The 288,358-nt window shown below is 42.8% G+C and overlaps 1 protein-coding gene across 3 annotated transcripts; it reads right to left on the reverse strand.

Annotated features, from left to right (window-relative positions):
• Positions 1-7,247: 7,247 nt before the first annotated feature.
• Positions 7,248-168,138, reverse strand: ammecr1 (AMMECR nuclear protein 1). Of its 3 annotated transcripts, XR_010976438.1 has the most exons (7): positions 167,788-168,132; positions 94,401-94,511; positions 52,332-52,446; positions 47,049-47,139; positions 46,706-46,802; positions 46,382-46,566; positions 12,024-12,111 (listed from the first exon to the last, which is right to left on the reverse strand). XR_010976438.1 is itself a non-coding variant. In XM_068047297.1 (6 exons), exons 1-6 carry the CDS (start codon positions 168,078-168,080, stop codon positions 11,997-11,999), a joined length of 822 nt encoding a protein of 273 aa, XP_067903398.1. In that variant the 5' UTR covers positions 168,081-168,138; the 3' UTR covers positions 7,248-11,996. The 3 variants fall into 3 exon arrangements, 2 of the variants coding, with proteins under 2 accessions (XP_067903398.1, XP_067903399.1); XM_068047297.1 differs by lacking the exon at positions 46,382-46,566 and having other exon boundaries at positions 7,248-12,111; positions 167,788-168,138; XM_068047298.1 differs by lacking the exons at positions 46,382-46,566; positions 94,401-94,511 and having other exon boundaries at positions 7,248-12,111; positions 167,788-168,136.
• Between the last annotated feature and the right edge of the window lie 120,220 nt (positions 168,139-288,358).

Here is a 288,358-nt window from a genome sequence, read left to right on the forward strand (position 1 = left end):
TTTTGAAATTGTGTCCCCTGGTTCTAGACTCCCCAACAAGGGGAAACATCTTACATGCATCTACCCTGTCTATCCCTTTAAGTATTTTGTCAGTTTCAATGAGATCACCTCTCATTCTTCAAAACTCTACAGAATTCATAGGACAGTCCCGCCATCCTGGGAACAAGTCTGGTGAACCTTCGTTGCATTCCCTCTACGGCAATAATATCTTTCCAATACTCCAGGTGCAGTCTAACCAAGGTTCTATACAATTGAAGCAAGACTTCACTACTCCTGTACTCAAATCCTCTTACGATAAAGGCTAATATTCCATTAGATTCCTGATCGCTTACTGCACCTGCATGTTAGCTTTCAATGACTTATTGATGAGGACATCCAGGTCCCTTTATACATCTACACTTTCTAATTTCTTACCATTTATGAAATACTCTGCACGTGTTCCTCTGACCAAAGTGGATAACCTCACATTTTTCCACATTATATTGCATCTGCCATGTTTTTGCCCACTCACTAAGTCTGTCCAAATCCCCTTGAAGCTGCTTTGCATCTTCCTCACAACACACATTCCCATCTAGTTTTGTGTCATCCGCAAACTTTGAAATATTACAATTGGCCCCCACATCCAAATCATTGATATATATTGTGAACAGCTGGGGCCCAAGTACTGATCCTTGCAGTACCCCACTAGTCACAGCCTGCCAATGCGAGAATGAGCCATTTGTTCCTACTCTCTATTTTCTGCCTGTTAACCAATCCTTAATCCATGCCAGTATATTACTTCCTATCCCATGTGCTTTAATTTTGCTAACCAACCTCCAGTGGGGGACTTTATCAGAAGTCTTCTGAAAATCCAAGTATAGTACATCCACCAACTCCTCTTTATCAATTCTGTTCATAACATCCTCAAAAAACTCCAACAGGTTCGTCAAACAGGATTTCCCATTCATTAATCCAGGTTGACAATGCCCAATCAGATCATTATTATCCAAGTATCTATTTAGCACATCCTTTAGAATAGATTCTAGCATTTTCCCCACTACTAATGGGAGGCTAACAAGTCTGTAGTTCCCAGTTTTCTCCCTCCCTCCCTTCTTAAATAGTGGGGGCGACATTTGCTCCTTCCAATCTGCAGGAACTGTTCCAGAATCTATAGAATTTTGGAAGATGATCACCAATGCATTCACTATCTCCATAGCTACCTCTTTCAACACTCTGGGCTGTAGAATATCAGGTCCTGGGGACTTATCAACCTTCATTTCTCCAAGGTGAGGTGACAGTGACTGCCCTTGACATCAAGGCAACATTTGACCGAGTATGGCAAAAACGAGCCCTCACAAAACTAGAGTCAATGGGAATCAGGGGAAAAATTCTCTGCTGGTTGGAGTCATACCTAATGCAAAGGAAGATGGTTGTGGTTGTTACAGGTCAATCATCTCAGCTCCAGGACATCACTGCAGGAGTTCCTCAGGCCCAAACATCTTCAGCTGATTCATTAATGACCTTCCTTCAATCATAAGGTCAGAAGTGGGGATGTTTTCGTTGTGCAGCTTTTCCAGGAGCACAGGCATTGCGAGCGAGGAGTGAACAGCTGGGAAGTCAATTTCATCGGGAGTTTCGGTGGAGCAGGGACTGCTGGGTAAGTAGAAACCTATATATTTGGGCTGTTTCTGAACCCGAGACACTACTCTTGTAGTGTCTCCCACCCGGCCTCCTCCTCTTACCAAAAAAAGGACGCGGTTGTGTGTAGGTAAGGTAAGGCTTTTTCTATTTCTCTTGTTTTATCGTGTGATTGGTTAAAAACTTGGGAATTTAAAATAGTGGGAATGGAGGTTAAGGCAGTTGAATGTTCCTCCTGCAGAATGTGGGAGGTAAGGGTCGCCAAGGGTGTCCCTGCTGACTGCATCTGCGGGAAGTGCACCCAGCTCCAGCTCCTCGAGGACCGCGTTAGGGAACTGGAGCTGGAGCTGGAGGAACTTCGGATCATTCGGGAGGCGGAGGGGATTATTGAGAGGAGTTATCGGGAGGCAGTCACACCTCAGGTAAAAGAAGAAGGTAGATGGGTTACCGTCAGGGGAAGGAGAGGGAACCAGCAGGCAATGCAGGGATCCCCTGTGGCCGTTTCCCTCAACAACAGGTATACCGTTTTGGATACTGTTGGGGGAGACGACTTACCAGGGGTAGGCAATGGGATACAGGTCTCTGGCGCAGAGTCTGTCCCTGTTGCTCAGAAGGGAAGGGGTAAGAGGAGCAGAGCATTAGTCATTGGGGACTCCATAGTTAGGGGAACAGATAGGAGGTTTTGTGGGAACGAGAGAGACTCACGGTTGGTGTGTTGCCTACCAGGTGCCAGGGTACGTGATGTCTCGGATCGTGTTTTTGGGATCCTCAAGGGGGAGGGGGAGCAGCCCCAAGTCGTGGTACACATAGGCACCAACGACATAGGTAGGAAGATAGATAGGGATTTAAGGCAGAAATTCAGGGAGCTAGGGTGGAAGCTTAGAGCGAGAACAAACAGAGTTGTTATCTCTGGGTTGTTGCCCGTGCCACGTGCTAGCGAAGTGAGGAATAGGGAGAGAGAGGAGTTAAACACGTGGCTGCAGGGGTGGTGTAGGAGGGGGGGTTTTGGTTTCCTGGATAATTGGGGCTCTTTCTGGGGTAGGTGGGACCTCTACAAACAGGATGGTCTTCACCTGAACCAGAGGGGTACCAATATCCTGGGGGGGGGAGATTTGCTAGTGCTCTTCGGGGGGGGTTTAAACTAATTCAGCAGGGGGATGGGAACCTAAATTGTAGTTCCAGTGTGCAGGATGTTGAGAGTAGTGAGGTCAGGGATAAGGTTATAAGGACACAAGAGGGCACTGGCAAGCAAGAGCTTGGTTTAAAATGTGTCTACTTCAATGCCAGGAGCATCCGGAATAAGGTGGGTGAGCTTGCAGCATGGGTTGGTACCTGGGATCTCGATGTTGTGGCCATTTCAGAGACATGGGTAGAGCAGGGACAGGAATGGATGTTGCGGGTTCCAGGATTTAGATGTTTCACTAAGAACAGAGAAGATGGTAAAAGAGGGGGGGGGGGGGGGGGCGGGGTGGCATTGTTAATCAAGGAAAGTATTACAGCGGCAGAAAGGACGTTTGAGGACTCGTCTACTGAGGTAGTGTGGGCCGAGGTTAGAAACAGGAGAGGAGAGGTCACCCTGTTGCGAGTTTTCTATAGACCTCCAAATAGTTCCAGAGATGTAGAGGAAAGGATAGCAAAGATGATTCTTGACAGGAGCGAGAGTAACAGGGTAGTGGTTATGGGGGACTATAACTTTCCAAATATTGACTGGAAATACTATAGTTCGAGTACTTTAGATGGGTCTGTTTTTGTCCAGTGTGTGCAGGAGGGTTTTCTGACACAGTATGTAGACAGGCCAACCAGGGGCAATGCCACATTGGATTTGGTACTGGGTAATGAACCCGGCCAGGTGTTAGATTTAGAAGTTGGTGAGCACTTTGGTGATAGTGATCACAATTCGGTTAGGTTTACCTTAGCGATGGGCAGGGACAGGCATATACAGCAGGGCAAGAATTATAGCTGGGGGAAAGGAAATTATGATGCGATTAGGCAAGATTTAGGATGCGTAGGATGGGGAAGGAAACTGCAGGGGATGGGCACAATCGAAATGTGGAGCTTATTCAAGGAGCAGCTACTGCGTGTCCTTGATAAGTATGTACCTGTCAGGCAGGGAGGAAGTTGTCGAGCGAGGGAGCCGTGGTTTACTAAAGAAGTTGAAGAGCTTGTCAAGAAGAAGAAGAAGGCTTATGTTAGGATGAGACGTGAAGGCTCAGTTAGGGCGCTTGAGAGTTACAAGCTAGCCAGGAAGGATCTAAATGGAGAGATAAGAAGAGCAAGGAGAGAACACGAGAAGTCATTGGCGGATAGGATCAAAGAAAACCCTAAGGCTTTCTATAGGTATATCAGGAATAAAAGAATGACTAGAGATAGGTTAGGGCCAATCAAGGATAGTAGTGGGAAGTTGTGTGTGAAATCGGAGGAGATAGGGGAAGTGTTAAATGAATATTTTTCGTCAGTATTTACAGTGGAGAAAGAAAATGTTGTCGAGGAGAATACTGAGATACAGACTACTAGGCTAGATGGGATTGAGGTTCACAAGGAGGAGGTGTTAGCAATTTTGGAAAGTGTGAAAATAGATAAGTCCTCTGGGCCAGATGGGATTTATCCTAGGATTCTCTGGGAAGCCAGGGAGGAGATTGCAGAGCCTTTGTCCTTGATTTTTATGTCGTCATTGTCGACGGGAATAGTGCCGGAAGACTGGAGGATAGCAAATGTTGTCCCCTTGTTCAAGAAGGGGAGTAGAGACAGCCCTGGTAATTATAGACCTGTGAGCCTTACTTCGGTTGTGGGTAAAATGTTGGAAAAGGTTATAAGAGTTAGGATTTATAATGATCTTGAAAAGAATAAGTTCATTAGAGATAGTCAGCACGGTTTTGTGAAGGGTCGGTCGTGCCTCACAAACCTTATTGAGTTTTTTGACAAGGTGACCAAACAGGTGGATGAGGGTAAAGCCGTGGATGTGGTCTATATGGATTTCAGTAAGGCGTTTGATAAAGTTCCCCACGGTAGGCTATTGCAGAAAATACAGAAGTATGGGATTGAAGGTGAATTAGCGCTTTGGATTAGAAATTGGCTAGCTGAAAGAAGACAGAGGGTGGTGGTTGATGGTAAATGTTCATCCTGGAGTATAGTTTCTAGTGGTGTACCGCAAGGATCTGTTTTGGGGCCACTGCTGTTTGTCATTTTTATAAATGACCTGGATGAGGGTGTAGAAGGGTGGGTTAGTAAATTTGCGGATGACACGAAGGTCGGTGGAGTTGTGGATAGTGCCGAAGGATGTTGTAGGTTACAGAGGGACATAGATAGGCTGCAGAGCTGGGCTGAGAGATGGCAAATGGAGTTTAATGCGGAAAAGTGTGAGGTGATTCACTTCAGAAGGAGCAACAGGATTGCAGAATACTGGGCTAATGGGAAGATTCTTGGTAGTGTAGATGAGCAGAGAGATCTTGGTGTCCAGGTACATAAATCCCTGAAAGTTGCCACCCAGGTTAATATAGCTGTTAAGAAGGCATATGGTGTGTTAGCTTTTATTAGTAGGGGGATCGAGTTTAGGAGCCACGAGGTCATGCTGCAGCTGTACAGAACTCTGGTGCGGCCGCACCTGGAGTATTGCGTGCAGTTCTGGTCACCGCATTATAGGAAGGATGTGGAAGCTTTGGAAAAGGTGCAGAGTAGATTTACTAGGATGTTGCCTGGTATGGAGGGAAGGTCTTACGAGGAAAGGCTGAGGGACTTGAGGTTGTTTTCGTTAGAGAGAAGAAGGAGGAGAGGTGACTTAATAGAGACATATAAGATAATCAGAGGGTTGGATAGGGTGGATAGTGAGAGCCTTTTTCCTTGGATGGTGATGGCAAACACGAGGGGACATAGCTTTAAGTTGAGGGGTGATAGATATAGGACAGGTGTCAGAGGTAGTTTCTTTACTCAGAGAGTAGTAGGGGCGTGGAACGCCCTGCCTGCAACAGTAGTAGACTCGCCAACTTTAAGGGCATTTAAGTGGTCATTGGATAGACATATGGATGAAAATGGAATAGTGTAGGTCAGATGGTTTCACAGGTCGGCGCAACATCGAGGGCTGAAGGGCCTGTACTGCGCTGTAATGTTCTATGTTTGCTGATGATTGCACAATGTTCAGCACTATTCACGACTCCTCAGATACTGAAGTAGTCCATGTGGAAGTGCAGCAAGACCTGGATAATATCCAAGCTTGGGCTGATAAGTGGCAAGTAACATTCACGCCAGACAAGTGCCAGGTCATGATCATCTCCAACAAGAGAGGATCTAACCATCTCCCCTTGATGGCATTACAATCACAGAATCCCCCATTATGAACATCCTAGGGGTTACCATTGACCAGAAATTGAAATAGAGTAGCCATATAAGTACTGTGGCTAGTAACTCACCTCCTGACTCCCCATCTGCACCATCTACAAGGCATAAATCAAGAGTGTAACAGAATATTCTCCACTTGCCTGGATGAGTGCAGCTCTAACAACACTCAAGAAGCTCGACACCATCCAGGACAAAGCAACCCGCTTGACTGGCACCCCATCCACAAACATTTACTCCCTCCACCACTGACACACAGTGGCAGCAGTATGTACCATCTACAAGATGCACTGCAGCAACGTACCAAGGCTCCTTGGATAGCACCTTCCAAACCCACAACCTCTACCAACTAAAAGGATAAGGGCAGCTGATCCATGGGTACACCACCACCTGCAAATGCCCCTTCAAGCCACACACCATCCTGACTTGGAATTATATCACCGTTGCTTCACTGTCATTGGGTCAAAATCCTGGAACGCCCTTCTTAACAGCACTGTGGGTGTATTTACCCCACATGGACTGCAGCAGTTCAAGAAGACAACTCACCACCACCTTCTCAAAGGCAATTAGGGATGGGCAATAAATGTTGGCATAGCCAGCAACACCCACATCCTTCAACAAATAATAAATAACCTTCTTACTAATACAGATTTCCTTCAGTTCCTCATTCGCCTTAGTCCCTTGGATCTCTAATTCTGGGAAATTTCTTGTATCTTCCTCAGTGAAGACAGACACAAAATAATCATTTAGCTTCTTTGCCATTTCTCTATTCCCCATTATAAAATTCTCCAACTCTGCCTGTAATGGGCCCACATTTGTCTTAGCCAAACGTTTCCTTTTTATGTACCTACAGAAGCTTTTAAAGCCAGTTTTTGTTTTTTTGCTAGTTTACATTCATATTCTGTTCTCCCTTTATCAGTTTCTTGGTCCTCCTTTGTTGTATTCTAAAATCCTCCCACACCTCAAGTTTACTACTATTTCTGGCAACTTTGTAGGCCTTTTCCTTTAGTCTTATACAATCCTCAACTTCCTTTGTCTGCCTTTTTTTTTGGGGGGGGGGCGGGTTCATGCCTTGAAGGAATGTATAGCTGCTGTAAACTATGTATTAATTCTTTAAAGACTATCCATTTCCGATCTACTTTCATACCTTTTAATGCATTTTCCCAATCCCTATACCCCATGAATCAATACTGAAACTGTGAATGTATTTTGAGACCATGTCGGCGACTGAAAAGCAACATGTAAATTTAATAGTTTATGAAACTGTTCAATAAAAGGAGTCATTTGTTTCAACACTTTCATGTGCATTTATTGATAAAAAAACATTGCGGAGAAAATGCCCCACATATTTCACTAAATATCCTTATAGATTTCTCCCCCTCCAATAATCTCAGAAGAGTTTAGAAAAAAATCACTGTAGATTTCTGCAGATTTTGGAATTCACATTGTTCTGATTATAGATGGACTCCCTTGACAGAGCATTGGTTGGTGGACTCCCTTTGCTGGAAGCCCATTTAGATCCACTTGTACTGTTCATACTTTGTGAAGTGGGGGTATCTCTCCCAACTTGAGTGGAAATACTTTCAGTGCCTGCTACCTCCACTGTCACTTATTGTAGAACATTTAAAAATAAAGTCCATTCCATCAAATAAATTGCATTTCTAGTCCACTAACCCCACAATATTTAGCTATTGTGAGATTTTTCTTAAATCTGTTCATAACTAGTATAAATATACATAGGCACATGAAACACTCATTTCATCCTGTGTACCAACATAGAGACCAATTAAGTATTAATCTTAATATTTTATTGGGTAAATGCTTTAAAATGTAACAATAGTGTTAAAACTACTACATTGTTCCACAATCCATGTCTCACAGACCCACTGATCATTTTTATTATAAAGTTCGCTCCCCCCACTTTTTTTGACTTACAATAAATGCCCATTTCAACAATCATCACACTAATAGTAATTGTAAAATTTTAAATGTGGAAAGAGGATCTAGTCATAATGGAAGGGGGATCTTCACATATGCTGTGGTGCCATTATTCAACAGTTACTAACAAGGAAAAAAACATTTTTTGGGCACAAGCTACACCAGGTAGCCGTTAACCCAGCATCACTGTTGCATCAGTAGGTAAAGCAGTCTGCTGGTGACAGTGTTAACTCATCTTATCTTTAACATATAAAAAAACCACTAAAATAACTTAGAAACTAGATCCAAAAAATTCTGAAAAGAATTGATTTCAATGTACAAAACTGTCATACATGTGTTGTTACAAAAGTTTGAAACACAAGTCTCTCGCTCTCAGTGCGATTGACAACCAGTGCAGTTACTGGGTCCAGAGTAAAATTAAGAAACAAGAGTTCAAACAACAATGGTAAAAATAATTAAACACATCTTTAAAATAAAGATTTCCTGCTGGTCTCTAAGATACAGATTAAAGAAACCCTTAGGTCTGAGAGGCACACTATGGGGCTTCTTCGATACAGCCACTGCATGGCAAAGTTACCAGTCATCAATGTTCAACAGTGCTCATTGAGAATCTTCAAATTAAACTTAATTGAATCAATGCTACTAGCAAAACCAGTTAGAAATTGTACAAAAATAAAAAACAAATTTTTAAAACCTCCTGCAGTAGCCTTGAAGGACTGGAAAGCAGGCTTAATTGACAGCAGCATTAGATCATGGCTGGAGGCATCTTTGGTTCGGTCTGAACAACAACGTGATGTAACCTCTACTGCACAACAGTATATAAAAATTGAACATGTTCAAGAGGTGGCAGGTAATGTAACAGCCCCATAAAAAATATTAAATATCTAATGCTTCAGTTTAACTATTTTTCTCAAAGGAAAAAAATGACCAGCATGGACACACCGTCATGCTCCTATAGCTACACACGATGAGATGTGTCCCATTCCACCACGCCATGCAGGGAAGTATTGCTGACCTCGTCCTTGCAAGGCTGCAGGATTTTATTTATTTGTTTTCATCATTATTACACTGGTAGTAAAGTTTTGTATAATATCTGCATATATCAAGATTATTCCGATATGATCTCGGAGTCAGCATGACCAGTCACGTGACCCATTCAGAGTCGTATAGCACCATTTTTTTCCACTAGTGGTGAGCTCAAGGAAAGGATGAGCATGCCGAGATGATGGACATGATGTTCAGGGAAATTCAGTAAACTAAGTTCCACTTGGCAGCCAACAAGATTTGTGCTATTTTTGTGTCAAAATTAAGGCAACACAAGTGAAATATAAACCATTTCTTTAGGATAATTACTGTGGATGCACAACTCAAATTCTTTCAATGGAAGGAGTCCATTAAGCTGCAACTTCACATACTGAACCAGCTTTCACAGGATGGAGACAAAAACTGCTTTCACTGTAGGCAAGTCTTACCAAGTCCAAAGATTGTACCACTATTTCATCTACACAGAGGACATTCAAAAGGACAAATGATGGTTTTCCCCAACACTGGTATTAAATGTAAAAATTGGCGTGTTTGAACATATTCAATAAAATAATCCATTAATGGACACTTGAAATTGCTATAGAAATCTTTACAAAGGAGACAGGAATTGTTTTTTTATTACTAATGTCTCAAATTTAGCTGATCCTCAATAATTAGCCAGATTAATTAAAGTGCCTTCAAAACTAAACTCATGTTCTAACTGATCTTAAGGTTCAAATATATGATTAATGTTGGAGTACAATTACAAACATCTTATAATTAGGTAGCCATATCCATGGCTAAAATATAAAAGATGCACAAAGTCAACGAAATAATATGTTTATGAGGAAATCCTAGAGGTACTGTCTCCAATTTAATTTGTTTCAACTGTGCTTTAATGACAAGAATCCAAAACAGCTTAATTTGATCTTTTAAACCACTACAAATGAACACTTGTCCGTCAATATCAATTGTACAATAATCCCACGTACACCTAATCTAAACTCAATTTAGATAGTCACCTGCACTCTTCTGTTTCCTGATATAATATAAATTCTTCTTGTTAAAAAAAAACAAAGGACAGCAAAAGTAGGGCTCAACAAGTAACACCATGTTGTTAAACTTCATATTTCTAACCTATTTTACTGTACTGAAATCAAGACTTGCTAATCTGAAGCCTGTGAATGTTCCAAGTTATGTGTACAGTCCACATCTGATCATCTCCTGTTTTCCCTGTTAATCCAAAAATTTGCCACATCATAATAAACTTTGCTAACTTAAATTTCAAACACTGACCATAAGTGGCTGAGCACAATAAATTTTTACATAAATGTGTTGGAGCCTCAGGTGGCACAATCACTGTGCGTTAATATTTCCTGAGTTATAGCACCATGCTTGCCCAGTCACTGAGTCTTAACTCCCTCTTTGCCAGTATAATTAACAATCCCTCACATTAACTAATGCAATTATATTGATTTCAAACATAAAACACAGAAAATTGTTATAGTTAATCATTTACAAACTAAGCAGCTTAACTCAAATTATATCTTTTACCACTCAGCTTACATCTATATAAACAGGTGCTAGAACCAAAGAATCACAAAAAGCCTGGCTAATAACTGGAAAAAGTTGTCAATGTGTCCATTTTCCTAGAAGCTAATCCATATCTGTACTATTTTCCATACTAATTCAGTCAGAAATTGAGTTGGGAGTATGTATTTTTTTTTTTAAAAGCTTTCACCATTCTGCTGCACTGCCAAAGCCAAATTTAAATTTAATACATGGCTGATTATACAATGTTTCAAAGACGTTTCCTGATGCCTCCAAGATATATGCATTGGGTATAACCATCTCCATGGAAAGGAATTCAGAACCTGGTCATTGCCTTCAGTAATTCAAAACTCAGCACCCTACCCCCGAGGGAGCTCTGAGCACAGAATATATGGCCTCCAAAGCAGTCTTTTTAAAAAAACATTACCAATATGTTTTCCCCCCTTATTCCTGGGGGAAACAGCAAGTGGGTAGAGACTTAAAGTACACAAATGTCATCACAATGTTGTGCACTCTTGATCTGCATAATCAAATTCCTGCACTTTTAACCCATAAATCAAAATTGTTAAATTTATTTTCACTCCATGCAAGTTTTTGCTAAAAAAAACTTCATAGACAATTCTGTCCCCAGTGCCACAAGAAAAATCTTTCCCCACAAGGGAAGAAATAAAACTGCATATATATATATATATATATATATATATATATATATATATATATATACACACACACACACACACACACACAATATACACTACTATAGGGTTTGAGATATATTTTTGATTACTTTCCATCTGACAAGTATACCCAGTAACAATTCTATTATGGAAAGTTTTGACTAACATCCGAGTCATGGGAGTCTTCCAAATACATTTCAGTACAACACTTAACACTTTGATACTTGAGTAATTCAATTTGGCCCTTTTTATAAGCTCTCACTTTGCTGTCCTTTGAAAGCTCAATTTTAAAACAAAACAGTAGCAAAATTTAAAAAGTTATTTATACTAAAATGTTCAGTACAATAAAGGGACTTTATGCAAATCCAAATCTCCAATGCGGCAACAATTTAGAACTCCTTTATAGCATCTGAAGCTACTTTATAATGCAATGACTTTTAAGAACGTTTATCCAATCACTGAAGAAATGTAGGTCCAATATATGCCCAAGAACAAAAGATACTATTTGAAAAACCCTTTCTTGTAACTTAAGAGTTCAGACTAGACTAGCCTACCTCATCTCAACACTCCTTCCATTCATCCACAGGTTTAGGAATTTTGGGAATGCAAAAATGAAATGTGACAATTTCATTGGAAATTATTTTTAAAAAGGGTGTGCTGAAGGAAAATACATTGATTCATAATTTTGAGATGTTACCACCCGTTGCCAAATTGACAAACTAAATAGCTGCACGTCACTATGGCAACGGAAACTATCATCATAAAATGGTACAGTAATACAGATAGCTAGACCAAGAAGGGGAAGGATCCCCTGCGAAGAGGTCCGCTGAAAGATCAAGTGACTGGTCATGCAAGTCATTGTCAGGAATAATGGTTATACGATGGTAGAGGGTGTGCAATGCCATTCTGGTAGTGGTGATGCTGGCGGTGAGCTAGATACTCTGAGTAACTCAGTGTCATCTTTTCACTATGGTACCTGCAGAAAACAGAAAAAAAGTTCATCAGTGATCTTAAAATAGCTTTATAAAAGCATTTCAACTGCCAATATGTTGAGCACCTCCATATGTATTTATGCTGCAAGATTATGCTGGGTCATAGGATCCCCATTCCACACCAACTGAGTTGAACTATTGAAATTAGTGATAAAATGACTGACATCTAAGGTTTGTTTGAAATGAGACACAGAGCCACATGCACATAGAAACATTTGCATTATATATACACATATATATAAAACTAAGTAAAACAATAAGTTTGGTTTTGAAATACAAAGCAAAGATTAGTACTTTAGCTACTTACCTTAAATTCTTTATACCAAGACAGCAATTACCAGCTCTATATTCCATCCACCATTTATTCCAAGTATTGTATTCAGTTGCATACAAGCAATTTGATACTCATCTATGCACCCTCAGTACTACACTGAAGTGTCAACCTACTTTATGTTCTCAAAGTCTACTCATGGACTTGAACATAATCTAGTCCGACTCTTTGGTGCAGTATTGAGTGTTATGTTGTCACAGCTGCCAGTTTTTGAATGAAATGTTAAACCGAGGTCCCATCTTCCTGTTCAGATGGTAGTATTTGAAGGGAAGTCCTCTTGTCTCAACACTGATCCCTTAACCACACCACCAAAAACATATTAATTGATTTATCACATTGTTATTGGTAGGGGTTACTGTGCATAAATGAGCCGCTATAACAGAGACTACACTACAAGAGTAATTCATTGGCTGAGCTGTTTGGAGGAATCCCAAAGGCATGGAAAGTGTTATATAAATACAAGTTTTATTTATAGATGGCTGCAAGCAAGCAGTGAAACTGTAATTTAACCTCAAAGTTTGGATGGTGTTTAAAATAGTGAATGATAAATCCTCCAAGACATCCCTGTCTAGTTTACTTATTATAGTCGTGCTGTATGTAACCACCCTGCATCGTATTACATTTCTAACTTTCCCAGTTCTGATGAAAAGGCATAAACCTGAAACATTAATAATAAAAACAAGAAATGCTGGAAATGCTCAGCAAATCTGGCAGCATCTGTGGAGAGAGAAGCAGAGTTAACGTTTCAGGCCAGTGACCCTCCCTCAGAACTCCAGTTAGGATGATAGGAGTCAACATGTAATGGGCTCCTTTCAATTTCAATGGGTTTTCCCCGAGCTAACTCAGTTGCAGTTAATGAGTTGCATCTTTGCAGACAGGCCTGTTTATTGACAGTAATTGAGGGGCCACCTGACCTCTACTCCATTTTGACTGTGATACAAATGTGCCCATTTTCGTGTAGCTCAGTTTAACAGCTGATTTTTTTTTGGTCATAATTCCTCCAGTTGTCCTCCATCATTGCTCCTTTTCAGCACGACACCTTCCCACAAAAGGGAAGAAAAAAAATTCTTGGTATTTCAATTTTTGTTGTTTCTTGTTTTTCAGAAAGGAAAGAAAGATATAGGATAGCACACATTTGTACATTTATCCCATGTACTCCTCAGGCTTTCAGTCATGATTTCTTTACAGGCATTTTAGCCATAGTGTTTTACATTCTAGCCAAGGCATCTGCTATAATGTTGATCTTCCCAGCCACGTGTATAATTTTCAGGTTGAATGGCTAGAGAAGTAAGTTCCATTGAAAGAGTCTGGCATTTTTAATTTTTCCAGGAACATTAGGGGATTGTAGTCGGTGCAGATTTGCATTTCTCAGTGTTAGTTATTGGCATAAACTTTGAAATGTTGAAGGGGTAGTAGCAGTCCTAATGCTTCCTTTTCTATTGTGGAATATTTTCTTGAATGTTTGTATATTTTTTTGAAAAATAGCCCATCAGCTTTTCAAGGCCGGAATCATCATCACGGAGTAAGACTGCACCCACAGTGACATCACTGACATCAAAATCCATCTTAAAGGGCTTGTTGAAATTTGGGGCTGCCAATGCTGGCTCATTTGTTAAAATTGCCTTCAACTTTTCAAAAGCGAGCTGGCATTGTTCTGACCCCATCACTTCTACACTTTTCTTCAATGTATCAGTTAAAGTTGTAGCTAGGGTGCTGACATTTTCAACAAAACCTACATGTTCCCAGGAAACACATTATTTCTTTCTTTGTTTTGGGAATGAGGATATCTACCAGAGCTTGCCTGTTGCTGCCTTTGACAACACCCAACCTTAGCCTACAATGTGGCCTAAATAGGTTACTTTAGTGAATTCACTCTTTGCTAAATTGGCCACTAGGTAAGCTTTCTGTAAACCCTTTGAGTTCCCTTAAATGGTTCAAGTGGTCTTCCTAAGTATCACTAAACTAACAGGCCATCCAGGTGAACGACCCATATATTCAAACCAGTTACCAGCTGGTTCATGAGGCTTTGGAAAGTTGCTGGGGCATTCTTTAAACCAAATGGCAGTACTTTACATTGAAATAAGCCATTGGGTGTGACAAATGTTACAATTTCTTTTACTTGGGTAGTCATGGAGACTTGCCAGTACCCTTTCAGTAAATTGACTTTACTAATGTAAGTGGAGTTTCCTACTCAGTCGATGCAGTCCTCAATACAGGGGATTGGATTGGAATCTCCTTGCTACTGCATTGACTTTGCAGTAGTTAATGCAAAGTCTGGTTGATCGGTCAGGTTTAGGTACTAGTACAATAGGGGAGCTTCAGTTACTTTGGCTGGGTTCAATTAAATTGTTGTCCAGTATGTATTGGATTTCCTTGAGGACCTGAGCCAATTTGTCAGGGCTCAGTCTGAATGGGTTCTGTTTTATAGGTGGGGTCTCTCCTACATCTACATCATGTATTGTTAAGATGTGCAACCTGGTGTGTCCCTGCAAGTTTCCTCAAACTCCCGTAGCAGTGTTGCTAGGTCCTGTTTCTACTAGTCAGAAAGATAGTCAAATATGTTGTCTAATCTCCTTAATCTTTCTGTATTTTCCAATTTTATGGTGTGTGTGGGTGGGGGGGTGGGGGGGGGGGCGTGAGGGTGGGGGTTCAATTTGAGAACTTTCTGGGTTCTCTTCCTCGCCTACTTTGTCTTCACTAGTGCTCTCTTCCTCGACTACTCTTACGGCCTGACCCACACTTACTAGTCTATCTGGTTCCCAGCTGTGATATTGCATTCCAGGTTGACTGCTAAGAGGGCCGAATACACAAACAGACATGGTCAAAGCAGCTAGTCACATGACTAAACTGCTGGGCAAACCGAGTTTTTTGAATTTGTACAGTTTGGCCAGAAGTTGTTTGCTCCTGGACTGAAAAGATCTCTCCTGTCTGCTCCCATCTCTTTCTCACAAGCCTCTGAATCCACTGAAGGCACATGACCCCTAGAGAGAAAAGCCTCCTACAGCGAACAAGGTTTAAGAATACATGACCCCAACGAAAAGCAAGATCTACCCACAATCAAGGACTCTACAGTGAGCTCGAAGAACCGTAACAATTCTTCAGGTATTGCCTCAAACTTTTCCACTTAATTTTTCTTCTGCTCTTTTCTGTCTCTATTTGCACGTGTGTATCACATATGCATGCTAGCATGGGCATGTCGTGTATCCGCGGGCATTAACCGAATCAGAAGTCAAATTTAAGATTAATAAATTTCAACTTTCTTCTTTAAACCTGAGAAAGCCTGTTTGTGCTGGTTTCTTGGCCTTATATAATTGGACAGCAGTGAACAAGGATTCACCAAGGGGGAGTTAAAAACACTAAAAATAAAACCCTGTTACAGTAAGACCAGGCGAAGGCTGAAATTGAATTCTAGACCACTTTCTCACCTGGTCGTAACAGAAATTTGGGTGCCAGTGGCCGAAATTCTACCCACAAACGAAAGAAATTGCAATCAATAAGAGCAAGATTTCAATACAGGTTTTCTTATGGTTGTGTTTGCTTGAATACTAACATATCTGCAACTGAAGCTAGTGGCTCCCCAAGCCAGGGTGAAGTTACATGAGATAAGTTAAAAAATGCTGTCTATGGAGAAGCTGAGAAAAATGACTGAGCAGTGTGGAATCACTGTACGTGGCAAAGCTAGGAAGTCTGAACTCCTAAGGCTGGTGGCCAACCATTTTTCCCTTGAATCTGAAGCAGAAACAGGGTTAGCAGCAGACCCAGACAGGGTACTGCTAGCAAAGATACAACTGGAACAAAGGAAACATGAAGTAAAAGACAGAGGGAGAGAGAGAGAGAGAGAGAGAGAGAGAGAGACCCCGAGACCGGAGGGGAGGGAGGGAGAGAACATTCCAGAAAGAATGTCAAGGGAGTTGAAGCGGCTCGAGTTAACTAGGGAGTGACAGAGTAACCCCAGCGAAAGCATGGCCAATATGGAGAAGCGTAATTCAGGGCTTGGTACAGAATTGTTAAAACTAGCTCAATTCATTCCAAAATTCAATGAGAAAGCTGTGGAAGCATTTTTTTTTGTGTTCTTTGAGAAACTGGCAAGGCAGCTAAAATGGCAAGCTGAGACCTGGCCTCTTTTACCGCAAAGAAAGCGAACTGGAAAAGCCCATGAGGTTTATTCCCTGTTGCCAGATGAGAGTTCATCAAGTTCATAACTGACCAAAAATGCTATCCTTGGGACATATGAATTAGTACCCGAAGCCTATCGCCAAAAGTTTAGAACCCTCAAGAAGCAAGTTAATCAAACTTATCTGGAGTTTGAAAGAAGCAAGCAGCTAGCTTTTGACCAGTGGCTGAGAGCTCTTAAAGTACTGTTCAGCTATGGGAATCTCAGAGAAGTAATTCTGTTAGAAGAATTTAAACACTCTCTCCCAGTCTCCATAAAGACCCATGTAGAGGAGCAACGGGTCCAGAGAGCCCAGCAAGTGGCCGTTCTGGCCGATGAGTTTGCTGTAATTTAAAAGTCGGCTTCCCAAAGGAGAACCTTTCCTAGTCACCCCCACAAATCTGAAAAGGACAAGGGGTGGGATGATGATGGAAGCCTAAGCAGTCCTGGGAGAGAAAGGAAAGCAGGAGACACAGGGGGCCCTCCTCTAGCCAAAAAGGAAGGTGCTGTGAGCAAGAGTGAGACCCGGAGACCTGTGTGCTTCCATTGTAATAAAGCAGGTCATTTAAAGCTGACTGCTGGAAACTAAAGGGAAAACCGGTAGGGTTAATCAGGCATACCCACTCAGTGAAGAATGGAACCTGACGGAAAGCACAGAAGAACAAGCTGTGGCTTTAACTGCAGTGAAACCCAGGAAGCTTACGGTTGTAAGTGCAGGAAAATTTAATAGGATTCCTGAGAGTTATCAAGGTTTTGTGTCTGAAGGAAAAGTAACTCCATACCCTTCGAGTGGGGCATGCGTGACCATAGTGATTCGCAGGGAAACAGGATCCCTTTTACTGGGAAAAGGCCTGACCTTTCCCCCCCAGAGAGTGCAGTGAACACCATAATGGTGGTGAATGGTATTGGAGGGCAGTGTACGCCTGTACCTGTACAGTGGGTGCACCTGGAGTGCGACCTAGTTTCAGGACTAGTGATCGTAAGGATTGTTCCTAGTTTGCCTGTGGGCGGGATTGACCTGCTCCTAGGTAATGATCTGGCCGGGGTAAAGGTGGTAGCCCCCTCAGTAATGAAAGAAACACTGCAGGAGGTCATAAAGACAGGGCAGTAGCAGGAGACGGACCCTTGCAGTTTCCCTGAATGTATAGTGGATCAGGCCATGATCAAACCAGCTCCCCCAGAGGAGACTGAATTGGCACTGCAGGCAGATGACCAGGTCTGTCCGTCAGACTCTTTTTTGGAAAGTTAAGAGTCCCAGGGAATGAATTAAATGGATTTTCCCCTCGGTGAGCCTCAGCGTGCCTACCCAGTATTGCGAGTTAGCACAGGCTGCCCAGTCTGAAAGTGAAGCACAGGGAGTCCCTGACTGCTAGTATTTAAAGAATGAGGTACTGATGAGGAAATGGAGTTCTCCTCTCAGACCTGAGAGCAAGGAGTGGACAGTGGTTCACCAGTTAGTGGTGCTGCAGAGGTACCAGAGAAAAATATTAAGGGCCCACGAGACTACAGTGGCTGAACATGCCGATGTCTGCTGGAAAACAGCATCATAGGAGCTGACTTTCCTATAGGGTGGCTGCAGAGGTGATTTTTGATTTTGATACTGTCATGCTGGGCCCCCACCTGCCAAGAACGTGGCACATTAATTTTATCATGAACATTAATTTTTAAACTGTTACTGGAGTGAGGGGAGAACTTGAACAGATTGGCCATGGCTGGAAGGGATGTTTGCATATTAGCAGACGGTGTTTGGAAGGACAAAGCAGCCATTCCCTGACATTGATCACCAGATATTGAAGGTGGGGGAGCTCGCATTCCAGGTTGACTGCTAAGACGGCCTTTTTAAAAAAAATTTGTACAAACAGTTTGGGCAGAAAGCTGTTTGCTCCTGGATTAAGATCTCTCCTATCTGCTCCCATCTCTTTCTCACAAGCTTCTGAATCCACTCATGAACCCCAAGAGAGAAAAGTCTCCTACAGCGAAAAAGGTTCAAGAATAATACCTACAATCAAGGACTCTACAGTGAAATCGAAAAACTATAACAACGCTTCAGATATTGCCTCAAACTTTTGCACTTCATTTTACTTCTGCTCTTTTGTCGCTATTTGCATGTGTGTATCTCCTATGCATGCTAGTGTGGGCACGTCATGCATCTGTAGGCATTAACCAAATTAGAGTTTAAGTTTAATAAATTTCAACTTTTCTTCTTTAAACCTAAGAAAGCCCATTTGTGCTGGTTTCTTTGCCTGATAATTGGAAAGCGGTGAACAAGGATTCACCAAAGGGGGAAGCTTTAAAAACACAGTTGAAAGTTAAACCCTGTTACAGAAAGACCAGGTGAAGGCTGAAAGGGACCCCTAGACCTTTCTCTCACCTGGTCGTAACAGTCTCAGAACAGCAAAGCTCTGTTCCGAATTAAGGTTAATAGTTGAATTGCTGGAGGCATTCTTGCCTTGTGTTTGCAGCCTTTCTGAATTGAACTTTCTCACCGCTGCCTCTTTCCTCCTGCAATTGCATCTCTGCTCTTCAACTGAAACTGCATCTCCCTTTCGAAACTGCAATTCTTTCTTGTTTTTCCCTTTGGTAATTCCAATTTTTGTAGCTCAAGTTGCTCGTCCACTTGGATTTTAGCCTGGGCTATTTTTTTCAGGCTAGATTTTTTTTTTATATAAAGTATTTCATGATTCTGTTTGGAAGTGACTTGCACCTGGGTAGCAAGGTTTTTCTTTTTTAAATACTTAGTTGGTTTAATGTATCAAGGGATGTGTCTCCCTGTTCGACAAACTTTAGCATTAAATGTGCCCATGTTTTTTCTTCGAGCAAAAGAATGATACGAGAAAACCTGTTCATTCAAGTTTTCAATTTGAGGGGTCAATTTTTTCCCGTTTCCAAATCTCGTTTAATCTGATTGTTTAGAATTCTGGCTGCCAGCCCCCAATTTATTATGGGCAGGTGGTTAAGTGGTGAGGGTGGCTTCCACTGTTTACCTCCCAACTGACCGCAGATAATGCTTTGTTAAAAAAATGGTGCTTTAGTCAGAGTGTTTTTCGGGTCAAATAAACAGACAGGTTTTCTCCGAAGTTTTTAAAAAAAAAAATGAAGGTTAAATTTTTATTTAAACAGTAAAACCAGAATTGTTCGCAACCCCCACTCACTCACGCAATCTCATACGCGTGTGCAGAATAGATAGAGAAAAAACGGATAGGATGCAATTAAAGTTCAAATTGATGCAAGAGTTTGTGTTTCATAGAAACATGAAGCTTCTTATTTATTTAGAAATACAGCACTGAAACAGGCCCTTCGGCCCACCGAGTCTGTGCCGACCATCAACCACCCATTTATACTAATCCTAATTAATCCCATATTCCTACCACATCCCCACCTTCCCTCAATTCCCCTACCACCTACCTATACTAGGGGCAATTTACAATGGCCAATTTACCAATCAACCTGCAAGTCTTTGGCTGTGGGAGGAAGCCGGAGTACCTGGCGGAAACCCACGTGGTCACAGGGAAAACTTGCATACTCCGCACAGACAGTACCCAGATTCAAACCCGGGTCGCTGGAGCTGTGAGGCTGCGGTGCTAACCACTGCGCCACTGTAAAGTCTCTTCAAAAGGTGCCGACCTGGATTTTATTTTTAATTCATTCATGGGATGTGGACGCTGCTGGCTAGGGCAGCATTTATTGACCATCCCTAACTGCCCTTGAGAAGGTGGTGGTGAGCTGCCTTCTTGAACTGCTGCAGTCCATGAGAAAGGTACACCCACAGTGCTGTTAGGAAGAGAGCTCCAGGCTTTTGACCCAGCAACGAAGGAATGGCAATATAGTTCCAAGCCAGGATGGTATGTGACTTGGAGGGGGAACTTGGGAGGTAGTGGTGTTCCCATGCATTTGCTGCCCTTGTCCTTCCAGTTGGTAGAGGTCGCAGGTTTGGAAGGTGCTGTCTAAGGAGCCATGGTGCATTGCTTCAGTGCATCTTGTAGATGGTATATACTGCTGCCACTGTCCGTCGGTGGTGGAGGGAGTGAATGTTTGTGGATGGGGTGCCAATCAAGCAGGCTGCTTTGTCCTGGATGGTATCGAGCTTCTGGAGCTGCAGCCATCTAGGCCAGTGGAGAGTATTCCATCACACTCCTGATTTGTGCCTTGTAGATGGTGGACAGGCTTTGGGGAGGCAGGTGGTGAGTTACTCGCTTCAGGATTCCTAGCCTCCGACCTGCTATTGTAGCCATGGTATTCATATGGCTACTCCACTTCAGTTTCTGGTCAATGGTAACTCTTAGGATGTTGATAGTGGAGGATTCAGCAACCATAATGCCATTGAATGGCATGGGGACAATGGTTATATTCTCTCTTGTTGGAGATGGTCATTGCCTAGCACTTGTGTGGCACGAATGTTACTTGCCACTTATCAGCCCAAGCCTGGATGTTGTCCAGGTCTTGCTGCATTTCTACACGGACTGCATCAGTATCCGAGTAGTCATAAATGGTGCTGAACATTGTGCAATCAGCAGTGAACATCCCCACTTCTGACCTCATGATTGAAGGAAGCTCATTGATGAAGCAGCTGAAGATGGTTGGGCTTAGGACACTACCCTGAGGAACTCCTGCAGTGATGTCCTGGACCTGAGATGATCGACCTCCAACAACCACAACCATCTTCCTTTGCGCTAGGTATGACTCCAACCAGCGGAGAGTTTCCCCCCGATTCTCATTGACTCCAGTTTTGCTCGGGCTCCTTGATGCCATACTCGGTCAAATGCTGCCTTGATGTCAAGTGCAGTCACTCTCACCTCTGGAGTTCAGCTCTTTTGTTCACATTTGAACCAAGGCTGTAATGAGGTCAGGAGTTGAGTGGCTCTGGCTGAACCCAAACGGAGCGTCACTGAGCAGGTTATTGCTAAACAAGTGCCACTTGATAGCACTGTTGATGATACCTTCCATCATTTTACTGATGTTTGAGAGTTGACTGATGGGGTGGTAATTGGGTGGGTTGGATTTGTCCTGCTTTTTGTGTACAGAACATACCTGGGCAATTTTCCACATTGCCGGTTAGATGCCAGTGTTGCAGCTAAACTGGAACAGCTTGGCTAGGGGCACGACAAGTTCTGGAGCACAGGTCTTCAGTACTATTGCCGGAATATTGTCAGGGCCCATAGCCTTTGCACTATCCAGTGCCTTCAGTCGTTTCTTGATATCATGCGGAGTGAATTGACTTGGCTGAGGTCTGGCATCTGTCATGTTGGGGACTTCAGGAGGAGGCCCAGATGGATCATCAACTCGGCACTTCTGGCTGAAGACTGTTGCAAATGCTTCTGCCTTATCTTTTGCACTGATGTGCTGGGCTCCCCTATCATTGAGGATGGGGATATTTGTGGAGCCATCTCCTCCAGTTAGCTGTTTAATTGTCCGCCACCATTCACAGCTAGATGTGGCAGGACTGCAGAGCTTAGATATGTTCGATTGGTTATGGGATGGCTTCGCTCTATCACATGCTGCTTATGCAGTTTGGCACACAAGTAGTCCTGTGTTGTCGCTTCACAAGGTTGACACCTCATTTTAAGGTATGCCTGGTGCTGCTCCTGGCATGCCCTCCTGCACTCTTCATTGAGCCAGGGTTGGTCTCCTGGCTTGATGGTAACGGTAGAGTGGGGAATATGCCAGGTTATGATGTTACAGATTGTGGTCGAGTACAATTCTGCTACTGCTGCTGATGGCCCACAGTGCCTCATGGATGCCCAGTTTTGCATTGCTAGATCTGTTTGAAACCTATCCCATTTAGCATGGTGGTAGTGCCACACAACATGGAGGGTATCCTTGCTGAGTTGTTGGAGATTTCTGGTGGTAAAAACTTCAGTTTGGAGGTGGCGGTCACTTTTTTTAGTTCTCTGCTGCAGCAAGTTGTAGCAGCATGGCTTCTTCCGTAGCTGGACTGAGAGCCTTTGGCTGGAACTGGCTTTCTCTGGTCTTTTCTTGATCTCCCCTCCCTCCAGAGGGCTACCTTTTAAGGCAAAGATCCATCAGGTGACACAGTGCTCTCTCCCCTGATGTGACCACACAGTAGCCCAGGATATGGAAAGTATTGGTATCTGCTGTGTTACGACCAAGGTGAAAGGAGTGCACTGTCTTCCAGTTAAACTTCTCCATAGGTCAACATATTAAAAAGTTTGCCCAGGTACCGATCAATCATATACTCTGCTCTTTATCCCCACATAATATACCAACCAGATTTATTCAATAAACAAAATCAGATTATTGCAAAACACGACTTATCCAGTAACAAAGCAAGGCATTAACACATACCGAAATATGAAAGTACCCTTTTTAAATTAGTCCCCCCACACACAGGTTAACTAAAATATAAAAAGAGGCTTTCTCTGCAGAGCTCTTTTATAAAGGAAAACAGAAGAAAAACACTTTGGCCAGATACTTGCTAATTCTTGAAGAAAAAGAGGCAATATGGAAGGATGTCAGTTGTCCCTTTTGGTCTGGCATCCGGGTATATGGAGACGGATACAGGGATCTTTTCTGGAGTAGTTCATTCTGGAGATGTCGAAAAGTAGTCTGGTAGGCTTTCCAGCAGAAATGTGGCATCAGGGGTTTCAGTTCCCCCACTCTGGATTCGCAGGTTTTTCAAAGAGGTAGAGAAAGGAGTTGACACACTGGATTTTTCCAGGTCTCTTAAAGAGGTACAGGAAAGATGACCTGGGTGTTTCCCCCTTGGCAGGTCGATCACCAACTACTTTTCAACACAGTCCACCACATCCCAAATGAACCAAAATAATATCTCGGAAGTGAAACCCCAAGCAGCAAGTCAGAACCTCCTGACATGTCACTTCTCTGTCAACATCACCCCCAAGTCTCACAGCTCCAGCGACCTGGGTTCAATTCTGGGCACTGCCTGTGCGCAGTATGCAAGTTCTCCCTGTGACTGCGTGAGTTTTCGCCGGGTACTCCGGTTTCCTCCCACAGCCAAAGACTTGCAGGTTGATAGGTAGATTGGCCATTATAAATTGCCCCTAGTATAGGTAGGTGGTAGGGGAATTGTGGGTATGTGGTAGGAATATGGGATTAATGTAGGATTAATATAAATGGGTGGTTGGTCGGCACAGACTCGGTGGGCCGAAGGGCCTGTTTCAGTGCTGTATCTCTAAATAAATAAATAAAAATAAAGTCACCAAGGTTTGTTGTTTATTGAGCTTAAGGCATGTGATTTCCAGTAAAGGTGTTTTCAAACAAAACCTCTTGATGATCCTTGTTAAAAAAAAACATCCATGGAATCTTTTCAGTTCTCAAATAAACTAATGTTCACAATTCTAATAAATGAATCCTCAAAAAAATTTAATAGAAGCACTTTCATAACACCTCCATCCTTGGAGCGATGAAATACCATATTTAAATGCATTTCATTACAAAGTATGGAAAAACAGAAGATGAGAAAAGGTTAAAACAAATTTATGCATTCTCATTTACTCTATCTGTAGCTAATACAGTACTGCTTTGCATCATCTTTGCACTCAACTCAAAGTAATGTTAAATCCTAGACAAAACACCCACAATAACATTATGTTTCCCTGCGATGTGGATGATCTTTAAGTGATGAGGTTGCAATAGAAAACTTCATCAAAACAGTCTGGTGTTCTGGTTTTTGAATTTTTCCACAAAGGCTAGGGTGTTATGATCAGTAGATACCAGTGTCTCTCTGTAGTTGTGGCAGACAGACTTCAAAATGCTTAAGAGCTAGTAATAAGCCCAGGGTTTCTTTTTCCACTGTCGAGCATCTCTTTTGGTGTCGATTTAGCTTTTTGGAAAAGTATTCCACTGACCTTTCTAAGCCTCATTTTTCTTCATCTTGCAGCAGGACTGTGCCAACTCTCAGGTCACTAGTATCAATAGTGACCTTGGAGGGCTAAGAGAAATTTGGGGCAGCCAACACTGGTTCATTAATCATAATGGCTTTCAGCCTCTCAAAAGATGCTTGGCACTCCTTTGACCACACTATCTTGTTTGTTTTTGTGGCAAATCCGTCAGTGGAGCAGCTATAGTACTAAAATTTGGTACAAACAGTCGAAACCACACACCCCAAATACATGATTTCTTGCTTAGTCTTTGTCTCCACCAATGCTTGTACTTTTGTTGTTCTTGGCAACACTTGTCCTTGCCCTATTTGCCAGAGGTAGTTTACCCTCGCTTTTATCACTAAATCAGCCAATTGTAATTTTTCTAAAGAGAGCTTCCAGTTGTTCCAAGTGGTCCTTCCAGGTACCACTGTATGCCAGCACATCAAGGTAAACCACACAATTAGAATCACTGGCTACAACTTGGTTCATTAGTTTCTGAAAAGCAGCAGTGGCATTTTTTGTTTTAGCCCGAATGGCACTCAGCATTGGAAAAGATGGTCTGGTGTGACAAAGGCAGATATTTCTTTAGCTCAGGGCATTAAAGGAACCTGCCAGTATCCCTTTAACAAATCTATTTTTGTAGGAAACGTGGCACTGCCCACTCTGTTAATACAGTCTTCCAAACGAGGAATTGGGGAGGAGTCTGCCTTTGTTATTGCATTAACCTTTCTGTAGTCTATGCAGAGTCTAGTTGAACTGTCAGGTTTAGGCACCAACACTGCTGGGGAACTCCAGCTGCTTTGACTGGGTTCAATTCGGTGGTTTTCTAAAATGTATTGGATTTCTGCTTTTACCTGGGCCTGCTTCTCTGGACTTAAGTGATAAGGATGCTTTTCTATAGGAAAGGATTCCGCTATATCCACATCATGTATCTGTGCCCTATCCTGGTTTGTCCCAACAGACTCCTTTATATGCTGTGAGTAGCCTTGTTAGGTCTTGTTGTCCTGCATCTAAATATGAAAGCATAGTGTCTAATCTCCCTAACAATTCAGTATTAGCTAACTATTAGCAGGAGGTTCAATTTGAGAATTGTCCAGGCCTCCTTCTGCCTCATCCGCACTATCCCTTTCAACCTTCACTGACCCTACTACCTGACATACCTGTGTTTGCTTATTCTCCTCCTGGCGATATTATTTCAACTTATTGAAGACAGAGCCAATTCCTTTTCCAGCAATCTGGGGAGTTAAATAATTTACTTTACCAGTTCACTTCACCACTTACAGGGACCCAAACTTTGCTTTCAATGGTTCACCCTGTAAAGGCGGTAATATTAACACCTCATGCCCTGTTGAAATGTTCAGGTCTTGGCATGCTTGTCTGCCCATTTCTTTATGGTTATTTGGGAAGCTTTCAGGTGTTCCTGAGTTACTTTGCAGGTTCTCATGAGCAGCTCCTGGAACACAGATACATAATCGAACACAGAGGATTCGTCCCTCTGTTCGAAAAACTTTTCTTTGATGAGGCAAGAGGTCCTCTAAAATTAATGCCCATAAACTAATTCAAAAGGACTAAAGCTGATCGACTCATTGGGTGAATCCCAGTGCAAACAAAAGAAATTCTAGCCTATTATCCCAATCATGGGGATATGCATGGCTGTATGCCCTGATCATAGTTTTGAGGGTCTGATGTTACCATTCTAAAGCCCCTCGTGTCTGTGGGTGGTATGCAGAGGACTTGAACTGTGTTATACCCAAATTACCCACAACTTACTGAAAAATTTTAGACATAAAATTGGAACCTTGATCCAACTGAATCTCGAATCAGTAATCCATATCTAGCGAAAAATTGTGTTAACTTCTCTACCACTACCTTAGCAGAAATTGTTCTCAAGGGAATGGCCTCTGGGAACTGAGTAACCAGATCCATAACAGTGAGTATATATTGGTGCTCAGCTTTTGTTTTCGGTAAATGTCTTACACAGTTTATCAACACCCTACTAAATAGTACTGCCAAAAACTGGTATAGGAATTCGATGTGCTTGTTTAATGGCAGGTTGCTGTTTACCCACAATCTGGCACGTTTTACAAAACTGCACCACGTCCTTGTAAAGACCCGGCCAGCAAAAATTTCAACCTGTACATGATTGTGTCTTCCGGATCCCCACATGTCCCGCTATCAGAATTTCATGGGCTATTCTTAATATTTCCCGGCGATACCACTATCCAGCAAACAACTGTCCAGTCTTCGCCCGCAGGTCTGTGAGGAAGTCTCCACTTCCTCATCAGAATCCCATTTTTAATGAGCTTTCTGGAATTCCCTTTGCCTCAGCTTCAGTTGGAGCAGACTGTGCCACTTAACTCTAGATTAGCTTGCTGAGCCATGATCAGAGAGGACTTACTTAACATTTTCTTCGGATTATCCAAATCCCCAAAGTTTTACACATCGGACTGTCTGTGGTGCCAATGGAACTTGTTTAGCAATTGCTCGAGTCACTATACATAGAGTCATAGTTATACAGCACAGAAACAGGCCCTTCGGCCCATCGTGTCCGTGCCGGCCATCATACATGAGGGAAAAATTCCTGGAACCTTTTCCTGCAAATGTTCTGTCTCTTCGACTTCACTCGGTCTTTCCTCGACTTCTGGAGAAGCTACCTTTGCATCGGCCATATCATTCCCCAGGAGTAGGTCAACTCTTTTCTTTCTTTCTTTTGGGCCTCCTTATCTCGAGAGACAATGGATACGCGCCTGGAGGTGGTCAGTGGTTTGTGAAGCAGCGCCTGGAGTGGCTATAAAGGCCAATTCTGGAGTGACAGGCTCTTCCACAGGTGCTGCAGAGAAATTTGTTTGTTGGGGCTGTTGCACAGTTGGCTCTCCCCTTGCGCCTCTGTCTTTTTTCCTGCCAACTACTAAGTCTCTTCGACTCGCCACAATTTAGCCCTGTCTTTATGGCTGCCCGCCAGCTCTGGCGAATGCTGGCAACTGACTCCCACGACTTGTGATCAATGTCACACGATTTCATGTCGCGTTTGCAGACGTCTTTATAACGGAGACATGGACGGCCGGTGGGTCTGATACCAGTGGCGAGCTCGCTGTACAATGTGTCTTTGGGGATCCTGCCATCTTCCATGCGGCTCACATGGCCAAGCCATCTCAAGCGCCGCTGACTCAGTAGTGTGTATAAGCTGGGGGTGTTGGCCGCTTCAAGGACTTCTGTGTTGGAGATATAGTCCTGCCACCTGATGCCAAGTATTCTCCGAAGGCAGCGAAGATGGAATGAATTGAGACGTCGCTCTTGGCTGGCATACGTTGTCCAGGCCTCGCTGCCGTAGAGCAAGGTACTGAGGACACAGGCCTGATACACTCGGACTTTTGTGTTCCGTGTCAGTGCGCCATTTTCCCACACTCTCTTGGCCAGTCTGGACATAGCAGTGGAAGCCTTTCCCATGCGTTTGTTGATTTCTGCATCTAGAGACAGGTTACTGGTGATAGTTGAGCCTAGGTAGGTGAACTCTTGAACCACTTCCAGAGCGTGGTCGCCAATATTGATGGATGGAGCATTTCTGACATCCTGCCCCATGATGTTCGTTTTCTTGAGGCTGATGGTTAGGCCAAATTCATTGCAGGCAGACGCAAACCTGTCGATGAGACTCTGCAGGCATTCTTCAGTGTGAGATGTTAAAGCAGCATCACAGGCAAACTATGGACAACTCCGACGGTTACCGTTCCAGACATTAGATCAAATTCCACGTGCACCCGATACAAAAAGGTACAGGTATTTATTCATCGCCGATACCATTCACTAAAACCTTGGCATTCAATGCGCTCTCAGGTGGAAAAGCTATGCCTTTCCTCAGCGAGAGCGCTTGGGTTGCTCCTAGTGTGATTAGTAAGTTTGCGGACGACACAAAGGTTGGTGGAGTTGCAGATAGTGATGAGGATTGTCAGAGGATACAGATCGGTTGGAGACTTGGGCGGAGAAATGGCAGATGGAGTTTAATCCGGACAAATGTGAGGTAATGCATTTTGGAAGATCTAATACAGGTGGGAAGTATACAGTAAATGGCAGAACCCTTAGGAGTAGACAGGCAGAGAGAGATCTGGGCGTACAGGTCCACAGGTCACTGAAAGTGGCAACGCAGGTGGATAAGGTAGTCAAGGCGGCATACGGCATGCTTGCCTTCATCGGTCGGGGCATAGTGTATAAAAATTGGCAAGTCATGCTGCAGCTGTACAGAACTTTAAGTTAGGCCACACTTGGAATATTGTGTGCAATTCTGGTCACCACACTACCAGAAGGACGTGGAGGCTTTGGAGAGGGTACAGAAGAGGTTTACCAGGATGTTGCCTGGTCTGGAGGGCATTAGCTATGAGGAGAGGTTGGATAAACACGGATTGATTTCACTGGAACGACAGAGGTGGAGGGGCAACATGATAGAGGTTTATAAAGTTATGAGTGGCATGGACAGAGTGGATAGTCAGAAGCTTTTTCCCAGGGTGGAAGAGTCAGTTACTAGGGGACATAGGTTTAAGGTGCGAGGGGCAAAGTTTAGAGGGGATGTGCGAGGCAAGCTCTTTACACAAAGGGTGGGGAGTGCCTGGAACTTGCTGCCGGGGGAAGTGGTGGAAGCAGGTACGATAGCGACGTTTAAGAGGCAACTTGACAAATACATGAATAGGATGGGAATCGAGGGGTACGGTCCCCGGAAGTGCAGAAGGTTTTAGTTTAGGCAGGCATCAAGATCGGCGCAGGCTTGGAGGGCCGAATGGCCTGTTCCTGTGCTGTACTGTTTTGTTCTTTGTATCCCTAAGTATAACTATAGATTTACCTGCCTCACTTGAGGGATAAGGAGTTAAGTTTCCTTTTGACAAGAATTCCCTATAGCTCTCAAGTATCTTATTCACAACCCCTGCACTCTCAGGAGTTTCTACAGCTGCAGTCAGAGTCACAGCCTGATCTGTCGCACTCTCAGTAAGGGCCCCTTTCTCTACATTGGCCTTGTGTACCCCAATAGATCCCATGGGTTTGTCCCGTAATTTCCAGCATTGTGCACGAAGGTGTCCCACCTTTTGACAAATGGTAACACTTGGGCTTTTGGACCTCACTTCTGCCCTCAGCATCTTCCTTTCTGGCCTAAAGATGAGATCCAGGTGCGTTCCCATCTGTCCCTTCTTGCCCCTGGCTACTTGCCTTCCTTTCACCCTCCCACCTTCTATCTTTCTCGGGTTTGTGGGGATGACAGATAAAGGGTCTGTGCTTCTCAACAAGGTCTTAATAATCGGCGATCTCAGCTGCCTGTCTGGCTGTTGAAACCTTCTGCATTTCTACATGGGTTCTTATCCACGGAGGGAGTGAATTTTTAAATTCTTCCAGGAGAATTATTTCCCCAAGGGTCTCATACCTGGCCTCGACCTTTAGTGCCTGTATCCAATGATCAAAATTAATTTGCTTTACCCTCTCAAATTCTATACAAGTCTGCCCAGACAATCTCTGGAGGTTCAGAAATTTCTGCTGGTAAACTTCAGGGACCAACTCATAAGCAGCAAGAACAGCCTTTATTGCTATCACAATCTGCAGAAGCTTCCTCAAAAAGCATAGCATAAATTTCATGAGCTCTGCCAATCAACTTGCTTTGCATGCCTAGTGTCCAACTTTCTTTCAGCCGCCTCATCGGTTTAGCTAGCTTTTCAAAAGAAATGAAAAATGCCTCTACGCCCCTTTCCGAAATTTGCACAAATTTAAACAGCACTCCACTGGGTCCTGGGCTGGAGTCAGCTTCTTCCTCCTTAGAACTTGGAATCAAAGCCAGCCTTTTGTTTTAGTTCCAGCACTTTTTTTTTTTTTAAATTCGAATTCCCTTCCTTCTCTTTCACTTCCTCTTTGAAATTCTAGTTCAAGTTTCTTCATTTCTTTTTCAAGCTCAAGTTTCTTCATTTCCAATTACCTTTCCTTTTGAAATGATCTCTTGCCCTTTCCTCCTTTTTCCTTTCAAGTTCATCTAACAACTGAATTTTAGGTAATTCAACTGAACTACCATGTGGTTCACCTTTTTCTTCTCCCAATTTCAATACTGTGCTATTTAGTCATTTAGTAGTACAGAACTTGAGTATTGCTAAAAAAAACTTCCATTTTCCCTTACAATGATTATTCTTACGAATTGTCCTGATGAGTGCAAGACGAAAAGCTTCGACAACATATCTCTATTTTCAACTGTGCTATTCCTTCAATTATGTCTGTTTTCTTAGCTCTTGGTTTTAACTCTAATCCCAATTTTGCTGCCAATGCTATTAGCTTAACCTTGGTTAAGTTTCTCAAATCACTCAGGGATAGGTCCTCCTTCTCCGGACAGTTCGTAGCAACTGACAAATCCATTCTTGTAATGCAAACTTTACTCTAATGCACAAGAAACTTGTTTTCTCCTTTCCTCTTTTCAATTATTATTACTCCACTTACAAATGCACGCCATCGGCTTTGGGTTATCCGGCACAGAGCTCCCAATTATTTGTTACGACCAAGGTGGGAGGGGTGCATGGTCTTTTCTAGTTAAACTTCTCCATAGGTCACATTTATTTAAATGTTTATCCAGTTACCGATTCAATCAAGTTTTCTACTCTGTATCCCAGAATAAAATACACCAACCAGGTTTCTTTTAACAAAATTATCAGATTATAAAACAATGCTCATCCGGTAACAAATATTGAAATATGAAAGTTCCCTTTTTACCTCAGCCGCCCGCACCAACGACCCCCCACCCCCAAACCCCCACAACGCAGGTGAACTAAAATATAAAATTCTTTGCAGAGTTCTTTTACAAAAAGAAAAAGAATACTTTGGCCAAATGCTTGCTAATTTTTGACAAAAAAAAGACAACAAGGATGTCACTTAGTCCTTTTGGTCTTATGGAGACTGATCACTGGAATCTTTTCTGGAGCAGTTCGTTCTAGAGGTAGAGAAGTAATCTGGTAGACTTTCCAGGAGAAACGGGGTTTCTCAGGGGTTTCAGTTATCCCACTCTGGATTCATAGGTTTTTCAAAGAGGTAGAGAAAGAGGAGGTGACACACCAGATTTCTCCGGTCTCTTGAAGAGGTGCAGGAAAGATGAGTTGGGTGTTTCTCCCTTGGCAGGTTGATCGCCAACTGCTTTTCAACACCATTCACACTCCAACTGAATCAAAACAATATCTCAGAAGCAAAACACCAAACAGCAAGTCAGAACCTCCAGGCCACTATAAATCTTGACATCACTTCTCTGTAAACATCTCCCCAAGTCACCAAGTTTTCTGTTGTTTATTGAACTAAAGGCATATGATTTCCAGTAAAGGTCGTTTTCAAACAAGACCTCTTGGTGACTGTTGTAAAAAAAAATATCCATGGAGTCTTTTCAGTTTTCTCAAATAAACCAATTTCCACAATTCTAGCACACGAATCCTCAAAAAAAATAGAAGCACTTTCATAACAGCTGGCGTCTGGCACGGGACAATTCGGTTACAATGGTGCTACTTTACACCTATTTATCTTGCTTTGGACTGTGGAGTCAGTCTGTTTACAGAACCTTTGTTAGTTCATTCCTGTAGATAGGAGTCAATAACACGTACTGGGCTCCTTTCAATTTCAATGAGTTTTCCCCAGAGTTAATTCAGACGCAGTTAATGAGTTTTGTCTTTGCAGACAGGCTTGTTTGACAGTACAGGGTCACCGGACCTCTACTCCATTTCGTCTGTGGTACAAATGTGCCCATTTTCTTGTGTTTAAGTTTAACAATTGATTTTATTTGTCATAATTCCTCCAGTTCATTACTTATTTCATCACAGCTCCTTCCAAGCATGACAATGGATTTATATACCCCTACACCATGAGCTTTTATTTTCCACACTAGCTTTCGATGTTGCACCTTATCAAATGCCTTCTGGAAATCTTTGTTCTGTGGCTGCCATGCCAGTCCACGGAATTTCGTTTTAGCATGTCCAGTTCCTTCTGGCTGTGGATTCCCAACCCAACAGACAATGGGGTATACTTCTGCTCTACTAGATCAGGTTCAATTCCCACTGCTGCCATATTAGCCAACCTGGGTCGTCCTTTGCAGCTTTTCAAACACTGCCCACAAATCATGCTCCGCTTTGCCTTCTGTAGCCTCCTACTTTTCTTGCTGCCCAGTAAATCATACAAACAACCTCTCTACTGAAACTCAGTCCCCTTCTGGTCCCAAACTCCACTTCAGTCCCAAATTTCAGGTGTTCCTTAGTGCCATCTTTCTCCCATTTCACTACCACTTACTATTGTGCCAAAAAAAAACTGTATTAGGCCTTCATTATGATATGGTCACTACGACAACTGGATACAAGTCGCATACACGCCTTGATTTTGTGCTCAAGCCCTGGAGTGGGACTTGAACCCAGAACCTTGTGACTCAGGTGTGAGTGCTACCAACTGAGCCATGGCTGACAAATACGTTTGTGTGTATATATAAACTATACCTCCCAGATATACGTAAAGGCCAGGTATTGCAGTGGTAATGACAGAAAAACTGTCAGCATTCTCCGCCATTACACCACTGAAACAGACAGCAACTTCAACAGACCAGACGTGCAGAACACTGAAATCCAGAAGCTGCTGTCAGCAGGTCTACACTGCTCCATATGGAACGCTGTACAGGTTCCCATAAAGTGCAATCTCAATTGAAATCATGATTTGCTGAGAACTTCCACAGTTAGTGTTGCTGTAAAGACACAACTTCACAAACCTCACAACAATGAGGTGTAACTGTTTTTTTTTTAAAAATCACATATCAATTTCATAATTAGTTCTAAACACCCTTACTGGCCCCGAGAAGCTAACTGTGTATTTCTGGAATGTCAAAATTCTCCACAATTAAAATCCCATATTTAAAACATTTAAAAAAGTATTACCTTTACTTTAACTTCTATCTTAATACAGTCATAAAGTTTCAGATAGTGAAATAAATGTAAGTGAACGATTTAAGTGTTTTTAACTTCCTGGTTTGCTGTATGAATTCTTCAACTTGATTGGCTGCCTACCTGCTTGTTGAGATCACTGCTGCTGCACACCAACATATCCCTAACTTGGCGCCAGACTTAAACTGCCATCAGGAAAAGGGGACATTCCCGCCACAGAGATTGCTAGAACTTTGTGGACAGTTTTCTTCAAGGTCAGCAGTAACTGACCTTGCTTTGCCACTGACTGCAAAATCTGGGTCAATAAAAGTAAATGTATTTATGCTGTGTGAGCATCAATTGTAGATTGGGTTGATTTCTTTCCTCCTTCTCCCTCGAGGTGCTGAGGGAAAGCGTAATACCTCAACTGAGATCAACTAATACAACAGGACTTGACATCTTATGAAGTCCAAAAAAAAAAATCAGCCAAGAACAAGATTCAGGTTCCAATTATAATGCTGGTGCAATGGATCATTTCTGAACTGAATGGCCAACAATGGAAACAATTTCATCACTGAGGTGTTGAGAGATTTAGATTTAAGAAAGTCTGCAGGCAACCTCATTCATGTACACATATCAAAACTATTTACCAGTTAATTATGTGTTTCAAATAACATCTATGTCTGGCTCCAGTGCAGGACAGACATGCAAACTATAATTTACTACTAAAAGTCATGTTGTTACTGATTTTCCATTTTTGTTGAAATTCTCTTCTCTCATCTTATCCATTTTGTTTCATCTTGTTGGCTGGACTTTAATTTTTCCATGGCTGATTGGAAACCCAAAGGGGACTTCTTTAAATCTGGATTATATTGGGCTTTTCATTCACCTGTGCAATTCTATCCCCATCTCAAGACTGCATACGTTGCAATTCCACTAGTGTTAACCAAAATGCAAACAAGGACAAGGAAAAAACAAAACAAAACAAAAAAAATCACTACTGTAACTGGAATTTGCACCTATCTTAATTGAATTGAAATGCTCCACTAATAAAGCAACTGGGATAAAGGACAATATTTATTTGCTGGCTTACAAAGATTTCTTTAAACATTTAATGTGAATGTGGCATAAAATTTTGAGTGAATAAAATGGTTACAGCACTATTCTTCAAATCAAGCTTTACTGAGCACATCGCTGTTCCGCATGGGACATAAAGTTGAAAATGAAGTTTCATTATGCCCAAAAGGAGTTTACTTTCTAGATGTGATGGAACACCAATTTGAGGCACCATGGAGTGTTGCGCATATATTCATTCTCAAATAGCCACTTCTACACACCTTAACTTCATAGTCATCAAGTGTGTTGCTATGGCAGAGTGTGTGTGCATTAAGTGGAAAAGTGAGGTTTGAAATCCAAAGGAAAAGCACAAGGCTATGCTACAGGCACCTCAGATTGGCATAGGCAGAAATCTAAAAGTACAACAACCATTTACCCTCTTGAATGCAGATGGTGAAATACGTGTTCAAGGAGGGGAACAGGAAAGGAAACCTTCATCACATGATAAATTCAGATGAAGACCCTTCAGTGCATCTGACCTCATCCAAAATACCATTCCTACCATCTTCCCATTACAGTATCTTTCCCAAGAAGTCCACTGTCCTGGCTTTAATAAACCTGCCTGGCATTCCCTTCCAGCTGTTGGATCATCATCTGAGTAAATTTATCCTTCACAATCTCTGCTCTAGCCCTGCTGATCCAGTGTATCTGAAAGTATAGATTCGTCTTTATCTTGTTAGTGGGCTTTTATCTTAAACCGACGACATTGTTCTGCACTCGTGCGCAGACATATTTTGGGCTAGGACTAACAAATATGCATAACTGATTACATAGCCCATTTTAAATTAAGCAGAATTTGACATGACAATCTTTCTTGTTGATTACAAAACTATGCTCAAGTTTCCAATAGCCTGCTGGTACTTGTACAATTTGACGTTCGTGTACAAAACATTTAGTTCATTTGGGAGTAGTGTGAAAATAGAATTTCCGTGGCAAAACAGTAACTCAACAAAAACAAAACATGGTTGTGAATTTCTTCAAACCATGGAAGTAAGAAGTGTTGAACTAAAATGAGATCTGCAAATTGCAGTGTGATCATAAGGCATTTAAAGCCCATCATGCTTAATATGCTATAGTGAAGACAATGACCGAAGCTTTAAACAGGACATATCTGGACTCAGGGCTAAATTGTGGCGAGTCGAAGAGACTTAGTAGTTGGCAGGAAAAAAGACAGAGGCGCAAGGGGAGAGCCAACTGTGCAACAGCCCCAACAAACAAATTTCTCTGCAGCACCTGTGGAAGAGCCTGTCACTCCAGAATTGGCCTTTATAGCCACTCCAGGCGCTGCTTCACAAACCACTGACCACCTCCAGGCGCGTATCCATTGTCTCTCGAGATAAGGAGGCCCAAAAGAAAAAGAAAGAAGATATCTGGACTCACTGCAGAACACACTAAACTTACCATAGTTGCCAATAGAGTGGCGTTAACAGAATGGGTAGAAGTGACGGAAAAGAGAAAGGCAACAATATAGCAAAACCACAATGTTACAAGTATCAGAAAAAAGTTAGACAAATGTCTTCATTGTAACTAGATATTAATTTCCAAAGTGACCCAAAATGTCAATTTAATACACAAATTAAAAGGAAAATAATTGAGAACTAAACAGAGGTGAGTTTTAGTGATCAAAGTTGGAGAAAATTATTACAGCAAATATTAGATTGTCACAAGAACATAACGGCAGGTTAAACACATCTGAAAAATGCTGCACTATCAGCAGATTGCTGAGCTATCAGAGAGGCTGAGTCAGTTTTTGTGAAGAAATTAAAAAAAAAGTGGGCTGGCAGTCCATGCCTGCATACTGCAAGACAATCTGCAGGCTTGGGCTGATAAATGGCAAATAACATTTGCATCACACAAGTGTCAAGCAATGACTATCTCCAACAAGAATCTAACCATCTTTCTTCGACATTCAATGGCATTACCACCACTGAATCACTCACCAGAAACTTAACTGGACCAGCCACATACTATGGCTACAAGAGGTCAGAGGCTAGGTATTTTGCAGTGAGTGACTGGCTCCCCAAAGTCTTTCCACCATCTACAAGGCACGAATCGGAGTGCACGAATTGGAATACTTTCCACTTGCACAGAGGAGTACAGCTCTAATGCTCATGAAGCTCAATATCATCCAGAACAAAGCAGCGTGCTTGATTGGCACCCCATCCACCACCTTAAACATTCACTTCCCCCACCACTGGCATACTGCAGCTGCAAAATGCACGATCTACAAGATGCACTGCAGCAACTAGTCAAGGTTTCTTTGACAGCACCTTCCAAACTTGTGACCTCTACCACCTAGAAGGATAAGGGCAGCAGGCATGTGAGAACACCACGACCTGCAAGTTTCCCTACTTTGCCACAAACCATCCAGATTTGGAAATATATCACCGTTCCTTCATTGCCACGATCAAAATCCTGGAACTCCCCAACAGCAACGTAGGAGGACCTACATCATATGGACTGCAGCAGTTCAAGGTGATAACTCACCACCATCTTCAAGGACAATTAGGGATGAACAGAATGTGCTGGTCTTGTCAACAACACCCCATGCACAAAGAAATCTGAAGACCAGGAAGGTAACAGAATTAGTTCCAAATGAATTAAAAATCTCGAAAGTACAGAGTGTAGCAATGAAAAGCTAATGACATATGCATCATGCTTGATGCTGAATATATGAAATCTATATGACATCCAGGAATACATAAGGAGTAAGTTGCTTTGGTAAAACAGATAAATGCTAAACTTGAAGACCAGCAGGCAACACTCTGCAAGAAGCAGAGTATAAGCAAAATACTGCAGATGCTGGAAATCCGAAATAAAAGTGTGTTGGAAATACTCAGCAGGTCTGGCAGCATATGTCTTTTCTCTCTCCACAGATGCTGCTGGACCTGCTTAGTATTTCCAGCACGGTTTTTACTGCATATTTGTACAAGATCTGTTTCAGAGAGTGGTCACACAACAGATGGTGAAACAGGAGGACAACGATGCCTACTTGTATTTATATAGTGCTTTAATACAGTAAAACGTCCCAAGGAGCTTCACAGGAGCGTTAACAAAATTTGACAGCCATATAAGGAGGTATTAGGTCAGATGACCAAAAGCTTGGTCAAATAGGTAGGTTTAAAAGGAGGGGTAGAGATATGGAGAAGGAAGGGAATTCCAGAGCTTAGGGTCTTGTCAGCTGAAGGTACTGCTTAAGGAGTTGCTTAACTGGGAGCCAACATAAGTCAGGGAGCCTTGGGGCAATGGGTGAATAGGACTTGCTGCAGGTTAGGACATGGGGTACAGTTTTGGATGACCTCAAGTTTGCAGAAGGTAGAAAAATGGAAGTCCAGACAGTTGAGTGCTGTAATAGTCTAACCTAGAGATAATAAAGGCACGGATGAGGGTTTCAACAGCCGATGAGCTGAGGCAGGGCCAGAATCAGGCAATGCTACAGAGATGGAAATAGGCAGACTTAGTGACGGCCCAGATATGTGGTCGGAAGCTCATCTTGGGGTGCAATATGACACCAAAAGGTTGCAAGCAGTCTGGTTCAGCCTTAGACAGCCAAGGAGAGGGACGAAGTTAGTGGTTAGGGAACAGAGTTGGTGGCACGGACCTAAGATAACTGCTTCGGTCTTCCCAATATTTAGTTAAAGGAAATTTCTGCTCATCCAGTACTGGATGGCAGACAAGCAATTTGACAATTTAAGAACAGCGGACGGGTCAAGAGAGGTGGTGGTGAGGTAGAGTAAGGTGATGTCAGAGTACATGTGGAAACTGACGCTGTGTTTTCGGATGATGGTGCCTCGGGGCAGTATGTTGTTGAGAAATAGGAGGGGGCCAAGGATAGATCCTTGGGGGACTTGAAGGCAGAGTGTGGGAATGGGAACAGAAGCCATTGCAGGTGATTTGCTGGCTACAACTGCCTAGGTAAGAATGGAACCAGCTAAGTGCAGTTCCACCCAACTGAATGATGCAGGGGAGAAGTTGGAGGACAGCTGTGATCAACCAGGTCAAAGACTACAGACAGAGAAAGACGAGGAGGCATAGTTTACCAATGTCCATAATATAGAATATCATTTGTGCCTTTGATCAGAGAGGTTTCAGTACTGTGACTGGGGCAGAATTCAGATTGGAGGTATTCAAATATGGAGTCACAGGAAAGATGGGTATGGATTTGGAGATGACAGACATTCAAGGGCTTTGGAGAGGAAAGGGAGGTTGGAGACAGGACAGCAGTTTGCAAGGTAAAGGGGTCAAGGGTTGTTTTTTTTTTTTGAGAGGGGTGATGTCAGCAGACTTGAAGGAGAGGACAATGGCACCTGAGCAGAGGGAAACATCAATATCAGCAAATACAGGAGCCAGGAAAGGAAGTTGGGTGGTCAGCAGAATGGTGGGAACAGGAGGTGGGTCTCACGACAAGACAAACTTGGAGACGGCACGAGGATGGATAGGAGTAAAACTAGAGAACGATGTGGGTTCAGGGAATGGGGGGTGGCAGGGAGAAACAGTTAGAAGTAGTTTGGCCCGGTGGTAAGGGAGGGAAGCAGCAGAGGCAGCTGAACAGATAATCTCAATCTTAGTGACAAATAAATCCACATGCTCCTCGCACTTGTTGGAGGCAAGGGGGTTTAAGACAAAAAAAGCCAGGGGTTATTTTATTTTATTTAGAGATACAGCACTGAAACAGGCCCTTCGGCCCACCGAGTCTGTGCCGACCAACAACCACCCATTTATACTAACCCTACAGTAATCCCATATTCCCTACCACCTGCCTACACTAGGGGCAATTTACAATGGCCAATTTACCTATCAACCTGCAAGTCTTTGGCTGTGGGAGGAAACCGGAGCACCCGGCGAAAACCCACACGGTTACAGGGAGAACTTGCAAACTCCGCACAGGCAGTACCCAGAATCGAACCCGGGTCCCTGGAGCTATGAGGCTGCGGTGCTAACCACTGCGCCGCCCATTTTTGCATTCCAGAATGATCCTAGATTATGCAGTTTTGGCAGATGAGAATAGTGCCCAATAGGACGTTTTGTGGTCAATGGCTAAACCAGTACTCCGCCATATCCATTCAAGTCTACATCCCTTGGACTCGACGGAGTGGAGATGGAGGTGTTGACATTTAATGCCATACAAAAGAATAGCCTTCCTCTCCAGCAAGAAACTCCAGGTCTCACTATATTAAAGGACTTTTCACTTGCGTACAGAGCTTTTGAGGTATCCATTTCTTCAACTCCCTACTTGTTCATATCGTTATACTGTGCACACTTGCCTGCACTTAAGCTATTGTCAGATCCTGCTCTGTACCATAAATAACATATTGCTTAAATATCTTTTCAACCTTCATCACCGTTTTCCTTTTTCATAGGTTGCTGTTTGCTGTTCCCACTGCTGTATTTACTCTCTCTGCAAGATCAGTCCATCTAGTCGGAGTAGCTTCCTCCCCACGTTTTCACCCCCCAGAATTGGTCCCCTTGTCCTAAGAAATAAAACCCTCTCCTATGCCATCTTTCCTAGCCTGACTAATCTGCCACTCCTGTAAGTGGCAATGAGAATAATCCTGGCATTCCCCTTGAAGTTTGGCATTCTAGCTAAAGTCTATTTAAACGGTCTCCAAGAGCTCCATAATAATCATTGATCTCTATGTGACGACTCTTGGCTGCTTTCCTTGATTTTAAATGCATTTTCTCCCTTGCGTCCCTTTCCTTGGCATCAAGGAGGTAATGTACCACTTGGGACTCTCAATCACAGTTGCAAAACTGGCCGTCAAACCCCTAATTATAGAATCCCCCACAGCTACTCACTATTCTCACTGCTGGTGTCCTTTTTCTTTCTCTGGTAACCCCTTAACCCACAGTGCCAAACTGTTGCTCTACATTACAACAATGAATACACTTCAAAAGTATTTCATTGGCTGTAAAGCGCTTTGGGACGTACTGAGATCATGAAAGGTGCCACATGAATGTAAGTCCTTTTTCTTGATTGCCCTTTTTATTGCCTTTGCTCAACAACTATTGAGGACAATGTGTTGGACAAATCCAAACAGTGATTTCATGCACAGGTTATCTCATCAGCACTTTTGTCTCAAGTCATTCCTCCTCCTCTCCTGAGGTGGATTGAAAATGGGCTAAAATCAGCAAAGAAACAAAAGTGGTTGTGAATGGAGCTGCAATGAGAGGACAATGGGTCACCAGCAGGTTGCCAATTCGATCAGTGCTGGGGTCACTGCTGTTTCGAGTGCATACAAATAATTGGGAGCTGGGGACAGAAACAAAACTAACAAATTTGCTGATGTCATCAAATCTGATGGCTGTAAGCAGTACAGGGTGGGGGCAAGTGGAGGGGGAGTTGTTCACAATTAACAGGAAAACCAAATAGATCTGGATTGGTCGTAGAGGTAGGATGGTTAGTGGCAAATGGCATTAAATGTGAGCAATGCATGATAATGGTCTTAGGAAACTGAATTAACAGTAATATAAACTAAATGGTTCCAGGTTAGAGTGCACAACACAGGAGAAATTTGGAGGCATTGATATACAGCTCAATGGAGCCAGCAGTGAAGTGCACAGCAGGGGAATTAAAAGAAACTGTAGTAATATGTTTGAGATTGGTCAAAGCTCTAGAACCAGGGAACATAGGATCAATCTTAGAAGAGGGCAACCACCCAGATGGTTTAGATTTAACTAGTTTAAACAAACAGTAGTGCTCACGTGGAACAGACTGCCAAGGAAGACTGTGTGGAAACATTTAATTGTGAATTAGATAGCTATTTAAAAAGGGGTGGCCAACTGAGAGGCAGTTTTAAGAACTGGCCAGATGGGTTGTACATTCTTTTGACTTTCGTCCACTTTCCCATGTACCTGATTGATTTCGTGAAAGATTTCTATAAAGGCAACATGATGATAGAATTGGCAAAGATTCAAATGTTCTCATTTTTGAAAAGAAAGCCATGCTGCTTTTTTGATAGTTCAGCAAGTATATTAACTGGAGTAATGGAGCCAGAGATCACAAAAGGTCCCAGCTTCAAATTCCTGGTCTTTGCTAAATTAATCTCAGCAGTTGGGGTATTACAATTGGCCCCAATGTTCCAAGGTCAGGCAGGGGAATTTTGATGGGAAAAACGATGTAGCTTAATTACATTCATAAGCTATGAATCCCTGTTGAACATTTACATGTGCATGGCCATCAGATAAGGACAGATTAAAACTGAGCTGGAATAACTCTGCTGACACTTATGAATAATGACCACTTGGGTGCCCAAAGTACAGCTCCACAGGTGGCAGAGAGCAAATACCTTCAACAAAGGAGGAGAGAGAAGAAAACGACCAAGCATGTTAAAAAGAAATCTTGGTGACAGATCTAAGTGGCACTAAATAAAAAGACATGCAAATTGTTCTCCATATTGTGCATTTTGAGAGCGTTTTGGCCTATTATTTTAGGAATCTAGAAAAAGATGTTTTCAGGAGGATTCAACTTGCACACCTGGCAAAGATATTACTGACTGCATATGGGTAATTCAAGTCATTAGTTTTCTTCAAGATAAATAAAAAGCAGCTCAACTTTGGGGTAGTGCAAATATGCTGCATGAGTCAATATGGCAACAAACATTTTGGAATGGCCTTACTCAATTTCTACACTCAGCCAATTATGCTTCTTTTTTAAAGTCTGCATATGAAATGCGTTAGAGGTTATGGAAATAATTGAAAAAACAGCCTAAATGACATATGAACTGAAATATTGTATGTAAAATTTAACATAGTAATCTTCTACTGAAATCCAAGAGCAAAAGAAAAAACTTCAATAGACAACTGAAGATGTAGAAACCATTTTCATTGAGAAAAAAAAAGCAAAGTTCATACTTACACTCCAACAGTGTGGTCACTTCTTTCATTACACAACTTATTCTACTCTCCAGTTACTGAACATTTCACCAGTTTCATATTCTTCTGATCAGAGTCCTCCAAACCTCATTCATTTAGACAATCCAAGGTGCTGTGACACTTCACTTGAGTGCCACTGTGAAGCTTGCTTTCTTGCAGGAGTAAAAATGCTTAAACACACCAGTAGATCGTCTATGATGTTGGATATGTGGGCAGTCAGGTAGAAACAGAGCACATGAAGATTCTCAACTTGTTGCATTCCCCTTCTGAATGTTCCAGACTGCTTTAGTTAGGTGAACAAGATACAGACATCAAGCCCTGGTGTGCTTTCTGACTGACCAGTCTTGGCAGCAATCCAAAAATCTAATGTTGTTATACACCCTAACCTATTAAAAGTTTGAGGATGTTCATCAGATTGAGAAAGGGGATCTCTTAAATTGCACTTTGAAAGTTATACTGCACCAAGTGACACTAGTGCATTTCTGCAGTTGCAGTCTATCTTCATTCAAGCTAGTTAATAAGTGACCGTGGCATCTGTGGCAAGTTACCAAGCACCTGAAAAAACTATTTGCTCCGATAGATGAGGGGGAATATTTCAAACATATAAAAGGCTCATTAGATTATGAGCCAGTATAAGGATTTTGTTGTGAATCAAATTGTTTTTGTATGTTTCTATTCCAAACTTTAGTTTTAGTGCTATGTTCTTGGGTTAAAAAGTATTCACTTAAAAGAAGTTATTTCACTGGTTTCTCTTATTAAAAGGGAAGAGATGCAGAAAAAAGACTAGAGGAAGAGATTTTTTGTGGGGTGGGGAGTGGGGTGATTATTGTAGGACTGGAGAAGGTAACAAAGATAGGAGGGAAAAGGCCATGAAGGGATTTAAACAGGAAGAATTTTAAATTGGAGGCACTGGAATATGGGGGTGGAACCAATGCAGTTCCTGCAACAATAGGGTTGATAGGAGTGGCACCAGAAACTTAATATGATATGGGCAGAGATTTTGATGAGTGGAAGTTTAGAGGATGGAGAATACCTTATATTCCATGCCATATTTATAGAAACAAATTATACGGCAACAAGAGGCATGCTGTTTGTTAGTTGTCCAAAGCTGGAGACAATAATCTCCCTCTTTCTTCCTGCTCCCAAGAGCCAAGATGGATAAGGCATATGAAGTTTCTAAAATAACACAAACTCCAAATGCAAAGGATTAAATTGGCAAACTTACATTAGATGTGGACAAGCATTCACTAAACAGGGAATAAGCACACATTGTATAGAGTATTAAAAAATTGGATGAGGAATTATGCAATATTCACAACAGCTATTGAAGCTGGGATCAGATTGCAGAAATTGGATATAACCTGTGCGCCTAAAAAAAGCATTGATGTGGAATATTAACAGTTACATAAGAATTCAGGAGAAGACAATTGTGTGGTGATTGGAGGTAGATATCCAGCACCAGTAATTACTCCACCTTGGGTGAGTGATAAGGTTTGGTTTATAAAATTGAGAGAATTCCTGGTAGAATCCAATAACTTAGATGATGGGGGAACAATAATTTTGCTATGGATGTGGTGTTTTAAATCTCAGACTGTGTCTTGGAGCCTTTAACTACAACTAATCAGGCATCTATCAGGATTGCTGTCCTAATATTTTCTGTGACAAGAGTATCCAGACTGGAAGTTGAAAATCAGATTAACCTCTATATATATTATTTAATGAGTCAGATTGTTGCCCAGAGCTGCTGTCTGCAGAGATCTCATTGAAGAAACTGCTATATTTTGCAGAACGATTTCAACTGAAGTCATTTGTGTGTTCAGCTAATTCAGTTGTATCTAAAGCCATGCATAAAGATAACTGGCTAAGACAAGAGTACTTTTACAAAGCTCCAGTAAGAACAGGGGTTTCTCTTTTCACTTTTATTCAATTATTCACTACTTGAAACATAGGTTATGGCAACCAACTATCTTTTGGCCAGTCTGTTGCTAGAGTACATTCCATTTTCATCCATAGAAATTTGCTAAAGATGCTGGTGCATGCAACATGCAAATCACTAACCCTGTACTTAGTTTCTGGCAGAATTTATGCCATGTATGTATTAGATTAGATTAGAGATACAGCACTGAAACAGGCCCTTCGGCCCACCGAGTCTGTGCCGAACATCAACCACCCATTTATACTAATCCTACACTAATCCCATATTCCTACCAAACATCCCCACCGTCCCTATATTTCCCTACCACCTACCTATACTAGTGGCAATTTATAATGGCCAATTTACCTATCAACCTGCAAGTCTTTTGGCTTGTGGGAGGAAACCGGAGCACCCGGAGAAAACCCACGCAGACACAGGGAGAACTTGCAAACTCCACACAGGCAGTACCCGGAATCGAACCCGGGTCCCTGGAGCTGTGAGGCTGCGGTGCTAACCACTGCGCCACTGTGCCACCCAGGTTACGACCAGGTGAGAAAGAGGTCTCAGGTTCCCTTTCAGTCATCACTTGGTCTTACCATAACAGGGTTTTATTTTTAAACATTGTTTTTAGCTCCCCCTGGCGAATCCTTGTTCACTGCTTTCTAATTATAAGACAAAGAAACCAGCACAAACAGGTTTTCTGAGGTTTAAAGAAAAGTAGAAATTTATTAAATTTGTACTTAAACTCTAATTTGGTTGATGCCTACGGATACACAATGCGCCCACACTAGCATGCATACGCGATATACATATGCAAATACACACAGGAGAAAATAAATAAAGTGGAAAAATTTGAGGCAATATCTGAAGAGTTTGTGTTATGGTTCTTCGAGTTCACTGTGGAGTCCTTGACTGTAGGGAGATCTTGCTTTTTGTTGGGGCCCAGTGTTATTCTTAAACCATGTTCGCTGTAGGAGACTTTTCTCTCTTGGGGTTCATGCGTCTTCAGTGGTTTCAGAGGCTTGTGAGAAAGAGATGGGAGCAGACAGGAGAGATCTTCAGTCCAGGAGCAAACAGTTTTTGAGTTAAAACTCTCTGGGGCCAGTTCAAAAGACCCTGGAGCAGTCCGTTGGTCATGTGACCAGTTGATATAACCTGTCCTGGATTGCATCACCTTAGCAGTCTCTGGAAGGATCCTCTTACACACAATACCTGGTGATCAAGGTCCACTGTGGGTTGAATGCGTCAGGGAACGGTCCTTTGTCCTTTCAAGCACTGTCTGTTAATATGCAAATGTCTTTTTCCAGCCACAGCTGATCTGTTTAACAAGTCATTTTCTCGCTCCAGCAACAGTTTAAAATCAATGTTCATGACAAAATTAATGTGCCTCATTCTTGGCAGGTGGGGGCCTAGTATGACAGTATCTACAAATCAAAAATCACTTCTGCAGACACCCTATAGGAAAGTCAGCTCCCATGATGCTGTTTTCCAGCAGACATTTGCAGTGACCTCATACTCTGCAATTTTAAAGCTCCTGCTGAAGCAGAGCCTGTGCCTTAGGTAAATTACTGTTTTAAAAAAAAAACATGGAAAATATACTTGCCTCGCTATCACAATGAGCTTCTATATTAAATTTGTGTCGAACACAGCTAATGAGACTATTCCTTTATTGGATGCTTTCTCAGGCACTAATCCATTCCTAATGTGTTTATATTTAAATAATCAATGAGGTTACGCTTAAAAGAAACAAATAGTTTTTTTTTTTAAATTTCCCAACTGCAAAAGCACAAATATTCCTATTTTGATGCATGCCTTGCTAAAAATAATTTTAAGTCCCAGATTCTTTTCTTAAATCGCATCTCCTATCTAGTTTTGGATTTTTGAAAATATGACAACTCCATTAAACATTGTGGGCAGGCTTTACACAATAACCCAACTTACCAACAATTTAATGGAAAATGTAGCAACAGCAACTTACGTGCTTTTATTTGATCAGAGAAAAAAAAGGAGCTTAGAAGTACCATTGGCATGGCAAGGTTGGATATATGGGACAGTCCGAAAATTCCAATGACAAAGTTGGAGACATTATACTCCAGTGCATCTATCACATGAATACTTGAATAAATATCACTAACCTAGAAGTACCAAAGTACATTTACTGTTCCATATCTCTAGAGCAAGAGATTTGTAAAAGCGAATTCACACTGATCTTAAACCACTTATTTTCTAGGAGTCCTTGCTGTTCAACAGACTGAATCACAATGATACTCAAATGTTATCAGTTTTGGAATTGTTTCAATGAAGATCCAAGTAGGCAAGCCTAATGTAAAAGGAGTAAAACAATTCACTAGCTTTCTGAAAATATGCCTACAGCATATTAAAGTTTTTCTGTATTGAGTAAACTAACAATTCTGTTTTGTACATTTAAGAGCAGATGCATTTAAATGGAGTGTACTTACCTAGTCAGTTTAATTGTCTTCCTGAAGTCATTAGTGATGGGAGGTTTGTAGCCTCCCTTTCGTAACAAGGAATCTATGGTTTGAATGTGGTCCCAACCTGTAGCAAAGTACAAGAAAGGCCAGATCTTAAACCGGGGGGGAAAAAGGTTACCTTTAATACATACAAATTGAACAGGCATAGGAGCATCAGGCCACAGGTTGCAATCCAATCACTTTATTAAAATAAACATATGGAGTACAGCAGTATGGTTAAATGCAGTAAAGCAGCTATTAAAAAAATGTTATTTTAAAATTGGGAAAGAGGGAAATCTGTGTTATACAGTACATAAAGTGCAACATTGACCTTGCTCCTTCGCAACCTCCGGCAGGTATGTGGCGGTGCGTTTTGATCCTTTTTCATTGATGAATTCTATTCTAATGCCATGTACACCCACCTGGAAGAAATCGGCAGCTTCATTAGAATATGAGATATGAGATATGTAAAAATTAAACTACGAGGTTTTAGTACTATTAGGCTTGACTTTCCCAGGGTACTGTTTTTTCTTAATAGACCATATGGTTTTGCTCAATACAAATTATACCTCCAATACAGGACCAATGAGCAATATAACACTGCTTCAAACGTGAAATATAAAGGCAAGTCAAATCCTGATGGAGGAAATGCAATAAAAAGAATTGAAGAAAAATACCAAAAGGGTGTGAGAAAGAGAAGGGAAATGGAATTAGAGTAGAATGCACAGCTACAGAGGTAGGGCTGACACTATTGTATAGAACAATGCCATTTGTAAGCTGAGATAAGCAGCATTAATACTTCACTATATCCACGAACTGAAATGCTAAAGCAATTGAATGGAGAGGCAAAATAGAGCCACAATTTTCAATGAGCAACTGGAAAGTAGTATCAGCTACTGGTGTTTTCTCAAAAATAGTTGGAGATTTAATCCTAACTAATTTGTAGGGTATAGCAGCAAATTGATCCAAAAGGTTACACAAGTGCCAATGCAGTTTCAGGTTTTGCCAAAATCTCAGCTGGATACTGCAAATAGTATCACAATGACAGAAACAAGTGGCATCTTCAGACACATTTTTAAACGTGTTTCAAATAAATGGGAATATTTAATAACCAATATGTGAGATAAATAATCATAATGGTTAGAGGGATGATGCCAGAGATGATTACAAGCCAGTAAATGCATGGGGGTCTAGATATCAAATCAAGCTTCATTCTCATTGCTTTAACTCATCTGAATCCCAGAATGAGAATACAAACTTTTACTCAGTCTAGGCATCTTTTCCAATAGCATCCAACAGAGGTCATTTTATTTGTTTATTTTGTTTAGTTTTAAGGAAAAAGTTCAATTACATCAAAACGGTTAAAAATTACATTTATATGGCACATATAAAAAAATCTTTCAAAGTGCTTAAAGGGAACACCAATGAGACTGAGTAAGAAATAGGGTGAAGGCTGAGATGTGACTGAAAATGTGGTTGAGGCAGCACACTAGTAAAGCGAAGGATGTTTAAAGGAGAGATTTCCAGAGTGCTGGAGCATGATACCCAAAGGCTTGGGCACCAATGCTGCAATGGAATTGGGAGATGGGGTGGAAGCACAGTAGACCACAGTCAGATAAGCAAAGGCTGTGTTGAGACTCAGAGCTGGAGAAGGTAATAAAAGTAAAAATGTAGTGAGGCAAATGAACAGATTTGAAAATCAGGGGTTTGAAGTTAAGACTGTGGGGCAAGTCAATGGATGTTGGGTGACAACGGAGCATGATCAGTTGTGGGACAGGATGCAGATCTATGATGAACTGAAGTTGTTGCTTTACTACTCTGTGCCCCTACTCCTAAAACCCAAAATATGACTTGATATACTTATACAAGTACTTAAGCAATTATGTACTTGCAATCCAAAGGGTCTGTTACTCTACCTTCTTCAGCAACTTTCCATTGGGTATTCCTCATTTCCACCCCTTTCCCCCAATAAAAGGTATCAGCTGTATGACTCTAGGACTTCTCTATTAAATTGCATCACCCGCCTGTCAATTCTCCTAACTTTTAGGTCCTCCTCCTGATGTCCTGTAGCCCAATAGGACTGACCTTGCATGCTTCCATTCCTAGCTATCTGGGTGCTGTCTACAACATCTCCAACAATCGCTTTCTCTTTCCACTCTGTCATCTTCACCATTCCCCAAGGGTCTAACTGTTGCCCTTTGCTTAATCACATGCTTCCCTTTAGCAACATCATCTGCAGGCACGCTGTGAAATTTTGTAAGGTACACAAATGATATCCAGCTCTACCTCTGTACTGACAGGTCACGAAGTAGATCAAGTCCTTGGATGAGTCACAAATTCATACAGCTCAACATTAGGAAGGGTGAAACAAATGATTTCGGCCCTTGCCACAAACCTTACTCATTTCTATTAACACTCATCCTGTTTGCAATCTTAGTGCTCTGTGCAACCTTGACCTGAGCTTTAAAGCCATCACTAAGACGGCACAGTGGCAAGCACCGCAGCCTCACAGCTCCAGGGACCCGGGTTCGATTCTGGGTACTGCCTGTGCGGAGTTTGCAAGTTCTCCCTGTGTCTGCGTGGGTTTTCGCTGCGTGCTCCGGTTTCCTCCCACAGCCAAAGACTTGCAGGTGATAGGTAAATTGGCCGTTGTAAATTGCCCCTAGTGTAGGTAGGTGATAGGGAATATGGGATTACTGTAGGGTTAGTATAAATGGGTGGTTGTTGGTCGGCACAGACTCGGTGGGCCGAAGGGCCTGTTTCAGTGCTGTATCTCTAAATAAAATAAAATAAAACATACACCCAAATGCACAATACTACCTGCCTCAGTCTCTATCTCAGCTGCTTCGCAACTAAAATTAAATGCTTTCATTTTTCAGCTCCAAATTCTACCCCAACTCCTCCTCTTGCCCATTCTCCAACCTTCATAAACTCTAATTTGTCCAAACTTCCATAGCATGGATTCCATCCTGCACCGAGTCACTCTTGTGTAAGACCTTCTATCTTTATTGAACTACATAGACAGGCTCCCTGACCCACAATGCATTTAATTCAAAAACCTTGTATATAAATTCCACTGCTTCACCACAACATCTCTGCAACTTCCTCCAGTCCTATTTCTCGCTTGAAGACTCCATACCTATTGACTCTAGTCACCCATCCAAGAAACATAGAAAAATAGGAGCAGGAGTAGGCCATTTGGCCCTTTGAGCCTGCACCGCCATTCAATATGATCATGACTGATCATCCAAACTCAGTACCCTGTTCCCACTTTCTCCCCGTATCCCTTGATCACTTTAGCCCTAAGAACTATATCTAACTCTTTCTTGAATATATTTAATGATTTGGCCTCAACTGCTTTCTGTGGTAGAGAATTCCACAGGTTCACCACTCTCTGGGTGAAGAAATGCCTCCTCATCTGTCCTAAATGGCTTACCCCTTATCCTTAAACTCTGACCCCTAGTCCTGGACTCCATCGGGAACATCCTTCCTGCATCTAGTCTGTCCAGTCTGTTAGAATTTTGTAGGTTTCTATGAGATCCCCTCTCATTCTTCTAAACTCTAGCAAATACAAGCCTAATCGACCCAATCTCTCTTCATACGTCAGTCCTGCCATCCCAGGAATCAGTCTGGTAAACCTTCGCTGCACTCCCTCCATAGCAATATCATTCCTCAGATAAGGAGACCAAAACTGCACACAATACTCAAGGTGTGGTCTCACCAAGGCCTTGTATAATTGCAGCAAGACATCCCTGCTCCTGTACGCAAATCCTCTCGCCATGAAGGCCAACATTTAATATTACTTTTGTCAATTGTTATCTATTTATTTATTAATTCATTCATGGGATGTGGGCATCACTGGTTAAGCCAGCATTTATTGCCCATCTCTAAATGCCCTCGAAAAGGTGGTGGCGAGCTGCCTTTCTGAACTGCTGCAGTCCACGTGAGGTAGGTACACCCACAGTGCTGTCCAGAAGGGAGTTCCAGGAACTTGACCCAGGGACAGTGAAGAAACGGTGATATAGTTCCAAGACAGGATGGTGTGCGGCTTGGAGGGGAAGTTGTAGGTGGTGTTCCCATACATTTGCTGCCCTTGTCCTTCTGGTTGGTAGAGGTCACAGGTTTGGAAGGTGCTGTCTAAGGAGTCTTGGTGCGTTGCTGCAGTGTACCTTGCAGATGGGACGCACTGCTGCCATTGTGCGCCGGTGGTGGAGGGAGTGCCAATCAAGTGGGCTGTTTTGTCTTGGATAGTGTTGAGTTTCTTGAGTGTTGTTGGAGCTGCACCCATCCAGGCAAGTGGAGAGTATCCCATCACACTGCTGCCTTGTGCCTTGTAGATGGACGACAGGATTTGGGGAGACAGGTGGTGAGTTAGTCACCACAGGATTCCTAGTCTCTGACCTGCTCTTATAGCCAAGGTATTTATTTGGCTACTCCAGTTCAGTTTCTGGTCAATAGTAGTTCTCAAGATGTTGATAGTGGGGGATCCAGCAATGGTAATGCCATTGAATGTCAAGGGGAGATGGTTAGATTCTCTCTTGTTGGAGACGGTCATTGCCTGGCACTTGTGTGGCACAAATGTTATTTGCCACTTATCAGCCCAAGCCTGGATACTGTCCAGGTCTTGCTGCATTGCTACACAGACTGCTCCAGTATCGGAGGAGTTGCGAATGGTGCTGAACATCGTGCAATCAGCAGCGAACATCTGCACTTCTGACCTTATGACTGAAAGATTGATGAAGCAGCTAAAGATGGTTGGGCCTAAGACACTTATGTTCCTCTGAAGCATCTTAGGATGTTAAATTCACTATAGAAATGCAAGTTGCTGTTGCACATGAGGCTTTCATTACTGTTTCAAGAATCTTGGAATTTGACAATCATAAAATTAGAGTTAAATCAGTTTAAAGTAAAATCAGGAAGCATTTCTCCCCCACCCCCACCCCTCCCCAGACAAAAGGTAGTGGAAAACTGGAACTCTCCTCTGAAAGACCATGCAGGTTGGATGAATTGAAATTTTATAAGCGGAGTTTGATTGATTAGTAGTCAAGGGTATCAAGGGAAAGGAACAGTGCAGCTATGATTCAACAGAATGGTGGAACAGGCATGAGGGGCTGACTTGCTTCTGTTCCTATGGCACACTTTTTCAACCTTTACTGTAACTTTTTTTTTTAAAGTCCCATGATGCAAAGTTGAGCTAGCATAGGGGCCATTTGAGAACAAAGCACTAAGACAGTGTTGTACAAAATCTACTGTACTCAGGAGTATGCAATAAATGCTGACCAATCAAAAAGGACTAAAGACACTAGGTGAAATGCTGTATAATGTGCATGCAGAAGGGATGGTCAGAGCACATGTCATCAAGTGCTCTTGAAGGGATAGGCATCCAGCATATGACCATCCCCCACTTTCCCCCTGCCCAGGTGGGCTACAGTGGCTTCAAACTATTGAAAAACTACCCAAAATTTCCATTCGACCAGTTAAATGAATGAATTACTTTTTGAAAATTGCTGCCACAACCTCAGGAGAATGCAATTCTAAACTTATTTTAGACTACATTAGTGCAAATTTTGAGTTAGTTTTTCCAGGATATAGTGATTCAGTAAAAATTACTTACCTCCCAATCTAAGTAATCTCCAACATCTTCAAAGTTGGTAAGAAGAGACACTGAACAGAAAAGCCGTGGTAGTTCTTCCCTCGTCATTGGAGGAAAGCGACTGTCTTTAAGGGCACTGCAAGAGACAGAAAAAGTCCTTGTTGAAACTGAAATCTAGACCATTACAAAATCATGGATTTATTGGCCCAGATTTTGCAGTCAAGAGCAAAGTAATGGCAAATGCCGGTGACCGTGAAGAAAGCTGCTTTATCACGGACATGAATTTCCTCTTTCCCAGCATTAGTTTAAATCTGGCAAAAAGTCAAGGGATCTCCAGGCGTCGAGTAACAGTGATGCCATTAAGCAGCTAATCACATTGATGTATTCGTACAGACAGAAAACCAGGAAGTAGAATGCACTTATTATCCTTCATTTCTAATTACATTTTACAGAGTGCAAAATAAATGATTGGGAGATTCAGGTAGAAGCCAAAATATCAAATGAAACAAATTAAAAATGTGATATTTATCAATGGAGAAACAGGACATTCCCCAAATATAAAATTAGTTTTTTTTTTAAGGGCGAGAGGGGTTTTTCAGCTGTAATTATGAACATACGAATGCCTTTAAGAAGAAGTTTCAGAGATGTAAGTGAACACTGACAGTTTCACCACATTACTACCTCCAAATCTGCTCCATAATGGTAGAGTTTATTGCACAATAGACAAATAGATCAATGTGGGAAATACAAGAGTCAATAAACTCAGCTTTTAGAGTATATGACTGGGCTATACTAGCATACACACTTTGCTCACACAACATTCACAGGTACATTCTATTGTTCCTATAAGATCCAACTGGAAAGCTTCTGCAAAATTCTGCATTCAACCATGTAAAATAACAGATATTGTTCAAAATATATTTCCAACTTACTTTCATGGAGTTATGAAAGTTTTTTTAAAAAAAAAGAACGGATTCATATGGTTTCAAACTTCCCATATGATTTTTGAGAACTTGCACTGGGAAGCCTCAACGGTACATGTAGGTGATTAGTTTCTATAATTTACTGTACAGTGTTTAATTTATTAATGGAATAAATATTTAATTGCTGCACTGCTTTTCCAAAGTAGAATACAGCATTCAAAAAAAATCAATGCAGTGCATTATAAACAAACATACACACCAAAATGACTAACATAGGTTAAAAACATAGATCATGAGTTTCAACCATTTCTGGCATTCCAATGCGTAGTATATAGAATGCACAGAGAATCATAAGATAGTTGTTGCTACGGCCAAGTGAGGAAGGGATCACAGTGCCCCTTTTGCCCTTATTTGACTGCAACATGGTTTGTTGCTATTAAACAGTGGTTGTGTTTACGACTTGTTAGTGATTTACCTTTAGTGTAATCGTGAAAGAACCAATTGGACGGGTTTTCTCTAGTTGAAAAAAAGAGGTAAGTTTATTATACTTAACACTCTAACCCCAATTTAAAAATAAAAAATAGGCTACACATTCATGAGAGAAACGCATACACACACACAAATCGAGTGCAAAGTAGGGTTTTTGGTTGGAGTAAAGTCCAGAATAAATAAAAGTTAAATACACAGTTTGAGGGTGGATGATTCGGTGATTGTCTGGCGGGAGTTGTACTCTTGAAGCCCTTGGTTGGTCAAGGCACACTTTGTGGCTGGCCTGAGTTGCTCAGAGTTTTCTTGAAGGCAAAATTTTAGTTGGCTCCCTTCCCTTGGTCTCTGGCTGTAGCAGTCTGTAGATCTACGTCCCCCGGGGGGGGGGGGGGGGAAGAGAGCGCGCGCGAGGGGGGAGAGCGAGCGAGGGGGCTATGCAGCTGCACATTTACTGCTCATCTCGTGTGCAACAAAATTCCCATTTTTTTTCCAGAGATAGACACATGGTCACATGGTTCTCAATCCTCTTTTTCATGAAGTCCAAAGTCTAAAATCCAAAACCTTTCTTAGGTGTGGTTGTCAGTGTTTACCCCCTGGAGGGACATCTCCACTTACAAATGCCTCAGCATGTCTTTGAATGTCCTGCTAATGAGGATGAGCTGGGTAACCTACTCAGTTAGCCAAAGCATTGTTCTGGTTGGGCTGGTTAGACTTTTGTCTCCTGTTCAATCTCTTGTTATTTCAGATGCAAACTGCAGCAGCCAAAATGGCTGCTCGTTTTTTTTTATAAAAAGTTAACTGTAGGATTTTTTTTCCATTAAAAGTCTAAGTTTCCAACCAATGAAAATAATATTTCTCATTTGGCATATGGGGTTTTCTTGACACTGTGATCGCAGCTAAGGGCAGTATGGATTTGCACGCCCAGTGTGGAGTTTCACTGACCAGAAATATATATCGGGAATAATTATGCTTTTATTTTAATGGACTGAAGATTGCAGCCGAGTTTTTACTATGTTTCTGGCAGATGAAGTGTCATGTCCGGAGCACAATTTTGTAAAATTGCTCGTCTATTGCTTATTGATAAATGTACAGCAATTTAACTTTTGGTTTCTGACCTGCTGATAGACTGCGTGCCAAAACTATCAGCTTGTCTTGCGTGAGCCAGTTTTAAAGCACAGAAAAGTTACAATTGTTACTATTTTGAAGATTTCTTTGCATTTTATATACAAAATTTTTTAAAAATAGAAAATGATTGTAAGAAAATTGACCAAATATATAACAATCACAGCATATTGTTAACAAAATTCAAGTGAAAAACTTCGCTGATTTTCACTTTGGCAGCTTTAGTATACATTCTCAACACAGCACACCAAGGAACATTTATGGCATAGTTCTATGCATCTGTACAGTAATTTAGTGTGCTTCAGGATCGAGGGAGCAAGTATAGCACAGCTGATCATAGAATCACAATGGCTACTGCACCTTTTCTATAGTTGTTTTTAGGTTATGTCATGCTTCCTGTGTAGCTGGAGGACACATGTTCTCTGTCTAACGTCAACCTGTCCCCTCCCTTTGCAGGGTTTGTTGTAGGACTGAACAGAGGGAACTTTCTTCATTGGCCTTCAATAAGTAGTTTTACAGTTTTAACTGAAGTCTATACCCTCACTGAAAGCCATACATCATACAGTTACTTATTCCACACGTGATGGAAGGGATAAAGTTTCGCTATAGTGAGTCAATGTACCTTCTTGAGAGTTGAGCACTTTAGGTGAACTTTGCATCCCAAGGAAAGACCCAGCAGGATTTGTGTCTGGAATTTATAGTAATTCAATACCTTGAGTTTGCCAGGATTCAACTGCACAGATGCAAGTCAAAATCCTGACATCAAATGGATCATAATTAGCCTAAAGATTAGGATCAAAACTGCATTTTTGGTTTAACTTCAGATTAATTCACTTGCAACATTCCAGTGATCCACAATTGAAGTGATTTTTGATGTCCAATACAAAGTCAGAATTTCTTTTGGGCCTCCTTATCTCGAGAGACAATGGATACGCGCCTGGAGGTGGTCAGTGGTTTGTGAAGCAGCACCTGGAGTGGCTATAAAGGCCAATTCCAGAATGACAGGCTCTTCCACAGGTGCTGCAGAGAAATTTGTTTGTCGGGGCTGTTGCACAGTTGGCTCTCCCCTTGCGGCTCTGTCTTTTTTCCTGCCAACTACCAAGTCTCTTCGACTCGCCACATTTTAGCCCTGTCTTTATGGCTGCCTGCCAGCTCTGGCGAACGCTGGCAACTGACTCCCACGACTTGTGATCAATGTCACAGGACTTCATGTCGTGTTTGCAGACGTCTTTAAAGCGGAGACGTGGACGGCCGGTGGGTCTGATACCAGTGGCGAGCTCGTTGTACAATGTGTCTTTGGGGATCCTGCCATCTTCCATGCGGCTCACATGGCCAAGCCATCTCAAGCGCCGCTGACTCAGTAGTGTGTATAAGCTGGGGATGTTGGCCGCCTCGAGGACTTCTGTGTTGGAGATACGGTCCTGCCACCTGATGCCAAGTATTCTCCAGAGGCAGCGAAGATGGAATGAATTGAGACGTCGCTCTTGGCTGGCATACGTTGTCCAGGCCTCGCTGCCATAGAGCAAGATACTGAGGACACAGGCCTGATACACTCGGACTTTTGTGTTCAGTGTCAGTGCGCCATTTTCCCACACTCTCTTGGCCAGTCTGGACATAGCAGTGGAAGCCTTACCCATGCGCTTGTTGATTTCTGCATCTAGAGACAGGTTACTGGTGATAGTTGAGCCTAGGTAGGTGAACTCTTGAACCACTTCCAGAGCGTGGTCGCCAATATTGATGGATGGAGCATTTCTGACGTCCTGCCCCATGATGTTCATTTTCTTGAGACTGATTTGTTAGGTCAAATTCATTGCAGGCAGCCGCAAACCTGTCGATGAGACTCTGCAGGCACTCTTCAGTGTGAGATGTTAAAGCAGCATCGTCAGCAAAGAGGAGTTCCCTGATGAGGACCTTCCGTACTTTGGTCTTCGCTCTTAGACGGGCAAGGTTGAACAACCTGCCCCCTGATCTTGTGTGGAGGAAAATTCCTTCTTCAGAGGACGTGAACGCATGTGAAAGCAGCAGGGAGAAGAAAATCCCAAAAAGTGTGGGTGCGAGAACACAGCCCTGTTTCACGCCACTCAGGATAGGAAAGGGCTCTGATGAGGAGCCACCATGTTGAATTGTGCCTTTCATATTGAAATGGAATGAGGTGATGATACTTAGTAGCTTTGGTGGACATCCGATCTTTTCTAGTAGTCTGAAGAGACCACGTCTGCTGATGAGGTCAAAGGCTTTGGTGAGATCAATTAAAGCAATGTAGAGGGGCATCTGTTGTTCACGGCATTTCTCCTGTATCTGTCGAAGGGAGAACAGCATGTCAACGGTCGATCTCTCTGCACGAAAGCCACACTGTGCCTCAGGGTAGACGCGCTCGGCCAGCTTCTGGAGCCTGTTCAGCGCGACTCGAGCAAAGACTTTCCCCACTATGCTGAGCAGGGAGATTCCACGGTAGTTGTTGCAGTCACCGCGGTCACCTTTGTTTTTATAGAGGGTGATGATATTGGCATCGCGCATGTTTTGGGGTACTGCTCCCTCGTCCCAGCACAGGCAAAGCAGTTCATGTAGTGCTGAGAGTATAGCAGGCTTGGCACTCTTGATTATTTCAGGGGTAATGCTGTCCTTCCCAGGGGCTTTTCCGCTGGCTAGAGAATCAATGGCATCACTGAGTTCCGATTTGGTTGGCTGTATGTCCAGCTCATCCATGACTGGTAGAGGCTGGGCTGCATTGAGGGCAGTCTCAGTGACAGCATTCTCCCTGGAGTACAGTTCTCAGTACAGTTCTCAGTAGAGTATAGTGCTCAACCCAGCAGTCCATTTGTTTGCGTTGGTCAGTGATTATGTCCCCTGATTTAGATTTGAGGGGGGCGATCTTCTTGATGGTTGGCCCAAGAGCTCTCTCCATGCCATCATACATTCCTCTGATGTTTCCGGTGTCTGAGGCCAGCTGAATATGACTGCATAGGTGTTGCCAGTAGTCATTTGCGCAGCGCCTGGCTGTTCTTTGTCAGAATAATAGCCATTAAAATGCACTGGCTACATTAGAATTACAATTGCTAAATCACTGGATTAGATCAATTAGAACATAGCAGGGATAAAAAGGAGCAGTGGCGACCTGAGAACACCAGGAATAAATAGCAAATTGACCTCACATGGGGTGAATAAACGGATATATTTTTAATTTAATTAAAAATTAACTATAAAGTATGATTAGATCAAATAGTCATTTGGTCGTACAGAACTTGAGTACTGCTGAAATTCAAGACATGAAGCTTTTCGTCTTGCACTCATCAGGACATTCCGCAAGAATACCAATGTAAAGGGAAACAACTTGATACCCTAAGAGAGGAGTGTGCTGATTGATTGGTATCTGCGTTGCCATGGAGAATGCACAGTTTATGGTGACTGACAGCTAACTGCCAAGCTTTGTTTGAAATTTCAACCAGGCAGTTTGACTCTGATTGGTCAAGGCATTGCCCTGAGGAATGAACTAGCGAATGGCTGTCACTTATTTTGTTCAGCTGAAACAGGCACATGTTTGTACATATTCTGTCTTCAAAGAACAGGGCCCTGTGTATTAATACATGTAGCTTCCAGTACACGCAAATGTTCCACACTGCGAGCCCGACTGCTAATCTTAAATTGGTTGTCAGGGTAATGCTTAGCACACTGTGGATTATTTAGCAAATGTTGCCCAATCACAGAATCACATGTAATGTTGGACGCTGTGTTTTGAGTTTTGCAGGCACAGGCTGTTTGGGTACAACCTGTACCTTGCCTGTTGCCAACAGCAAGAAGGACACGTTATTTCATACGACCTGCCAGTCTTTGGGATGTACAACCAATATACCTAGCATCACACTGGCACTGAAATTCATGTATCACATTACTTATTTGTGTTATGGGCCATCAAGCCAAAAAGACATCCTGCCTATCAATGAAGAGTGCAGGACAGCATGCCAGGAGCAGCAACAGGCATACCTAAGAAATGGGGTCAACCTGGTGAAGCTACAACACAGAACTACATGCATGTCAAACAGTGGAAGCAGCATGCAAAAGATAGAGCTAAGTGATCCCACAACCAATAGATCAGATCAAAGCTCTGCAGTCCTGCTAGATCCAGTTGTGAATGGTGATGGACAATTAAACACCTAACCGGCAGAGGAGGCTCCAACAAATATCCTCATCCTCAATGATGGAGGAGCCCAGAACATTAGTGTAAAAGAAAAGGCTGAAGCACTTGTGACCATCTTCAGCCAGAAGTGCCGAATGGATGATCCATCTCGGCCTCCTGAGGTTCCCAGCATCAGTTGCTGGTCTTCAGCCAATTCGATTCTCTCCACGTGATAACAAGAAACAGCTGAAGGCAATGGATACTGCAAAGGCAACGGGTCCTGAAAACATCCCAACTTTAGTACTGAACACTTGTGCTACAGAACTAGTCGCGCCCCTAGCCAAGCTCTTCCACGACAGCTACATCACTGGCATCTACCCGACAATGTGGAAAGTTGCCCAGTAAATCCTGACCACAAAAAGGACAAATCCAATCCAGCCAATCACCACCCCCGCCCTCCCCCCCCCCCACCAGTCTACTCTTGATCAGCAAAGTGATGGAAGGGGTCATTGACAGTGCTATCAAGCAGCAAATACACAGCAACAACCTGATCCCTGATACTCACGTAGGGTTCTACCAGGGCCACTTGGCTCCTAACCTCATTCCAGCCTTGGTCCAAACTTGGACAAGAGAGCTGAATTCCAGAGGTGAAGCGAGAACAATTGCCCTTGACATCAAGGCAGCATTTGCCGTGTGGCATTAAGGAGCCGTAGCCAAATTGAAGTTAATAGGAATCAGGTGGAACACGCGCCACAGTTTGGAGTAATACCTAGCACAAAGGAAGATGGCTGCGATTGTTGGGGGTCAATCATCTCAGCTCTAGGACATCGCTGCAGGAGTTCCTCAGGGTAGTTCTCGGCCCAACTAGCTTCAGCTGCTTCGTCAATGACGTTCCCTCCATCATAAAAGGTCAGAAGTGGGGATGTTCACTGATCATTCTAAGATGTTCAGTACCATTTGTAACTCAGGGACTGAAGCAGTCCATGCCCATATGTAGCAAGACCTAGACAACATTCAGGCTTGGGCTGATAAGTGGCAAGTATATTCGGGCCACAAAAATGGCGAGCAATGGTCATCTCCAACAGAGAATCTAACCATCTCTCGACATTCAATGGCATTACGAAATCGCTGGCTCCCCAACCACCAACATCCTGGTCGTTAACACTGTCCAGAAACTGAACTGTATGGATGGTTGGCTTCCTTCATCTATGAAAGATGGACATGCAGCAAACAATCCATTTAGGTGGAGTGTCTTCTCACTGCACCTTGAAGCAGTCAAGTGACACTGAGGTGTTTTTGACATTGACGCTCGTTGTCAAGCTGCTGTAGTAACTGCTCGTCGTGGTAGTGCACACCAGTCCACAGGATGTGTCGCCATTTCCCTCTTTCGCCAGCTAGTGACTCCCAGGTACAGTAGTCAACATTTAGGGTCTTCATGTCAATCTTGCAAGCATCCTTTAAGCGGAGCTTTGGGCAACCACTGGGCTCCGGCTACCTCACCATACAGAAGGTTCTTGGGTATGCGACCATCTTTCATTCTGCGGACATGTCCAATCCACCAAAGCTACCTATGTTTGATTAGTGCCAACACACTTGGGAGCTCTGCCTTTGAGAGGACCGCCACATTTGTGGTTTTGCCCTTACCCATAATACGCTGCAGACAGCAAAGATGGAAATTGAGCTTCCTTTCCTGGTATCCCATATTTCACAGCCATACAGTAAGGTGCTGAGAATACAGGCCTTATAAACTATCAGCTTGGTCCCAAGGGTCAGTTTGATGTTATCTCATGCACGTTTTACGAATTGGCCAAAGGCGGTAGCTGCTTTCCCTATGCACATATCGAGCTCTGCATCAAGACATCAAAAGTCTGTCACCGTGGACCCAAGGTAGCAGAATTTGCTAACCACTTCCAGTGGGGTGTTATTTAGTGAGATCGGGGCAGAATGCAACACCTTGTCCCATGACCACAGATTTGTTGACGCTTACAGTCAAGGAGAACAAGTTACAGGCATGGGAGGGGCAGTCCCAGAGTCTTTGGAGCACAGCATCATCAGCGTAGAAGAGTTCTCTGATCAAGATGCAATGTGTGATGATGCTGCCAAACAGAGTGGGGACTAGGACACAAGAACACAAGAAATAGGAGTAGGATATGAAGCCCTTTGAGCCTGTTCTGCCATTCAATGAGATCATGGCTGATCTACTTCAACACCATCTTCCTGCACTATTCTCTTAACCCTTGATGTTTTTAAACATGTAGAAATCTATCAATCTCAGTCTTGAACATACTCAACGACTGAGCCTCCACAGCCCTCTGGAGCAGAGAATTCCAAAGATTCGCCACCCTCTGAGTGAATAAATTCCTCCTCAGTCCTAAATAGCCTGCCCCTTATTGTGACTGTGTCCCCTGGTTCTGGACTCCCCAGCTAGGGGAAACATCCTTCCAGCATTAACCTGTCAAGCCCTGTAAGAATTTTGTATGTTTGAATGACATCACCTGCCATTCTTCTAAACTCCAGAGAATAAAGGCCAGTCTATTTAATCTTTCCTCATAGGACAATCCCTCCATCCCAGGAAATAGTTTGGCGAACAGGCATTGCACTCCCTCTATGGCGTGTATCTTTCCTTAGGTAGGGAGACCAAAACTGCACACAATGGTCCAGGTGCTGTCTCACCAAGGCTCTATATAATTGCAGTAAGACATCTTTGCTCCTATACTCAAATCCTCTTGTAATAAAGGCCAACATACTATTTGCCTTCTTAATTGTTTGCTGTACCCGCATGTTAGCTTTCAGTGAACAAGGACATCCAAGTCCCTTTGAAATTCAACACTTCCCAGCCTCTCACCATTTAAAAAATACTCATTTCTCCACATTGTATTCCATTCCAATTTTATGCCCAGTTGCTTAGCCTCTCCAAATCCACTTGAAGCAGCTTTGCAACCTCCTCAAAACTCACTTCCACCTAGTTTTGTGTCATCTGCAAACTTGGAAAAATTACATTTAATCCCCACATCCAAATCATTGATATAGATTGCGAATAGCTGGGGCCCAAACACTGATCCTTGCAGTACCCCACTAGTCTCGGTCTGCCAATCTGAAAATGACCAATTTATTCCTACTGTTTTCTTTTGGTTAACCAGTTCTCAATCCATGCTAGAACACTTTCCTTGCTGGGTTTTTGTGCATTAAAGGAATGTATTTTTGTTGTAAACTATTAGTTATTTAAATGTTAGCCATTGCCTGTCTACCATACCTTTTAACATAATTTCCCAATCCACCACAGCCAGCCAATTTGCCCCTCATACCTTCATAGTTTCCTTTGCTTAGATTTAAGACCCTGGTTTCTAATTAAGTTTGAAAGTGATGCAGTTCAATGTACAATTCAATCAACCCTGTTTCACTACATTTTTCACTCAAACTGTCGCAAATGCAACAGTCTCGAGTGGAAATGGACCAGCCACATAAATACTGTGACTACAAGAGCAGGTCAGAGATTGGGAATTCTGTGGCGAGTAACCCACATTCTGACTTCCCACTTATTACAAGGCACAAGTCAGGAGAGTGATGGAATACTCTCCCCTTGCCTGGATGGGCTCCAACAACACTCAAAGATCAACACCATCCAGGACAAAGCAGCCCGCTTGATCACCCCATTTACCACCTTAAACATTCACTCCCTCCACCACCGGTGCACAGTAGCAGCAGTGTGTACCATATACAAGATGCACTGCAGCAACTCACTACCTTTCCTTCAACAGCACCTTCCAAATGCACGACCTCTTCCACCTAAAAAGGACAAGGACAGCAGACATGTGGGAACACCACCATCTGCAAGTTCCCCTCAAAGCCACACATCATCCTGACTTGGAAATATATCGCCATTCCTTCACTGTCACTGGATCAAAATCCTGGAACTCCCTCCCTAACAGCACTGTGGGTGTACCTGCATTAGATGGACTGCAGTGGTTTAGGAAGGCAGCTCACCACCACCTTCTCAAGGGCAATTAGAAATGGGCAACAAATGCTGGCTTTGCCAACGACACCCACATCCCATGCAACAAATAATGAAAAAAAGTTGAGATACTTGATGGACTAACAGTTCATAAACAGGACATATTGAAAAGGCTGGCTGTACTTAAAATTTTATGTCACCAGGAATGCATGAGTTTTTTTTTAATTTGCTCTGGGGATGTGCGAGTCACTGGTGAGACCAGCATTTATTGCCCATCCCTAATTGCCCTTGAGAAGGGCAAGAGAAGCCCTTGAGATGCATCGAGCATACTGGGGGCAGTCAGGTAGAAACTGCAAAAGCACTAGCCTTTATCTTCCAATCCTCCTTATATGCAGGGGTGGTGCCAGAGGACTGAAGAATTGTTCAAAAAAAGGGGTGCAAGTATAAGCCCAGCAACTGCAGGCCAGTTAATTTAACTTTGATGGTGGGGAAGCTTTTAGAAATGTCGTGCAATTCAGATTCAGATGCCCAGACTGATTGGCTTGTTTTTTTAAGCTTGCCCTACATTAACAGACATTAGGCTTCAACTTTGTAAAGTATATTTACATTACCATGAAAGTTTACAGTTTTGAAGAGGTCAGATTGGCCCACTGGATCTGTGCCAGCTCTTTAAGAGTAATCCATACTAATTCCACTGCCCTTCCTCACATTGTACACCGAAAGGATCTATAACTGCTCACAACTGAAATTTTTGTATTTCATGTACATAACATTCAGAAAATTATGTATTGAGCAACTGATCTAGTGCTGCAGCCAATCAATTTCAATGGTCTGGACCATGCAGAATTTGCACATCTACATATTTAAATTGCAACTGGAGTCAACATATTGATAATGTTATTTACAATTTAAAATTCAACATTCATGCACATTTATATAAAAACAGTCCTAGGAGAAAAAGCTTAAAACTAAATTTTATGTTCATGCACTTCACTAGAAAATTCAAGATCAAAGGAAAAGTTACTAAGCTTGTGACCAGGGATATATCCCATTTTTCTTTGAATGGGAAAGGAAAAAGCAAACTGATGTTTGGATCAATATTACTGGCCACCTTTACTTGAATTTGTGCTCAAGGTGAGGTAAGTTAATACTGAGAAATATAGTTAAATATAAAGCTTCTTCTAACCAGCTCCAATGTGCCCCAGTCATACTCTCAGAACAGGCCACTAATGCACTAGTGGCATATGTTTCTAACACCAGCCATCAGATTGAGGGTGCTAATTAGCATTGGATTTTAGGGCCATTTTGTGCTTTGGACTCATGCCACTTAGGCATGGTCCAAGAATGTTCACAGTCATTTGCCAAGGATCCTTTCAACCAGACAGAAGAGACTTTCATCCCTTCAGTCCATGAGGGATTTTCAACCAAGGCTTGAACAGACCAACAACACGTTGCTTTGGGATTGAGACTTTTAACGAGTTCCAAGACCCAAAGCTGTCACTTGTGGGAGGGAAAGAGACATGTCAACTTACACTGCTCATATCTTCTATAGTTTCATAGTATCTGTCAATAAACACCTACGACACCTAGGGCTGAAATTTATGAGCACGCTGCAAATCGCGGCAGCGCACACTGATCGAGTGTCTTCGGGGTGGATGCGCTGTCGCTGAGCCCCCGCGATATTTCGCACGGGGGCTCATTTCAACGGAAGAGCAGTGCGGCCAACCCCCATGACATATAGGGGGCGACTGCTCCGTCCCCAGCAACAGCACCATCATGCAGGCACTGGCGCCATTTTTAAAAGGCTTCAAGCCCTTCATGCAAATTTAAATAATTAAAAAGATCCCGCTGCACAAATATTTAAAATAAAATTGCATTCAAACTTTGCGTCCCACCGCCGCACCCCCCCACCCCCCCATCAAGGAGTTCTCAAATAAAATTACCTATACCCCCGGAAAACCAGTTTTTCAAATAATAATCTGTAACACCCCACCTCACCTTCAGAATATTCGACCCTCAACCCCTTCCCACCATCCCTACAACCTATTGGAGGGTTTTCCCTGCTCCCACACCCCACCCGATCTGAAGATATCACTGTTTCCCCCCCTCCCTACCAGTATCACACCTCGGCACTCCGAACAGAGTTCCGAAGGCGGGGGACTTCTGACTGACGGCCATAAAATCGGTGTGGGACAGCCGCCGGGACAAGGTAAGTTGATCTGCATCTTTCTAACTCAAGTTTAATATTGAAATGAAGGCCCCGCCACTGCCAGTTAAAAGTGGTGGGGCCTTCTTTGCATTGGGGGTCGTGGCAGGCCTCTCCCGGAAGAATTTTCTGGGCACCGCCCCCCCACCAGAGGCCTCAAAATTCAGCCCCTAATCTGCCCTCTTGGTTCGGAATGATTCATAGTATGGAGAACCCAGAGAATGGGAACACATGTTTAACATGCAGCGTAGGTGAAGTTCAGCTTATAATTGCAAAAGCCATAGCTCATGTGTATAGTAGCACTGTGTGTTACTGGACTAGTATTCCAGAGGCCTGAACTAATGATCCAGAAACAAGAGTCCAAATCCCACATGACAGCTGGAGAATTTATACAGAATTAATGAAATAAATCTGATATATAAAACTAGTATGAGTAATGGTGAGCATGAAACCTCCCTGGTTGACTAATGCCCTTGAGGGAAGGAAATCTGGCTAATGTGTGGCTCAAGACCCACAGCAAAGCAGTTAACTCTAACCTACTCTCAATTGGTTGAGCAAGCCACTCAGTTGTATTCAACCACCGCCTTCTCAAGGGCAATTAGGAATGGACAATAAATGCTGACTTTGCCAGTGACACCCACAACCCACAAGGAATAAAAGAAACATCTGTTGGTTTAAAGTAATTACTCTAACTTACAGAAGCAAGTAATGGTTATTTAAATCTTAAATCAAAGTTCATAACTGACATTCAACAGTTCTGAAATGGCTCTGCTAACTTTCCATTGCAATGAAAGCATAGGCATAATAGATGATACCTGCATTAAGGAAGTTCATTTTAATAAGACATTATAAGAATATCAGATAAAACACAACTTTCCTGAAGGGGTGGTAGAGGCAGGTACCCTGAACATTTAAGTAGTATTTAGATGAGCACTTGAAACGCCATAACATACAAGGCTACAGGCCAAGTGCTGGAAAATGGGATTAGAATAGATAAGTGCTTGATGGCCAGCATGGACACGATGGGCCTGTTTCTGTGCTGTATAACTATGACTCGATGACTACTTCCCTTGGTCTAAACTCCAGAATTTGCAATCTGTTTCAAACCAACAGCTGCATTTAAGTGATCTCAATTGGATTTTCACAAGTAGCACTTCTGCACAAGGAATTGCCACACCAGATATAAATCGGTTTACAAAGTTACTAGTATCCCACAAGATCATCCAATTTGAATATTCACAGACTGTAGTTTCTTTTTCTCCTTTGACTGAATTTTTTGTAACTACAGCTAGGCCAGCATTTATTGCCCATCCCCAATTGCCCTCGAGAAGGTGGTGGTGAGCTGCCTTCTTGAACCGCTGCAGTCCATGTGAGGTAGGTACACCCACAGTGCTGTTAGGAAGGGAGTTCCAGGACTTAAACCCAGCGACAGTGAAGGAACGATGACATAGTTCTAAGTCAGGATGGTTTAAGACTTGGAGGGGAACTTGCAGGTGGTGGTGTTCCCATGCATTTGTTGTCCTTGTCCTTCTAGGTGGTAGAGGTCACAGGTTTGGAAGCTGCTGTCGAAGGAGCCTAGGTGCTTTACTGCAGTGCCTCTTGTAGATAGTACAAAGTGCAGTCACTGTGCGTCAGTGGCGGAGGGAGTGAATGTTTGTGGATGGGGTGCCAATCAAGTGGGCTGCTTTGCCCTGGATGGTGTTGAGCTTCTTGTGTTGTTGGAGCTGCACCCATCCAGGCAAGTGGAGAGTATTCCATCACACTCCCGACTTGTGCCTTGTAGATAGTGGACATGCTTTGGAGAACAGGTGGTGAGTTACACACCGCAGGACCCCTGGCCTCTGACCTGCTCTTGTAGCCACGGTACTCCAGTTCAGTTTCTGGTCAATGGCAACCCCTAGGATGTTGATAGTGGGGGATTCAGTGATCATAATGCCATTGAATGTCAAGAGGAGATGGTTAGATTCTCTCTTGTCGGAGATGGTCATTGCCTGATACTTGTCTGCCATGAATGTTACTTGCACTTATCAGCCCAAGCCTGGATATTGTCCAGGTCTTGCTGCATTTCTACATGGACTGCTTCAGTATCCTGAGGACGTACATAAGAACTAGGAGCAGGAGTAGGCCATCCAGCCCGTCAAGCCTGCCCTGCCATTCAATAAGATCATGGCTGATCTGTCCCAATCCTCAACTTCTCTTTCGGGTCTGCTCTGCCTAACCCTCGACTCCAAGATTTCAAAAATCTATCTACCTCCTCCTTAAATACATTTAGTGACCTAGCCTCCACAACTGAGGCAAAGAATTCCAGAGATTCACCACCCGCAGAAGAAATTCCTTTGCATCTCAGTTTTAAATGTGTGCCCCCTTATTCTGTAATTAAGTACCCTAGTTCGAGATACCCCCACTAGTGGAAACATTTTCTCAACATCTACCCTGTTGAGCCCCCTTAAAATCTTATGTTTCGATAAGATGCCATTGATTCTCTAGCCAGCGGAAAAGCCCCTGGGAAGGACAGCATTACCCCTGAAATAATCAAGAGTGCCAAGCCTGCTATACTCTCAGCACTACTTAAACTGCTTTGCCTGTGCTGGGACGAGGGAGCAGTACCCCAGAACATGCGCGATGCCAATATCATCACCCTCTATAAAAACAAAGGTGACCGCAACAACTACCGTGGAATCTCCCTGCTCAGCATAGTGGGGAAAGTCTTTGCTCAAGTCGCTCTAAACAGGCTCCAGAAGCTGGCCGAGCGCGTCTACCCTGAGGCACAGTGTGGCTTTCGTGCAGAGAGATCGACCGTTGACATGCTGTTCTCCCTTAGTCAGATACAGGAGAAATGCCGTGAACAACAGATGCCCCTCTACATTGCTTTCATTGATCTCACCAAAGCCTTTGACCTCGTCAGCAGACGTGGTCGCTTCAGACTACTAGAAAAGATCGGATGTCCACCAAAGCTACTAAGTATCATCAGCTCATTCCATGACAATATGAAAGGCACAATTCAGCATAGCGGTGCCTCATCAGAGCCCTTTCCTATCCTGAGTGGTGTGAAACAGGGCTGTGTTCTCGCACCCACACTTTTTGGGATTTTCTTCTCCATGTTGCTTTCATATGCGTTCAAGTCTTCGGAAGAAGGAATTTTCTTCCACACAAGATCAGGGGGCAGGTTGTTCAACCTTGCCCGTCTAAGAGCGAACTCCAAAGTACGGAAGGTCCTCATCAGGGAACTCCTCTTTGCTGACGATGCTGCTTTAACATCTCACACAGAAGAGTGCCTGCAGAGTCTCATCGACAGGTTTGTGGCTGCCTGCAATGAATTTGGCCTAACCATCAGCCTCAAGAAAACGAACATCATGAGGCAGGACGTCAGAAATGCTCCATCCATCAATATTGGCGACCACGCTCTGGAAGTGGTTCAAGAGTTCACCTACCTCAGCTCAACTATCACCAGTAACCTGTCTCTAGATGCAGAAATGAACAAGCGCATGGGAAAGGCTTCCACTGCTATATCCAGACTGGCCAAGAGAGTGTGGGAAAATGGCGCACTAACACGGAACACAAAAGTCCAAGTGTATCAAGCCTGTGTCCTCGGTATCTTGCTCTATGGCAGCGAGGCCTGGACAACATATGTCAGCCAAGAGAGAAGTCTCAATTCATTCCATCTTCGCTGCCTCTGGAGAATCCTTGGCATCAGGTGGCAGGACCGTATCTCGAACGCAGAAGTCCTCGAGGCGGCCAACATCCCCAGCATATACACCCTACTGAAGCAGCAGCACTTGAGATGGCTTGGCCATACGGGCCGCATGGAAGATGGCAAGATCCCCAAGGATACATTATACAACGAGCTCGTCACTGGTATCAGACCCACCGGCCGTCCATGTCCCCGCTTTAAAGACGTCTGCAAACGCGACATGAAGTCCTGTGACATTGATCACAAGTCGTGGGCGTCAGTTGCCAGTGATCATCAAAGCTGGCGGACACCATAAAGGCGGAGCTAAAGAGTAGTGAGTCGAAGAGACTTAGCAGTTGACAGGAAAAAAGACAGAAGTGCAAGGCGCGAGCCAACTGTGCAACAGCCCTGACAACCAATTTTATCTGCAGCACCTGTGAAAGAGTCGGTCACTCTGGAATTGGCCTTTATAGCCACTCCAGGCGCTGCTTCACAAACCACATCACCTCCAGGCACTTACCCATTGTCTCACAAGACAAGGAGGCCAAAGATGATGTAGATTAAAATCACCCATGATAATTGCAGAGCCCTTCTTACATGCCTCCATTATTTCCTGATTAATATTTTGTCCTACAGAGTGGCAACTCTTTGGCAGCCTGTAGACCATTCCCACCCATGATTTCTTTCCCTTGCTATTTTTTATTTCCACCCAAATGGATTCTAAATCACGATCTATTACACCTATATCATTACTCACAACTGCACTGATCTCTTCCTTTAATAGCAAAGCTACACACCCTCCTTTACCTTTCTGCCTATTCTTCTGGAACGTTGAATATCGTTGAACATTTCGATTCCAGTCCTGGTCATCCTGCAACTCCGTCTCAGTGATAGCTATCAAATCATATTCATTTATTTCTATCTGTGCCGTCAGCTCATCTATCTGGTTACAAATGCTACGTGCATTGGAGACAAGAGCCTTAAGCTTAGATTTTTTACCTACTCTGGTTCTAATTTCTGCAGTACTTTTGTGTTTGTATTCTCTGTCTCTTCCTGTCACTCTGATTAATGTATGTTCCTTCACTATCCTGCACCTCTGCTCTCTCGTTACTATTCGACTTTTTAAACCTCCCTTCAATTAAACCCTCCCCCCCCACTATTTAGTTTAAAGCCTTATCTACAACCCTAGTTATACGATTCGCCCGGACACTGGTCCCAGCATGGTTCAAGTGAAGTCCATCCCAATGGAACAGCTCTTCTTCCCCAGTACTGGTGCCAGTGTCCCATGAATCGAAACCCATTTCTCCCACACCAATCTTTGAGCCATACATTTACCTCTCTAATCTTATTTACCCTATGCCAATTAGCACGTGGCTCAGGTAGTAATCCAGAGATTATTACCTTTGTGGTTCTGCTTTTTAATTTGGCCCCGAGCTGCTCATAGTCCCTCAGCAGAACCTCTTTCCTAGTCCTACCTATGTCGTTGGCACCTATGCGGACCAAGACAACTGGATCTTTTCCCTCCCACTTCAAGTTCCTCTCCAGCCCAGAAGAGATGCCCTTAACCTTGGCACCAAGTAGGCAACGCAGCCTTCGGGACTCTCTCTGCTGTACAGAACAGTATCTATTCCCCTAACTATGCTATTCCCTATTACAACTACATTTCTCTTTCCTCCCCCCACTTGAACGGCACTCTGAACTATAGTGCTGTGGTCACTTTGCTCATTCTCCCTGCAGCCTGTGCCCTCGTCCACACCGGGAGCAAGATCCTCGTACCTACTAGATAAGGGTACTGGCTGAGGCTCCTCCAAAGCTAAATTCTGGATCCCCATACCTGCCTCACTCGCAGTCACACCCTCCTGTCCCTGACCACGGTCCAAATTGGATGTAATTAATCTAACGGGAGTAACTGTCTCCTGAAACAGTGTCCAGGTAACTCTCCCACTCCCTGATGTGTCGCAGTGTCCGCAGCTTGGACTCCAGCTCATAACTCTGAGCCGAAGTTCCTCGAGCAGCCAACACTTGCTGCAGAAGTGGTCACCGTGGATCGCACCGGCATCCACCAGCTCCCACATACTACAGTGGTTAGCACCGCAGCCTCACAGCTCCAGCGACCCGGGTTCAATTCTGGGTACTTCCTGTGTGGAGTTTGCAAGTTCTCCCTGTGTCTGCGTGGGTTTCCTCCGGGTGCTCCGGTTTCCTCCCACAAGCCAAAAGACTTGCAGGTTGGTAGGTAAATTGGCCATTATAAATTGCCCCTAGTATAGGTAGGTGGTAGGGAAATATAGGGACAGGTGGGGATGTGGTAGGAATATGGCATTAGTGTAGGATTAGTATAAAATGGGTGGTTGATGGTCGGCACAGACTCAGTGGGCCGAAGGGCCTGTTTCAGTGCTGTATCTCTAAACTAAACAAAACAGCTGCAACACATCGCCTGCCCAGCCATCTCTATTTGATTTAATTAATTAATTTGGATCAAAGTATTTAAGAAAAAATCTATTTAAGTGCACTCTTAATCAGTTATGACATCGCCCGATTTAAATTACTTGGCCAAAACCAGAAAAAAAAACGAGACATGCAAAAAGGAAAGTAATACCCAATCACTTACCAGCCCTCCTGTGACGTCACACTTCGATTTTTGCTGGTCAAGCAGGTCCACTGAACAGAACAGAACAAAGCACTCTCACTGCCGCCGCTTCTGGTGTCGGGCCTCGCTCTCCACTCCTTTTATATCCTGGCTCCTCTCACCGCCGCCGCTGCTTCTGAGGAGTCGCGAATGGTGCTTAACATTGCACAGTGAATATCCCCACTTCTGACCTTAAGAAAATGAGGTCATTGATGAAGCAGCTGAAGATGGTTGGGCCTAGGATACTGCCGAGGAACTCCTGCAGTGATGTCCTGGAGCCGAGATGATTGACCTCCAACAACCACAACCATCTTCCTTTGTGCTAGGTATGACTCCAACCAGCAGAGAGTTTTCCCCAATTCCTAATGACTTCAGTTTTGCTAGGGCTCCTTGATGCCTTACTCGATCAAATACTGCCTTGATGTCAAGGGCAGTCACTCTCACCTCACCTCTTGAGTTCAGCTCTTTTGTCCATGTTTGAACCAAGGTCAGGAGCAGAGAAGCCCTGGCGGAACCCAAACTGAGCATCGCTCAGCAGGTTATTGCTAAGCAAGTGCCGCTTGATAGCACTGGTCGATGACACCTTCCATCACTTTACTGATGATTGAGAGTAGCCTGATGGGGCTGCAATTGGCCGGGTTGGACTTGTCCTGCTTTTTGTGTACAGGACATACCTGGGCAATTTTCCACATGGTCAGTGTTGTAGCTGTACTGGAACAGCTTGACTAGGGGCGCGACAAGTTCTGGAGCATAGGTCTTCATTACTATTACAGGAATATTGTCAGGGCCCATAGCCTTTGCAGTATCCAGTGCCTTCAGTCGTTTCTTGATAATCATGCGGATTGAATCGAATTGTGTGAAGCCTGGCTTCTTGATGCTGGGGACTTCAGGAGGAGGCCAATATGGATTATCCACTCGGCACTTCTGGCTGAAGATTGTTGCAAATGCTTCAGCCTCATCTTTCGCACTGATGTGATGGACTCTCCTATCATTGAGGATGGGGATATTTGTGGAGCCAGCTCCTCCAGTTAGTTGTTTAGTTGTCCATCACCAGTCACGGCTGGTTGTGCCAGGACTGCAGAGCTTAGATCTGATCCGTTGGTTGTGGGATCGCTTAGTTGTCTATCGCATGCTGCCTACGCAGTTTGGCACACAGGTAGTCCTGTGTTGTAGCTTCGCCAGGTTGACACCTGAATGCTCCTGGCATGCCCTCCTGCACTCTTCATTGAACCAGGGTTGGTCTCCTGGCTCGATGGGAACAGTAGAGTGGGGAATATGCCAGGCCATGAGGTTACAGATTGTGGTAGAGTACAATTCTGCTGCTGCTGATGGCCCACAGCACCTCATGGATGCCCAGTTTTGCATTGCTAGATCTGTTCGAAATCTATCCCATTTAGCACGGTGGTAGTGCCACACAACACGACATATGCAAGGATACAGACCTGATAATTATATCTGCAAAACATTTCGGTCATTCCCTTCATCTATTATGACTTCCAACAATTTATCACTTACTTTTCCCTGTATAAAAAAACCAATCCAAATAACCCTTCACCTCCTGTTTGTCGCATATCCAGAAACTTTAAATACACTCACTCAGCCTTCTCTACATTTCCTCTTGCAATGAAAAGCCACCTCAATTCAAAACACTGCTTCTACAAAGAAGAATTTATTCACTTCCCCCCATTTCATTTGCAACAAGAAATGAGTTCTATCTTATGATTTACAACATTTGAATTGTGGCTATGTAACAGTTGCACAGTTCCTAAGATGTCAGAGGAACAGAGGATTTAAGACAGCATCTTTATTTTAAAGGCAATACCTATGTTGGGGAAATAAGGTACATGTGAATATTTGTTTTGGAAAACAAAATTAAGTTTAAAAAAAATTGAAATGTAACAAACATACGCCCAAATTTTGTTGTGGTAATGGTGGCGAAACAGTCAGCGTTGGCGGTCGTTACTCCATTGAAATTGACAGCAACTTCGGGAGCCCAGACACGCACAGAGGAACTCCTTAGTGTCTGCTGTAGAGGTTCTCAAAGTGAGCTTCGACTCAGTCTTTCTGTAAATACCCTTGAAAAAGTTACACCTTGTTGAATGAGGTTTTTTTAAACAGCATACTAACTCAATTACAGCAGCCTTCCTGGTCCTATGAAGCTAATTTAATAATTATGGAATGTCAAATTTCTCCACAATGTTAAAAAATTACACCTTTTTAAAAACTTTTTTTTTTAAGAAGGCCCATTCATTTTCATTTTAGCTTCTATCTTAATATTTCACTATCTGAAAATTTAAATTAAGTGTTTTACTTCATGATTTGCTGTGTGCCAATAGTTCAATTTGATTAGCTCCCCATCTGCTTGCTGACATCACTGCTGCTGCATGCTAAGATATCCTCTTGACTTGGCACCAGATTTCAACTGCCATCGGGATAGAGGAAACTCCCAACAGAGATCATTAGATCTTAGTGGGCAGCTTTCTTCAAGGGCAACAGTGAGTGCTCTTACTTTGCCGCTGACTACAAAACTCCAGGCCGTTAATCCAGCGCTTCCCTTACATTCCTTTTTTTTTGAAACTTAAATTGGGTTCAATATCAAAAATCCTGTTCTGAAAATTTAAGTCTATATTAATCCTTGACTGGTATTTTAAAGAAAAGCACATTCTGGATGCTAACTTAAATAGCTCCAAAAAAACTAATTACAAAAGGAGCCCACGCACTTCGTTAATATATTTTAACTTACAAAACTAATTACAAGCACTTAACATTCATATCTCAAATGTACAGAAAAGCAAATCCAAACATTTAGGAAAGTTTAAGCTACAAGGGTAAAAGTAATAAGATTTATGGCCAAAATGATTTCTCTCTTCTTTGGGTTAAGGAGGAGCAAGACAAACAAGGCACTTTGGCTCAATGAAACATATTACCTCCAATATTTCAACTCTCCCAGCTTAGTGCCAATTGCATTTTCAACACCAAATCATTCACTCTACAATCTGACAGAACATTTATTATTCAGAGTAAAACAGTTCCAGCATCTATTCAAAGCTTTACATAAATTTAATATTCCCCAGCCATACTGGCTAGACTTGCCTTGGATTAATAATCTGAGCCCTGCACTGCTTAATACTTTATACACTGCAATGATTCTTTTCGTCATTTTGAATTTCTACATTATTTTCTCCGGTTGCATGCCACTGGTGGTCTCTATATGTGGACCATGCATCAACCTCCAAAACTAGGGTGTCCCATTTCTGCACAATATCTAACAGTAAAACCCAAGGATTGTAACAGAATCCTTAACCTGCACACCTAATACTGGAATGCCTGACTTGGATTTTGCTCTGAATGGTTGACTGAACATATACTTTAAACGGATCAAGACGCAGATCGCAAACAGTGAATCAATATTTTTAAGTATTGAATGAAAATTAAAAGACAGATTTTCTCCAAACATTGCCTTTAAAACACAAGCTTTGTTTTTGCACTGTGGAACAAGTTCCTGCTTGAAATCAAGCTCAACATTTTTTGTGCTGACCAGCATAAAATGTTAACAAAACACTCACTGCAGGCTGAAACATGAATTACACTTGAAGCCCACTATAAACCCATAACTGGGGGGCACATCACCAAGCTGATTGTCAAAGCCGACTGCAGCCAATGACCCTGTCGCTTTCTCAAAAAGGTCTCCAATACAGTCAATCAAATCCAGTAACACAGGCAGGGCGTAATTCCTTGAGCTATGTCAAGGTCGCCTGGGACATTCAATGGAAACATGCTTACCCACAGATATATGATGTAAGCACATCATACACAAAAGAATGAGAGGACTATTTCCCCAAACTGATCCCAACTGGAAAATGCACCTTGGGCAGGTTTGAGCTCAGTTATGTTGTTGTCCAGGATGCTCAGTTACACAAAACGCTTGAATAATCTTCCAATATTTAGCATCTAAACAATACACAAAGAACAACCATTTGGACAAGGTACTGAAGGGTCAATTACTCATGGAATTTCACTCCAACATGTGAAGGGGAGAAAATTAGAAAGGAGCAAATGAAAATCTTATTGCTCAGATGATTACTGTTGCTCTGTATTACACAAATGCACATCCCAAAAGCATATTCCAACTATAACAAGTCCACATCTTCATGTTAATAAGACTATCACTCAAAACTTAAATGTCAAGTTCCTAAACGTGAAAACATGAAAGTGAAAAGTTTAACATGTGAAATTTGTTTCCCATTACAAGGTTATGGTGACAATTATTTCTGTAGAATGCATAAGCATTAAGAATTTCAGTGTTATTTATTTGCTTCACACCAAAAGATCAAGAAAGAGATGGTTCAACTTAGTCATTGTGCTTTAAAATAGCAATGTTCCATTTGGAGGGGTGAAAGGAAAAACACTGCAGTTATTTGGCAAGGTGCAAAATGAGATATCCAAACACAATAATTCACTCCAGATTTGTGAAAAAAAGTCTCAAATTAAACAAGCATGATGCATTCTATAAGCAAAGCAAAGACGAACATGTGAGGCAGTTTTTGGTAAACCATTGCAGATTCTTCTGAAACAAATACAGAAAAAGTAATTTTCATTGTGCAGACATTTTTCATAAGCCAGTCAAGTATATTAATAGCATTCATACATACAAAAGTACAAATTAGGAGAAGTAGGCCATTTGGCCCCTCAAGCCTGCTCCGCCATTCAATAAGATCAAGGCTGATCGGTTTGTGTTTCGAATTCCACACTCCCATCTACCACTGATAATCCTGGATTCCCTTGCCTAAGAATCTATCTACCTCCACCTTAAAAATATTCAATGACCCTGCCTCAACCACCTTCTGAGGCAGAGAGTTCCAAAGTCACACAACCCGCAGAGAAAAAAAATGTCTCCTCATCTCTGTCCTAAAAGGGCGTCCCCTAATTTTGAAACAGGGCCCCCTAGTTCTGGACTCACCCACAAGAGGAAACATCCTCTCCACATCCACCTTAAGACCATTCAGGATCTTATAAACTTCAATCAAGTCTCCCCTCACTCTTCTAAACTCCAGTGAAAACAAGCCCATTCTGTCCAAACTTTTCTCAAGACAACGCACTCATTCCAGGTATCAATCTAGTAAACCTCCTCTGAACCACCTTACATCCTTCCTTAAATGAGACCAAAACTGCACATAATAGTCGAGATGTGGTCTCACCAATGCCCTGTAATATTGAAGCATAAACATCCTTACTTTTATTTTCAGTTCCTCTCAATAAAGGATAGCATTCCATTAGCCTTCTTTATTACCTGCTGTACCTACATATAACTTTGAGACTCATGCACTAGAACACCTAGATTCCTTTGCACTTGGGAATTCTGTAGTCGTTCTCGGTTTAAGTAATACTCTGCTTTTTTATTCTTCCTGCCAAAGTGAACAACTTCACATTATACTCCATCTGCCAGATTTTTGCCCACTCATTCAACCTATCTATATCAGTCTGCAACCTCATGTCCTCTTCACAACATACTTCCCTACTGTCACAGAACTGTAATTATCTTTTTCTTCAGATTAAAACAGTGTGCTTTTGAGACTCTTAAAAAAAAAAGTGCACCTTTAAGACAAGGAGAAAAGTTAGATTTCTGGGGGCACAGTGTGCCACAGTTGCATTTTGTTACCTAGGTAACAGGAGAGGGGTCACATGGTATAATGTTTCCACTTAGTGTAAAACTGGCAAAAACCAGTCTGAACCAGTTTTGTTTGGAGACACTTTCCAGCAAAGTGTACTGAAAAGAGCTGTCCATTCTCGCAGCAGAAATTATTTGCCGAAAGAGGAAAGAACCCTTTTAAGAGACCATTTGGTATTGAAGGAACTGTTGATGCCTGCTGCAGCCAAAGAGTTTAAATGCCCATCAAAAAACAGACTGCTTCATCAAATCCAAGTGAAAACCTTGAGCAACTTGTGATTATTTTCACATTAGAATTCCTCATCCATCAAGAACGCAACCCACAAAAAACTTCTCAACAGCTAAATTTTTTTTAAAACACCACTTTAAAACTGGTTAACTATGAGAGCAAGCGCGAGAGAGCAAGCGCGCGAATGGGAAAGTTAGGTTAAAATAAGTTATAAGGTCTTTAGACATAGATTTATCTTAATCGTGCTTAAGATTCAGTTTTAATAAATAGCTAATTTGCTGCCATCTAAAGATACCTGGCTTGGTCTGTTATTTCAGGGGTTACTAGAGTGTTTAATTTGACCGTATTCCGGATGGGTGGGTAAAACTTCAATATGCTGCGACTTATGGAGTGACGGGACTGAATTGACAGTGTGTTGCTCCCACCGCAGTCTTAACACCAACTATCTGTGTCATCTGCAAATTTAGCTACCACGCCATCGCTCCCCTCATCTAAGTCATTGATATAAATTGTAAAAGGTTGTGGCCCCAGCACAGACCCCTGCGGAACTCTACTCATCACATCCTGCCAATCAGAAAAGGACCCATTTATGTATACTGTTTTCTGCCAGCCAGCTTCTATCCATGCTAATATGTTATCCCCTACACCATGAACTCCTACTTTGTGCAATAACCTTTTATGTGGCACCTTGTCAACTGCCTTCTGGAAATCCAAGTATAGTACATCAACAGGCTCCCCTTCATCCACAGCACATGTCACTCCTTCAAAGAACTCCAACAAATTGGTTAAACATGATTTCCCTTTTACAAAACCATGCAGACTATTCCCGATTACGTTCAGTTTTTCCAAGTGCCTAGCTACATCCTCCTTAATGATCGATTGTAACACCTTCCCCACGACAGACATCAAGCTAACTGGCCTATAGTTAACTGTTTTCTGCCTCCCCTCCCCCCACCCCCATTCTTGAATAGAGGGGCTATATTTGCTACTTTCCAGTCTGATGGAACCCTTCCAGAATCTAGCAAATTTAGAAAAATTACCAACGCATCTATGACCTCATTAGCCACCTCTTTTAAGACCCCAGGATGAAGTCCATCAGGACCTGGGGACTTGTCAGACTGCAGCTCTAGCACTTTGGTCAGTACAGCTTCCCTGGTAATTGTAATTTTATTGAGTTCCTCCCTTCTACCTCCGGATTTACAGCTATTGCAGAATGTTTTTTGTATCCTCTACAGTGAAGGCAGAAGCAAAATATTTGTTCATTGCATCCACCATTTCCTTATCTACTATTAGCTCCCCATTCTCACTCTCTACAGGACCAACACTCACTTTACTCTTCCTTTTTAAAATACCCGTACTCTTGCTATCCCTTTTTACATTTCTAGCTAGCTTCCTCTCATACTCTAATTTATCTCTCCTGCTTAAACTTTGTCATTCTCTGCCATTCTTTATATTCTGACCAATCATCTGACCTTCCACTCATTTTTGCACAATTATATGCCTTTTCCTCAAGTTTGACACTTTCCTTAACTTCTTTAGTTAACCACGGATGGTGGGTCCTTCCCTTAGGATTTTTCTTTATAGTAGGAATATACATATTTTGAGTATTCTGAAATATCCCCATAAATGTCTGCCATTGCTTCTCTATTGATCTATCTCCAAGCCTAGTAACCCTTCAGAGAGCTCAGCTTTCATGTTGCCCTTATTCAAGTTTAAAATAGTCTTAGACCCACTCTTTTCGCTTTCAAACTGGATGTAAAATTCAATCGTATTGTGGTCGCTGCTACTGAGGGATGCCTTTACTCTGAGGTTGTTAATTAATCCTGTCACATTACACAATACCAAGTCCAATATAACCTGCTCTCTGGTTGGTTCCAGAATGTGCTGCTCTAAGAAACTCTCTCAAAAGCATTCTATGAACTCCTCATCCAGGCTACTATTGTCAGTTTGATTTTTCCAGTTTATATGTACATTAAAATCACCCATGAGTACTGCTGTCCCTTCTTTATTTTATTTAGAGATACAGCACTGAAACAGGCTCTTCGGCCCACCGAGTCTGTGCCGACTAACAACCACCTATTTATACTAACCCTGCAGTAATCCCATATTCCCTATCACCTACCTACACTAGGGGCAATTTACAATGGCCAATTTACCTATCAACCTGCAAGTCTTTGGCTTTATCACAAGCACCCAATATTTCTTGTATACTTTGTCCTACATTATGGTTACTGTTCGGGGGCCTGTAGACCACTCCCAATTGTGACTTCTTTCCCATACTCTTCCTCATCACCCAAACTGATTCTACATCTTGGTCTCCTGAACCAAGGTCATCTCTAACTACTGCACCAATGCCATCCTTGATTAACAGTGCTACCCCTCCACCTTTACCTAGCTTCCTATTCTTCTTGAATGTCATATACCCCTCAATATTCAGGACCTAATCCTGGTCAACTTTCAGCCACCTCTCCGTAATGGCCATCAAATCATATTCATTTACTTCAATGTGTGCCATCAGTTCGTCTACTTTGTTATGAATGCTATGTGCATTCAGATACAGAGCCTTTAGTTTTGCCTTTTTGTTATCTTTGTAACATCTAGTCTTGACCGTTGGTGTATTTTTTTTTTCTCTGTCCCTTCCTGCTATTCTGACTTTCATTTCCCGCATTGCTAATCTGATCTCCTGCCATGACTCTACCCCTTAATTTGCTACATCTACCCAGGCTTGATCCCTCTCCCCCCTTGTTTAGTTTAAAGCCCTACTTCTAATTATATGGTTTGCTAGAATACTAGTCCCAGCACAGTTCAGGTGCAGACTGCAACAGTACAGCCCCCACATTCCCCAGTACTGTGCCAGTGCCCAACAAACCAAAACCCACTTAGAACCATAGAAAAATCACAGCACAGAGGAGGCCAGTCATGTCCATGTCGGCCGAACAAACTAGCCACTATCTAATCCCACCTTCCAGCACCTGGCCCATAGCCTTGCAGGTTACAGCACTTCAGGTGCATGTCCAGGTAACTTTTAAAAGAACTGAGGGTTTCTGCCTCCACCACAGTTTCTGGTAGTGAATTCCAGACATCCACCACCCTCTGGGTGAAAAAAGTTTTCCTCGTGTCCCCTCTAATCCTTCTACCAATCACCTTAAATCTATGCCCCCTGGTAACTGACCGCTCCGCTAAGGGATAAAGGTAGTTTCTGTCTACTCTATCTAGGCCCTTCAATTTTGTACACCTCAATTAAGTCACCCCTCGGCCTCCTCTGATCCAAGGAAAACAACCTTAGCCAATCCAAACTTTCCTCATAGCTGCAACTTTCAAGCTCTGGCAACATTCTTGTAAATTTCCTCTGTACTCTCTCCAGTGCAAGGAGTAATGGTTCTACCAATAGCTGCTTTAGCACATCCACTGGGGGAAAAAATGTAGACACTGCAGCTTTAAAGTATTTTCTTTTTACAAATATAAAATTTTTTAGTCAGCAGTATTTTTCCATTTTGGCAAAAACAATTTTAAAAGATCAAGTGACATGGCTGACAGACCCCTAAACAGATGGGCAATTCCAGGAATTAAATGGCAATTCAATTAATGCTAGTAAGTTAATAAGAGCATAAGAAATAGGAGTAGGCCATTTGGCCCCTCGAACCTGCCCTGCCATTCAATAAGACCTTGGTGGATCGGATCTTGGCCTCAATGCCACTTCCCTGCCTGCTCCCCATAACCTTCGACTTCCCTGTAGTTCAAAAATCTGTATCTTGGCCTTGAATATATTCATGGACTCAGCTTCCACATAAAGGCCTACTCGAGTCTGCAAAAAAAAAAAACCTGACCCGAGTCCGACCCAGCCAGAGTACCTCCTTTTCTCCCCGCGCCCGACCCGATCATCAGTTAACGTACCTTCAGTTTTTCACTTTGTTGCTGACCTGCACAAGCTTAAAATAACTAAGCAACCTTTCCAGTCCAAAAATTAAATTAACACTGCAGCCAATTACCTGTGATAGAGCGCGTCCAACCCTGCCCGACCAGAGCCTGAATGCCGGACCCAAATGAGCGACCCGACCCCAATACATGTCGTCGGGTCCAGGTCGGGTAGCAGGCCTTTACTTCCACAGCTCTCCGGGGAGAGAATTCCAAAGATTCAGGACCCTCATAAATCCTCTCTCATCTGTGTTCTCAATTTCCCCAGGAGAAACATCCTCTCAGCACCTACCCTGTCAAGCCCCCTCAAAATCTGATGTTTCAATAAGATCACTTCTCATTCTTCTGAACTTCAATATGTATCCATGCAAACATAGAAAATAAGAGTAGGCCATTAGGCCCTTCGAGCCTGAACCGCCATTCAATACGATCATGGCTGATCGTCCAAACCCAGTACCCTGTTCCTGTTTTCTTCCCGTATCCCTCGATTCCTTTAATCCTAAGAACGATATCTAACTCTTTCTTGAATATATTTAATGATTTGGCCTCAACTGCTTTCTGTGGTAGAGATCTCCACAGGTATAGGCCCAACCTGCTTAATCTCTCCTCAAACAGCAAATCCTGCATCCCAGGAAGTAACCTAACAAACTTTCCCTGAACCGCCTCCAATGCAAGTATATCCCTCCTCAAATATATGAGACCAAAACTGTATGCAGTACTCTAGGTGTGGTCTCACCAACACCCTGCAGTTGTAGCAAGACTTTATCTCTTTGTCTACCAATTTAGGATGCAGTATAAAAGTAATAGACTCATTAATAAATCATTTCAGTATACAAATCAATGTAAAAGTTAAAAGCATTTACTGCAGTAGTTGGAAAGATTGTAAAATCAAAAGGAGAGTAAGCTGGAATCTGACTGAAACCCTATTCAATGAACATATTATAGAAATGCATCAATGTTTCAGTTAGAGGCCCTAGTTTTGCTACCATGCAAATGGTATTGAAGCTTACAGGACTGGAAAAAGCACAATGAAGCTGCAGAAATATTTGAGAATTAGATCTGATGTTTTACTTTGACTCATTTGTTAAACTAAGTAGTCACTGTAGAACAGGAACAAATCTACAGTTCATTAGTAAGGCAGGAAGTAAACAGAGCAAACTGTACAAAAAAAATTGCTTTAGGTTTGGACAACACTATATATTCATTGTTAATACTGTGTCATGCCATCACAGATACTAGTTCATCTAACTTGGGTGCAATTTAAAAGCTTTTCTCTATCATGCCTAATTCAAGATTGTCCTTCATTTTCCCATCCCTTGCCCTTATAGCCACGCCCTTCCTCTGCTCAGCCCTTTGGAGCCTGAATTGCAAAATCTCACATTTACACTGCTGCTGATTCTACTTCTGAATCAGCAGGCGAAGTTAACATAACACCAAAAATAATCACATGATCATCTCCAGCGATGCGTCAAAGTGGAAACTGTTATGCTGCAATGCTATGACGACACGTGAATACACCCTAAATCACATCACTTTGCAATACTGCCCATTGGTACGTCAAGTAGCATAACACTAATATGCTTAAGGGGCTTAAAGAAATAGTTTATGTTAGCTATTTTTCTACACAATTAGCTGGTGATATCTGGTGCAGCAACTTCATGCACCAAGTCTGGAGCTGTTCCAGTTAAGTGAAATTATGGTCAGAATATTTTTCTAACAACTTCTTGGGCATTTGAAAACATTCAAATTAGCTAAATGATTCATTTAAAATCAGTTACTTTCAGAATACTGTAAAGCTCAATTGCTGAAATGATGCTCTGTAATAAAATTGAGAGGCATGGCAAGTTGTATTAAATAGGTTAAGAATCAGTGTTTCCTCACCTTTGCCAGATATCTTAATTTAACATGAACACAAATTATACAACTGCAGTAGACCCAAAGCACAACTTCTCCAAAACAGAAATTCCCGGACGGCACAGTGGCTAGCACCGCAGCCTCACAGCTCCAGCGACCCGGGTTCAGTTCTGGGTACTGCCTGTACGGAGTTTGCAAGTTCTCCCTGTGACCGCGTAGGTTTCCGCCCGGTTCTCCGGTTTCCTCCCACAGCCAAAGACTTGCAGGTTGATAGGCAAATTGGCCATTGTAAATTGCCCCTAGTGTAGGTAGGTGGTAGAAGAATGGTGCAGATGTGGTAGGGAATATGGGATTAATGTTGGATTAGTATAAATGGGTGGTTGTTGGTCAGCACAGACTTGGTGGGCCGAAGGGCCTGTTTCAGTGCTGTTTCTCTAAATAAATAAAATAAATAAATATTATGCCGTTGCTGATGACATTATTCCTTATTTTCACCAGCATGTCGTCCAGGATCGGAAACTACATTTACAAAAAGAGAAATCTGAAATAATAGGACTATTTCCACTGGAGCAAATAAGGCCAAGTAAGATTTAATTAGGTTTTTATAATTCTGAAGATTTTGTCAGGATAAAAAGGGAATAAAAAGTACTTACTCTGGTTGGGGAGGCAGTGACAAAGAGGTCAATGTGAAATTGTCATGAAGTGGGGAGAGGCGCTTATGTGTAATTTCTTTGCAAAGAGGCTTGCTGCAGCATGCAATGTTTTTCCAGAGTGGTAAAGGTAAAGACAGACTATTGCATCTTTTAATGGAAAATGGATAAATATTTGAAGCAAAGGAAGATGCAAGATTATGGGGAGTCCAAAGAGGGGGGAAAAAGCAATAAAACTGAATGATGTTTACAGTACGGAAAATGTCAATGATTAACGGAACCAACAGCAATATAGTTAAACATTATTGCTACCAATTACATATTACAGTTAGGATGCCAAAAGTTGGTACCCAACTAGACTGACATTTAGGCATTACATTTAACAAAAATGAAAACATATGTACATGCACACTCTCATTTCTATCCTAAACTATCCAGCCCCTCCAGCAGCATACCTTTGCTGTAGCATACACTAAGCACACAGCATTACAGCAACTTAAAGACTCTTGGGCAGAACTTCCACCACCTCGAAGGACAAAAGCAGCAAGTGCATGGAATCACCATTTCCTCCAAGATCCCCTATAAATCACACAACATACTGACTTGGATGTGTATGGACATTGCTTTATCACAAGGTCAAAATCCTAGAACTCCCTACCTATTATTGTGGAAGCACCTGCACCACACGGACTGCAGCGGTTCAAGGCAGCAGCCCACCAGCACCTTCTCAGGAAAACTAAGGAAGAGCAATATATGCTGCCCTTGTTCACATCAAAAGAATGACAAAAAAACAGAAAATCTATCAAATACAACAACCTATTTCTACATTGTAGCGAGGGAGAGAAATAAAGCATGTTTTGAATTGAAGAAAATTGTTTTCAACCATCAGTACAGAACTTCAGAAGCTGAGATTTTAAAAGCTGCAATAAACCACATTTTCCGCTCTCTGCATTCCTGTCTGAAAAATTCAAGGTTAACTTTTTTTTTAATGCTGATTCCTTGCACAAGGTAGAAATTAAGTTATGCAGTGCCTTGCTCCTTTATTATTCTAGCCACTCCTGCCTTTTTAAAAAAAAGAGGCAGATTTACAACTGCAGTAGTGTTGCCTAGTCCCAAGAGGTCAGTAATGCAGTCCTAGAATCAGCTGCTACACTTCGTATAGCCACATTTTCATTGAAACCAAATGCTGAAATGAGATAAAAGGAGAGACTTGCATTTACATAGCAATTTTCATGACCTCAGAACATCCCAAAGTGCTTTATAGGCAACAAAGTACTCACTGGAGAGTTTTTTTAAAAAATTCGCTCATGGGATGTGGGCATCGCTGGCTAGGCCAGCATTTATTGCCCATCCTTAATTGCCCTCGAGAAGGTGGTGGGGAGCCGCCTTCTTGAACCGCTGTAGTCCGTGGGGTTGTTAGGAAGGGAGTTCCAGGATTATGACCCAGCGACAGTGAAAAAGCGGCGATACAGTTACAAGTCAGGATAGTGTGTAGCTAGGTGGTAGGGATCGCAGGTTTGGAAGGTGCTGTCCAAGGAGCCTTGGTGCCTTGCTGCAGTGCATCTGAAAGATGGGACACACTGCTGCCACTAAGCGTCAGTAGTAGAGGGAGTGAATGTTTATGAATAAGGTGCCAATCAAGCAGGTTGCTTTGTCCTGGATGGTGTCAAGCTTCTGGTATGTTGTTGGAGCTGCACCCATCCAAGCAAGTGGAGAGTATTCCATCACACTCCTTACTTGTGCACTGTAGATGGTGGACAGGCTTTGGGGAGTCAGGAGGTGAGTTACTCGCCACAGGATTCCGAGTCTCTGACCTGCCCTAGCAGCCATGGTATTTATATGGCTAGTCCAGTTCAGTTTCTGGTCAATAGCCAGCATGCTGCCAGTGGGGGAAATTCAGCAATCATAATGCCATTGAATGTCATGGGGAGATGTCTAGATTCTCACCATTAACATATTGTTTGCCTTTGCTCCGTGACCTTTTGGTCAGCTATGTGGACTGGTCCAATCTGGACCTCCTTTGTTATCTCTTGCCCCACCCCCACCTCACTTGCTTATAACCTGTGACTTTTCTAATATTTGTCAGTTCCGATGAAGGGTCACTGACCCGAAACGTTAACTCTGCTTCTCTTTCCACAGATGCTGCCAGACCTGCTGAGTGATTCCAGCATTTCATGTTTTTATGTCTAGATTCTCTCTTGTTTGAGATAGTCATTGCCTGGCACTTGAGTGGCACAAATGTTAATTGCCACTTATCAGTCCAAGTCTGGATATTGTCCAGGTCTTGCTGCACATGGACACGGGCTGCTTCAGTATGAGTCGTTGTGAATGGTGCTGAACATTACACAATCAGCAAACATCCCCACTTTTGACCTTATGACTGAAGGAAGGTCATTAATGAAGCAGCTGAAGATGGTTGAGCCTAGGATACTACCCTGAGTGATGTCTTGGAGATCAGATGATTGACCTCCAACAACCAATACAACCTTTGCACTAGGCATAACTCCAACCAGCTAAGAGTTTTCTCTGATTATCATTGTTTCACCAACAATGCAAAACTGGAGTCAAACAATTTCATTGCTGGGGTAATTTCTCTTAATTACAGGTTAAGAAACTACTTTCCTAACCAGTCTGCAGCATTTTTACTTTACTTTCGGCAATAGTATGAAAACAAATTTGTTTAAAAATACCATGCTAGTATTGAGCAGTGCTCAAAGTTAACTGGAGCAGCTCACATTTTGGCTCTCAACGAACAAACTCAGTACTTCTCACTGATTTTTGCAAATTTGACTGCTTATAATCTTCATGATCCTATGCGAGGTCATTTTGATAAGTTTTAACAATTTGTATTTATATAGCACCCTTTAAAAGTAGGAAAATGGCCAAGGTGCTTCACAGGAGCATAATCAGACAAAATTGACACAGCTGAAGGAGGAGTTATTAGGAACTGGTGACTAACAACTCTTACCAGGTAGAATATAGAAGGCTCTTAAAAGGAATGTGAAGGATAGAGAGGCAGAGAAGTCTAGGGCCTACATAGCTGAAGGCACAGCAACCAATGGCAGGGTAAAAGAAGTGGGAGGTGAACAAGAGGCCAGAGCAGGAGGAACGGGGAGTTCTTGGAGGGTTGCAAGAGGTTAGAGGGATAGACAGGTGAGGCTACTCAGGGATCTGAATACAAGGATGAGAATTTTAAAATCAAGACACTGGTGGACTGTGGGGTCAATGTAGGTCAGTGAGTACGACTGGGATGGATAGATTTGGTGAGGGTTGGGATACAAAGGCAGTAAAGTTTTCTTTAAAAAAATATATATAAAATAGTACAGGGGAGTTTTTTTTTTTAAAAAAAAGATTTTTCTTAAATAAATTAATCAGAAATGCCTCACTCGCTATTACTGTGGCTAAGAATGTTAATTTTTTTTTCAAATTTAAGGATGCAAATTCCTCAACAGTACGAGTTAGAGCTTGATGAATAACTGAGGTCAAGAATTAATCAATGTTAACAGTTTAAAAAAAATTAAAAGCACAATATAAATTCCTACATATCAATTCCTATTATACCAAACAACAACTTGTTTAATAGAATAGTCAAAAAGACTGGAAGTGGGTGAGGAAGAGTGGAAAACTGCATCTTCATTAGACCATATGTTCACAAAAAGCAGTGTCCAATGTGAACTGAAACCGGTGTCCTTATCACAAGGTCACTGTGGATGTAGAAGGCTATTCATCCCATCTTGATTCATCCATCCAGAGATTGTAAAGTTTCCCCCATTGTAGCATCTAATTGGTTTTTAAATGATTCCAGGGGTTTTACCTCCACTATTCTACAAGCATACTCCAGTGTGCGAGAAAAATTTCCTGATAATCAGTCCTAAAATTTTCTTTCCCCAATTTGAACCCATGTCTCCAATTCTACTCGAGTTTAATTTATTTAAAAACTATATTTTTACAATGATATATCCCATGCAAGGTCATTTCTCAGAGGCCTCCTTTACAGGCTGAAATGCAGAAGTTTTTCTAACTTCCTTTTGTAACTCAGATCCCTGACACCAGATGATATCAGCATCATGGTTCTTCCCTGTACTGCCTCCAGCACTGGAATTCCTAATTTTTTGGCAATTTAACTGAACATAGCATTCAAGGTGAAGTCTGACAAAAGCACTATAAAATCTTGATTACCTCCTCTGACATTCTACTATACTAAGATTCTTGGATCTCTTTCAACTTCATGCTTAGCCATTTCATCATTCATGAAGTGTGTATATCAATCTTACCCTATGTGAAGCACTTTACACTTGGCTGCATTAAATTTCATCTGCTATTGTCTGTCTACTTACTATTCCCAACTCATTTTGTAATTTCTGAGCTGGTTTGAAATCAAGTGCAAATTTGACTGCATTTCTACCAAGTACTTGATCCAAACCATTTATTTAATTTAGTAACAGTAGTCCCAACAGCATACTGAGGAACTCCACTTTGTTACAACCAGGTGAGAAAGAGGTCTGGGGTTCCCTTCCAGCCTTCACCTGGTCTTAACGCAACAGGGTTTAATTTTAAACACACCATGTTGTTAACTCCCCCTTGGTGAATCCTTGATCACCGGTTTCCAATTATAAGGCAAAGAAACCAGCACAAACAGGCTTTCTTAGGTTTAAAGAAAAGTTGATGTTTACTAAATGTAAACTCTAATTCGGTTAACCTCTATGGATACACGATGCGCCCACGCTAGCATGCATACACGACATACACATGCAAATAGAGACAGAAAAGAAAAATAAAGTGGAAAAATTTGAGGCAATATCTGAAGAGTTGTTGTTACAGTTCTTCGAGCTCACTGTAGTCCTTGATTGTAGGTAGATCTCTTTCCGTTGGGGCCCAGTATTATTTATTTATTTATTTAGAGATACAGCACTGAAACAGGCCCTTCGGCCCACCGAGTCTGTGCCGACCAACAACCACCCATTTATACTAACCCTACAGTAATCCCATATTCCCTATCACCTACCTACACTAGTGGCAATTTACAACAGCCAATTTACCTATCACCTGCAAGTCTTTTGGCTGTGGGAGGAAACCGGAGCACCCGGCAAAAACCCACGCGGTTTTAGATTAGAACATTACAGCGCAGTACAGGCCCTTCGGCCCTCGATGTTGCGCCGACCTGTGAAACCATCTGACCTACACTATTCCATTTTCATCCATATGTCTATCCAATGACCACTTAAATGCCCTTAAAGTTGGCGAGTCTACTACTGCTGCAGGCAGGGCGTTCCACGCCCCTACTACTCTCTGAGTAAAGAAACTACCTCTGACATCTGTCCTATATCTATCACCCCTCAACTTAAAGCTATGTCCCCTCGTGTTTGCCATCACCATCCGAGGAAAAAGACTCTCACTATCCACCCTATCTAACCCTCTGATTATCTTATATGTCTCTATTAAGTCACCTCTCCTCCTCCTTCTCTCCAACGAAAACAACCTCAAGTCCCTCAGCCTTTCCTCGTAAGACCTTCCCTCCATACCAGGCAACATCCTAGTAAATCTCCTCTGCACCCTTTCCAAAGCTTCCACATCCTTATATTCTTAAACCTGGTTTGCTATAGCAGACTTTTCTCTTGGGGTTCATGTGTCTTCAGTGCATTCAGAGGCTTGAGAGAAAGAGATGGGAGCAGACAGGAGAGAGATCTTCTCAGTCCAGGAACAAAACAGACACTCTCCCCAAACTGTTTGTACAAATTCAAAAAACTCAAGATGCCCAGGAGGTTAGTCATGTGACTAGCTGGTTTGACCATATCGGTTTGTGTATTCGGCCATCTTAGTCAACCTGGAATGCGAACTCCCCCACCTTCAAAGTCTGGTGATCAAAAAGTCCATTGTGGGTTGAATGTCAGGGAATGGCTGCTTTGTCCTTCCAAACACTTAATATGCAAATGCCTTTTCCAGCCACGACTTATCTGTTTAATAAGGCGTCTTCTTCACTCCAGTAACAGTTGAAAATCAATGTTCATGACAAAATTAATGTGCCTCATTCTTGGCAGGTGGGGACCTCGCATGACAACTCCAACAGCTTCTCCAATGCATACTCATATTTGCTCTAATATTTGCTTTCCATTTCGCATTGGAAATCACAAAGGCTGCCCACAATGTTATCCCCTCTCTTCCACATGATGGTATAATGTATTTCATCAGACCAAAGATGCTTACAGCATGGGATAATGACTGGTTACAGTATCTGTGCTGGCTGTCTGCTGGAGCAATTCAAAATGAATTCTATTGCCTTTCTTTCCCTACAGCTAATGCATATAGGTTAAAACTACTTGGACAATATACTTACAAGTTAAATACACAGAAGCCACATGACACAGCAAGACACTGAAACAGCCCAACTTAAGTATTAAATTGGATCAAATCTACTAGAGGTTAACATATCTTCTCTTGAAGAAGATGACTCCATAAAGCAACAGGACAATTAGATGAAAGAGTCCTTCACAGGTTGCCATGAAGCACCATATGTGGATGATGCAAATTTCCAGGTTTACCCCAGAGTTTGAATATTTTGCCAGAACTAAGAGAATTCCATATTTTTATGTATTTTTTTTTTTAAAGTCTCCACCTACAGTTCTGTCAATTGTCCAAGATCAAAGATACAATAAGTACAGGCTATTGCGTAATATGCTAAAGAATTGATCACATTTTTGCTAAGGCCCCCAACAATTTACAATTCAGTTTGCACCTAGAACAAAGTACAGGCTACAGTCTCATACCAGCTAAATGACATCAGCTTCAAATCACCCAAGCAGCATACACAAGTACACCCATTGAGAGTAGGTATTGCATGTGCTCAAGTGCAGCTGCAGGGCTCGGATTCTGACTTTAAAGATCCATCATCTGCTTTAAAACCACTAAACAGATCACAATGTTAAGGCAGTAAAATACCTTGACACCTTTCCTCTTTCCACTCAATGCTCTAAGTATCCCTTGGTCAGCAAGTTGAGAATAGGAATACATGGAGTTTGCTCGAAGCATCATACAGATAGATATCGGGAGTATTCCAGGCTTACCTCATTATGTGAACGTTTGTGTACCAGAATGATCTAATCTTCATGCTTGTAAGGACTATCTGCTACAGATGGTAGCAATACAAAATACATTCCAGTAGCCAGTTCACAAATACTGCTCTACTGAAGCAAAATTAAAGTATGCAATACATTAGACATAAAAATTTGACTGTCCAGAAAGTAAATTTTGTTCTACCCATATGGAATTGGATCTGATCATTCTGCAAAATAAAATATAAAATGCTCCCGTTTAGATAGGAAGCAGTGAGTTCTATGCCAGAATGGCATGGTGGATTTTCAGGTCAATACTATTTGGCTGCCATGCTAAATATGGTTGTTTGGCTACTGCCACCTGGAGACCAAAAGCTCCAAGTTTTGCCAAGGCCACTAACAATACAGTCTTCAGAGATGGAATTTTTGACTTACCAGAGTACAGCAGGTTAAATTGAGGTGTAATAGGAAAATAGGTTTGTAGAGATCAAATTCAAACACACACCAAAAAATCATGTTACAACATTGTGGATGTTAATATCAGAGGCCATGATCTAACAAATGTTCCTACTTTACTATTAACTCATTCTCTAACCTGCAACAAGGATCTTGCAATGATTGCCACAAGTATTTGAATCAAATTTACTTTTGATTGTTGTAAAAGGGAGATACATATTTCAATTGTAATAATTTAAATTATAAGCATTGGGAAAAACAGATGTATTGAAGCAACTAAATGTCACTCCAAATAAGGACGAGGTGATTCACAAAATTTGTACATTACCGAAGAGCAGCATTCTTTGATAAATGTTGTGTCATTTACACAGTGCAATATTCTGTTGCCATTTCTGGCACCTCCAGTGTGATATCAAACACATCTTCCCCTCCTCGTCAACATTCCGAAGGGATCATTCCTTCTGCGACACCCTGGTTCACTCCTCCATCACCCCCAACACCTCATCCCCTTTCCTTAGCACTTTCCCATGCAATCACAGGTGGTAAAATAATTGTCCTTTTACCTCCTCTTACCATCCAAGGCCCCAAACACTCCTTCCAGGTGAAGCAATGATTTATTTGTACTTCTTTCAATTTAGTATACTGTATTTGTTGCATACAATGTTGTCTCCTTTACATTGGGGAGACCAAATGCAGACTCAGTGACTGCTTTGTGGAAAACCTCCACTCAGTTCGCAAGCATGGCGCCGAGCTTCCAGTTGTTCACCCTGTTAATTCACCACCCTGCCCTCACGCCCACATTTCTGTCCTCGGCCTGCTGCAGTGTTCCAGTGAAGCTCAACATAAGCGCAAGGAACAGCACCTTATCTTCCAATTAGGCACTCCACAGCCCTCTGGATTCAACATTGAGTTCAACAACTTTAGACCATGACTACCATTTTAGATAGATAGAACATTACAGCGCAGTACAGGCCCTTCGGCCCTCGATGTTGCGCCGACCTGTGAAACCATCTGACCTACACTATTCCATTTTCATCCATATGTCTATCCAATGACCACTTAAATGCCCTTAAAGTTGGGGAGCCTACTATTGTTGCAGGCAGGGCGTTCCACGCCCCTACTACTCTGTGTAAAGAAACTACCTCTGACATCTGTCCTATATCCATCACCCCTCAACTTAAAGCTATGTCCCCTCGTGTTTACCATCACCATCCGAGAAAAAAGACTCTCACTATCCACCCTATCTAACCCTCTGATTATCTTATATGTCTCTATTAAGTCACCTCTCCTCCTCCTTCTCTCTAACGAAAACAACCTCAAGTCCCTCAGCCTTTCCTCGTAAGACCTTCCCTCCATACCAGGCAACATCCTAGTAAATCTCCTCTGCACCCTTTCCAAAGCTTCCACATCCTTCCTATAATGCGGTGACCAGAACTGCACGCAATACTCCAGGTGCGGCCGCACCAGAGTTTTGTACAGCTGCAGCATGACCTCGTGGCTCCGAAACTCGATCCTCCTACTAATAAAAGCTAACACACCATATGCCTTCTTAACAGCCCTATTAAATCCCTGAAAGTTACCACCCAGGTTATGTACCTGGACACCAAGATCTCTCTGCTCATCTACACTACCAAGAATCTTCCCATTAGCCCAGTACTCTGCATTCCTGTTACTCCTTCCAAAGTGAATCACCTCACACTTTTCCGCATGAAACTCCCTCCATTTGCCATCTCTCAGCCCAGCTCTGCAGCCTATCTATGTCCCTCTGTAACCTACAACATCCTTTGGCACTATCCACAACTCCACCGACCTTCGTGTCATCCGCAAATTTACTAACCCACCCTTCTACACCCTCATCCAGGTCATTTATAAAAATGACAAACAGCAGTGGCCCCAAAACAGATCCTTGATCATTTTGATTTTTTTTAAATTAACCATGCACCAGTCTCAAACATGTTTTTCATGTTTTTGCTTTCGGACAGAGCTGTTCATTATTCTGCTATTAACACACTCCCTGGACAAATGCTTTGTCTTTTACTATGGCTACTACCACTCCTTTTGCCTTTTGTTCCATGACATCTTTGTCATTTCATCTCCCCTGCCCTATCACAGACGTTCCCTTTTGTTCCTCTTCCCCCTCTCCCCTTTCACTGGCTCAAAAGCTATTACATTTTTAACCTTTGCTAGTTCTAATGAAAGGTCACAGACATGAAACGTTGACTATTTCTCTCTCCACAGATGCTGCCAGACCTGCTGTGTATTTCCAGCATTCTTTCTATTCCAGAGAAGCTAGCCGATTTGCAGTCAATTAACATCTTTTGTAATTAATATTTGTTGTGAAGAGAGAATGCTAGAGACTTCAATACCGCTGATTTCCTGCATCTTCCAGGGAAGTATGGGAAGTAGCAGGGTGCTCCTCAAGTAATCCATCAAGTGATTACAAAAGTGCATGAACTCAATAGGCAGTTTCGATAAGCCAAATAGGCTTTTTCTGGTTCTGGACATAAGCCCTTAGAATGCACCATGGCCAAATTCCTTGAAAGCCTTGCTTGCACTTAAGCTTAACAGCACAGAACCAGTCTGGCTCTGTTGTTAGTAATTAAAAAACGCTTAATTATTTTTCTTCCAAGCAGAAAACTTTAGATAAAGCTACACAGATGAAGAGACCTGAATGAAATTAGAATACAATTTTAAAAAAGAAATTGCACAAAATAGACTAAATATGCCTTGATTATAGACTGTGCAGGCCTTATCTACTAACAATTCAGTACCATAACGTACTGTACTTAGCCTACTAGAGATTTCCAATTATATATGCATCAAAAAGGTAACATCTTAAGTACTGAGGATATGTAAAGAACCTTGTGCAAAAATACAAATTTCTATACGCTTACCAAGCAGTTTTATGCTCAAAATGCAGCAGCGGCAGAGTTATTGCAGGTCCGTGAACTAGGTTAACTTAAATTCGTATACATCTCATATTATGTATGTATTATCCAGACCACCTATTGCACTAGATATCTGTTTAATTTTATTTCTTGCTATTTAGCCAGAAAATATGGAGTTTTAAATAAATGTACCAATTTATGATTTTTGAGAGTAGCTAGCAAACAAGTGTGCTCAAATATAAAGAAAACAGTACAAGAAAACAAAAGCTCAACAGAACTCACCTGGTAAGAGTGTACTCCCTGAGTCCTGAATGTAGGTTCATGGCAGAAAAAGTACCTATGCATCCTCGCAACCGTTTATCACGGCCAATCTTCCATGTCACAAATAATGGGCTGGAAAATAAATTGAGCACATAAGCACTACAGTAATAAATGCTATTTGCACAAGTATCATATCTAAAGTAAAAGGATGTACTTAACCATTTCTTTCCCCTGACCCAATAAAGATTTGAAGCATCGCTGATAATCTGACTTTTCTCTTTCTGAAAAACTATTTGTTCAACTTTTACAATTCACTTAAAATTCAACACTATACCACGAGTTTTACTTATAGTGAATATTTACGCTGCTGCCATATTTCAAGAAAGGAGAAAGTGGTAGAAACAGCTAAAATTTAGTCAGTTGGCTCGGAATAATCACTTCAAAGTTTAGCATTTCTAAACCTGCAATTCAAAGACTCCAGTTAAAAACAGGATGCAACACAGGATATTAGCAGCTTATTTTCCACGAGTCACTTAACACATACTGATCTATACTGGGCAGTATGCAAGTCATGAGAAAATACATTCAACATTAATTTGGAAGTTGAACCAAAGACACAAAAAAAGTACATGGGAAGCACTGCCATGCTTAACCATTAAATTTGGCCATAACAGGTACAGTCATATTTTTTGAAAAATGAATGAATAGCAACCACATTTTGGTGTGACTTCAAATGACATTTAGGTGAAATACAAAGTTTAGCTTGCACTACTGTTCCGCAATTGACTTGATGTGGACTTGAATGGCTCACATCAGTCCTTTTATTTATTTAGAGATACAGCACTGAAACAGGCCCTTCGGCCCACCGAGTCTGTGCCGACCAACAACCACCTATTTATACTAATCCTACATTAACCCCATATTCTCTACCACATCCCCACCATTCTCCTACCACCTACCTACACTAGGGGCAATTTACAATGGCCAATTTACCTATCAACCTGCAAGTCTTTGGTTGCGGGTGGAAACCAGAGCAACCGGCGGAAACCCACAAGGAGAACTTGCAAACTCCGCACAGGCAATATCCAGAACTGAACCCGGGTCGCTGGAGCTGTGAGGCTGCGGTGCTAACCACTGCGCCGGCCTGTGTATGTTGAGGAACCAACTAGAGAACTGGCTATTTTAGATCTGGTATTGTCCAATACGAAAAAGCTAATGAAAAACCTTATTGCAAAGGAGAGTTTAGGGAAAAGTAACCAGAACACGATAGAATTTTACTTTAGGTTTGAAGGCGATATAGTTCAATCTGAAATTAGGGTCTTAATTCTAACAAAGGAAGCTACGAAGGTATGAGGGGCAAGTTGGCTGTGGTAGATTGGGAAACTAGATCAGAAGGTATGACGGTAGACGGGCAATGGCTAGCATTTAATGAATTCATGTGAACATATGAATTAAGAGCAGGAGTAGGCCCCTCGAGCCTACTCCACTATTCAATAAGATCATAGCTGATCTAATTGTAACCACAACTCCACATTCCCGCTTACCCCCATTAACTTTTCAACCCCTGGCTGATCAAGAATCTGCCTTAAAAATATTCAAAGACTCTGCTTCCACTGCCTTTTGAGGAAAAATTGCGTTTCAAAGGAGGGAAGAAAAACTTAGTGACATCACGGGAAGTCTATAAACTGATTGGTTGGGGAAGTAACAGCTGTAAGTAGCTTGGAGAAAAAAATCAGGAAAGTTTTTTTTTAAATGTCAAAACCTACTATATAAGTGATAAGGTTAGCACTACTAAAGCGCATTTTTTGTTTTTAGTGTAATTTATTACGAGTAATTACTAATTTTTTTTTATATAGCAAGTAGTGGTTTTTAGGGAATCCAGGTCCCTAGTGTAAATAATCTCAAATTTTGAGTAAATTAAGGGTAAGTCATGGCAGGGCAGCTCGGCAACATGGAATGCTCCTACTGTGCAACGTGGGAAGCTAGGGACATTTCCAGCGCGAACACGTGTGCAGGAAGTGTTTCCAGCTGCAGCTACTCAAAATCCGTGTTTTGGATCTGGAGTGGCACCTGGGGACACTGGAGCAGCTACGAGGCCGAGATCATCTTCGATAGCACGTACAGGGAGGTGGTCACCGCCAGGTAGAGAAGAATTAGGCAAGTAGTGCAGGAGACCCCTGGGTCCATCTCCCTCTCGAACATATATTCCGCTTTGAAGGGAGACTGAGTGAGACCAGCCATGTTTAAAAAGAGCAGCAACAGCGGGAAAGAAGGAGACTGAGCAAGACCAACGGTGTTTAAAAAGAGCAGCAGCAGCGCACCTGAATACTACTAAAGTTTTTTTTAAGGACTTTAGATTTGTTGATAGATTTCACAAATTTTGAATCAGATTACATTCTATGCAGGTCATTTGTGAAGAAATATGCAAATAAGCAAAGGTGAAAGAGCTTTTTGATACAATTCCATAATTTGGTGATGGATTCTTATAAAGTAAAATGTTTCAATTCAGATTTCACAATGCTGACTGATCAGATCTGGTGAATGCAAGTTTGAACAATAGAGGATCAGTGTCTTTTTATACATCAGATTTCTGAAGGAGGTAGTTGTTGGTATGATTCCAACAAAATCCAAAAAATTATAAAGTGCAATTTTCTGCTGAATAATTGTCAAATAATGAGTCATATGAAAAGCTAATTGGAAACACATTTCACAACTTTCAGAGAACATGTATTACTGAGAAAATATGCAAACCCATATGTTTAATATGTACTGGTTCCTTGAAATGAAAATTATAGTCCAAGCAAATAAATATTGTACTTGAAAAACACATTGCAACATGATTTTTGAAAAATCTTATTTGCGCCATGTGTTAGGAATCCCAGCTCATAAAAGGAGGGAAGGAATATTGCAATTGCTGGACACATTTCTTGCTCTCTCTACAGAGGCTGGCTCCACTTAGCTGCAAATATAGCTGAGACCAGAAAAATATAACGTGGCCCATAACAGACACAGGCAGATCTAAATCCCAATAACAGCGAACTGTTTGAATGATTAGATTAGAGATACAGCACTGAAACAGGCCCTTCGGCCCACCGAGTCTGTGCCGACCATCAACCACCCATTTATACTAATTCTACACTAATCCCATATTCCTACCAAACATCCCCACCTGTCCCTATATTTCCCTACCACCTACCTATACTAGTGACAATTTATAATGGCCAATTTACCTATCAACCTGCAAGTCTTTTGGCTTGTGGGAGGAAACTGGAGCACCCGGAGAAAACCCACGCAGACACAGGGAGAACTTGCAAACTCCACACAGGCAGTACCCAGAATCGAACCCGGGTCCCTGGAGTTGTGAGGCTGCAGTGCTAACCACTGCGCCGCCCCAGTAAGAGCTCCCCAAAGAGGAAACCGTAGATTCCCAAGATAATGTTATATATAAGATCTTCAGTAAAAAAACTATTCTACCTATCCATCAGTCCTTTGAAAAGATTTGACTATTCACATCATTTGTAACTGTAATTCACTTGCGTAGCTTGTGGGGAAGTTAAAACTGCCTTGGCTCAAAACAAACCCAGCTGGGATATTCATCCTGTGAAGTAAACATCAAATCACTTTAGATGGTGCTGTGTGAATAACTGCAAGCCTACAACAATGATTGTCTTGAGGTTCCAACTCCAGGTACCAAGTGGATTTTTTGGAATAATGGTGTGTATACCGGGCATTACAAGTGAATTTGCACAAGTTCTCAGCATGGTGATGTCCACTATCACCTGCAGGGTAGACTACTTTGCTTGTATATCTACCATCTACCTGACCAGGCTTCTGGAAAATATTAGACTGAAGGGAACCAACTGAAAATAGCAAATAACTTCTGTCTAAATCAAAGAACTGCAATGCCAGAAGACAAGGATTGTTTTTGGGGAGTTGGGGGGGGGGGGGGGGAGAGGGCGCGTGGCGGGGATGAACTCGGAACGTAGAATTGATGCTAGAGTGTGCTGGGATGGGAATGGTCATTGATATAGATAGTCTTGCATGGTATAAAACTCTTAAAAGAAACCCATTCCTAGATGATTCTGCTATACAATGAGAGTACATCTCATTTCAGGAATACATTTGGAACAATTACATATGTGGAAGCTAAAAGAAAACAATTCCTATGCTCACATCACTTAAATTCTTCAGAAAAGGCTTTCATTCCCTAGTGATCAAACTTACACACTGAAAATATTCAGAAATATAAAAAAAAAATCAGCCTCATCAAAAGAAAAAGAATCTTGCATTACTCCGTATGCTACACATTGTTTTCGTGACCCGTCAAATAGAAAAGTCTGCACATTATTGACTTAAAACGTTTGCACCTCCTTACAGCCATTTTGGTCATTCAGTTATTCTCTCAACAAACACTAATGCTGAGAAGACATAGGCAGCTGGCTCTGAGAAGTAGCTAAATCTGACTACGGTCAAATTTAATAGTTGAGTCAATGACTTCAGGTCTTAGATGGCAAACAAAGACATTTCAAAATAAAAATCTTATTTTGTTTTGAAGTTACAAAAATGGAATGAGATCAACACTTCAAACAGGTTTCAGTACAGGTTTAAAAGTCCTGGTATTAGAGTGTGATAAAGTTTGGCAGTCCTGAATATCCTTGCATCAGCTTCCCAAATTTTGGATTTGTTCAGCATACTTGCTGCTTGCACATTTTTAATGTTTTGAGGTTTCTGTACTCCACTGCTAAATTAACAAAACAAGATGTGCAATCAGTGTATAATTTGACAACTTGAATCGTAAATTTTTGCAAACAAAATAAAATTAACCCAGTTAGTGGCCTTTCAGGGGTTGCATTCCTATCATTGTGTAGGACCACCAGCTTCATCTGAAATGCAATTGCACATGTGCATTTCTGCCTGGCTTAAAGATTTAACCATTCTGATTGAAACGCAGAGGAGTAAAAATCCTACTGAAAAACAGTCAAGTCAGTCAGACACTATAATTTGAATCAATCATGCTGAATTTATTCCCTCCCCCAAAGTGGCTCCAACTGCCATCTTCATTTCTTACCCAGCTGAATATGCATTCACAGAAACAAAAAAAGCACTGAAATCATGAAACTCACCCATAAAATTAACATGTTAGAAATTCCTGCTAGAAGGTTCCCTGCAGAGGCCTACCAGTTCTGTTTCTTTCCCAGAGGTGGAAATTTCACCCATGACTTGTCCAGTTCCTGTGGACAAACTGTTGTAAGTTTTCACCCTATTCCAACAGCATGGCTACCCAACCCAAACGGGCCAGAAGACGTGTGTCGGATCGCTCTTCCATGTCCGGCATTCGGGGTCGGGCCAGGTCGTACACAGTGACAATCTGCAGTGAGCGATTCCATCCAAGGCAGAGCACACCTACCCCCAAAAACCTTCCCCCCCCTTATCAAGAATCTATCTACCTCTACCTTAAAAATATTCAAAGATTCTGCTTCCACCGCCTTTTGAGGTAGAGAATTCCAAAGACTCACGACACTGAGAAAAAAAACTTCTCCTCATTTCTGTCTTAAATGGCTGACCCCTTATTTTTAAAGGGTGGCCCCCAGTTCTAGATTCTCCCACAAGGGGAACATCCTTTCCACATCCACCCCGTCAAGATCCCCCAGGATCTTGTATATTCCAATCAAGTCGCCTCTTACTCTTCTAAACTCCAACGGATACAAGCCTAGCCTGTCCAGTCTTTCCTCATAAGACAGCCCGCCCATTCCAGGTATTAGCCTAGTAAACCTTCTCTGTATTACCTCCAATGCATTTACATCCTTCCTTAAATAAGACCAGTACTGTACACAGTACTCCAGATGTGGTCTCACCAATACCCTGTATAGCTGAAGCATAACCTCCCTACTTTTGTATTCAATTCCCCTCGCGATAAACGATAACATTCAATTAGCTTTCCTAATTATGTGCTGTACCTGCATACTAACCTTTGCGATTCATGCACTAGGATACCCAGATCCCTCTGCATCTGAGCTCTGCAATCTCTCACCATCTGGATAAAATGCTTCTTTTTTATTCTTCCTGCCGAAGTGGACAATTTCACACTTTCCCACAATAAACTCCATTTGCCAGGTCTTTGCCCACTCACAACCTATCGATATCCTTTTGTAGCCCCCTTATGTCCGCTTCACAAGTTACTTTCCTACCTATGTGTCATCAGCAAATTTAGCAACCATACCTTCAGTCCCTTCATCTAAGTCATTTATATAAATTGTTAAAAGTTGAGGCCCCAGCACAGATCACTGTGGCACACCACTCATTACACCCTGCCAACCAGAAAATGCCCACTGTTTCCTGTTAGCTAGCCAATCGTTACCCCTTACACCATGAGCTTTTATTTTCTGCAATCACTTTTGATGTGGCGCCTTCTAGAAATCTAAGTACAATACATCCACCAGTTCCCCTTCATCCACAGCACATGTAACTCCCTCAAAGAATGCCAATAAATTGGTTAAACAGGATTTCCCTTTCACAAAACCATGTTGACTCTGTTTAATAACCTTGAATTTTTCTAGATGCCCTGCTATAATGTCTTTAAGAATAGCTTCTAACATCTTCCCTAAGACAGATGTTAAGCTAACTGGCCTGTAGTTTACTGCTTTGTCTCCCTCCCTTTTTGAATAAAGGAGTTACATACACTATTTTCCAATCTAACAGAACCTTCCCTGAATCTAGGGAATTTTGGAAAATTAAAACTAATAGAGTCATAGTCATAATGCATCAACTATCTCACCAGCCACTTCTTTTAACACCCTATGAAGTCCACCAGGACCTGGGGACTGGTCAGCCCGCAGCTCCAACAATTTGTTCAGTACCACTTCCCTGGTGATTGTGACTTTCTTGAGTTCCTCCCTCCCTTCCATTTCCTGACTTACAGCTAATACTGGGATGTTACTTGTATCCTCAATAGTGAAGACTGATGCAAAATCTGTTCAATTCATCTGCCATCTCCTTCTTATCCATTATTAATCCCCCAGACTCACTTTCTATAGGACCAACGCTCACTTTGTTAACTTTTTAAAAAATATCTCTGGAAACTCTTATCTATCTTTATATTTCTAGCTAGCTTTCTCTCGTACTCTAATTTCCCCTAATCAATCTTTTAGTCATTCTTTGCTGTTTTTTTATATGCTGTCCAATCTTCTGACCTGCCACCCATCTTCGCGCAATTATAGGCTTTTTCTTTAAGTTTGATACTATCTTTAACTGTTTTAGTTAACCACCGATGGCGGGTCCCACCCTTGGAATTTTTCTTTCTCACTGAAATGTATCTATTCTGTGTATTCTGAAGTATCCCCTTAAATGTCTGCCACTGCATCTCTATTGACCTATCCCTTAACCTGATTTGCCAGTTCATTTAGCTAGCTCTGCTTTCATGCCCTCATAATTGCCCTTATTTAAGTTTAAAATACTAGTCTTGGACCCACTCTTCTCTCCCTCAAACTGAATGTGAAATTCAATCATATGATCGCTGCTACCTAGGGGTGCCTTAACTGAGGTCATTAATTAATCCTATCTCGTTGAACAATACCAGGTCTAGTATAGCCTGCTCTCTGGTTGGCTCCAGAACGTATTGTTCCAAGAAATGATCCCAAAAACATTTTATATACTTCGCATCTAGGCTATCTCTACGCATCTGATTTTTCCAGTCTATATGTAGTTTAACATGCCCCATAATTATCGCTGTACTTTTCTGACAAGCTGCCATTATTTCTTCCTTTATTCCCTGTCCTACAGTGCGGTTAATGTTAGGTGGCCTGTACACCACAACCACAAGTGACTTTTTGCCTTTATGATTTCTCATCTTTACCCAAACTGCTTCTACATTTTGGTTTCCTGAAAGGTCATCCCTCTCTATTGTGCTAATACCATTAATTAACAGAGCTCCCTCTCCACCTTTTCCTAGAACATAAGAACTAGGAGGAGTAGGCAATTCAGCCCCTCGAGACTGCTCCGCTATTCAATACGATCATGGCTGATCTCATTTTGGCCTCAACTCCATTTTCCTGCCCGTTCTCCATAACCCTTCAATCGGTTTCCAATTAAAAATCTGTTTATCTCCTCCTTAAATTTACCCAATAGCTTCCTGTCCTTCCTAAATACCACGTACCCTTCAATATTCAGGTCCCAATCTATGTCGTCCCACAGCCATGTCTCTGTAATGGCTATCAGGTCGTACTACTTTATTTCTATTTACACTCTCAGTTCATCTCTTTTGTTTTGACAATGAAAAAGGGCGAGACTCCCAAATCTCAACCATTCTGGATGTTAAAGAACATATAGTGTAGGATAAGACAAAATGGGAAACTATGTCAGTTACCAAGAACTCAATACTACATAGAAAGTGCAGGGGTGAAATTAAAAAGAAATTTAGGAAAGCAAAGAGAGGGCATAACAAAGGATTGGCATGACATAAAAATCAAGGAAAACCTAAATAGGGTTTATAAGTGCATGAAAGAGGATAACTATGGAAAGAGTAGGTCGTAGAGATCAAAAAGGGAACATGCCTTCTGCTTCCACATACTGGATATGGTTTCTGATGATTACTTCACATCTTCACAAAATAAGGGGATGATGCAGACATTGTAGTTGAGGAATGTGAAATATTGGATTGGATAACCAAAGGGAGAAGTAGTATTAATGGGATAGGGCATCTTTGAAAGTAGATAAATCACCAGGTCCAAATGAAAAGTATTCCAGGCTGCTACAAGGGAGAAAATAGAAGCTCCGATCATTTTCTACTCCTCTCTGGCTACAGGTATCATGTTACAGGACTGCTAATATTGAACCTTTGTTTAAAGAGAGAGAAACGAATAGACCTAATAATTACAGGCCAGTCAGTGTAATCTCAGCAGTGAGCAAAGTATTGTAAAAAAAAATTGAGGGAGTTTTTAGAAATCTAGCATTTAGAAAAGGATGACATAATCAAGGTCAGTGACATGAATTTAATAAGGGTGGGTTGTATCTGACTAACTTGATTGAATTTTTTTTGAGGTAAAAAGGCAGGCTGGTTGGGGTAGCATGCATGTAATTTACATGGATTTTAGCAACACAAGGTTCGAGGGGCCAAATAGCCTACTCCTGCTCCTAGTTTGTATGTTCGTAAGACGCCACATAGCAGACTGGTGAGAAAAGTAAAAACCCATGGGAACCACGGGAAAAGTGGCAAGTTGGATCCAAAATTGGCTCCATGGCAGAAAGCAAAGAGTAACGGTCGACAGGTGTTTTTTTTTTGGACTGGAAGGCTGCTTCCAGTGGGGTTCCGCAGGGCTCATTACTTGCTTTTCGTGGTATAAATCAATGGTTTAGATTTGAATGTAGGGGGGATGGAGGGGCCAGGTTTGCAGATGATACAAAAATTGGCCATGTGGTTGATGAAGAAAGCCGTCGACTGCAGGAAGATATCAATGGACCAGTCAGGTGGGCACAGAAAGTGCAAATGGAACTCAATCTGAAGACAGATAATGCATTTGGGGAGGACAAACAAGGCAAGGGAATGCACAACAAAGGATATTGAAGTACAGAGGAACCTTGGGGTGGATATCCACAGATCCCTGAAGATAGCAAGACAAATAGATATGATTAAAAAGACACGAGATATTTTCCTTTATCGTCAAGGCATAAAATACAAGATCCAGGGAGCTTATGCTAGAACTGTATAAAAACACTAGTTAGACCACAGCTGGAATTGTATAGTTCTGGTCACTGCATTACAGGAAGGATGTGATTGCACTGGAGAGGGCACAGAGGAGATTGGAGAATGTTGCCAGGACTGGAGAATTTTAGCTATATGGTAAGATTGAATAGGCTGAGGTGGTTTACTTCGGAGAGGAGGCTGAGGGGAGATTTAACTGGGGTGTATAAAATTGAGGACCTATTTCCATTAGCAGAGAGGTCAATAACCAGGAGGCACAGATTTAAAGTAATTGAAGGTTTGGAGGGCAGTTCAGGAGAAACTTTTCACCTGGAGGATGGTGGGGGTCTGCGACTCACTGCATGAAAAAGGAAGTATAACCCTCATTATGTTTTAAAAATACTTGCATATGCCCTTGAAGTGCTGTAACCTACAGGGCTACAGACAAAGAGCTGGAAAGTGGGATTAAGCTGGATAGCTCAGTTTTGGCTGGCACAGATACAGTGAGCCAAAAGACATCCTCTGTGCTGTAAATTTTCTACGTTTCTAATGTGTGGGATGATGTGGCTAATGACATGGGATATGAGGGGGGAGATCATCTGATGTTTGTGCAGGGGTCAATCAGAAGACATTTTGATACTGAGCTTAACCATTGCAGCCACAATCAGGCCTGTGTCATGACAAACTATCACATGTTCAGGAGCTGATCCTAGGGCAATAAATCTTAGTATTGCAACTCAGTGACATCTTTGGCAAAAGCTATAAATTAATCATGGAAAATAAAGGGAGGGAAAGCAGCTTTTATAACCATGCAAACATTTTGGTAAAAAGAGGGACTAAATAAAAGTACTTGGATCTTAGAAAAATACTGTCAGAAATAGGACAAAAATTAAGATATTGCAAATAACTGAGAAAAAGATTTTAGTGAGGGAACTAAAAATAAAACATACTTGCATCTTAAGTAAATTTTCTAAAGTGGTAGGTAAATACAATTAATTTATTTAATGTCAGTATCTTTCAGTAATAGTATGACAACTTTTTTCAAACCATGCAGCCATCCAAATTGATCTTTCAGTAAATGTGCTTTTAACCATAATAAGCAAGTCCTTAGCTTTTGATCATCGCAGGAAAAAGGTAAGCATCAGAAATTACTACCAGTATTGTTTAATGAAAAAAAAAATCAAATGGGTAGTTTCAATTTAAATCTGTTTAAATGCTATAATTTCATACACTATTTCTGCCTACTCAAGCTTGGAAATCTATGCAGAGTGAAAGCACAAAATGCATTTCCAGTAGAATCATGGAAGGATCAGTACAGAAGACCATTCGCCCCATCATACCTATGCCAGCTCTTTGGCAGAACTATGCAATTAATCCCTCACCCCTGCACTTTCCCCACAGCTTTGCAATTTTTTTCCCTTTGAGCATTTATCCAACTTTCTTTCAAATATTAGTATTGAAACTACTTCCAGCACCACTTCAGACAATGCATTCCAGATGACCACAACTTGCTGTGTACAAATGTCACCTCTGGTTCTTTCACCAAGCACCTTAAAACTGTACCCTCAGTTAACAATCCCTCTGCCACTGGAAACAGTTTATCCTTATTCACTCTATATAAACCTTTCATGAATTTCAACACTTCGAAGGAATCTAATTGTTTCTGCTTTAAGGAGAGCAACCTTAGTTTTTCCAGTCTCTCTACATAACTGAAGTCCCTCATCCCTTATACCATTTCAGTGCTGCATCCTTTCCACAGCCTCGACATCCTTTCTGAAGCGTGTGGCCCAGAACTGCAGCCTAACTAGTGTTTTAGAAAGATTTAGCATAACTTTGTTGCTTTTGTACTCCATTACTTTTAACCGCTGTTATCAATTCTATTCTCAATTAAAATGTAAACCACCCAAGCTTTCTCTCCTAGCCCCATGTTTCCCAGTTTACAATTACTGTATCCATCCCTTTCAAAGCTGCCATCACCAGCCCTTAAAAAATTCCACCTTGACCCCTTTGTCCTTGTAAACATAGCTCCAATCAAACTTTGCTCTCTGAAGTCCTGAACGTGTTGTTACCTTCCAAATACATGCCCATGTATCCCACAACTCTATGTTTAAATCTCTTCAATCATGTTTCCACCCTTGCCAATACTGAAGTGGCCTTAATGAAAATCAAAATGATATGCACTGTGACAAGAGGGCACTATCCCTCTGTGCCCTTCTTGACTTTTCTGCAGCCTTTGACGTGGTCGACCGCGCCTTACATCTTCAATACCTTGCCTCCATTACAAATCTTAGTCAGACTGTCCTCACTTGGCTTCAGCCTTGACTATCAAAGCATCGCCAGAAAGGGAGTCTCTTCCCATTCTTCAACGTTACCTCTGTAGACCCCCCAAGCATCTATTCTTGGCCATTCCTCTACCTTATCTACCTGCGGACTCTTGGTGACCATCCACAAGACACTAGGTCAAATGCCACATCTGTGATAATGACACCCAGTTCTAATTCTTCGCCTTCTGCCCCTCCATTGCCTCCAACAATATGGACTGGATTTTAGGTAAGTAAAGCTATTTCCTCCAGTTAAACATGGGGAAGAACAAAACCATCATCTTTGGGCTCTGCTGTAAACGCCATACTCTTGCCACTGATTCCATTCCCCTCACCAGCCAATGTCTCAGGTTGAACCAGAATGTTGAAAACCTATTTGAACCAGAGAAAAGCTTCCACCCCACATCTCCATTACAATTACCACCTTGAACATCATCCACTTCCACTGCAGCCCATCCGCTGCCAAAAAACAAACATTTATACCTTTGTCACTTTCAGACAAGAATTCCACTGCCCCACTGGCAAGTCTCCCAATCTGCATAAATTTCAGCTCATCCAAAATGCTCACATGGTCCATAAACATCGCAAATTTATAATTTTCACCCTCTTGCCCCTCCAACCCTCTGTGAAATCAGCATTCCTCCATATATGGCCTATTATGATCTGAAATCCCTTCACCCCACCTTTGGTATGTCTTCAACCATCTTAGAATCATAAGCTCTGGAAATCCCTTCTTACATCTCCCCACTTCTAGTCTCCTTTGAAAACCCTCAAAATTAATAGGGTTTTTTTTTTATGTTTGTACTTGCAGCTGTTCAATTTTCAGCCCGTTAACACCCTATCTGTACTAATGCTTTGTCTTTCAACACACCATTAACATATTGTTTGCCTTTGCTCCATGACCTTTTGGTCAGCTATGTGGCCTTGTCCAATCTACACCTTCTCCTTTGTTATCTCTTGCCCCACCCCCAACTCACTTGCTTATAACCTTTGACATTTCTAATATTTGCCAGTTCCGAAGAAGGGTCACTGACCCGAAACGTTAACTCTGCTTCACTTTCCACAGATGCTGCCAGACCTGAGAATTTTTAGCATTTCTTGTTTTTATTTCAGATTTCCAGCATCTGCAGTATTTTGCTTTTATTTACTCAAAATTAACTTCTGATTACACTTGGTCAACTGCCACAATAACTCCTCCCTCAGCTCAGTTTTGTCTCGATTACACTACTGAGATGCACCTAGAGATATTTTGCCATATTAAAAAGGTGATATACAAATGCAAGTTATTGCTGTTAATCTACTATGGCATTAAATAAAAACAGGTAAGAAAAGCCTATTAAGATTTCTTGATGCAACAAATGAGAGGCAAACAAAACACAAAGCTTTTAGTCAACTGACATTTGCAGGCATTTATCTTGCTTAAGCGAGGAACGTTTTGTGCTCTTTAGAAAAAAACAGAAAAAATTTGAAAGCTGTCAAGCTTCAAAATAATGTGTTAGCTAAAGTTGAAACCCATGGAATTGAAGACAAATTATTGACCTGGTTAGAATATGGGCTGAGCAATGGGTAGGAATAATGGACAGGTACTCCGTTTGGCAGGATGTGACTAGTGGTGTCCTGCATGAATCTGTGTGGGACTTCAACTATTCACCATGTTCATTAATGACAAAGATGATGGGATAGAAACGCACAAATCCAAATTAGCCCAAGACACAAAGATAGTTTGTACTATAAACAGTGTAGATGGAAGCATGAAATCATAGCATTAACAGATAGTGAATGAAAAAAAAAAAAACAGGTAAATGGATTTCAATGTAGGCAAATGTGAGGTCATCCACTTTGGTCCTAATAAGGATAGAACAGGATACTTTCGAAATCCACCAGGCACACCGGCACGCAGAGGCACAGTGGGACCAACTATGTCCATTCGCTCGAGTGTCTAGGACTAGGGGGGCCTCGTCTAAAAATTGGAGCCAACCCTTTCTGAAATGAAATTAGCAAACATTACTACACTAAAAGAATGGTCGAAGTTTGGCATTCCTCCACAAATGGCAATTGATGCTACATGAATTGTTAGTTTTAAAAACAGAGATTGATAAGATTTTTGTTAATCAAATGGATTAAGGGATATGGGGCAAAGGTGAGTATATGGAGTTAGGTCCCAGATCAGCCATGAGCTCATTTAATTGCAGAATTAGCTCAAGGGGCTAAATGGCCTAGTCCTGTTATGTTCATAGGAAAGCAATACACTTATTGAAACAGGAAGTAAGTAGCAAAGAACAAACTTGCATTGATATAGCATCTTTTATGCTCTTGAAACATCCCAGAGCACTTCACATGTAGGGAAATGCAGCAATTTATGCACACGAGGAGATAATCTGTTTTAGCCACCTTGATTGTTTAGCTAAAATATTCCAGAACTATGACAATTCTCTACTGCCTGTAAGCAAGTAGCCAAACCTACAAATGATACCCGTCTTAGCCACATGAAACAATGTGAATTTCCCTAAAGTATGCAAAAGTATTAGTTGATGCCCCATGTATCGTGCATAGAGTGACAAGCTACTGTAGTCTTCAAGCAAATAGAGGTTCGAGGGAACGGTATAAACTGGATCAGGATATGCAGACATAATTCAGTCCCCATTTTAGAATTGTATATTCTGCCCTATACAATACTTCGACAAAGTATACTGCCACGTAGAAAGTAGTTACTTGAAGTATGAGTTTCAATACAGTTTGATAGCAAGAATAGAAGAGGAGATTATCTACATGGTGAGAAACTATTAAATGTTGGTGCTTAGAGGGATTTGGTGCCCTGGTACACAAAACAGTTAACATGCAGGTACAGCAAACAATTAGGAAGGCAAATGGTGCGTTGGCCTTTACTGCACGGGAATCGAGTACAGCAGTAAATAAGTCTTGCTGTAATTGTGCAGGGCTTTGGTGGGACTACAGCAGGAGTACTGTGTACTGTTTTTATCCTTCCTTTGACCCAGAGACCAACTTACCTTAAGAGGGGGTGGTCCTAGGGGGAGAGCTTGAGCAGATCAGGCCTATGGTCTCTGGAGTTTAGAGGAATAGGCAATCTCATTGCAACACAAGATTGAGAGGGTATGACGGGGTAGATGCTGAGATGCTGTTTCCCCTGGCTGGAGAGTCTCGAACTAGAGGGTGGGGGAGGGGGGCAGGCAGAGACAAAAATAGTCTCAGGATAAGGGGTCAGCCATTTAAGACGGAGGAGAAAATTTCTTTACTCAGAGGGCTGAGAATCTTTGAGCCTCCACAGCCCTAAAGGGTACAGAATTTCGGTCATCAAGGTCGAGATCAATAGGTTTTTAAGGGAATCAAGGGATATGGTGGAAAAGTGGAGTTGAGGTTTAAGATCAGTCATGATCTTACTGAATGGTGCAGTAGGCTTGAGGGTCTGCATGGCTTACTCCTGCTCCCATTTATGTTATGTTTTAATACAGGTTGAAGAACTGCAAAACTGAGGTGGTGAGATTTTTTTTTTTATAAAAACACATTACCCCCAGCAACAGAGCTAACAAGAATCTGCATATCTAAAGTTAAAGTTTCTACTAATCACATTTGCAGCAGAGGTAATGCAATCCAACTTGAACAAAACCAGAAAGAACGATGGATTAAACAGTAACTATTCAAATACTGCAGCATCAGCAAAGAGGAGTTCCCTGATGAGGACTTTCCGTACTTTGGTCTTCGCTCTAAGGTGGGCAAGATTAACAACCCACACGGAAGTGTCTGCAGAGGCTCATCGACAGGATTGCAGCTGCCTGCAACGAATTTGGCCTAACCATCAGCCTCAAGAAAACAATCATGGGACAGGATGCCAGAAATGCTCCATCCATCAACATCGGCAATCATGCTCTGGAAGTGGTTCAAGAGTTCACCAACTTAGGCTCAACTATCACCAGTAACCGGCCTCTCGATGTAGAAATCAACAAGCACACGGGAAAAGCGTCTGCTGCTATGTCCAAACTGGCCAAGAGGGCGTGGGAAAATGGCGCACCGACACGGAACACAAAAGTCCGAGTGTTTCAAGCCTGTGTCCTCAGTACCTTGCTCTACAGCAGCGAGGCCTGGACAACGTATGTCAGCCAAGAGCGACGTCTCAACGCATTCCATCTTCGCTGTCTCTGGAGAATTCTTGGCATCAGGTGGCAGGACAGTATTTCTAATGCAGAAGTCCTCAAGGCAGCCATCATCCCCAGCATGTACGCCCTACTCAGCCAGCAGCACTTGAGATGGCTTGCCATCTGAGCCACATGGAAGATGGCAGGATCCCCGAGGACTTATTGTACAGCGAGCTAGTCACTGGTATCAGACCCACCGGCCGTTCATGTCTCCGCTTTAAAGAAGTTTGTAAACACAACATGAAGCTCTGCGACATTGACCACAAGTTGTGGGAGCCAGTTGCCAGTGACCGCCAGAGCTGGCAGACAGCTATAAAGGCAGGGCTGAAGAGAGGCGAGTCGAAGAGACTCAGCAGTTGGCAGGAAAAAAGAGACAGAAGTGTAAGGAGAGAGCCAACTGTGTAACAGCCCCGACAACCAACTACACGTGCAGCGCCTGTGGAAGAGTCTGTCACTCTAGAATTGGCCTTTATAGCCACTCCAAACACTGCTCCACAAACCATTGAACCACCTCTAGGCACTTACCCATTGTCTCTCAAGACAAGGAGGCCAAAAAAGGAAAGGAAAAAAAGGAAAGGATTCAAATACTACTTGAATCCTGCACATGTCATCTGACAGAAATCAAATCACTATAGGTCAAAAATTTTCAATTCAATGGCCAAGTCAAGTTAGCAAATTGGGCTCTGCACCAATGAGAGATATCAGAAGTCTTGGACCAGAGGCAGTCAGCCACCGCACAAGAGTCTGCTGGAGGAAGGCACACTGGCAATTGAAATCCAGATGCTTCAAGTGAACTTTGGATTGTTGACTGCTGTTTGTTTGGTATGGTCAAATAAATGTTGCCATGGAAACTTTAAAACCAGTAATACCTCCACTAGCTGGCTTTATACACTTCAAGTTACAGGAACATTTTTTTTTAAGCATAGAACTATAGTTTTGCCGTAAGAAACATTTATGCAGCCATACGAGGGCATCTCCAAGGCAAGTGGGCAGTTTTGGTAGGGTGGACCATCAGTGAAGCAAGGGAAAACACTGAAGAACTTGTACCATTGTTCCCAATACAAATTGCCTGGAATCGGGCAGCATAAAGCTTTCTATTTTCACGCAGTTGAAATTGACATTAGACCATTTTGCCCATTGTCAACTTGGCTGTGTAGCATTCTCCGCCAAGTCAGGTTCATGTCCTATTTCAGGACTTAAGTGCATAAGCTAGGCCAACATATTAGCACAATAATAAGGGTGCTGCATTGTCAGAGATGCCATTTTTCAGGTGAGACTTTAAATCGCAGTCACATTTGCATGCTCAAGTGGATTACACTGCAAAAGAATGGAGTATTTACCTAGTATCCTGCATAACAATCAATCCTCAACCGCCACATTAAATTGACTGATCATTTATCTCATTGATGTTGGCAGGACTTTGCAAAAATTGGCCATCAGATGTACAAAACAACAGCGATTTTTCAAAAGCATTTTATTGGCTCTGAAGCACTTTGGGACTCCCTAAGGATGTGAACAGCTCTAGATAAGTAGAAGTCTACTGTTGGTACAACAAAAAAATGCTTCATCAGCAAAAAGCTGCCCACAATAAATGATAAAAATACAAATTGATGTGGTTGGCCAACAGATGGCACATCAAGAAATGAACAGCTTTTAGAACAACAAGATAGGACATGTCACAATCACTGCTGAACAAAATATTTTACACTAAGTTAGATTTTTAGGGCTCCAACAGTCTTACCCTAAATTCTTTCGCCTCATTCTATTTTAGATCATTCACATATATACATACACACACACACACAGTTATATATTTAAGCTGGACGCCTTTGTTCTATCACAAGTGGAGAAAATAAAAGATAGCAACTCCCAAGTACCAATCCTTTAAATAACTTAAAATACAACAGCTCGCCGCTGATCAAGAAAAAAAAAGCTATCTGCAAAGAACTAAATCTCTGGTGTGGATTTCACCTTCCCTAATGTCAATTTGAATCAGGCACCAAGTCAAGGGGACTTCCAGGTGTCCAGCAACTGATGTCATCGAGTAGGGTTGGCAGCTAGTCCCATTGAAGACTTTTCAAAGATAGCAAATCAGGAAGTTAAAAACACTGATCCTTTACTTTACAGAAAGCAAAGGTTGGGACATATACATAGGATCAAGATAAAAAGTTGAAATATCAAACAAACTTCTAAAAATAAAGTTAAAACGTGTGGATTTATCAGAATGGGAAATTTGACATTCCATAAATATAAAATTAGATTTTCAGGTCCAGAAGTTGTTTATCAGTAATTATGAACTTAGTATACCCAGTTACATCTCATTCAACAAAAGGTGCAATGTTTTCAAGGGTTTTTACAGTGAGGCCAATAACATAAAAGTGGAAGTTTGTCAGTTCAATGATTTCCAATGGATTGCAATGTGGGGGGGAGAACCTCAACAGCACACCCTACAAAGTGCAGAAACACTGACAGCAGCTTCTGGATTTCCACGTTTAACTGTGCATTTGTGGTCTCCAGAACTTGTGGTCAGTTTCAGAGAAGTAATGACCAACACCAGCAGTTTCATTGTCATTACCACCGCAAAATCCAGCCCACTGCATTTCTCCTTTCTTTTAGGAATATCAAACTGACCAATGCTGATTGGTCGCTTCTGATTATCTCCTTCTATGGAGTTTTCCCAAATGCCTAGAATTCAAACAGAATTGTTCCATTTATATCCCTAAAATGAGAGTTACCAGGATTTCGAGTGCATAACCAGATCAATTTTAAAAAGAATTGCTGGTCATGTACAAACTGAACCAACCAATCATGCAGCATCGTTTAACTTTGAATGCTTTCTCTCCAACCTGTAACCAATGAAACTTGTAACATTTTGTCGCATAGACTTGGTAAATGATTCTGGCTTAGCTAAGTGTTAAACTTCTTGCATGTTAATATTCAGTTTAAAGGGGCAGTCACCAAATTGGTAAAACTTGCGTCACAACCAAGATAATAAGTAAAATGCGGAAGAATGAGGTGAAGGAGATCATGGGCTGAATTTTCCCCACGGCGGCAGAAAACAGGAGTTGGGACTGCTTTCGGGTCGCAAACTTGCCTCTGATGGGAAACTTATTTTCACGCGCGTGAGCCCTTAATTGACATGAAGGCAGGTTCCTGTCCAATTAAGGGCAGAAGGCAGGCTCTGAAAGCTGAAGGGCCAGAGGCCTTACAGCTTCAGAGAAACATCCGGCTGCAATACAAAGCAAATAACAGGGAGCAGGTGGTGCCCTCAGCCACTTTTTAAAAGCACAAAAAGCAACCGCTGTTGGGGGCTGGTGGAGCCCCTCTACAGTAAAACCAGACACTGATCAAACCTGACTGTGTGTCGGGTTCATGTCCGGTCGGGTCTATATACGGTGTCCAGCGTTCGGGGTCAGGTCAAGTTCGGGTTGGCTGTGGCCGGGTTTTGTTTTGTATTGTTTTCTTTTTAATCTACGTTATGACGCAATTTTATTTTTCTGTATTAACATATCTGATATTTTTGGGTCGGGTATGTAAAACATTGAAGGGCTCTGCGCCCAGGTCGGCTGTGGTTGCGTCGGGTCGGGTTTTAATTTTATACCCAAGCCAGGCTTTACTTTAGATGGTAGCCTTTGGTTTTACCCCTAACCAGGAAGGCCTGCCTGGAGCACTGACACCCCAACCTGCCACTGGGTGCCCCCCTCATGGGGGAAGGTGACCTACCAGGGCCCCGAACCTACATCAGCCAAAATGGCAGATGTCGAGAAGAGGATCAGGAAGCCAGCACGCCAGCCGGCCTCGTAATTTTTGGGCCTTGTCCACCTCTGTTCCTGATGTCAGTGGGGCCCTAAATCCCAGCCCCATGTTTGACATATACAGATGCCTTTGGGGCACTCTGTGCTTTGGCATGATATCAAAATGGGTTGACTTTCCTGAAGGGATGAAGCATGCGATAAAATACATAGAACTCTATGATGCTAACTTAGTCGGTCTTGAAGTCTGAACTGGAGGATGGCCTAACCGTTGATCTGCCAGATGATATTATCTTTGCCTTGCACAAACAACTCATGTTTTATATTGTATGCGAGTCAGCACCTAAGTTCTGGTAACCTAGGTATTTGAGACAATGTCATTCTGGATCAGTCTTGGGGCAGTTGGTGACAATCCTACTCTTTCAGAATGACAGAACCTTGAAGCACAAGAACAAGGGGAAAAAGGGTTGCTTACACAACACTTATTTAAAAGCAGTGCAACTTCGTTTAAAAAAAATTCCTGAAAATACATGTACATGGGAAATAAAATTAGAGCTCATTACTTCAGTTAACTACTCTTGTGCTGCAATTTCTCAACTTCAGTGAAGCACACACTGAACTCAAAACAGACAAGGTAAAAACCATCTTTGAAATAATTACTGGTCATGCATATTTATATTAAATTAATGCTCTGACAACAGACATGTTATTAATTGGTCGTGGCCATAAAAGCACCCAAGGTCAAAAATACTGTAAACTAAAAATTACACTGAAACACTGATATTTTTAAAAACTAAAGAAAGCACACCTGCAGTGGGGACAAAATAATGCTATAGATTGAAACAATGCTCTCCAATGCCTCAGCAAGTTGTCCAGTCATACAACCCAAGATGACCAGTACTGCAGAGGTACAATCGTTTGGATGTTAAACAGAGGACATGCCTGCCTCTCAGGTGGACATAAAAGATTGCAAGACACTATTCAAAGAGCAGCACGGGAGCTCCTGCCTAGTAATAATCAATATTTATCCCTGAACCATTAAAAATGGGTCAGTATTATTTCTTTGCTGTTTTTGGGACCTGGCTGTGCACAAATTGACTGCTATGTTTTCTACATTTACAACAATGACTATGGTTCAAACATACTTCATTGGCTGTAAAGCGCTTTGGGATATCCAGAGCTTGTACAAGGAGCAATATTAATGCAAATTTTTCCTTCAACTCTTTTAAAAATAAAAACAAATTAATTTGTGAATTACTTGCAGTTTTCGTGGACTTGACAGGATGTGAGATATAAATGAAGGCTGTTTCCTGTCAGTTGATCAAAATAGTATCCCATGTTAACTTTTGTTTTCCCAGTGGGTCCAGGAACAGGAACTCCGCGTGGGGAAAGAATGAGTGAAGTACACCAAAATTCTTGCACCGCCCTCTCCTCTTCTATCTCCCCAACCCGCTCACTGCTATTCCAGCTGACATCAGCCAACACTCACTGAGGAACAAATTCTTTGCCAGCTTAAATTCTGTGCTCATGTCTTGCAAGTTGGCTTGAACTCACCATCTTTGATTCAGAAGCAAGTGTACCAACAACCATGACTGCAGTTTTAGACTAAAACAATTTCCTGCACAAGTTTTAGATGTAACAATGCATCTTTAGTTCAAATATGCAGCAGAGCAGGATACAGGGCAGGAACTGAGTAGCAGGAAAAACAATGATCAGCAAGGTGAAACAGGAAGAAACAGGTTGAACTGACCTGGTTATCGCTGGGCATAATTGTACTTCAGTTAGCTCCAAAAGGTTGTTTATGTAGCCCCAACCTCCAGAACAGATAAATAAAAAATCGTCTTAAAACACAGGGGGAGAGATATCTAAAATATGAATAGAAATATTTTAACTCCAAAAGGCTCCTGTAAGGAAATAGGGGGAAAGGGGAGCCACTGAAACTTGCAATAGGTTATTGAAACTTATTTATTTTGGGGCAAAGTGTTATTACAGAAATAGTTGAGCAAGTTTGTTCAGTTTTAAGGTCATAGCCCAGGTGGCCAGAACAAGTAGCTTGTAATTCTCTGGAATGACCAGAAGTCTAGCTGTTAATTTCTAGCTAGAGATCAGTAGTAAGAATTACAATCTTTGGGTCACGGTCTTGTTTTATGTCATTGAAAAAAAGGGCCAGCAGAGAAAGCACTCTGAAGTGGATGACAACTTCTGAAAACTTCCACCCTACTACAATGACTTTGAAATGTTATGTTCCACAGAAGAAAGCATTACTGCATCCAACTATTAGAAGTATTCATGGAAAGCTCTAGAAGTTGAAATAAAGTCAGTGCAGTCTTACAATTATGTAATGACAATATTTAGTCAAAATCAGCCTTCATTCAAAAGTGAAAATTGAATTCAGCAAGCACACAATAAAACAAATCAACCATTACTCCCACAAACCTCTTTCCATGGACAAAACAAACACCCTGAAAGCCTACCCCTTCTATTTTCCCAACCATTTAACAAAATGCATCTCAAATTGCTTTAAAAAAAAACAGAACCAGGATTGTTGTAGCTACTGATTAACTTACAGATGCTATTCCAAAATAGTGATGTGAATACTCTTGTTGACTTTGCAGCTATCATACATTGAAGATAATTACAAAGACTATTTAATTGGTTACAAAATTAAAAGCATTACTAACTGAACCCTTAATTTGAAAGACTAACTCAGGTATTTCAAATGGAAGCATGGAATAAACTCAGCACATTTCCAAGACTAGTCAAAATTCAATCTTTTTTGTATTTTACATATTCATCTCATTTTTGACTCCCATATAAAAAAAACTATCCAAACTACAGACATTTATATTATACAGGGTATAGTGAGTTTTGGCCAAGCATTTAAAAAAAAGACAGTGCTCACCCACTATTTGTAATATCTCCTCTTTTCACCGATCCCTAACCTCTCAATTCAGCCAGCTTTGCACAACTGCAACCCTAGCGATTTCAGTGGAAATATGTTGCCAAACAGTTTACTTATTTGCAGAGTTTGAACTCCTCTTTTCTCAGCTATCTCGCCACAAATCAATGTCCAATGAAACTGCTGAGTCCGCGAAAGGGCACCTTGCTGATCTAATGCATGCACATTGCGGGATACCCAATAACTTGTCAGATTTTCACATGCAGCACGAATGTCTGGTGGCATTGCAAGGCCTCAAGGGCAACCCAGACATACACTGTTGCAGTTCCTGAGTCAGGTTTGGAAATGTCATCCTTAACAAATGCGACTGTATTGACAAAATGCACGCCGTTCTTGACAGGTCCAAATTCATACCTGTTGGACCTGCTGCCAAGCATGACTACACAGCCCTGCTCGAAAGTAAGTTACAATAATATTTATTAGACTTGTGCAAGGGTAACAAGCTGCCTTGTGGCACATATAAAATAAGATTCGTCCTCATGGTTCGCTGCATCCACATATGTACAGGCTACCCAAGACAAACGAAAGTGATGTCCCATTATGCCCCATTAATTGGCCAACTGGTCGAGTAAGTTGCTACAAACAGCTCTGAGTGAGTTTTCCACGCACAGTGAAGGATTCCTTCACCTTCACAAAGACTATGTGACCTGCGCCTTGATGGCAATGCTGTGCCTATGGGCTCGTTCAACATTGCCAGCCTATTCACCAACGTGCTGCTCAAGAAAGCCATAGACATTTGCGCTGCTACATCTTGGCAACCTAGACACTCCACTATTTTCTAAATCTGTATTCACTAATTTTAATGAACTTAGCAACTCACGCAGTGGACTTCAGCTTTAGTGACACCATATATGCCCAAATAGATGGTGGTGCCTTGGGATCTCCTCCATGCCAACTCTCACGAACATTTTCATTGGTTCCCAGAGGAAACAAGTTTTCTATGGAATGACCCCCAACCTCCTACCCTTTGCATATTTCCAATAAGTAGATATATTTGCTATATTTGAATCTGCAGTTGCATGTAAGAATTTCCCTGTACACCTTAATGCGCTCCATCCCGCGCTCAAATTCACCTTTGAAATGGAGCTGTCCAATGAGCTCTCTTTCCTCGACGTGCTAATTGAGAAATCTAATGGGTTCAGTGTTGACTGCAAGCTTACCATCGCTGGTCAATATACGCATTGGGATTCCTACAGCTTCACGCACTACAATATTGGCCTTATTGGCAATCTCAAATAGAGCCCAAGCCATTTGCTCAACATACAAGCTTGATGCTGAAATAGGCCGTAAAGCTATCCTGCGGGATAATGGCTACCCTGATCAGATCACTGCTCGTTGTGTATTGCGCATACTTACAAATGGGGCTAAGGCCACCACTTTTGGATCTGGAAAGTGCCCACTCTACTTCAAATTATCCTGGAAGGGTAAAGTATCTCAAAAAATTTGAGCAACAGGTGAAGCTAGCCATTTCACGCTGCAACTATGCAGTAGCAACACAAGTGGTATTTTCCACTAACAGGATGCTGCCATCAAGCCAAAGAGACATTCTGCCTACCACACGAATGACTAATGCGGGTGAATTCCAGTGCTGGTGCGATGCCAAGTATGTAGGCCATACGTCCCAACAAGTGGAGGATCGTATCAAACAGCACATCCCTTTGGCCGTTCACAATAGGCAGAGTACTGACCGCACTCAACTAGCTCATATTTGCAAAACTCTGAACAAGTTGTTTAATGCTAGATGAGATTCCACAATTGGATTACTGAACAATCCTGAGTGTGCAAAGAATTACACTAACAACCAATTTAAGATCAGTCAGGCTCGCAATGTTGCTCACTTACGCTGGCTAGAAGCTGCATATAGTCATACACAGGTGGATTTTCATCTAGTGTTAGACAACGTGTTCAGAGCTTTGCAAGTACGAGCTAGTTGAGTATGGTCAGTACTCCGCCTATTGTGAACAACCAAAAGGATATGCTGTTTGATATGATCCACTTGTTGGGACGTACAGCCTACATACCTGCCCTCTACGGGCAAAAGGAACATATCCAGACATTGCACCTTTTTGAATTAAACAAAGCATGAGGGATAATTGTTCCCTGGTGCATGCTCCATGGCAACATCTCGACCAAAGTCGACTTGCCAATTAATCAGCACCCTTTTCTCAGAGTATAAATTGTTGCTTCCTTTTGAAATTTAGCATTCTTGCTTCTGCCCTGATGAGTGCAAGATGAAAAGCTTTGACAGCATGTCTCTTTTTCAACAATACACATAGCTTTATGAATGTATTCACTGGTGTGCTTGAACATTAAGCCTTTGCATAAGAAAGCAAATATTACAGCACCGAACAGTGATGTTACTGGGTTCTTGCATATCCTATATTAGTTATGTAATTTGCTAGCAAGTTAAAATATGAATTGAAAATGTGACATTGTTTACAAAGTCTCAAATGGTTAAACAAACAGATAGGCATTTTAACCAATAAACCTGAAGATAATTTTGCTAAGTTTGTAAGTTAATTCAAGGAGTTTTTAATTGCACAGCAAGTACAACATGGGAGATGTTTCCCTATTTGCTTGAATCAGGTCATCATTCAAAAGATACAATATGGCTGCAGAGGAAAGAACCTTCAAATTAATTCAGAACTATAAAATTCCTTTGTCATGGATAACATGACATGGACTCTAGGTGACAAGCGAGCACAAACTAGATTCTGTCCTTGCTCAGTTCTTGTACAGTACAGCTAGGAATTAATCACTTGGTAATGTCATAGGTAAAACCCACCACCTTCTATCACTGAGCCCTTCTGTACAAGTGATTTTGCCATTTCTGTGGCTGTTAATGTATACAGCTCCCAGCCGCAATTACTATTCAGCTGGATCACTGATCTGTACCTCAACTCTCGTCATTTTTGCTCCATATCCCTCGATACCCTTGTTTAACAAAGTTTATTGATCTGTCTTAAACTTCCAGCACCACAGCCTTTTGGGGAAACAAGTTCAGATTTCCACCAGCCCTCAAACGAGAAAATGTTTTCTGATTTCACTCCTAAATGGTCTTGTTCTAATTTTATGTACCCTTGTTCTGGATTTCCCCACCAGAAGATATAGTTTCTGTGTCTACCCTATTGAATCTCTTTAAAATCTATTAGATACCCTTTCAATCTTCTAAACTCAATGGAATATAAGCAAAGTTTATGCAACTTGCCCTCAGAAATTTTGGGGGTAAATCTGCACTGCATCCCTTCAAAAGGACAATATATCTTTCCTGAAGTTCAGTGCTGAGAAGTGCTCAAGATGGGTCTAAAAGGCTCTGTATGACTGAAGCATCACTTCTGAATTTCAACACCCGAGATAAAGACAAACATTTCATTAAACTTTTTGTACATGTGTACGTGGACACAAACGGTGAAACAGCATGAGCTGTGGAGGAGCCGCGGCATTTAAGAAAACGGTCTGACTCGTCTTTCCCAGATTGAAAGGGGATGACCTCTCACTTCTCTGCATTGAACTACATCTGCCATAGTTTTGCCAATTTAGTCTGTTTATGCCCCTTTGTATTCTCCTATCAACAGTTTGCTGTGCATCGTTACTATTGTTTATTATATTTAAAGCCAGAAGTTACCCAACGAGAGCGTTTTTGGCAGTTATATGGCTCACAGATTCAAGTGCATCGCGTAGAGGGGGATACATTAGTGAAACTATAGCTTTTGACTTCATCCACTGACATTGACAGAATAGATCCTAAAGACAAAGACACTCAGATAGTTGACTATTCATTTACTTCAATTTGCTTATTCAATGTTTTTTTTCAAAAAATGAATCACAAGAAAGTTCTGATGCAATCAATTCTTCATGAATCAGTCTGGAAATAACTTAGTTGATAATTCCCACATCAGTGTGAAACTTGAATTTCACAGCCAGTTTGCATTAAGGAGTCAGGATTCTAAAAGTCTCAATTTAGATCTAATCTGCCATTTTGGTTCTTAAATTATGTATGTCCATGGACAAATACACATTAGGTACTAGAATCCCTCTGATTTAACCAGACAAGTACAATTTACTTAGCGTAAAATGTCTAGTCATTATAAAAGTCAAATTGCTAAAACTGCAGAATATTGTGGTATATTCCGAACACAAAATAATGTATATTCCCAATACATTTAAAAGTTAATTTCTTACCTTTCCGATTTTCAAGTAGGATAAATCAAAGAAATCATTTAACTTGAAATCTAACCAAAAGAAACCTAGTTCTAAAGCAGCTAAGTCAACAATATGCATAAAAATAGGATATTGTAGATCCTGCAAATTCAGCATGGCTTTGAAGAAGCTACACGATTTAATTCGCAATGCTAAAAACTGTGAAAATAGATTTGATCCCCATCAATGCATTTAGAAGTACCAGTAAATCAGGACAAAGTGGCTGACGTCTAGACAATTTTGCCATCTTGATAACAGAATGCATGAATTTTAGCAAAAGTCTGTGCAGCATTCCAGGTTAGGGATCACCCAACAAGTTACCTCTGGTAATCATATCAGAGTCAGAATAGCACAACACAGGAGGCGGCCATTTGGCCCATCGAGTCTGTACGTAAAAATATTTAGTAACTCTGTCTGACAAAATACTTGCATAAAACAAATAGTTGTCCAATTAATTAGACATGTTGCCTCAATAAAAAGGACAGAATTGAAGCCACTGTACCTGCATGCACACAGCATTCACAACAAGGTGGATGAATGGACAACACAAATAGAAGTAAACACATATGATCTAATTGCCATTACGGAAATGTGGTTGCAGGGTGATCAAGGCTGGGAACTGAATTTTCAAGGGTATTCAACATTTAGGGAGGATAAGCAAAAAGGAAAAGGAACGGGTAGCACTGTTAATAAAGGACATCTGCACATTAGTGAGAGGATCTTAGATCAAAAGATCAAGATGGAGAATCAGTTTGGATAGAGCTAAGAAACAGCAAGGGGCAGCAAACATTGGTAGGAGTTGTTTATAGGCCAGTAGAGGAAATGTAGGGCACAGTATAAAATCAGCACCTTAGAGGTGCATGTAACAAGAGTAATACAGTAATCATGGGGGTGGGGGGGTTGAATCTACATGTAGACTGGGTAAATTTAATTAGCACGAGCGCTGTGAAGGACGAATTCCTGGAATGTAAAAGAGAAACTTTTCTAGAACAGTACTTATTTATTTGGAGATACAGCACCGAAACAGGCCCTTCGGCCCACCGAGTCTGTGCCGACCAACAACCACCTATTTATACTAATCCTACATTAACCCCATATTCTCTACCACATCCCCACCATTCTCCTACCACCTACCTACACTAGGGGCAATTTACAATGGCCAATTTACCTATCAACCTGCAAGTCTTTGGCTGCGGGTGGAAACCAGAGCAACCAGCGGAAACCCACAGGGAGAACTTGCAAACTCCGCACAGGCAATATCCAGAACTGAACCCGGGTCGCTGGAGCTGTGAGGCTGCGGTGCTAACCACTGCGCCGGCCTGTGTATGTTGAGGAACCAACTAGAGAACTGGCTATTTTAGATCTTGTATCGTCCAATAAGAAAAAGCTAATGAAAAATCTTATTGCAAAGGAGAGTTTAGGGAAAAGTAACCAGAACACGATAGAATTTTACTTTAGGTTGAAGGCGATATAGTTCAATCTGAAATTAGGGTCTTAAATCTAACAAAGGAAGCTATGAAGGTATGAGGGGCAAGTTGGCTGTGGTAGATTGGGAAACTAGATCAGAAGGTATGATGGTAGACGGGCAATGGCTGGCATTTAATGAATTCATGTGAACATACGAATTAAGAGCAGGAATAGGCCCCTCGAGCCTGCTCCACTATTCAATAAGATCATAGCTGATCTGATTGTAACCCCAACTCCACATTCCCGCTTACCCCCATTAACTTTTCACCCCCTGGCTGATCAAGAATCTGCCTTAAAAATATTCAAAGACTCTGCTTCCACTGCCTTTTGAGGAAGAATTGCGTTTCAAAGGAGGGAAGAAAAACTTAGTGACATCACGGGAAGTCTATAAACTGATTGGTTGGGGAAGTAACAGCTGTAAATAGCTTGGAAAAAAAAAATCAGGAAAGTTTTTTTAAAAATGTCAAAACCTACTATATAAGTGATAAGGTTAGCACTACTAAAGCGCATTTTTTGCTTTTAGTGCAATTTATTACGAGTAATTACTAATTTTTTTTATATAGCAAGTAGTGGTTTTTTTTTAGGGAATCAAGGTCCCTAGTGTAAATAATCTCAAATTCTGAGTAAATTAAGGGTAAGTCATGGCAGGGCAGCTCGGCAACATGGAATGCTCCTACTGTGCAACGTGGGAAGCTAGGGACATTTCCAGCGCGAACACGTGTGCAGGAAGTGTTTCCAGCTGCAGCTACTCAAAATCCGTGTTTTGGATCTGGAGTGGCACCTGGGGACACTGGAGCAGCTACGAGGCTGAGATCATCTTCGATAGCACATACAGGGAGGTGGTCACTGCTCAGGCAGAAAGGGAATGGGTGACCGCCAGGTAGAGAAGAACTAGGCAGGTAGTGCAGGAGACCCCTGGGTCCATCTCCCACTCGAACATATATTCCGCTTTGAAGGGAGACTGAGTGAGACCAGCCATGTTTAAAAAGAGCAGCGGCAGCGCACCTGAGTATTACTAAAGTGTTTTTTTTTAAAAAAGGACTTTAGATTGAAGTGGGTAGAACAAGGCCCCTAATATAAATAGTATTTTTTAATTAAGGGAGTAACTCATTAACCTAGGGTAAGGCATGGCAGGAGAGCTCAGCCCCCTGATATGCTCCTCCTGCGCTATGTGGGAAATCAGGGAAGCTTCCAGTGTCCCTGATGACCATGAGTGCAGGAAGTGTATCCAGCTGCAGCTACGGGCTACCCGCATTACGGAGCTGGAGCTGCAGGTGGATTCACTGTGGAGCATCCGCGATGCTGAGGAAGTCGTGGATAGCACATTTCGGTGAGGTGGTCACCGCAGATAATGGCTGCGCAGGCAGAAAAAAAAAAGATGGGTGACCACCAGACAGAGTAGTAGGCACAGGCAGGTAGTGCAGGAGTCCCCTGTGGCCATCCCCCTCTCACAGATATACCGCTTTGGATACTGTTTGGGGGGGAAAAAAAAAAAAAGAGACCTTCCAGGGGAAAGCAGCAACAGCCAGGTCCGTGGCACCACGGCAGGTTCTGCTGCACTGCAGGGGAGGAAAAGGGTTGGAAGAGCTATACTGATAGGGGTGCAGATAGGCGCTTCTGTGGCCACAAATGAGACTCCAGGATGGTATGTTGCCTCCCTGGTGCGAGGGTCAAGGATGTCTTGGAGCGGCTGCAGGACATTCTGAAAGTGGAGGGTGAGCAGCCAGAGGTCGTAATCCATTTTGGTACTCACGACATGCATGAAGAGAGATGAGGTCCTGCAAAGTGAATATAGGGAGTTAGGCAGAAGGTTAAAAAGCAGGACCTCTAGGGTTGTAATCTCAGGATTACTCCCTGTGCCACATGCTAGTGAGGGTAGGGTTAGGGTTAGGCAAATGAATGCATGGCTGAAGAGCTGGTGTAGGTAGAAGGGCTTCAGCTACTTGGATTATTGGGATCTCTTCTGGTGCAGAGGTGACCTGTACAAGAAGGACGGGTTGCCTCTAAACTGGAGGGGGACCAATACCCTTGCGGAGAGGTTTGCTAGCACTACTCGGGAGGGTTTAAACTGGTCTTGCAGTGGGGTGGGACCCAAAGAAGTAGTCTCTCAGATGAGATAGTTGAGGCAAATGTAGAGGTTAAAGCAAGTCCAGTAGACAGGCCAGGCAGGGGCAGGACAGGGAGCGTGTAAGGTCTGGTAGTCGAAACTGCATTTACTTTAATGCAAGAAGCCTTACAGGCAAGGCAGATGAACTCAGAGCATGGATCGGTACATGAGATTGTGATATTATAGCTATTACGGAAACGTGGTTGAGGGATGGGCAGGACTGGTACCGATCTTTCTGGCGTGACACAGGTGGAGGTAAGAGAGGAGGGGGAGTTGCACTATTGATTAGGGAGGACATCACAGCAGTACTTAGAGAGGATATCCCAGGAGGAATGTCCAGCGAGGCCATATGGGTAGAACTTAGAAATAAGAAAGGGGAGATCACTTTGATGGGATTATACTATAGGCCCCGCCAATAGTCAGGGGGAAGTGGAGGAGCATATATGTAGGGAAATCACAGATAGGTGTAGGAATTAGAGGGTTGTAATAGTAGGTGATTTTAACTTCCCTAATATTGACTGGGACTGCCTTAGTGCTAAGGGATCAGATGGGGAAGAATTTGTTAAGTGTGTCCAGGATAGTTTTCTGAAGGAGTATGTGGATGGCTCTACTAGAGAAGGGGCTACACTCGACCTCCTCTTAGGAAATGAGGATGGGCAGGTGGTTGAAGTGTCAGTGGGGGAGCACTTTGGGACCAGTGACCATAACTCTATTAGCTTCAAGATAGTTATGGAAAAGGATAGGATTGGTCCTCAGGTTGAAGTCCTAAATTGGGGGAAGGCTAATTTTGATGGCATCAGACAGGAACTCTCAAAGGTTGAATGGGAGAGGCTGTTTATAGGTAAAGGGACATCTGACAAGTGGGAGGCTCTTAAAAGTGGGATAGGAAGAGTTCAGGGCGGCATGTTCCTGTCAGATGGAAGGGCAAGGCTGGCAAGTTTAGGGAACCTTGATTGACGAGGGATATTGAGGGTCTGGTCTGGACAAAGGAGGAGGCATATGTCAAGTACAGGCAGCTGGGATTGAGCGAGTCCCTCGAGGAGTATAGGTGATGTAGGACTACACTTAAGGAGGAAATTAGGAGGGCAAAAAGGGGCCATGAGATTTCCCTGGCAGATAAGATAAAGGAGAATCCTAAAAGATTCTATAAGTATATTAAAAGTAAAAGGGTAGCTAGGGAAAGAGTAGGTTCTCTTAAGGATCAGTGTGGCAATCTATGTGTGGAGCCATGGGAAATGGGCAAGGTCTTAAATGAATATTTCTCATCTGTATTTACCATGGAGAAGGTCATGGAAGCTAGTGAGTTCAAGGGAGGGAACAACTATATCCTGGAGCATATCAACATTACAAAAGGAGGTGGTGTTGGAGGTTTTGAAGCACATTAAAAAGGTGGATAAATCCCCAGGGCCTGACCAGGTGTATCCTCGGATGCTATGGGAAGCAAGGGAGGAGATTGCTGGGGCCCTGGCAGAGATTTTTGTATCATTGTTAGCCACGGGTGAGGTACCGAAAGACTGGAGGATAGCTAATGTTGTGCCTTTATTTAAGAAGGGCAACAGGGATAAGCCAGGGAACTACAGGCCGGTGAGCCTTACATCAATGGTGGGAAAGTTATTGGAAGGGATTCTGAGAGACAGGATTTATATGCATCTGGAAAGGCATGGTCTGATTAGGGATAGTCAGCATGGCTTTGTGTGTGGGAAATCTTGTCTCACGAATTTGATTGAGTTTTTCGAGGTGACCAAGAGGATTGATGAGGGCAGGATGATGGACGTTGTCTACATGGACTTTAGCCAGGCCTTTGACAAGGTCCCGCATGGTAGGCTGGTCCAGAAGGTTCCAACACATGGGATTCAGGGTGAGCGAGCAAATTGGATACAAAATTGGCTTGGTGATAAGAGGCAGAGGGTGGTAGTGAAGGGTTGTTTTTCAGATTGAGGCCAGTGACCAGTGGTGTGTCACAGGGATCGGTGCTGTGCCCTCTGTTGTTTGTCATATATATTAATGACTTGGATGCGAATGTAGGGGGCATGATTAGTAAGTTTGCAGATGACACCAAAATTGGTGGTATAGTGGACAGTGAAGTAGGTTGTCTAAGGTTACAACAGGATATAGATCAATTGAGAAAGTGGGCAAGGGAGTGGCAAACGGAATTTAACGCAGACAAGTCTGAAGTGATGCATTTTGGGAAGTTAACCAGGACAGGACATATACAGTGAATGGCAGGGCCCTGGGGAGTGTTCTTGAGCAGAGAGGCCTTGGGGTGCAAGTACATAGTTCCCTGAAAGTGGCAACACAGGTAGACAGGGTGGTGAATAAGGCGTATGGCATGCTTGCCTTCATTGGCCGAGGCATTGAGTACAAGAGTTGGGACATCATGTTACAGTTGTACATAACGTAGGTTAGGCCGCATTTGGAGTAGTGTGCGCAGTTCTGGTCGCCGCACTACAGGAAAGATGTGATTAAGCTAGAGAGGATGCAGAAAAGATTTACAAGGATGTTGCCTGGTTTGGAGGCCTTGAGTTATAAAGAGATTGGATAGGCTGGTTCTGTTTTCCCTGGAGCGAAGGAGGCTGAGAGGGGACATGATAGAGGTATATAAAATTATGAGAGGCATAGACAGGGTAGATAGCCAGAGTATGTTTCCATGGTAGGGGTGACTAAAACTGAAGGGCACAGATTTAATGTGCGAGGGAGGAGGTTTAAAGGGGATCAAAGGGGTACATTTTTCACACAAAGAATAGTGGGTATCTGGAATGAGCTGCCTGAGGAGGTGGTGGAGGCAGGAACAGTAGCGACATTTAAGAGGCATCACGACAGGTACTTGAATGAGCAAGGCATAGAGGGAGATGGAATTAATGCAGGCAGGTGGGATTAGTATAGATAGGCATTATGGTCAGCATGGACGTGGTGGGCCGAAGGGCCTGTTTCTATGCTGTAAGACTGACTCTATAACACGGTTGGGGGAAGATAGCTTCTCGGGAATGCAGCAAGAGCCAAGTCTATTGTACCACGGGTGGCTCAGCTGCACAGGAGGGGAGGAAAAACAGTGGAAAAGCTATAGTGACAGAGGATTTTATCATAAGGGGTACAGAAATGCGTTTGAGGCCACACACGTGACTCCAGAATGGTATGTTGCCTCCCAGGTGCTCAGGTCAAGGATGTCATGGAACAGCTGCAGGACATCCTGAAGGGGGAGGTGAACATTCAGAGGTCGTGGTTCACATTGGTACCAGTGACATAGGTAGAAAGAGGGATAAGGTCCTGCAACAAGAATTTAGGGAGCTAGGTAGCAGATTAAAAAGGCCTCAAAAGGTTGTAATCTCTGGATTACTCCCTATGCCACATGCTAGTGAGTGTAAGAATAGGAGGATAGAGCAGATGAATGCATGGTTGAAGAGATGGTGCAGGAGGGACAGTTTTAGTTTCCTGGATCACTGGGTCTGTTTCTGGCGAAGGCAGGACCTGTACAAGTTGGACGGGTTGCACTTGAACCAGAACAGGACCAGAATCCTTGCTGGGAGGTTTGCTAGTGCTGTTGGGAGTCGGGGGGGGGGGGGGGGGGGTGGGTTTAAAAGTAACTTGGCAGGGGGATGGGATACAGAGTGGAGGTACAGTAGGGGGTGATGCACAGCAAAATATAGAAGAGAAATTAAGTCAATCTGGAAGGCAGAGCAAATATAGACCTGTTAAGGCACAGACAAATAATGCAATGCTGGATTGCATCTATTTTAACGCAAGGAGTCTTCCAAGTAAGGCAGGTGAACTGAGGGCGATGATTAACACATGGGAATATGATATTACTGCTATCGCAGAGACATGGTTGAGGGAAAGGTGTGAAGGGGGTGGGGGACGGGGGTGTAAAAGAGGAGGTGACATTGCACTATTGATCAAGGAGTCAGTTACTGCAATAAGGAGGGATGATATCTTAGAAGGTTCCTCAAATGGGGCCATATGGGTAGAACTTAAAAACAAAAAGAGGGCAAATCACTTGGCTGGGAGTGTACTACAGGCCTCCAGTCAGGGAGAGAGAGAGGAGCAGATATGTAGGCAAATTTCAGAGAGGTGTAAAAATAATAGGGTAATAGTAGTAGCGGATATTATCCCAATATTAACTGGGATAGTCCTAGTGCAAAAGTCTTAAAGGGGGCTGAATTCTTAAAGCACATACAGGAGAGTTTTTTGAGCCAGCACGTAGAAAGTCCTACAAGAAAAGGGGCAGTACTGGACCTAAACCTAGCGAATGAAGCCAGAAAAGTGGTAGAAGTGTCAGTGTGGGCGCATTTCAGGGATAGTGACCATAACGCTAAGATTTAAGGTAGTTATGGAAAAGGACAAAGATGGACTGGAAATAAAGGTACTGAACTGGGGGAAGGCCGATTTCAATTTGATAAAACAGGATGTGGCCAAAGTGGACTGGGAGCAGCTACTTGTAGGAAAGTCTACATCAGACCAGTGGGAGTCATTCAAAAAGGAAAGCGTGTGTTCAGGGCCAACATGTTCCCGTAAAGGTGAAGGGTAGGACCAACAAGTCCAGGGAACCCTGGATGTCAAGGGATATTGAGGATTGGATAAGGAGAAAAAAAAGTTTATGGTAGATTCACTGAAAATAGTGGAGGCCCTAGAGAAGCATAGAAAGCGTACGAGGGTACTTAAAAAATGTAATTAGGAGAGCGAAGAGGGAGCATGAAAAAACACTGGCGGGCAAGATAAAAAACACCTTGCGATTTTCCTTTAAGTATATTGAGGGCAAGAGGATAACCAGGGCCCATTGGGGACCAAAGTGGCAATCTGTGTGGGGAGCCGGAGGACGTGGGTGAGGTTTTAAATTATTACTTTTCATCTGTGTTCACTATGGAGAAGGACGATGTAGGTGTAGAGATCAGGGAGGGGGATGATGATATACTCAAACAAATTAGCATTGAAAGGGAGGAGGTATGAGCAGTTTTAGCGGGCTTAAAAGCAGATAAATCCCCAGGCCCAGATGAGATGTTTCCCAGGCTGTTATGTGAGGCAAGGGAGGAGATAGCAGGGGCTCTTCCACACATTTTCAAATCCTCTCTGGCCACAGGAGAGGTGCCAGAGGACTGGAGGACAGCAAATGTGGTACCATTATTCAAAAATGGTAGCAGGGATAAACCAGGTAATTACAGGCCAGTGAGTAGGGAAACTATTGGAAAAAATTCTGAGGGACAGGATTAATCAAGGATAGTCAGCATGGCTTTGTCAGGGGAAGATCATGTCTAACAAACTTGATTGAATTTTGAGAGGCGGTGACAAGATGTGTAGATGAGGTTAAAGCAGCTGATGTAGTCTACATGGACTTCACTAAGGCTTTTGATCAGGTCCCACATGGGAGATTGGTTATGATAAGAGCCCATAGGATCCAAGGCAATGTGGCAAATTGGATCCAAAATCGACTGATATACCAATCTTAACATAGTCAATACTATCACTGTTACTGCATCTTGCAAAGCTGTCAACTCAAGATAATTCTTAGGAAAACAGTGTCTCAAAAGAAATTTGTAGGACATCATCCACAACGGTTATGAAACATCAGTACAGTTCACCATGAGAAACTAACTTAGTTGAATGTGATGCTGAACAGCAAGATACTACCAGAAGCACAAGCAATGCATGATCAGCTTTGAGAGATGTAGCTAAAGTATCAATTTTCCCTTTCCAAAGCAAGTTGATTTACCGATCTTGCTGCATGTAAAGAAAACTGCAGCATTAACATTTTTAGCATTGGTTCAACAAATCAACTCCCAGATCTAAGTCAACTTTAAGCTAGTTTGCCAGAAACATCCGATTTAAAAAAAAATGTTTTCCCCTAGAGATCTGGCTTAACTGGAATCTTCATTTTCAATTGGAAAATGCTCGACACATCTAATATTTTCTTTTTCATTCACTTGCAACATCAGATTATGTGAAAACACAGGAGTACAACACAGGAGGCAGCCATTTGGTCCATCAAGTTTGCTCCATCTCTTTCAAAGAGCAATCCAATTAGTCCCACTCCCTGGCTCTTACCCCGTTTTATTTCTCTCGGAAGTATTTATTCAATTCCCTTTTGAAGACTACTATTGAGTCTACAACCATCACCCTATCAGGCAGTACATTCCAAATCCTAATCACTCATTGTGTAAGGGCGGCGCAGTGGTTAGCACTGCAGCCTCACAGCTCCAGCGACCCGGGTTCGATTCTGGGTACTGCCTGTGCAGAGTTTGCAAGTTCTCCCTATGACTGTGTGGGTTTTCGCAGGTTGATGAGGTAAATTGGCCATTGTAAATTGCCCCTAGTATAGGTAGGTGGTAAAGGAATTGTGGGGATGTGGTAGGAATATGGGATTACTGTAGGATTAGTATATATGGGTGGTTGATAGTCGGCACAGACTCGGTGGGCCGAAGGGCCTGTTTCAGTGCTGTATCTCTAAATTTAAAAAAAGGTTTTTCTTCATGTCACCTCTTTTGCCAATCATCTTAAAATCTGCACCCTCTGATTATCAACCCTTCAGCCATTGGAAATACTCTATTTCTCTGTAAACTCTTCATGATTTTAAACACCTTCATCAAATCCCCTTTTAGCCTTCTTTGCTTTAAAAGGAAAACCCCAGCTTCTTTCTGTGTGCACTGTGGTGGTGGTCTGCCCAAACGCAAGGTCTGCTACTCTTTTTTTTCTCCACCCAGGAGAGATGAGCATGACTAGGGAAGAGGGTATACGAGGTGGTTTCCCATTGCCTTTCCTCAAACTGGAATGGGAATTGAACCCACACTGTTGATGTTGTTCTGAACCATGCGCTAGCCATCTAGCCAACTGAGCTACCCGGTCCCCCTTGTAACTGGAATCCATTAACTCTGGAACCATTCTAGCAAATCTCTTCTGCACCCTCTCCAAAGTCATCACTTTCTTCTTAAAATGCGGTGTAGAGTGGAGCTGTTTCCCCACTGCCCTGGACTTTTGCTTTGAACAAACTGTACGAGAAGAATGCTCAAATCATTGTTCTTAGACATCACCAGGATCAATTTCATTACACATCTGTCCTATTAATAGCTGCAACAATTATGACTCATACTGGACTCTTCATTATTATACCCATGCTAACCCTGCAAAAAAAACAAACAAATTCTTTGTTTGACATTCAGGCCAACAGTATCTGAACACATTCTGGATATTCAATATTCAAGTTGTACTTCTAGGACTGCACCAACCAACTGCCATTTTTATCTCAATACTGCCGACAGCACAGTGCTTATTACTACAAGAGCACAACTGACAAGGCAACTCAGTTCCACTCCATGGTTGAATCAGTGAAGGAGATGACGATTTCAAAATTTGTCAAGAAAAAAGGTGTTTTTAAGGAAAGTAAACATGGGGACTGCATTGTCTGCACTTGTACTGCTTTGGCAAGTGTACATATTATACAGAAGAGCCCAGTACAAGAGCACCCAGACAATTGTAAGAGTAAAGAAACGTAGAAAACAGCAGGTAGTCAATTGCCCCTTCGGGCTTGCTCCACCATTCAAAAAAGATCTGGCTCATCCTCTAGTTCAGCACCCTGTTCCTGCTTTTCCCCCCCATATCCCTTTGACATTAATATAGCTATCTCCTTCTTGAATATATTTAATGACTTGGCCTCCATTGCCTTCTGTGGTAGAGAATTCCACAGGTTCACCACCCTCGAGTGAAGAAACTTCTCATCTCAGTTCGAAATGGCATACCCCATATCCTGAGACTGTGACCCTTGCTTCTGGGCTCCCCAGCCATTGGGAACATCCTCCCTGCATCTAGCCTATTCTAGTCCTGTTAGAATTTTATAGGTTTCTATGAGAAACCCTCTCCTGCTTCTAAACTCTAGTGAATATAGGCCTAGTCGACCCAATAACACCTCATACATCAATCCTGCCATCCCAGGAATCAGCCTAGTAAATCTTCTTTGCACTCTCTCCATGGCAAGAACATCCTTCCTCAGCCAAGGAGACCAAAACTGCACACAATACTCCAGATGTGGCCTCACCAAGGCCCTGTATAACTGCAATGAGACTTCCTTGCTCCTATACTCAAATCCTCTAGCAATGAAGGTCAACATACCAATTGGCTTCCTAATTGCTTGCTGCACTGAATGCTTGCTTTCAGTGACTGGTGCACAAGGACACCCAGGTCTCACTGCACCTCCCCCTTTCCCAATCTTTCACCACACTGATAATAATCTGCCTCTGTTTTTACAACCAAAGTGGATAACCTCACATTTATCCACGTTATACTGCATCTGCCATGCATTTGTCCATGCACCCAACTTGTCCAAATCACATTGAAGCCTCTTTGCATCCTCCTCACAGCTCACATTCCACCACCCCCCCCAGCTTTGTGTCGTCTGAAAACTTGGAATTGTTACATTTAGTTCCCTCACCCAAGCCATTAAATATATATTGTGAATAGCTGGGGCCCATGCACTGATCCCTGTGGTACCCCACTAGGTCACTGCCTGCCACCCAAAGACCCTTTACCAAAGCACCTTTAGAAAAACTATATGCCAACTTCCTAATGCCCGATGCATGCTGGCTCAGTTTTAGTTTAATAAGTGATCATCTTCGTGCACATGGGACAGAGTTCCCAGGAGACAATTCAATAATGAAAAAAAGGTGTTACAGCTGGGGTCACGAGGAAAGCTTTGGATGATGCATAAGATTGAGGTGCAATGACTGTATTCCTACAGTGAAAATTCACTTCAATACAACTTGTAATTTATATTGCACTTTTAACGTAAAACATCCCAAGGCACTTCAGAGGCATTATAAAACAAAATAATGACACAGTACCCCACACACAATGAGATAATAGAGTAGATGACAAAAACCTTGGCTAAAGAACAGGTTTTAAAGAGTGTCTTAAAAGAGGAAAACAGGTAGAAAGGTGGAGAGATTTAGGGAGGGAATGCCAGAGATTGGGGCTAGGCAGCTGAAGGCACAGCCAACAATTGTCAAATGACTAAAACCAGGGATGCTCAAGAGACTGGAATTAGAGAAGGGCAGCTATCTCGGTGGGTTGTAGGGCTGGAGAAGATTAGAGGTAGGGAGCAGCCAGGCTATGGAAGGTTCTGAAAATTAGAATTTTAAAAATCGAACTGAACCAGGAGCCAGTGTAGGTCAGAGAGCACAGGGGGAATGGGTGAACAGCATTTGGTACTGGTTGGGACATGGGTAGAAGTTTGGACAGCCTCAATTTAGAGGGTAGAATGTGGGAAGTCAGTCAAGAGTGCATTAGAATAGTCCAGTCTAGAGGTAACAAAAGGCATGGATGAGAGTTTCAGTAGAAGAGCTGAGGCAAAGACGGGCAATGTTAGAGGTGGAAGCAGGCAATCTTGGTGAAGGCAAAGTGTTTGAAAGCTCATCCTGGGGCAAAGATGACACCGATGTTGCCTCAGACAGTTGCCAGGGAGAGGGATGGAATCTGTGGCAAGGGGGCAGAGACTGAAGACAGTGGCTTCAGTCTCCCCAATATTTAATCGGATAAATAGTCTGACAATTTAGAAACAGTAATACTACACCAATCAATCTCCAAGGACATGATTTCTACAAGATGGCTGTCTTGCAAGTTCTTACCATTAACAAGCGGCCCCTGGACAAAGTAGACAAGTAATGCTGCAGGGATTGGTACTTTACAATTACGATACATGATATTAGTCCCAATAACCTGAAAAATGCAACATTTTCAGCTGCATCAAATGTAATTATTGATCAATCCAATCTATAGACTAGAAGTTTTTTTTTCAAAAAACACTAGCCCTACAACATAAGAGCTTGACTCAGTCAGTGAAAATACTAACTCAACACATTTGTTTTCAGTTCTTGGGGTAGTTGAGGAGAGGGAGTTATAATGGAGAGGGAAAGCAAGAAAATAATCTGGCAACAAATCAATATTCCACTTTGCCCCAGCCACCTTGTTTGCTGTAATATTTCGATGTCCATACCAAATGTAGACATTGATCAGCATACAATGTACGTTTGGAGGTGTTTATGAAAAAAGGATGACTAGCAGAAATATTTATACATTGATACATTTGCTATTAAGTCAAATATTAGCGGAGAGCAATTTAAACATTCTGATTAGAAATTCTCACATTGAGATTCCATGATGCAGTAGCTCAATGGGAATGTGTGTGTAAAAATGAAGTTTCATCACTCCAACTGAAGAATTCAACCGTAAAAATACTTTCACTTATGCCTGACCTGATGTAAGGGGAAGTTGAGATCCACATCTGAAATGCACCTAGTTTCTCCCCTTGCTATATTTGTTGTACCACCCCATCCAAGATTGAGATGTATGCCTGGGCTCCAGTCACTATAACCATCCACTAGAATATGTACAAACATAGTCCATTGTTGCTTCTAAATCCTTATTGTTTGTGGTAAAGTGCCTAGTTTATTGCATTTGGTACCTTTTATGGCATAAGAATAGGACCTTCCCACATGCATGATGAATTGGCACAAACTCTAATGCCTAGTCCAGTCTTAAAACTGTCAGAATACTAGCATAGTTGCCTCTACATATATTTTTCACTGGAAGCTTCAATTACAGCATTGACTAAATAAATTCAGATTAGCATATACTCCACAGGTCATAGCATATCAAATTAAAAGTTTCCCACCTGCGAAGAATAGCCAAATTAAACACTATTTATCCCCCCGGAATAAAGCACACCAAACCAGGTTTCCTTAAACATTAACTGGAAGAAATAACAGGCCTTAACTAACAAGATAAATCTGTATATAAAAAACCCTTATTCCTTTAACCCTCATGCGCACACACATACATTCAAAAAGAAGCCGGTTAACCAGGAAAAAAGGATTTTTGATTTACAGAAATAAAAGAGTGGAGCTCATCACGTTCTGGTCGGATGTTTACAGTACAGTGGTGTCTCAGAGTTGAATAGTTGGGTGCCACTCAGTCTCTCCAGGCGAAGTTGATCAACAGTCTGTGATGGGTAGGCTTTCAAGACAATTTGTTCAGTAGGCATTACACAGGTCTTTCAGCAGGGGTGCAGCAACCAGTCTGCTTGGGTTTTTAAAAACAGCAGTCTAGCAGTAGAAGCTTGAGATTTCAGGATCTCCCAAAACACAGGAGGCGACAGGAACCACTCTGGATGCAGGAATTCTTCAGAGACTGGAGACAACAGGAATTTGCCACCTTTCAAATGCAGGATTCCTTTTCAAGAGATGCAGGTCCCCTTTAGAGAGAGAGACAACACTTTTGAGTCTTTCTCCCTTGCTCCCGACAGGTCAAAGATTCCAAATGCCTGCCCCTTGTCCAATTCACTGGCTTTTTAAAAGGCTCCAAGGTGTAAAAATACCTTCCTGAAGGTAGTCACATGTCCAGACAGTGTCTCGTCCTTCAAAAAACTGCTCTGAAGATAGGTCAAACCCCTGGGGTTTCCATGAAACTGCTGGCCTTCTTGCCCTTGTACAAGTTCAACTTCCTTTCAAAGCACCCACAAAGTTTAACTCTTATGAACTTCCTTTCAAAACATTGCAGGAATTCCAACTATTTACAGGGGTCTTCCACTGAGCAAAAATCCTTTTCTCAGTTTTTAAAACACAGAATTCCAAGTTTTCTTTTTAAAACAAAACACTTGCAACATCGTCCATCACTCCCCGGACATTAACATTAGGCTACACCCATGGACCGTGATATCAAGACTGAACGAGACAGGCACATGCCACTAAAAACAAAAGTCTTCATAAACATGTCTCTATATGCAATCTTATACAGTGCTTTTAAAAATGATACTGTACCTTTTCTGGAGAGAGAAAAAGAGCTCCAGGCTGTTTATACTTTCATGATAGTTGTATGTGGTTCTCAAAATTAATTTATAGAAACCAGGTGTAATGATCAGTTGCTCAAATGTTCAAATTCTGCATTAAACAGCCAAGAAACTGAGTTGGTCAGCAACACTCTGCTAAACTTAAAAATGGCAAAGGTAGGAAATTCTTAGCAGGCCACTAAAGGAACAAATCCAAATAAGGTACTCAGCTTGTTCTGATGTGTTAATTAATGAGCTGTTTACTATTTACAATGCCAGAGTCTGCTGCATAGCACTGTTTAACAGCATAGTCTAATTGTGAATTGCCTATACTGATCAGCTATTGTAACCATTTAGGTAATTGGTCAGTGCTAATAACGAGATGCCACTATTACAATACAAGATGTTCCACTTTATTAATCATTAAAATGGTTATCTTACAGGGTTTCTACAAACTACAAAATGAGTAAATATAGTAAATCCATTAACACAAAATTAGATTGTAGTTACGCACCCTAAATGTTTCACAACTGCTCATTAAAATAAAATTAGAAAATTTTGCAAGCACGTCAACAATTTACATTTATATAACGTCTAAAGTGGTAAAATATCTCAAGGCACTTCAGCAGTGTTAACAAAATTTTTTTTACACTGAGTCACATAAGGAGATAGGAAAGTCAAAATCTTGCTTAAAACCAACTTCTGATCAACATCTTAAACGAAGGGAAGTGACAAGGCAGAGGGGCATTGGGAGGGAATTCCAGAGCCCAGGCCCCAGGCAGCTGAAGGCTGCCAATGGTGGAGCTATGAAAATCAGGAAGGGCAAGCAGGCAGAATTGGAGTGCAGAGATCTGAGGGATGTAGTGCTGGAGGAAGCTAGAGATAGGGAGGGGAGAGGCCATGGAGGTATTTGAAAACAAGGATGAGAATTTTAAAATTGAGGTGTTGCCAGACCAGGACACAATGTAGGCTGATGAATGCTCATCGACCTGATATGTCAACTCTGTTTCTCTCTCCAGAGGCTGCCAGACTTGCTGCGTATTTACAGAACTTTGCTTTTAATTTCAGATTTCCAGAATCTGCAGTATTTTGCTTTTATTAGGAGAGCTGGATATGCAAGGGAAGATTTTTTTCTAAATAAAGGAAAACATCTTAATCAAGTTTTAAATTATTTAAAACTTCAGCATTGGTTATACAGTGCAGTATTGAGTGTAATTGTTATGTCATTCTTGAGCTGAGTCAGTAAATTTGCTGTATTACAGCAACTAACTGCTGACTGCTGTGCTGTAGTATGCATCAGAAACTGTATTCCAACTGAACGTAACACCAAAGATCAATTAAATGAACTAACAATGACATTCATTGTTATAAATTGATATAAATACCATGGCTACAAGAGCAGGTCAGAGGCTAGGAATCCTGAGGCGAGTAACTCACCTCCTGACTCCCCAAAGCCTGTTCACCATCTACAAGGCATAAGTCAGGAGTGTGATGGAATACTCTCCACTTGCCTGGATGGGTGCAGCTCCAACACTCAAGAAGCTCTACACCATCCAGGACAAAGCAGCCCGCTTGATTGGCATCCCATCTACAAACTTTCACTCCCTCCACCACCGACACACAGTGGCAGCAGTGTGTACCACCTACAAGATGCACTGCAGCAGTGCACCAAGGCTCCTTAGACAGCACCTTCCAAACCCGCGACCTCTACCAACTAGAAGGACAAGGGCAGCAAATACATGGGAACACCACCACCTGCAAGTTCTCCTCCAAGTCACACACCATCCTGACTTGGAACTACAGTTCCTTCACTGTCGCTGGGTCAAAATCCTGGAACTCCCTTCCTAACAGCACTGTGGGTATACCTACCCCAAATGGACTGCAGTGGTTCAAGAAGGCAACTCACCACCACCTTCTCAAGGGCAATTAGGGATGGGCAATAAATGCTGGCCTGGCCAGTGACGCCTGCATCCCATGAATGAATTAAAAAAAAATTCAGACCTCAACATATGCAAGTTTGGTTTAAACCAAATGCAGAATAAAGCAAGCCAATGACACATTTGCAATGCGTTCAACGAACCAAGGCAACAAATTGTTAATGAACTACTCAGCAGGTCTGGCAGCATCTGTGGAGAGAGAAACAGAGTTAACAGTTCAGGTCGATGACCTTTCATCAAAACTGCATTTTCAGTTTTCTTTTCAGATTTCCAGCATCCTTCTGTATTAGAAACAAATTGTTACACAGCTACATGAGCATATTAGTTTACTTCCAAAAATAAAACAAATGCATTTCTACTTTGTATTACAAGAAAAATACATAGGAAGTTATATTATAAGCTTGACTATAGCATTCATCAATTTTCCTTTGAATATGATAGGCCAAAAAAGTTTATGACTTTACCATGGCCTCTTGTATGCAAGGATTTAACCAGCATTCCTAACCGAATTGACATTCATTACAATCACTACAAAAGGTTTGTTTTTTAAAATATACATCCAGTAGGCCTACTTGGTTGATAATCTGCCCTTCCCTTATTCTTTTCATATATGCAATGTCATATTGTGACCTTGCAATGTGAATAATTTGCATTGGGTCTAAGTTTAGATGTTTGGAATACTAACCTTGTTCAACTGAAAGCATTGAGTCAGACATTTGCAGCTCATGAGGAGCTATTTTAGTAGCCATGTTTTTATTGCAGTGGCTTTACCATTAGCCACAAGTTTATGCAATTACGCCACTTCACCACATTATTCTTTGCTTATTCTCCACAATTATGAAATAGAAAGTGTAGAATTTGCAGAGTTTCAGAAAATTGATTTTTTTTTTAAGTGAGCAAGAGTTAATTTTATCAATACATATACGTCTAGTTTAAATTTACAGCAGATTTAACAGCCCGAGTTCCTTTTTATCCGGCCAGAACTGAAGGGACCTGGGCTGAAAGGCCAAATGTATGTTGTTACAAAAATAGGTAACTGCATGGAAAAGACCAAAAACCTATGTGGAAAATTACTGCAACTGAAAGAGAAGATAACAATGGTTTAGATCTTTTGAAAAGAAAAGATGGTGCCTTGTTACTACAGCAAGATCTTAAACTACTCAAGTTATCCCCAAATCTTTACAAAAATACACAACTCCTGGAAACTGAGAAAGTATAAATAATGCTACTGATTGTGGTTCTTGAGGGAGAACAAAACAAATGGAATTGTAAAATATAATCTCAAAATATATTTGGAGAAATATCAGGTAAAAATTCAATAAAAAGCAGATTTGGACTTCATCATAGTAATTCTGGCCCTAAGTACTGGAAGTGTTGTTAAATGTAATTTACAGATATGTAGCATTCTTCTCTTCTTTGGCCTCCTTGTCTCGGGAGACAATGGGTAAGCGCCTGGAGGTGGTCAGTGGTTTGTGGAGCAGCGCCTGGAGTGGCTATAAAGGCCAATTCTAGAGTGACAGGCTCTTCCACAGGTGTAGCATTAACAGTTACAATACCTTGTTCTGTCCTATATAGCTTAACTTCCCATACAAAGCAAGGATCAGGCAAGGGTCCCAAGCCATGGCCCAACAGTAGAACCAGTGAAATTTCGGTGATGGTGGAAGTGCTAGAACCTCGAGGAACTATGGCTGCTTGCAGGCAGAGGATTCTTCTGGAAAAAGTCTTGTTTCCTTTAAATGCAATGGGAAACCACCCCCCTTTTTCCTGAATCATATAGCACACTTATGAGGAAAATTAAACAATGGGCAGCTCGTACTGGAGGAAAGCGCAGGACCGTGAGGCCTGGAGAAATGAGCAAGTCACCAGTACTAGAAGTGAAAACATTAGTAATATTGTCCAAGATTAACACAATACTGGAAGCAAAAAGTTACTTTTAATACTTGAAATAAAGGAGGAAGCAGAAACACAATATTGAACAAGGAGATGTTAGCTAATTGCCAAGCAATAAGATTTCAGAAAAATAATTATGGGGCAAGAAAAGCAGGAACTTTCCATGTGGAAGTTGAAGTTGAAGTTCTTCCAGGGAATGAGAAAGAACAGAGTAGGTAATTTAACAATTCAGTGGCACAGTGGTTAGCACCGCAACCTCACAGCTCCAGCGACCCGGGTTCAATTCTGGGTACTGCCTGTGTGGAGTTTGTGTGGAGTTTGCAAGTTCTCCCAGTGTCTGCGTGGGTTTTCTCCGGGTGCTCCGGTTTCCTCCCACATGCCAAAAGACTTGCAGGTTGATAGGTAAATTGGCCATTATAAATTGCCCCTAGTATAGGTAGGTGGTAGGGAAATATAGGGACAGGTGGGGATGTGGTAGGAATATGGGATTAGTGTAGGATTAGTATAAATGAGTGGTTGATAGTCGGCACAGACTCGGTGGGCCAAAGGGCCTGTTTCAGTGCTGCATCTCTAAACTAAACTAAATTAAGTGTTGCCTAAATACACTGGTTTATGGCAGATTGTCAGACGCACAAAGTACTTGAATTTCATCAGAAATTGCTGAGAATGTTACCTCGCACAAGAGGCACACCAGAACCCTGCTCTCCATCCAGACTTCCCCCTTCATTCTCTATTCAGAACTGCACCCCCCTTGACTCCACTCTTTCATCCAGACCAGCCACTCTATATCCAGACCCTACCAACCCCCCGCTCTCCATAATTGAACTATGTGAGACAATGAGACATAGATTCTGATGATGATATTTAAATCCTTGTTGATTAATCTAACCCTTTAGTACTTGTACCATCAGTATACATACAGTTCTGTCTCGATATCCCCAAGAATTCAATGAACCATTTTCAGCAAGGGCAGGACTTTTGCTGAGGAAATTGGGGGCGGAGAGCTGAGACTTTAAAGTGCAGCATTTACTGAAGACAGCAACAGCAGCAGACTGAGGGAGCAAAAGGCAAGTACTGAAGCTTCTACCAAGTAATGTAAGAGTCAATGTATTTTCATAGATGTCTCACCATAGATTTTCTGCAGTTTTATCCGAATGCCTTCAACTGCAGTTACATGCAGAGAAGGGAAGAGTCTGCTGGAAGGAAGCAGAACAGAAGAGCACAAAACTTCAGAGTTGGATCTTCAGACATTCTTGCCTGAAATATGAAGCAGTGAAGGAATGCTGGGTGCCTAAGGGAGGTAAATTCAGTAAGGTGCCTTGCAAACCATATGAAGTTTAAGGTGAGTAGCAATGCCACCTCTCTCAATTCCAAATAAACCAAGGCAGTGTAGGTTCTGGTGCTCAAGGATCCAAATGTCCAAACCAACTTGTAGAACTAAATTAAATGTACTTTTCTTAAGTTTAACAAAAAGTATCCAAATTGCTCGGTGTAGCAGCCCACACAGATAATGCCAAGAAAAACTAATTTGCCTACTGGCACAGGAAACTGCCGCAGCATGGGTTAAAGTGACTAATTCTCCAGTGGGGCTCTTGATTGGCTTGAGAACACAACCTACATTCCACTACAAAATTGATTAACACCCTGCTGAAATAACTGCTAACAGAGGGTTTTATTCACATACATAATTGTTTAGAATGGTGAATATTCAGCAATATACAGATTAAAGCTCTTTGTACAACAAATTACTCCTTTCAATAGACACTGCAGTTAAATGTGATTTTTGGCAAACGAGGTTTTAGAACAGCATTATCCACCCGATTAAAACAGTGGCCCTAGCAAAACCCAGAAAGTAAAATACAACTTGAAATAATTCAGCCACCTCGTGCCTTGTCGGAGTTAGCTTGCAAGCAGTTCAGCTTTCCTGGCACTTTTCATTAATCTAGAGGCCACAAGGTGATTGTCAATCAATCTCTGGTAATAGGTAAATAATAGCTTAAACGAGTTAGTGTAAACCAAATGAGCTGGGTGAGAAGCCCTGATCACCTCAGTTGTACAGACAGGCTAGCTGGAATTACTACTCCAAAAGTACCACAGTTGCGATGTTGAGATCAGAGGAACATTCAACTTACTTCTGCTGAAAGGAATGCTCCCAGAAAAAGAAAACCATGTGGTTAGACTGGCCCCCAAAGGCTCCAAGGATCACGATTACACCTAATTCGCTACATCATGTTAGAAGAACATGGTGATCCTCAGCGCTGTAAAGCCCAAATAGAATTTTATTCTGTTCAAGAGGTTACTACGATTCTATGATTGCTACCATCTGGTTAAGATTCTATGAACTTGGCCACGTGGGGAAAATTTAATCAGAGTTGATTTATCTATTCACTAGGTTTCAGTCAAATTTGCCCTATGCAACATTATTAAATCCTGCTCTTGGATATTAGGCCTGTCCAAACTGCTTGAAGTCTAACCCATCAGACTGTATGTGCATCAACAGAACCTCAACGTGCTTTCCATCCTGCAAGTAAGAAGTAGTTCTGAAGTCTGAAAAAAGCTGCCACAAAAGATCAGCTTTTAGCATTTTGAATTTTCCCTTCAAATTTAGGGGAGCATAACGGTTTAAAGAAATGGTCTGTTAGGTAAAAGTACCTAGTATAGTGCTACACCAAATAGCAATTCTGATGTCCGGTGTCTCACTCATGCAAGGAGCATTTATGAACTATAAAAATGAACTGATGAATTAACCTCTCAAAAATGGACACACTTTTGCTAGTAGACAAAATAGAGCAAAAGTCAGGTGATTACTCCTGTACTACAAATATACATAGGTGACTGAACCCATCATGTCTGGACCAGCCTTGAAGAAAGCACTAGAAATGCAAATAGCCCCATTCAATGTTAATGGCTACCTTTTTTTCCAACCAGTTGGACTAACAATGACCTTTGCTGACGGTCTCCAGATCCAAACTCAGGGCAATAGGTGTGACTAAACACCACTTTATCAACATGAGCACCATTCAAACACCATTGTCAGTGACCACACATTTAGCAGCATTGTATTAAAACACCAGGATTGCACAACTTTGGTCACCTGACAGGAACCAAGCCTGATAAAAGTTTTTTTTAAAATAAAAAAGGCTTCTGTGCAGAAAGCCAGAGCAGAGACAGAAAGCCAGCAGCCAGGAAGCTGAGAGAGATCTATTCCAGCCAAGATGACAACTCTGCCGAACACCAACTTCAAAGAACTACCAAGAGACAGAGACGCAAAAGGTGACCTTTGTAAACTCCTCATCTGAGAGGATGAAACAGAATCTTCATCAATGGACTTTAGCTGAGATTTAACCAAGGAAGTTTGTAGACATCCTGCTAGACTCCAGTGAACCAGGAGAAAAGGAAGAATAGGCCTGCATTATTTAAATTTTCCTTCCGGGAAAACAAACAAGGTTTCACAATGAACTCTAACTGCATGCTATCTTCTAATCTTTTCTCGTGAGTGTGGGTGAAGTTGCAAATTTTCTGGGGTTTTTGTTTAAACATTTATATGTTTATTGACCATTAAAATGTTCCAAGTTTAAAACACAATTCTAATAAAACCACTGTCTGCGATCAGTTGAGAGGTGAAAAAAGGGAAACCATCCCGATCATTTCCTACCTGCCGTGTTGAATTCGCTGAACTCTGGCCAGGACATAATTGCAGTTACTACAATATCCCAGGACGAAGGACGACAAAAATGCTAGTGGAATTACTGGATAACAAAGTACATGTGTGGGCATCAGGAAAAGGATCAGCTCTGATGCCCGCCAGTCAAAGAACCAGCCAACACTCTGGTTAGGTTCAGATGAACAATGATTGATTGGACAAGCCTCTGGACAAGTGTCCCATCTTATAGAACCAGTAATAATTAGTGCTTTTGGATCAGGATACAAAAAAAATTAGCAATGTTTTATATCCAAGGTGAACAACTGAGCAGACTGCAACATTAAACACTGAGCATGCTTTGCAAAAGCTAACTTTTTAGGGCTGTTGGGAATTCAGAATATTCTTGGGCTGAAATTCTGGTGTAGAAGGTTTGTGTTATAGTTTAGGCATTTGGACAATTGTGTGCATATTTGCACTATTAACTGCATTTAAGCAAGAAATCTTGAACATTTGATTGTTTACTGTCATCAATAAACCTACTTAGAGTACCAGCTGTGGTTAAATTGGTAGCATTCTCGCCTCAATCAGAAGAGTGGGAGCTCAGGTTCCACTCCAAGACTTGAGCACAAAAATCAAGGACGACACTCCAGCGCACTAACAGAGAGTGCTGCACGGTCACAGGTGCCATCTTTCTGATGAGGCATTAAACCGAGGCCCTGTCTGTCCTCTCAGGTCAGCATAAAAGATCCTGTGGCATTATTTCGAAGAGCGGGGGAGTGATCCTTGGTGTCCTGGCAATACTTATCAATCAACATCAGCAAAACAGATTAGCTAGTTATTACCACATTGCTGATGAAAGGTCACAGACCTGAAACATTAACTCTGCTTCTCTCACCACAGATGCGACCAGACCGGAGTACTTCCAGTACTTTGTTTTTATTTCAGGTTTCCTTCCAGCATCCACAGTATTTTGCTTTTATTACCACATTCTTGTTTGTGGGAACTTTAAGTACTTCACTGGCTGTAAAGTATTTTGGAATATCCTGTGGTCACAAAAGGCACTATATAAATGAGACACTTTTTTTGGTAGCTTAGTAGGGGGGGGAAAAAAGAGTCACAAGTTAATATTCTTGAAGGTTGTGCCACGCATTGCCTTGAACAGTTCCCACCAATACCAGCAGAAAAAACGAGATCAAGTTGCAATTCAGGAGATAACAACTTGCACATGTAGCAGGATATACAAAAGGGATTTTCAAACTCTATGCCTTACAATGAGAGGACGCTCTTAACCAAGACAAGTCTGTATGTTACAATGCAGATTTCAGGATATCTAGAATGCACTATTGAGGACAAGAGACTAAAAGATTTGCTTATAGTTGGTTAGCATGCTTGTACTTAAAAAGCAATTATACCTTAAGCATACATAGATTTTCAGATTGGATTGTCTTACCAACTTTTCACAAAAAAAAGCTAACCAAGAACCAAAAAATAAGTGACAGAACCATTGAAAGTGAGTGCTCATTTAGTATTCCTGGTTCACATGAAAATCGACCTAGCCCATTAAAAGTAATTTATTTCAAATGCAGCATAAAAATTTGTTTTAAACTTTGTCATGGAAAGAAACGTTATGGCAACTGTTTAAGTTGCATTTAAATTTTGCTCCTCAGATAGCTCTTCAAACTCATTGTACTCCAGTATCCTGACCGTCAAAGCATGCACAAGAAGGGTAACATTGAGGGACTTTGATTTTCTTTATTTTGAAGAAAGGGCAACTGTAATTAGCATGCTCATTCCAAGTGCATCCAGTCAAAGCTGAGACTTTAGACAAGACTGACCTCTGACAATCCAGATGTCCTACTATAGATTACTTTATTGGTTAGCCCAAATCAGCATTAACTGGTTTGCTTAATCAGCAATTACCCGAATACAACTAGCTGCCCTTTCTAAAAAAGGGAGAGAAAATGGTTTGCCACCTCTTTTAAAAACATGCAGCATTCTTATTCCTATGTAGGCCACCATTAAAGATTACTACAGCTTTATAAAGCAAAGCTGATTAAAGACAGCCCCTGTATCAGACAAGCAGATAATTTTCTATCATGAAGCTACAACATTGAGTACTCAATCCTGAAGAGTATCATTTGAAGGTTATTATGCATAATTGGTAAAAAGGTTTTTTTTTACGAATCTGAAGCAGATTTTAAGAAATGCATGAAAAGAAAAACATTTCACTGCACAATATTGTGCATTCTGGAGTGGGGTCTATGCTCAAAATGTTATCCTGCCTTCTGCCTTTACAAATGCTAACAAAATTTGCTATCCCCAGTATTGTATTTTTAAATTTAGGATGTTTTCTCAATTTGCCCAATAATGCAACACAATGCAGGGACACAGGAACAGGAGTAGGCCATTTAGCCTTTTGAGCCTCTCCACCAATGAGAACATGGCTGATTTGTGACAGGGGGCAGGGGGGTGGCAGAAGGAATATTGCAGTGGAGAATAAACATCCAACTAAATAGTTATAGGGTGCAACTCTATGAAGGTTACACATTGCAACAGAGCATTTGACACTGATCAGAGAAAGACTACTAATTGGTTTCAATCAGATCAAAAAGCAACAGCCAGGGGATTTTTTAAATTTATTTTTAAACTGGATTTGCCAAAGTTGTTCCACATCAACTATCCTAGAAATGCAATATTGATGGCCTCTCAAAGCTGCTTGGCACTATTTTAAAAGGCACATTTTGCAATGGTGGTGCAATTTTTACACAATGAGTAATGCTGCCAAAATCAGCAACACATCAGCATGTAGTTTACCTGAAGGTATCTGCATACTATGAGCACTGTACATTAGCATTGGATTTTGAAATTTAAGCTAAGACTATTGTATTGAGTGTGACTGGAAGCAGTCTACTCAAGCAGTTCATCAGCAACTTCAGCATTTGTGCTCCAATTTCTCCTGCTCAGCACCAATGCAGCCAGACAACCAACACAACTGAAGCTCTGTTCACATTGTTGTTGCAATACACTACGCAACTTCACTTACTAATGCCACTGTTATGCTACACCATCAGAAGGGACAACGAAACAAAAGTAAAATGAAAATGTGGGAAGGGAGTTCACAGTCAGAACATAATCCTCCCATAATGACGTACTTTTCTGAGCAGTTTGAGGAACAAACCTGCCACTATCCATTCTCAGCAAATGGACACTTTTTTTTTAATAATTCATTCATGGGATGTGGGCGATGCTGGCCAGGCCAGCATTTATTGCCCATCCCTAATTGCCCTTGAGAAGGTGGTGGTGAGCTGCCTTCTTGAGCCGCTCCAGTCCATTTGGGGTAGGTACACCCACAGTGCTGTTAGGAAGGGAGTTCCAGGATTTTGACCCAGCGACAGTGAAGGAACGGCAATATAGTTCCAAGTCAGGATGGTGTGTGACTTGGAGGAGAACTTGCAGGTGGTGGTGTTCCCATGTATTTGCTGCCCTTGTCCTTCTAGTTGGTAGAGGTCGCGGGTTTGGAAGGTGCTGTCTAAGGAGCCTTGGTGCATTGCTGCAGTGCATCTTGTAGATGGTACACACTGCTGCCACTGTGCGTTGGTGGTGCAGGGAGTGAAGGTTTGTAGATGGGGTGCCAATCAAGCGGGCTGCTTTGTCCTGGATGGGGTCAAGCTTCTTGACTGTTGTTGGAGCTGCACCCATCCAGGCAAGTGGAGAGTATTCCATTACACACCTGACTTATGCCTTGTAGATGGTGGACAGGCTTTGGGGAGTCAGGAGGTGAGTTACTCGCCTCAGGATTCCTAGCTTCTGACCTGCTCTTGTAGCCACGGTATTTATATGGCTACTCCAGTTCAGTTTCTGGTCAATGGTAACCCCTAGGATGTTAACTAAATATTTTGAAATTAGCAATGCTTCAAGAATTAAAGAAAAATTCTTGCTGACTTTTCTGAACCAAGATGTTTAATCCAGATTCAAGAGGGTGAGGTTAAGGGAATAGAGTGAAGAGGGAAAACATGAACAGCAGCCTCAGGAAGTGGCTAGAAAGCACAAAGCCCTCAGATTTCTACTCTGCAGAAGATTTTTTTCTAGCAATGCTTTGCACAAAAAATCATTTATTTTGCAGTTATGTTTATTACCTTATTTCATCTTCACTTTCAATCTCACTAGTATCACTTCAAGTTTTCAAATCTGACAGCATTTTCACATTTATGGTACGGGAGGATTTCTTGCTATTAAAGTTTAAAAGTGTGAAGTCCTCCGATTATCCTTTCAACAAATTCATGAAGGTTCTTCTGTTCACCTCTGCCACTGCACCCACCTACCCATCTGTCAGATTTTAGTATTTTACTGTATATCTTCCCTTTCAATTTTTTCAGTTGACACATTTTCTTGGCCGGTGCTCGCTAATCCGAGGTATGTACTTATTCAGCAGTATACTTATGGTATTGCTTTTGCCTCCCACTGAGGTGTGTTATTAAAAATACTCCCCAAACCAGTCAATTTGTTTAAGCACTTGCTACAATCCCTTGAAGTGGACTTTTAAAATTCTATGCTAGAGTACCAGTCCTCAGTCATGTTGAGTTCTAAATTACAAACTTGATCATGTGGTGGTCACCATGATCCAAGAGCACCACAGTTTTTATTGCCTGTATTCCAGTTTGGTTTTTTATTACCAAATTGAGATGTTAGCTGCCTCTTGTGGCTTCCCTGAAACTCTAGGTCATAAAAGTAATCTTGCATTGCATTTACAAATTTGGACTCTACTTCAACCAACATGACACAATTTGGGATTGTGTCCTCAGTACCTTGCTCTACGGCAGCGAGGCCTGGACAACGTATACCAGCCAAGAGCGACGTCTCAATTCATTCCATCTTCGCTGCCTTCGGAGAATACTTGGCATCAGGTGGCAGGACTATATCTCCAACACAGAAGTCCTTGAAGCGGCCAACACCCCCAGCTTATACACACTACTGAGTCAGCGGCGCTTGAGATGGCTTGGCCATGTGAGCCGCATGGAAGATGGCAGGATCCCCAAAGACACATTGTACAGCGAGCTCGCCACTGGTATCAGACCCACCGGCCGTCCATGTCTCCGTTATAAAGACGTCTGCAAACGCGACATGAAATCGTGTGACATTGATCACAAGTCGTGGGAGTCAGTTGCCAGCATTCGCCAGAGCTGGCGGGCAGCCATAAAGACAGGGCTAAATTGTGGCGAGTCGAAGAGACTTAGTAGTTGGCAGGAAAAAAGAGAGGCGCAAGGGAGAGCCAACTGTGCAACAGCCCCAACAAACAAATTTCTCTGCAGCACCTGTGGAAGAGCCTGTCACTCCAGAATTGGCCTTTATAGCCACTCCAGGCGCTGCTTCACAAACCACTGACCACCTCCAGGCGCGTATCCATTGTCTCTCGAGATAAGGAGGCCCAAAAGAAAGAAAGTCTTTCATTAACATACCACCTCCCTTCTTATTGTGACCTGATGGCCCACAGCACAGTCCTATTAACTTTGCCTTTTACACAACAAAAAACCCAGAATGGTTCATAAGGCAGCTTCTCTCATGTTCCAGATGATCTACCTCCTGCATCGCCCAAGTATCCTTGAGATACAAAGCTACAGCATATATCTTTTTTCCCCATGCGCTCTCTCCAACCCCAATTTCTCTATAGCTTCTTATGGTATAATTACTTAATTAGATTGTAGAGGATTGATAATTACTTACCGGAGTGGCTACCTCTGGATTATTTTTCTTATAACATGCTTTCGTTCATGGATAGATATTGAAGTCAATGAGAATCAGGGGAAAGCTCTCCACTGACTGCAGTCATACCTAACCCGAAGGACAATGGTTGAGGTTGTTGGGAGGCGAATCATCACAGCCCCAGCTCATTACTGCAGGAGTTCAAGGTTATGTCCTAGGCCCAACCATCTTCAGCTGTTTTATCAAAGGCCTTTCCTCCAACATAAAGTCAGGAGTGCAGATGCTCTCTGATGATTGCAGTGTTCAGTTCTATTTGTAATTCTTTGGATAATGAAGCAGTCTATTCCGCATGCAGCAAGAACTGGACATCATTCAGGCTTAGGCTGATAAATAGCGTGCAACATTCACATCACACAAGTGCCAAGCAATGACCATCTCCAACAGGAGAGTCTAACCACCTCCTCTTGACATTCAATGGCATGACCATTGCTAAATACCCCATCCTGGGGAGCACCACTGATCGAAAACTTAACTGGATCAACCACATAAATACTGGCCTGTAAATGCAGAGAGTAACTCACCTCCGAACTCCCCAAAGCCAGCCCACCATCTACAAGGCACAAGTCAGGTGTGTGATGGAATACTCTCCACTTGCCCGGATGAGTGCAGCTCCAACACTCAAAGCTCAACACCACCCAGCACAAAGCAACCAACTTGATCAGCACATCATCCACCACCTTCAACATTCACTCCCTCCACCAATAACACAATGTGGCTGCAGTGTTTACCATCTACAAGATGCACTGAAGCAACTCACCAAAGCTTCATCATCAGCCACCTCTACCGCCTAGGTGGTCAAGGGCAGCAGGCCCTTGACACCATCCTAATGAGGAACTGTCACTGTTCCTTTATCATCACTGGGTCAAAATCCTGGTACTCCTGATTGAACACAGGTCTACTTGCAAGCCAAACAACGTAAATAGCATGCGATAGACAGAGCCAAGCGACCCCACAACCAATGGATCAGATCTAAGTTCTCTAGTCCTGCCATATCCAGTCATGAATGGTGGTGGACAATTAACCAACTACCTGCAGGAGATGGCTCCACAAATATCCCCATAATCATAATTCGGGTTCCGAAGAAGGGTCACTGACCCGAAACGTTAACTCTGCTTCTCTTTCCACAGATGCTGCCAGACCTGCTGAGTGAATCCAGCATTTCTTGTTTTTGTTTCAGATTTCCAGCATCCGCAGTATTTTGCTTTTATCCCCATAATCAATGATGGGGGAGCCCAGCACGTCAGTGCAAAAGATAAGGCTGAAGCATTTGTAACAATCTACAGCCAAAAGTGCCGAGTGGATGATCCATCTCTGCCTCCTCTACGGATGTCAGTTTTCAGCCAATTCGATTCACTCTTTGTGATACCAAGAAACGACTGAAGGCATTGGATACTCCAAAGGCTATGGGTCCTGACAACATTGCCGCAATAGTACTGAAAACTTGTGCTCCAGAACTTGCCACGCCCTTAGCCAAGCTGTTCCAGCATAGCTACAACACTGGCATCTACCCGGCAATGTGGAAAATTGCCCAGGTATGTCCTGTACACAAAAAGCAGGACAAATCTACCCCATCAGTCTAACTATCAGTAAAGTGATGGAAGGTGTCGTCAACAGTGCTATCAAGTGACACTTGTTCAGCAACAACCTGTTCAGTGATACTCAGTTTGGGTTCTGCCAGGGCCACTCAGCTCCTGACCTCATTACAGCCTTGGTTCAAACACGGACAAAAGAGCTGAACCCCGAAGGTGAGGCGAGAGTGACTGCCCTTGACATCAAGGCAGCATTTGACCGAATATGGCATCAAGAAGCTCGAGAAAACTGGAGTCAATGGGAATTGGGGGAAAACTCTCCACTGGTTGGAGTAATACCAAGCACAAAGGAAGATGGTTGTAGTTGTTGCAGGTCAATCGTTTCAGCTCCAGGACATCGCATGACTTCCTCAGGGTAGTGTCCTCAGCCCAACCATTTTCAGCTGCTTCATCAATGACCTTCCTTCAATCATAAGGTCAGAAGTGGGGATGTTCGCTGATGATTGCACCAAGGTTCCTTAGACAACACCTTCCAAACCCACGACCTCCTAGAAGGACAAGTGAGGCAGATGCATCGGAACACCACCACCTGCAAGTTCCCCTCCAAGCCACACACCATCTAGACTTGGAATTATATCGCCATTCCTTCAGTGCCTCTGGGTCAAAATCCTGGAAATCTCTTCCTAACAGCACTGTGGGTGCACCTACCTCACATGGACTGCAGCAGTTCAAGAAGGCAGCTCACCATCACCTTCTCAAGGGCAATTAGGGATGGGCAATAAATGCTGGCCTAGTCAGCAACACCCACATCCCATGAATGAATTTTTTTTTTAAAAAGCACTGTGGGTGTACCTACATCACACAGACTGCAGCAGTTCAAGAATGCAGCTCGCCTTCACTTTCAAGGACCAGTGACACCCACATCCTATGAACAAATAAAAGATTATAAACTTTCAGCCTTCGACAACTGACCTGTACTTGAGTTACTGAGTTGACATCAGCTGTTGGCCAAAATCCACTCATCGGATTGTGTGGAATTCCATTAGCTCCCTATTTCCACCCAATTTAAATGATTTTTAATAGCTCCCTTCAAGTCCTCACTTCAACTGAACTCAGTGCAAACCATCTACCTTTATCAACAACTTTCATTCTGCAACAATCTATTCCTCATCAATGGTGCGTTATTTTTCCATCAGTTTTCCAGCCATTTGCATGCTGTAATTTGGTAAACTCATGGCCTGGCAAACACATACGCCTGCCTAAGCAACATGTGGTTTTGTCAAATTGCATACCGAGATTGATGATTGTAAGGAACTTGAATGTACAGGGTAAAACTGCACCTACATTAAGTAACATGTTATTTCTCCACAAATAAAGCATGCCTGGCCACCTGTTCATTCCCCACCTAATCTGACACAGATGAATCACTGAGACTTAAAACTCACGCATGTTCTGTGCTTGTATATGCTCAGGATCTCAGTGCCGTCTCTTCTGACTGGCAAGAGAGTCTATTTCATAACACAAGTAGATTTAGAGCTGAGGGAACCCAGGCAGATTTAAAAAGGTAATTGTATGTCTTTGCTCAACAAATGCAGAATGCTTTGCTTGTATCTGGAAATTGAGAGACTGCTCAATGTAGATCTACTTTTACTAAACATCAGTACATCTGGGATGAGAACGTGTGAGCACACATGGGCTACAAAAACCATATCCATCATGATGGCCAAAGTTACTTCATATCAAATGGAATTTTTTTTTTTTTTTAAAAAGACAATTATGAGTGTCTGGTTCTACAATCGGTCTGCAATTTTGCAATTCCAAAGGCTAGTTCACTAAAACATAAAAAACTTTAGTACCTGTATAGTGCCACTGTGAGTAAACGTTTAGAATCCAGCCCTGGGCACAGCAATATAGTGCCCCACACAAGCAATGCAGTCATTGCACAGCAAGCTTCTACTTTTATTTTGCACAAACATTCTAGCACCGGGTCCCACTGTGGCATATTCTTTTAAGACCATAGCTTTCTTCATATTTGCAAAATGTATGGATATCAAGTACAAAGCACATAGAGCATATTTCACTTTTATGCTCATGGACAAATCACATCATTCTTGTACCCTAATTCCTAAAGTACATAGAACTGAAACTCAAAAATGCTGCCAGAGATATACTTCAAAAAAAATTACATAGATAGACATGCAAAAGAAATTTTGTAAGTGTGCCTGACCTCAAGAGGTCATCAAGCTACATAAAAGTCAAAATAAGAGGTAGACAAATAGTCAATTGCTTCAAGGCCCAATCTATGTAAAACTAGAAGCCAGCACACCCAGAAATCAACCAAAAGGCAACAAAAAAAAGTTAAATTTACATGATTATTGTTACAAAGATTTAAAATTCTACAAGAACTACTGTACATTTCCCCCATAGTGCAAAGTTACAAGTGCTCTGTTTGATTAAACAATTAAAACATTGGGCCATAGTGATCCGTATCTAACAACTCCCCATTCACAAAAAACTTCTTCCGAGAAGCCGGTCGGACCAAAAATTATGAAGGAGCTAAACAAACTGGAAGTGTTCTTGTAAGCAAAAAATATTGCACTGCACCAAAAAAGTGAGCGCACTTTCAAAACCTCAGTCTAGAATAATGTAGTAATGAGGGGAGCAAGTTCTCTTTTTTTGCAATGCCAGTTTATTCGGCTAATTTTACCCATCTCCCAACAGTTACAGACTTACAGCATGAATGCAGTATCTGGATGCTTTCTTACTCAAAGTTGACCACTGACAGGCAGGAGCAGCCACTACACCTAATTAAAGGCACACCAAGCACTAGGTAGAATATTAATTTTTTTTTAATGAAACCTACAGTCTATCTGAAGTATAGAAATGCCTTAAAGGTACATGCACCATCAATTTGGGCAGTACAGCCAGTTATACCAACATCAAACTGCTGAACCAATACTTATTACCTGACAGACCATGAAACAGCTGGTAATGAAATTACCGTACCATTCACATACAATGGCCTGGATTTTACAGTACAAGTAATGGCAAGACATCAGTGTTTATCGTTATTAAAGTGTAAGCCTGACAGAAAATTCTGGCGACCACACATGATGAAAGCGACCTCCTGTTATCAAAGTTGCCCTGCTCTTTCAGAAGCTTCGCTGTAACAGTATCTTTAGTATCTTGCCAAGTCTCAGTATTGAAACACATGGAAGGGTGTGAGGTTACATAACTTACATGACAGATACCTATTAAACTCACCAGGAAAAAAAAGTTAGGGCTTAACACACCACTAACAACTGCCAAACCACCTCTCTGGCACTGAAAATTTACTTTTACAAGTATGGCGTCTAAATTTTTTAAACATTTCGCCCATAATCCCTACCCTTTATTTTGTTTTGTGTACATGAATTAGCATTAACCACTTTAATTTACACTTCCAGATTCAGATGCTACATGTTAATTCTCAATCTGTTTGGTTAAGGAGATAGTTGCTTGCCCTGGTCACAAGGGTCACAGATCTCCTATTGGAGGCTGCTGTGCCAAAATTGTTTTCTAACCACTGCAGGTTCCAATGCAAAAGCCCACAGAAAGTCTGTGGGCAAGTGTAAGTGTAATGAACAGCTGGTGCTTTTTGTTACTGACCGCAAGATCTGGGTCATTATATTTTGACAGTGAAATGTTGTGCTGAAACTTAAGTTATAGACAAATACAGTAGAACTTTTAAGTCTGAAAGAGTGATCAAGTTTAAAGTCAAACAGTGTTTATGTAGACATGTAGAAATAACTTTTTTTGCTGGACATTAGGTCGAACAGCAACTAAAGGTGGAACTAATACATCATAAGCTATATTTTTGTGCCTGGTGTAGAAAAAGATAACTAATCCTGCGAGTTAGCATGTACATTAATTAACAACTGCTACCCACTGAATTTCGGCATTTAATTTAACTAGTATGAACTAATCAAACAGACATCTACATTCATATTTGACCAAATTCATTTTTAGTTGATAAGACTACCATTGTATAATAATATTCTCAGCAAGCAGTTGAAGTGCTAGGGATACATTTGGGTTTTATCATAAGCTTAATAAAGTTAGCATTGACAATCCTGTAGCATGCGAGAGAAATGTATTTTGTTTGTAGACTTACATAAGTCAGAAAATCAGGGATGCGTTATAGGTATAGATTTATTGAATTTAAACCAACATACGTTGGAGTAAAAGGTCTGAACTCAAAAGGTGACCCATGCATATGCTTAGTGCTCAGATAGACAACCTTTTCTGACAATACTTTCACTTTAAGAAATTAATGTTGCAGTGAGCCAACTGCATAATGCATCATATTCACAAAAATTAAGACAGCTACAAAAATGTTGAACTGCAAATATGTATAACAGGCATACTCTAACAAAGTACATGTGAACAGGCTTACAAAATTCCAAAATATTGCTGTTAGTTGGCTTAACCACATCATACAATCTCAATATTCCAGGCACCAGCAGTTGAGAAGAGATTAGAAAAATGTAGGCTCGGTGATGACAACTCAGACCACTATACTTTTCTGAAAGCTTCTATAATGCAACTTCCTAGATTCCCATTAACTACCTGAGGTTCAATCTCACTAACCACTACCATCAGTTCTGGTGCTTGAAGATGCTAGCCAGAGAGGGCATAGAAACACAGGAACTATTTTGGTTAAGATGAAAATCTAAAATAATTTGAAGTATTTGTTCTTGGAATGTAAGCATCACTGGCAAGGCCAGCATTTATTGCCCAACCCTAATTGCCCTTGAGCAGGAACTGAGTGACTTGCTAGGCCATTTCAGAGGGCAGTTAAGAGTCAACCACATTGCTGTGGATCTGGGGTCAGAGTGGCAAGACTGGGTAAGCATAGCAGATTTCCTCCCCTGAAGTACATTAGTGAACCAGATTTTTTTTTTTAAACAATTCAGTAGTTTCATGATTAATTAAACCAGCATTTTATTCCAGATTTAATTAATTGAATTTAAATTCCTCCAGCTGTTGCAGTGGGATTTGAACTCATGTCGCCGTAGCATTAGTCCAGACGTCTGGGTCACTAGTCCAGTAACATTACCACTATGTTACCATCACTTTAAAAACCAGAAGTTTAAAAAGTCTCAACTAGTATTAACTGAATATGCATTAGAACATTGCCTTTAGCATTCCGTTCTCCTGGTTATAAGCCCTGTATACCTGGAGAGATATTGGCCACCTCAAAGTCATATTAAGCATTGTGAAATATTGACAAGCCATTTCTCACACACAATGCAAGTTTTGAAAAAGATCCTGAAATATTTTGCTAAGAACACTGCACGATGGAAGCTGCTAAACATACAGACCAGAGTTTCCACTTTGGGCAGTCAGCAAATTGCACTTGTTTTGGAATGTGAATTTTTTGCTTGAATTGTGTCTCAAACTCATTTCCATATCACCAAATGCAAAATCTGCCATGAAAGTGTTTTAGAACTTAATTTTTAAACTGCATTAAATATTCCTTGATATTAAGAACGGTAACCTGGTGCAATTATTAATAGAGCTGGAAATGAGAATCATAAAAAGTGAGCATTTTAAATCAAAGTGTCTAGTCAACCTCCTGAGTAACCAGATTTTAAAAATCACTGGGGTAAGAAAATCAAAACTTTAAAAAGGTGATTAGTGCCCGTGCACTTAAAAGCAAGATCAATTTTAAGAACATTTAAGCCCTGCAAATGAGTACAATTAGTGGAAATTCACCGTGATTGATTCGATCTGGTGACATGGCCAATCTCCAGCATGACATTTTTAAACCAGCAGAAACTCAATTTGCGCTTGACGTAATTTACGCTTGAAATTCTTTGCTCTGGTTTGGCCAATTTTGGGTAAAGAGCACTCAAACAGAAGCTAGCGGAAACTCCATGCTGCAACATTTAACACTTAGGTAATTGTAATCTGGCAATATTTACCACACATTACAGTATTTTTTTTTTATTAATTTCATGGGATGTGGGCACCACTGGCAAGGGCTGCATTCGTTGCCCATTCCTAATTGACCTCTAGAAGGTATTGTGAGCTACCTTCTGGAACTGCTGCAGTCCATCTAGAGCGGGTACACTCACAGTGCTGTTAGGGAGGGAGTTCTAGGATTGTGATCCAGTGACAAGATGATGTGTGGCTTGGAGGGGAGCTTGTTCCCATTCGTCGTCTTCTTCTAGAACTTCTAGGTGGAAGAGATTGCAGGTGCGGAAGGTGCTGTCAAAGGAGTTGCGAGTTGCTGCAGTGTATCTTATAGATAGTACACACTGCTGCCACTGTGCATTGGTGATCAATTGGGTACCAATCAAGCAGGCTGCTGTGTCCTGAATGGTGTCGAGCTTCTTGAGTGTTGGAGCTGCACTCATCCAGGAAAGTGGACAGTATTCCATCACACTCCCAAAGTGCCTTGTAGATGGTGGAAAGGCTTTGGGGGGTCAGGAGGTGGGTTACTCACCACAGAATTCTCAGCCTCTGACCTGCTCTTGTAGCTATAGTATGTGTGTGGCTGATCCAGTTCAGTTTCTAATCAATGGCAACCCCCAGGATGTTGATAGTGGGAGATTCAGCAATGGTAATGCTGTTGAATGTTAAGGGGAGATGGTGAGGTTCTCATTGTAGATGGTCATTGCCTGGCACTTGAGTGGCACAAATGTTACTTGACACTTATCAGCCACCTCAAGCCTGAATGCTGTCCAGGTCTTGCTGCACATGGACACGGACTGCATCAGTATCTGAGGAGTTGCGAATAGTGAACCTTGTGCAATCAGCGAACATCCCCACTTCTGACATTATGATGGAGGAAAGGTCTTTGATGAAGCAACTGAAGATGGTTGGTCCTAGGACACCACCCCCAGGAACTCCTCCAGCAAAGTCCTAGGACTGTGATGATTGACCTCTAACAACCACAGGCGGTAGGCGGTGGCATTATCACTGGACTAGTAACCCAGAGTATTTCTCTGGGGACATGGGTTCGAATCCCACCACAGCAGAAGTTGGAATTTGAATATAATTAATAAATCTGGAATTAAAAGCTAGTCTAATGATGGCCATGAAACCATTGTCGATTGTTGTAAAAACCCATCTGGTTCACAAATGTCCTTTAGGGAAGGAAATCTGCTGTCCTTACCTGGTCTGACCTACATGTGACTCCAGACCCACAGCAAAGTGGTTAACTCTTACATGCCCTCTGAAATGGCCTAGCAAGCCACTCAGTTGTACCTAACCGCTACGAAGTCAATAAAAAAAGAATGAAACCGGATGGACCACCCGGCATCAACCTAGGCACCGGAAACGACAACGGCAAACCCAGCCCTGTCGACCCTGCAAAATCCTCCTTACCAACATCTGGGGGCTTGTGCCAAAGTTGGGAGTGCTATCCCACAGACGAGGCAAGCAACAGCCTGACATAGTCATACACACGGAATCATACCTTACAGACAATGTCCCAGACTCTGCCATCACCATCCCCAGGTATGTCCTGTCCCACTGGCAGGACAGACCCAGCAGAGGTGGTGGCACAGTAGTATACAGTAGGGAGGGAGCTGCCCTGGGAGTCCTCAACATCGACTCCGGACCCCATGAAGTCTCATGGCATCAGGTCAAACATGGGCAAGGAAATCTCCTACTGATTACCACCTACCGCCCTCCCTCAGCTGATGACTCAGTACACCTCCATGTTGAACACCACTTGGAGGAAGCACTGAGGGTGGCAAGGGCACAAAATGTACTCTGGGTGGGGGACTTCAATGTCCATCACCAAGAGTGGCTCGGTAGCACCACTACTGATCGAGCTGGCCGAGTCCTAAAGGACATAACTGCTAGACTGGGTCTGCTGCAGGTGGTGGGGGAACCAACACGAGGGAAAAACATACTTGACCTCATCCTCACCAATCTGCCTGCTGCAGATGCATCTGTCCATGGTAGTATTGGTAGGAGTGACCACCGCACAGTCCTTGTGGAGACGAAGTCCCGCCTTCACATTGAGGATACCATCCATCGTGTTGTGTGGCACTACCAACATGCTAAATGGGATAGATTTCGAACAGATCTAGCAATGCAAAACTGGGCATCCACAAGGCACTGTGGGCCATCAGCAGCAGCAGAATTGTACTCAACCACAATCTGTAACCTCATGGCCCGGCATATCCCCACTCTACCATTACCATCAAGCCAGGAGACCAACCCTGGCTCAATGAAGAGTGCAGGAGGGCATGCCAGGAGCAGCACCAGGCATACCTCAAAATGAGGTGTCAACCTGGTGAAGCTACAACACAGTACTATCTGCATGCCAAACTGCATAAGCAGCATGCGATAGACAGAGCTAAGCGATCCCATAACCAACAGATCAGATCGAAGCTCTGCAGTCCTGCCGTGAATGGTGGTGGACAATTAAACAACTAACTGGAGGAGGTGCCTCCACAAATATCCCCATCCTCAATGATAGGGGAGTCCAGCACATCAGTGCAAAAGATAAGGCTGAAGCATTTGCAACAACCTTCAGCCAGAAGTGCCAAGTTGATGATCCATCTCGGCCCCCTCCTGAAGTCCCCAGCATCACAGATGCCACACTTCAGCCAACTCGATTCACTCCGCGTGATATCAAGAAACGACTGAAGGCACTGGATACTGCAAAGGCTATGGGCCCTGACAACATTCCGGCAATAGCACTGAAGACCTGTGCTCCTGAACTTGCCACGCCCCGAGCCAAGCTGTTCCAGTACAGCTACAACACTGGCATCTACCCTGCAATGTGGAAAATTGCCCAGGTATGTCCTGTACACAAAAAGCAGGACAAGTCCAACCTGGCCAATTACCGCCCCATCAGCCTACTCTCAATCATCAGCAAAGTGATGGAAGGTGTCATCAACAATGCCATCAAGCGGCACTTGCCTAGCAACAACCTGCTCAGTGATGCTCAGTTTGGATTCCGCCAGGGCCACTCAGCTCCTTACCTCATTACAGCCTTGGTTCAAACATGGACAAAAGAATTGAACTCAAGGGGAGGTGAGAGTGACTGCCCTTGACATCAAGACAGCATTTGACAGAGTATGGCATCAAGGAGCCCTAGCAAAACTGAGGTCAATCGGAATCAGGGGGAAAGCCCTCCGCTGTCTGGAGTCATACCTAGCGCAAAGGAAGATGGTTGTGGTTGTTGGAGGTCAATCATCTCAGCTCCAGGACATCGCAGCAGGAGTTCCTCAGGGTAGTGTCCTGGGCCCAACCATCTTCAGCTGCTTCATCAATGACCTTCCTTCAATCATAAGGTCAGAAGTGGGGATGTTCGCTGATGATTGCACAATGTTCAGCACCATTCGCGACTCTTCAGATACTGAAGCAGCCCGTGTAGAAATGCAGCAAGACCTGGACAATATCCAGGCTTGGGTTGATAAGTGGCAAGTAACATTCGCACCACACAAGTGCCAGGTAATGACCATCTCCAACAAGAGAGAATCTAACCATCTCCCCATGACATTCAACAGCATTACCATCGCTGAATCCCCCACTATCAACATCCTGGGGGCTACCATTGACCAGAAACTGAACTGGAGTAGCTATATAAATACCGTGGCTGCAAGAGCAGTCAGAGGCTAGGAATCCTGAGGCGAGTAACTCACCTCCTGACTCCCCAAAACCTGTCCACCATCTACAAGGCACAAGTCAGGAGTGTGATGGAATACTCTCCACTTGCCTGGATGGGTGCAGCTCCAACACCACTCAAGAAGCTCGACACCATCCAGGACAAAGCAGCCCACTTGATTGGCACCCCATCTACAAACATTCACTCCCTCCACCACCAGCGCACAGTGGCAGTACTGTGTACCATCTACAAGATGCACTGCAGCAATGCACCAAGGCTCCTTAGACAGCACCTTCCAAACCCGCGACCTCTACCAACTAGAAGGACAAGGGCAGCAAATACATGGGAACACCACCACCTGCAAGTTCCCCTCCAAGTCACACACCATCCTGACTTGGAACTATATCGCCGTTCCTTCACTGTCACTGGGTCAAAATCCTGAAACTCCCTTTCTAACAGCACTGTGGGTATACCTACCCCAAATGGACTGCAGCGGTTCAAGAAGGCAGCTCACCATCACCTTCTCAAGGGCAATTAGGGATGGGCAATAAATGCTGGCCTGGCCAGCGGCACCCACATCCCATAAATGAATTTAAAAAAACACCTTCCTTTGTGCCAGATATGACTCCAACTAGTGGAGATTTTGCCCCTTCATTCCCATTGACTTCAGTTTGGCTCGGGCTCCTTGATGCCACACTCAGTCAAATGCTGCCTTGATATCCAGGGCAATCACTTGCATCTTACCTCTGGAGTTCAACTCTTTTGTTCATGTTTGGACCAAGGCTGTAATAAGGTCAGGAGCCAAGCAACCCTGATGGAAACCAAACTGAACTTATGTGCATAGGTTATTACTGTTTAAGTGGCATTTGATAGCACTATTGATGACACCTTCCATCACTTTGAAGATCAGTAGTAGACTGATGGGGCAGCAATTGGCCGGATTGAATTTGTCCTGCTTTTTGTGCAGACATTCATGGGCAATTTTCCACATTGTCAGTTAGATGTCAATGTTGTAGCTGTGCTGGAACAGCTTGGCTAGGGGCACGGCTAGTTCTGCAGCAGAAGTCTTCAGTAACACAGCCAGGATGTTGTTAGGACCCACAGCTTTGCAGTATCCAGTGCCTTCAACCATTTGATATCACGTGAAGTGAATCAGATTGGCTGAAGACTGGCATCTGTGATGCTGGAGACCTGGGGAGGTGTCAGAGATGTGCTTGATATGCACTCCAAATTGGTGAAAAAAATTCCAATATCCTAATTTGCATATAAAAGGAAATCAATGTCCAGGTTCAATGTCAGCTATAGACTGGCTTATTGCACTTTCAGCGCCAACACTCTGTTCCAAAGTAAACATTCATTCAAGGAATTAATAGGTCAATATTATAGGTTTGAGAAACTTCTTGCTTTTGATTACCAGGAGTGCTATCCTGAACATATTATGAAATCAGCAAAAAATCAAGAGGTATTAGTGATCAAGATTTAGGAAGAGAAAATGCTTTCAAAGTTGTAGTTAGAACAACAACTGCATTTGCAGATCCAGTCACCTAACTACACTTCAAGGCCTGTGATCTACGATAGGACACTTTCTTGGGTTTTAACTGTCAGCAAACCGCCAATTCTCAATATAGTTGAGGTATATCAAGCATACTATATTTTCCAACTATGCTGTGCATATCTAGACAGCTGTACTATTTTCAACAGCTGAAGAATATATCACACCCATGGCCACTGCTGAGTGAGTAAAATTAGTCGTGATCAACACCATATATCAGTAGTCAGAAAGTAGAATTGCTCAAAAATCACTGGGTTGGATACTGCATAAGAGAATTACTAGATAAGAGAGTTAATGACAATGGTAATGAAATTAAGGGAAATGTGATTGCATGGGGAGAGATGGTTAGAGAGAATGCAGAGCAAAAAAGTATTTTCAAACGGCAATTAGCTGGTTGCTTTAAAAAACATTAAAGGAAACAGATAGTCAGCGGGAGAATGAGAGCAGACTAAGTGGCTATATGGAGAAAATTACTTGTGTAAATTTCTTGTGCCAGTGTGTTGCTTTGCTGTAACATTCAATGATTCTATAAAGATGGGAGGTAAAAGGAAGCTTCTCAGACTTGAAAGATACGTTGAGTGGTGTTCAACATTGCTCTGTATTGGGGTCACTATTTGCTTTTAAAATGTCCTTCAAGTCGCAGGTTTGTGGGGGTGCTGTCGAAGAAGCCTTCCCAAGTTACTGAAGTGCATCTTGCATACGGTACACAGTGAAGCCACGTCGTGCCAGTGTGTTAGAGGTAGTGAATGTTTAAGAGGGGGGGGGGGGGGGGCGCTATCAAGTGAACTGCTGTGCTACCATCACACTGACTTGGAGGTAGTGGAAAGGCTTTGGGGAGTCAGGAGGTGAGTCACTTGCTGAAGAACACCTCGGCTCTGGCCTGCTCTTGTAGTTATAAGTAGTGTGTGGCTGGTCCAGTTAAGTTCTGGTGAATGGTGGTGCCCTCCCTTCAGATGTTGATGGTGGGGGAATTCAACGATGGTCATGTCATTGAATGTCAAGGGGAGATGGTTAGACTTCCTCTTGTTGGAGACAATGGCGTCATGGTAATGTCACTGGACTGTACAGCTTCAAATCGCACTATGGCAGCTGGTGGAATAAATGCAATTAATTAATATAAAATTTAAAACATCTGGCATTGAAGACTAGTCTCAGTAATGGCGTCAACAAACTATCAATTGTCATAAAAAAACCCATCTGGTTCACTAATGTCTTTAAGGTAAAGAAATCTGCTGACCTTACCCGGTCTGGCCTACATGTAACTCCAGACCCACAGCAATGTGGTTGACTCTTAAAATGCCCTAGCAAGCCACTCTGTTGTCAAGGACAATTAGGGAGGAACAACAAATGCTGGCCTTATTGGCAACATCTACATCCCATGAAAGAATTTTAAAAATGGCCATCATCATGCACGAATGTTACTTGCCACTTATTAGCCCAAGCCTGAATGTTGCTGCATGCGGGCGTGGACTGCTTCATTATCTGAAGACTTGCAAATGGAACGGAACACTACGCAATCAACGGCGAACACTTGACCTTATGATGGAGTGAAAGTTACTGATGAAGCAACTGAAAATGGTTGGGGCTAGGACACTACCTGAGGAACTCCTGCAGCAATGTCCCGAGGTTGCGATGATTAGCCTCCAATAACGACAACCACCTTCCTTTGTGGTAGACGCAACTCCAGCTGTTGACTTCAATTTTACTAAATACATAAGATATTAATTTAGAATAACAGGCAATTTCTGATGAAATCAAATGGATGATTGCGAAAAAATACATCACGACAAAGACTAGCAGGATGGGAAGATAAGCAATAAGTGCAGTTCAACATGTAGAATATACAGTAATACACTTTGAAAGACTAGGGAAAAGTACACAGTAAATGGTAACTTTTTCAAAGAACAGACACTATCCAATACAGTTCGTTAAACGGTGACAACACCAGTTTATGAGACCATTAAAAAAGGCATACAAAACACTTAGTCTTGTATCTAGATGGATGGAGTGCAACAGCAAGGTTGCAATGTTGAATCTTAGTATGGTTGTAGTTGGGAGAATGGTGCATAGTTTTGGGCCCTCCACCATTATAGAACCAATGTAAAAGCTGTGATGTAGACATTTACTACATTAAAGGAAAGTTGTTTTTGTTGTCAATGTTCCTAATATGTTACTAGGGATACTGGAGAATTGCAAAGTTAGGCCTTTGCCCTCTATTAGAGCACAGAAGGTTGATGAATGACCCAATAGAGATCAGGTTTATGAAGAGCTAGCGCAAGGTAAGTAACAGATTTTCTACTGGTTGGTGAAATAGTAACAAGGAGGTTTAAATCTAAGAATCACAAGTAAAAGTTAGAAAGTACGTAGAAACTTTCTGCCACAAACTATTGTTGAAGCAGAATCCATAATTTTGTAACAGGAAATAGATAATGCTCAAAAAATTGTAATGACAGGTACAGGGTGTGGGGTATGAACACTACCCAACCTTAAAAGCAACTCCTCGTGTTCGCAATATTTTGAGGAACAAGTAAATGAATTACAACTGTAAAAGGCCATTTTGTCTGTTCTACTTTGCATTCTCACTTGAGGTCTGTGTCAATGTTCCTGTGGCCAAATATTGAATTTTTTTTTTTACTGCCCCAAAGCACTTCTGGCATTTCAGCGTCAGCCCTCTATCTCTCCATTACCTCCTTATCTATGTTTCAAACATGCTCATGTAACTGGACTTCTCCAGTCAGACATTCTATACAAGCCAAATTTTAAAAATTTGTTTCCACCATACCAAAGACCAAAACTGGGTTAATTTATCTACCCTTCCACTGCTCCTATGTTTTGCACTAAATCACTGCTGCAATTGTTGTCGTGCTTGTTGGTGTCTTGTTTTCAAGCCCTATTGCAGTACATAATCCATGAAACTTTCTCAATTACAGCCACCAGAGCTGATGAACATTGCTATCAGCAGCACATTTTCTCCAAATGTTTCATAAAATCGCCATACTCCTCCAGCTTTGTATCTCATTTGTGCCAAATCTACACATGTACAAGAACATTTCTTCAATTCTATGCACATCACAAGATGGTGATAGTTTCAATGCAAGCCCATAATCCTTGCATATATAATTTCAAACTTTGGGCACTACAAATATTTGGTCAGTACTGAACCTGGACCAGAAATCTTGAAAAGTAAACTTCAAATTTTGGATTAACTTAATTTGCAACAGAGCAACTGCTTAAAAATATTTGTCTCAAACTTACTTGCAATTACAAGTTCCATAACACAATGCATGCAACACTTCTAGCTTCCCTCAAAGTTTTAAAAAATTAGCTTATTCTTGCTAATTGAGTGAACAGTTTATTAAGCTAGTGAAACCGGAGTGCTTGCAGCACTGAGCACACGTGATACTATTCAACCTATAGTTCATATTGGAAGCCGCTTGTTATGAAAAGGCTAAGTGAGTGATTTCAGGATAACAACCCCAGCACAAATCAACCGTTGGGGTTAAGCTGAGGAAAATATTTGGAAAATTGTAGGTGACGCAAAAAACTTTAATTCCTATTTCGGAACCAGAATTCTGGACTGTTAATTTTAGTGCAAAGTAGGAGCAAAATATGGCGAGATATTATCCTTTTTAAAAAGGAAATCTACCCTCACAAAAATTAGAGTTCTTAATCCCATTCACAAAATGCCCTGACAAAACGATACTGATAACCGTCGACAATCTTCAACTCCAGCACATCGCATTCAGCGTCCAAATAAATTCTCAAATCTCTTCTGAATGTCAACTAAATAGCAAGTGTCCATTCATTTTACGGTGCCAATCATTAATCTTTTTAACTTGCGTTCTTCGCAACAGCTGGAAAATTTTTAGTAGTGTTTTGTAACGTGTTTTGCACTATATACCTCATGATTTAAACACTTACATTCATCATATCAGTTTCGTACTATTAAAATACAAGTGGTCGCTAACAATGCCACACAATTGCAATTTAAGGTTCAAATTTAATATCGAAATCACATCACACCACCACACTATTCACGTCCTTCAAAATCCAAATTGTGCAATTCTTAGTTTTAGAGCAGAGCAACTGTTTAAAAACATAGGTAGTTTTTCATGCCGGTTAAATACCTCTAAAATCCGAAACAACTGCACAGGATCGAGCTCAGAAGTTCTGATGAAAGTGTAAACAGACTTGCAAAATTGGACTGTCTTTTATATTTAAAAAAGTCGTAACTCAGATTTTCCAATCAACACAAACAAATAACTGGAGTGCCTGAAAATAATCTATTTAGCCAAGAACATCTGAAGGTTCGATATTAAAAAGTTCTTGGAACATAACCTGGTTTTATCAGTCTACAGATCCGTATACAAGAACGAACGCTTGGACTCTCAATGAAGTTATACCGGTCAGGCAGAAATCAACCACTTCTACATTCTTCCTTTCTTTGCTTAAAAGCTGGATATGCAATTTTGACAAAACTAAAAAACGATTAGCTTGTGATGCGATACTCCCCTTCGGGAATAAATCATCATCATCGCAGGATCGTTCCGAAGTTAATTTGAAACAGAAATCACTGAACCGACTACTACGGGACTCACTTCATACTCCAAACTACTAGCTCCAACGTGGAGGGGAAGGAAGAGATTCGTAACTCAAACATCCTTGTGAAAGTCACTCACACATCTCCATGTGAAAAGCGCAGACAAAACATGCCTGAAGTTAACCTACGAGCAAGCGGCCCATCAAAAAAAAAATTCACGAGCCGAGATGGAAAAATAAAAAGTTGTAGGGACACTCCAAAACAGGCTTTGGAGTTTGTTTTGACAAACTTGTAGATTGCACGGATCCTGTGAGCTGTTTCCTTTGTTTGTGAAGTTCACACACGAAACCTCTTGAAAATGAGAATTGCATTTCTTACTACTTGTTATGAGATTGACCGGTGGGAAAAATAAAATAAATCTCTACTGGCTACATTAAAAAAAGACTCACAAAGGCTTAGCTGAGAGAAAAGCAGAGACTGGCCGCCGATGCCAGGGAGTTTGGGTACTCACTATGGGTCGTTGGTGAATCGTGGGCTCCGGGGCGGCTGATATCCGTACAGATGGCAGTACAGGACGTCGAAGCAGAAGCAGCACATCTCGGAGTTGACCACCATGTTCCTGCCGCCGGGGCAGACGCTAAAGCCGTTGACGCGGGTCACGTCCTTGCAGTGGTTCTCATTGGAGTTGTTAGAGGAGGTGGAAGAAGACGAACAGCTCGACAGTTTCTGCTTCTTCACTCCACAGCACCCCGCCGCCATCTTGGAATCCACCGGCGCTTCCGCGAAGCCCCGCTTTCTACCCATACTCCTCCGCGGTTAGAGGGGGCGGGGCGGAGCGGAGCGGGGCGAAGCAGAGAGCGCGAACGCCTGCAGGTCCTGGAAGGGGAAGGGAAAGGGAAATAAAAACAGAGAGAGAGAAAAAATAACTGGATCATATCGCACGCGCTCTGGGCAGCAAGGTCCTGACAGGAACAGCAACCGAACCTGCTCTGCGTCCGTCGGCATCACCGTGGCAACGCGGGCCTACTCATTGCGAGCTGTCAGCCACACACAAACATGCACAGGAATGCGCCACCGACAACTGCTCGTGAGTGACTTGAGCTACCATACTGTTAACCAATTTATATAATATATACGTACAAATGTTACAAACCCAACCCGCCACAACGGCTCCTTTACGAAGGAGCCGCTTGCCGTGCATCAGAAGCTGGGAGCCACCGCACCGTGGGATCCAAATCAACAAGAAATGATGCAGACCCAGCCGGCGCCAGAAAATAAAACTTTCTGGTAGAACCGTGGAAGCAAAAACACAAGCAACCCTGGAGTCGTTTGAGGAAGAACTGAGTGCGGCTATGGGGCGACGTTACAGACTCCTTGGAGCGGATGAATTAAGATGGGACGAATGATCGTCCTCTGTAATTATGGTGTGAATGAAAAGGGAGCTCACTCGTGTCCTGCAAGGGATGCAGGTTTTATAGCGGTGGGGGGGGAAAGAGCCAGCATACTCTTAAGTCTTGCAAGCCTATAAAGGACTATGTTTTTAAAAATATCTGAGTAGTTAAGAGGGAGAAATTAATGAAACAAATAGGGAAGAAATTCCTTTCAGTGTTCACAAAGCTTGAAGCTCCAGTAAAATATTATGTATTATTTTCATATTCATGAGTCATACTTTAGACAGGATTATAACACCAGGAGTCCTGCAATATGTAAAGTAAGTAGAACGTGGTAGCATGAGTTACCAGACTAATTCATTCAAAAGAGCTTAGTTCAAGTGATTCACAAACAGTTCAGTTGAATTATAACTTATACAGTAACTGCATTTTTAAAATAAATCTGTAATTCACACCATTACAACTTCTTAGCTGGTGCGATTGCGTATGTTGAATGGAAGGGATGGTAATGACAGCTAGATGCTGTACAAAAGGAAACAGGAGAACACAATACAGCTCAGTGGGTTAGAACATTTTTTAAGCAAGAATAAAGAAGTACGGTTGCATAAGCAAAGAGATTATAAATTTTAAAACGGATGCACTGTTGCTGTGTAAAGCATTGGCCAGATACCATCCAGAGTACTGTACAAATTGGAGTCATCTAACCGTAGAGAAATGATTATGTTTAGTTTAGAGATACAGCACTGAAACAGGCCCTTCAGCCCACTGAGTCTGCCGACCAACAACCCATTTATACTAAACCTACATTAATCCCATATTCCCTACCACGTCCCCACTATTCTCCTACCACCACTAGGGGCAATGTACAATGGCCAATTTACCTATCAACCCACAAGTCTTTGGCTGTGGGAGGAAACCAGAGCACCCGGCGCAAACCCACACAGTCACAGGTAGAACTTGCAAACTCCACACAGGCAGTACCCAGAACTGAACCCGGGTTGCTGGAGCTGTGAGGCTGCGGTGCTAACCACTGTGCCGCCCATTATCTTTCAAATGACAGGCAGCACAGTGGCGCAGTGGTTAGCACTGCAGCCTCACAGCTCCAGTGACCTGGGTTCAAATCTGGGTACTGCCTGTGCGGAGTTTGCAAGTTCTCCCTGTGTCTGCGTGGGTTTCCTCCGGGTGCTCCGGTTTCCTCCCACATGCCAAAGACTTGCAGGTTGATAGGTGAATTGGCCATTATAAATTGTCACTAGTATAGGTAGGTGGTAGGGAAATATAGGGACAGGTGGGGATGTGGTAGGAATATGGAATTAGTGTAGGATTAGTACAAATGGGTGGTTGATGGTCGGCACAGACTCGGTGGGCCGAAGGGCCTGTTTCAGTGCTGTATCTCTATACTAAACATAAAGCAAATTTCAGATACCAGGTATTTAATCACAAGAAAAAGGTTAAGCAATTTGTTTTCTTTATAAAAGTGAAATTGAAGTTTAAGATTGCGAAGATAATTGATAAAAGCTGATTATGGCAATCACAACAATCTCAAGTCATGCATCTATTCGATACATTTTTTTAAAAATTGCCACCCCAGCAATAAAAATAATCTTCTGGGATGTGAGAAGAAGGAATTTACGCTGCGGAGTTGGTGATGCTGATGAAGTGGTATCTATCAAGGTTCTATGCTGTAACATTTGTAATATGATATCTTGTTTTGTTATTGGCATCTAGAGGATAACAATTTGGAGGAAAATTGATTCCATTGTCCTGCTGGAGGGGGAGAATTCAGTTACTGAACGTTGACACTAGTCATGAAAAGAGTCAGAGGGATGGCATTTCGATTGATAGGCAGCAGTATATAGAAGAAATAGAAAAGGTGGAATTTGGAACAGACACCCAAGATAAAGGAGGCAGAAATGTATACTTAGGGACTGATATAGAATTAGAGATTGAGAGTGGAATGAAACTGAGGAAACAAGAAAAATATATGGAGGCCACTATGAAAAGAAAAGTAAAAGCAAAATACTGCAGATGCTGGAAATCTGAAATAAAAACAAGAAATGCTGGAAATACTCAGATGCTGCCAGACTTGCTGCGTATTGCCAGCATTTCTTTTTTTATTTTATATTATATATGAAAAGTTAACAACTTAAAAAATTAAAGAGGCTAATGACAGAATAATGAGGAACAGACAGGTTCCCTATATGGAGCAGGATCTGATCAGCTGATGCATGCAGAATTGTCAAAAATATCCCAGTTACTCATAAGCCATCAGTTAAGATATAAACTAGACTTGTGGATTATCACATCCACAGAGCAGAACCTTTGTATGAATCACAAGAGGGTTCCTAATTTCTGAAGTATTTAAGTGTGTAATATACAGTTTTTCCTTTTCCAAGAAGAACCATTCTGTTTCAATTTGTGGAACAGTGTGTAATGAGTTGTAGCACAATGCCATGCTATCACATATTAAACTCTCAGAATTGGAAATAAATCAGTAAATTGTTAAATGTAGTAAATTATATATAAATGTCTGATAAAATTCTACCCTATTATGTCTGGTTTTATCTCAGCACACAAATTAGATTTTCAGGCTCCAACAATGTAAACTTGTTGTCATTTTTGAAGTTTGTATAATGTTTCATCTTTATTTAATGCCAATAAAGTAAGTACTTGAAAACCTATATTCTAAGAAAATCAGGCAGTTGATTCTAGTATAAATCTAGAGATTTGATTCAGTTCCTAGACACCAGGTTATGCCCTGTTAAGGGAGGAACGCTAAATCTGAGAACTGAAAAAGAAAAAAATAGATCACTATTATTATTATAAAGGGCTTTAACAACAAAACATTTTTGTGCATTTATAAAGTAAAGACAATATATGAATTATTAACTTCATTTAGAATCTTGGGCTAGATTTTCACCTCATTCACAATGAATGAGCGGAACTTAAACTCAATTATCTAACAGCTGTATTGATATAGTCTGTTTTCTTCATTCTCAGACTGCTTCAACATACTCAGCATGCACAGTTTCCTATTGTATATATGAGATATTCTTCAGCAATGGACATGTTTGTTCCTTTATCCTCAAGTTCTGTATCTACAGGAATGTCCTGAAAGTTGAAACAGTCCCTAGAATTTTTTTTAAAATTCAGGACTTTAGGACACTAGAACAAGAATGAAAGTGGCATGGAATGAAATTGGGTGTCTTGATAAATTCAGACATTTAATCAAGAGGTTTGGAGGTGCCCTCTAGAATTGTGCAGCATGCACAGAACAAGCTTGGCTTGTTATAGAACTGTATGTCTTTGCAAATCTCTGCACCTACAGGATACACCATGATTGACTCATTATAGACCACCAATTGTAATTGCAGTGTTAACAAGATGAGCTACTGAGTGCTTGGATTTTAAAATTTAAGCTTTAAAACAGAACAATGGCAGGTGCATGGTCCTTAGTGCAGAAAATAAATGTTATTTACAATGTATCATCAGAAGCAGTTCTTTCCTTAAATTCCTGCTAACAAATTATAGTACCTAGTTTCTAATAAATGCAAAAACAATTATTGATTTATTCTCTGTTGAATATTTTTTTCAATGCCGTAATATTATCTTTCCTTATGATCTTTCCACCAATATACCATCACAAAAAGGCATCTTGCGATGATTGAGATTTAATATTTTGAAATGGTTACATGTATGTTTCAGCAACTTCAGCTAAAATATCTATGAACTTTCTTTGTAAACATGTGGTATACAGAAGAGGAAAAAACAACTGAGACACAGCAAGAAAAAAAAACTTTCATTTGTATTGCGCCTTTCACAACCTCAGGACGTCCCAAAGCGCTTTACAGCCAATTGAGTACATTTGATGTGTAGCCATTGTTGTAATGTAGGAATCACGGCAGCAGCGAATTAGCACACAGCAAGGCCCCACAAACAACAATGTGATAATGACCAGATAATCTGTTGTAGTGCTCTCACACACGATGGAAGTCAACAAGCAGCTCATACCAACTATAATAAAAGCAAAATACTGCAGATGCTGGAAATCAGAAATAGAAACAGAAAGTGCTGGAAATACTCAGCAGGTCTGGCAGCATCTGTGGAGACAGAAACAGAGTCCAAGTTTCAGATTTGATGAAAGGTCACAGATCTGAAATGTTGGGCTGGCTTTTACAACGGGCAGACGGGAGCTGGCCACCAACGTAAAAGTCGGTGGCAAACCCACATCCGCCCAGCCCGGGGATCCGACCCATATTTTACGGATCCCCGGGCTTTAATTGTTCAGAAGCAGGACTTTCACCCACTTGAGGGAAGAAGTCCCGTCTCAAAGAGCTGCCGGCCAATCATCGGGCCGGCAGCTCTTAGTCCCAGCAGCACCACCGGGAACAGTGGTCACTGCTGGAACTGTAGCCCAGCCAAAGATATGGAGCTGGGACCGAGGTAAGTTTGGTTTGCCTCGCCAGGCAGATCAGTCGCAGCCCGGCGAGGCAAGGGTGGTCTTTTGGGGGGAATTGGGGGGGTCATATCAGGTCCTGGGGGTGGTTGGGAAAGCGGGGGCGGCCCTCTATCAGGCACCTTGTGCCCGATTGTCAGGCAACTCTCCCGCCCCGGTACGCTGGAAGGCCGCCAGGTATCGCTGGGCGGCCTTTCACATCTATCGGACGCCCACTCGCCACAGGTAAAATACCTGTGGAGGCGGGCAAAGGCCCTTAAGTGGCCTTTAAGTTGCCACTTAAGGGCCTCGATTGGCCTGGAGTGGTCAGCCCATTTCTCCCCCCCACCCCACGGCCCACATAAAGTGGGGCGGAGGCAGGAACAGGCCAGCAAAGCATCCCGGAGCCTCCCGCTCCATTTTACACCACCCACCTTCGCCACCATCCGGCTCGCTGGGGTGGCATAAACTTCCGGCCGTTAACTCTGTTTCTTTCTCCACAGGTGCTGCTAGAGCTGCTGAGTATTTCCAGCACTTTCTGTTTTTATTTCATACCTACTATATATGCTTGTTCCCTTCCACACATTCATGAGACTGTAGGTTATGTTTACAAGGGTGTTTTAAGTTTCTCATTTTCAAAGTCATTAACAATATGACCAAGATTAAGCCATGACTCTTGGGGAAAATCAGTGAGAGATTTCAATCCCACTGTAGTAAATGGAAATTAATTTTTGACACAAGCAGATAATTTTTTCATCAACTGAATAGCGCTGGAAATAAGTTGAAAATTTACATTTATAATGGGGAAATTCTAGTCACAGTTTTTAAATTAGAAACAGTTTACCAGGTTTTGAGCAAAGACCTATACTTGCAATAATTTGCACTGGAAATAAAAATTCAAATCTGGATGTGAGAGAGAAGACACATGAACATGGATCAAAGAAGATTTGAAATAAGGAAGCATAACTGTACTTAAGAGATTGATTTAAAAAATGCCATAATCAGATATCCTAGAACTGTCCCAATGCTTGCAAACCCAGAGACCTTCCTCCCCAGTGCCCCCATATCCCAGAACCTGCCCCAATATGCCTAGAACCTCGCTCTCCAGTGTTCAATTAACCCTGGGATTCCTCTCCCCACCATAAGTGCTCCCAGGCACTGGGACCCATCCCTTCAAAATACTGCTAGACCTTGAACCATCATCCAGGGCTACTCCCAGTGCTGACTGTCTCTGAAAATACTACCTGTCAAGGCACTCCTAAGATAACTTCCATCTCACCATGAGCACTGAGTTAATATATAAATATTGCATAGATTATCTGAAATATATAGGAAAAAGTTCACGATTCACAAAAGCCTTTTCAGTATATTTCCAATTTCAGTTAAAGATAAAGGATTAATGGATATTCTGAGTTGCTCCTTGGAGTATCATAACAATTTGTAGGCATTTTAACAGTTAAAGTATTATTGTATTCAGGGCAATAAATACCCAACAGTTTCAATGAGCCTCCCAATTCATCAACATGATGAAAAGCATGATACCACAGATGCTGAAAATCAGAAAATGTTGGAGAAACTGATGAAAGGTCACTGACCTGAAAGATTAACTCTGTGCATCTCTCCACAGATGCTGTCTGACCTGCTAAGTATGCACCGCATTTTCTGTCTTTAGGTCAGATAGCATCTGTGAGGTGAACAAACAAGATAACATTTCATGTGTGGACCCTTCATCAGAACTGAAAAAATATATAGATGAACAACATGTAAAGAAGCACAGAACATATAGAAGCGGGAAGGGAAAGAACACACACATATGTATATGAGAGAAGAAGTAGTTTGACCTGTAATGTGCTTAAATGGAAAAGAGATGGTTAAAGTGATATCCATACGAGACAATATAAAGAAGCATAAGAAACTAAAAACATTTAAGAAATACAGAGAATATGTCTCACACCATCCTGACTTGGAAATATATCGCCGTTCCTTCACTGTCACTGGGTTAAAATCCTGGAATCCCCTCTCTAACAACACTGTGGGTGTACCAACATCACATGGATTGCAGTGTCTAAGAAGGCAGCTCACCACCACCTTCTCAAGGGCAAGGAGGGATGGGCAATAAATGCTGGTCTTACCACAAATGAATAAAAATATATTCCGGAGTGAGTGGAAAATGACAGTTTGGTGACATCAAGTGCAGCAGATTGGCTCTTATGGAAGGATAGAGAGCTTCTGTGAAAGCTCTTGAAATTTTTGCTTGGGTTGATGCGTCTATCTGTATAGATGCTACTGGCATAGGGCTGCCTGATTAGTCTGGCTCACTATGAAACTTTCTCTGTGTAACTTTCAGTAGCTCACTTCCTCCAACGTGTATCTCATGTAAAGTGGGATTTCAATTCGGAAGCTCATTTTGTGACTGAGATATGAGGTCCCTCATGCTGTTTATATACAATGCTCTTCAAGGCCAATGCAGAATGTAGATGAAGATTTGCAGAATACAATAGTGTAAATATTTTTCAAATAATCAATCCATCCCAAAGTGTGGCCAGAAGTCTCCACAAGCAATTACACTTTCTCTTTAAAGAGTACTTCTGCCTGGATGAGCAAGTCCTGGCAAAGTGCACATTTTAAATATGGTTGCACAATCACAAGGGCATTTGGGAAGGTGGAATCACTGAGTTTAGGATGGGTGATGTCATCCCATCCTAACTCTGACTTAAATATGGCTTCCATTGAGAGACTGGGTGCTTCTATAGCATTCATAAGACTTGTCAGAATTCGCAACATAACACTTTTGGGATCCAGTGGATCTTGGGCCCACACCAAATTCCTGTTCCCACAATACTGACTTATACCCTCCCTCAAACTAGAAATCGCAGGGCTGAAGGATCCAAGTTCAGCATTTTATACATAAAATGTTCTCGGGAATTTTAAGTTTTTCATCTCAAGTACATGCTTTTTTCAATGTTAAAAGAACAAAGTGACATTTTTATCATATATATATATATATATCATATATATATAATCTGATGCAGTCTCATTGTAAAACAAAACAAGCCAAGAGTTAATTTCAAAAATGTACAAAGGTTATTTTGCACTTTTGTCATACAGCACACTTCAAGGTTAGAGATATTGTCATTGGGAGTAAATGGAAACACTGTAAAATTGTCAAGGAAATTGGCAAAAAATGTAGCTTCTGTATGATCTGCTTTACGTCATGGAGAGGATTTTGTGCATACCTTTCAGAGGCAACAAATGAACAAATTCCATTTTTTCCTTCTTAGTCACTAAACATTTTTCCAAATGTTCAAGATGTACTTAATTCTTTAGTATTGACCCAGAACTATGGATTCGAACAAAGCAATAGGCATCACTTGCATTATGTTTATGTTCTTGTGTTCTAAAGTTGCAGTTTTCACACAGGATGAATAATTACAAATTTAACCAAACTACTTTATTTGTGACCTTTTAGATAATTCTCAGACTCTGAGTAAGCCATAAATGGTCTGATATTGCATTTCATTCTAAAAAGACTATATTCTATTTGCATTTACCAAAACTATACTTCATTTAAGAATGTCAAGATTATAAATTTTAAAATGCATACAAATACAAGTAACATGTTCAATAAAAGAATAAAGAATTGTTAAATCTCGTGATTTATGAGGCTTATCTTATATTGAAAAGAGAAAATTGAGGAGTTTAATGGAGTTTTTCAAAATTTTGAAGAATTTTAAGAAGATACACAGTGAAAAGTTGTCTTCCCTCCTGGGATGCTTGGTGAATTGACCACCAGATGACATAGACTCAGGATTAATTATGGAAGAATGAAAGGGGGAAGTTAGAAATTTTTTCACATGATGGGCCTTGATTTTAGCTCCTCTCCTCCCACACCACAACCCCCCACAGTCTGCTGGAAACCTGGTGCTGGATGAAGGATTGCTAACTAAAACAGAGTGCAAGATTCACCCACTCCTTTCTCACCCTCATCTGACCGATTGTAATTTTAAATTTCAGGTGGCAAGGACACTTGGCCCAAGCTGACGGAGCCCTATTTAAATATGCAGATAGGGTTCCAATGACATAATCAACGTATGATCTGCAATTTTAATCTGAGCGGTGATTAATTTATCGCCAGGCAAAACCTGCCAGGAATAAAAGCCAGGGCCAGAAGAGGCCCAAAAAGACACATTTATATATTTTTTTGTTTCCTTGTGGTCCAGGAGGGGCAGGAGTGCTCCTCCATACCCCATAGGAAAACTATGGGCCTCTCTGTGCCTGGACAGTGTCATGAAAATGTGCCATGCCGAATGCTACTTTTTAAATCCATCGGTTGCAAACCTAAATTAGACTTTTAAAAAGAAAGCAGCTAAAATGACCACTGCAATTTGCATCGAAATACCTCACATTCCAAGGTATCGAGGTGGAGATGAACGTCTGCTTAATCTCCCACCAGAACAATGGCTTTCTAATTTTGAATGAGCTACCTGCTTTACCTCCATCAACAAGACATTCAAAGCCATCTTGGAATATTAACACTGGTGGAGACGAACTTCAAAGAGTAACCACTGAAACAATGGGACCCGAGAGAGATTGGAATTTTTAAGACTTGAACTAATTAAGATGCAAAAGAGGGAATACACTGGACAATCATGTGACAGTCTCTCCATCTGTGTGAAAACTTAGTGTTTCTTTTGGCTACAGCAGACAAGCAGCTGCTTTTGACCAGTGCAGGACCCAAGGTGGAGGGGGGGGGGGTTCTGTTTCTCTCTCTCTCTCTCTGTCTCTCTCTCCCCAGGCAACGCTGCAAATTCAGACACTGCCTGTGGGCTGCAAAACATCTAAGTCTATCATTGCTGCAGACACAGACCCCGGGGAGAAAGCCATCTACATCACTGTCTCCAAGAAAACCCTGAACCAGGTGGCCACCTCTATCAGCCAGAAACTTCAGGACCACGAGTCGAGTCGGAAGACCACTGAATTACCAGACTCCACACACTAATTATTTTATTTGTTCTGGACTCTAATCCAACCAATCTAGTCTTCCCTTCATTCTGCAACCTGTTTGTGTGTATGTGATTCTACTGTGTGTGTCTGTGTGAGAAAGTTAGAGTGCAGTTTATTATTTTACATAGATTGGGTTTTGGTTTTAAGGACAATAAACTCACCTCTTTCTTGTTTAAACTCAAGAAAACCTGTCCAATTGGTTCTTTTATGATCATAGCACCTAAAAGGGTTAAGCACTCACTAAATTAGTAAGCTCTTTTTTAAAAATTAATTTTCAAAGCTCATCCACTGTTTAAAAGAAATAAACCCTGTTGCAGTCAAACAAGGAGAGGGACAAGAGGGGAGCCTTTCGACCCCTCCTCACCTCATCGTAACAATAGCCAGACAGTGGGATGGATTTTACAGCTCACCCGACGTCGGGGGTCATGGCGGGAGGGGGGGGGTGGAAAATACCTCTGGTAGAGGCTCACCATGGGCCTTGACGTCGGGAAGTCCCGGCCCGATATTGACGGCAGCTGCTCGATGGGAGCAAAATTTACATATTTAAAGGCATTTAAATAAAGGCATTAATTACCTTCTCGCCTCCGCCTTCTGTCCCGCTGCGATATTGGTGCCAGTGGCCGGATCTCCCGCACCTTTGGGTCCCCGTCCGGGAATCCGAGGCAGAACACTGGTAGGGAGAGGGGAACACGTAAATTTTTCTATGCAGTGGGGAGGGGGAGTGGGGTCAAACTCACCTGATTGGTGTAGGGGATGGTGGGAAGGGGCAAAGTGTACAGTTTATGGCCTTTGGTGCGGGAAGGTCAAGTACACAAGGTAAGTATTTTAAGGGGGGAAAGAACGGCATGAATTCTGTGGTTATTGGGGGGTGGGAGAGGGGCTAGAAACATTTATTTAATTTTCTCAAATCAATTTTCAATTACTATATCTTTAAATATTAAAACTGAAATATAGGGCTCAAAGCCCTTTAAAAATGGCGTCAGCGCCTGCGCAAAGGGACAGCCTGCCCCCTCCATGTCATTGGGTTGGACGTCCGTCCTGGCCATTTCAATGAGCCGCCACACTGAATATCCCGGTGGCTCCGAGACGGGTGTAAAATGCAGCCCAGTGTTTCCTACCGATTTAGACTAGTGTATGATCTTGAATATGGAAATAAAGCCTGGGATCTAAAATCTCACTAGGCCTCAGCATGTGACTTTGTCGCTTGCCCTGGTTCCTCCCATGTACCAATCCCAAGTTAAAATCAAAACCACTATTATTAGAGAATGGAATGCTTTACTACAAGTACTTATTGAGAAAAGACTATGGGCTGAAATTTTGGGCCCCTTCGGGGGTAGGAACAGAAGTGATCCTGGCTCAAAATTACCAGTGCCAGCCAGCATATCAGTTTGGAGGTACCATTCCTGGTGCTGGCAATGTTCACTAGGACAGGAGGAAGGCGGGACAGTGATCTCATCTGCCTTCTGATCAAGGCCAAATAAGGTTATTAAAGAGCTCATTATGAGCTTGTTAAAGGGGGATGTTAAATTTTTCAAGTGGCACACAGGTTACACTCGCTGTCTGTCGCTGACCAGCTGAAGGGTATCAGGTACATTGCAAAGCCAGTCATGGCCACCCCAGGGAATTACCTTGGCCCCATAAGAGGGTCAGCGGGACAGAGGGGGTCTTGACCTTTGGAAAGGAGGTACTCTTGGCACTGGGCAGGTGGCTGGGAATGGTCAGTCAGCGCTTGGGCACTGAATGTGGTTGTCTCCCTCCTGGCCTTTTGGGAGCAGAACAGCAGGGGGCAAGAGTGGCAATCACAATACGGTGGCCACCTGTCCACAAGGAAGGCTGCAGCTGGCAGCGGGGCCGAGACTATCAGATTTAGGGCCTAGTGGTGACGAGGGGCAACACCCTCCACAGGAAGGGTGGGTCCCCAAACAGCAGGAGGGCACGGGAGAGGAAAGAAGGGCAATACCCTCAAAACAGGATTTACTGCCAAAGATGGAGCTACCTGGAGATGACCAAGACCCAGTGCTTCAGGAGGCTGTGACTCTCCAGGCAGATGGTCACAACATCTGTGACCTCGTCGCCAAATACGCACCTCGTAGCACTGGTTGCCATGCCCTGTCAGTAGCTGTCAACGTCACTGTGGCCTTGAACTTCTTCGCTTCTGGCTCCTTCCAAGGATCAACTGCGGACCTTAGTGGCATCTAGCGAATGGCAGCACACCACTGCACTTCGCAGTCATTGATGCCCTCTTTGGCAGAGTTGAGCAGTATATTCAATTCATGACAGACGCAGCTTCACAGGCACAGAGGACAGTGGGTTTCAACGCCATCGTTGGATTCCCCCAGGTGCAGGGCATCATCAATTGCACGCATGTAGCCATCAAGGCAACCAGCGACCATCCACTCAGATTCATCAACAGGAATGGTTTCCATTCCCTCAACGTTCAACTGGTCTGTGACCCAAACAAGAGTTTCCTCAATGGCTGCACTTGCTTTCCTGTCAGCTGCACAGCACCTTCATCCTCTGGCAGTCCACGATCCCCCAAGGTCTGTGGATGGATGCTAGGGGACGAGGGATATCCCTTGAAGAGATGGCTACTGACCCCTCTACAGGAACTCCAGACAAGCACAGAGGTGACACAACCAATCCACCTGCTCACTAAGATCACCATTGAGTAGGCCATTGGGCTTCTGTAATGCAGTTTTGGTGCCTGGACCATTTGGATGGTGTCCTCCAATACCCTCCTGCAAGGGTCTTAGTCATTGTGGTGCTCTGCTCTGTTCTCCATAACATGGCCCTTCAGAGGGGTGTGGACCTTGAGGACAGTAAGGGCCTGGAAGGAGACAGCTCATTGGGGGAAGAGAAGGAGCAGAAGGTGACAGAGGATGAAGTGGAGGCGGAGGGAGATGACGCTGAAGAGAGAGATGCCCCAGCTGCACCAAAAGGTGGCGGGACTCGGCTCAGGGGGCAAAGGGCTCATCAGAATGCAATGAATGTCAGGGATCTCCTGATTCAGGAACATTTCACCTGAGCCCCTCTGACCCAAATGGAGGGGCGTGGCATCAAAGTGAGTCTGAGATACCTGTGCTAACGCATGCAAGACACAGCCTGGAACATCTAATCACTGACTGCCAATGAAGGAAGCACATCTGCCCAGAGGCTTTACCCTCATCGTGGAGGATCCCATTATCTCTTTCACCACCTCATACCACTTTTCCTGTCAAGATAGCAAAAAAAGGAGTCCCAGAGGTGTGGCTTAAAGTGTCGTCATTTATACAGTGCAAAAAGAGGAAAACAGTAGACAGAGACAGTAAGAACACACCCCAGTGACGCATTTAGTGCTTCGTGCGAGGCGGTGGCCTCCACACTCGGCCACTCCTATGTTGTGCTCCCCTTGCGGCCTTGGAGGAGGTGGAGGCAGCCTGCTGACTCATCTCGTCTTGTGGCTGAGATGCATGTGGCAGTCGTCCTCGTTGTGGAGGTACCCGTGGGAGTGTCTCCACAGGCTGCTGCACCTACATCATTACAAAGACAGCCTTCGTCACTTGGTCCTGCTGCACAGATGATCCCTCAGTCAGTGGGGGCCAAGGGGGCCAAGGATGATGAGGGCACCCCGAGATGGGTGGCACCCTTATCCTCCTCCATGATATCCTCAGCCTTTGGAGGGTGCTCCGGATGCCTGAAGGAGGACACCAGCTGGGGCGTAGCTAGCATCCCCTCCAAACATCTCTGTACCACCAGTGCACCGACTGGTCCTCGCTACACAGCATCTCATGCATCCTGTGGACATCAGTGCACAGTTCCTGCATGCACTCCAAGTGATGTCACATATGGCTCTCCAAGAGGCTGGCCACTCTTTCAATTGGGGGAGCTCATGCACTCATAGCCCTGAGCCATTGTGGTGCTAATGAGCTGGAAGGACTCCTCCATCCTCTGCTCAAGTCCCTGCACTGCCTCAGGAAACTCTGACATGTGGAAGCACCTCCCCTGCTGCTGTTCAAGGTAGAGGCTCCTTTCCGGTGACTCCTAAGGCCTTGCATCTATGCCCAGCTGAGCAGGTCTGTGTCTGTTCTCCCGCCTCCAAGCGGAACTGACCACAGCTTATTTGCCTCTTGCACCTTCTCCTGCCCACTAGTGCTGTGATCATTACCCTGTGCCATTCTATCTACAAGCGCATAAGAACCCACTGAGGTGAGTGTATCTGTGCGGTGCACAGTGCACTCGTAAAGTATGTTGGTGCTTCTTCATCTCCTTTTTTGTCCTCTGGACCCGTGGAGGGAGGGAGAAGAGGGTGCTGTGGGTTGGACGTCTGCACCTATGGGAGATGCAAGAAGGGATGATGAGAGCTAGCCTAGGAGAGTAGTAGACGCTGCGGTGCTGAGGCTATGCAATATTAGTGCATGACACACTCTCAGACGTGGTGGAGTGCACTCCACCCCCTTAATGACCACATTTCCCTCTGTAATCGGCAGGTCCACCATGAGCTCCTGACTCGCCAGGCTTGACTGCCTCCTCTTCCACTATCCCGGCTGTCTTCTTCGCTGCCTGCTCCATTGGGGTGCAGCAGTAGAAGAATGGTACCCCTCCTCCCATCTGGGCCCTATCCCAGACACTGTATGCCTATTTTTCCTGCAAGGATAAAAGAGAGTGAGATACGGCACTGTTGTCCTCCGTGGCCAATGTCATCTGGCCCTATGCATTAGGAGTTGCTTATCTCAGTGATGACTGGTCCTCAGCCGCACTATGGCTGTGGGCCATTCTGAGGGGCCAGTGAATGGCTTGGGCACATACCCCTCTCATTTCCAGGAGGCTGTTTAGGTGGTGTGTCTGCTGAAGGGTGCAAGCCCTGAGATCTGTACAGAATGTTGGAGGTTGCACTCACCTTGCCAGAATGGACGAGATCGTTGAAATTTTTATGGCAATGAATCCAGGTTCTTCTAGTCTCACATCTGCTGCTGATGGCAGCAGCAATCTGAACCCAGGCATCTTTGGTCTCAGCTGGTATCCTCCTCCTGCCACTCTCTGAGAAGAGGACCTTCCTACTTTCCCACACAGCCTCCAACATTGCATTCAGGTCAGCATCGATGAAGCAAGGGGCAACCCTACCCAGGTGCTAAGCCTCCAGCTCTCCTGTGACATCTCACTTTCCTCTGATGCTGTAGAAGGCTTTGGTGCAATCAGCAGATTTTTCTCTTAAGACAGCCAGCAGCCTCAGTGATCGCTGCCATAGGAAGTCTAAATCAGTCCCGCACTTCATCTGATCTGCCTCCATTCCTGCCCTCACGGGTTCTAAATGGACAGGGAACCCATCTACATATCAATAAAAATTGTGGCTTTAATCAGTTTCCCACTGGGGGTGGGTTTGGAACCAGAAAACAGTCTCATTTCCTGTTACCTGCCTCCGTGGGGAAAATTCAGCCCTAGAGTGTAATTTAAAAGGCAAATGATAAGTACTTTAAAAAGAATATGAAAAGAAATGGGGGAAAGGTAGGGAAATGAGATTCGACTAGGTCACTCTAGTTGAAAAGCTAACATGGGTGTACGCACATGGGCATGTGAACAAGCTAACATGGATGGTGCCTTTTGTGATTTTGAATGAATATGACCTTTCACTGCCATTGAATAATAATCCAGATACTGGTCAGTGTGAAAAAAAATGTAAAGGTAGACCCTTCTGGGAAGCTAGACACTTGCATCAATTTGTTGTGGCTATGGCCAAATTGTATGTGATAATTTAAGATATGGAGTAGTCTCATTGATCGAATGAAATATATACAAAGCCAGCACTTAAATTGCACATATATGTACATTGTACACCTGCAATTTTGGAAGTGGGGAAAATATGCTTCCACATGATAACATTGGGCACCCAATGTCAATGAAGCACATAGTACATGCTCTAAAAAAGATATCAAACACATGGTCATTTCTTTCAGCTAGTAAAATTATTATTCCAAAATTAATTTACAATGATCTCTGTAAAACATACCCACTATGCAAGTCTTTATTACAAACATATGAAAAGCATCTTTAGGCTATCAGCTGGGATGATTTAAAAGATCTGTTATTCTTACAGCTTTCTTCTCCATTAGAGATCCATTTACAAGTAAAATATCACCCAGATATGCTATGCTGCTGTCACTGACCGTACTCTGTTTTACACCCCCACATTTGGCTTGAAGAATAACTATTAATATAATACACATTTTTAAAAACTCTAGGCAAGGTGGCTTTTTAAAGAGATTTACCTATTAATGTCAGAGTATCTGTGGCTACATAGTATATGCATTAAAAAGAGTTAAGTGGATTTTTATGTGGAGGAAACATATCTATTCGGGGAACAGGTGTGAAGCAACAGAATAGCTATTTCAAAACTTGGGCATCTTGTAGCTCTCGAGGCAAGCATACATGCCACATTTGTCTACCTATATAATAAATGTAAATAAAATATAAATAAAATGGCTATTCCCACAGGACTTCTAACCAGCTTTATTCCAAGATAATAAGCAATACTCACAGATCAGTTGACTATCTTTCACATTCACCACAGGAGTCATAATTTCAATAATCCCGGAAAGCCCAATGATTTTCTTTCATCTTGAATTTTTACTATGCCATTACTGTATGACTTCTGCTTAGTTTCTAGCTAACTGGGTCTTCATATTGTATTTGTAAATGAGCTTCCCCTTGCTCTAGATAAGACTGTTCAGGATCTCTTCCGTACTTCCATAAGATTGACTTTTCAACAAAATCATCAAATTGTACTGTCAGTTATTAGCGCATTGTGAACCACATCCGTACTTCAGTCTGCTGCCTTATTTTACGTTCAGGCAAAGACAAACTTTCCACTTCTTCCTTTCCCTTCTCAGGAGTGACATTTACAAAAATCAGAGATAATGTTGACTTTTATTTTATTTTTAAGAAAGCTCACTTTTTCTCCTGTAGATCAGTGATTTTAGTAGTAAAATTTAAATGTTGTTACTTCAAGTGCCTAACAAAATACCCATCAGATCCTCAATATGGGCCATGCTCCTTCAAACATATATTAAGACGTGTTATGCTGTAGATCATCATGGATGATGCAAAGTTAAAATCAGCTTTGTTTCATACTGAATGCTTCCATTTATATTGAACATTCCTTGTTGGACCATTCTTGTTAAATAGGCCAAGTAGACCATAAATATATTTGTATACATTTCTGCGTATATTCATCTGTATTCTTCATTTATCAATGTTCATAGCCCTGAAGAATTATAGTTAGAAATCCTCTTGCAGAGCACTAATGTGATGTGAAAGTTCACTTTGCGCTGTCCTCTTTGTTTCTGCATTTTGCGTTATTGCTGCATTTGTATATTTAGTTTTCTTTGACCAATAATGTGTTTACCTTTTCTAGTATGCAGTCAAAAACCAATTGGGTCTGGAATCATTTCCAGGTTTTTAATTGCTTTCACTGATTCATATCCTCAGCAATTGGACTTTCCTTTTGAAATCCTGCTAACAGTAATTTTATTATCAATTTTCTAATGAATCACATACTGTGTTTTGTAATTGAAAGCTTTTTCGGACTATAGAACTGGAAACAATTTTAAAAATAGTTGAACATTGTTGTCCATGTGCCAACTATATTCAGAAGTACAGAAAATATTTTAAACATAACTTGTTGAGGAGAGCAAAGTTTTTCTTGGGAAATTGTACCATTATGAAATGTTCCTCAGAATTTCAGTTTGATTCTGTTAAAAACTTTGAAACAAAACCAAGGTGTTTTTCTGTAACTATTTGTAACATTCTATATTTAAAATCACATAGCTCTTTGGTTAACTGGTAAAGCTTGTGCTGTCATTATTTTTATTTCATGTAAAGACTGACTTCCACGTAGGGTATTGGAGACAAAAACCTGAAAATATTTAAGAAACAGATCCTGAGATCTGGGAGGTGGAGGGCAATTGCAGGTTGAATGAGATGAATGAGTTAGGATGGGCCAAATGGTCTTACCCATCTATATCTATTTTGTAATATGTCATGTATAATTTTCTGTTCATTCCTCAAACTTTAATCCCCCTGTACAAATTGTTCAATAGAAAAAGGTAGTGAGCACATCAACAACAAACATTTATAAAATTGATTTAACACAGGAAAAACTTCTAAAGATGCTTCACCGAGGCATAGTCAGAGGAAAATAAAATTGATGCAGAGCCGAAGGAGGAGATATTAGGTGGCATGACCATAAGCTTGGTCAAAGAAGTAAGTTTTAAGGAAGGCTATAAAGGACCACAGCGAAGTGGAGGGGTTTAGAAGGGGAATTGAAGAACACGAAGCCTAGATGGCTGAAGATGTGGCCACTAATGGTGAAAAAGGAGTTGATGATGCAGAAGAGACCAGAGTCAGAGGAGCAGTGATAGGCAGGAATTTAAACACGATGAGAATTTTAAATTGGAGGGAGTGGAGGATCAAATGCCAATGTAAGTCACAGATATGAAGGGTGAGTGGGATGGTGTGGGATAGAGTGTGGGCAGCAAAGTTTTGGATGAGCTGAACTTTGGACAGTGGAGCATAGGAGGACCACCAGGAGAACATTGAAACAGTCAAGTCTGAAGGTAACGAGGTAGAAAAGGATGGATAATGTTACAGAGATGGAAGTTGGCGGTCTTTGTGATGGAGAGGATATGGGATTGGAAGTTCAGCTCTGGGTCGAATAGAATGCTAAAGTTGTGAACTGGCAGATTAGTTTGAATCATTGATTTTGGAGGAGGATACAACCAGTGGCAAGGGTATAGAATTTGTGGTGGGAGCTGAAGATGTTGGCTTTTGTCTTCCCAATGTTTAGCTGGAAGAAATTTTCTTTCATCCAAAACTGTCAGACAAGCATTCTGATAGCACAGAGGTGGTGGAGAGTTGAGCTGGGTATCATCAGCATACACGTGGAATCTGACCCCATGTCTTTGGATGATGTCATCAAAGGGCTGCATACAGAAGACGAAGAGACTGTAGTGGGGACAAAGTTAGATTCTTGGAGGACTCTGGCGGTAATGATGCTGGGTCAGGAACAGAAGCATTGCTGGCTAAGATTGGATAGGTGAGAGTGGGATCAACTGACAGCAGTCCCACTGAGCTGAGCACTGGAGGAGGTTGGAGTGGTCGGCTGTGTCTAAGGCAGAGTTCATAAAGGAACAGGACAGAAAATACATTCCAATCATAGACACCATTGGTGACTTTGATTAATGCCGTTTCAGTATTGTGTTAGGAATGGAAACCTAATCGGAAAGATTCAAACATGGAGTTGTTGCAAAGAAGGGCATTGATTTGGCAGGTGACAGCAATTGCAAGGTCTTTGGAGAAGAGAGACTGGAGCTGGGGCTTAAGTTTGCAGCACAGAAGGGTCGGGGTGAGCTTTTGAGGAGGGGTTGATGATGGTGATTGTGAAAGGGAAGTGGATAGTACCTAAGGAGAAGGACCTATTTACAATATTAGCTAGCATGGGGACCAGGAATGTAAGTTGGGCGGTTAGCAGTTCAGTGGGATTGCAGTCAAGGAGCATGGGTTAGATGAGCTCAGAGAAGGCATGAGGTGAAAGAGGACACAAACTAGAGAAGTGGCTTCAGGCCTAGAGCAGAGGGGTAGCCTTGGTTTGGTGTGCAGGGGTGCTGAGGTGCTGAACAGATTGTTTCAATATTAATGACAAAGAAGTTCCTTGCACTTGTTGTTGGAGGTGAGCACAATACAAGATTATCTGACACTTGCCTAAAAATATCCAGCAAGAAGTGAATCATCTTGGCATCATCTGTTAGGTAACAAAAAGATATATTGTTGAAAGGATAACATTATCCAGCAGTTCATTTGTTCTCTACTTTTCCCTGTATTTCACATGGTGATATATTTTATGAAAATTATTGAAAGGATGTTTCTTGAAGTGTATCCCAGGATATCAGGACCTTTTGCAAAGAATTGGCCATGAAATTTGCTGTAGTTGCTTTCTAACATTTTCTGTGAAGGTATCACCATTTTGGAAACATGACCAGCACATGATTTTACTAAATACATAAATAAAGAGCACAACAGCAATGTGGTTGCCTCTTAAATGGCATAGCAAGCACTCAGTTCAAGAGCAATTAGGGATGGGCAACAAATGCTGGCCTTGTCAGCGATGCCCAATCCCACAAACGAATAAAAAATTACATGATTATGCTGTGTTTGTACAGTCAAAAATGTAATCTAAGTAACTTTTTTTAAAAAAGTAAAACATTTCAGTAGTTTACCCACTAGCTGAGATAACATGATGGATATGAAATAGAATTTTCAAAGCATGCTGGTCCAATAACTCAGCATTGTAATAGCTCCCCTCACTCACAGCTGCAATAAATTTTAGAAATGGCCAACTCCAAGGAAAATAAAAATGGGATATTTAGTACACGTTAATAATCTATTTATGATAGAGGTCCTGAAATGAGATATTTTGAAAACTTTTCCAAGCGTATATTGAAAATACCTACTTGTTAAAAATTACAATCTGGCAGTCGAAATGAGGGATTACAGGTAGGAATTGGGATATGGGCAAGAAATTGCCAAAGTGAACCGACCTGTGGGTTTTCTGGTGGCTGATCAAATTTTTCCATAGTGTCCGAAGGAAATATGCAAGATTGCCTATTTTCCCAGAGCCCAGAGAAATTCGACAGTCTTTTTTTTTGTGATTTATATACACATGCTGCTTATTATGGGACTTGGGAGTAAGAAAATAAAAGTCAAAAAGTTAAAAGGGAGAATCAAAAAATAATGGTATCAGAAGTAAAAAAAAACAGCAAGGTAACAGCGGAAAGACAATTACATGAATTGCAAGTCAGAAAATATCGTCTCAGGCAGAATTCCGCTGAAATGTAAAACAGACTCGTGACGCACTGCTACCAAATCATCCAGATAAATTTTACCTATTCTTCCACACATAAGTAGGTAAATCAAAATTGTCAAATCACACGATAGCTGACAGATTAGCACGTTTCAATGCACCATCAACCGCCGAAGTTTCTGCTGTCCCACAGTCCGAAGATTTCTCTTCCTTCTTCAACAACAATTTGCACTTTTATAGCACCTGTTTTGTAACAAAGACACTTTACAGAGGGTGTTCGGTGCCGAGTTGGGGATGAGGGGGACTTGAGCAGAAAGGCAGATGCTGGCTGAAAGGATATCTGGTTTGAGGAAGCCTTTGAAGTTAGGGAGAGAGCGGTAGGAGAGGTTTAATTCTGCCGATCCAATATATCTGCTCGGTTTTGATTACCACCGCAATCTGTCGTCATGCTTTTGCAGCGTGGACGGTGGTTCCTCTCCTCGTCTGATCTTGAGCCGCTTGTTAATTGACTGTTGAGAATCTGCAGCTTTTTGAATAAGCTAACAATTCCAACAAGATCGTCGTCATATGTACTGTCAATCCCTGTGACATCATCATCCCAGAGTATTCTAACCTTGCAGACATAGGCCATAACCACCACTGGGATACAACCATCTCTATAAGTGAGGCTATTCACATAACCATGAAGCAATGAACTGCTGAACAGGTTCTAGCCGGCCTCAGAAGTGGAAGTAATTGGTTATACTGCAGATACAGTGAGCTTTCAACTCGAAATATTAAATAGGAACAAGGACTTTTGTCACACAAAAAAAACTTATGATTTCACTTTGTCATTTGTTGCACCATTAAAACAAATTCACAGGATGTGGGCCTTGCTGGTAACGCCAGCATTTATTATCCATCCCTAATCTGCCTGTGTGGAGTTTGCAAGTTCTCCCTGTGTCTGCGTGGGTTTTCTCCGGGTGCTCCGGTTTCCTCCCACAAGCCAAAAGACTTGTAGGTTGATAGGTAAATTGGCCATTATAAATTGTCACTAGTATAGGTAGGTGGTAGAGAAATATAAGAACAGGTGGGGATGTTTGGTAGGAATATGGGATTAGTGTAGGATTAGTATAAATGGGTGGTTGATGTTCAGCACAGACTCGGTGGGCCGAAGGGCCTGTTTCAGTGCTGTATCTCTAATCTAATCACCATTGAGAAGGTTGTGGTGAGCTGCCTTCATGAACTGCTGCAGCCCATGTGGCAAAGATACTCCTATAGTGGTGTTACATATGGAGTTCCAGGATTTTGACCCAGGGGCAATGAAAGAACGGGAATATATTTCCAAGTCAGGATGGTGTGTGAGTTGGAGGGGAACTTGCAGGTGGTGGTGTTCCCATGCACCTGCTGTCCTTGTCCTTGTCAGGTCACAGGTTTGGAAGGTTCTGTCGAAGAAGCCTTAGCAAGTTGCTGCAGGGCATCTTTGTAGAGAGTACACACTGCTGCCATTGTGGGGGAGGGAGTGAATGTTTAAGTTGATGGACAGGGTGCACTCAAGTGGGCTTCTTTGTCATGGATGGTGGCAAGCTTTTTGAATGTTGTTGGAGTTCACTAATCCAGACAAATAGAAAGTATTCCATTACACTCCTGACTTGTGCCTTGTAGATGGTGGAGTGGCTTTGGGGTGTCAGGAGGTGTCACAGATGCCAGTCTTCAGCCAATTCGATTCACTCCGCATGATATCAAGAAATGATTGAAGGCACTGGATACTGCAAAGACTACGGACCCTGACAACATTCTGGCAATAATACTGAAGACCTGTGCTCCAGAACTTGCCAAGCCCCTCGCCAAGCTGTTCCAGTACAGCTACAACACCGGCATCTACCCAACAATGTGGAAAATTGCCCAGGTATGTCCTGTACACAAAAAGCAGGACAAGTCCAACCCGGCCAATTACCACCCCATCAGCCTACTCACAATCATCAGTAAAGGGATGGAACTGTCGTTGACAGTGCTCAGTGACGCTCGGTTTGGGTTCCGCCAGGGCCACTCAGGTCCTGACCTTATTGCTGCCTTAGTTCAAACATGGACAAAAGAGCTGAACTCAAAGAGGTGAGGTTAAAGTGACTGCCCTTGACGGCAAGGCAGCGTTTGACCGAGTATGGCATCAAGGAGCCCTAGCAAAACTGCAGTCAGTGGGAATCAGGGGGAAAACTCTCCTCTAGTTGGAGTCATACCTAGTGCAAAGAAGATGGTTGTGGTTGTTGGAGGTCAATTATCTCAGCTCCAGGACATCACTGCAGGAGTTCCTCAGGGTAGTGTCCGAGGCCCAATCTTGTTGAAGCACCCATCCAGGCAAGTGGAGAGTATTCCATCACACACCTGACTTATGCCTTGTAGATGGTGGACAGGCTTTGGGGAGACAGGGGGTGAGTTACTCGCTGCAGGATTCCTAGCCTCTAACCTGCTCTTGTAGTCACGGTATTTATATGGCTACTCCAGTTCAGTTTCTGGTCAATGGTAACCCCCAGGATGTTGATAGTGGGGGATTCAGCGATCGTAATGCCAAGGGGAGATGGTTAGATTCTCTCCTGTTTCAGCTGCTTCATCAATGACCTTCCCTCCATCAGAAGGTCAGAAGTGGGGATGTTTGCTGATGATTGCACAATGTTCAGCACCATTCGCGACTTCTCAGATACTGAAGCAGTTCATGTAGAAATGCAGCAAGATCTGGATAATATCCAGGCTTGGGCTGATAAGTGGCAAGCAACATTCGTGCCACATGAGTGTCAGGCAATGACCATCTCAAACAAGAGAGAACCACAACTATCTTCTTCCTTTATGCTAGGTATGACTGCAGCCAGTGGAGAGTCTTCCCCCAATTCCCATAGTTTTCATTTTGCAAGGAGCTCCTTGATGCTACATTCGGTCAAATGCTGGCCTAGGTGTCAAGGGCAGTCACTCTCAACTCACCTCACCTCTGTAATCCAGCTCTTTTGTCCATGTTTGGACAAAAGCTGTAATGAGGTCAGGAGCAGAGTGGTCTTGGTGAAATCCAACTGAGCATCAGTAAGCAGATTTTTGCTGAGTAAGTGCTGCTTGATCACACTGTTGATAACCCCTTCCATCACTTTTCTGATGATTGAGAGTGCGCTGATGGGGCGATAATTGGCTGAATTGGATTTGTCAGTTTTGTGGACAGGATATCCCTGGGCAATTTTCCATTTTGTTGGATAGATTCCAGTGATTTAGCTTTACCGGAACAGCTTGGCTATAGCTGCAGCTAGCTCAGGAGCACAAGTCTTCAGCAGTACAGCTAGGTTGTTGTCAGGGCCCATACTCTTTGCTGTATCCTGTGCCTTCAGTTGTTTCTTGATATCTCATGAAATGAACCGAATTGGCTGAAGACTGGTTTCTGTGATGGTGGGGACCTCAGGTGGAGGCTGGGATGGATCATCCACTTGGCACTACTGAATTTGCCAATTCTACAGTCTTGTCTCTTGCACTCATGTGTTTGGCTCTGCCATCATTGAGGTTGGGAATGTTCATGGAGTCTCCCCATCTCATTCAAGACTGGATGTGGCAGGACTACAGAGCTTTGATCTGATCCATTGGATGTGTTATTGCTTAGTTCTGCCTATTACATGCTATTTAGCATTATTGCAGTACTGTTTGTAACTTCATCAGATTGGTACCTCATTTTCAGGTGTGCCTGGTGCTGCTCCTGGCATATTCTTCTACATTTCTCATTGAACCAGGGTTGGTCCTCTGGCTTGATGGTAATGATAGAGTGAGGGATATGAGGTTCCAAATTGTGATGGAATACAATTCTGTTGCTGCAGATGGCCCACAGCACCTCTGGATGCTGAGTGTTGTGCAGCTCGACCTGTTCTGAATCTATCCCAATTAGCACGGTGGTAGTGCCACAAAATACAATGGAGGGTGTCCTCAGTGTGAAGAGTCGTAGAGTCATTTATGGCATAGAAGGAGGCTGGACTTTGTCTCCACAAGGACTGTGTGATCACTCTTACCAATGCTGTCATGGATAGATGCATTTGTAACAGGTAGATTGTTGAAGATATGGTCCAGTCATTTCTTCCCTCGTATTGGTTTTCTCACCACCTGCCGCAGGCCCAGTTTGGCAGCTATGTCCTTCAGGACTCAGCCAGCTCAGTTAGTAATGGTGCTATCAAACCATTGTGGGTGATGAATATTGAAGTTCATCCTGTGCCCTTGCTGTCCTCAGTGCTTCTTCCAAGTGGTGCTCAACATGGAGAAGTACTGACTCATTTGCTGAGGGAGGGCGGTAGGTGGGTAATCAGCAGGAGGTTTCCTTGCCAACTGAATGAAATTCAATTCAGTTGTATCTTTAATGTAGTTTTTGCCTTCACTCTTATTACAATAGAAGCATTATTCTTTAACTGAAATTAAATGCTTGGCTACAGTGACTTTCTTTTGCTTCTTAGAATAGAATCACCATCATAAGGACTTCTTGACTTCTTGACAACACAAATACCTACGTCATGTTGGCATTCCTTTCCTAGTTATTATATTGGTGTTATAATTTGAACAATTGGTCAAATCGGCAAACAAATTCTGTGCCAGCTGAACTTAAACGCTGGGTGAGTGCATTTGGTCTTGGTTTTATCATATTCCTTTCAACCATTTTGCTGCTTAATTTGAATGTTTAAATAATCTATGTGGGAAGGAGATTTAGTCGGGGCCAGATAATGCTTGGATATTTGTATCTAACTTGGGTCGAAGAGCAAAAGGATCTAAGGTTACAGATGCACAAATCACTAAATACAGCGGCGCAGGTTAATAAGATCAATTAAATTTCTATATCCCTATTCCTATGTTCCTAATAAAAAAGCAAACCAAATGCTGAGGTTCATTTTTAGAGGGATAGAATTGAAAACTAGTTAAGTTATGTTAAACTTGTGACCTTGGTTTGACCACACTTAGGGCCGAATTTAGTCATCGCGCCACCAGGATGGACTGGAAATGGCTGCTGTTGCCGATTGTCACATGGACGGCCACCAATCATTTGGCCGTTTTACATACTGGAGGCACAGGGACCCCCAATCATACGGCGGGAGCGGGAGGCGAGACGCCGAGATGACACTGGAGTAGGTCCATATAGCCATATTTAAAAGCCTGCCAGCCCTGCATTCACTCCTGCCTGCTTTAAAAGTCTGCCTGCAAGTGTGCCATTTGCTGTCCCAGGGCCACTTCTGTTGCCTGATACTCAAGCTGCACCCGAGCCTGCAGTGACCATGGCTGAAGGACGGCACTGGGTGGCCCCATGGTTTTGCAATGTCTCCCTGGAGATTCTCCTCAAGACTGCAAAGGAAAAGCGGGAGGTCCTATTCCCCAGTGATGACAAGTAGAGGTCCTCCCACCTGGCCAAGCAAGCCAGGATGGAGATCGCTGAGAAAGTTTACAGCCATGGGGTCACCCTCCAGGCATGGGTTCAATGCCGCAAGAGGGTCAACAACAGCCTTCGTTCTGCCAAGGTAATGCTTCTTATCTCTCTCCTTTTTAGAGTTGCCATGTGGCTATGCAGGAGGAAGCGGGACATAAGGAGGGAGGCAACACAAACTCGAGCAAAGGGGATTAAGCATCACCTCATCCTGACAGATGCATAGCTGCATTTCAGCCACATTAACTCCTCTGAGAGCTGACAGGAGGATGAGCTACTTAGGAGGGGATAAGGGGCTGGGACTAGCAGAAATATCATGTTGATCTTTCTGCGAGGAATGACAAGAGGGCCCATAACATGAGGGAGACATAACAGACTGGCAGAGGGATCTCAGACGTCAGGCCTCTCTCCATGGCTGTGGAAGAGGCACTTGAGCTGGTGGGAACATGGCGGGCACTCAATAGCAGATGGTGAGATTTGAGTCTCCATGCAAAAGAGTGAGGATTGACTTCCATTGATATACAGTTCGCATATGGAGACCCCCATAATGCATGGTTGGCATATCAAGATCTGCTAATCCTAACCCACACATGTTGTGTTCACTCATGCAGGAGACTTCAGTTAAAGGGGGGCAAAATTCCACCTTTGAGGAGGTTCAGCAGTTGAAGGAAGCACCATCCCATAACTCTCCTGAACTTTCCACCAGCGCAGATACTTTCACATCCGTGGGTTTCCACTCAGCTGCAGAATCAGGGTCACAAGCTGGTGAGAGCACCGTACATGCGCCCGAGCAACTGGCTGAGGCTGAGACAGCCGAGGCCTTTGACAGTTGGACGACTGTGAGTGGCCAGGCCCACACTGAGCCCCAGGCTGATGACGAGCCTCTGGTGCCGACAGCACATGGCATGCTGGAGTTGCAGAGAGAGGTAAGGCAACATCTGGCGGTGACGCCAGAGGTGATGCGCAGCTATAAGTGGACAATAGAGGAATCCATTCATGCTATGAATGCTGCCATGTCTTCCTCCATCTAAGGATATACTTGCAATAGAGGGAGTGCAAGAGAGGTTCACCAGACTAATCCCTGGGATGGTGGGACTGTCTTATGAAGGGAGATTGAGGAAACTGGGCCTGTATTTTCTAGAGTTTCGAAGAATGAAAGGTGATCTCACTGAAACTTACAAAATTTTTACAGGGCATGACAGGATGGATGTAGATGGGATGTTTTCCCTGGCTGGTGAGTCTAGAATTAGGGAACATAGTCTCAGAATAAGGGGTAGGCCATTTAAGACTGAGATGAGGAGGTATTTTTTCACTCATAGGGTGGTGAATCTTTAGAATTCTCTACCCCAGAGGGATGCGGAAGCTCAATCATTGAGCATGTTCAAGACAGAAATCGAAAGATATCAGGATACTAATGACATCAAGGGATATGTTGATAGCGTGGGAAAGTGGTGTTGAGATAGATTGCAAAGCAGGATCAGAGGGCTGAATGACCTTCTCCTGCTCCTAAGTTCCTTTGTTCTCCAGCTCCTGTCCTTCTCTGGTGAGCAGGGAGGTAGGATCAAGCGAGCCTTGAAAGGGCGGAGGAGAGGCTGGTCTCCACATCTGGGGGCTCCCCTCAGGGCGCTCTGAGTATGGACAGCACCTCCTTAGCCCCACTTTCAATGAACCCAGCTCCAGCAACCGCGATGCCTGAGGAGAGTCCTGCACCAGTGCAGGACACCATCAGGCAGCTGGGGCCATCCAGGCCTCAGGCAGGCAGAGGACAGCTGCTGAGGTCTTCACAGGTAAAGGGGCAGCCTGATCAGCAGCCTGCCTCCAGCCCAGCAGCTGTCATTGGGATCACACCACGTAGGAGCACTCACAAACGTATTAAGAAAACCACCTAGCCACACCTGGGGAGTCACGGGTGTCTGCCATCTGAAATGTAATGATTCATATAAAGTTTATTTATTTATTTAGAGATACAGCACTGGAACAGGCCCTTCGGCCCACCGAGTCTGTGCCGACCATCAACCACCCATTTATACTAATCCTACACTAATCCCATATCCCTACCACATCCCCACCTGTTCCTATATTCCCCTACCACCTACCTATACTAGGGGCAATTTATAATGGGCAATTTACCTATCAACCTGCAAGTTTTTTTTTGGCTGTGGGAGGAAACCGGAGCACCCGGCGAAAACCCACGCAGACACAGGGAGAACTTGCAAACTCCACACAGGCAGTGCCCAGAATTGAATCCGGGTCACTGGAGCTGTGAGGTTGCGGTGCTTACTACTGCGCCACTGTGCCGCCCTTCAAGTTCTTCAAGTAATTAATGATCATTGTGTAACAGTTATTATTCCATTATGCCTTAATTGTGCACTGCTGACTGGAATGCCAATGTGACCACAGCCCTCATTAACATTTGATCTTCCATGGGCACTAGTGCATTTTGCAGCTGGGTGCATATCAGGGAACACAAATGGAAAAGAGGCAACAGTTTACAAGCATTGAGGGGTGTGTTTATGTGAGCGGCATCAGGGAAGCTGGAAGCGGGTGATTATGAGGTTGTCTCTTGCCTCCTTGGCACGTCACACAATCTGCGTGGCCTCCAGTACAAGGGCTTCAACATCCAGTGGCACTTCCTACTCTCCCTCTTCTGGGTCCTCCTCGTCGGTGGAGGAATGTTGCTCAAGCATCTCATTGTCACGTAAGGCCTCCCCCCACTGTAGTTCTAGATTGTGCAGAGCACAGCAGAGCACCACAGTACGCGAGGGCCTCGCTGGGGCATACTGCAGGGCTGCAACGGATCAATCGAGGCAGAAGAATCTCATCTTTAGTAGCCCAATAGCCTGCTTGATGGTCACTCAAGTGGAGCCATGGCAGGTGTTGGACCTTTCCTCCGCTGCATTGCGAGGGTTTCTCACAGGTGTCAGTAACTATGTTTTCAATGGGTTGCCCTTGTCCCTGAGAATCCATCCCCAAAGACCAGCGGGGTGTCTGAAAAGCAATGGCACCTGGGACTGTCAAAGTATGTTGGCGTTGCAGCTGCTTCCCGGAATGTGGACACACATCTGAAGGAAATGCTTTCGGTGGTTGCAGACCAGTTGAACGTTGATGGAATGGAAGCCCTTCCTGTTAATGAAGGCGGCTGGCTGGTCTGTGGGAGGCTTGATGGCTACATGTGTGCAGTCTATCGCACCTTGCACCTGGGGAAATCCAGCAATGGCCCCAAATCCAATGGCCCTCTCTGCCTGACTGTCAGGGTTGGTTCGGTAGTGCACATAGTCGCCAGCCCTCTTTAACAGGGCATTGGTTACCTCCTTAATGCAGCCGTGCACTGCTACCTGTGAGACCCCACACATGTTCCCGGTGGATCCTTGAAAAGATCCAAATGCGTAAAAGTTCAGTGCCACTGTGATTTTCAGGGCCATGGGCGTAGGATGACCCCCAAATCCCATAGGCCGCAAGTTGTCCTGCAGCAGGGTGCATAAGTCAGTGACAGCCTCCCGAGAGAGTCATAGTCTTCACTGCCACTCGGACATTTGTACGTAGCTGATCCAAGTCCGGTACACTCTCCGGCGCTGGTGAATCTATGTGTGGAGCCAGAGGAAATGGGCGAGGTACTAAATGAGTACTTTGCATCAGTATTCACCAAAGAGAAGGACTTGGTGGATGATGAGCCTAGGGAAGGGCGTGTAGATCGTCTCAGTCATCTCATTATCAAAAAGGAGGAGGTGTTGGGTGTCTTGCACAGCATTAAGAGAGATAAGTCCCCAGGGCCTGATGGGATCTACCCCAGAATACTGAAGGAGGCAAAGGAAGAAATTGCTGGGGCCTTGACAGAAATCTTTGCATCCTCATTGGCTACAGGTGAGGTCCCAGAGGACTGGAGAACAGCCAATGTTGTTCCTTTGTTTAAGAAGGGTCGCAAGGATAATCCAGGAAATTATAGGCTGGTGAGCCTTATGTCAGTGGTAGGGAAATTATTAGAGAGGATTCTTCGGGACAGGATTTACTCCCATTTGGAAACAAATGAACTTATTAGCAAGAGGCAGCATGGTTTTGTGAAGGGGAGGTCGTGTCTCACTAATTTGATTGAGTTTTTTGAGGAAGTGATGAAGATGATTGATGAAGGAAGGGCAGTGGATGTTATCTATATGGACTTCAGTAAAGCCTTTGACAAGATCCCTCATGGCAGACTGGTACAAAAGGTGAAGTCACACGGGATCAGAGGTGAGCTGGCAACATGGATACAGAACTGGCTCGGTCATAGAAGACAGAGGGTAGCAGTGGAAGGGTGCTTTTCTGAATGGAGGGATGTGACTAGTGGTGTTCCGCAGAGATTAGTGCTGGGACCTTTGCTGTTTGTAGTATATATAAATGATTTGGAGGAAAATGTAGCCGGTCTGATTAGTAAGTTTGCGGACGACACAAAGGTTGGTGGAGTTGCGGATAGTGATGAGGATTGTCAGAGGATACAGCAGGATATAGATCGGTTGGAGACTTGGGCGGAGAAATGGCAGATGGAGCTTAATCCGGTAATGCATTTTGGAAGGTCTAATGCAGGTGGGAAGTATACAGTAAATGGCAGAACCCTTAGGAGTATTGACAGGCAGAGAGATCTGGGCGTACAGGTCCACAGGTCACTGAAAGTGGCAACGCAGGTGGATATGGTAGTCAAGAAGGCATACGGCATGCTTGCCTTCATCGGTCGGGGCATAGAGTATTCAATTGGCAAGTCATGCTGCAGCTGTACAGAACTTTAGTTAGGCCACACTTAGAATATTGCGTGCAATTCTGGTTGCCACACTACCAGAAGGACGTGGAGGCTTTGGAGAGGGTACAGAAGAGGTTTACCAGGATGTTGCCTGGTCTGGAGGGCATTAGCTATGAGGAGAGGTTGGATAAACTTGGATTGTTTTCACTGGAACGACGGAGGTGGAGGGGCGCCAGGTTTACAAAGTTATGAGCGGCATGGACAGAGTGGATAGTCAGAAGCTTTTTCCTAGGGTGGAAGAGTCAGTTACTAGGGGACATAGGTTTAAGGTGAGAGGGGCAAAGTTTAGAGGGGATGTGAGAGGCAAGTTCTTTACACAGAGGGTGGTGAGTGCCTGGAACTTGCTGTCGGGGGAGGTGGTGGAAGCAGGTACGATAGCGACGTTTAAGAGGCATCTTGACAAATACATGAATAGGATGGGAGTAGAGGGATACGGTCCCCAGAAGTGCAGAAGGTTTTAGTTTAGGCAGGCATCAAGATTGGCGCAGACTTGGAGGGCCGAATGGCCTGTTCCTGTGCTGTACTGTTCTTTGTTCTTTGTTCTTTGAACCTTTCGTGGAGCTTCATGGGCAGACACAGCTGCCTCCTGACCCTCCCTCCATCGGAGACACCACATTACGCCTCGAGGGTCCAAAAATGAATGGTGTATGCGGCCCTTGCAGGTGAGCAGTGAGCCTTCAGATAGCTGTCGATGCAGAGAGGACCCTGTCCTGCCAACTGAGCTTTTGACACTTCTCCCAGTGGACTCCCTGATGGCCTTCAGTGTCAACCCTTGCTGATACGTGTCAAGGACACCTGTCTGAAGCTAGCAAGGTATGTCTTTAAATATACAGAGCAGCCTTCGATGACTACAATATATACCTGAGGCCTGTGGCAGAGAGCAATGATTACCCTGCCAGATCAAAGCTGACAGGATGTGGATCCATGGCTAGAAGAGGTCCAGAAATGTAAATTTTTAAAAACTTCTTAAAGTTTCCTTGTGGGGCCAGGAGGAGCGGGAGTGCACCTGGACAGGCAGGCCACATTCCTGGCCGGGTCTTAAAATTGACCCTCTGGTTTTGAACATAGGAACATATGAATTAGGAGCAGAAGTAGACCATTCGGCCCCTCTAGCCTGCTCTGCCATTCAGTAAGATCCTGGCTGATCTGTATGTGTCTCAAATGCCACACTCCCATCTATCCCCGATAACCTTTGATTCCCTTGCCTAACAACAATCTATCTACCTCCGCCTTAAAAATATTCAATGACCCCGCCTCCACCACCTCCTGATTTACAGCTATTAATGGAATGGTTTTTGTATCCTCTATAGTGAAGACAGAAGCAAAATATTTGTTCATTTCATTCGCCATTTCCTTTTTATCTATTATCTCTCCATTCTCATTCTCTAGAGGACCAACAGTCACTTTACTTACTCTGTACCTTTGTAAATGCCTGTAGAAACTCTTGCTCTCCATTTTTACATTTCTAGCTAGCTTCCTCTCATACTCTCATTTCTTTCTCCTGATTAACCTTTTAGTCATTCTCTGCCATTATTTCTATTCTGACCAATCATCTGACCTGCCAATCATCTTTGCGCAATTAGACGAGCACTAACAGCTGTTGTCTCTCAAATGATAACTGCTGTTTATCTTCACACATGCTGCTTTTGTTTTTTGATCAGAAGTTCATAATAGAAAAGTACAATTGTTGATCCATTTATACAAATTCTTCACTTGCCCTAAATAAAAGATTTGAGAATTCAATCTCCAGTTGCTTACAAGATCTTTTGGAAAAAGCACAGAGACTCAAATCCTGAAAATGCACCTTTCTACCGATGCACTGATTAGGCTGCCAAATTGTGCAAAATGCACATTCTCAGAACGCTCAGATGTGATTGAAAGCTGTCTCTTAACTGTTGTGGAGTAGAAATGGCCATTCGAAGCCAGGCTTTGAAGGTAGGATAAGGCCTTCAAATAAAAACTTATGTGAGGACATGAAGATACTTTATAAGACAATTAATACATTTAATGTTGTTGTAAAATATGTAACCTTTTTAGTCTCCAACTTTGTGTATTAGATATTTCAGTTACTGAAATAAAAAGGCAACTGAAAAAATATTTCAGAAGTGAACCCTTGGTGTGATTGTGCAATATCAGGGTTCTGTGCTTAAAATAGTTGGCCCAGAAATTCAGGGGTTCCCATTTTCTTGGGAAGCACAAGGTACAATGCCTGTGGCACCCCTGATATTGGGCCTCAGGAATTATTTCCATGAAGCCGGTAAATTGTGGAGAGTAGCAGGCAGCTCGCTTGGAAAGTGTGATTGAAAGTTGGTCCACTCCTGGCATGCCAGAAGCACTCAGCTAAGTGAGGAAAGGGGGAGGGGGCGTACAGATCAGGAGGGAGCAGTGGCTAGTGGAGGTGGTGGGGGCCTTTATCAATATGGCAGGTGGTGTACCTCAAAATGAATGTGCATTATTTTGCCTGCCATATTGTGGGTCACTTAGGGTCTAAAAAACAGGCTCAGAAACCTGAGAAATGGCTGAATTTCTAGGCCATGTGACACATGTAACATTGAAAATACTTATTGCAGCACTACCTACAGGAGCAATAGAAACACATAACAAGTTTTCAATTAAACTCACGCCCCACATACTGAACGCCATATATAATAGATAAATCTCCCTGATATTTTGTTTTCTCAATAATGTAAAGGGTACAAGTTCTTAATCTTTCAGTCACGTTTGACAGGACTTAAAAGTACACACATAATTACAGGTGATACAGTCAGTTGATACATTTTGGCATCACATGATGCAATCCAGCATTTTTCTAGAGGTCACTCTATTACTAGCTTGAAACTGGACCTTAAAAAAAAGTGATGTTACTTCCAAATAATTTCATCTCAGTTCTTTTTATGGCCAACACATATATTTAATGTTATGTAGATCCAAAAGCAAAATAAAATAAATTCCTTTGTACAATAATACATTATAGGAAGGATGTGATTGCATTGGAGGGAGTGCAGAGACGATTCACCAGGATGTTGCCTGGGATGGAACCTTTAAGCTATGAAGAGAGGTTGGATAGGCTTGGGTTGTTTTCGCTGGAGCAGAGAAGGCTGAGGGGTGACCTGATCGAGGTCTACAAGATTATGAGGGGCATGGACAGGGTGGATAGGGAGCAGCTGTTCCCCTTAGTTGAAGGGTCAGTTACAAGGGGTCACAAGTTTAAGGTGAGGGGCGGGAGGTTTAAGGGGGATTTGAGGAAGAACTTTTTTACCCAGAGGGTGGTGACGGTCTGGAATGCGCTGCCTGGGAGGGTGGTTCGAGGCGGGTTGCCTCACATCCTTTAAAAAGTACCTGGATGAGCACTTGGCACGTCATAACATTCAAGGCTATGGGCCAAGGGCAAATGGGATTAGGTAGACAGGTCAGGTGTCTTTAATGCATCGGTGCAGACTCGATGGGCCGAAGGGCCTCTTCTGCACTGAATTATTCTGTGATTCTGTGAATTTAAAGGTATACATTATAAATAAAGATGCTGCTCACAACACACTGTGTATCTTTCAAAATAGACTACTGGAGAACCTCAGTTGTCATTGCCGCAAGATACAGCCTTGTTCATTCATCATCATCATCACTTTCTGCTGGCCAGCTAGTTTCAGTCTAACTAATTTTGCTGTCATGGGCATGATTTTCCATTTTGGGCTGGGATACCGACGTCGGGGTCAAATGCAGGTTCTGACCTCGCATTGTTTCAGGAGCAGTCACCTGACCTCAATTTTGGCTAGATTTGTCAATTTGTTGCCAGAGGATGCACTCACCATCCAATTAAGGACGGCAGGTGGGCTCTCAAAGCTAGAGGACAAATAGGACGTCCTCCAGCACTAAAGGTGCTTCAGCCAGCCGTTGCGGGTAAGGGAGAGACAGGGCATCACCATCTTGAAGCACCCTCCATTTAAAGTAAAAATTGGCCACAGATGCTGGACCACCATTGTGGCGAGGGAACCCCTCCACAGAGCAGCCTATAGCCACAGCTATAGCCAGGTATGTGTGGGTTGGGGCTTCAAAGTGATCCTGGAGTGCTAGCTCCCTGGTCTGCTGCTGGATGGCCACCTCCAGGCATCTGCCGTGCGCCCACACCATGGAGGGTCTGCAGGCCGGCAGTGTAAAATTGTATGCCCGCCCACCTCAGTTCCCGTCCCTATCAGCCTCTGAAAATCCTGCCCCATTTCAAGCACATCTTTAAAAAACCTCATGTGCATAATTCAACATTTTAATCCAACATTTTCTAAGGATTCAAGTAAATTATTTCTGGTGACATTCATCTTATTTTGTATGCCTTCATCTTACTGCAAAAAAAAACTCTAAAGAATTGCATAGGTTGGAGAGAGTGGCTGGGATCTTCCTGGCATGCCATAAGTCCCAATGTCGGGACCAAATGCAGGTCTCGGGCCCAGGGGGGTGGATGGCAGGATTGCTGCGGCAATTTTACTGGCAGCAGCCTCGACCAAAGTTCAATTAAGGACAGGGCCTGCCTCTCCAAGGTGCCAACCCAACCAGAGGGCCAGTGGCTCTACAGCCTCGCCACCAACAGAGATGGTCGCTGCTGAGGCTACAAGGAGAAGGAGAGGGCGCCTCCATCTTGCGGCGCCCTTGAAGGGCTGGTAAGAACTTTATTGATGTGCTGAGGCATGAGGGGTGAACGCTCCAACGGTGCTGTTGGGGCCTTGGGCCATGGAGCCTCCAGAAAGGATGGCACCCCAGAAGCCACTGAGAGGCCACCTTGATGCAGTTGGCGGACTCCCCACACAGCAGGGGGCTATTCCTACACCGGTAAAATGCCGATGACCTGGTAAAATGGCTGTCAATAGGCCAATTAATTGGCTGCCCTCCTCCAGGCGGCAGGTGGCCGAGCCGCTGCCATTCCCGCCGCTGGGAATATCCCTCTTCTCCAATGGGCTTATAAAATCCCAGCCAGTATCAATTTATCAGCCATTCTAGCAGAATTGCTCACTGTGAGAAATCTGCTACACTACCATAGGTTTTTAAACAGTCCATGAACTAATTTAGTAGCAAAGGACATGTTACATTAATTACATTATATTGCAAAATTGCATTTTGTTTTAAACAAGACACATTTTTATAATAAAATGGAGAGTTAATATTCAGAATAATTTACTTATTTCTAAAAGAACTTTATGACTCTATAATCTTTCTTAAATACAAAACATGGAGCTGTATTTTATGTTTCTGGTTCAATCCTCAGTTCCCTACTCCTTGCGGAAATTAAAATGCATTGTAAAACTTCCAATGTCAACAAAAAGTGACAAAAAGGTTACTATGCAGTAACATATGACTCAAACCAGATGCACTGGATATAGAAAAATTAAGAACATAGGTTGGCAACACTAAATAGACCAGCGTCTATTGCTTAATAATTGTATTTAGTGTCAGATGGCAGTGTCTTAAATATAGGTAGGCAACGCTAAATAGATGTACAGCTTAAAAATTGTATTTAGTGCCAGTTGCAATACTCTATGCTGCTGATAATGCAATGTCTGATGCTTCATATTACTGGGTGCATAGGCCTGAGGCCTGCAGCATATTGTCACACTAAGTGCCTCAAAAAAGCCGACCAGCACCATCTGAAGCCAATGCACAATCTGGACAAGTATCATTAAAGCCGCAGTTAATATTAAATTTCTGGCACTTCTCAAGTATATGATTGCAGAACCTAAGCAGTGTTACAGCTGATCAGCACTCGTTAAGGGAAGCCCAAATTTCTTGTGTGAGCCTGACCATACTCTAAGGTCACCCAGCCTACTTTCCATGTCAGCATTGGGTCTCTAAAGACCAATAATTTTCCTGTGTAGTTTTCTTCCACCTCCCCGCGCTGAAATCCTACCCACAAACTCATCCCACTAGAACTGTATTTTGTATTTGTTTCTGGTTCAATCACAGTATCCTATTCCCTGCAGAAATTAAGTGCATTCTAAGACCTCCAATGTCAACAAATGCAGCAGTAAGTGACAGCAGTTATTATGCAGAAACTTGTGACTCAAATCAGATGCACTGGACAGAGGAAAAGTTATTAAAAATATAGGTAGGCAACATTAAATAGATGAACAGCTTAAAAATGGTATTTAGTGTTAGTTGCAATACTCTGTGGAACTGATAATGCAATAAACTGAGGAATTCTATTAATGTGTAAAAAGACAGAAGATCAGTGGGAGGTGTTCAAAAAAGAATTTAATGTGAAATAGAACCAGCTTATACCCTCAAACGGGCAAGAGTCCTACTTGCCAGAAAAACAGCTGTGGTCAGCTGAAGAGGTGAAAGACAACAACAAAAAAAGAAAAAGCATACAAAAATACAAACAACAGCACTGATGCTGGTGAATGGGAATGATTCAAAGAGCAGCAAAGGGTGACAAAGCAGATAGTAAGAGCTACAAAAAGGGAGTATTATAACAAACATGCAAGGGATATCAAAATGAACACAAAAAACTTTTACAATTACATTAGGAAAAAGATGATGGTCAGAAGCATTTTGTCATTTGAACATTGGTGCTCCTTGAAAACTGATAATTGTGGTGTTGTCAGTGAAAATAAGGAAATGGCTGACATGCATAATTGCCTTGTATCAGTATTTACAGTAAAGGAAGAGGTCAACATGCTAGACATCCCAAGGAAACTATTACAGAATCATGGACAGGGTCTTAACAAAACTAATGTAAGCAAAATAACAGTAATGGAGAAATTAATGGCACTAAAGAGCAACAAATCCTCAGGACCAGATGGTTTCCAGCCCAGGGTTTTAAAGGAAGTAGGTGAGAACATTGCATCCTGGGTTCGATTCTGGGTACTGCCTGTGCGGAGTTTGCAAGTTCTCCCTATGACGGCGTGGGTTTCCGCCGGTGCTCCGGTTTCCTCCCACAGCCAAAGACTTGCAGGTTGATAGGTAAATTGGCCATTGTAAATTGCCCCTAGTGTAGGTAGGTGGTAGGGGAATTGAGGGGATGTGGTAGAAATATGGGATTAATGTAGGATTAGTATAAATGGGTGGTTGATGGTCAGCACAGACTCAGTGGGCCGAAGGGCCTGTTTCAGTACTGTATCTCTAAATAAATAAATAATCTTCCAAAATACTCTTGATTCAGGAACGTTCCTTTAGATTGGAAACTTGCACCTGTCACTCCACTATTTAAGAAAGGTGACAAGGGAAACCAGGGAATTATAGACCATTTTTTTGTTTGTTATTGGGATGTGAGCATTGTTTTTTTCACCCATCCCTATTTACCCTTGAGAAGATGGTGGCTTGATACAACTGAGTGGCTTTCTAGGCTATTTCAGTTAAGAGTCAACCACATTGCTTTAGGTCTGGAGTCTGTGAAAGGACAGCAGATTTCCTTCCCTAAACGGCATTAGTGAGCTAAATGGGTTTTTACAACAATCTATAGTTTCATGATTGAGACTAGCTTTTTATTCCAGACTTTTATGATTTAAATTTAAATTCCACCAGCTAGCATGATGGAATTTGAACTCATGTCACCAGAGCAGCTCACCACCACCTTCTTGAGGACAGTTAGGGATGGGAAAGGAATACTGGCCTTGCCAGTGACGCCCACATCCCATAAAAAAGCATTAGTCCAAGTCTCTGGATTACAAGTCCATTGGCAATACCAATACACTACCGTACCCCATAGCCTAACATCTGTAATTGGGAAATTGCGAGAATGTATAATTAAGGATAGGCTGACTGAACAGCTTGAAAATTTTCAGCTGATCAGAGAGAGCCAGCATGGATTTGTAAAGGGTAGATCATGCCGAACGAAACTGATTGAATTTTTTTGAAGAGGTGACTAAATGTCTATAGATGTTATTTATATTTACTCACCGAATCACCCAATTTGCCAGACTCCACCATCACCATCCTTGGGTATGTCCTGTCCCAGTGGCAGAACAGATCCACCAGAGATGATGCAGAGGCATGGGAACACCACCACTTGCAAGTTTCCCTCCAAGTCTCACATCAACCTGACTTGGAATTGCATCACCGTTCCTTCACCATTGCGGAGTCAAAATCCTGGAACTTACTGCCTAACTGTGGGTTTAATTACATCACATTGACTGCAGCAATTCAAGAAAGCAGCTCACCACCACCTTCGCAAGGGCAGATAGGGATGGGCAATAAATGCTGGCCTTGGCAGCAATGCTCACATTCCATGAACAAATAAAAAAAAGATATGGACTTCCAGAAGGCATGTGATAAAGTCTATCATAAGAGACTCTTAGCGAAAGGAATTAAAGACAAATTATTGGCCTGGTTAAGAAGTTGGCTGAGCAGAAGGAGACAGAGATTTAGGATTATGGGCAGCTACTCTAATTGGCAGGATGTGATTAGTGGTATCCTGCAAGGATCTGAGTTGGGGCCTCAACTATTCACTGTATTCATTAACGACTTAGATGACGGGATAGAAAGCCACATGTCCAGATTTACTGATGACACACAGTTAGGCAGAAGTGTAAAATTACAAAGCGATATTGATAGATTACATGAATGGGCACAACTGTGGCAAATGAATTTCAGTGTAGGCAAATGTGAGGTCATTCACATTGGACCTAAAAGGATAGAACAGGGTACTTTCTAAATGATGAAAAGTCACAAACAGTGAAGGTGCAAAGAGACTTGGTGGGTGTGGGGGGGGGTGGTGGAGGGGGGGGGGGGTGGCGGGGTGTCTAAGCATATAGATCATTAAAATGTCATAAACAGGTACCGAAAATAATCAAAAAGGCTAATGGACTGTATCTAGAGGAATAGAATTCAAGGGGTAGAAATTATGCTTCAGCTACACAAAGCACTGGTCAGATTGCACCTGGAGTACTGAGAGCAGTTCTGGGCACCACAGCTTAGGATGGATATATTGGCCTTGGAGAGAGTGAAGCGTAGATTTACCAGAATGATACCTGAACTCTAAGGGTTAAATTACGAGGAGAGATTACACAAACTAGGTTTGTATTCCTTGGAATTTAGAAGGTTAAGGTGTGATTTGATCAAAGTTTTCAAGATATTGAGGTAAATAGATAGGGTAGATTGGGAGAAACTATTTCCGCTGATTGGGAAAATAGGACTAGGGTGCATAGTCTAAACATTAGAGACATATCTTTCAGGAGTGGCATTTGAAAACACCCCTTCATTCAAAGGGTGGTAGAAGTTTAACACTCTCTTCTGCAAACAGCAATTTTAATACTGAGGTTGATAGATTTTTGTTAGCCAAAGGTATCAAAGGATATGGGGAAAGGGTGGGTATATGGAGCTAGGTTGCAGATCCACCATGATCTCATTGAATGGCGGAACAGACTCGAAGGGCTAAGTGGCCTACTGCTGTTTCAATGTTCCAATGCCTGATGCTCCATCTTACTGGGTGCATCACATATTATGCACTGGAACTGCCCAAAAATTATTTAAATGAACTAACCTCACATTATGGTGTACGATCAGCTAATGTAGGCACAGATATGACCAGCATCTTATGAATTGCATTTCTGGTGCCATTGCATGAAAACCATATTACTGGCCTCTATGTGTAACTACAACATTTAAATTGTTAAAGATCATTTGTATTTTCTGTTAAAAATAATGGAAGAACAGTTTTGGAAAGTATTGGTCCACTCAGTCATTTGATGTTAATTAAAACCACCTGATTTTTAAAAAGGTGTGGATGGTAAGATGTTTTTCTTTGTGTTTGTTTGCCACTGAACCTTTGACTACTTACCTAAAATTGCCTTTCTAACAGGCTTGATTTTCAAGGCTTATTTTCTCTATTCATATTCATAGATTTTTATTACAGAGGCTCCTTTTTTAACAAGAAAAGACAGAGCTGACTTTGTCAAGGATGTCACTCTTACAATGAGATGTTCCTCTTCTCAAATCGGCAAACCAGTCTTCTTGCCTGAAGCTAGTACATAAACAACACCGCTGCAATTGACAAATAGGCACATAGTAAAGTAAAAACAAAAATGAATCCCATTTGAGGTTTGTGCATTTGCAATAAATTGACTATATCATTTCACCTTCAAATGCCAGAATTTCATCAGCATTCCAGGAAAGATTTAGCCTCACAGCACAATATAGATAATGAAGCCAGTTCTTCCTAGGTAGAAGGAGCAAGATTAAAAAGTACATGGCATCAGGGTCATATTAAAATATGTGAGTGGATTTTTAAGATAAAATATGCCTTTGTAAGCAGGACTAGTAATCGGATGCAATGTAGGAATCTAGGTGGGTTCAACTCCCTCCACCCCATCAAAAACCAGAGAACTGTTACATTCATCTCTTAATAGCACTGTGCACACAAACAGAATGAAGTAGTACACTTGTGTTGTAATGTATAGGAACAAAATCCTTCCTGAATCTTAGACCACATTTGGAGTACTGTAAGCAGTTCTAGTCTCCAAATCATGAAAAGGACTGGAGAAGGGGCAAAAAAGATTTATCAGAATTAGATATAACCTCTCAGTTCTAGTTTATCAGGAAAGATTGAACATACTGGGGCTCTTTTCTCTAGAAAAAAAAAGACTGAGGAATAACCTGATAGAGGTCCTTAAGATTATGATAGGGTTTGATAGGGTAGACATAGAGAAGATGGGGGCAAAATTGGATAGCCCCCGAAAATGGGCACAGGAATTGCAATGTGCAGTTAATCCATGGCTGTTCATTCTGATGCAGACAGCATGCAAACTTTGTACTGCCAGCTCATTTACATGATTGCAGTGCACAGTCAGCACTAAGCACGCTATTGAGTCGCTTCATCCCTGTGCAGGGGGTGCTAAATCATGAGAGACTTGGACAAGTTCACGCTAGCCTGCACTACATAAAACCAACCTTGAAGGGGAGATAGATTTTGACTGGATCCAGTGCTGGAAGTCATTCTAAGTTAGTTTGACCTGGGAAAGCCACACGAATGGCACATTATGACAGAGAACATGCCCCAAGATTCTCTGATGCAGCACTGGAGGCTTTGGTGCAGAAGGTGCATAGGATAGAAAGGACCTCTATCCACAGGGGAGCAGAAAGTGCTCTAGGTAGACACTGCAAAGGCAAAGAAGCAGATAGCCATCACGGTCAATGCCAGCAGTGTAATCCCAAGGACCTGGATGCAGTGCCCCAAGAAGTTTAATGACCTCAAACGAGTGGTCAAGGTCAAAGAATGCATCTTCAAATGCCATATCCTTACAACTGAACCACGAGCCTCATGCACTGCTCAATTCACCACTCCCCCTTCGTTCACCTACCAACAACCCGTGATCATAATTCAGTCAGTTTTAACATAATTATGGAAAAGGACAGAGATAGAACAGGAGTTACAGTTCTCAACTGGAGCTAGGCCAATTTTACTAAACTGAGGAGTGATTTAACGAAAGTGGACTAGAAACAGCTACTTGAAGGTAAATCAGTGTCAGAGCAGTGGGAGGCATTCAAAAGGGAGATTCAAGGGGTTCAGAGTAAACATGATCCCACAAAGAAAAAGGGTGAGGTGGCCAAATCTACAGCCCCATGGATGTCAAGAAGTTTACAGGGTAAGATAACGCAGAAAAGGAAAGCTTATGTCTGGCACCGAGAACTCAACACTACAGAAAGTCAAGAGGAGTATAGAAGGTGGAGGGGTGAAACCAAAAACGAAATTAGGAAAGCAAAAAAAGGGCATGAAAGAATATTGGCAAGCAAAATCAAGGTGAACCCAAAGATGTTTTATCAATACATTAAGAGTAAGAGGATAACTAAGGAGAAAGTAGGGCCCATAAAAGACCAAAAAGGCAACCTATGCATAGGGGTGGAAGATGTTGGTATTGTTCTTCATGAATACTTTGAATCTGTCTTCCAAAAAGAGGGGGATGATGCAGATATTGTAATTAAGGAAGAGGGGTGTGAAGTATTGGATGTGATAAATATAGGGAGAGAGGAAGTATTTATGGAATTAGCAACCTTGAAAGTTGATAAATCACCAGGACTGGATGAAATATACCCCAGGCTGTTAAAAGAGGCAAGAGAGGAAATAGCGGAAGGTTTGACCATCATTTTCCAGTCCTCACTGGATACAGGTGTGGTGCCAGAGGATTGGAGAACTGCTAATGTTGTACCTCTGTTTAAAAAGGGAGCGAGGGATAAACCGAATAATTACAAGCCAGTCAGTCTAACTTCAGTAGTGGGCAAATTATTGGAATCTGTTCTGAGAGACAGGATAAACTGTCACTTAAAAAGGCACAGGTTAATCAAGGATAGTCAGCATGGATTTGTTAAGGGAAGATCTTGTTTGACCAACTCGATCAAATTTTTTGAAGAATTAACAAGGAAGATAGATGAGGGTAGTGCAGTTGATGTGGTCTACATGGATTTTAGCAAGGCTTTTGACAAGGTTCCACATGGCAGACTGGTTAAAAATAAAATTCCATGGGATCCAGGGAAATGCAGCAAGGTGGATACAAAATTGGCTCAGTGGCAGGAAACAAAGAGTAATTGATGACGGGTATTTTTGCAACTGGAGGGATGTTTCCAGTGGCGTTCTGCAGGGCTCAGTACTGGGTCCCCTGCTTTTTGTGGTATATATTAATGATTTGGATGTAAATGTAGGGGGCAAGATCAAGATGTCTGCAGACGACACAAAGATTGTTCATGTCATAGATAGCGAGGAGGATAGCTGTAGGCTGCAGGCAGATATTGATGGTCTGGTCAGATGGGCAGAAAAGTGGCAAATGAAATTCAACCCGGTGATGTATTTGGGGAGGTTAAACAAGGCAAAGGAATACACGATTAATGGGAAAGTACTGAGAGGTGTAGAGGAAGTGAGGGACCTTGGAGTAAATGTCCACAGATCCCCGAAGGTAGCAAAACAGGTCGATAAGGTAGTTAAAAAGGCATATGGAATCCTTTCCTTTATTAGCCAAGGAATAGAATATAAGAGCATGGAGGTTATGCTGGAACTGTATAACTCATTGGTTGGGCCTCAACTTGAGTGCTGTTTGCAGTTCTGGTCACCTTATTACAGAAAGGATACAATTGCACTAAAGAGGAGATTTACCAGAACTGGAAAAATGCAGCTATGAGGAAAGATTGGATAGACTGGGGTTGTTCTCCTTGGAACAGAGAAGACTGAGGGGAGATCTGATTGAAATGTACAAAATTTTGAGGGGCCTGGATAGAGTGGAGGTAAAGGGCATATTTACCTTAGCAGAGAGGTCAGTGACTAGGGGGCATAGAATTAAAGTAATTGGGAGAAGGATTAGAGGGGAGATGAGGAAAACCTTTTTCACCCAGAGGTGGTGGGGGTATGGAACTCACTGCCTGAAAGAGTAGTTGAGGCCGAAACCCTCAACTCGTTCAAAAGTAGTCTGGATATGCACCTCAAGTGCCGTAATCTGCAGGACTTTGGACCAAATGCTGGAAAGGTGGGATTAGAATGGGTGGATGGTTTTTCGGCCGGCACAGACACAATGAGCCAAGTGGCCTCTGTCTGTGCATTAAACTTTCTATGATTCTATGAACAATCTTTATCAGCCATGATTCATACTTCACATTCATGGCTTCACCTCACCCAAACACACTTCACCCACACTGCTGCAACCCTCACCTCCACAAATCACAGCTTGCACACACTGCCAGCCTATTCAACCATGACAGGCACATCACCCAAACACATTGCACCACCCTCACTGACACACTTCTCTCTCCCTCCTGTAGAACAAGATGGTGCACACAGGCAGCAGCACCTAACAGATGGGGGACAGGCACGGCTGCAGGTCCTCACCCTGATGGAGGAGATGGTGCTGGCCATCATTGGAACGGGGCTGAGATCATTGAAGATGACGGTATGCGCATACCAAATCCTCCTTCTCACATCTCATATCCCCATCATCCCACAATCTCTTTTGATATACAGGCCGCAAATGGTCTGTGGACATAACTGTTGCTTTCCCCACTTCCTGTCATGTCATGTGGTTCAGTTAGTCGCACTCTTGCTTCTGAGTTAGAAGGTTGTGGGTTCAAGTCTCACTCTTGGACTTGAGCACAAAAATCAAGGCCAACATTCCAGTGGAGTGCTGCATTCTTGAAGGTACCATCTTTCCGATGAGATTTTTTTTATTCGTTCATGGGATGTGGGCGTCGCTGGCCAGGCCAGCATTTATTGCTCATCCCTAATTGCCCTTGAGAAGGTGGTGGTGAGCTGCCTTCTTGAATTGCTGCAGTCCATTTGGGGTAGGTATACCCACAGTGCTGTTAGGAAGGGAGTTCCAGGATTTTGACCCAGCGACTGTGAAGGAACGGCGATATAGTTCCAAGTCAGGATGGTGTGTGACTTGGAGGGGAACCTGCAGGTGGTTGTGATCCCATGCATTTGCTGCCCTTGTCCTTCTAGTTGGTAGAGGTCAAGGGTTTGGAAGGTGCTGTCGAAGGAGCTTTGGTGCGTTGCTGCAATGCATCTTGTAGATGGTACACACTGCTGCCACTGTGTGTCAGTGGTGGAGGAACTGAATGTTTGTAGATGGGGTGCCAATCAAGCGGGCTGCTTTGTCCTGGATGGTGTCGAGCTTCTTGAGTGTTGCTGGAGCTGCACCCATCCAGGCAAGTGGAGAGTATTCCATCACACTCCTGACTTGTGCCTTGTAGATGGTGGACAGGCTTTGGGGAGTCAGGAGGTGAGTTACTCGCCGCAGAATTCCTAGTCTCTGACCTGCTCTTGCAGCCACGGTATTTATATGGCTACTCCAGTTCAGTTTCTGGTCAATGGTAGCCCCTAGGATGTTGATAGTGGGGGTTTCAGCAATGGTAATGCCATTGAATGTCAAGGGGAGATGGTTAGATTCTCTCTTGTTGGAGATGGTCATTGCCTGACACTTGTGTGGCGCGAATGTTACTTGCCACTTATCAGCCCAAGCCTGGATATTGTCCAAGTCTTGCTGCATTTCTACTTGGACTGCTTCAGTATCTGAGGAGTCACGAATGGTGCTGAACATTGTGCAATCATCAGCGAACATCTCCACTTCTGACCTTATGATTGAAGGAAGGTCATTGATGAAGCAGCTGAAGACGGTTGGGCCGAGGACACTACCTTGAGGAACTCCTGCAGTGATGCCCTAGAGCTCAGATGATTGACCTCCAACAACCACAACCATCTTCCTTTGCGCTAGGCATGACTCCAGCCAGCGGAGGGTTTTCCCCCGATTCCCATTGACCTCAGTTTTGCTAGGGCTCCTTGATGCCATACTCTGTCAAATGCTGCCTTGATGGTCAAGGGCAGTCACTCTCACCTCACCTCTTGAGTTCAGCTCTTTTGTCCAAGTTTGAACCAAGGCTGTAATGAGGTCAGGAGCTGAGTGGCTCTGGCGGAACCCAAACCGAGCGTCACTGAGCAGGTTATTGCTAAGCAAGTGCCACTTGATGGCACTGTTGATGAAACCTTCCATCACTTTACTGATGATTGAGAGAAGGATGATGGGCGGTAATTGGCCGGGTAAACTTGTCCTGCTTTTTGTGTACAGGACATACCTGGGCAATGTTCCACATTGCAGGGTAGATGCCAGTGTTGTAGCTGTACTGGAACAGCTTGGCTAGGGGCGCGGCAAGTTCTGGAGCACAGATCTTCAGTACTATTGCCGGAATATTGTCAGGGCCCATAGCCTTTGCAGTATCCAGTGCCTTCAGTCGTTTCTTGATATCACGCGGAGTGAATTGAATTGGCTGAAGTCTGGCATCTGTGATGCTGGGGACTTCAGGAGGGGCCCAAGATGGATCATCAACTCGGCACTTCTGGCTGAAGATTGTTGCAAATGCTTCAGCCTTATCTTTTGCACTGATGTGCTGGGCTCCCCCATCATTGAGGATGGGGATATTTGTGGAGCCACCTCCTCCAGTTAGTTTTTAATTGTCCACCACCATTCATGGCTGGATGTGGCAGGACTGCAGAGCTTAGATCTGATCCGTTGGTTATGGGATCGCTTAGCTCTGTCTATCGTATGCTGCTTACGCAGTTTGGCACGCAGTTGGTCCTGTGTTGTAGCTTCACCAGGTGGACACCTCATTTTGAGGTATGCCTGGTGCTGCTCCTGGCATGCCCTCCTGCACTCTTCATTAAACCAGGGTTGGTCTCCTGGCTTGATGGTAATGGTAGAGTGGGGATATGCCGGGCCATGAGGTTACAGATTGTGGTTGAGTACAATTCTGCTGCTGCTGATGGCCCACAGCGCCTCATGGATGCCCAGTTTTGCATTGCTCGATCTGTTCGAAATCTATTCCATTCAGCATGTTGGTAGTGCCACACAACACGATGGACAGTATCCTCAATGTGAAGGCGGGACTTTGTCTTCACAACGACTGTGCGGTGGTCACTCCTATCAATACTGTCATGAACAGATGCATCTGTGGCAGGCAGATTGGTGAGGACGACATCATGTTTTCTCCTCTCTTGTTAGTTCCCTCATCATCTGCCGCATACCCAGTCTAGCAGGTATGTCCTTAGGACTTGGACAGCTTGATCAGTAGTGGTGCTACCGAGCCACTCTTGGTGATGGACATTGAAGTCCCCCACCCAGAGTACATCTGTGTCCTTGCCACCCTCAGTGCTTCCTCCAAGTGCTGTTCAACATGGAAGAGTACTGAGTCATCAGCTGAGGGAGGGCGGTAGGTGGAATCAGCAGGAGGTTTCCTTGTCCATGTTTGACCTGATGCCATGAGACTTCATGGAGTCCAGAGTCAATGTTGAGGACTCCCAGGGCAACTCCCTCCCTACTGTATACCACTGTGCCACCACCTCTGCTGGGTCTGTCCTGCCGGTGGGACAGGACATACCTGGGGATGGTGATGGCAGAGTCTGGGACATTGTCTGGCAGGTGTGATTCTGTGAGCATGATTATGTCAGGCTGTTGCTTGACTAGTCTGTGGGATAGCACTCCTAACTTTGGTACAAGCTCCCAGATGTTAGTAAGGAGGACTTTGCAGGGTCGACAGGGCTGGGTTTGCCGTTGTCATTTCCGGTGCCTAGATCGATGCCGGGTGGTCCGTCCAGTTTCATTCCTTTTTACTGACTTCGTAGCGGTTATATACAACTGAGTGGCTTGCTTGGCCATTTCAGAGGGCATGTAAGAGTCAACCACATTGTCGAGGGTCTGGAGTCACGTGTAGGTCAGACCAGGTAAGGACAGCAGATTTCCTTCCCTAAAGGACATTAGTGAACCAGATGGGTTTTTAACAACAATCGACAATGGTTTCACGGCCATCATTAGACTAGCTTTTTCATTCCAGATTATTAATTGAATTCAAATTCCACCTTCTGCTCTGGTGGGATTTGAACCCATGTCCCCAGAGCAATACCATGGGTCTCTGGGTTACTAGGCCAGTGACAATACCACCACGCCACCATCTACCCCTAGGCCACATCTGCCCTCTCCAGTGGCACTATTTCAAAGATGTGCAGGGGAGTTATCTCCAGAGTTCTGACCAATAGTTATCCCTCAATCAACATCAGAAAAGACAACAGATTATCTGATCATTATCATATTGCCACCTGTGGATGTTTTGCCATTTGCATATTGGCTGCCACATCTTCTACATTACAACAGTGACTACACTTCAAATGTTCATTGGCTGTAAAGTGCTTTGGGACATCATGAAAGCGCACTGTAACTCTCCCTTTGTACCTTTCTCCTTTCAGATACCCAAGAACTGCAATCTGACCAGGCAGTGATGCAGGAGCAAGAAGTGGAAGGGGAAGAAGAGACTGATGATGAAGAAACACGATCACTCAATCTCACACTCACAGCCACCAGCTCAGATACTGAAACTGCGTGTAATTTGGAGGGTAGCTTAGAGGTGGGATCTGCATTTGGTGAGACATGGGGTATGAATTGCCTACACCAAGGCAGGGTTAATGATAGCAATAATGAGGCTGCACATGAGTTCTGCTGCAGAGGTCTCAGATAAGGACTTCGATGGGACAATGTACAGGAAAAGGCTGATGGGTATGCTGATAGGTATGCACAATGAAATGCTTGGTGCATTGGTAGACCTGCCAGAAAGCCTGCTGTCACTGTTAAGGAGCACGGAGGAGTCTGGCACCAACGTTGCACAGGGCTTTGCACAGAGCTTGGAGCCCATCTTTTCCAGCGTGGAAGTGGTGGTCAACTCCATTACCACACTTTTGGACCCAACCTTGATGCAGCATCTGATGGCCAATGTTTCAGCTTCCATTGCGATACAAGCAGCAGCCACCCAACATCTAAGTGCTGCAGTGGAAACTCAGACTGAAGCCAAACAAGCTCAGCCAACATGGCTGAGGATACCAGTGTTCAAATGGGCTTGCAGCATCTTATAGCAGTGCAGCAATCTACCCTCCAAGTCATTGCAAAGGATTACTGAGGTACCATCCTGGGGGAGTGGCAGTGGGGGCATGGAGCATGAACCTGTTGTTCTCTCTCAGGGTTACAGAATTTGTCCACCCATTAGTTCCACTCCACCATTTCCCCTGCTGGCACCTGCTGGCTCCCATGTCAAGGTGGTGCAGTCCAAACTCAGCCTTCTAGGACTAGAGCTGCAAGACTTGCAAGACCATCAGCAGTCTCCCCCACTGAAAGTCAGCAGCCTTCCCCCAGCCATACTGCAGCCACTGGGGTAGCACTGTGTAGGAGCATTAGGCCAGGAAAAGGCACCTGCAAGGGTGATTAGTTGACGTTTGTATGTAATATTGGATGGTTTGATTGATAAAGTTGGTTTGGAATGTTTGTTTTGTGGTGGCTGTTATTACAGCCTTGGGGGTAAGAGGACACTGTGATGGTCAGTAACAGAGGGAAGTTAAGATGTGGGATTGTTGTTGAAGGAGGAATAGAGGTTGTGTTCACAGGTACTGCAGCCCAGCCAAAAAGGGGATGTGTTAGTTACCTCCTCCTCCCTTCCTCCTCCTCCTCCTCAGCTGCTCATCTTGTATGTGGTGGCAAGGGCTATGCCCTCATGACAGCAAGGTTGTGCAGAATGCAGTAGACTACGACATATCATGACACACCCTCTGGACAGTACTGCAGGGCTCCTCCAGAATGGTCCAGGAAGCAACAGAAGTATTGCTTAAGCAACCCGACGGTCTGCTCGATGGCATTTCGTGGCAATTAGCTCTCGTTATATGTATGCCGAACACGTGTGCATGGGCTGCACATCGGAGTCATGAGCCAGGTGGTCAGCGGATAGCCCTTGTCACCCAGTAGCCACCTTCTGCTTTTATAAGGTGGCTCAAATGCTGATTGTACAGTGGATTGGAACAGAATAAAGGCATCATGACAGCTGCCAGGAGAGTAGACATTGGCCTGTATGATGCACTGAGCATGGTTGCACACCAGCTGGACATTGAAGGATTGCGGTCCATCTTTGAATTTCCATGCAGCACCCACAAACTGACATGCATGCAGTCAATGGCACCCTCCACCATGGGGAAGCCTACTATCCTGGTGAAGCCACATGCATGCTCTGCCTGCTTGTCTCTGGAAAAAGAGAATGCAATTATTCCCCTTTCTGCATACACACATCAGTGACCTCCCTTGTACAATAGTGGGCAAGAAACTACAAAATGTTGGAGATGCTGTCTGCTTCAGCCTGGAAGGAGCCTGACTCAAAGAACTTCATGGCCACAGTCACATTTACAGCCACTGGCATTGTCATCCTCGCCCTGCTGTGGCTGCAATTCTGCCTGCAACTGATGGGAGACTTCAGTGAGCACCTCCATAATGAAGCAGAGTGGTCGCACACACTGCTTCTGGCTAAGGTTGAGGGAGGAGAATTGCTTCCTGAAGACCCTGGGTGGATACAGCCTATTGCTGCCCTTCTCCCCATCCTTCTCCTCCCTCTTTGAGTAGCTTGTCCTCCTCCATGTCACTTCTACTTGTTCTCCCTGTCTTACTGCAGGCCAAGGGCAATAGAAACTTCAGCACCCATAACTTGGAGCAAGTGAGCCAAACAGAACCCTCAAAGTCAGAACCAATGCCTTCACTATGTGCCACACCATTCCCTGCAGACTTCAACAACTTTAAATAGCAGTACAAACATTCAAACACTTCTATTAACTTAGCAACAACCAGTAGAAACCAATCAGTAACTAATCTAGAAGTAGTTGATGAGCCCTTTAAATAGCATTGGTTGGGGGTCCTTCCTGCTGCTGAATGCACATTCAGCTCTGTAAGGTTATGAGAGGGCACTAACTGGAGCATTGATGTCAAAAATGGCACCACTAGCGTCAAATCAGGGTTACAAGCTGACTGGCATCATGATCTGCCTATTCTGGCATTATGATCTGCCTACTCTGCATACTTCTAGTGCCATGCTCTAAAGACCTGCTCATGTCTGCAAATGAGACCCGACCCGAGCTCGACAGAATCCCAACTGACCCCAAGCCAGACCCGACCCGAGTCTTTCCATTTTTTCCCGTGCCCGACCCGACCAGACCATCAGGTAACCTACCTTCCATTTTTCACTTTGTTCCTTACCTGCACAAGCTTAAAATAACTGTAGCAAAACCACCTTTAAAGTCCAAAAAGTAAATTAACATTAAAGTCACTTACCTGAGGTGGTGAGAGAGCATGTCCGATCCGGCCCGACCCAACCCGAGCCCGAATGTTGGACCCGGAAGTGTGACCTGACCCGAACCGAACCCAACACATGTCATCGGGTCCCGTCGGGTTCGGGTTGGGTAGCAAGCCTTTACCATGCTCCCAGCACCTGCGCTAATGACCGATCCAAAATGGCATCCAGCACGGCCTGCACCAGATGTGTGTGGGCAGGCGCAGCATGGATGCCATTTTGGAGCCGAAATAGCACCCATAGGGCCAAGAATATGGGCACTACACAACAAAATTTTGCAACTGATGTTTCTATTTGCAGGGGAACTAGTACTAGGGGCCATAAATACAAGATGGTTACTGATAAATCCAACTGGAAATTGAGGAGGAACTTATTTACCCAAAGAGTAACTTGTGGAACTTGCTACCACAAGGAGTAGTTGAGGTGACTAGCAAAGATGCATTTAAGGGGAAAAAAGAAAGACTTTCATTTATATAGCACTTTTCATGACCAACAAATGTCTCAAAGTGCTTTACAGCCAATGAAGTACTTTTGAAGTGGAGTCACTGTGGTAATATAGGAAAACAGCAGCCAAGTTGTGCACAGCAAACGCCCACAAACAGCAATATGATAATGACCAGATAATCTGTTTTTGTGATGTTGATTGAGGGATAAATATTGTCCAGAACACTGGGGAAAACTTCCCTGCTCTTCTTTGAAATAATGTCATGGGATCCTTTAAATCCACTGAGCAGGCAGATGGGGCCTCAATTTAACAGTTTATGCTAGATAAACAGATGAGGAAGAAAGGAATAGAAGGTATGTTTGTGGGGTTAGATGAAGAAGGATGGGAGGAGACTCGTGTGGAGTATAAACATCATCACTGACCTGTAGGTCCAAATCGCCTGTTTCTGTGCTGTATATATTATGTAAAATTCTGTGGTTAAATCATGTACTGGAAAGTATACAATTACAAACCAATCATTCAGAGCACCTGGCATAGCTTGTTGGATATGTTACACATGGTAAACTATGATTTCAAGCCCACCAGTTCTCACTGAGAATGTCTGGATTTCTAAATTGCCATCGCAGCAAGCAGCTAAGAGGCACTTTCCCAGAGACAGCAATATCAGGAAGTCAACATCATTCTAATTTTGTTTGCCATCTTTAGCTGGAAAATGTACCCTGGGAGAAACAGACATTTAAAGAACTATTTGCTAGTCAAAAAGGTTTGGTTAAAATTACACATATTTTGCTCAAACTCTTATGCTACTTTAACCGGCAATAACAACGCCAGCACCTAGTGCTAGGTTCACCAAGACAACCCGATGTAGATCAATAAGCCCAGATGGTAAAATTATTTCACTTTTTAAAAGATTTCTTTGAACTTCAGGAGGGACAAAAGTGCTCCTTTGGGCCCCAAAAGGTATCTTTGGGCCTCCCCTGCCCTAGACTTCCTGAGATCATCTGGGAACCTCCTCTACATCTCATCTACCTTACTGGGGACTGCTCACACACACCTGGCAGACAGAGAGGCCAGGAAGCAGTTGATCTCTCAGAGCTCTTGTTGACCTCTGAAATCCACTCACCTGAAAAGTGATAAAAATCTTCCTTGCGATAGGAGTCCTTGTTACCTCTTTCATCACTCCCTTCATTCTGCACTAAAGTACAGTCAAGCCATTCAGCCAAACTGAAGATCACAGCTATTTTGACAATGCAGACTGATTATCTGCAATGGAAACAGACCATATACCAAACTCCACAGATATGAAAAGGTGATGTATTTATTTACAAACAGAATATTGAAGTAAAATCTTTTGACACCCAAGTATTCAACCCATAGTGCTCTTCCTACCCCCACGAGGTGTTCTCCAAGTGACTTCAACAGAGTTCAACAGAGTTCGTAGAAGGCTGCAGTTGCTTATGTGGGACTTAAGAGATGACTGTTGCCAGTGACTCCTGGGTGCTCAAGCCTCAGCAGGCCCAGCTGCAGTAATTCAGCTTCTGTAACGGCAACCTATCTTGCTTTCTAACCTATAGAGGGTATTGGCTGAGGGTGTGGTGAGGGAGCTAATGTGCTGACATCCTGAAAGAGGTCAATACCTGCCACTCCCCTGAGGTTGGAGCTCATCACTCCACTAACCTGCAGGAGGGCTGAATGCAGCAGATGAGTGACTCCTTGAAAGCTCATTCGCTGCACCAATCTTTCCAAGGTGGACATGTGTCTATCCAAGGTGGAGCACAGGCTTGAGCTCAGAGTCTGGGGGGAGCTGCCATTTAAGCTTCCACCAAAGCTACAAAGGGTGCAAACTTAGACACGTGGCATGAGGGCCTGCCTGCAGAATCCCTGGAGGTGACCACACTCTTCAGAGTAGACTGCCGAGTGCTGATGTCATGCATGATGACACCACCCAAGCTGAAAGCAGACTCCTCCATACTTTCAGTCATAATGGTTGAACTTCTTGGAAGGACTTTCAATATCTTGTACAGTTGCTTGTACGAGGCAAGTTTTCTTCTTGTTGCTGCGCTCCTGATGCCCTCATCACTGACTTCCTCTGTCAAGTGGTCTCCTGGGCTGTCTCTACCAACAGTAGATGTTCCTGTCCACGAGTGTTAGGCACATCAACATGTACAAACCCTATGGGCTGTATTTTCCCAGCCCTGTGGAGGTGGCTTTGGAGACAAGGGGGCGTGGAAATTTCAGGGGAATAGTGTCGGGCCAGCTCTGGGACACATGTTCACACCTCCGTGACCTTTTCCCGGAGGTGGGCTCCCTGCTGTGACAGCTTTCCACCTGGCAGCGGTGGATAGTCAATTAGGGAACTTATTGGGCAGTCAGTCACTATTCTGGCAATTGAGTGAAATTTTTTCAGGCCCCCTGCTGTATCAGGAGCCTGGCGATGCAGCAGAGGTGGCTTTACAATGAGAGTTCCAGAATGCGAACATTTGAGGCCTTTTATTAATTTGCCGGCGGTAAATCACAAAGCTCAGGTCTCCCTAAGCAGAAGGCATGTCATTCAGCCACTTCATAGAGACTGATGTCTCTGCTAATTTTGTACCTGCTGCAATGGCGGCAGCCCCTCCCCTCCTGCCAAAGGTGCCTCCATGGCGCCGCTGCTTCTCCTGCTTGCTGGCCCCTCAGCAGTGCCCATACTGCATAGGAAGCCCCTATCCACAGGCTGCACTGAAGAGACCTTATGAGCCTGGAGCCCGGCTTCTGTTCCTAATTAGACGAGGCTCCCAGAGGTGGCTTTTTAATTGGCCGCATCCAGGAAGATAGTGCCCAACGTCTCGTCACAGCCACTGACCGGTTCCCAACCCGGGCAAAGGCTGATGTCGGGATCGTGACCCACCCGGCAAAAAGCAGCCCTACACTTTACTCTCTAACCCAACCATCATGCCAGTTTCTATGCTGGTGCTTGGGAATGATGGAGCACGGCGGTAGCTCCTTAGAAGGATTCTTCATCTGGTGTCTTTTTCGAGGGGCTCTGGCTGTTGAGAAGGACCTAGCAGAATGAGAAATGGGCCAAGCGTTAGAATGGGATCGGAAGACATGAAACGCAATGCAATTTAATGTACTCAAGCTGCCTGATTGTGTGTTTTTCCAGTGTTTATTAAAGAGATACAACCATGTTCAGTTGATTAATGTGCACTATTTTCTTTTGCAGAAAGAGAAGGTGAGAGTTAGTGAGTGAGCACTGAAAGGAAAGTGCGGAGTGCAGCTGTGTGGGGCTTGTGCTGGTAAAACATATATGATGGAAAAGAAGCAAGAAACAAGCAGAAAAAGGTGTTTAATGGAAAGCGAGTATATGGAGTGTGAAGTGAGGAAGGAGTCCAGAGAGAGTCTGGTGATTCTGCAAAGGCTACCAAGTTAAATGAGCAAGGAAGAGGTGAATGTGTGTTTCTAATGAGAATGAGAGATGCTGTAGTGTGGCGTTGTGCTGGATGCTGAAGGAAATGATAGAGGGAAGAGAACTGTTGAGCATGCTGGAGGAGGGTGGTGAAGGATTTTTGCTGTGTGTTTGAGAGAGAGGGATAAATAAAGAGCAGTACTCACCCTTGCTATTCTAGTGAGGCCATTGAGGTGCTTCCTGCACTTTATTTAAGGTCTGAGCATGACACTCCTGGAGTTGACAACCTCCACAATCTCTCTTTATGCCTGCTGGACAGAATGGCAGTCTTACTGGCACTGCTAGGGAACAGGAGTTCCCTTCTCATCCCAATTCCTTCCACAAGCACCTATGGGGAGCCTTCTGAGAATCTTGGCAGCTGCTTCCTACTCACTTCAGAGAAGATTCTTCTTCCAGCACCTTGGAAGTAAAGAAGCCACAAGGGAATGCAACCTCGCTTTAAGAGGTACATTCCCTCTTTCAATAGGCCTCTGGCTGACTCACCAGAAATTGCCACTGTGGGATCTGCCAATTCAGTGGAATGGGAAATCCACCAAGGAAATTATAAGGCCCAGGAATTAAAATACCCTGGGTCTGTTTTTGGCTGCTGCGGGTGAGTTTTAAACTGAAACCAAAATTCACCCACCAAAAAGTGGCCAGGAGTCAAAATCAGACTGTAATATTTCTGTACTGCGAAGTTCTTAGGCATGCTGTTTTACCTTATCAGCATACTCTGAATATTCTGACTAAAATAAAACAAATAAATAATTGGTAACACCAGATGTAACAACGCCATTGCATTGCCAACTGCAACACCCTGCATGCCTCTATATTCAAGCCTGATTAAAGGATGTCTTAAGGGATAGTGTCATAGGGATTTGAAAATTTAAATAAGAGTAGCTGATTTCATTATGATGTCTATCAGCTTGTATCTCAAAGCCTAAAATTTATAAATTTGGAGAAGTAGGAAGAAAATGCTGCTTAGTCTGCATTTTAAGACAACAAATCAGAAATTATGTATTTCTTTGATGGAAGCAGGTGTTGCTTCTCTCAGGTGACAATATTTGGCTGAAGGAAAAAGGAGAGTTTGGTGCACAAATTCTGCTGAGTCGTTGTCAACGAGAAATACAATAATACCCCAGAGTACTTTCTAAATACTGAAATTTAAAGTGTCCCATGTTCTTGGCTCTTTGAGGCACTCGGAGCTGAGTCATTACGAGCAGCAACACCAAATGCCCCATCCCACTCTCTCGTCAACTTCCTCCCCTCCACTCAGGGCTAATCTTAGAGTCATAGAGTGATACAGCACTGAAACAGGCCCTTCGGCCCACCGAGTCTGTGCCGACCAACAATCACCCATTTATACTAAAACTATATTCCCTACCACATCCCCACATTCTCCATTACAATGGCCAATTTACCTATTAACCTGCAAGTCTTTGGCAGTGGGAGGAAACCAGAGCACCACGCTGTCATTGGGAGAACTTGCAAACTCCGCACAGGCAGTACCCAGAACCAAACCTGGATTACTGGAGCTGTGAGGCTGCGCCGCTAACCACTGTGCCACCTTCTTGTCAATCTCCTTCCTGTCCTACTCACCCCTCTAATTGCTGACCCTGTGGAGTCTGCCAGCGGATCAGTCTCATTGCCCACATACGCATCTCCTTCCAGAATGTTCGTTTACTTGTGAACAAGGCCCTTGCCATCCATGAACTTATTGCAGATAATTGCATAGTAATCATGGCCTTAACGGAAACCTGGCTGAGGGGTGATGACACATTTTCCCTTACTGAAGTCTCCCTGCCTGGCTATATCTTCCACCACTTGCCCCATCAAGATCATCATGGTGGTGGTGCGGCACCTATCATCAGATTACCCCTTTGCCTGACCCCCTACTTCTCTGGCACTTCCTCCTCCTTTAAGCATCTCACCCTGTTTCACCCCTCTCACCTCTCATTCAAAATTACCATTCTCTGCTGCTCTCCCAAGTACGATAAAAATTTTCTAACTAAGATATCTTCACTACTTTCCTCTCTGAGAATCTGCACCAAATGACTTCTCATCCTTGGTGACTTCAACCTCCATCTCAACCCATCATACTCTCTCTCCTCTGAGTTCACTGCCCTCTTATCCTCCCTAAATCTCTCCCTCCATGTAAACTCCCCAATCCATAGTCACGACCACCCCCATCACCTTGCCATCTCACATGGTCTTGCTAGTCATAGCGTATCAATTATAGATAAATCCATCTCTGATCACTTCCTTGTATCATTCAACACCCACATCCTCCTTCATCCTCCCCTTAGCTCCTTCTGTATCTTCTCCTGGAAAAAGCTATCCCCTAATTCATTTACAAATGCACTTTCAAACTCCCAACTGATGCCCTTGCCCTTTTAGGTGGTAGAGGCCGTGGGTTTGGAACATGCTGTCGAAGGAGCCTTGATGAGTTGCTGCAGTGCATCTTGTATATGGTACACACTGCTGCCACTGTGCGTCGGTGGTGGAGGGAGTGTATGTTTAAAGTGGTAAATGGAGTGCTGATCAAGCGGGCTGCTTTGTTCTGGATAATGTCAAGCTTCCTGAGTGTTGTTTGAGTTGCACCCATTCAGGCAAGTGGAGAGTATTCCATTATACTCCTAACTTGTGCCTTGTAGATGGTGGACAGGTTTTGGGGAGTCAGGAGGTGAGTTACTCGCCACAGACTTACCAGCTTCTAACCTGCTCTTGCAGCCACCATATTTTATGTGGCTGCTCCAGTATAGTTTCTGGTCAATGTTAACCCCCAGGATGTTGATAGTGGAGGATTCAGCATTGGTGATGCCATTGAATATTAAGGGGAGGTGGTTAGATTCTCTTTTGTTGGAGATCATCATTGCCTGGCACTTGTGTGGCACGAATGTAACTTGCCTGAATGTTGTCCAGGTCTTGCCGCATATGGATACGGACTGCTTCAGTAACTGAGGAGTTGCGAATGGTGCTGAACATCATACAATCATCAGCGAACATCCCCACTTCAGACCTTCTGATGGAGGGAAGGTCATTGATGAAGCAGCAGAAAATGCTTGGGCCTAGGACACTACCTGAGGACAGCTGCAGCAATGACTCCAACCAGTGGAGAGTTTCCCCCCTGTTTCCCATAGTCCAGCTCAGTGTGACTGGTCTCTCCTGGTTCCATTCTTATCTATCTAATTGTTGCCAGAGTATCACTGGCTGTGGCTTCTGCAGTGTTACCTCTGGTGTCCTCCAACGACCTATCCTTGGCCTCCTTCTATTTCTCATCTATATGCTGTCCCTCGGCGACATCATCCAAAATCTCAGTGTTAGTTTTCACTGGTAAGCTGATGACACCCAACTCTACCTCATCACCACCTCTCTCGACTCCTCCACTGTTGCTAAATTATCTGACTGGTTATCCAACATCCAGTACTGGAAGAGCAGAAATTTCCTGCAATTAAATATTGGGAAGACTGAAGCCATTGTTTTCAGTCCCCGCTCCAAGCTCCATTCCCTAGCTACCAACTCCATCCCTCTCCCTGGCAAGTCTGAGACTAAACTAGTCTGTTTGAAACGTTGGTGTTATATTTGGCCCTGAGATGAGCTTCCGACCACATATCCGAGCCATCACTAAGACTGCCTATTTCCACCTCCGAAATATTCCCCAACTTTGCCCCCATCTCAGCTCATCTGCTGCTGAGATCCTCATTCATGCCTTTGTTACCTCTAGACCTGACTATTCCAAAGCACTCCTGGCTGGTCTCCCACATTCTATCCTCTGTAAACTTGAAGTCATCCAAAACTCTGTTGCCTGTGTCTAAACTTGCATCAAGTCCTGTTCACCTATCACCCCTGTGCTCGCTGACCTATATGGACTCCCAGTCAAACAACATCTTGATTTTAAAATTCTGATCCTTGTTTTCAAATCCCTCCTTGTCTTTGCCCCTTCCTAGCTCTGTAATCTCCTCCAGCCCCGCAACCGTCCAAGATATCTGCACTCATCTAATTCTTGCTTCTTGACCATCCCTGATTTTAATCGTTCCACCATTGGTGACTGCGCCTAAGCTCTGGATCTCTCCCTACATCTCTCCGTTCTCTACCTTACTTTCTTCCTTTAAGATACTCCATAAAACCTGCCCCTTTGACCAAGTTTTTGGTTATCTGACCTAATATCTCCTTATGTGGCTCGGTGTCATATTTTGCTTGATAATGCTTCTGTGAAGTGCATTGGGACGTTTTCTTATGTTAAAGGCGCTATCATAAAAATAAGTTGTTGTTGATAAACCATCAACTTAATATAGAACATAACTTTTTTTAGCTTTCTAAATTATTTTTGGAATAAGTGTTACAAAATTACATATGATACAGATTCACTGCTGTAATTCCCCAAGTAGGGTATTTCTGATCTCTGTAGAACTGCTCGGAGATTCTTTCTGGCAAAAATACTTTCCTCTCAACCACCCACCGTAAAAAGCAAGGCTTGATAACGCATTTCCTTTTCATTCTCACAGTTCTAGAATATATATTGCAAGGGAACGGAGGTGAATACATTGAACAACTCAGAATCAGTACTTTTTGAGTCCTTTTTCCATACTCATTTAATGCCAGCAGTAAAAGACGTAAGTGTTTGAACTGACTGAAAGCTGAGAGATAAACTGAAAGTGAAGATTTTTTTTGCCCAATTTCTGCTCTGTTTTAAGCCCCTCCCCCCACCCAATCCCCAAAAAAGGAGAGCTAAATCGGTAACTAATCTTTTTTTAAATGGGCAGCAGTTGCTGTCAAAATAGCAATGAGACTAATAGGGCTCATCATTATGTGCAACTACAGATGAGGGGCAAATGCACAGATAAAGGTGAATTTACAAGTGTAGCTGTTCGAGTTTTGCCACTCTTTGCAAAATAGCATCTCTCTGTCTGCTGCACTAATGAAATACATTGGCCGGAATTTAATGGCGAGTTGGTGGCCCCACCCACTAGCTGGAAAGCTGGTGGTGAGCCCACCTCCACAAGGCTTGAAAGCCATGCTGCTATTTTGCATGGTTCAGGCCCTTAATTGGTTTCATTCGGGTCTTCTGCCCCTCTGAGGCAGGAAGTTCCACCTCCAAGAGCTGCCAGCCAATCAGTGCCACCTGGAGCAGTGGCTGCTGTTGGGAGTGCACCCAGCAAGAAGAGGACTATGGACATCGGCCTTGGAAAAGCTTAGTAGGGGTCGTGCCTCGTGGGGACAATCGGCTAGGCACAGACGAGGTGGGTGGGGGGGGTGGTTCAGAGTCTAGGGTAAAGGGGGTTGTTTTGGTGGCGGGGGGGAGCAGCACCTGCTGGGGGTGCCCGATCAGGAGGGGTCCCCCTCAGTCCGCAAGGAGCAAGGAGGTTGCCAAATAGTACTAAGCGGCCTCCTCAGGTGCTGAAGTGCCCATCTGCGGTGTGGGAAGAGGCACTTAAGTGGCTATTAATTGGCCACTTAAGGGCCTCAATTTGCCTAAGGGTGGGTTGTTTGCCACCTACCCCCATCACTGGTAAAATAGCAATGAGGGTGGGTAGGTGATGGGCACGGCACCCCTGTCTCCCACCCTATTTTACCCCCCCTCCTCCGACCTCCTAGCCTGCTCCTGGGGGTGTGGGCCTTTAAATTCCAGGCATTAAGTGGTGTGAAGTTATTGTATTTTTACAGTAGATACAAACTAAACTCGCTACATAAAGTTATGTCTTGTAATTTTAAGCACAAGTTCTCTTTTAACAATGTCATAAGTGTGAATTACTGCCAATCAACATCTCTGGCACTGAAAATTAACTGATACAAGTGTGGAGTCTCACTCCTTTGGGTTTCAATTGTAGTTGGAGATTTTAAAATTGTCAAATTGAATTTTTTAAAAAACGTTACCTTTTCGTCTCATTTTTCTCTCGCTTAAATCCAATCTTTCTTTCCCTCTCTTTATTTCTCTTTCTGTGCATGATTTGGAAGTGAATTAACCCACTCTAATTTACACTTCCTCCTCAGTCCTTGCACTGGTAGTTTCTCAATCCTTCAATCTGATTGGTTAAGGAGATACACAGTTGCTTGCCCTGTTCTCTCAGGCCCCAGATGCCCACTTTTCTGCATGGCAACATGGTCAGCTCACACTTCCAGCAACTAGCCACACAAAAAATTAAATAACTTAAACATGCAAGGACAAGTCTAACTTACAGCCGATGGAGTTAGATGCCTTCCAACTGTTATTGCTTGTTAATGAGTTTTCAGAAAACGATGTAGGAGTTTTTCAATGAGGAAAATTAAAATGGTTGGGTGGGATTCAAAGTTAATTACACTCATAACAACAAATACTCTAGGCCCAATTTTAACTCTCTATAAGTGAATGGATTTTGAGTGAGTTAAAATTTCATCCTTTGGTTCTAATACCATGGATCTACAAATTAGTCTTTTGAAACCCATATGGGTCATTGAATCACGCTGTACAAATTTGCTGCTGTGCTAAATTTCTTTAGTTTCCACCTCTCCAGAGCTGGATTAAAGTCCTTGGCTGTTACGTAACCAGTCAGTGTTTGTTAAGCCATTTCAAAAGCTTAAAATGGACAACTATTGCTGATGAGTCCTTACATAGTGTCAGCCTTCGTTCAGTGGTAGCACTCTTATCTCTGAGTCAGTAGGTTGTGCATCCTATTTCAAAGACTTGAGCAGGTAATCTAGGTTCAGTGTAGTACTGAGTAGGTGCTGCACTCTTGGATGTGCTGTCTTTCAGCTGAGATATTGAATTGAGGCCCCGTCTACCCTCTCAGCAGGACATAAAAGATCCCAAGATACCATTCGAAGAGTAAGGGAATTCTCATTGATGTCTTGGCCAATATTCATCCCTCAACCAATATTATTAAAAAACAGATTATCTAGTCATTAGTTCATTGCTGTTTGTGGAACCTTGCTGTGAGCAGATTGACAGCCACAATGCCTATGTTACAACAGGGACTACATTTTAAGAAGTACTTAATTGGCTGCAAAGCACTTGGAGACATCCTGAGGTTGTGAAAGGCACAATATAAATGCAAGTTTTTCCTTATTTCTTACAAACTCTATAAAATAAACTCAGCCAATAGAAAAGTAAAGTAACATTACTATTTTCCATTAAAATACACAAACATGCTGATTTCTAAAAACAGGAAGCATCTGCACTCTGTTTACTGAGGTACATTATGGCTTATTTGCAATCATTTTCAACTTTTACTGTGCAGCTTGTGAAACCATATTGCAAAATGTTTCCTGGATGTTATTATATTGGAGTTTTCTAATAACAGAGTCTGACCCCAAATCTTTCCATGAGGTAACAACATTCCTTTTATTTGGTGGTTTAAATAAAATTACTTTCATTCCTTTACATTGACCAGATACTGAACAGTCAGTAATCCTTTTTCCTAATACGGATAGTTCTGATTAAATCTAAGGTAGCATAAAATACAGCTTCTATTCATTATTATTCTAGCATTCTCATTTGGGCATTTGGAGCAAAATCAATAAAAGAAAAAAGAAAGACTTACATTTATATAACGCTTTTCATGACCACCAGACATCTCAAAGCACTTTACAGCCAATGAAATACTTTTGAAGCGTAGTCACTGTTGTGATGTAGGAAACGCAGCAGTCATGTTGCACACAGCAAACACCCACAAATGCCTATGTGATAATGACCAGGAAATCTGTTCTTGTGATGTTGATTGAGGGATAGATATTGGCCAGGACACCAGGGATAAGGATGTTCTTGCTATAGAGGGAGTGCAGCGCAGGTTTACCAGATTGATTCTGGGATGGCGGGACTGACGTATGAGGAGAGATTGAGTCGGTTAGGATTATATTCGCTGGAGTTCAGAAGAGTGAGGGGGGATCTCATAGAAACCTATAAAATTCTAACAGGACTTGAGAGGGTAGATGCAGGAAAGATGTTCCCGATGGTGGGGGAGTCCAGAACCAGGGGTCATAGTCTAAGGATACAGGGTAAACCTTTCAGGACTGAGATTAGGAGAAATTTCTTCACTCAGAGAATGGTGAGCCTGTGGAATTCGCTACCACAGAAAGCAGTTGAGGCCAAAACATTGTATGTTTTCAAGAAGGAGTTAGATATAGCTCTTGGGTCTAAAGGGATCAAAGGGATGGGGAGGAAGCAGTAACAGGTTACTGAGTTGGATGATCAGCCATGATCATAATGAATGGAGGAGCAGACTCGAAGGGCCTACTCCTGCTTCTATTTTCTATGTTTCTATAATCTCACTGCTCTTCTTCAAATAGTACAATGGGATCTTTTACATCCACCCAAGCAGGCAGATGGAGCCTCGGTTTAATATCTTATCTGAAAGGCAGCACTCTCTCAGTACTGCACTGGTGTGTCCGCTTTGATTTTTGTGGTCAAGCCCTAGAGTGGAATGGAACCCTGAAATGTGTGACTCACAGGTGAGAGTGCTACCAACTGAGCCACACACTGTAGGGCTCAAGTCATTCCCAATTTTGCTGCATGTCAATAGCTTTGAACTTGCAAACAAATAGGGTTGAGGTACAGATCAGCCATGATCTAAAAGAATGAAGAAACATGCTGATGGGGCTGAATGGCCTATTTCTGTTCTTACGTCCCAAACTGCTTCCTATCAACTGATAGCTTCCTAAGCTACATCATAGTTTTGCTGGAATGAGACTATTCCTGGAGTCCAATTGATAACTCATTCCCTGAGCACATATAAAAAGTTAAACATATTTATATCATAGCTGAGGAACTACCCTGAGGTAAAAATAGGGAATTTCTACAGTTAATCAATTAATTAATTAGATTACACGACTGGCTCTAGTTGTCGATCTCAAGATAAAAATGGTGGTTTTAGAGAAACTCTAGCTGGTTTAGTAACTAAGAGAATTGGTAATAAGTCCAATAATTGAGGTTTAATGAGTAAGGTTCAAATAAATATAGAGCTAACTTTATTCAATTCAGAATTATTGGGAGGATGGAATCATTTGGCAATTTAAGTTAGAATTGGAAAAAGGATATTCTGCGCCTTTACATTACATGTAAATTTTGGCTTTCAGCCATTTTGCATTCCGTAAATACAACTCTTCTTTTTAAAGAATGTAAGATGAAAATAGCTGATCAAACATAAATCATTTTATCCAGAGAGGCAAGCATAATGTGCATATTTAGGAAGTTAAGAGTCAGAAATATTGATCGGTTTCATAGTACGTCATAACTTTGAAAATTCTTTTAATTTTATAAAGGTTAGCAACTACCCAGTCAGTTACAACATTGAACTCTTAGAGAGGATTGTATATGCTGACTGTTATAAAACTAGCCTACTTCATATGCATCAGTCAGAGCTAAAGTGTGATGGGAGAACAACTGTGCAAGATTACAGTAGTAATGCCTATTGCACAACCCGGATGAAAATTGTCAGGATGAACTCAGAATTTAAAGGCACTTTCTCCATGAACTTTATTTCCAAGGGAGAAAGATAAAAACGATATAATGTCTTATTTACACTGATGTCATGGTGATACATTTCAATGTATGTCATGATGTGCTTGTAAACCAATGCAAAGTATGTCAAATATTTCTTCACAAAGTTGTTACTTCATTTAAAAGAAACATGGGAAAACTATAAGTCTTGTTATTTGTACAGCCTTAATTATGCATTAGCACAGCACAGAAGAGTGAGCATATGCTCCCCACAACTCCATGCAAAATGTTACAAAACAGAAAGCAAAAAGCACTTTAACAATACAGGACCTGTTGAGATACACCTGCCAGTGGCAGTTCTTGATGGTGAATGCATGTTAAGAGGTAAGTACTTTCATCCTTGCATTCATATTTGAACAACAAAGTCCTTCTCCAATTTACAAAAAAATTTGGGAGAGTCCTTTCAACGACGTGAATGGTCTTCATCTTGTAATGAATAATCCAGGCCACCCCAAAAGGAAAGCTTAGGCCTACCCGCCTCAGGCTTTTGCCCTCCTCTGACTGCAAGACCCACCTGAATCCCCTCCCAACCACTTAACCGAGTGACAAACACCGTTCCTTCAGTCCCCTGACAGCGGCTACCCCACTTCCCGGCATTCTGCTTCACCCATCTCTCCACTTCCCTGACATTCTGCTCCTTCCACCACCCCACTTCCTGACATTCTGCTCCCTCCAAACCCCTCATTTCCTGACATTCTACTCCAGGCTAGCGCTTCTTGTTGGTTTTGGTGGGAGACTGACAATCCAGACGAGGCTCAGGATTAAAGTGTAGGACCAGGTGTATATTTATTTGGGATCATCTATAATATTCATTTAAAATATTTATGTGATGAAAATCCATATTTTTGTTCTGGAAATTGATTACTACACTGATCTGATTGGTATGAAAGTCGACAGATTGGCTTGTACATAAAAATCCCAAAATGTCACAGTATATGAGTAAGAACATCTTTGATGTATATCTTATAATTCCCAGGTTCTCCATCATTTAAAACATTTATCTGGTTTAACTAGTCAGAGAGGGTGATCTTCAACTGACACTTGCCCATTTCTAAAAAATGGTCGACCGGCAGAGGAAAATTGGGTCGGCATCTTGTACTGCTGGTGAGCCGAGACAGAAGTATGCCCCGCAAGTCTGCGTGAGTGAAAGCTTTCCATTAAATAATGGGTAAAAGGTCAAGTTATCCTTGGTATTAGCCTGTAAAGCTGATTTTCTTCAAAGGTAAGACATCTTAAATTGCATTTTCAGCTTTGAAATTAAGATGTTTTGTTTTTATCTGTGGCAATTGTCATTGTCTGCACCCCCACTCCCTCTACCACCCCACAACAAATTGTTCTCTAGCCACCGATTCCATTCCCTAGTCACCAGTTCATTCCCTCTCCCTGGCCACTGTCTCAGGCTAACTAGACCATACACATCCTCAACATCTTATTTGACTTTGAGCTGTGCATCTGATACCACATCCTCTCCATCACATACACTGCCTACTTCTAACACTAACATTCCCTGTCATTTCCTTTGCCAAGCCTATATCCTGCTGAAACCTTCATCCATGCTTTTCTTATCTCCAGACTCGACTATTTCAATACTCTCCTGGGCAGCCTCCAATCTTCCATCCTTCATAAACTGGATCTCAGCCAAAACTCTGCTGCCCATATCCAAACTCACACCAAGTCCTGTTCACCCCTCACCCTTGTGCTCATTGATCTACATCAGCTACTGGTCTAGTTCTTCTTTGGCCTCCTTATCTCGAGAGACAATGGGTAAACGCCTGGAGGTGGTCAGTGGTGTGTGGAGCAGCGCCTGGAGTGGCTAAAAAGGCCAATTCTAGAGTGACAGGCTCTTCCACAGGTGCTGCAGAAAAATTTGATTGTCGGGACTGTTGCACAGTTGGCTCTCCCCTTGCGCCTCTGTCTTTTTTCCTGCCAACTGCTAATTCTCTTCGACTCGCCACACTTTAGCCCTGCCTTTATGGCTGTCCGCCAGCTCTGGCGAACGCTGGCAACTGACTCCCACGACTTGTGATCAATGTCACAGGATTTCATGTCGCGTTTGCAGATGTCTTTAAAGCGGAGACATGGACGGCCGATGGGTCTGATACCAGTGGCGAGCTCACTGTACAATGTGGCTTTGGGGATCCTGCCATCTTCCATGCGGCTCACATGGCCACGCCATCTCAAGCGCCGCTGACTCAGTAGTGTGTATAAGCTGGGGATGTTGGCTGCCTCGAGGACTTCTGTGTTGGAGATACGGTCCTGGAGATACGGTCTAGTAGCACCTTGATATTAAAATTATCCTCCTGTTCAAATCCCTCAATTACATCATCCCTCCCTATCTCTGTAACTTCTTCCAGCTCTACAACCCTCCATGATCTCTGCATTCCTCCAACTCTGGCCTCTTGTGTATCCCTCAATTCCTTCATTCCACCATTGAAGACTCTGACTTCAGCCTCTCAGACTTAAGCTTTGCAATTCCCTCCCTAAATCGCTCTGTCTCTCCATCTCTCTCTCCTTCTTTACGACAATCCTTAAAACCTACCTCTTTGACCAATCTTTTTGGTCACCCTTCCTAATAGCTCCTTCTTTGATATAGTGCCAATATTTTTCTAATTACTCTCCTGTGAAGTGCCTTGGGACATTTACTACATTAAATGCACTTTGTGGGCTGGATTTTAAGAGCCCGCCACTGCTCCCAGCAGCAGGCGAATAAAATGCCGCCACGATCTCCCGTGCAGCAGCTCATTTAAATAGCTGGGTCGACCCACAGCACCCCCCCAATCACGTGGAGGGGGGAAGCTGTCAGACGCTGGCAATGGTGTCAGCTGCCTGTGCACAGTCAATTTGAATTTTTAATGTAGTATCCCAGCCAAATAAAATTGTAACATCCCTCTCCCACTCCCCAATAACAACTACATTAAGTATTTGCCCTTCCCCCAAAACACTTACCTTTGAACTGTGACTTTCCCCCTCCCCCAAGACTGTACAAAGTTTAAAGTTCACCCCTTCCCACCATCCCCTACACTCATTACGATTATTTGACCCCGTTTCCCCCCACCCCACACTAAAAATCTTAACTGCACTCCTCCCCACCAGTGTCACGCCTGCTTTCCCCAGACGGGGAAGTTAAGGTAAGGGGAGTGCCGTCCACCGCACTGAAGATCACAGCAGGCCCGGAAGATTCAAAGTGAGTATATTTAAATGTATTCATTTTATTCATTTACATATGTAGATGTAGTTTCCGTCGCCTAGCAGCAGTTGGGTGTGGGGGCTGCCATGGAGCCTTGCTGCTGCCGGGAGGATCAGGCCCGGCCCTCCCAGCATCGGGCTCTGTGGCAGGCCTCTGCCAGAATGATCTCCCGCACCCCATTCCCCCCACCCGCCACGGAGCCCAACATCAGGAGCTCGGTAAAATCCAGCCCTGTAAATGCACGCTGTAGTTGTTGTCAATTTTGAATTACCCCATGTAGCTGCTCCCTCACTGCAGAGATGGCTATGACCCAGCTCTGATTTGCATCCATCACCTTCTCTCTCATTCCTCCCACCACCAGCCCCAAAGACCATAGGCTGTGCTCCTGCTTTGCTAGCACCAACTCCTGGTGTAGCATCCCCTCCCCAGCTAGTTCTTAGACGATAAATGTAAATATATATATTATTTATAACATTAAATTAAAATAAATTAAATGTATATCGCTGTTAATGTTGTGGGTGCCAACTCTAACATCAGGAGCTCCTCCCAACCTTGCTCTATTCTCCCCTGCCAGCCTCTTACCCTCCTCTAACCCCACTCCAACCCACTCTGCCTTCCTTCTCAACCCACACTGCTCTAACTTCCTCCTGTAACTAGTAGGTTTCTGCATCACAATCCTCTGTCACCTGCAGTCCCATTATTCCCCACCCTGTATCATTGGATTGCGAACCCTCCCAGAATGCCAAAAGTAACTTTTTTTACAATTACAAAATTACTAAAATTATACACTACAAAAGGAGTAAGAACATAAATCTTAGAGCAAAAATAGGCTACTTAACCCATCAAGTCTAGCCCTTCTATATACCATGTGCAATCTAATTAATCATAGACTGTTTCCACTTATCCAATCTTCTGAAAAATATTGCTGCAAAGTTTCACCCCACCTCCATTCAAAGATGAATCTAATGGAACTTAGAACATCTAATCTTACCTACTTAATTATTCATCCTTGACTGTTTTCTTTCATTTCTATGGTTCTAGCAGCTCTGAAATCATTGTGTTCCATAGAACATTCATACATCTCTGTCTGTACGTTACCCTATAATCCTCAATCATGTTCCTAACCAATTATTCCTCTAGCTCTTTATTAAAGATGCTCAGTCACTATAAAATGAATTACTTTATATGAGACTCTATTCCATGTATGCATTACTTTGGAAAAAAGAATTCATTCTAACCTCAAGCTTTTCCTGAGAATTAAACAGTTGACACACCAATTCTCTAGTTCTGTACTCACACTCCCAAGTTAAATAACCAACTAATTCGTACATTATGTATTTCTCATTGAATATTAAAACCTGTATCAAGAGGATTTCAAATGAAGTAAAATAGGATGGGGTGTATAATACTTAGACATTAACAACTGAACATATATTGGTAACAAATAAAAAACTCTATGAGCAACAACTTAAAATAATAAATCTAGTCTGATGAGAAGAAAAAAAGGAAGGAATATTCTTAATGGTAATTAAGTTGAATGAAAAATTAAAACATTCAAAAGAGGTGACAAACTTTAACTGTTGTGTAAATTAACTTATAACCCACCCGACATGCATTGCTTCCTCTCCAACCTCCCTTTTCTTTCCAAAGTTCTTGAATATGGTATTTTCTCCCTAAAGCTCTCTGCCTCTCCACCTCCCACTTCCCTTTATGACCTTCCTTAAAATTTACCTCTTTGACCAAGCTTTTAGTCACCCCTCCTATTAGTTCATTCTTTGGCTTGGTGTCCATTTGTGTCTGATTGCACTTCTGTGAAGCACCTTGGGATATTTTACATGTTAAAGATGCTATATTATGGTAGTTGTTGCTGTATGTAAGAACAGTGACAGCAATTCAAAAAAATGATCATAAATTGCTTTGGGACATTCTCCAAATGTGTTAAGATGCAACATAAATGTATTTTCATTCTTTGCTACAAGATAAAATGATATCCAAGCCAAGGAAGGTTTATGAGGAAATCCTTGATATATTTACTATATAAAGATGGCACATTATATTAGAACAAAATATTCTTTTAATGCTTGTTACATCTGCCAATTTTCATCAACTTAGCAACTGTTCAGGAGTTTCATAAATCTTCCTTTAAACCACAGATAATACTATAACGTTATAGCAGTCTGCCCAACTAAAATCAACACAATAGATAAATATTGCACTTCAACAGAAATAATGTGCAACAATAAGAGATATGAGAAGAAGTGGCTACATTAGAAAGGAAGAAGGCACAAAGAAAGATTCATTGTGGTACTACTAAGAATCCATCTTGTGATAAAGAATGCATGAAGTTCTTAAAAATATTATTCAAACTCTTAGTAAGACCTTCAATTGCAAGTAAATGTACATAAATAATATATACATAGTGTAGGAGAATTTAAATGTGAGTGACAATAAGCCAGTGAAATGTATATATTATATGAATATATTTTAGCAAAATGTATATCTTCTTGGGAGCTAACACATTAGAACTCATAAGACAACTTTGAGGATATTCTGACAGCTTCCACTATGCGATGAGTTGAAAACTAATAAGTAAACAGGTGGTCCAATTTTTTATGGATTGTTTTCAACTCATTGCATAGTGGAAGCTGTCAGAATATCTTAATATTCTTAATAATTAGTTAATATTGCAAGACATCAGACATTTAACAAATGTTTGAATACAGGAGAGATCCACTTGGCCATAGAGTAATGAAGACCTGGTATAAATTAGTACTGCCAGCTTCACATTTCCCTAAGCAGGTATTGATCACATACTGAGACATTCAATGCAACAATGCCATTGGATACATTTTCTTTAACAGAATCTAAGTGACTCTTATTGATCAGGGTGGGGGTCAGGTACGGGGAGTGTGGGGCACGGGAAGAGGAGTGGGGGTGCAGGCTTGATTCCTGTTCTGTACTGACTTAGGTAATTTCTGCTGGGTTGATGGTCGAAATGTAACAATTAGCTTCAGTGCCTGAAGACTGAGAAAGTGGTGAAACAAAAATGAAAATTGCCTAGATTCCTTCTATCCAGTGAGCCCTACTGAAAATGTGGGCAAGAACAGGAATGGGCTCAGCAGTGCTACTCTTCAAAGTCGAAATATCTGCTAGAATTCAGCACCTAGGTTCATGTATGAAGAAAGGACTCTTGAGGTACCAGACAGCTGCTGGCACTCATGAAATTGTAACCCAACTTCAAGAGAAACAGAGAGAAAAACACAGACACAATAAAACAATTTCTCAGTTTTAGTAAGTAAGTTTGAAAAAGATTTCATTTTCTGGACAGTTTTGAATTACAACCATGATTCACTAAAGTCAAAGCAATATAGTCTAAGATAAATTCTGATACATTGTCCTTTATGGTTCATTCAGATGTCTCTTTTATGCTGTTCTCCATCCAGGCAATAAAATGCTGAAGGCAAAATTATGTCTTTTATTTTAAAAATAAATTTGTGGTTTCACAAAAGCACTTCAATCCAAAGATTCCACTGGGAATATATTGAATGGTAACTTTATTAAAATAAGCATATTTGGACAGAAATCTATCACCTGACTAACACGGAGCTGTCAGGAGTGTGAAAAATCCAATTTAAAACAATAATGATTGTAAGTACTGTAAATTTACAGCTACTGACTATTAACTTTGTTGATCTAGCAATTTCAGAATTATACCTTTTAAATTTCCTGTTGTGGTGGCGATTTACAAACCTGCTCTGTAATGTCAACATGTCACTTGATCAGTAATTTCTCTGTTGTACTCACATTTACTCACAACAAAAATCATTACATTTCAAAGTAATTCATTTCATGTGCAATGCTTTCAGATGTTTCTGAAAGTCATAATAAGGTGCTATCTAATTTCAAGAATGACTTGCATCAAATTTATACTGCTTTTTTGTTTGTATAGTTATTTTACATTTGTGGGATTTTAGGCTTTTTAAATTACATTTCTGAGTATAACAAAGGCTATTGCCTCTATTGTTGTGTCATTAACAAGGCTGTCATTTCCATTCGTATGAAAAAAGGTCTAGAAACATGGCTGCCATTTCCAGTAGTGTGGAATAATAACTTTGAGCCACAGCTGCCATCTCATGTACTGTGCAATAACATTAAAGTGGCCGATTCTTGTAATGAAAAACTGGGTCTAAGAGAGAAGGCTGTTCTTTTTCACACTGTGAAGGTGTGTTACTCTACTTTCTGTTGCAAGCTACTTTTCTTTCTTTCCAAAATTATTACAGGGCCTTAGCATGAAAAAATACAAATATAGGGAGCCAATGCAAAAGAAAATAAAGCCTCTTTGCACCGAAGTCCTGAAGATTTTTGTATGCCACCCATTATCACATTTTCTTTTTGTGCTGAGAAGTGTATAAGCATCACATGACATGCAAAGTGTTGAAAGGTCAGATTTTTTCAGTATCGCACCAGGAAATTTTCTGCGTTTCAGATCGGTTTGTATATTCTTACTTTACATTGGAATGGTGCCCATTTCCAGATTAGCTTTAAATAAAAAATAAACTTCAATATGAAATATTTTAAGGAGATACTGAGATATCATTTATCCTGAAAATTCCTGAATCTATGAAACTACATTAAACTTTAATTGTTCCATCTTGAAAATATTGTCATGAGTGATTGTCGGCTGGACATGAATTCTTAAAGGAATAATTTAAATTTATCTAGCATCTTATCAAATCTCAGAACATCTCAAAGTGCATTGCAATCAATGGATTACTCTTTCTAAGAGCAGCTACTGTTGTTATTAATTGTTCCACCATTGGTGGCCATGCCTTCAGCTGCCAAAGCCCTAAACTCTGGAACTGCCTCCCTAAACCTCTCTGTCTCTCTACCTCTCTTTCCTCCTTTAATACACTCCTTAAAACCAACCTCTTTGACCAAGCTTTTGGTCATCTGCCCTAATATCTCCTCACATGTCCTGGTGCTTTGTAATGCTCCTGTGAAGTGCTTTGGGACATTTCATTACATTAAAGGTGCAATATAAACACAAGTTGTTGTTGTTATGCACAGCAGAATTCCATAAACAGCAAAGTCACCAGATAATCTTTTTTAATGGTGTTGCTTGGGACAAACACATTGGTCAGAACACATCTTTGACCTTCAAATAGTGCCAATGGATATTTTACATCCAGCAGACTAGGTTTGGGTTTAACTTCTTGTTCAAAAGACAACAATTCCATCAATGCAGCAGCTTTTCACTTGCAGCAAAGCATTAGCCTAGATTATGTGCTCAAGTCAAGGAATGACACTTGAAATTACAATGTCAGATGAGGGAATCTATCAACCGAACCAAGCTGATGCTAATTTGTATTACCAATTGAAAGTATGGACAAAATGCATTAAGCTTTTAGAATAAGCATGAAGACTTCATTATAAAATTCATTGTATAAAATTTAATGCATTTTATCAAACATACAAATTTTATTAGCTCCAGCAATGGCTGCCCTCTCTTTTTATTCCGTATTGGCATGGTTTTGATACTAGGTTTTCACATTAGTGATTATTAGCAGCAAAACAATAGCTATAATCTAATTTCTGAAGCATAGAGAATGCTACTACAGAAATTAAATGTGTTTCATCCTAATTACAACTTTTTAAATTGAGATCTATGTCAGCAACAGTGCCTTGCTGTGTAAGTTTCAGAATGGAGCCATTTATAAGTTAATAAGTAGGAAATTCTGATCACTGATTTTGTAAAATCAAATCAAATGGAGAAAGAAGGAAAAACTGAAGTCTGCGTTTTTAAGATAACGTCTACAACAATGACGTATTTATATAATGCCTTCAAGGTAACAAAGATGCTCACAGGAGTGTTATAAAACAAAATTTGACATGGAGCCACATAAGGAGATATTAGGTAAGGAAAATTGGTGAAGGAGGTATGTTTTAATATACACCTTAAAGGAGGAGAGAGAGGTAGTGAGGCAGGGTGGTTTAGGGTGGGAATTTCAGAGCTTAGGCTTAGACGGCTGAAGGCACAGCTGCCAAAGGTAAGCAAATAAAATCAGAGTTGCACAAGAGGCCAGAATTAGAGGAAGGCAGAGATCTCAGAGGTATGTAGGACTGGAAGAGGTTGCAGACAGAGGGAGGGATGAGGGCATAGATGGGATTTTAAAACAAGGATTAGAATTTTAAAATCCAGGCATTACCGGACCGGGAGCCAATATCAGTCAGCGATGGGTGAACAACACTTGGTGCAAGTTAGGATACAGGTAGCAGAGTTTTGAGTGAAATCCAGTTTATGGAGTTGGAAGATGGGAGGCTGTTCAGGACAGCATTGCAATAATCAAGTCTAGGAATAACAAAGCCATGGATGAGTATTTCAGTCACAGATGAGCTGAGTTAGGCGCAGAGATGGTGATGTTAGGGTGGTGGTTGTAGGCAGTTCTTGACGATGGTGTGAACATGTGTTTGGAAGCTCATGTCAGAGTAAAATCTTCATGAACATACAAATTAGGAGCAGGAGCAGGCCATTCAGCTCCTCGAGCCTGCTCTGCCATTTGACAAGATCACGGCTGATCTGAATGTGGCCTCAACTGCACTTTCCTGTCTGCCCCCTATAACACCTGATTTCCTTGTCTATTAAGAATCTATCTAACTCAGCCTTGAATATATTCAATGACCCAGCCTCTACTGCTCTCCAAGGAAGTGAATTCCACAGACTAATAACCCTCTGAGAGAAAAAATTTCTCCTCATCTCCATCTTAAATGGGAGACCCCTTATATTTCAACTGTGTCTCCTAGTTCTAGTCTCACCCATAAATGGAAACATCTTTCCAGCATCCACCCTGTCAAGTCCCCTTAGGATCTTATATGTTTCAATAAGGTCATCTCTCATTCTTCTAAACTCCAATGGGTATAGGCCCAAGCTGTTCAACCTTTCCTCATAAGATAACCCCCTCATTCCATGAGACACTCGAGTGAACCTTCTCTGAACTGCCTGAAATGCAATTTTATCTTTTTTTAAGTAAGGAGATAAAACTGTACACAGTACTCCAGATGTGGTCTCACCAATGCCCTGTATAGCTGTAGCAAAACTTCTTTGCTTTTATATGCCATTCGCCTTGCAATAAACGACAACATTCTTAATCACTTGCTGTACCTGCATACTAACATTTTTGTGGTTCATGTACCAGGACACACAGATCCCTCTGTACTGCAGAATTTTACAGTCTCTCTTCATTTAAATAATATTCTGCTGTTCTATTATTCCTGCCAAAGTGGACAAGTTCACATTTTACCACATTATACTCTATCTGCCAAATTTTTGCTCACTCATTTATCCTATCTATATCCCTTTGTAAATTCTTTATGTCTTATTGACAACTTACCTTCCTGCCTATTTTGTGTAATCTGCAAATTTACCTACCATACATTCAGTCCATTCATCCAAGTCATTGATGTCGATTGTAAATAGTTGAGGTCCCTGTGGCACTCCAGTAGTCACATCCTGCCAACCCAAAAAATGGTTCATTTATCCCTCCTCTCTGCTTCCTGTTAGCTAACCAATCCTCTATCCATGTTACTATGTTACCCCCTACACCATGAACTCTTATGTTGTGTAGTAACTTTTGATGTGGCACCTTATCGAATGCCTTTTGGAAATTCAAGTACACCACATCTACAGGTTCCCTTTTATCCACATTACTTGTTACTTCCTCAAAGAATTCAAATATATTAGTCAAACACAATTTTCCTTTCACAAAACCATGTTGACTCTACCTGATTACATTATGATTTTCTAAATGTCCTGCTATAACCTCCTTAATAATGAATTCTAGCATTTTGCCTATGATAGATGTTAGGCTAACTGACCTATAGTTTCCTGCTTTCTCTCTCCCTCCTTTCGTGAACAGAGGTGTTGCATTAGCTATTTTCCAATACGCTGGGACCTTTCCAGAATCTAGGAAATTTTGGAAGATCACAACGAATGCATCTACTATCTCTGCATCCATTTCTTTAAGTCCCTAGAATGCAGGCCATTGGGTCTTGTGGACTTGTCAGCCTTTCGCTCTAATAGTTTTCCCAGTACCTTTTTCCTGGTGATGTGATAGTTTTAAGTTCTTCCCTCCCTTTTACCTCTTGTTTTTCAAGTATCTTTGGGATTTTTTTTGTGTCTTTGTCAGTGAAGACTGACACAAAATACCTGTTCAACACTTCCAGTATTTCCTTGTTACCCATTATTAATTGCACAGAATCACTCGAGAGGGCCAATGCTCATTTGAGTTACTCTTTTCCTTTTTGAATACTTGCAGAAACACTTACTATCTGTTTTTATATTTCTAGCTAGCTTTCCATCATACTCTAATTTCTCCCATTTTTTAGTAATTCTTTGCTACTTTAAAAAATCTGTCCAATCTTCTGATCTACCAATAATCTTCACAGAATTGTACACTTTTTCTTTATCTTTAACTTCCTTAGCTAGCCATGGATGGTGCATCCTTCTCCTCGAGTCTTTCTCACTTAAATGTATCTTTTCTGAAAGTTATGAAATATCGCCTTAAATGTCTGCCACTGCGCCTCTAGTGTCCTATCTTTTAACCTAATTACCCAGTTCACTTTGGCCAACTCTGTCTTCATATCTTTATAATTGCCTTTATTTAAGTTTAAAACACTAGTCTTAGACCACACTTCTCACCCTCAAACTGAATGTGACATTCTAACATGTTATGATCACTGTTGCCTAGAGGCTCCTTTACTATGAGGTCACGAATTAATCGTCTCATTGCACATTACTAGGTCTAGAATGGCCTGCTCCCTGGTTAGCACTAGAAGGGACTGCTCTGAGAAATTGTCCCAAATACACTCTATGAACTCATCTTCCAGGCTACCTTTGCCAATCTGATTCGTCCAATCTATACATAGATTAAAATCACCCATGATTATTGCAGTACCTTTCTTACAAGCCTCCGTTATTTCTTCCTGGTATACTTTGTCCTACAGTGTAGCTACTGTTAGGGGACCTATAAACTACTCCCACAAGTGATTTCTTTCCTTTGCTATTTATGACTCCACATTTTTATTTTATGACTATATCATTCGCATGATCAGCTAACTTTTCAAATAAAATTTAGTGTAGCTTTTATAGTGTGAGTTTTAAATATCAAAGAACAAAGAACAGTACAGCACAGGAACAGGCCATTCGGCCCTCCAAGCCTGCGCCGATCTTGATGCCTGTCTAAACTAAAACCTTCTGCACTTCCGGGGACCGTATCCCTCTATTCCCATCCTATTCATGTATTTGTCAAGATGCCTCTTAAACGTCATTATCGCACCTGCTTCCACCACCTCCCCCGGCAGCAAGTTCCAGGCATTCACCACCCTCTGTGTAAAGAATTTGCCTCACACATCCCCTCTAAACTTTGCCCCTCTCACCTTAAACCTATGTCCCCTAGTCCCCTAGTAACTGACTCTTCCAGCCTGGGAAAAAGCTTCTGACTATCCACTCTGTCCATGCCGCTCATAACTTTGTAAACCTCTATCATGTCACCCCCCACCTCCGTCGTTCCAGTGAAAACAATCCAAGTTTATCCAAACTCTCCTCATAGCTAATGCCCTCCAGAACAGGCAACATCCTGGTAAACCTCTTCTGTACCCTTTCCAAAGCCTCCATGTCCTTCTGGTAGTGTGGCGACCAGAATTGCACGCAATATTCTAAGTGTGGCCTAACTAAAGTTCTGTACAGCTGCAGCATGACTTGCCAATTTTTATACTCTATGCCCCGACCGATGAAGGCAAGCATGCCGTATGCCTTCTTGACTACCTTATCCACCTGCGTTGCCACTTTCAGTGACCTGTGGACCTGTACGCCCAGATCTCTCTGCCTGTCAATACTCCTAATGGTTCTGCCATTTACTGTATACTTCCCACCTGTATTAGATCTTCCAAAATGCATTACCTCACATTTGTCCGGATTAAATTCCATCTGCCATTTCTCCGCCCAAGTCTCCAACCGATCTATATCCTGCTGTATCCTCTGACAATCCTCATCACTATCTGCAATTCCACCAACCTTTGTGTCGTCCGCAAACTTACTAATCAAACCAGCTACATTTTCCTCCAAATCATTTATATATACTAAAAAGAGCAAAGGTCCCAGCACTGATCCCTGCGGAGCACCACTAGTCACATCCCTCCATTCAGAAAAGCACCCTTCCACTGCTACCCTCTGTCTTCTATGACAGAGCCAGTTCTGTATCCATCTTGCCAGCTCACCTCTGATCCCGTGTGACTTCACCTTTTGTACCAGTCTGCCATGAGGGACCTTGTCAAAGGCTTTACTGAAGTCCATACAGATAACATCCATTGCCCTTCCTTCATCAATCATCTTTGTCACTTCCTCAAAAAACTCAATCAAATTAGTGAGACACGACCTCCCCTTCACAAAACCATGCTGCCTCTCGCTAATAAGTTTGTTTGTTTCCAAACGGGAGTAAATCCTGTCCCAAAGAATCCTCTCTAATAATTTCCCTACCACTGATGTAAGGCTCACCGGCCTATAATTTCCTGGATTATCCTTGCTACCCTTCTTAAACAAAGGTACAACATTGGCTATTCTCCAGTCCTCTGGGACCTCACCTGTAGCCAATGAGGATGCAAATATTTCTGTCAAGGCCCCAGCAATTTCTTCTCTTGCCTCCCTTAGTATTCTGGGGTAGATCCCATCAGGCCCTGGGGACTTATCTACCTTAATGCTGTGCAAGACACCCAACACCTCCTCCCTTTTGATAATGAGATGACTGAGACTATCTACACTCCCTTCCCGAGGCTCATCATCTACCAAGTCCTTCTCTTTGGTGAATACTGATGCAAAGTACTCATTTAGTATCTCGCCCATTTCCTCTGGCTCCACACATAGATTCCCTTCTCTGTCCTTAAGCGGGCCAACCCTTTCCCTAGTTACCCTCTTGCTCTTTATATATGTATAAAAAGCCTTGGGATTATCCTTAATCCTGTTTGCCAATGACTTTTCATGACCCCTTTTAGCCCTCCTGACTCCTTGCTTAAGTTCCTTTCTACTGTCTTTATATTCCTCAAGGGATTCGTCTGTTCCTAGCCTTCCAGCCCCTACGAATGCTTCTCTTTTTTTTTGATGAGGCTCACAATATCCCGTGTTATCCAAGGTTCCCGAAACATGCCAAACTTATCCTTCTTCCTCACAGGAACATGCTGGTCCTGGATTCTAATCAACTGACATTTGAAAGACTCCCACATGTCAGATGTTGATTTACCCTCAAACAGCCGCCCCCAATCTAAATTCTTCAGTTCCTGCCTAATATTGTTATAATTAGCCTTCCCCCAATTTAGCATCTTCACCCGAGAACTACTCTTATCCTTATCCACAAGTACCTTATAACTTATGGAATTATGGTCACTGTTCCCGAAATGCTCCCCTACTGAAACTTCGACCGCCTGGCCGGGCTCATTCCCCAATATCAGGTCCAGTACAGCCCCATCCCTAGTTGGACTATCTACATATTGTTTCAAGAAGCCCTCCTGGATGCTCCTCACAAATTCTGCCCCTTCCAAGCCCCTAGCACTAAGTGAGTCCCAGTCAATATAGGAGAAGTTAAAATCACCCATCACTACAACCCTGTTACCTTTACATCTTTCCAAAATCTGTCTACATATCTGCTCCTCTACCTCCCGCTGGCTGTTGGGAGGGCTGTAGAAAACCCCCAACATCGTGACTGCACCCTTCCTATTCCTGAGCTCCATCCATATTGCCTCGCTGCACGACCCCTCCGAGGTGTCCTCCCGCAGTTCTGCTGTGATATTCTCCTTAACAAGTAATGCAACTCCCCCACCCCTTTTACATCCCCCTCTATCCCGCCTGAAGCTTCTAAATCCTGGAACATTTAGCTGCCAATCCTGTCCTTCCCTCAACCAAGTCTCTGTAATAGCAACAACATCATAGTTCCAAGTACTAATCCAAGCTCTAAATTCATCTGCCTTACCTGTTATACTTCTCGCATTGAAACAAATGCACTTCAGACCACCAGTCCCGCTGTGCTCCGCAACATCTCCCTGCCTGCTCTTCCTCTTAGTCTTACTGGTCTTATTTACTCGTTCCCCCTCATTTATTTCACTTGCTGTCCTACTGCTCTGGTTCCCACCCCCCTGCCACACTAGTTTAAACCCTCCTGAGTGACGCTAGCAAACCTCGCAGCCAGGATATTTGTGCCCCTCCAGTTTAGATGCAACCCATCCTTGTTGTACAGGTCCCATCTGTCCCTGAAGAGATCCCAATGGTCCAGATATCTGAAACCCTCCCTTCTACACCAGCTGTTCAGCCACGTGTTTATCAAAATGGAACTCCTCCATTGAAGTGTGATATGTACACAAGGATGGTATCGAGCCTATTCTTTGCTGAATTAGGTGATCTCAACTGCAGTACTACGGTAAGAGCTACTACTGGTCCAAATGCTCTTGGCAGGTGGTGTGTGTGGTTGCAGGGGGGAATAGTCAGGGTTCTTGCTGGTATTTATTCTCCACTGACCCCTGCTGGAAAGAGCATGTGTGTGGACTTTGGTGAGTACAACATAAAATCTAATTGTGAGGTCTTCCACAGTTGAAAAGCTGTAACCAGTGAACTAATGTTTTTGTTGAAAGAGAATATTAAAACATAATTGTACTTTATTTGGAATAGCAGTGGAGTTAATTGATCATACCTGCCCTGATCATATTCAAGAGAATTTAAATGAGGTCTGTTAATTAAGAAACACTGGGTTAAAGCATCTATCATTTGTTTGAAAAGGCATTTGTGAATCAATTAGCTGTTATTTGGGTATCTGATGTATTTAGACACATCATTAAAAAGATTGCTGTAAACATTTCTGGTGTCTGAGAGGTATGATCATTGTTTCATAGCAATACAGACCAGGAAGATGATTAGTTTGATCCCATTCTACCTTGCGTTAGCTAACCTCTGCCAGAACAGTGGTGGGAGTTTTATCGCTGGGTTCGGCGAAGGAAAAACTGTTCAGAATTTCCACTCGATTACCGTACAGTGACCCCACTGGAAGTTCACTATATGGACGCAAAGGGAGGAGAGAAAATTATAAAGAGAAAACACGACTGTAGGTTTTACAGTCAACCATCACATCCAAACACGTTTCGTTGCAACAGGAATTTCTTGTCAACTGATCAGACATTACTGTTGTCAATGCCCCTTTCAAAGTCAAAAGAAGTCTTGCCGCTTGCTGAATTGGAACTAAAGACCGTGAACATCGCAATGTGAGGCGCTGCTTCAGTCACAGAAACACAACTGATTAAAGGCCTTCCTACATTTCGAGCAAACGGCAGAAATTAGAAAAGCATTAAGCGGGTCCCTACTTTCAGCCATTAACCTCACCGAAGGTAGAAAGCGCAGCAAATAGAGACAACGAGGCAGCCAGTCACCAGGACTGGATGTTAATGGATACCGGGGCGCCTTAGCCCTTACAGGAGATGAATTATTTGGAAATATGAAGTCAGCGATAAATATAACCTGCTAATACCATCATACCGAATCCAGGATCGATGAAAAAAAAGCAGAACTATAAGCCGTAACTAAAACCCGTCGATCGAGCTGTGCATATACAGACACATATCTAGTTTTTGATTTTAAATAAACGCTAGGGTGATGAATGGACCATGACTTACCGTTCTAGGCTGGCAGTCACACCGGGATAGGAAGCCGTTAGAACCAGCTACTAAAAGTACATGGAATCGGTTCCAAAAGAGGAAAGTAATCCGGCGTGATTAAAACACAGCGAGCAAGGAGAGATAGCTGAGTCACCAGCAGCTCAAATCTTTTAACATTCTCGCTGCGTTAGCGTCTGCATCTGCAGCACCAAAATGCTCCCAAAATAGCGCACCCTCCAAATTACTTGCTAGTGACGACTAGAGAAATCTGAGAAGCTCTTTAATATACATCATGTCATGAAGCGATAGGATCGTTCAGACTTACGGAGAGGCGATACCTACGGTTAAAGAAACAGAGAAAAAAGAAGTGTTAGTGTAAAAACGTACAAATTCGCAATTACAAATATGCCAACATCTTAAAAGTGGCTTGCTTTTTATTGAACCTATCAAGGCGTCAATTCAGTGTACCTAATGAGATATTTCAAGATACATATGTTATTTTTTTCAAGTGATTAATGGCTTTGAATGATAAATTTATTAACGCAGGATGGATTTTAAAAGACGCCAGCAAAGTATTCTGGACAGGATAGTGGATATTGGTTGTTTCTGCAGCTGTGCTTCCTGGAATGTCTGGATACTATAAAATCATGTTTTTGCTGCAAACTACCTCTTTTTTTCTTAAAAGGACAATGAGATTTCTTCACTAGGGCTGTCCCTTTAATTAGCTAAACACATCAGACCAAATCTCCAGTATGTGGATGATGGTCTGATATAAACATATTCTGACCAAATCCAAATGTGTTCCAGACATCAATGATTCCAGCTATATCGCATGATGTAATGGCAAGCCAATCACAACACTGTCACGATAAGAATAATTATCTGTTGATATCCTTTCCCGACCAATAACCCAGATGTCTGTCTGTGTTTGAGATAAAACACAGCTTGGCAGAAAACATGGCAGGTAGTGCTTGCTCTAGGTACCGCATTAATGAGAAGGGTCGATTCTATGTCCTTAACCTATGGTTAGTTATCTTCTTCAGCAGAGAGGAGTCCATGACAATGTAAACCGACATTTTGGAAGGAACTACTGAATAGATCCAATGGGATTTTCTGTCCTTCGTGTTTTTAAAAATAGCAAGTGTGTAAAACAAAGGGATCTCTATTACTTTAAAAATAAATGTTCATTTATTTGATCTGTAGTAAGACCACAACTTTAAGGAAGTCAAATTTGATAATATTAGCGCCACTTTTAAAGTGTGTACACCTAGTGTAGTTTTATTTTAAAATTTTTCTTTGTTCGGTATCAACAAAAAGCTCGTGTTAAATGCACTATCATTTGCACTGAACATTACACTGACATCTTTAAAGATCTGTAAGGTTTTCAATGATCAAAGGGAAGAGATGATTAACGAGTATAGCCCCCCACCCAACAACAAATGATTCATTCCAGTTTTGGAACTTTAGAAGAAACCAATATCCCTTGGGCAAAAATCAAACGACAGTCAAACAATGATGTCAAGTTACTTCACACATTAACGATATGGTATTTTTGCAGTTTGCACGATGATTAACAGAACATTACTGCTTTTGGGTTTGACTTTATGTCACAAAAGTGGTTTTCTAAAGTTTTGGCTCTTTGCACACTCTCTCCCTTGTTCACTTTACGCCACGCAAAAGTAATGAATATTGTGGCATCTTGCTGTTCTCTTTAGAGACACATCAAATATTTCTAGTGCATTGAATAACTATAACGAAATATCCGTTTTTTGGCAAGAAAATGCAGTTGTACCAAAGTGTCAGAGATTTGCAATGTACAGTGTCGCGAACATGCTCAGAAATAATCCTTTACAAGCCCTCCTATCCTATGGGTTAATTCCAATATGATGTAGATATCAACATAAATACTTGCACAATATTCTGCTACATAATGTTCTGAAAAGTTTTTCAAGTGTTGGCTATAAGATTGCATCATGATACAGAACTATAGTTTCTTCCGTTATTAGGTTATCTGTGACTGTTACTGAGGAACCAAGGAGAAAAGAAAGACTGGGAAGTAAGAAGTTCCACAACTTTCAGATATCGAGAAAGCAAATTAGAGTGAGAAGCTGTGCAGGTGACATCATCGCTTTCTGAATGACATAAAAGTTTGCATAAAGACATCTGCATTTTTAAGTACAATATTCCAATATTCTCGCTCCATGTGGAATAATTGACATATCTATGATAGTCAATGATTGTAAACTCCAAATATTTGAAGATGTGTGTGTTTCACATAGTGCAAAAGAGAAATGGTTACTAGAGATTGACTTAACACAGCTATGAAGAGAGACTGGATAGGCAAGGGTTTTTCTTCCTTCGAGTAGAGAAGGCTGAGGTGGGATATGATTGAGGTATGCAAAATTATGAGAGGTATTGATAGGTTAAATAGGAAGAAACTTTTTCCCATAGCGGAGGGGTCAATAACCAGGGGGCATAGATTTAAGGTAAGGGGCAGGAGGTTTAGAGGGGATTTAAGGGGGGAAAAAATCACCCAGAGGGTGGTTGGAATCTGGAACGCACTGCCTGAAGGGGTGGTAGAGGCAGGAACCCTCACAACATTTAAGAAGTATTTAGATGAGCACTTGAAACGCTATAGCATTCAAAGCTACGGGCCAGATTAGAATAGGTGCTTGATAAATGATTTGGAGGAAAACATAAATGATTTGGAGGAAAGTATAGGTGGTCTGATTAGCAAGTTTGCAGACGACACTAAGATTGGTGGAGTAGCAGATAGTGAAGGGGACTGTCAGAGAATACAGCAGAATATAGATAGATTGGAGAGTTGGGCAGAGAAATGGCAGATGGAGTTCAATCAGGGTAAATGCGAGGTGATGCATTTTGGAAGATCCAATTCAAGAGTGAATTATACAGTAAATGGAAAAGTCCTGGGGAAAATTGATGTACAGAGAGATTTGGGTGTTCAGCTCCATTGTTCCCTGAAGGTGGCAACGCAGGTAAATAGAGTGGTCAAGAAGGCATACGGCATGCTTTCCTTCATCGGACGGGGTATTGAGTACAAGAGTTGGCAGGTCATGTTACTGTTGTATAGGACTTTGGTTCGGCCACATTTGGAATACTGTGTGCAGTTCTGGTCGCCACATTACCAAAAGGATGTGGATGCTTTGGAGAGGGTGCAGAGGAGGTTCGCCAGGATGTTGCCTGGTATGGAGGGCGCTAGCTATGAAGAGAGGTTGAGTAGATTAGGATTATTTTCATTAGAAAGATGGAGGTTGAGGGGGGACCTGATTGAGGTGTACAAAATCATGAGAGGTATAGACAGGGTGGATAGCAAGAAGCTTTTTCCCAGAGTGGGGGATTTAATTACTAGAGGACACGAGTTCAAAGTGAGAGGGGAAAAGTTTAGGGGGGATATGCGTGGAAAGTTCTTTACGCAGAGGGTGGTGGGTGCATGGAACGCTTTGCCAGTGGTAGATGCGAACACGATAGCGTCTTTTAAGATGTATCTAGACAGATACATGAATGGGCAGGAAGCAAAGAGATACAGACCCTTAGAAAATAGGCGACATGTTTAGATAGAGGATCTGGATCGGCGCAGGCTTGGAGGGCCGAAGGGCCTGTTCCTGTGCTGTAAATTTCTTTGTTCTTTGTTTGTTCTTGATGGCCAGCACGGACACGATGGGCCAAAGGGTTTGTTTCTGTGCTGTGTGACTCGATGACAGCTGTACCTACCTTCAAACGCCAGTATTATCAAATTATTTTAATTACTTTGACTTTATAATCATTTTTTAAAATCATTCAGAACAGTATAGAAATAAGTACATATTTAAATCTAACCAGGTACAGTTTCCGCAGCATATTATAGTCGTATTGGTACTTCATGAGATTGTAACCAAGACTTTCGAACCGTACATATAATTCATGAATACATTTACATGACGCCGATAGATCCATTGTAAACAGTCTACCCTGTTCCTTATTTTTTCTTCACCGATTCTCAATCTCACATTCAGGTCGTTTGAGCCCTTTTCACTTCTTTCCAACTGAAATGTTTTGTTAAATAAAGTTCAGAGAAAAATAGATGTAAAAGTTAAAGTGCGTTTATTTTTGTTCCATACGGTACAAGTTCCTCCTCTTTTCAAACTCAGTTGGCTTGGACGGGTGATTTTCCTTAGTGCTGATCAATCAGTGCCGGGAATCGATCCGTGCGGTGACATCAGGGATGACTATCAGATCGATGAGTATTTACCATTTTACATATTATTATCGGCACTCTTCATCAATTGGCAGCCCAGGAACCAAGTGCAGCTATAACAGAGCATTCACACTATTAAAGTGACAACTTTTTTCTATATTTTTTTTATTTCCAAAATATACTTTATTCATAAAAATCTGTAAAAAAATACATTACCAAACAGTTTCAAACAGCACCAAGGCAAAAATTACAAACAGTGCAAAAGAGGTCCGTCTGCTTCAATACAATCATGAGTTGCCTCACAGCCCTTCCATTTCACATTTGTCGTGCCAGATACATTTTTACATTTTAAAGCAGACAAAATTTTCCCGATACAGTTCGAGGGGTTTCCCATGGATTCAGCCCCTCAGTTCAGCTTGGTGGGGGAACCTTACACAGTAGTCTTTCCCCATTGAACCTTTGCTGCGGCTGCCCCCAGCTTTAGTGCGTCCCTCAGCACGTAGTCCTGGACCTTGGAATGTGCCAGTCTGCAACATTCGGTCGTGGACAACTCTTTGCGCTGGAAGACCAGCAAGTTTCAGGCAGATCAAAGGGCGTCTTTCACCGAACTGGTAGTCCTCCAGCAGCGGTTGATGTTTATCTCGGTGTGCGTCCCTGGGAACAGCCCGTAGAGCACAGACTCCTGTGTTACAGAGCTGCTTGGGATGAACCTCGACAAAAACCACTGCATCTCTTTCCACACCTGCTTTGCAAAGACACATTCCAGAAGGAGGTGGGCAACCGTCTCTTCCCCACCACAGCCAACGCGGGGGCATTGTGCGGAGGGGGAGAGACTTCGGGCGTGCAGGAAGGATCTGACGGGGAGGGTTCTTCTCACCACCAGCCAAGCTACATCTTGGTGCTTGTTTGAAAGTTCTGGTGATGAGGCATTCCGCCAAATGACTTTGGCGGTCTGCTCGGGGAACCATCCGACAGGATCCAACATCTCCTTTTCCCGTAGGGCCTTGAGGACATTCCGTGCAGACCACTGCCTGATGGATTGGTGGTCAAAGGTGTTTTCCCACAGAAACTGCTCCACGAAGGATAGGTGGTATGGCACAGTCCAACTGGATGGAGCGTTCCGCGGCAATGTGACCAGGCCCATCCTTCGCAACTCTGAGGACAGATACAACCTCAGCACGTAGTGACACTTGGTGTTTGCGTACTGGGGCTCTACACACAGCTTGATGCAGCCGCACACGAAGGTGGTCATCAGGATGAGGGCCACGTTGGGTACATTTTTCCCGCCCTTATCCAGAGGTTTGAACATCGTGTCCCTCTGGACCCGGTCCATTTTAGATCCCCAGATGAAGCGGAAAATGGCTCGGGTGACCGCCACAGCGCAGGAAGGGGGTATGGGCCAGACCTGCGCGATGTACAGCAACAACGTGAGCGCCTCGCACCTGATGACCAGGTTCTTACCCACAATGGAGAGAGATCGCTGCCCCCACATGCTCAACTTGTGTTGTACCTTGGCTACTCGCTCCTCCCAGGTTCTGGTGCACGCCCTGGCCGTTCCAAACCATATCCCCAGCACCTTCAGGTAGTCTGACCTGACGGTGAAGGGGACAAAGGATCGGTCAGCCCAGTTCCCAAAGAACATGGCCTCGCTCTTGCCGTGGTTAACTTTGGCTCCTGAGGCCAGTTCGAACTGATCGCAGATGCTCATCAGTCTGTGCACAGACAACGGATCCGGGCAGAAAACGGCGACGTCATCCATGTACAGGGAGGTTTTCACCTGAGTGCCTCCACTGCCTGGGATTGTCACCCCTCTTATGCTCACATCTTCCTAATAGACTCAGCAAAGGGTTCAATACAGCAAATAAACAAGACCGGGGAGAGAGGACAGCCCTGTCTAACTCCAGATTGGATCGGGAAACTTTTCAATTCCCATCCATTGATTGAGACTGTGCTACTAATGTTTGTGTAGAGCAGTTTGATCCAATTGCAGATTCCCTCCCCAAACCCCATTTTGGAAAGCACGTCCATCAGGTAGGTGTGTGATATCCTGTCTAAAGCCTTCTCCTGGTCCAGGCTGATGAGGCAGGTGTCCACCCTCCTGTCCCGTACATAGGCGATCGTATCCCTGAGTAGCGCGAGGCTATCGGAGATCTTCCTGCCGGGTACAGTACAGGTCTGATCAGGGTGGATCACCAACTCCAGATCAGACTTGACTCGACTGGCTATGACTTTGGACAGAATCTTGTCGTCAACATTAAGCAGTGAGATGGGCCGCCAATATCTGATTTCTGCCCTCTCCCCCTTCCGCTTGTAGATGAGGGTGATGATGCCTTTCCTCATGGATTCTGACATGCTGCCGGCCAGGAGCATACTCTCGTATACTTCCAGCAGGTCTGGGCCAACCCAGTCCCACAGGGCCGAATACAACTCAACCGGTAAGTCGTCGCTTCCGGGAGTTTTACTCGTCTCGAAGGACTCGACGGCCTTTGTCAGCTCGCCCAGAATTAACGGCTTGTCCAGTCTCTCCCTCGTGCTGTCGTCTAAGACCTCTGTGATAGATGACAGGAAGGACTGGGAGGCTCTGCTGTCTGTGGGCTTCGCGTCATACAGCCCAGCATAAAAGGATTTACTGATCCTTAGTATGTTGGACTGCGAAGACGTTACTGAGCCATCCTCTTCCTTCAGGCTGGTGATAACAGAGCTCTCTCTCTGTACCTTTTGGAAGAAGTAACGTGAGCACGTCTCATCCTGCTCAATAGAGCGGACTCTGGACCGGAAGATGATCTTGGAGGCCTCCGTGGCAAAGAGCGAGGCCTGCTGGCTCTTCACCTCTTGGAGGTCCTCCTTGACCTCGGCCCCCATTGACTGCAGTCTGAGTAGATTTTGCATACTTTTCTGGAGTCGGGACATTTCCCTCTGTCTCTCTCTCGCCCTCTGAACACCTTTGCGGATAAAGAACCTCTTGATGTTCTCCTTGATCACTTCCCACCAGTGAACTGGAGACTCAAAGAGGGGTTTCACGGTCCTCCAACCTTTGTAATCCCTTTTGAGTTCCTCAACGTTCTCTGGGGTTAGCAGTGTAGCATTGAGCTTCCACGTTCATCTGCCAACCCGCTGGTCGTCCTGTAAGTGACAGTTGGCTAGTAAGAGGCAGTGGTTGGAGAAGAACACCGGCTTGACGTCGGTGCATCTGACCTTGACAGCACGGAACACAAACAGGAAGTCAATCTTGGAACGGGCAGACCTGTCCGATCTTGACCATGTGTATCTGCGCTGCGCTCTGTCTGCAGGTTTGCTGAAGACGTCGTGCAGTTTGGCATCTTTAACTGTTTCTATTAGGAATCTGGACGTAGCGTCCAGTTTGCTGTCGTCTCTGCCGGATCGTCCAACAGCATCGATGATGCAGTTGAAGTCACCACCTAGGATGACCGGCCTGGATGTCGCAAGCAGCAGTGGGAGCTGCTGGAAGACGGTCAGCTGCTCGCTGCATTGAACCGGGGCATACACGTTGATCAGCCGGAGCGGAGCGTTGTTGTACATTACGTCTGCTATGAGGAGGCGACCGCCCACCACTTCCTTAACTTCGGAGATGGTGAAGTTTCCTCCCCGCAGCAGAATACCCAGGCCGGAGGAACGGCAATCATTACCCCCCGACCAGATCGATGGCCTGTGGGACCACCATCGCAACCACTGCCTGTAGGTGCTGAGGTGTGGTATTCCACACTCCTGCAGGAACAGTAGGTCGGCTTTGACCTTGGCGAGGTAATCCAAGGTTGAAACACATCGCGTAGTGGATTTAATGCTATGCACATTAATGGAAGCAATCCTTACACCCATTTTTTAAAAGTTGGTTGTTGCTTCCCATACCATTTGTCCTTGCTAGTCCTAGACCTTCGGGATGTTCCTGCATACCCATAGTGTACGCAACATTAGTTGGGCTCAGAAACCCCTCCTGGTTTTTCATGCAGGGTTTGTTCCGCTGGGGTGACATCAGGGGTGGGTCTTGTAGGCAGCAAGGATTGGGTTGTCCTCTGCTCCTTCCCTCTGTTCCTCCTCAAAAACATCACTGCTCCCGGCTTCCCGGAGCTGAGGTGCACCAGACGTGTCTTTGCTCTCGGTGTCCCGGAGCTGGGATGCGCTGGCCATGTCGTTCGGTGTGGCGCTTTGGGATTGGGGCACGCCGGGCCTATCACAGCTTCCAGTGCCCGGGGGCTGGGATGTTTTATCTTCCAGCTCCTTGGAGTTCTGCCGCCTCTTTTGAAGGGGCCGTCGTTCCAGCACTTCCCCGTCCAGTGAAGAGGAGCTGTTGTAGTCTGCCTCAGAAGGTAGCCTCCTCTTGCCACTGGTTTGGGTGGTGGTCTGTTCCGCTTTTGGAGGTCTCTTCTTTGTGGTTTTCCTTTGTACCACTTGCCACTGACCTGTTTGTCCATTTGCTGCCTCCTCCTCCATTGATTCTGTCTGTGGAGGAGGGGTTTCCGGGCGCAGGGTAGGTGCTGGGTCGCTGGTTTCAGCTGCCTCCCCTTTCTTCTACTTCTCAGGCAGAAGTTCCTCACAGCGGGGAAGATTGCTTGTCTCCTTTCCAGCACCAGACGCCTTCATCGAACCTTCTCCTGGCCTTTCCTTGGACCTTGCCGCCTGAGCATAACTGAGGCAGAGTTTGGGGCAGGTTTTGAAGAGAAGGCCTGCTGCACCGCACAAGTTGCAACATTTAGTCTGCTTACAGTCCTTGGTCTGATGGCCTTCCTCCTTGCAGTTCTTGCAAACAACCATGCTGCAGTTTGCTGCCACGTGACCAGATTTGCCACAGGTGCGGCAAACTCTGGGCTGCCCAGCGTAGACCAAGGAGCCTCGACTTCCCCCGATAGTGAAGCTGGAGGGAGGGTGGATAATGGCTCCACTGGCATCGACCTTCAAGGTCACCTTGACCTGCCGCTTGCTGGTCCAAATCCCAAAGGGGTCCTTGACATCAGTGCTGCTGCCGGCCACCTCGACATACCTGGCGAGAAAGGTGAGTACATCCACCACCGGGACATGGGGGTTGTAGAGATGAATCGTCACCACCCGGTCCCGTTGTGACGGAAGCGTGAAGAGTGGCTCCGCTGTGAGGATCGACAGTGGCGCCCGGTCCCCTTTCTCTTTGAATGCCTTCAGGAATTTGATGCATCCCGTCACATTCTTGAACGTCACGTCGAAATATCCACTGTTGGGGAAATCCTGCAGGCAGAAGATGCCATAGCTTGAAATCCACAGCAATCGAAGAGGATTTTCTTGACGAAGAAGCTGCAATCGACCGGTGCATCTCCTTTCTTGTCCTTCACCACCACCCGAACGGTGTTCTGCACTCCCTGGCCTGAAGCTCAAAGATTGGTTATAGCCATTTTACTTAAAGCCTACCCAGGATCAAAAGGCAATGATCATGGTCTCTTCTCTGCCAAGTAAGTACTGATAAGAACAGATACTACACTTGATCTTAGCCAAAAGACATGCTCAGAATTAATTTCAAAGTAAATATGTCATCAATTACCTAAATGTTCAACGAGACCCTTTATGGTACTCCTATTAAAGGGATGCTGACAAACCTTTGCCCTATAACAAACTCTTTTACATTTGCAATGTGTACATAATACAGTTCTCTTTCTGAACCATTTTTGAATGTTAGACGCATCCTGAATATAACTAACTATGTTGTTCTGTTGCGCCTATATGCCAGGTGAATGGCCAAAGGGTGAATCTGCAAACCTCCAAGGGCAAATGTAATACAAAATAAAACAAAGCAATTGCATTCCAAACTAATTAACATCTGAAAGAGAAAGGAAGTTAATATTTCTAATGTGACCTATCATCACTGCTGAAGGATTACATCCAACGCAGTGATTTTACTTTCTCCAATTGATGTTGATCCAATAGTTGTGCATTTCCAGCATTTTCTGTTTTAATTTCCGAATTAAAGCATATGTGTTTCTCTTATCCATTTTTGTAGAGGTAACAGAGAGGGTTGATGTGGTTGATGAGGGAAATGCTGTTGATGTGGTGTACATGGACTTCCAAAAGGCATTTATACAATACTGGACAACAGACTTGTGAGCAAATTTATAGCTCAAGGAATAAAAGAATACAAAATTTACTGAGTCACAGACGACAGAGAGTAGAGGTTAACTGATGTTCTTCGGGCTGGAGGAAGGTTTGTAGTGAAGTTCCCCAGGGATCAGTGTTGGGACCCTTCCTCTTCCTGATATATATTAATGACCTATACCTTGGTGTACAGGGAACAATTACAAAATTTGCAGATGATACGAAACTTGGAACAATTGTGAACTGTGAGGGGTGTCACAGACTTGTATTATTTTTTCTCCTCGGATTAAAAACTGTGTGTGTGCCTTTAAGACTCTAAAGCTATAGTTTTAATGGCAGCTGTAAAACCAGATACAAAAATTAAAGAGAGTGTAGAGGTTAAGAATAAAATACCGGAAGGTTACAATGAATTTCTGTCAAAGAGGAAAGTAACTCCATATCCTGTAAGTGAGGCAGGAAAACCTATCATTATTCTCAGGGATACAGGAGCAACCCAAACACTCTTGCCGGGGAAAGATATAAGGTTTCCACCAGAGAGCGCCTTGAATGCTAAAGTTTTAGTTAATGGAATTGGTGGGGAGTATATACCCGTACTTTTATATAAATTATGCCTAGAGAGCGACTTAATATCTGGGATGGTATCTGTAGGAGCTGTCCACAGTTTGCCAGTAGAAAGAATTGATCCACTCTTAGGAAATGATTTGGCTGGATCAAAAGTGTCAGTTTCTCCTATAATTACAGAGGGACCAAGTGAGGTTAGGGAAATTGAACAATTACAGGAACAAGTTCCAGGAATATTTCCTGCATGTGTAGTCACCCGAGCAATGGCTAAACAGGATCCATTGTCAGAGGTAAAAGTGGCACTATAAACAGATAGTCAAGTAGCTGAAACCTTATTTGGGGATTTCGATAATCCAAATGAGATGTTTAACAGATCTTCTATCATTGCAGCACAGCAAGCTGATCCAGAGGTATACCGAATAGCACAAACGACTCTGACAGAAGCTGAGGCGAAAGGAGTTCTGGAAGGCTATTATATGGCAAATAGGGTTTCGAAGAGGAAATGGAGACCTCCTCATAGACCTGTGAATGAAGACTGGACAGTTGTTTAACAGATAGTGGTACCACCTAAATATTGTGAGGGAATATTAAGGTTAGCACATGGCATTCCTTTTCAGGACATAGGGGAATTCGGAAGACCAAATCATGCACAAGCCAACATTATTACTAGCCAGATCTTACAAAGGATGTAAGATAATTTTGTAGGACATATCATACATGTCAAATGGTGAGAAAAGCGCAACCTACCATAAAACCGGCACCAACAGTTCCCATACCAGTAATTGTGGAACCATTTAGCAGGGTATTGGTAGACTGTGTAGGACTCTTGCCAAAAACAAAAGCAGGCCATCAATATACATACTTACTATCATGGATATGGCTACTTGATTTCCAGAGGCAATTCCTTTGAGGACAATTACTGCGAGAATAGTAGTAGAAAAGTTAACCCAATTCTTTATGAGATATAGATTACCACTTGAAGTTCAATTGGATCAAGGTTCTAATTTCATGTCTAAGATATTTCAAGAAGTCATGGGCAATTTGGCCATTAGACTGTTGAAATCTTCAGGATATCACCCACAGTCACAGGGAGCTTTAGAGAGATACCACTAAAGTCTCAAAACAATGATAGAACATACTGTCACGAATATCTACATGACTGGGATAAAGGACAAGACTTTCTTTTATTTGCCACTGGAGACGCATTGAATGAGTGTACAGGCTTCAGTCCTTTCGAATTGGTTTACAGACATGAAGTAAGAGGCCCATTAAAACTCATAAAAGACAGATTCTTGGAACAAAAGAATAAATCTTCAATACTGGACTATGTATCTGTATTCCGGGAAAGGCTCACGAAAGCTTGCAGTGTGGCTCAGGAACACCTTAAAACATCCCAAGTCATTATGAAAAAATGGGCAGACAAGAATGCATAAGCCTGCAATTTTCAACCAGGGGATGAAGTATTGGTGATGTTACCGTTACAGGGAGAACCATTAAAAGCACAGTTCAGTGACCCATATAGAGTGATCAAAAGAGTGGGTAAGGTAGATTACTTGATTGACACCCCTGATCACCAGAAGAAGAACTGGTTGTGTCACATCAATATGTTAAAGCAATACTATCGCAGGGAGGAGGATAAGCCAGTACAGTTATGTCAGGTAATCGGGATTGTTTATAAGGAAAAGGATAGTGAGGATTTGGCAGAAGCAGGCCTCGAAAATTCTCAGGTTGAACCTTCAACTATCAGATCAGCGAATACAGAATGGTGAGGAAAATTGGACAACATGATTTTGCACTTCGAGGCAAAATAATGTGAAGACCTAATTAGGCTTTTCACAACATTTAAAAGAGTTTGTAGGGATAAGCCGGGATATACAACTTTAGCCACACATTATGTCGAAATAGGGGGAACCGTTCCTTTAAAACAACATTCTTATTGCTTAAGTCTGGACAAACAGGCCCAAGTGAAAGCAGAGATCCAGTACATGCTGGAAAACTATTTGATTGAACCTAGCTGGAGTTCACCAATAGTTCTAGTACCTAAACCTGATGGGTCAACCAAGTGGTATGGACTATAGAAAAGTCAATGCGTTAACAAAGGCAGACTCCTACCCAATTCCGTATTTAGAAGACTGTATCGACAGAGTAGGCAGCGCTAGGTTTCTTACCAAGATCGACTTGTTAAAGGGATACTGGCAAGTTCCTTTGACTCCTCGAGTCAAAGAGATATCAGCTTTTGTAACACCTGATGGTCTTTTTCAGTGCCGGGTGCTACCATTTGGGCTAAAAATGCCCCAGCCACTTTTCAAAGATGAATGAATCAGGTGGTAGCCAATGTTCCCAACTGTGTGGTATATCTCAATGATGTACTAATATACAGTAACACTTGGCAAGAACACTTAAACCAGCTAAAAGGTTGCAAGCCGTGGACGTAGTAATAAATCTGGCAAAAAGTAAATTTGGAAAAGCAAGAGTAACTTACCTCAGGGCAAGGACAAGTATTGTCAAAAATGGCCTTAAGTAGAGTTCCTTATCCCTAAATCTAAATGGGAAATAATGAGGTTTTTAGGGACATGCAGTTTTTATGGGAAATTTGTACAGAATTTTAGTACTGTGGCTGCTCCATTAACCGATTAGCTACAAAAAAAGAAAAACAAAGTGGTATTGTCAGATGAATGCCAGGCAGCTTTTGAGATCTAAAGGCAATCTTAACTAGTGAAGTCATGTTGGCTGCTCCAAATTTCGCTAAACCCTTTAAAATAGCGATCGATGCTAGCGACCTTGGGGTTGGTGCAGTCCTATTGCAGGGTGACGAATTGGGCATAGAAAAGCCAGTAGAGTACTTTTCAAGAAAACTAAATTGCCATCCAAAAATGTATTCCACTGTAGAAAAAGAAATATTAGGACTTTTGCTGGCTCTCAAACATTTTTGAAGTATATGTCCGCCAGGACTATAAAGAAATACCAACATACACTGACCATAACCCATTAACGTTTGTGGAAAAGTTTAAAAACCAAAATGCTGGAATCTATAGATGGAATTTGTTGTTACAGCCTTATCATCTAAGAAGTATACATATTTCGAGGAAAAATAATGTTATCACCCACGCTGTGTCATGAATTTAGCTATGTTAACTCATATAGATAGTGATGGTAGAAAGAAAATGCTGTAAATTATTAGCAGAGTGAATGGTGCGTGAATGTGAAAAAATGTTAGTGTTTTTCCAATTTCTAGTTTTTTGTATGCACTGTAATGAAATGCTTTTCGTGAGTGGCGTTAAATTTCGCCAAGGGTGGAGGTGTCACAAGCTTGTATTATTTTTTCTCCTCAGATTAAAAACTGTGTGTGTGCCTTTAAGACTCTGTTAAAAACCTTTAAGGGAGAGAAGATTTTAGAAATCTGGAGACACAGTGTACCACAGCTGCAATTTTGGTTACCCTGAGCAACAATAGTAGAGAGAGAAGTCACATGGTATGATGTGTCCATTTGACTGTATGTGGAGCTGGCAGGGACTAGTCTGAACCAGTTAGTTCTGAGATACTTTTCCAGCAAGGTGATCTGAAGAAAGGAGCTATTTTATTATCTCTCAAGAAAAATTCTACAAAGCTACAAGCCAAGTTAATTCCCTGAGCAAGGAAGAAAAGCTTTTCTTTTTCAACAAATTATTTGTATTGCAGTGCTCATCGTTGAAAGAACTGTTTAATGCGACTGCAGCCGAACTGTTTGAATGCCTATCAAGAACAGAGTATTTTCATCAAATATGGATGAAAACTTCAAGTGAACTTTGATTATCTTCACATCAGAAGACCTCATTCACTGGGAAAGTAAAATGCAAAAACTTACTTATTTATTTTATTCTTAAAAGACAGCTAATTTTAAAAACTCTACCTTTAAAACCGGACCACTGTTATTTTTGAATGTATGTGCGTGAATGCAGGAGTTAGATTAAATTAAGAAGTTGTCAGGTCTTTAGACATAGGTTTATCTTGATAGTGTTTAAGATTTAGTTTTTTAAAATAAATGGTTAATTTGTCTCAAGATACCTGGTTTGGTCTGCTTCATTCTGGGGATACTAGAGTGTTTAATATGGCTGTTCTTTTCCAATTTAGTAAAAGTTTAATAATATGCTGCAACCTGTGGAGTGGCAATATTGAATTAACAGTGCATTGCTCCTGCCGCAGTTGTAATAGGAGGATAGGGTAGAACTTCAAAAGGACATAGACAAGTTGGTGGAATGGGCAGACAAGTGGCAGATGAAGTTCAATGCGGAGAAATGTGAAGTGATTCATTTTGGTAGGAAGAACATGGAGAGACAATATAACACAAAGGGTACAACTCTAAAGAGGGTGTAGAAGCAGAGGGACCTGAAGGTGGCAGGACAGGTTGACAGAGTGGTTAATAAATCATACAGTATCCTCGACTTTTTAATGGGGCATCGAGTAAAAGAGCAAGGAGGTCATGTTGAACTTGTATAAGATACTAATTCGGCCTCAGCTGGAGTATTACATCCAGTTCTGGGCGCCACACTTTAGGGAATATGTGAAGGTATTGGAGAGTGGATAGAAAAGAATCACAAGAATAGTTCCAGGGATCAGGAACTTCAGTTACAAAGATAGATTGGAAAAGTTGGGACTGTTTTCCTTGGAGAAGAGAAGGCTGGAGAAGATTTGATAGAGGTATTCAAAATCATGAGGGGGTCTGAACAGAGTGGATAGGGAAAAGCTGTTCCCACTCATGAAAGGATCGAGAACAAAAGGGCACAGATTTAAAGTGATTGGCAAAAGAGGCAAAAGTGACACGAGGAAAAACTTTTCCACACAGCAAGCGGTTAGGATCTGGAATGCACTGCCTGAGAGTGTGGTGGAGGCAGGTTCAATTGAGGCCTTTAAAAGGGAATTAGACTGATATCTGAAAAGGAAGAATATGCAGGGTTATGGGGAGAAGGCGGGGGAATGGCATTAGGTGAATTGCTCATTCAGAGAGCCGGTGCAGATATGATGGGCTGAATGGCCTCCATCTATGCTGTAACAATTCTGTGATTCTGTGATTCCATCTAAACATGATATATTATGGATAGTGAATTTCTACATCAATCAAGACCCAAAAGCACTTTCTTACGCCTGAAAGATTTTGATATCCAGTGAATAAAGCCTGTCACAATGCACCAGGACAAGTTCAATTCTTAAGTATATGAACAATAGCACTATTTTTTATTCCAGAATATCCCAGGTCACTTTCTTGCAGGACAAGCTTGAATGCAATTACAGGGCAGAGGCAGCCACTGAAGGAGGTCTACACTTCATCCATGTGCTGACCCCACTTAAAGGGCTGAATTTTATGAGTGTGCTGCACTTTGTGGCGGCGCACTCTAAGAATGGCGTGCATCCCGTGTGGATGTGCCATCTCTGAGCCCCCGTGATATTACGTGCGGGGGCTCATTTAAATTGAGGGGGCAGAGCGGCCGACCCCAATGACATGGAGGGGCGGCTTGCACGTCCCTGGCAACGACGTCCAGCACTACTGCGTAGGCACCGGTGCCATTTTTAAAGGGCTCTAAGCCAACACAAATAAGTTTATTTGTTAAAGGGTAAGTATAAATGATTTTTAATACATTTAAAAATTAATGATGGAGGCCGTTCCCCAACCGCCCCCCCCCACCACCACCCCCCCCAACCCCCACCCCCCCCCCCACGCCCCACAATGGTCAATCCAGGCAATGAAATGACTATCAGTTGATTGTTCACATACCCAAACTTTTCCCCCCAACCTTCAATATATTGCCCTTCAGGGGCGGCACAGTGGCGCAGTGGTTAGCACCGCAGCCTCACAGCTCCAGGGACCCGGGTTCGATTCCGGGTACTGCCTGTGTGGAGTTTGCAAGTTCTACCTGTGTCTGCGTGGGTTTTCTCCGGGTGCTCCGGTTTCCTCCCACAAGCCAAAAGACTTGCAGGTTGATAGGTAAATTGGCCATTATAAATTGTCACTAGTATAGGTAGGTGGTAGGGAAATATAGGGACAGGTGGGGATGTTTGTTGGGAATATGGGATTAGTGTAGGATTAGTATAAAATGGGTGGTTGATGGTCGGCACAGACTCGGTGGGCCGAAGGGCCTGTTTCAGTGCTGTATCTCTAATCTAATCTAAAAACCCATTCCCACCATCCCCACATCCAATAAAGATCAATTTCCCTGCTCCTCCACCCCTTCCGCCTTGAAAACGTTATTACTCCCCCCTCCCCACTAGGTTCTCGCCCGGAACTTCCAAGGAGCATGAATGACGGCTGTAATATCGGAGTGGGATGGCCGCCGCCTGCAGGTTGGTCGTGGTACACATTGGTACAAACGACATAGGTTAAAAAAAAGGACGAGGCCCTAAAAGCAGAATATAGGGAGCTGGGAAGTAATTTGAAAAGCAGGACCTCAAAGGTAGTGATCTCAGGATTACTACCAGTGCCACGTGCTAGTCAGAGTAGAAATAGCAGGATATATCGGATGAATACGTGGCTGAAAAGATGGTGTGAGGGGGAGGGTTTAGATTCCTGGGGCATTGGGAGCGGTTCTGGGGGAGGTGGGACCAGTACAAACTGGACGGGTTACACCTGGGCAGGACCGGAACTGATGTCCTAGGGGGATATTTGCTTGAGTGGTTGGGGAGGGTTTAAACCAAAATGGCAGGGGGATGGGAACCTTTGCAAGGAGTCAGAGGAATTGGGATCAAAGACAGAAATAAAAGACAGTTAGGGGAATAAGAAAAGTGATAGGCAGAGAAATCAAGGGACAGAATCAAACAGGGCCACAGTGAAAAATAGTGGAAAGGGGACAAATAATGTTAAAAAGACAAGCCTTAAGGCTTTGTGCCTTAATGCATGGAGCATTTGCAATAAAGTGGACGAATTAATTGCGCAAATAGATGTAAACGGGTATGATATAGTCAGGATTACGGAGACATGGCTGCAAGGTGACCAGGGATGGGAAATGAACATCCAGGGATATTCAATATTTAGGAAGGACAGACAAAAAGCAAAAGGCGGTGGAGTTGCATTGCTGGTTAAAGAGGAAATTAACGCAATAGTGACGAAAGATATTAGCTCTGATGATGTGGAATCTGTATGGGTAGAGCTGAGAAACACTAAGGGGCAAAAAACGTTAGTGGGGGTTGCATATAGACTCCCAAACTGTAGTGGTGATGTTGGGAATGGCATGAAACAGGAAATTAGAGATGCATGCGATAAAAGAACATTTGTAATTATGGGTGAGTTTAATCTGCATATAGATTGGGCAAATCAAATTAGTCACAATACCGTAGAGGAGGAATTCTTGGCATGTATACGGGATGGTTTTCTGGACCAATACGTTGAGGAACCAACTAGAGAACAGGCCATTCTAGACTGGGTATTGTGTAATGAGAGAGGAATAATTGACAATCTGGTGGTGCGAGACTCCTTGGGGACGAGCGAACATAATATGATAGAATTCTTCATCAAGATGGAGAGTGACGTAGTTGATTAGAAATTATTAGAATTAGAACATTACAAGGGATTCTGAGACAAGGGTGCTGAATCTTAGTAAAGGAAACTATGAAGGTATGAGGCACGAGTTGGCCATGAAGGATTGGGAAACGTTACTTAAAGGGATGACGGTGGATAGGCAATGGCAAACATTTAAAGAGCACATGGATGAACTGCAACAATTGCTTATCCCTGTCTGGCGCAAAAGTAAAATGGGAAAGGTAGCCAAACCATGGCTTACTAGGGAAATTAGAGATAGCATTAGATCCAAGGAAGAGGCATATAAATTTGCCAGGAAAAACAACAGACCCGAGGATTGGGAGCAGTTTAGAATTCAGCAAAGGAGGACCAAGGGATATGATTAAGAAGGGGAAAATAGAGTACAAGAGCTCGCTTGTGGGGAACATAAAAACTGACTGTAAATGTTTCTATAGGTATGTGAAGAGAAAAAGATTGGTGAAGACAAATGTAGGTTCCTTACAGTCAGAAACAGGGGAATTTATTATGGGGAATAAAGAAATGGCTGATCAACTAAATGCATACTTTGGTTCTGTCTTCACAAAGGAGGACACAAATACCATACCAGAAATGTTGGGGAACACAGGGCTTCGTGAGAGAGAGGAACTGAAAGAAATCAGTATTAGTAGAGAAATGGTGTTGGGGAAATTGATGGGATTGAAGGCCAATAAATCCCCAGGGCCTGATGGTATGCATTCCAGAGTACTTAAGGAAGTGGTGCTAGAAATAGTGGGTGCATTGGTGGTCATCTTCCAAGATTCTATAGACTCTGGAACAGTTCCTACAGATTGGAGGTTACCTAATGTAACCCCACTATTTAAAAAGGGAGGTAGAGAGAAAGCAGGGAATTATAGACTAGTCAGCCTGACGTCGGTAGTGGGGAAAATTCTAGAGTCCATGATTTAAGATTTTATGGCAGAGCACTTGGAGAACAGTGGTAGAATCGGGCAGAGTCAGCATGGATTTACGAAAGGGAAATCATGCTTGACAAATCTACTAGAATTCTTCGAGGGTGTAACTAGTAGAGTTGATGAGAGGGAACCAGTGGATGTGGTTTATTTGGACTTTCAGAAGGCTTTCGACAAAGTCCCACATAAGAGATTAGCCTGTAAAATTAAAGCGCATGGGATTGGGGGTAGTGTATTGCGATGGATAGAAAATTGGTTGGCGGACAGGAAACAAAGAGTCGGGATAAATGGGTCTTTTTCCGAATGGCAGGCAGTGACTAGTGGGGTACTGCAGGGATCGGTGCTAGGACCCCAGCTATTCACAATATACATTAATGATTTAGATGAGGGAACTAAATGTAATATCTCCAAATTTGCAGATGACACAAAACTGGGTGGGAGGGTGAGTTGTGAGGAGGATGCAGAGAGGCTTCAGGATGATTTGGACAAGTTGAGTGAGGGGGCTAATGCATGGCCGATGCAGTATAACGTGGATAAATGTGAGGTTATCCACTTTGGTCGCAAAAACAGGAAGGCAGATTATTATCTGAATGGCTATAAACTGAGAGACGGGAATATGTAGTGAGACCTGGGTGTTCTCATACACCAGTCACTGAAGGTAAGCATGCAGGTCCAACAGGCGGTAAAAAAGGCAAATAGTACGTTGGCCCTCATAGCGAGAGGATTCGAATACAGGAGCAGGGATGTCTTGCTGCAATTATACAGGGCCTTGGTGAGGCCACTCCTGGAATATTGTGTGCAGTTTTGGTCTCCTTATCTGAGGAAGGATGTTCTTGCTATAGAGGGAGCGCAGCGAAGGTTTACCAGATTGATTCCTGGGATGGTGGGACTGACGTATGAGGAGAGATTGAGTCGGTTAGGATTATATTCGCTGAAGTTCAGAAGAGTGAGGGGGGATCTCATAGAAACCTATAAAATTCTAACAGGACTTGACAGGGTAGATACAGGAAGGATGTTCCCGATGTTGGGGGAGTCCAGAACCAGGGGTCATAGTCTAAGGATATGGGGTAAACCTTTCAGGACTGAGATGAGGAGAAATTTCTTCACCCAGAGAGTGGTGAGCCTGTGGAATTCGCTAGCACAGAAAGCAGTTGAGGCCAAAACATTTGTATGTTTTCAAGAAGGAGTTAGATCTTGGGTCTAAAGGGACCAAAGGGTATGGGGCGAAAGCGGGAACAGGCTACTGATTTGGATGATCAACCATGATCATAATGAATGGCGGAGCAGGCTCGAAGGGCCAAATGGCCTACTCCTGCTCCTATTTTCTATATTTCTATGTTAGTTCATGTACATATGTTAAATGTTGATTTAGATATGCTGATGAAGGGTCCGCCACCAGGCAGCGGGGGTGGGGGTGGGGGGCTGCACCAAGGTCCCGCCGCCGCCACCGGTAATGTCCGGTGGGCCCTTCACGGCGTCACCTCTCCCAGCAGCATTTTACCGGCCCTTATGCTGCGACCCGTGGTGTTGAGGGGCCGGTTAAATTCAGCCCAAAGAGTGGGTAATGAGTTAGTGACCAATTGAGGGTGATGCCCAAGTAAACAGAGTGAGCATCATGTTTAAGAGGTTGACCATTATAAATGATGGTGTATTTTTGAGAGGCACTGGTATTGTGCAAGTGAAAGACAGAAAATGCAGTCTTTGTGGTGCTTAGTTGATGATGTTATTTCAGGCACTACTCCATTATAAGTTTCAGATCATTCGTATGTGTGGTTTACAGTGTAAAAAATCATTAGTTTGAATAGAAAAGACACTATCATCAGCATAGTTGAATATTCTCGATCTGGCTGCAGGCAATTATTTACCTTCAGATTAAAAAGGAGTGGCACTAGAACTGATCTTTGAGGGAGGCCATTGATTTGGTATCTCCAGGAACTGGTGCAGTTGGCAATGTGTACTCTGAAGCATCAGCCCCTTAGTAGCATTTCCAATAATAATAATGGCCATTATGGCAGCACTGTCCATATCTTTGACACAAAACCAGTTTGCCAGACATTGTCATGGGTTGCTGTCAAATAAAGGAAGAAAACACCAGTCTTAAAAACATTTCTGCAAGCTACTTTCAATTATGGTGGTTAGGGTGAGTAGTTGGCCACAAGTACTGTGGCTATAGTGAACCCAGCTTGGTCTGGGCTCAGCATAGCATCAACTACTGGAGATACATATTGGAGGACCAGTTGCTCAAGAATCTTATTCCAAAGACTCAAGATGGAAATTGGTCAGTAGCTTGCTATTAACTATGGGTCCTTGACTGGCTTAAGTCGGCCAATGATCTTTGCATAGTGTGCCATACTGGTGCAATGTGGCCTTCATGGATGACACAATTGAAGAAAAATGAGAGCCAATTACATGCTTTCAGATCAAGTTTTTTCAAAAATTCAGTATATATGTTGTCATCATCGGCTGCAGTACCAGGTTTCATATTATGCAGCATAAGTCAAGTTTTGATTGTACAAGAATTGGCTTGGGGTGGGGGGTGGGGTGGGGTTGGTGGGTTCTGCTTTGGAGCATTTTGACCAAAGTGGTGCTGTTCATTATGTACGTTCCATTTGAAGTCTTTGTTGTGGAGGGATTTTGCCAATCTTTGTAGGTAACTGACAATGACTTTGACACAGATGGCTGAATCTATGCTGGTGGATGTTCATGAGCACTCAGGCGATGAATGAGATTTCAGATTTTTTGACTCAAGCAGGTGAAGCCCATCTGTGAGGTTAACTTTTCCCAATGGGCTTGATTGATACAGGGCTGGATTTTATAGCAGCCTGGATGTCGGGATCCATGGCAGTGGGGCATGAAGATTACCCCGGATGAAGCCCGCCATGGATCCTGAAGGGCAAATAATTAATTTAATTGATATGGGGGTGGGGGGTGATGGGGTGGGAGAGCGGCCCACCCTGTCTATTTAAATGAGCCGCCGAACTTGGAACTGCAGCAGCTCTTTGGCCCGCATGGGCGGGCTGCTATTGTTTTCACCCCCGGCCTTTTTCAGCGATGGGCTTACAAATTTCAGCCCACAGTATCTAAGTAGGAAGATTCTTTGTAGTTTCTACGGTGCAGCACTCTTTGTCCGGGAATACTGTGTACAAGGGCTGAATGCCACATGGGATTGTGGATTATGCAGCTTTAAGACTGTGCCACAAAGCACTCATAAGCTATCTCCATTGGAAGCTTATGCCATGGGATAGTAACAATGATACATTTAACAGTCTCTGTAAAAAGTCCAATTAGCTTTACTCAAGTTCCATTGTGGATTCCTTGTACGTTTGTAGAGTGGTAGTCACAGGCTGATGGTCAATATTGATGGTGTGGAAAATTGTCAAAAATATGTTACGATCTGGTGAGGAAGGGCTTTCCTACTGTCCGTCTCTTTGTTTGACCACAACAGGGTTTATTTCGCATTAAAAGGTGGAAATGCTAACCAATTCAGTGAGTGCTTAACCATTTACATTCTATTCTCATAAAAGAGTGAATCGGACAGGCTTTCTTGAGTTTAAACAAGAGATTAGTTTTATTGTACTTAAAACCGTTCTAAGTAAAATAATAAACTATGCTCCAACTTTCACACACACATGAGAATCACAGACACAAATAGGTTACAGGGTGGGGAAGAATAGATTGGTTGGATTAGAATCCAGATCAATAAGAAAAGACTATATAGTATGTGGAGTTTGGTAACTCAGTTGTCTTCCGGATGAACTCAGTGGTCCTGAGGGTTCTGGTTTGTAGATGTGGCCAACTGGTTCAAGGTTTTCTTGGATACAGTGATGCAGATGGTCTTCTTCACTGCGTCTCTGTCTGCAGCAATGATGGGCTTGGAAGGTTACAGCCAGCAGGCAGGGTTCGAATTTACAAGATAGCCTGGAGAGAGAGAGACCCCACTTGTGTCCTTACTGGTCAGTCTCAGTTGCTTGTCTGCCTGCAGAGAGAAAGAACAGCTAGTTTCTCTGTCACTTGATGGCCCAGTGTGTTCTCTCACTTGCAACTTAATTAGATCATGTCTAAGAATTCCAATCTCTCTCAGGGGCCCATTGTTACAGTGATTCCCTTTGAATGATCCATCTCCACCAGTGTTAATATTCCAAGATTGCCTTTAATATCTTGTTAATGAAGGCAGGACAGGTAGCTCATTCAAAATTCCCAGATCATTGTTCTGGTTGGGGATTGACCAGACTTTACGTCTCAACCTCGATACATTGGAATGTAGGGTATTTTGATGCAAATTGTGGTGGCCATTTTAGTTGCTAGCAGTCACCTTTTATCAGTTCTTTTATTCCCTTTTTTTAAGTTTAATTCAGATTTCCAACCGATGGATTACAAATTCATCCTTCAGCATAGCACGTGTTCATGATAAATAGCATATCATGTTGCTGGTTGTTGGTGACTTTTCACTGATGTGACTCAGCAGATGTGAGGGGAGTAGTCTTGACCATCTGTCTGAGCAGACAATACTATCTGTTTAGGGTAACATCAGGGCAAGCTCATTACTAGATGCCCACATTTGTAACTGAAACAGAACTAAAATCATCAGTCATTTTGCACCTGATGAGAAATGTTACTTAGTTCCTACTGTGATGATTTAGAAAGTGATCTAGTGTAGAAAAGACAACAATAAATGGAGGATACCTGCAGGGTAATTGCACTACACTTCAGAATTCATACTTGCTGATACCCTGCATAGATTCTGAGCCAGAAAGGGGCAGAGCCTATTATATATTTCAACAGTTGCTTCACCATAGCTGGGCTGCTGTCTGCCATGACCTCTTCTTTGTGGTTATGTGCTGCTTTGGCATAGAAGCACACCAAAATTAGGAAGAGATTAACAACTGCATAAGCACCTGAAACACTGTCCCATTCTGTTCCATTCCGAGTGAATGAATTGCTAAGTGACTTGCATGTTATTTGTGTTGGCTGGAATCATTTTGAGCTGAAGCATTAATTATTGTGTAGAAATCTTTTATATGCCTAATTGTGACCTACAACTTTTATAAAATCAAAGATCATTGAGAAATGGGACAAAGGTGTCCTCAGTGCTTTACATGCTATTTCACTGAGGATGCAGTTGCTGAATCTTTTGATTTCTTCATGCCTTCTATGGCAAAATAGTAAACATGTATGCAAAAGTTGATGTAGATGCCTTGGCACTTCTCCTAATGCTACTGATTTTTTTCTGCATTAGCTCCCAGGTTTAACTGACCTGAAAGACTGCATTCATTTGCTCTGTTATCTCTGCCCATTTAGCTTAGAGCTATAATTTAACAGAAGGGTGCTTTTTGAATCCTAAAAGAGCCAGCCCCCATGGCTCTACCTCCATTAGCAGGACTCCTAGTAAGCCATCAAAAAGTTTTCCCCAATACCTTTATTGTACAGTTTCAAATCAAAGTATGAACACCTCCCTACAGAAATGACATTCCAACACAGTATTTAATTAAAGCAAGTGGGTTCCTCATTAATGGCAAATAGCATCTCTGACACATGTTGCATTGCCTAATTACCTTCCTAACAATCACAGATTCCCTTATTTTTCATAAACAGGCAGCATTTGTAAAGTTAGATGAGACTCATCTTATGAGGCTAGCCCTTTCTACAGTTGGTCTTTTCCTCAAAACTCCCCATATAATAAAAAAAAACTGTCTGTCCAATATTCCTTAATATTGAACTGACAATACATTGAGGATGAAGCACATTTGCCAATAACAAACTGTATTATATTTTCACTGCTTGTTATGATCAAATCTGAACCATTTAACTCTTTACCCTTCCAGCTTCATCCCATTGCTGTTGCCGTACCTTATCTGCCTGCCACTATACTCGGCACTTGTCCTTAAATGGGTATTGTCCCTATGAAAAAGTGTTTAGCAAAGCTTTCTAATTTTTTTTCTTACAAGCATTTAACATGATGTAATGAAACTTTAACACCCATATAGCACAGAATGATTTTGATCCAATGCCCTCTGGCCCTGCTCACTTCCTCTGTATTACTTTGCAGGGATGGCTTCCCTGCCTATCCAGTAATGCAACTGCTACATTGCCAGTTGACAGTGACCATGGAGCTGTTAGATTGTTGTAAAAACTTAATTGGTTTACTAACGTCTTTTCGGTATGGAAACCGGCTGCCTTACCCAGTCTGGCTTACATAAAAATCCAGTCCCAAACCATCCCTAGTTGATTCTGAGTTGCCCTCTAAAGTAGTCTAGCAAGCCATTTAGTTCTAGTGATAGGTAATAAATTCTGACCTTGCCAGTGATACCCACGTCCTGAAAATGCATAAAAAAGACATGGCATGAAGGCACAAATTGCCTCAAACAATTCATCATGTTACTTTTCACCTTACGAGAAAAATTGCAGATGAATCTTTTGACCTTACCCTCCTTAAGAAAAATCAGTTTGGCTGATTTCATTTCTTCTATTAACAACAGGATCACTTTACAGAGGACAACTTTAAAAAACTGCTCAGACGAAGTGAAGAATGACTGAAAAAGTATTTAACTCTGAGGCATGTTTACATTTTAGAGGGGAAGTTTCCTTGCAGCTGTAATGATAAAACGAAAACGCTACTATCATTGAAATTGATTGGTATGGGAATGATGAGTGATTAGGATTTGGTAACTGCAGTTTTGGGTGTCCCATTGTAGAAAGGACACTGAAGTCGGTGAGTGCAGATAATGATATTGGGGACGAAAAACTCTCGTTATAAGGTGAAAGTTAAGACACTGGGAGTATTTCCACGGGACTAGAGAAGAGATTTAATCGATTTTTTTTCTTAATTATGAAAGGTTTTGGTAAAGCTACTAGGGAAAGACTGCTTTGTTTGGAAAGTTGGCGGTTGGGTGTTGCCAATTTAAAATAGGCAGCGAGAATGAGGGCAGAAGTTAGGAGAAATTTTGGAAGGTTGTTGGAATATGGGATTGCTTTGCCTTAGGGACTATCTGAGACTGCGACCGTTGTATCTTTTAAGGGATCAGTGGATAAAGGTTTGAAGCAGCCAAAGATGCAGGAGGTCATGGTGAGAAATGGAGGGAAGTTTTGGATTGCTCTTCGAAGAACCAACGGAGATACGATGGGCCAAATAGCCTTTGTTTAGGATTATGACATGATGTCTGGCAAGGGTGCAGGATTGCAGTGAGTTCACATGCGAAGCATTGTATTGAGCTGTTATTTGCATGGGTTCATGGCCTAGCGCTGACCATGGTGCTGAAAATGAACCCAGTTCCCGACGGTGGCTGCTGCGAGCCAGGTGGACATCAGCAGACAAAAAAGTTTCCATGTAATTCCTGACTGGTTCTTTAAGAAGAAAATCGCAATATACGGTGTGTTCACAAGCTGACAAGGTAAGATTCAACCAGAGTAGTATTATTCATTTCTCTTACGGTGCTAAAGTTTGCGCCTCATGGTAAGGCAAATTTAATCACGTGGGTGGATTTGGATCATTTTAGTGGAAAATGTTATAGTTTCAGCATGCGGCATTGACAGGCTAGTTAATATGTTTAAAATTAGATAGCATATTACTAACTGCTGATATTTGGAGCTATTCATCTTTAAAAGACTCATGCAAAGGATTTTCGTAATATTGGTCAACTGAAGTCTTGAAGGTAATCTTGTGGAAATATGAATAAAATTGTATAAGTATTGAGTATTATTTCCCCCTGTTTATTTTCTAAATTCTCAGCTATAGTGGTGTTGCGACAACAAATTTAGTTACTATTTGGAATGTGAAATCTCTGAATTGGTAATTTATAATCTATTCCAGTGTTGGGTTTGTTTAATGCTAGACCTGACTTAGGGCATACAATTGGGTACATTTTACAATGACAACTGCTGTTTAGATATAGACATCTGTCCAATTTGATCCAAACTCTGACTGGAAGTGACACGAAGTTATTTCTGTGCAAATCTCAGTTTCACTGCCTGTCAGTTTCTTTCTCCTGTCCTGACCCGATCTCACACAGTCCCAAAGCCAAAACCCACAGCAGGAGTCAAACTTAAACAATAAAAATTTATATGCCAGCCTGAGTCCAAAAAAAAATTGGAGCCAATTAAATTGTGAAATAGAAAGCATTGAGCAGGCCTGAAGTCAGACAGAAGAACATATAACTTGGAATGAGAAAGGCCAATTGGCTCATCAAGCCCTTCCAATTTGCAATGCATACATGGCAACCTCAAGCATAGACTCCTTTCTCCCACCCAAGGGGTTGAATTTTACCCTTGTTGGACAGGAGCCGCCCACCAATTGAATAGTCAATGGCGAACCCGCCTCCGCTTGGTCTGGGGATCTGGATCACATTTTACGGTCCCCAGGCCTTTAATTGGTCTTAGGTGGGACTTCCACCTCATTGATGCAGGAAGCCCCGCCTAATGGGGCTGCCAGCCAATCAATGGGAGCGGTGGCCCCTGCTGGGACTGCAACCCAGCTGATGATGGAAGATGTCAGGGAGCCCCAAAGAGCGGGTAAGTTTTTGAAGCCTCAGTGGGGGCAATCAGTCAGGCCCCGGCAAGGCAAGGGTGGTTAATTGGGGGGCTGGGGGGGGGGTGTGTTGGGCGTTGGAGGTGGTTGGGGCATCAGGGAGCCTGATCAGGAGGGCCCCCCCAGGCCATCAGAAAGCCACCTACTTTTAACAGGCAGCTTTTCACGCGCCTGGGCTGCCCGCCAGCCAAGGGTAAAATCCCAGTGGCGGCAGGTGGAGGCCCTTAAGTGACTGTTAACTAGCCATTTAAGGGCCTTGATTGGCCTGGGACAGGTGGGCTGTTTGTCGCCACCGCTGCCCTGTGTAAAGTGGCGTCAGAGGCGGGAGCAGGTCACAAAGGGCACCCCAAGCCTCCTGCTCCATTGTACACTCCCCACCACCACCATCCCGCTCTTTGGGGTGGTGTACAATTCCGGCCAAGGTATAAGTACTCCCTTCCTAACCTCTATGTAAATCCAGCAGATCAATTAATAGCTCTACAACCTTCAATCCCTTACACAATGGGTATAAATCCAATATCTTTTAAAATGACCTAGAATATTTCTGGCAATCTATTCCACATATCTATTCTCATATGGGAAAAAATTCTAACCTTGATTTTTGCTAGAGCCTTATGGATTTTGTTGGTGGCCTTACTTTCTCCCCTACCATCCAAATTAAATATCCTAAATATCCTTTAAATGCTTTTCACTATTGAGTCATTTACATCATGCACACACAATGTGAACTGTGCCCATGCACAGAGCATTAGTTATCAGGCCTGCCTAGAACTCAGGGGTATTCCTACACTATATAAAAATTCTACATTAAACACACAATTTCATGTATTGACATACAGTTAAATGACTTTGAAAAAGCTTTTGATTGAGAAATTGGGCATTTTTTTTTGGGTGCTATGCATGCCCTTAGAGCTCTATAATGGCATCAATACATTTTTGCTGTGGATTGCACTGGACGCCATATTGGTGTAAGTATTAATGTGCTTGCAGTCTGCTAGGAATATGCAGAGCAGCAGATCATGATGTAAATCAGCATGCAATGCTGATTTGACACCAGCGGTGCCATTTTAGAGCTCAGCACTGTCCTTTCTTAACCTCACACAGCTGAACATGTGTTCAACAGCAGAAAGGACACTCCCACCAGTGCTATTTAAAGACATCATCAACTACACACATGTTAGTTGTTGGTTGATTTCTTCTGGCTGTTGCTACAATTCTACAAGTGTTTGGTGCTTTCTATAGTTGTTTCAATTTACAGAAGTCCACAGGAAGTTGTTTGGCAGGTGCTGAAGGAATGTTTTGATGACTTCAAGGCTTCTGTACAAACCAGTTGCTCCCAGACATGGGTGTACTAGTAGGCATTCCCCTAAGAATACAGCATGGAGAATGATCAGTGGCCATGTAGATCAGGAAAAGTTGCTGGAAAAGTGAGGAGGAGCTCTCAGTAGGCGGCCATATTTGCCCAGAGTTTTCAAGGAAATCAATTCTTCTACCTGAACCTCAGTGAGGAACAATGTGTGAGATATCTGCACTTCAGTCAGGACGCCCTCAATGAAATCTCTCAACTGCTGCAGCTGCAATTGCAGCCTCAGAGTAGGGAAAGTACTGCATTGCTTATGGCTGTGAAGGTGACTGTGGTGATTGACATTTAAGCATTTTTTTTATTCGTTCATGGGACGTGGGCATCGCTGTCTAGGCCGGCATTTATTGCCCATCCCTAATTACCCTTGAAAAGGTGGTGGTGAGCTGCCTTCTTGAACCGCAGCAGTCCATGTCGGGTAGGTACACCCACAGTACTGCCAGACTGGAGCTGGAAATATTTGCAACTTCTTGCAGTTTGCCATTCACTGTTGTGTAAGGTTAGTCACTGAGGCTCACTATTCAAAGAGAGCAAACTATATTTCATTCTCTCTTGCCAGAGACAGGCAGATGAAGCAAGCACGCGGCTTTATTAGGATTACAGACTGCCCCATGGTGCAATGTACTCTGCACACATATTGTTTTGCTGGCACTGCATATCAACTCTGCCCTATACCGGAATTGAAAGGGATTCCACCCACTCAAAGTACTGCTGATGTGCGACCATAGATAGCGAATCATACATGTCAATGTTCAGTATCCTGGAAGCAGCCATGATGCTTTTATTCTGTGTCAGTCTGCTGTGCCATCTGCAATTCAGCCACCGTGGCAAACCAAAGATTGACTATTCGGAAACAAGGGCTATCCACTGATGACATGGCTAATGATTCAGGTCGGCCCATGCTGGCACACAATATGTGATAGAGCAGACCACCAGACTGAAGTCATTATCTTGGTCCCTGCTCCAAACTCTATTCCCCAGTCACCGACTCCATCCTTCTCCCTGGCAACTGTCTGAGACTAAACTTGGTGTCATAGTTGAGCCTGAGATGAGCATCCAACCACATATCCATGCCATCACTAAGCTTCCCTATTTCCACCTCTGTAACATTGCCCGACTTTGCCCCTGCATCAGCTCATGTGCTGCTGAAACTCATTCATGCCTTTGTTACCTCTAGATTTGACTATACTAGCACACTCCTGGCTGGCCTTCCACATTCTACCCTCTGTAAACCTGAAGTCATCCAAAACTCTGCTGCCTGTGTTCTTACTTGCACCAAGTCCCATTCACCAATCACTCCTGTGGTCACTGACCTACGTTGGTTCCTACTCAATGACACCTTGATTTTAAAATTCTCATCTTTGTTTCCACATCCCTCCATAGACTAGACCTTCCGTATCTCTCTAATCTCCTCCAGCCCCACAATACTCTGAGATATCTGCGCTCATCTAGTTCTGGCCTCTTGAGCATCCCAAATTTTAATTGCTTCACCATTGGTGGCTGTGCCTTCAGTTGCCTAAGCTCTGGAATTCCCTCCCTAAACCTCTCCACCTCTCTTTCTTCCTTCAAGATGCTCTTTCAAACGTACCTCTTGGACCAAGCTACAGGCCATCTTCCCTATTATCACCTTTTGTGATTTGGTGTCTAATTTTGTTTTATTTTCTTCTTAGGCAGTCCCTCAGGACCGAGGATGTGTTGCTTCCACTCCAGTTCAGTGCATTCTAACATGGCTAATGAGTCCAATGCACAAACCACAGACTCTACTACATGTGGGGCAGGTGGTGTTTGAAGAGTTGGATAGGCTAGTTACTTAGCGGATGTGTGCTCCTTCCGCTGCCTGGACTTGGCTTCCGTGTGCTCCTGTCGAAATCTCACGAGGTTCTCAGTACCTTCCCAAATGCACTTTCTCCACTTTGAGTGGTCGGGTACAGGGACTCCCATGAGTCGGTGGGTATGTTGGATTTCTTCAGGGATGCCTTGAGGATGTCCCTGAAGCATTTCCTCTGTCCTCCTGGGAGTCTTTTGACTTGGTGAAGATCATAATAGAGCAGTTCCTTCGGGAACCTGGTATCAGGTATGTGAGTGGTGTGCCCCCCCTCCCCCCACCCCCACAACAAAGCTGGTTTTGGTGATTAGCACTGCGATGCTGGGAATATTGGCTTGGGAGAGGATACTGACATTAGGCCCCCAACCTACCAATGAATGTGAAGGCTTTTGCAGAGACTGCCTTGGTGGTATTTCCCCAGTTCTTTGAGGTGTCTCCTATAGATTGTTTAAATCTCAGAAGCATATAGGAGTGCAAGGATCACTGCTGCCTGGTACACTGTGACCTCAGTTCTGGGTTTGAGGTCCTGGTCCTTGAATCTCTGTTCCTCAGTCAGCTGAAGTCAGAGCTGGCACATTGAAGGCAGTGTTGAATTTCGTCATCTATATCAGCCTTCGCTGAGAGGAGACTCCTGAGATATTGAAAATGGTCCATATTTTCCAGGGTCTCGCCGTGGATCCTGATCGATGGAAGATAATGTTGTGCTGTGGGAGTGGGCTGGAAGAGGACCTTAGTTTTCCAGATGTTTAAATTAAGGCCCATCCTCTCATATGCTTTAGTGAAGGAGTCAATGATGACTTGGAGCTCAGTCTCTGAGTGAGCACATACACAAACATCATCTGTGTACTGAAGTTCATTGACTGAAGTTGGAGTGACCTTTGTTTTGGGGTGGAGGTGACGGAGGTTGAATAATTTCCTGTCCATCCTGTAGGTTACCTCCATTCCTGTGGAAGCTTTCTGGATGTGAGGTGCAAAGTTGCAGTGAGGAAGATGGAGAAGTGAGGGGTGGTGTGATGACACAGCCTTGTTTGATACCAGTCTTTACTGAGATAGGGTCTGTGGTGGTCCATAAGGATTATGGCTTGTATGTCATCATGTAGTAGGCGAAGGATGGTGACAAGTTTCTGAGGCCAGCCTAACCTGAGGACTGTCCATAAGCCCTCATGATTTGTAATGATCACTTGGTTCTTTGTTTATATTAATTTTCTAGAGGTAACTTTTAATTTGGGAATTGATTTTTTTTAATGCAAGACAAATGAAAACACCTGGTTTGAGAAGCTGGCAAACAAATCTAGGTTGGTTTCAAATCAAAGGGAGGCCCATGTTTATTTGGTAAGGCCATAATAGTAAGTATGAAGACCCTAAACAATGGGAACCTCTCTGAAGTTCTTAATAGAGATGATGTCTCTACTGTTACGTCAATAAGTGGTTTAAATTATTCATGTGTTTTCCTAGAACAAAGAGAAGATTTGGAGTTGGAAATAATTAGTTTAAATTGCTATCTGGGACATCCCATGTGCACCACATTGCTATGGAGATCGATGATACAGGGGGTACCTGTTGGTATTTTGATCTGTGTGCTTGCTGACAGATAAGCAGTTGGCTTTTGGAAAGCAGTTGGCTTCAGAGAAAGCAGTTGGCTTCAGAGAAAGCAGTTGGCTTTTGGAAGTCAGTTTGAATCAGGAGCAAAGAGGCCATTGGGAACCCGGGGTTTTACTGTTTTGAGGCAAGCCCGGATTCAAGCTGGGAAGTCCAGATTTGGGATGTGGTCTCATACCCCGGAAGATATCTGAGAAACTAAGGGATCAAAGTGAATTCCCAAGAGCTTTGGTACACTTTGTACTGGTCCCAGGAGAAGTGAATAAACCACCAAGATCCTGTAATGTAGAGGGGAACATTTGGGGTGAAATTAACAGTCAAACAGGAGTGCTATGTTGATATTTAGAGTTTAAAGTATTCATCTTCATGTTCTGTTAAGATTTTAAGTTTAAAATATAAGTGTTTCAAAATTGTAGTGTTAAGTTAGCAGTGTTTTGCTTTGTTTAACTATTGTACAATAAAGTTTTTTGTTTGAAACATGAAATCTTATGGCATAATTCATTCAGTAATAATTGGGAATTCAACTTTTTTTTAAAGAAGTTAATGGTCCCTAATAGGATTGTAAAAAATTGGGGGCTTTTGGCAGGATTTTGAATCCACAGACTGAGACGAGAATGCTGGGGTTTGCTAACATTTAAGTGAACAAGATTTCACAATGACATTTACTGTACTTACTTTCACGGAACTGCATTTATTTTCTCCTCAGATTAAAACAGTGTGCCTTTAAGACTTTGTTTAAAAACAGTGTGTCTTTAAAAATTATGAGGCACAGCATTTCAGCGTGAAAGAGAAGAGAGGGAATTTAGGTTAAGAGAGATGGAATTAAGACAAAGGGGTAGTATTGACTCCAGGGAAAATTCAGATCAGGAAGAATCTGAATTCAGCCCAGGATGCAGCGAAAAGCTGTTTAAATTTATACAAGCTCTTCCTAAGTTATAGGAAAGGGACGTAGAGGCATTTTTCATATCTTTTGAAAAAAATAGCCAAACAGATGAAATGGCTGAAGGAAATCTGGACACTGCTGATGCAAAGCAGGTTGAAAGGCAGAGCTGATAAAGTTTATGCCATGCGTCCTGAAGAGGCTTCTGCAGATTATGAGGTGGCAAAAAAGGCTATTCTTGCTGTGTATGAGTTAGTCCCTGAAGCTTACCGTCAGAAGTTTCGGAACTTACAGAGATTGGCTGGACAGATGTATGTAGAATTTGAGAGGGTAAAGCGAATTAATTTTGACTGTTGGATATGAGCATTAAAGATGGAAACCGCATATGAGAATTTTCGAGAATTGATTCTCTTGGAAGAGTTTAAAAATTCAATTTCTTCAGTACTGAGAACTCATGTAGATAACCTGAAAGTTTTGAAAGCTAGGCAAGCAGCAGAAATTGCTGATGATTTTGAGCTTGTGAATGAGCCAAAACCTTTTGTCCGTCACCCCCATAAACCTGAGAAGGATAGAAAGTGGGAGAGTGACAGGAAGGCAAGTGGCCGGGGACAAGAAGGAACAGGTGGGAATGCCCCAGGATCACCTCCTCAGGCCAGAAAGGAAGGTGCTGAGGGTAGAAGTGAGGTTCGCAAGCTGAAGTGTTGTCATTGCCACAAAACAGGTCATCTTCATTCAGAATGTTGGAAATTGCGAGGTAAACCCATATGACTTGTTGGGGTATGCAAAGCTAATGCAGAGGAAAAGACTCTGACTGAGAGTATAGCAGACCAGGCTATAGCTTTAACGACAGCTGTGAAACCAGATTCTAAAACTAAAAGGAGTGTAGAGGTTAAGAATAAGATACCTGAAAGTTATAATGAATTTTTGTTATGTGGATTCTCAGACTATTTAGAATCATAGAGTGATACAGCACTAAAACAGGCCCTTCAGCTCACTGAGTCTGTGCTGACCAGCAACCACCCATTTATACTTTTCTTTGGCCTCCTTATCTCGAGAGACAATGGATAAGCGCCTGGAGGTGGTCAGTGGTTTGTGGAGCAGCGCCTGGAGTGGCTATAAAGGCCAATTCTAGAGTGACAGGCTCTTCCACAGGTGCTGCAGAGAAATTTGTTTGTCGGGGCTGTTACACAGTTGGCTCTCCCCTTGTGCCTCTGTCTTTTTTCCTGCCAACTACTAAGTCTCTTCGAATCGCCACACTTTAGCCCCGCCTTTATGGCTGCCCGCCAGCTCTGGCGGACGCTGGCAACTGACTCCCACGACTTGTGATCAATGTCACAGGATTTCATGTCGCGTTTGCAGATGTCTTAAAAGCGGAGACATGGACGGCCGGTGGGTCTGATACCAGTGGCGAGCTCGCTGTACAATGTGTCTTTGGGGATCCTGCCATCTTCCATGCGGCTCACATGGCCAAGCCATCTCAAGTGCCGCTGGCTCAGTAGTGTGTACAAGCTGGGGATGTTGGCCGCCTCGAGGACTTCTGTGTTGGAGATATGGTCCTGCCACCTGATGCCAAGTATTCTCCGGAGGCAGCGAAGATGGAATGAAATGAGACGTCGCTCTTGGCTGACATACATTGTCCAGGCCTCGCTGCCATAGAGCAAGGTACTGAGGACACAGGCCTGATACACTCGGACTTTTGTGTTCCGTGTCAGTGCGCCATTTTCCCACACTCTCTTGGCCAGTCTGGACATAGCAGTGGAAGCCTTTCCCATGTGCTTGTTGATTTCTGCATCTACAGACAGGTTACTGGTGATAGTTGAGCCTAGGTAGGTGAACTCTTGAACCACTTCCAGAGCGTGGTCGCCAATATTGATGGATGGAGCATTTCTGACGTCCTGCCCCATGATGTTCATTTCCTTGAGGCTGATGGTTAGGCCAAATTCATTGCAGGCAGCCGCAAACCTGTCGATGAGACTCTGCAGGCACTCTTCAGTGTGAGATGTTAAAGCAGCATCATCAGCAAAGAGGAGTTCCCTGATGAGGACTTTCCGTACTTTGGACTTCGCTCTTAGACGGGCAAGGTTGAACAACCTGCCCCCTGATCTTGTGTGGAGGAAAATTCCTTCTTCAGAGGACTTGAACGCATGTGAAAGCAGCAGGGAGAAGAAAATCCCAAAAAGTGTGGGTGCGAGAACACAGCCCTGTTTCACGCCACTCAGGATAGGAAAGGGCTCTGATGAGGAGCCACCATGTTGAATTGTGCCTTTCCTATTGTCATGGAATGAGGTGATGATATTTAGTAGCTTTGGTGGGCATCCAATCTTTTCTAGTAGTCTGAAGACTACCCTACATTAATCCCATATTCCCTACCACATCCCCACCATTCTCCTACTACCTAGCTACACTAGGGACAATTCATAATGGCCAATTTACCTATCAACCTGCAAGTTTTTAGCTGTGGGAGGAAACTGGAGCACCTGGCAGAAACCCACACGGTCACAGGGAGAACTTGCAAACTCTGCGTAGGCAGTACCCAGAACTGAACCCAGGTCGCTGGACCTGTGAGGCTGCAGTGCTAACTGTGCCACCCTAAAGGCCTATCAAAGGCGAAAGGAACTCCATATCGTTTAAGTGAGGCAGGAAAACCTACCATTATACTTAGGGATACAGGAGCAACACAAACACTCTTGCTGGGGAAACATATAGCGTTTCCACCAGAGAGCGCCTTGAACGCGAAAGTTTTAGTTAATGGAATTGGCAGGGAGTATATACCCTTCCACAGTAGAGGGAATTGATCTACTCCTAGGAAATGATTTGGCCTGATCAAAAGTATCAGTTTCTCACTCTTGCTGGGGAAACATATAGCGTTTCCACCAGAGAGCGCCTTGAACGCGAAAGTTTTAGTTAATGGAATTGGCAGGGAGTATATACCCTTCCACAGTAGAGGGAATTGATCTACTCCTAGGAAATGATTTGGCCTGCTCAAAAGTATCAGTTTCTCCTATAATTACAGAGGAACTAAGTGAAGTTAGGGAAACAGAACAATTACAGGAACAAGTTCCAGGAATATTTCCTGCATGTGTAGTCACCCGAACAATGACGAAACGGAATCCATTGTCGGAGATAAAAGTGGCACTACAAACAGATAGCCAAATATCTGAAACCTTATTTGGGGATTTAGATCATCCAAATGAGATGTTTAACAGATTCTCTATAATTGCAGCACAGCAAGCTATCCAGAGTTATACCAAATAGCACAGATGGCTCTGACAGAAGCTGAGGCGAAAGGAGTTCCAGAAGGCTATTATATGGAAAATGGGGTTTTGAGGAAATGGAGACCTCCTCATAGACCTGCAGACAAAGACTGGACAGTTGTTGAACAGATAGTGGTACCACCTAAATATTGCCAGGGATTATTAAGGGTAGCACATGACATTCCTTTTGCAGGACATAGGGGAATTAAGAAGACCAAATCACGTATAAGCCAACATTATTACTGGCCAGGCCTTACAAAGGATGTGAGACAATTTTATAGGACATGCCATACACGTCAAATGGTGGGAAAACTGCAACCTACCCTAAAACCGGTACCATTATTTTCCATACCAGTGATTGAGGAACCATTTAGCAGGGTATTGGTAGACTGTGTAGGACACTTGCCAAAAACAAAAGCTGGACATCAATACATACTTACTATCATGGATATGGCTAATCAATTTCCAGAGGCCATTCGTTTGAGGACAATTACTGCAAAAATAGTAGCAGAAAAGTTAACCCAATTCTTTACAAGATATGGGTTCCCACTTGAAGTTCAATTGGATCAAGGTTCTAATTTCATGTCTAAGATATTTCAAGAAGTCATGGGCAATTTTGGCATTAGTTGAAATCTTCAGCATATCATCCACAGTCACAGGGAGCTTTAGAGAGGTACCACCAAACTCTCAAAACAATGATAGAACATAAAAACACGAAATGCTGGAAATACTCAGCAGGTCTGGCAGCATCTGTGGAAAGAGAAGCAGAGTTAATGCTTCAAGTCAGTGACCCTTCTTCAGAAGGGTTGTGAAGAAAGGTCACTGACCTGCAACGTTAACTCTGTTTCTCTCCAGACCTGCTGAGTATTTCCAGCATTTCTTGTTTTTATTTCAGATTTCCAGCATCCGCAGTATTTTGCTTTTATTTAAATGATAGAACATACTGTCATGAATATCCACATGACTGGGATAATGGACTAGACTTTTTTTTATTTGTCACCAGAGACTCACCGAATGAGTGTAACAAGCTTCAATCCTTTCGAACTGGTTTATGGACATGAAGTAAGAGGTCCTCTAAAACTCATAAAACACAGATTCTTGGAACAAAAGAATTCATTTTCGATACTAGACAATGTATCTGCATTCCGGGAAAGGCTCATGAAAGCTTGCGGTGTGGCTCAGGAACACCTTAAAGCATACCAAGTCAATATGAAAAAACGGACAGACAAGAATGCAAAAACCTGCAATTTTCAACCAGGAGATCGCATATTGGTGTTGTTACCATTATAGGGGGAACCATTAAAAGCATGGTTCAGAGGCCCATATAGAGTGATCAAAAGAGTGGGTAAGCTTGATTATTTGATTGACACCCCTTTTTGCCGGAAGAAGAACCAGTTGTGTCACATCAATATGTTAAAGCAATATTATCGCAGGGAGGAGGATAAGCCGGTACAGGTATGTCAGGTAATTGGGACTGTTTAGAAGGAAAAGGATAGTGAGGATGAGGCAGAAGGAGGCCTAGACAATTCTCAGATCGAACCTCCAACAATCAGATTAGCGAATACAGAAAGGCTCGGAAATATGGACAAGATGCTTTTGCACTTAGAGGCGAAACAACGTGAAGACCTAACTAGGCTTTTCACAACATTTAAAAGAGTCTGTAGGGATAAGCCGGGATGTACAGCCTTAGCCACACATGATGTGTGTATAGGGGGAAGCCATTGATTAAAAAAAATATCCTTGCCACTT

This window comes from Heterodontus francisci, chromosome 15 (assembly GCF_036365525.1).
Source record: "Heterodontus francisci isolate sHetFra1 chromosome 15, sHetFra1.hap1, whole genome shotgun sequence".
Classification (NCBI taxonomy): domain Eukaryota; kingdom Metazoa; phylum Chordata; class Chondrichthyes; order Heterodontiformes; family Heterodontidae; genus Heterodontus; species Heterodontus francisci.

Coding starts and splice junctions, on each gene's coding strand:
- ammecr1 (XM_068047297.1), bottom strand. CDS start 168,080: ATGGGTAGAAAGCGGGGCTTCGCGGAAGCGCCGGTGGATTCCAAGATG. Junction 94,512..167,787: donor CGATTCACCAACGACCCATA/GTGAGTACCCAA, acceptor TTTATTTTCCAG/CCCATTATTTGTGACATGGA. Junction 52,447..94,400: donor AGGGAGTACACTCTTACCAG/GTGAGTTCTGTT, acceptor TGTCTCTTGCAG/TGCCCTTAAAGACAGTCGCT.